The sequence below is a fragment of the Phaenicophaeus curvirostris genome, chromosome 21 (genome assembly GCF_032191515.1).
Source record: "Phaenicophaeus curvirostris isolate KB17595 chromosome 21, BPBGC_Pcur_1.0, whole genome shotgun sequence".
Classification (NCBI taxonomy): domain Eukaryota; kingdom Metazoa; phylum Chordata; class Aves; order Cuculiformes; family Cuculidae; genus Phaenicophaeus; species Phaenicophaeus curvirostris.
In genome coordinates, this window is record NC_091412.1 from 3,065,094 (window position 1) to 3,353,451 (window position 288,358).

General features: G+C 44.4%; 3 long non-coding RNA genes across 3 annotated transcripts; all 3 read left to right on the plus strand.

The window, feature by feature from the left end:
* The first annotated feature begins 48,140 nt into the window (after positions 1–48,140).
* LOC138729680 (uncharacterized) lies at positions 48,141–224,918 on the plus strand. Its single transcript, XR_011338928.1, has 3 exons — positions 48,141–48,187; positions 98,358–98,466; positions 223,693–224,918. It is a non-coding gene; the product is annotated as an uncharacterized lncRNA (long non-coding RNA).
* A 7,780-nt stretch (positions 224,919–232,698) lies between these two features.
* On the plus strand, positions 232,699–245,468 carry LOC138729644 (uncharacterized). The gene is made up of 3 exons (XR_011338924.1): positions 232,699–232,864; positions 238,135–238,230; positions 245,364–245,468. It is a non-coding gene; the product is annotated as an uncharacterized lncRNA (long non-coding RNA).
* Positions 245,469–255,149: 9,681 nt separating this feature from the next.
* Positions 255,150–258,162, plus strand: LOC138729679 (uncharacterized). The gene is made up of 3 exons (XR_011338927.1): positions 255,150–255,249; positions 255,550–255,765; positions 257,383–258,162. It is a non-coding gene; the product is annotated as an uncharacterized lncRNA (long non-coding RNA).
* The last annotated feature ends 30,196 nt before the right edge of the window (positions 258,163–288,358 follow it).

Below are 288,358 nucleotides of genomic sequence, written 5' to 3' on the forward strand. Positions count from 1 at the left end.
CCTACTGCCACATCCCCCACAAGGCCTTCTCTGTTCACAAACAGCAGGTCCAGGAGGGCACCCTCCCTTGTTGGTTCATTCACCAGCTGTGTGAGGAAGTTGTCTTCCACGCACTCCAGGAACCTCCTAGACTGCTTCCTTTCTGCTCTATTGTACTTCCAGCAGATATCTGGAAGATTGAAGTCTCCCACAAGAACAAGAGGTATCGATCTAGAGACTAACCCCAGCTCTTTACAGAAGAGCTCCATCAGCTGCTGCTTCTTGGCTGGGTGGTCTGTAACAGACTCCCATCACAAAATCTACCTTCTTTTGGGCTCCTCTGATTTTAACCCACAGGCTCTCAATCTCCTCATCGCCACAATCCATCTCAACGGTGTCCAAGTCCTCCCTTACATAGAGGGCTACCCCACCTCCTCTCCTACCCTTCCTGTCCTTCCTGCAGAGTTTGTACCCCACCATAGCTGCACTCCTGTTATATGAGTCATCCCAACACATTTCCGTGATGACAACGACATCATAGCCTCCTTGCCCTACGACAGCTTCCAATTCCTCCTTCTTATTCCCCATGCTGTGTGTATTGGTGTAAATGCACTTCAGCTGAGCTGCCGAGCCTTCAGCCCTCTTAGAGGGAATAGAGTTCATTCCCAATTGCCTGGTCACTGGAGTAGCTAGCGCCAGAGTGCCCGTATCTTCCTTACCACCCCCAGGTGTGTTCACCCCCACTTGCTTGGTGATGTACTGGTGGTCCTCACCAGCACACTATCTCCGAGTCACCGGTGCCCCACGTCCAGGCTCACTCCTTTCTAGCCTAGTCTCATCCCCCCCCCCTTTCACATCTACTTTAAAGCTCGGTTTATGAGCTTAGCTAGGTTTCTAGCAAGGGCTTTAGTCCCCCTAAGAGACACACGTGTCCCATCCTTAGTGAGAAGGCCTGGGGCTGCATGAGCCACCCCATGATCAAAGAAGCCGAAGCCCCTCTCCTCACACCAGGCTCAGAGCCAGGCATTAATCAAATTCTTCTTCCTGACTTCCTGCTCCTCTGTATTTAGCCTTGGAATGGAGCAAAATACTATTTGAGCCCCAGAGCCCTCCATCATTTTCCCAAGGGCCCTGAAGTCTCTCTTGATGGCTTTGTGCTTTCTATTCTCTATATCATCACTACCAGTTTGGAATACTATCAGAGGACAGTAGTCTGTCTCTTGGACCAGGGAAGGAAGTCTTCTAGCTACCTCCTTCACTGATGCCCCCCGGTAAGCAGCAGACCTCTCTGGGGAGCGGGTCCGGTCTGCAGATGGGTCCCTCCGTTCCTTTTAGGAGGGAGTCCCCTACAACAATCACTCTCCTCTTCTTCTTAATGGAGGATATTTTTATCTTTTTCTGAGGATGGTGTGGTCTAGGCAAAGATTCTAGGCTGTGGGAGCCTTCATCCTCATCCTCAGGATTGGATTCCACCTGCAGCACTTCATATTTTTTCATCAGGGGATCTGGGGTTTTGTTGTCTGGGTGAGGGGAGCAGGTTTCCTTCGTCAGGCAGGAACTTGCTGCCATTCCCCATCTCTTGTTCCCCCAAACATGCAGTTTGCAGGTCGGTGGTGTTGAGACACTCCAGCTCCAGCAGCCACTGAGTTAGTGAGAGGGCCCTTCTCCACTGGTCTATCTCCCTCTCACACTCCCTGATGGTCTCTGTTACCACCTGACTGGTCAGCAAATAGTTTGGTTCATTCTGTTGTGAGCTCCCCTACAATCCTCTTGTTATTCCAGCATTAACGACCCAGATCTGGGAGCTCATCTCCCATTCAGTCACCTCTGTGGTGAGCAGGAGGAGCCCACGCCAGTCCCAACTTGTCACCTCATGGTGAAGATCCCTGAACCCCCAGCAGGAGATGAGGCCGAAACCCCAACCACGGGGCTGACCAGCAGCAGAACCACTGGGAAAAGCTGTCCCCAGAGGGGAAAGCTCTGGAGGCCAGAGCCGTGGGGCAAGAGGGATTTCTCCCTTGTGCACACAGAGCACATGGGGTGGGAGAAACTCACCCTTGAGGGGAAAGAGCCTGTGTGGCTCTTGTCAGGCATCAGCTGCTCCCTGCATCCGTTCTCAAGGCTCAAGTGGTCAGATCTGCTTTGTGCTTTGGAGAGGTCCCACACGGCAACAGAACCCACGGCTCCCAGGACACTCAGGAGCGCTGGAGAGGAGAGCGCACAAGCAGAGAATCACTCAGTGCACCGGCTCTGGACACCAGGAGCGGGCGCTGCCACTCACCAGCATCAGACGTGGCTGAGGCCTCTGGGAAGAAAGAGCAGCAATTCCATCAGGCTCCCAGCTCACCTTGTGGGCAGCGTTCAAAGCAGCCTCCAACCCCAACCTGGACGAGTTCCCACTTCACCTCAAGAGCACCAAGAGGCCTCTCTCGATGGATGCAAACCCTTATCAGTGCCCCCTGGCAGCCAAGAGGGCAACCGTGCCCTGGGTTGCATCCAGCACGGCATCGCCCGCCGGCCGAGGGAGGGGATTGTCCTGCTCCGCTCCACACTGGGGCGACCCCAACGTGAGTGCTGGGGGCAGGTTTGTCTAAAGCCCCTGGAGAGCGTCCAGAGGAGGGCACGGAGGTGGTGAGGGGTTTAGAGGGGAAGAGTGTGAGGAGTGGCTCAAGTCCCTTGGTCTGGTCAGCCTGGAGGAGTGTGAGGGGAGACCTCATTGAGGTCTGCAGTTTCCTCAGCTCAGCAGCTCGAGCTAAGAGGAAGGATGATCTGGGAGAGGCTGGTGACAGCTGACCTCTGCCATGTGGCCTTGTCAGCACAAGCGCTTCTATCACCCTAGCTCAGCCCTGTCCCACTGGGATTTGTAAAGCATCTTCCCACTCCACTGGGCCCTGAACTCCTTTCACTGGCTCTAATGTAGAGGGAACAAGCACACAAGGGTTTGAGTTTCACCTTATTTATTGGAGAATGGTTAGAGTTGGAAGGGATCTTCAAAGATCATCTGATCCAGCCTCCCTGCCATGGACAGGGACACCTCCCACTGGATCAAGATGCTCAGAGCCCCGTCTGACCTGGCCTTGAACACCTCCAGGGATGGGGCTTCTGCCACCGCTTTGGGCAACGTGGGCCAGAGTCTCCCCACCCTCAGCAGAAAGGAATTCTTCCACAGAGCTCATCTGCATCTCCCCTCTTTCAGCTGAAAAACGTTGCCCCTTTTCCTGACACCACAAGCCCCACTGCCTGTCACTGGGGAAGAGATTAAACCATACTGGTCCCAGTGGTCCCATACTGGGACACCACTCAATATGGGATTCCATGGTGCCCCCGAGTGGGACTCTGAACTCTGGTGGGGCTCCCCGACCAGAGCTGTCATCGGGTGCAGAACCCTGGGAGCCCCAACATTCGTCCCCGGCAACGCTCAAACAGAAACGGCCAGCGCAGCAACGGCCCAACACTTGGGGTTCGGACACGAACGAGAGAGGAGCCGATCCCCGAGCTGCCAGCCCTGGGCACCCTCGCTGCGGTCCCAGGGCTCTCAGAGACTCAGAGCGTCTGTACCTGACACTCCACAATGTCTGCAAGGTTTCCTGTGCCCTTCAGCCTTCTCCACGTGAGGCAAGGACTGACCCCGACCCCGCAACCAGGGACACCCTGGGGCAAATGCACAGCTCTTTCTCCCCTGCCCCTCTCCCTCCTCCTCCTCAGACCCCTCGCGTGCCCTCCTGCCCCAGCTCGGGCTGGCAGTGCCAGCGCCCGCTCATGTCTCTCTTTCAGGCTCAGCCAAGCCCCAAGACACCAGGGCACGAGCGGCAACTTTCCCGGACCCCTGGGCCCCCCCGTCGCGGGGGGCACCGCAGGGCCCCTGGGCACCCCCAGCAGGTACGGCGTCCCCGGCTGCCCTGGCCCCTCGGCACTCCCGCCCGAGGGATGCTCCCTGCTGCAGGCTCCCCACTGCCCCGCAGCACAGCAGGGGCACGGCCGGGCTGGGACACAGCTCGGCGGGGGCCCCACCAGACTCCCCGCAGCCCCCAGCCCAGCACAGCTCTCTCTCTCTCTCCCATCCAAATCAGCAAGTGGATCCATCCTGCACCTTCCACCTCTCCGCCTGCCCAGCAAGAAGAGGAGCAGAGCCCTGACGAGCCGCGTCACCACCACCATGAGCCACTACATCGCTGCTCCCCCAGGCGCTGCCCTCTGGGCCCCCATCTGGCTGCTCCCCCAGGCCGGGGCAAACCCAGGGTCCCCCTATGGGCAACTGGTGCTCTGGGGGCCCTGGTACTGCCAGGCCAAGGCCCTGGGGGCACCCATGGGCAGTGGCGGCGCCCAGGATACGCCTGTGCCCATGGAGGTGGATCCTCCCTCCATCTTGGACATCTCTGTCACCACCGATGTCCAGATGGAGGGAGATGACACCCCACTCTTGGACATCTCCGTGGGCACAGACGTCCCCATGGAAGACGTCACCCTTCCCATCCTGGACATCAGCGTCGCCACTGATGTGCCCATGGAGTAGGACACCACCCCAGCAATACCATCTCGCTGGGCTCTGGTGTCCCCGTGGACGAGGGCAGCGTCCTGGGCCAGAACATCCCCTGTCACCGGGATGTCAGGAGCAGCGCAGGGCTCTGGCAGGCGGAGCTGGGGCAGGAGGGGGATTGGGGCTGGGGCAGCGATCCGCTTGTCTGGGGGCTCGGGGAGGGATTTGGGTTATTTGTTACAGGGTGAGGGTGGGTGTTTGTTTGTGTTTTCCTGTTTTTTCGCTGTTAGTGTTGTTTAAAGTGTTCATGTTTGTTCTTTGTAGAGTTTTGATTTCATTAAAAGCTGCTTTCTAGACCGGTTCTGTGTCTTCTTGGGGTGGGCAGGGAGTGCAGGGGCACCAGGACACAGCTCGCCAGAGGGGCAAAAGCCTCGCCCAGCCCCACATCGCATCCCCCAAGCTCCGAAGGGCACAGAGCTGCCCCCAGGGCTCAGCCACCACCAGCCGGGCAGGCAATCCTGGGGGGGACGGGGACTCCCCCGGCCCCTGCCCCATGGCAAGCAGCACTTTGGCTGGGGAACCAGGACAGACGAGGCCCTGCAGGACTCACAGACACAGCCCCACGCCCGGAGCACCACTGGCCCCCACAACCCTGGCCACCACCCTCCCACCCTGGGCTCTGGCAGGGGCTCTGGCTGCTCCCCACCACCCCACCGCGTCCCCACTGCAGCCCCACAGGCAGCTCCCCCAGGCTGCCCCACGGCAGGAGGGCACAGGGCTCAGGGCACAGTGGGGGCACCACAGCACACGCCTCCCCCCAGCCCAGGCAGCTGACAGCGCAGATCTGCCCTTGCCCGCTCGGGCACTCGCTCTGGTTGGACTTGATGATCCAGTGGGTCTCTTCCAACCTGGTGGTTCTATGATTCTATGATTCTATGATTCTATCGGTGACCCACCAAAGTGAATCGAGGGCCAGGGCCTGCTTTTAGGCAAGAAACCACCTAAATAGCAGCATGAGTAATGGAATTTAAGAATTGTCACACAGCAAAGGTGTCACAGCGATGCCCTCCAACAGTCATTCCTGCCAGACAACCAGAAATCATTTTCCTTCTTCAGAGATCTGAAGTTTTTGAAATGAATGTACACTTTCCATTTTCCCCTTTCCTGAGATAACAGCAACAGAATACTTGGTGATAATCAGTACTGTTGCTAATTTTGGATGGTCTTCAGTGATTTAGTTTCCCCGTGTCCTCATTTCCCCCAATTGTGTAGTACAGCTTGTACCTACATCATAAGAGCTTTAAAACGAAAAAGGGATTTATATTAAGCATGATTGTAATCTCTTTTGCAGAATTTATAAATAACTTCTGCACTGAAAATTCAGAGTATTTAGATCAATAGATGTTTTTAAAATAAAAAAGTATAAAAAAGTTACAAAACACTTGAAAATAAGTGACTGGCTGAAGCATTCTGTTTTCTAACAGAAAATATTTGTAAGTACAAAATGACTTTACAATCGCAGGCTGCACATAATGCAGTAGAGATCGGCTGAAAAATAATCCTAAGGAAGTGCCAAGATTTTATTATTATTTTATTCATTTCATGTTCTTGTACAGTTAGAAAGGCAAAGCCCTGAGAACAAGGAGCAAGAGGGGAGTTCTCTATTGGTACTTCCCAGTGGACAGGGAGGAGACCCTCCCATGGCAGCAGCCCAGGAGGGAAGGGAGTGCAAGTGAGGAAGAGCACTTGAGCTCTCATCTGCATAAAACAAGCTGTGACGGTTTTATTGAAATTATGTGTTCTCTGCAGCTGTAAAGTAGTATTTGCACTGGTGCTTGGGAGTGTCTGGATAGGAGAACTAAGTTTATGTTACCTGGTTAACGTGGCCACCCTGTTAGAGACAATAAGCTGCTGACATACTGCAAAAGAGACCCAGAAAGAACTGGTTTGTTTTGGTTACCGGGACTTGTGAAGGAACTTCCAGGCTGCTGCTACTCTTCCAAAAGAGCTAAAACATCAGCAGAAGCTGCAGCAAGAAACATGCCCTCCTTCCGTTGCAAGCTGGCTGCTATCATAGCTCCTGCAGCAACAAGAGTCTCCAGCACACTGGGGCTGAGGATGATGCTGAGTGTGGGAGAGCCCTACCCAGCACAAAGCCACGACTGCCTGTGGGAGAGACAATGCAGTCCTAGAGACTTCAAATCCTTTTAGAACGAGATGGTGAGTAGTAGCTACCTCAGCAGCCCTCCACAGCTGTGGAAAGATACTTAGATCAAGTTCTTCTCTTAACCCAACCTCTAAATACTTGTGTACACTTGATCGTTCAGTTATGCTGCGCTCTGGCTCCCTTCAGTGCATTACATTTCTTTAAACCCCACACGTAAAGTTGCTGTTTGGTAGCAAGGAAGCATTAGTCATTCCTGAATGTTCTGAAAATATAATTGAAGTTCCTAGGATAATGAGTAAAAAACCGAGCTGTTTAAATCCAGTGACCTGATCTCCAAAAGAGAACAGGCCTTTGGGACCACATTGCCAATATTCTTCTAAAACAACCAAGCCAACCCAAACCCTAGAAATTTATGCCCTTATGAACCTGGTAGCCTATTTTAACAAAATTTTACATAGGAATAGGCAAAGATAATTATATTGCTACAATTTTTATGGCAGTTATTGTTCAGCTAGAGTAGGGACCCCTGTGCAAGGGAAAAGACAAGCAGATCTCCATTGCTACATATTGTGCTTGGGGAGCACAGGCTGGCTGGTCTTCTTCAGCGTGGCTCTCACAAAGGACACATAAGGAGGCTGCACTCACTCTGTGTGGAAAGAGAAAGGAAAAAAGGAACAAAACCCTCAACTTCATAGGAGCCTTGACTCCATTAGTTTTGCTGCTCACAGAACAACTTGGTGTTTTTAGCTGTGACCACAAGAAGTCAAAGCTTTCCTTTTTACTGCCAGAACAAATAGCTGAAGTAGTCAGAAATTTCTGAAAATCTTAATGTTGGTAGTAAAGCACAGAAGGTTCACTCTGTGTGTTTAGTTCCTGTCCTAATGAATCCTGAGCAGAAAAGTATATTTTAATCATGGAGTATTTTTAAAGTAGTTCACAGTGCTGTATTTATTATTATTATTATTATTTAGTACAATGATTCCTCTTCTCTAAACTCCTGAATCATTCAGGCAAAAAAAAAATCCACCCAGTGTTTCCTCCACTGACTCCACAATTTAGCACATGCTTTAGAATGAGACTCAATCTATTTATTAAAAGCCTTTGTGCATAGTCAGCTGGCAAGCCATGTCTGTCAAGAGCAAGTAGGCTGTTCTGCAGCCAGGATTCCTCACAACGCCAAAGGAAGACGTCCAAGTCAGCTGGGTGACCTTGGTGACCCCAATTAACAGCAAAGCACTAGTTAAAGTTCATAGGCTTGGCTGAGCTTACACTAACAATACTGTGTTCAAAGAAATACTGAAGATTCCAGATGTTTCTCATTTTCTATGCATTTATAAAAATAAAATGACCTTTTTCCGACTTTTTACGGCAAAAATAGAAATTAATCCAAAGTGGTTTGTAGGATTTTGCTGTCCTTGACTCAAAGAGAAGCATGCTTCCCTTTCACATACCAGAAGAGTCTGCAGCATCTCTGTCAGAGGACCTTTGTGGTCCTCCTCTGCCCCATCCACCCTGAGATGGCCAAGGAACCTGCATCCACGATGCTTGAAACAACTCATGCAGAACTCCCCTCCTTCAAGCACTTCTGAACTGCACATGCAAGACCAGTCACGCGTAGCCTTGGCATCTGAACCTGCTGGCTGGTGCGTTTTGGATGATTTTTTTGTCACTTCCATAGTGAGTGACACACGGGACACAGCTGGGACCTTTGGAAGTACTTCTCCATGTCTTACTGCTACAGTAAACAAGTGGTTTCATTTCTCACACTGAAGAGAAGAAAAAGTAATCTATACAAGGTGATGGATGATTCCACTCACTGTTTGTAACTATTTTTCATAAAATTGTTGGAGGGTTTTTTCCTCCCTGCCGCATTCCAACCACAGGCAATTTTTTAAAACCTCTTTCAGAGTCACAGATGTTGCATCCTTCTCTTCAGCTTCAAGATGTTCCTTTTTTAACAAGTACTTTAAAAGCACAGAGGTTGTTCCTGTAGCCCTTTCAGATGGGAAGGCTGATACGTCGCTCACACAACTACGAACTGTCTCGCTATGAAAAACACTACAGCGAGCCTACTGCACGTCCAGGATTTCCCACTCCGTGCCATCTGCTCCCTGCAGACACCTGTGTTTTAAGAACTTGCACTGTGCTTTGGGGAATTTCAGACTCACGGCTGCCTGGTTGGTGGGTTTTTTTGTAAGAGCCTGGCATGCAGCAGCGCAGCGGTGATCCTTCCATCCCAGGATCAAGTGGACACTGCCACATGGGAGGATTGTGGTGTCCAGAAGGTACCAGCTCTCTGGTGGATGCACAACCAGGCTGTCTGCACGTTGGCCTGAGCTGCCTGGAGTGCATGTGCGGCAGCGCTGGCCAGGGGGAACCAAGGCTACAGAGCTCAAGTCAATAGATAAGTCTGAAGGGGGCTGCAAGAAAGCTGGGAGGGACTGTTTACAAAGACTTGTAGCGATAAAATGAGGGGGGGATGGGTATAAACTGGAGAGGGGCAGATTTAGTCTAGATATAATGAGGAATTTCTTCATGATGAGGATGGGGAGGCCCTGGCCCAGGTTGCCCAGTGAAGTTGTGGCTGCCCCATCCCTGGAGGGGTTCTAGGCCAGGTTGGATGGGGCTTGGAGCCCCTGATCCAGTGGGACGTGTCCCTGCCCATGGCAGGGAGGCTGGAACTAGATGATCTTTAAGGTCGCTTCCAACCCAAACTGTTCTATGATTCTATGATTCTGTAAGTTGAATTCCCCTGTCTTGGGGAAAAAAGACATGTGAGCATGTTTCTTCCATGGCCGGGTGATGTGACCACCACACTTGATGCCAGGAGAGGTCTCAGGTGGGCAGGACTTTAAGGCTTTTCCACCATCTCCAATGTCTTGTCCATGGCCGTGGAAAGGCCGTGGGGAGAAGCAGGACTCTGGTGGGTGGGAAGGGCCTTGCTCCAGTGACCGTGTGTCCTCATGTGCCTCTGGGTTGGCTGTCTTCTGATTTCGTGGCAGGACTCATGATCTCTAGCCTGCTGTGGGGCTTGAGGAGAAAGGCAGGGGGCTGGGAGCGCTGCCTTCCCCAACAGGCAAACATGCGAGTTTGCAATGGTGAATGAATTTGGTGTAGGTCAGATGGAGGAAGCCTACAAACCCGAGGTCTGTTTAAAAAGACAAAAAAGAAACCTCCACCTCACAGCAACCCAAAAGCACCATGAAGTGAAGTCTCAAAAAGTGCAGTCGCTCATGGAAGAAATGTATTTAACCAATGACCTCATCTGAATCCCGGAGCTGGTAGGAGCCCACTCTGTCCCAGAGCAGCACTGGGGCTGCCCTTGAGCTGGCGTTCGAGAGCAGCGGGAGTGGCTTTCTCACAATATTTCACAGTAGTGTAATTCCCCTCCAGTAAGATGTCGTTTTACTGCATGTCAGTCATCATGGGATTCAAACATACCTTGAAAATGCCAGGTAACCGTGTGGCACTGTTGGTTTGGCTGGTGGGGCTGGGGTTCAGTGTCAGCCCTGGGGAGAGCTGACAGGCTCCTTCACTGCAGCGCCAGCACTGGAGGAGCTGTCAGTGAAGAGCAAAACGCAGGCGTCATCACGCCGAGGTGTTTCCTAGAGAAAAGGCAGCGATTTTAATTCTGTGAAACAACCACCTCGAACTTCCTGGTAAGGATAAGAGGATAAATTAGGGTGCTTATATGTGAGAGGGAGTGGGGAGGAAGGAGCTTTACAAATTCCATAGCACCGCTGAGTAAGTGCTGATTTACAGTAATTCCTTTCATTTCTTTTCTAATTAAACATCTCCTGAAGGATCAAGCCTGTCAATGTGATCTGAGGCCTATAGCCTGAAGTGTAAAGTGAGGCAAATTGCCTGACTTACTTGCGATGATAGAGTCATTTTGGAAGGAGATTGAAAATCAATACTTGTCATCCCTGCACAGTGCTCTTTATTCAGAGGGGCAATTTGTAAGTGTAATCTGTATGAGTGTAGTGGGAGCATACAAAGTTACAGTACTAGTCATGCAGAGTGAAATGACAGCATATAAAATATAAGCTTATTGCCATTTTATTCATATTAATGTCAAAGAAGCTTATGAATAAGCACAACATTTTAATTCAGTGCTGTGCAGTCAGGCCACTTGCTGCAGCTTTTGGCTTAAGCCGCAGTCAACATTACAAGTACCAGTGTTTGACATCATTTCCCCACCGACAATGTCAGGCGGTATCTGTGTGCATCTGCTCTCAGCCGTGGCAAGGCAAACAGGGGCTAAAAAAAAGGAGAAAGAAATGGATCGACCCCACGTATGCTGAGAAAACAGCAAACAAGCTCTCAGCGATCACAGGGCTTAGTCAAACTCCAAGAGGCTGGCAGCACTAGAGTGCAGATGCAATCACGGAGGACAAGAGGTACTCAAGATCTCCTGCTTTTCTCAAATGAGAGTACTCAAGAGTGGAAGAGTGACAGCTCCAGCTCGCTCCAAGCATAACGCAGGCAGGTGCCTTGTTAGCTTCCCCTTGCAACTCTGGCAGCTCACTTTAATTTGTTCTGGTAACTCTGAACGGTTTTCCCCTGGAGTCTCTCCTGAACCGAATTTGCCAGTTATGACAATTATTGGGACAAATTAGTTAAGACAAATTAGGGAGGGACAAATGGGGCTCAGTTGCTGCAGTCAGGCTGTTCAGCTCACTTTACCTGTTCACTGAATTGGAGCTAGAAGAGTGAGCTGTAATTCTGGTTGGCATCACTACCTCTGTGCTGTTACTCATCTAATGTATTATCTCACTTTGAAAGTCTGTGACATCATAAAATATAATATAGCATTTGTCTCTCTGGAAAATGAGTTTTCAAAAAAAAAGAGGATATGACAAAATGACTCAGAAAAAAAAAAGTGTTATTCTGAAGCTCTCTTCACCTCACAGCACTACTTCCCTCCCAAGATAGGGATTAGAAAGGTTATGAAACTGGCCTAAAGCCTTCCTGTGGGAGTCCTGTGCCCAAGAATTGCCCAGTGGAGAATAGGGATTTCCCATGGATGTGTGTTTTATGTGTCTTTTGACTCAAGGTGAACTTTAAATAGCTATGCTTGAACTTTTTTCCTGAGTTCAGTTAATTTGCACCCTACCCCAGCTCAGGTGATAGAGCAGACAAGCAGAAAGCAAACATGCTTCCCACATCATCACCTGCCAGGACTCCTGGATCACATTATAACTAGGTTTAAGCAATGAAAAGGTTTCATTGCCACCGTCTTTCCATTTCAAGCATGATACTTTAGTAACCAGACCTGTTTGCAACAGCAGGTATTTGAAAGCAGGGTGAATTGCTAAAGCTGTTTTAAAGCACAGTCACTCGAGACCTTATCCACTTGGGTGGGAGGAGTAGAAAAGCTCAGTGATGTGCTTGATGGTGCCGCATCCCCCTCCCAACCCACCCAAAAGCAATTGGCACGTCGCGTTTCCTGCAGATGGACCACAAATGGCACATGTACAGCTGATGCACTCTGGCACTTGGGGAATGATATTGCAATTGCCAGTAAGCTTGCCAGCCAGAAGCCAGATTTAATTTGGAAGAGAACGGTCCACAGTTGTAGCAGAAATAGCAAAGAGCAGATTTTTAATCATCCTCTGTTCCTCCCTGTTCAGTCTCATCCCCTAATTGGTAAATGAGAGGCCCAATCAGCTCAAATCAGGGGAAAAATGTGTCACAAGCAGCCAGTGAGACAGAAAACAGAGGTACCCACTCCTTGATATCATGATCTTGCAGCTGTTTACAAGTCAGATTTAGCTAATCAGAGGGTCCCAGGGAGCAATTAGTCTCTCTTTCTAGGTTCCATGTGTAAATTCTAGTAGAAAAGAGCTTTTTTCCGCTTGCTGCCCTGATTATTTTTGCTTGCTGTTAACTATTTGCCATTTTATCCACCAGAAGGGACATATAATGCCATTTTATATGTTTGTAGACAAACATAGCTAGACTGATCAGAAATTAAAACATTTTTAACTGAGTGTTGTGAAGTACTTGGAAGAAGTAAATCACATTATTTTCTGTGTTTATTAATCATGGTGTTTTTCACCTCTCTGTATTTCTCCTTTGACAGTGTACTTTCTTTCAGTCTGAATTAACTCTTTAAAAACCACAACCCTTAAAAAACATAGACTGCCATAGCCCCTAGACTTTCAAATGCTTGAGCAGGGCTGGTTTTCAGCTGACAGCAGCTCAGCAATTGGCCTTTCAAGGTACCTGAATCTCAGAAACTCAAAATTGCGTCTCACTTAAGGTATATCTGGCCTTGATTGGGCATGATTCTTCTTTGTAAGGAGATCATCTGCTTTGCATAGTGCCCTTCCATTCCTGGGCCAGGGCAGTCTATTCTGGGAGAGATGGGATAGTGAACTATAGCCCTGAATAAGTAACAGAGTTTTCGCATTCTTAAGCATCGATGTTTTAATCTATTTCAAGTAAACTGATCTGTAGAAGCTCTTCCTTTCCACCTCGTGACTGAGTCCCAAATGTGTTGCACATGTTGAACCATGGTGCCCTGCTGCCTGCACATTATTTAATTAAGATTTAGTCTGTAATACACTGCCTTCCTCATCTCTGCTACACAGGCTCTGATCCCATGGGTCTGAATTGTCTCCTTGGTGATTTTTATTGCTGCAGGATTGTCTGTGAGACTAGGTAGCTGGAAAATACGTTAGACCTGTAATCTCAGCTTTCTAAAGACATTTTTTATATATAGTTATTGTTGTCTTCACTTATTATTCTGTTATCTGCCAGCTACACTTACAAATGTGCATTTTACAAGCAGCTGCGTGTTTCTCATGTTTCTTTATGCTGCTTTTTAAGTGGGTTCTCATTGGCTTTAGGCGCTCAGGCTCTCTGGAGCTTTAGCATTGCATTTGCAGAACTTCAGTGATGCCCTGAAGGCCTTTGAGCATGTCAAATAGAGCCCTGGGAGGTCAACGACCTGAGCCTGCAGTGCTATCTGCTACCTTGTGCTTTCAAAGCTCAATATGAGTCCTCAATGTGTGCTTGCAGCACAGAAGGCCAACTGTATCCTAGGCTGCATCAAAAGAAGCATGGCCAGCAGGGTGAGGGAGGGGATTCTACCCTTCTATTCCTCTTTTGTGAGACCTCATCTGGAGTATTGTGTCCATTTCTGGACTCCTACTCAGTGTAAGAAGGAGATGGAACTGTTGAAGCGGGTCCAGAGGAGGCCATGAAGATGATCTGAGGGCTGGAGCACCTCCCATAGGAGGACAGGCTGAGAGTTGGGAATGTTCAGCTTAGAGAAGAGAAGGCTCCAAGGAGACCTTATAGTGACCTCCCAGTACCTGAAAGGGGCTACAAGAAAGCTGAGGAGGGACTGTTTACAAAGGCTTGGAGTGATAGGACAAAGGGCAATGGGTATAAACTGGAGAGGGGTAGATTTAGACTAGACATAAGGAGGAATTTCTTCACCGTGAGAGTGGGGAGGCCCTGGCCCAGGCTGCCCAGAGCAGTGGTGGCTGCCCCATCCCTGGAGGGGTTCAAGGCCAGGTTGGATGGGGCTTGGAGCCCCTGATCCAGTGGGAGGTGTCCCTGGCCATGACAGGGGGGTTGTAACTGGATGATCTTTAAGATCCCTTCCAACCCAAACTATTCTATGATTTTATGATTCTCTTGGAAAATGCCAGATTTATAATAGCTATCAGTAAATATCTCTTGTTTGAAAGCTGATTCAGCCATGGTCAAAATCTCATTGCATCCTGCCAGGCCTGGTTTGAGCCGTCAACAACTGAGTTAAATCTTCAAAAGCTTGCGTGGGTCCTGTTGAACTGAAGGCAAGAGCCATCATAGGCCATACCACAGCTACCCGGTGAGGAGAATTAGAGTTACAGTGGCTTTCCCTGCCATACACTTGCTGGTCCAAAAGGGGCAATACCTCTGGCAGCTTGGGAAGTTACTTGGAGCAAATTATGACATAAATGACTTGAATTGCACTTTGGAGAGGCAGTAACCATGGAAACCTAAAGGAGAAACTGTTTCTCAACTTTCAGTGCCAGCCTAATAGTTTAGAAACTCTTCATTAATACTTTGATGTGTTAGAGCCTGAGCACTGTATATGAGCTCTTTTGTGGGTAAACAAAAGCACAGAATATTAATAATAGAGGATGAATATGGGAGTGGTTTTAATGTCAGCAGAACAGGGTATACTGGGTCTGATGAAGCAGTGCTGATAGACTCATGTTGTTGCTCCAAGCCAATGCTTCTTCAGCAGTAAAGTGATAGTTTGGTTTTGGCTTGTGCCTTGCTGAGTGTTTCAGTCTAAAACTGGTATACTAACATACAATTTAATTTGAGCATCCTCAATCACAGGTATGGCTACAGCGGTATGAAAGTATTTGGTCTCTTTAAAGCTACAATGATGTACTGGTAACCATGTTAGGAAGTTACATTGTTCATTTCTGAAGTGGTTTTGCTGTATGAAGAGGATGTGCCACAATTCACAATTCCATGCTTGAATTCCATGAAACCATAATCTCGATACTCTATAGCTACTAGAAAAGCAAATAACAAAAAAGAAGTTTTTAGGAAAGGAATGGTTGCAAAAGGAAGTGTCGGTGGGTCTGTGAATCTCCTTGCCAAAGACTCATATTTGCAAAAAGAGTATGGGAAACGGAGAGCCTGAACAGCGTTTGGAGAAGACATCTACTGAGTGTTGCTAGATAGGCAAAGAATGTTAGATTCCTTGAGCTGAAAATAGTCGGAGGCTGTAAGAGTATTTGGGAAGTGCCATATGCATTTGTGCAGTTCTTACTCATCTCTAGGTGTTCAGCTTCTGGCCCTTGTTGAAGAGAGGGTACTTGGCCAGAAGAACCCAGGTACAGCTGCTTTCATTGTCTTAGCTGGCTTAATCAGAGTGTTAAAGCATAAGCAAACATGCTAGACAGAAGTGGTTGTTAACGCTCACCGATGTATCCTGTAGGCACTTCTCTGACAAGTGTAGTTCAGTTTTAATTACTTATAATAATGCTCATTGTGGAGAGTGGTGTCAAGTCTTTACTGAGAATTAGACACTAACTTTTTGTTTGCACAAATAATAGGGTATTTGCAAAGCGCAAGACTGTGTAGTAGTGATTTTTTTCCAAACAATTGTTTCTCTTTTCAGAGAGATATGTAGAAGAAGATGAATGAAATGACTCTACAGACTATTAATGTATTATAGTGTTAATTCTTTTCTGTAAACTGCTGCTAATTTTTTTCCACTTAATTCTTCCCCAAATTCCTGGCGAAGGTTCCTGCTGTATCATAATTATTTCTTATACAATTAATTCTGTCTACACAATTTGCATATAGTAATTTTCTGTCAAAGGTAGCAATGTAAAGGGGATTAGAACATTTCTGTGTTTGATCTGATTCAGGGTTTCTGGTCCTGTGTGACACGGTCCCTGTCAGAGCCTCTGTTACAGGGTGGGTGGCTGAGCCGTGATGCCTCGCAGCAGCCTTAGAATCATAGAATCATAGAATCATAGAATCACCACATTGAAAGAGACCCACTGGATCATCGAGTCCAACCATTCCCATCAATCACTAAACCATGTCCCTCAGCACCTCATCCACTCGTGCCTTAAACCGCTCCAGGGAAGGTGACTCAACCCCCTCCCTGGGCATCCTCTGCCACTGCCCAATGACCCTTTCTGTGAAAATTTTTTTCCTAATGTCCAGTCTAAACCTCCCCTGGTGGAGCTTGAGGCCACTCCCTCTCGTCCTGTCCCCTGCCACTTGGGAGAAGAGGCCAGCTGCCTCCTCTCCACAACCTCCTTTCAGGTAGTTGTAGAGAGCAATGAGGTCTCCCCTCAGCCTCCTCTTCTCCAGGCTAAACACCCCCAGCTCTCTCAGCTGTTCTTCATAAGCCTTGCCAGACCTTGGAGTAGTGCTCAGAGCTCCCAGTGCCTGCTGGCACCACAGCCGCACAGAGTGGTGGCACAGGGAGCAGGACAGTCCCTTTGTGGTCCCTGAAAGTCACCGTACAGGAGAGCCGGTAAAGCTTAGGCTTGATGTGGTGTTGTTCTTCTGGACCTGTCTGCGGGCTCAGGTCAGCATTTGACTTCTGCCAGGGAAGGTTCTCGTGCAAAACCAGCACCTGGTCCAAGTAACTTGAAACCAACAAGAGGGAAAAACAGGGTGCACCTTGTTTCTGAGGTAGCCTCCACACACCAGTGGGAGCTTCTATTGCTGACAGCAATAGAAGTGTCCTAGAAGCTCCGTCTCCAGCCTGTGCTGATGATGAGAAAGTAATCTCTGGAGATGCCCTTTACAAATCTGCACAACCCTGCATCATTCCCTGCAGGCCGTGTGTCCCCAGCTTGGCCACTTGCTGTGCTGAGCTCTGCCACCCTGCCGTTCAGCTGCACAGTCTTTTGGGATGTGGAGTTCTCCAGGAGCACAAGCCAGTGCTAATTAAGTAGGATGCTTACTTTTGTAATGAATTTATTGTTAAAGGTGAATTATCCCAAATCCAATGCAACCTCTAATGTGTTTGATTATTTTAGAGTCAGTTAAAATAAACAAACACTGAAGCTAATGTTCCCAGCAGTCTGGAGGGAATTAACAGCACAGTGCAAAGGGTGGTTAAATTACTTTTAAAATTCTAATTAGCCCATGAGCAGCAGTGAATGTGGGACAAATTGCCTGGCTTCAAAACAAGACAATCAAAAAACGACCTCAAAGGAAAGCAAAGGGTGGAGGATGGCTGCTATGAAACAAATGAGAATGACCCCATCTGTTTGTTTAAGTAATGACCTCTTTTGAGGCTTGTGTTACATTGTCCCACATTTACAATGCTCTGGGAGATTTAAGAGGCAGAGGAGGATCTTCAGTGGGATAGAAAGAGTTTTTCACTACTAAAAATGATGACAATAAAATCCCAGATGCTTAGTTGCAATGAAATTGGAGACTAGTTTGGGGGTGGTTGCAGTTGAAATAATCAAAACAATTGTTCTGCCTTAGACTCCACCTTTCCCACAATTATTTAACTTCCCCTATTTGTATATAAACCAACAGGAATTCAACTGGAAACATTTGTGGCTTAATAAATAAACTGTCCCCCTAAAAATTTGGACTCCAAAGGCTTTTTGCACTCTTAATATTGTTCCTTATTGTGGCTGTATCAGCATGTGGTGTAATGCTCTACCACGCAGCATGATCCTTCACCTTGGAACTGTGCCTGGTGCCAAGACAGGCTGAGAGAGTTAGGATTGTGCAGCCTGGAGGAGAGATGGCTCTGGGGAGACCTTAGGGCGACCTTCCAGTACCTGAAAGGGCTACAAGAAAGCTGTTGGAGGGACTGTTTACAAAGGCTTGGAGTGATAGGACAAAGGGCAATGGGTATAAACTGGAGAGGGGTAGATTTAGACTAGACATAAGGAGGAATTTCTTCATGATGAGGATGGGGAGGCCCTGGCCCAGGTTGCCCAGAGCAGTGGTGGCTGCCCCATCCCTGGAGGGGTTCAAGGCCAGGCTGGATGGGGCTTGGAGCCCCTGATCCAGTGGGAGGTGTCCCTGCCCATGGCAGGAGGGCTGGAACTAGATGATCTTTTAGGTCCCTTCCAACCCGAATTATTTTATGATTCTATGATCTTGTTGGGAAAAAGTTTCAGTGGATTTTATCTGTTGATGTTTATTGGTGTAGCCCTTCCAGAGACCATCTGCCTCTATTATAGAAAATTGAAGTGCAGTAGTGTCAGGCATGTGCCATGAAACTCAAATAGGTGTTGGTCCTGGCAATGGATGTGTTTCCCTGGTGGGTTTTGCTTATTTTAGCTTTGTTCTGTGACACTCCTGTGATGAACAGTGAGAAAAGCAGCAAGTTTGCCCTGGGCTCCATGGGTTTTACTGTGTATTTCCCTGTATGAACCTCAGTCCTTCTCCTGAATCAGGAGAACTAAGAGTACTACATTATCTGTGCTTTCTAATACAGGGGTTTTAAAGTTGCCTTTCAATCGTGAGGAAGCCTCAGGAGATACTGAAGATAAAAGGAGCTGTTAGCTTTTATGCTGCTAACTTCTGTTTAGTTAATAGGAGCCCCCAGTTTATTACTTCTGACTCATGGCACCACTGGTCTAAGTTTGGTTCAGAGATTTTGACACTTCAAGTGAAAAAGAAGAGGAACATGGTTGTGATTCCTGCCTCTTTCTTGCACAGTAATTGCTGTCATAGTCAGAGAACTTCCATCCATCCTTCTGCTCTGCGTGGGGCCATACTTGGTCCATCACTGACCTATTTGTTCCTCAAATGTGTGAACATTTTGTTCCACTCTGGAGTTGTATTTCTCTGGCAAAGCAGTTAATTTTTCCTTCAAACTGTTCAGATCCGAACAAGACAGGAAAATGACACAGGATCTCTCTGGATCCTGTGAGAACGTACCCTGCATAGACAGTACTGCTGAATTAAATCTACACTGGGGAAGGACACCATCTCTTTCCAAAGTTGTCTTCACATCATCCTCTTAGATTCAAGTACCACAGATCTCAAACTTGGAAACACTTTAGTCCCTTTGTTGAGATTTCCAGATGTGGGCCTGTAGGTCCCAGCTACTGGAAGCTCTCAGAGAACCTGAGGCCAGAGTGGAAATTGCCTTTCCTAACTCAGACTCTCCCTCTGCATGAGGGAGAACTGAACCTCTGCACGTCCATTAAGTGTCCCCATAGTCCCTGTTCCAAACCCACACATTCGTGGGGCTTGATTCAGATGTTTCAAGGCACTTTCCAAAGAAGTGGGCCATTAGCTTTCACATTCATAGAATCATAGAATCACCAGGTTGGAAGAGACCCACTGGATCACCGAGTCCAACCATTCCTATCAAACACTAAACCATGCCCCTCAGCACCTCATCCACTCGTGCCTTAAAGACCTCCAGGGAAGGTGACTCAACCACCTCCCTGGGCAGCCTCTGCCAGTGCCCGATGACCCTTTCTGTGAAAATTTTTTTCCTAATGTCCAGTTTAAACCTCCCCTGGTGGAGCTTGAGGCCATTCCATCTCGTCCTGCCACCTGGGAGAAGAGCCCAGCTGCCTCCTCTCCACAACCTCCTTTCAGGTAGTTGTAGAGAGCAATGAGGTCTCCCCTCAGCCTCCTCTTCTCCAGGCTAAACACCCCCAGCTCTCTCAGCCGCTCCCCGTAAGGCCTGTTCTCTAGCCCCCTCACCAGCTTCGTTGCTCTTCTCTGGACTCGCTCCAGAGCCTCAACAACCTTCTTGTGGTGAGGGGCCCAGAACTGAACACAGGATTCGAGGAGCAGTCTTACCAGTGCCGAGTACAGAGGGAGAAGAACCTCCCTGGCCCTGCTGGTCACGCCGTTTCTGATCCAAGCCAAGATGCCATTGGCCTTCTTGGCCACCTGGGCCACTGCTGGCTCATGTTCAGTCGCTGTCAACCAACACCCCCAGGTCCCTCTCCTCCAGGCAGCTTTCTAGACAGACTTCTCCTAGTCTGTAGCACTGCATAGGGTTGTTGTGCCCCAAGTGCAGGACCCGGCATTTGGCCTTGTTAAACCTCATGCCACTGGACTCAGCCCAGCGGTCCAGCCTGTTCAGATCCCTTTGGAGCCTCCCAACCCTCCAGCAGATCCACACTTCCACCCAGCTTAGTGTCGTTGGCAAACTTGCTAAGGGTGCACTCGATGCCTTCATCCAGGTCATTGATAAAGACATTGAACATTGCATGGGGCAAAATTTCTCTTCTAAGAGATGAGATTAAAATGTTCAGCCTGTTGAGTGATTGGACTTTCTGGATGTTTCTACATGTCCTTTAATAGTCATTAATGTAAATTAGCTAAATATTTCATTAACTAAGCCAAAACCTACACGCTGGCTGAATGCAGAAAAAGAAAAAACCTGTCTGAATTAGATCAAAGATATTAAAATAAGAATCATTCAATGGCAGCAGTTAATGAGCTATAGCTAACTGAAAAGAAGTCTTCTTCTAGTAGCAAAACGGTAAGAGAGAATCAATTTGGTTTGTAAATGCTCTGAACCCACCATTTGCATTACTCTCCACCATTAAATGGTCCAAGCATCCCTAAGGGGCTTGCCTGCATGTTTGCCAGGCTGCATAGCTAGAGTGTATTTCAGCACTGTCCTTGACTCTGACTTGCATTTTCAGGTCCTCTAAAGAACAAGGAGACCCACTAGGGGTAGGACCTCCCGTCTGGATGTAAATATACCTCTGCTTTCTTTTACTGAGTGGAATCTCTGCATTTTTATTGCATTCTCACTATTAGCTCAGCCATTCCCTTGGTGACTGTACATGACCAAAGGGGATTTCCATCTACAGGTTCTTCCCTCTGAGTCCTCTGGTTTGATTGAGCAGAAGCAGCTTCAGCTGGGGCTGAGCAATGCACTTTCTGGGACAAAATTGCTGTGGATAAAATACCCACTGTCCTTCAGACTTCTTTCAGAATTTACCAATCCCACATTCAGCCTGCAGTATTACCCTTTAGACTTGCCTCTTTACATCTAAGTGTGATTTTTAGGCTGAGGACCATACATACCCCAGAAACCAAGAATCTCTAAGGACCTAATTCCATTATAGAAGGTAAAGTAGAGATAGATGTGTTATCCCTCAGTCATTGATAGAGAAAGGAGGTGGGAAACGTTTTATTCAGAATGACTTAAGAGTGTCTGAGGTCTGTGTGGGAATACATCCAACTGAACTGGAACCCAGTTCAGTGTCTCAGTCAGAAGAGAATCTCCAGCTTCCCTGGAGGAGGAGTCCAAACTGAATCCGAGCTGTATGCTCAACCCATCATTTGGGAGCGTGTTCAAACTGAGCTTCTCCTCACGAATCACTGAACGTTGTTTTCCCACATTAAACAAATTGTTCTTAAATTCCCTGTTTCACATGCTATTATTTCTAAAGGACAAAATCTCTTCTAAAAATGTTCCCTGCCATTTGTTATCATGAAAAAGTGAGGAGTTTAATACGCTCTTGGAACTACCAAAACAATTGTAAGGGAATAGTCAGTACTGTCTTGATAGTAATTTTTATGAAGTGTTTTTATTTTCCGAAAGTACCAAGATGAAATTATTACAAAAATAATTTAAATTACATAACTCTCAAAAGCAGTGGCTGGGTTTTTTTTTTTCATTTCAGTGTTCAATGTGGTTATTAATACAAACCAAAACTGGGAAGGACACCTGCAAGAAATGCTAGATAGGTATGTGTGTGTGTATTAAAAAAAACCCAACAGAAACAAAGAAACAAAACAAACCTAACTGGTTTTGTGTGCTTTGGAGTGAGAGTTAAAATGACAATGTACAGCCTGGGAAAACAAATTCTTTTCCAGCCCTGGTAATGGTATTTCTGTAATACTTTTTATCTTCAAAGTAGGCCTCCTAACAAAGCTAAAGCTACTCGGCACTGGTGAGACCGCTCCTCGAATCCTGTGTTCAGTTCTGGGCCCCTCACCACAAGAAGGATGTTGAGGCTGTGGAGCGAGTCCAGAGAAGAGCAACGAAGCTGGTGAAGGGGCTGGAGAACAGGCCTTATGAGGAACGGCTGAGAGAGCTGGGGGTGTTCAGCCTGGAGAAGAGGAGGCTGAGGGGAGACCTCATTGCTCTCTACAACTGCCTAAAAGGAGGTTGTGGAGAGGAGGGAGCTGGGCTCTTCTCCACGGTGACAGGACGAGATGGAATGGCCTCAAGCTCCACCAGGGGAGATTTAGGCTGAACATTAGGAAAAAAAATTTCACGGAAAGGATCATTGGACACTGGCAGAGGCTGCCCAGGGAGGGGGTTGAGTCACCTTCCCTGGAGGTGTTTAAGGGACGGGTGGACGAGGCACTGAGGGACATGGTTTAGTGTTTGATAGGAATGGTTGATCCAGTGGGTCTCTTCCAACCTGGTAATTCTATGATTCTATGATTCTGTGATTCCCATTCTGCATTAAATCCACAAAGCTGAATCATAGAATCATGAGATGTCCTGAGTTGGAAGGGACCCACAAGGAGCATTGAGTCCAACTCTTGTCCTTGCACAGGACAACCCCAACATTCACACTGTGGGCCTGAGGGTGTTGGCCAAATATTTCTGGAATATTGTCAGCCATGGCACCATGAGTGCTTCCCTGGGAGCTGTTCCAGGACTCCCCCACCCTCTGGGGGAAGAACCTTTTCCTCATGTCCAACTTAACCCTCCCCTGGCACAGCTTCCTTCCATTCCCTTGAGTTCCATGCTGACATGGAAAGAGATGTCAAAAATCTATGAACATTCCGGTGATATCAATATCACTATTTTTTTCTCCGCTTACAATAAATATAACTAGAAGTGTGTCCCCAACACAACAGCCCACCAAACCTTCATTAAACAATGTCAGACTGCTGGATGCATTCTTTCCCTTCTGTGCCTAAAACAATGATTTCATCCTATTTCTTGACTTGGATTTTCATCACCCTCCCCTTACAACACAACATCAATGGTAAAACAATTGATACTGGATTTCTTATACAAGAACAGACTCCGACAGTCTTGGGGAGTTCAGAACTGTGTGGAGATTGAGTCTGAAAGCTTTGAATTGGGATTTCCCAAGAGGCCATTGGGTTTTATTTACATTTCCTATTTCCTGGCAGAGATGTCAGACGGTGTTTTCTGAATTTCTCTTCAGGAACAAAACAGGAATGTAAGATGTGAGCTAAAAGGTACGGTAAGTTGTCAGCTGCTGCGAGGAGGAAGCCTTTTGCTAATCCCCTGTGCCTGCATGCCAAGGTCCTCCTGCATCGTGAAAACACTCAGCTATGTTTGCCAGGAGGGTTTCTTTAAAACCAGATAATTGCCCCTTGTATGCCATTCCTAGGGTTGTCTTCCAAATCCCCCACCTCTGCCTGCAAGAATAAGTGTAAGGCCTAGAATATGGATGGTCCTTCAACAGGACACAGTTTCTTTTTAACTGGACTTTAAACACAGTGAAAGCTGTTAAAGTGCAGGCTGGTGGAGATCTGTCCTTCCCGCAAGGGTGCTCAGTCATGCTGATCTCCAGTCCTAGACCTGAGCACCATCTCGCAGGAGAAAGTATGGAGACGCACTTTAATCCTGTCTTATCCTTTTAATGTCGATATCCAGAAGCATTTTTCCAGCTATAGATTCTCCCCGCCCCCTACAGAAGAGAACCAAAGGGGAGAAACCCAAAGTAAACCCAAAGTTTAGCGATTTGACTTTGCATCATTACAGTAGCCTCAGTGGGAGGCATTTGATAAAAAATTTGTATTTCCAACGCAGGTATTGGAATGACATTGTTAAATAATGGGCCTGCATTTCATATGGTTTCTTCTGCAGTCTTTAATCAATGAAATGCTCTTTAGATCAATACAGATGTTGTTTCACTGCTTGGAAGCATTTATAAGTATACGATGGAGGTGGTTACAGCATAGTGCATAGCAAGGATAGCTGTTGGGCACAACACAGTTATAGCTCCGCTCGTACACAGCAGGTATCGATATAAAATTAGATACACCAGCATAAAATCACAACATTCTCTCCACAAAGCAGCTCCAGATAAGCTGCACTGGGGGAGTGATGGCTGAGTGTGTTTAACACTCTGTTTTGTTCCCTATCAACAGTGTCAGCAGAAGAGTTTTGCAGATTTATGTTGATTATTGTATCAGTAAACTGACATAGTCCCTTGCTGAAAGGATGTTTGCAAAATGTATGTCTGCTGCCTTGGTAATGGCAAATAGAGAGGATAATTCTAATTCTGCCAGCTCATTTCAAGTAGATGAGTTTTACGCTGCATGTCATGGGTGGGAAGTTTGGACATAGCTGATGATCCAGTGTGAGAGGCTATTGTCACAGTGCAAATAACATTTCAAGTGCTGCTGGGTGAAGGCTGGAAGATATCACAGCCGTGCTTATAATAATATTTTAACCTTGGTATACAGCTTGTGCCTTCAAAGTATTACACAAACTCTGAAAGCATCTGCATTGACAAAGTAGATATTTTGTGAACCAAGCCTCAGATGAATGAAACCCTAAGGTCACGGGCAGGTTTAGAGGTTTTCCTCTATCAGACATAGGACTTTGACGGGCTATTGGCAGAAACCCAGACTCTTTGAAGAGGTTGGCACTGATGTTGAACAAGCTGGTGTCTATTTTTGATCTCTGTACTGTTAAGCCATGCTGTAAAATCTTTGCATGCATCAACAGCAAGATAAGGGGCTGAGCTGTCACAGCATCTTAAAAGCTCTCCAGTTTGGCTGCTGCACAGGAGTGGGATGCATGAATCCAGCGGGGAGGAATGGGGAGCATCATTTCACAGATGCAAGGGACACACTGGGGACTGCAGCAGGAAAGAGGTGTCTGGGTCTGGGTCTGGGCTGGCCTGGAACTTGCAGGTTGTTACTGCTGTTTTGTTACAAGTAATTAGGCATGCCAGAGTTACTCAGGAGCACTGACTGCCTTCCAAGTACTTAATTTTGCTATCAAATTTAATTTTCATATTAATTGCCATTAGTTAAACTCATGTAATGAGCCTAGAGTGGCAGATAAAAATGACAATGGGGTGAGTATGGATTCTGATTCCAGCTAGTAAAAGTAGCCAGCTTGTTAGTGGAGTAAGGACTTCCTGCAAACTCACAGGTAAAGCCTCTGTTTCAGTCTCTTCCTGTTGTGTTTTGAAACCACCAAATCCATCAGACGAGTAAGTGTTCATTTTGGTGCAAACTCCATGCATTCAGACTCAAATAACCTTTTTTCAAACCCAATTAGGAGATGGTAATTACCTGTGGGACGTGGGGATTTTGTTTGTCTGCAGGGGCCATGCAGATATTCTGCTTGTGTCTCCCCTTCCAGTTATCAATAAAACACTAGAGCAAAACAGTGTTTTCCTCTCGGTGTTTGCAGGCAGTGTTGTGCCAAATGAAGGCAATATTATGAGATTGGATGTGTTTGGGAATAATCATGCGAGCTATTAGTAATCATGCCTCACTGTTCTTCAGCACTGATCACCCCCAGCTTTTGTGATTCAGCTGATGATTCTCATCCCTGCCTTATGGATGGTGAAGCTGGGGTCATCCAGTCAGCCAGGGACTTCGAGGCTAGTCAGAGGTAAACTCCTCAGGTGGGACAGGAAAGGTAGGAGAGGTAGTAGGATAGCCCTCTATGTTAAAGAGTGCTTTGATATCCTCAAACTCGATTATGGTGATGACAGGACCGAGTGTCTGTGGGTACAAATCAGAGGAGCCCACAAGAAGACAGATATTGTGATGGGAGTCTGTTATAGACCACCCAGCCAAGAAGAAGAAGCTGATGAGCTCTTCTATAAGCAACTGGGAGTAGTCTCAAGATCACTAGCTCTTGTCTTCCGGATATCTGCTGGAAGTACAATACAGCAGAGAGGAAGCAGTCTAGGAGGTTCCTGGAGTGCGTGGAAGACAACTTCCTCACACAACTGGTGAAAGAGACAAGGGAAGGTGCCCTCCTGGACCTGTTGTTTGTGAACAGAGAAGGCCTTGCGGGGGATGTGATTGTTGGAGGACGCCTGGGGCAAAGCAATCATGAGATGGTAGAATTTTCAATTCTAGGTGAGGTGAGGAGAGGGATTAGCAGAACAGCCACCTTAAACTTCCAGAGGGCAGATGTTGGACTGTTCAGAAGGCTGGTTGACAAAGTCCCATGGGAGACAGTCCTTAAGGGCAAGGACAGAAAAGGTCATTGGGCACTGGCAGAGGCTGCCCAGGGAGGTGGTTGAGTCCCCATCCCTAGAGGTGTTTAAAAGACGGGTGGATGAGGTGCTGAGGCACATGGTTTAGTGGTTGGTAGGAATGGTTGGACTTGATGATTCTGGAGGTCTTTTCCAACCTGGTGATTCTATGATTCTATGAAGGAATCAGAACATGAATGCAAATCTCTTGAGTTTCAGCACAGTGATGTTGTACTTCTAGGGACTCAACCTTTCTGAAAAACATGTCTGTAACATATTCTCTATCCTAGTACAAAACAACCACTCCAACTCAAGGACAAGCTGAGCAGAGAAAGCTTATTGCTAAGTAGCTGTTCAGGAAAAGAGACCTGCAGAACATGGAGAAGATGGGTTTCTTTTGAAAAGTGCACAGAAGAGTGGATTGGGAGCCTTTTGTGACATAGCACTACATTGCCAGCCACTCGTGTAGGTGAGAAGAGATATTCTTAACTCCTAATATAATTTCCAATAGGGCACAAAAGGCAGTTGGCAGCTCTTTCATCTCTAGATGAGGTTTTCCACTTCATCTTCCCCTTCATAATCATCCTAGGACTGGTGAGGCTGAGAGTGTTAAGAGAATTGTTTCTAATATGCAGCTGCCTTAAAGAGAGCACTAGCCATCTGGCTACCTATCCATCTTAAAATAATCTCTTCTGCAATATGCTGATAGACCACTGAGATTGCCAGAAATTCTGTCGGTCCTTGTCCTACAAAGCAAATTGAGCACAGTAAATGGAGCTGCTGCAGACAGCCAGGGAGCTTATAAAATTTATTACTGATAAACACCATTTGGATTCATTAGTTTTGTTTTCTACCTTTTCCTGGGCTCTCAGTGAGCTTGGACTTGTAATGAGCCTGGGACAAAGATAATCATTACTGGGACCAGAATGAATGTGAAATGAGCAAGAAAGTCACACCACCAGCCTCTGAAACTGGCCTAAATGTTTGAATGCCAGTTTGCTGTTTGGGGACTGAAATGAAAGAACATAAATAAAAACAAACAGCAAAGGATTTTGTTCAGCCCTTGCTTTCAAACATGCTGGAAATCAGAACAGCTGCTCTTGCCTGGCTTCAGCTCTTAGTCTTAGTAAGGGTCAAATCCTGACCATGGGGATGAAACGGAATAGTTCACTATTTGGCATGGCAGCTGAGCAGAGATTCGTGATGTATCTGTTTTATCAAACATGTCTTGCATATTTTTGCAAGCCAATATGTTAACAGCACACATGCTGCTCAACAGAACTTGGAATTACAGGAGCACCATGCAGGAAAGAACTGAGATTGCTGTGATTCCTCTCCCACCGTTCACTCCTTTCTCTGCCTCAGCCATGTAGTTCAGATGTACTGAAGGACAAAGTCATTGTTTGCTGTTCACCTCCTCCCTTGCATACATCATATCTGGGAGGAACAAGAGTCACATGGCATCTACACAGTTCAGGACAGTGCGTTACTGATGCAGAAGAGAGCTGCTTATTCCATCTTCTCTTGGTGTCTGTAGGTCGGTCGTAGCCTGATCTACAGTATATTAAGGTGTCATCATAGCACAGAAAGACTGATTTTGTTTTGACAAGTGGGATAAAGAAAGGGAGTGAATAGCAGGGGACTCTAATCCCAGACCTGATCTCGTAATAGAGCAGCTGACGAATCTACCCAGAGAAAAATCACAGGTTTTGCAGCAGAAAATAGAGTGGGAGGAAGCCTTGATATTTATGCGGTCTCCCAACTAGACGTGAGATTGTACATCACTGCAGCAAATCCTTGAAATGTTGGGCCCTACGTGGCATGATGGCTTGAAGGAGAAGAAACCTTGCACCTGGTGTGCTGCTGCAGAAACACAATGCAAAATATGCAGAGGAGGTTCTCAGATTGCCTGAGGCATCTCTGGGGTGCAATAGATGCCCCTCGTTTTGCAAGGAGCATGTTGCTTTTGAAGGCAAGAAGTGCAGAGCCAAACAATACAGGCACTTCTCAAAAAGCTTTGAGGAAAGAGTGATGAAAGTAGGTGCCTTGTCTTAGGCGGAGTGGATTCCTAAGTGTATATGGCTCTAGAAACTTCAGAGGAGCCCTGAACAGGGCCAGGCGACCCTTCTGGTCCGGAATATGATCAACTCCTTTCCTGGGGGAGTTTGGAGAAGTCTTAAGTATTCACATGAATGAAGGGGAGTCTCAGTTCAGACAGTCTTCGCTATCCAATAATTATCAGCCTGCTCTTACAATACTGCCAGGTTTGAGGCTAAAGAGGTGATGTAAATAGATTACGGTAATGAATCAGAGCATATTTAAACCTGCAGAGGAGCTAGTCTCCGCTGCCTTAAAACACAACAGTTGTCATGCAGGGATGTGAGTGGACGAAGATAGTGTTCAACAGGCAGGTTTTTGGGAGGAACCAGGTGCTTGAACGTGAAGAGAGGTTTTGTTCTTTCACATAGAAAATGCTGATGGAGATACAAGTGTTAGTGCAGAAAGTCCAAATTCACATAAAATTCACTTACTAAAAAAAAAAATAGAATAAATGGCTTCTTCATTCCTTGAAGTCCTCGAGTCAGATGTTTCTGCCTTAGTCAAATGCAAGTTACGGGTCTAGGCCTTGCAGTAAATGGATTAAGTGTTATGGTTTGTGTCACAAAGAAACTGAGACTAGAAAATCTCCTTTGGACTGAAATCTGCAGAATAAGTATTATGTAGCAACATTATTGATCCAATAACTGTAAACAAAGAATAATATTAACATGGCTTGAAAAACCACTGACTGAAAGAAAGATAAATTTACCGTGTCTTATTTGCTGCTCAGACATTAGAAATGATAAATACCAAAAAGGGGTTCTGTATTAAATGTCAGTATGTGGCATGTTATTCCTGGAGCCATCTCAGCAAATGCAATGGATAACAAAGGCAGCATCAGTGCATCTGTGGGATGTCCCCTTACACTGTATCTCTGCTGGCTGCCACTTGCGGAGACACATTTCAGAAGAAGCCCAGTGTCAAACAGAAACAATGCTGATTCGTATGTTCAAAAGTAAATACAAAAGGTTTTTCCTTTCTCTATCAAATGCATGCTGAAATGTTCAGCACTCTCTTAGTCTGCTGCTACTTGTCTCTGGCTTTTCCCCCTAAGGGAAAATTTTGTGAAGCCTGGCTCAACTGGCAGCTGAAAAGTGCCACAGCAGAGTGAGGAGCAAGCCAGCCTGGCGCAGGCATATTTCAACAGCACTTTATTAAAAGAAGTAGAGTCCTATAATTCCAAAGCATGGAAACAGAGTGGGATTTCTGGTGTATTTAGAGCTGCTGTGCTTCCAGGGCTCTATCTATTCCCTCATCCCAGAGGTACAGCTTTGGAAGAGTGGGATTCACCCTATGGAACTTCAGATGTAACAAACCCCAAACACCTACTTGATAGAGAGCCAGCTGAAGTTACATGTGTAAGGGTTTGCAGAGGAGATGGATCATCCTATATTCCATCAACTGTACAGGGAGGGGAGGGTGGCCAGCCAGCAGCTAGCTGTGTGCAGTATAGGTTTCAGGATTTCATCTGGTCATCCTCACCCCTCGTATCAGTGGGTATAAAGCAATGTGGTGGCAGCACTGAAGATTTTCCTGTTGTTTTCACAGGTATTTTTGAGCCACTAATGAAAATGCTGGCCATAAATTCATCAACGCACAGGTGCATTTCTGCACTACCTTCTTGTGTAATATATTAACTTCTATACGCTTGCAAATATGAAGCAACACTGTTTGTCTCTGGTAAGACTAGGATGGTTTTAAAGAAGTCCAGGAGGATATCTCCCAGCTGGGAGTGTTAAAGTCATTTATTGAGGCACCATAGATGAGCAGTGAACTATAGAATGTCCTAGGTTAGAAGGCAACCCACAAGGGTGGCCGAGTCCAACTCCTGTCCCTGCACAGGACAAGCCCAACATTCACACCCTGAGTCTGAGGGTGTTGTCCAAACGCTTCTAGAAGATCATCAGCCTTGGGGCCATGACTGCTTCCCTGGGAGCTGTTCCAGGGCTCCACCACCCTCTGGGGGAAGAACCTTTTCCTCATGTCCAACTTAACCCTCCCCTGGCACAGCTTCCTGCCATTCCCTCAGGTCATATCATTGGTCACCAGAGTGAAGAGCTCAACGCCTGCGCCTCCTTCTCCCCGTGCGAGGAAGCTGTAGACCACAATGAGGTCTCCCTTCAGTCTCCTCTTCCTCAGGCTGAACTGACCAAGTGACTTTAGCTGCTCCTCATACAGCTTCCCCTCTAAATCCCCTCGGTGGGAGCACTTGCTGTAGCTTGACAGCCCTAGACTCAGTCTAGCAGCTGTGACACGGTGTTTGAGAATCATGTCCACTTCATACATCTCAATTTTTCATTTGTGAAACAGGAAGCAGCCTTTTCCTTTCGGTGAAGTGCTTTGACTTTTCCAAGTGAGAAAAGTTAAACAAACAGATTGAAACCACTACAGCCATGGGACTATTTCCTTCAACTTCAGGGAGATTTGGCTTATGGCCTGTACCATATTGTATTGTACTGGCTCAATTAGAAAAAGAATAATGAATTAAAAGGTCACAGCTCTCTAAATTAAAATGCAGGTAAAAGGGTAAAACGTGTGTGGTGGGGTTCCTCTTTAACTGCCCTGAGCATTTGCCATTAAGTAGCAATGGGAACTCTCCATCCAACAAGTTCGCTAATCTCCTTTTAATCTCATTGAGCTCTGAACAGTCTCTGGAAAACATTTTTCAGAACTAATCTGCCCAGGCAGGGCAGGGGAAATGTTAAAACACACAAAAATCTGCACAACAGGAAATAATGTTGGAAAGCTGTGAAAATCATTTATCCTTTTGAAGCGTAATGGTTTTTAATTTTCTCATGCCCTGATCTCCCAGGCAACAATTTAAAAGTGCATAAGCATTCATGAATCAAAGCTGTTCACGTCTGCATTTTTAATTATGTGTCATTGGATTGAAACTTTCCCTTTGATCTTTGCATTTAAAGGGATTTACAATTTAATGATTACAGTCCCCCTCCCCCTAAAGTCTATGCTTGTTATTGAGCAATGTCACAAAGGGGTCACTGTTGGACAGGGGGACGTCAGGTTTGTTCTGGGTGTTGTAAGTGCATCTGAAACCTGCCGTATGCTCTGACTCGTAGGGAAGATCCCTGTGTGATGATTACCAGCAGTGGTGACTCCAGGCCTTTTGCTCTAGGCGAGGCATTTAAAAACAAAGTGACATAAAATAGAGAACAATAACCTGGTAACCCATTAAGCAGTCCTGTGCGCTACTCATCTGCCTCTCTTGCTCCGAGTAATGATTTTAGAGCCTTGTAGCGTGGGCACCATGACAAATGGAGGTAGGAGCACTCCTAGCAGCTTACTCTGAGGGTAGGCAGAAGCAGTTGATGGCTTTGAGATGAATGGAGCAGTTTGTCCTCCCCAGCAGAAAGCAAGTGAATAGTTTAATCCCAGCTGGGGAAAATGCACAACTCTTTCATTGTGCCTGTTTGGGAGAATGAGCTCCAAGGAAGCTGGTCTGAGCAGGGAGGAGAGAGAGACCTGTGGTTAAATCACAGTTTGAGAGTTGGGGTGTCAGCCTGCCTTGAGGTGAAGTGAGAGCTGGTGTTGGAGAGAAGATGTAGTGGGTCTGGGGTGGGGGACAAGGGACAGCTGTGATGGCTTTTCTGTGTAACATAGGGCTGGGAAACGACAAGGGATGAAATCCATACGGAGTACAGACAGGCTACAGCTGGGAAGGCCAGGTAAGTGGGTGACCTTGGTGAAGTCACTTGACTTCTTTATTTCCTCTTGAGGCTCACAGATGCCCAACAACATCCCATACATGGTGAAGGATGTTGAGGCTCTGGAGTGAGTCCAGAGAAGAGCAACGAAGCTGGTGAGGCCTTATGAGGAATGGCTGAGAGAGCTGGGGGTGTTTAGCCTGGAGAAGAGGAGGCTGAGGGGAGACCTCATTGCTCTCTACAACTACCTGAAAGGAGGTTGTGGAGAGGAGGGAGCTGGCCTCTTCTCCCAAGTGACAGGGGACAGGACGAGAGGGAATGGCCTCAAGCTCCATCAGGGGAGGTTTAGGCTGAACATTAGGTAAAAATTTTCACAGAAAGGGTCATTGGGCACTGGCAGAGGCTGCCCAGGGAGGTGGTTGAGTCACCTTCCCTGGAGGTGTTTAAGGCACGAGTGGACGAGGTGCTGAGGGACATGGTTTAGTGTTTGTTAGGAATGGTTAGACTTGATCACAGAATCACAGAATCACAGAATCACAGAATCACAGAATAACCAGGTTGGAAGAGACCGGATCATTGAGTCCAACCGTTCCTATCAATGACAGGATGATCCAGTGGGTCTCTTCCAACCTGGTTATTCTATGATTCTATGACAAGGTAACCCCCCTCACATCCAAAAAAGAGTCTTGTGCTCACTGCTGGCATTAAAAGGTGTCAACAGTTTCCTGTTAGATGTGTCTGTGCGTGAGACTTGATGCAATGCGTAGCACATACTGAGTACTCTCTAATGAATCGTTATTTCAAAGCTTTCTGCTAGATATTTAATTTTCTTGCTGAATAACAGTTGAAAGGTCGTACAGATCGGTGACACATGCGAAATGAATGAATGTTACTTTTGATGTGCCTGCGCAAAATTAAGGGCTCGCGCGGACTGCTTTATATGCACAATGTTATTGTATTTTCTGTAGAAAATCAATAAAAAAGTATTAAAGTAAAAACCCTGAGCAGAATATTTTATGTCTTATTAAGCTACTTATGGGTTCAGCTAGGATAGCAAGGGTCCTATTAATCAATGCTTTAAGTTGACTCCGTGGTGAGTTGGTGAGTTGAAAAATACGTTAAGATCTCTTTTTGTCTCTCTTTAGAGGGTCTTAATGTGGTTGATTTTGTGAAGTGAGCATACGTTGGTGCCATTAGCAATGAGTTAACATTGCGTGATTTAACATTAGACACATCATTTATTGAGCTTACACTTAAAAAAGAAGCCGGTGTTTTCAGTGAAATGCGCTCCATGATGATCCAATTTTACAATCATTTTCTCAGGTGAAAAAATTCATGGTTACGCTGTTGACAGCTGCTGCTAAATTGCTCCAGAAGGGATTACACTAGAGGTAGACTACTCATCTGCATAAAGGCTACAGGAAAAGATCCTAACAATTTTAGTTGTGTTACTCTGGAAACAGGTACCTGCTATTTAGAGCACAGGTACCATTTATAGTCTAGAGAAGTGCTGTAGATCAACGATAAACACGAGTCAAACTTTGGGAATCAGTGGGAATCAGTAGTGATAGCAAGCAAGTGGGAACTGGGGCAGTGGATAACTTATAGGACATGAGAAAACCTGGAGCAAAGTCTTGCTTTCTTTGTTGCATTTTTTTGACCAAATGAAAATATTCATAAGGTATGAGAGAGCAGCAGAAGAAGCGGTTGAACATTTGAAGCAGCAGCAATCTATAGACTGTTTCTGCCCATAAGATAATTAGTGCCGCAGTCTAATTAGAGAGGAAAGAAGAAAAGGAAGATAAGTATCACTGAGGGCTTCAATTTAATTTACAAGGGAATCTAGGTGAGCAGCTAAATATAATATATTCCTTTTAAAACATTATAGGTTGGTATTAGGTTTTAGAGAGCACATATCATCAGTTTGTAAGGGTTGAAACTGGTTCTAAGAAATACACCCATACCTTTTAAAATCACTGCTTTAGCTTGGATTTCATTTTATTGAAATACATTTTATTTAAATACTCTGTGCTACTCCTATTGAACTGTAACTCAACTGTATCCTGAATAGGGTGCTCAAAATTTTAATTAAGCAGTAGCTGGGGAAGATTAGCCCATTGCAGTTCAGTCCCTCCCCCGAGCCCTGCGCCCCTGCAGCAGCAGGTGCCTGGTTGTGATTCTGCAGAACAGAATCTCCCTTTGTCACATCTCTATCTACATTCTCAGGCATGGTTGCCAGCAAGTCCAGTATCAGCAAGGATCTTGTTAAAAGGCTGGGAAAGGTGCTTTGGACATGACTGATTTGCTCATTGCTTACACTGTCTGCAGTCTGTCACTCCAGTTGCCTTCCACAGCACGTAGGAAATAAGTTGTTTGGAAATCCTCACTAAATCTGGTACTGAAAGCAGGGCTGTCTTTGTTGACAGTGTTGGTAGATGGATTAAGGAAGCAATGAACTCGGTGCCCTGATTCTCCTCTTGCCTGCGGAAGTGGTTCTTCTCGTAGCTGGTAAAATGTGCCATCAACAAGCTCTTGGCTGAATGTCAACTTGTTAGTGAATAGGTTTCTAACATTGTCTGCCCCAAGCTGCTTTGTCCTTTGATATATTAATATGGCAGCTTCTTTTCCAGGTTGAAGATGTGAAACAGGTTAGAAAGCTTGATGCTGACATACTTCAGGCTTGGAGCATCCTGCATGTATGACTGTTCTGAACTTCTTCCTGACAGGATTCCTCTAAAATGCCCAGGTGGTCATTGGTGACTGTGATATGTGATATTTTTCTTTCCCAGTTGTGCCTTATGAGGTTTCACTTTTACTGCCTTCTGCTCGTCTAAATCTTTTGTTGGTTTTTTTTATAATATTACGGATAATAAGAGGTGCTCAGTATCTGATGTTCTCCACATCTTCTATCAGAAAGATCCTCTGTTCTTGGTAGGAATACAAAAAATGATTACAACTGGCTAAAACTACGTTGATTCCGATAAACAATAACAAAGAAATAATGCATGTGATGAAAGTTAGTCGTGTAAATTATTCAACAAATTCTTTAAAATAATTAGCACATTTTGGGAAAACATTAAATGGATATACAGTTTTTGCAAAAAGAAAAAACCACTAGATTAATTGGAATACAAGAAAGCAAAGCTTAGCTCAGGGCTGCACTTGTTTCTGTTAGGGTTGGTGTGGATAGAATGGTGGCACTTCAGAGCATCAGCCATAAGCTATAAACAAGGACTCCAGGGTTCTCTTTTACACAAACATGACAAAAAAAACCCACTGGTGCCCCAGAGCAACTTCTCTGAGCGACCTGTGCCAGGGCCTCCCCAACCTCACAGGAAAACATTTTTTCCTAAGATCTCATCTCAATCTCCCCTCTGGCAGCTGAAAACTATTATCCCTCATCCTATCCCTGCCCTCCCTGATCAGGAGCACCTCCCCAGCTGTCCTCTTGCTCCTTTCATTACCAGAAGCTGCTCTAAGGTCTCCCTGGGGTCTTTCCTTCTCCAGGCTGAACAACCCCGGCTCTCAGCCTGTCCTCGGTTCAGAGCTGCCCCAGCCCTCAGATCATCTCTGTGGCCTCCTCTGGACTCACTTTAATGGATTCATGTCCTTCCTTTACTGGGGACTCCAGAACTGAATGCAGGGCTCCAGGTAAGGTCTCAATGAGAGTAAACTAGAGGGAGAGAATCACCTCCCTCAGCTTGCTGGTCACACTCCTTCTGATGCAGGTTTCTGAACAAGTGCAGCAGCAGCACTCAGGACCTCTGTGGAGGGTGTTCAGACCTCCTCTTAGCTAAGGTTTCTGGTAGTGGAAGTCTAACATCACTTCAGCCGTGGATGACTTAGATTAATGAAAGAAAATTAAAACTTTCAACTCACTGCCCTAGAGGGAAAGCATAATGATCCAGGCCAATCCCACTTACCTCTTTGAAATTATTGTTATCTTTTTAAAGGAAGTCAATGATTTATGAGGTGTTTAGTGTGCAAAAACCTCTGCAAACACCGAGCTGGCTGGGTTATAAATGATCTATGCACAACCTGGAATTTTTCTGGCAATTCATATGCTGTCTATCTCTGATGAGGGCTTCTTTCTCTAAGATGCAGAGCTCACAGAAATAAAAATGATTTGCTGTGCTTGGGTATAGCTTAGGCAATGGCAATTACTGCATGGAAAGGTGCTCCACTTAATCAATGGGCTGATGCACAGCTCATTTGAGGTTTCTTCCTTTGCTCCAGCATAAAGGAGAGAAAACAGAAATGGAGGAAACAAAACTGGCTGGGAGGACAAACATTCAAACTCATTACTGGAGACTCTCTGCACTGAGTTATACAAATGCAGAAATACAGAAAATACAAAGGGAAATAAAAAACCTACAAAAAGGAATACAAAAAAGACAATCTCTGAACTGGAAGTGTGTTAATAAGAACAGAGAACAAGGATGAGTAGGAAGGTAGGAAGGTGGAGGGAGACAGGGACTGCAAGGAAACAAAGCAACAGTAAAATCAGTATAATAGGTTTGCCTAGTTACGAGAAGAACTGTAGAACTGCTGTAGAACAAGCAAGAAAGCAACGTAGTTTGCAAAGCTGAAGCACTTTGCAGGAGAAGCAAAAGATAGGATAGTGTTTAGTTTTAAGGGTGATGTGGTGGGTTTTCTTTTGTGCTTTGATAGGCTTTATGGATAATCAGGATTGCATTGTAACCTTTGTCTTTTTACCTAAATCATGTGGAAAAGGCTTTCTCCTAGTTGTGATGAGCCGAATCTGTCAAAGACAGCAGGAGGCACTTGGAGAAAAGAAGTGGTTTGGCCAAAGATGACTAAGTTCACCACTGCTGGGCTCCCTCTCTCTGGGTTTTCCTTTGGCTATTCTTCCAGACTGCGTGTTCTTAAGCAAGCTCCTGACTGCTGGTGTCGTCACTCCTGGATTTGTGTCTTTGGCTGCAGGCACCCTAGTTGCCTAAAGTTATCAGGTTCTCAGTGTTGTTCCAGAACTGTGTATGTATTTTCTGTTAATATGATAAGCAGTTTATACGAAGAGGTGGAGTTAGGCATCGTGTTCCACCTATGCAGGAATGAATAGAAGTCATGCAGCACGTGCATTGCTTTTGGAAAAGAAAGGTGAAGGGAGATGCAGAAAGCTGCTGGGTTTTTGGCTCCTCTATGTCAGGCTGCTGCGCTAGATAATCTGGATCTTCAAAATAGGAAGCCCTTGTGTGAATTGGTGATGTGCAGGGGTTTGTTCCATCTCCCAGTGCAACAACTCTCAAAGCTTTTTGATGGTGCTTTTTTTTGATGGTCCTGCTCGAGCCCATCTTATGAGTGGGTAAATCCGATCTATTTTTGCAAAATGCTACAGGCTTTCTAAATGGAGGGTACATTAGATCAGTCGCTTAGAAGCTGTGTAAGATAAATATGTGCATTATATATCTTAACCTTATAAAGCTGAGGGACAAGATTCTGCAAATGCTAAGTGCATTTGTTTTCTTTTGTGGTTATCCAACTGAAACATAACAAAAATGCAGCTGGAAGCTGTGAAGACTCGCACAGCATTATGGTAGTTGTGCAGGAGCATTGTGAGAAGGTATAGAAGGGACTAGGTTGGTAGAGAGAATTGTATGTTACTCGATTGATGCTGCTGGGGAAAAACAAACACATTTTTCAAGCCTCAAGATGGGCATTTCTGGCTTTGTTTGGTTTGTGTGTCATACCAATTCAGTCTGAGCAGCGGATGAGTTTGTGCAGAGGATAGGAAAGCAATATCCCCTCCTTTCCTTTCTCACTGTGGAATACCTGAAGTAGCCAGAATGAACTGGTGTGTGGGTCAGGACTTTGCTTTTCGGGGATGATCAGAGATTAAGGCTGTTTGGGTAGACCGTACTATAGCTGACAACATGGATACACTCAGTATGCAGCCACGTTGCATAGACAATATCCTAATCTGCATCATTGTTGAATGAAAGGTCAAATTCAAGCTGACATGGCTTTTCTGGGAGTTTGCATCTCTGTGCTAAAACCACGCCAGCATTATGCCTCATCACAGGGTAACTCAAGCTACAGAAATGTGATTGTCTCCTTGTCTGGGCATGTAACTCCACAAACAAATGTGTGTGTGCTACACCAGCTGTGAAAATGAGAGTTCCCTCTGAGGCTTTCAGACACACGGGTACAGCATTCCAGCAATGTGCTGTGAACCAGGAAGGTTCAGCTCACAGCACCCACAGGGGAAATTGTGTGGAAATTTAGGAATTCTTATGCCCTTTGCTTTTCCCTTTGAAAATTTGTTCCTTTGGAGCCTCAGCACATGTTGAAGGTATCTAACCATGGGTGCTCTGACTTGGAATTATTAGCCTGCATGCCATAAACGCTAAACAACTGCTATCCATAACAAAGCACAACGTAAATAACATTGTAGCTGTAAAAACATTCAGGATTTAGGTCACAAGACTGTATATTTTCTTTTTCCTGATGCCCCTGTTTCTGAGGTCTGCTTGCAGGGAGACAGGACTAGCACCTCACCAGTGATTCATTTCATAGTGAAATGGAAACTGGCATCAGGAACGGAATAAAAAAAAAGAACTGGGGGAAAAAAAAAGCAAGATAAATGGCTGGCTTTCTGAAAAGCACGAAGTGAAACAATGGGACTAAATGAGATACATTCCTGACAAAGATCTCTTCTGTTCTCTAAAGGCTTTTATTGTACCTAGAGTTGTGTTTTATCTTTTAAAAGTGGTGTTCTTTATTTTATGTGAGCTCTCTCCCCCTCACCCTCTTTTCTGCTTGCTGAGATTTAAGTAAGCTCTTGTAGTGCTCTATCTCTGATCAGGCTTAAAGATTTGGAAAGCCCTGAGTTTGCAAGGATAAAAAAGGCCTTAGTATCTAGGCACTGAGAGATCTGATTCATCACCTCGGGAGGACATTACCACACAGCCTGTGCCACAGATTTTCTTGATAACAAGCTCTGGATTTTTCTTGGCATGAACCTTCATTTAAGGGTCAGAGCTCTTCCAATGAAAGAGGAATTGCTGGGTTAGGGGAAAAAAAAAGTAGTCACATTATCTTGACAAAGTCTACTCTTCACTGAGAGCAGGGGATTTAGAGTGAGAGCAGTGGGCCTGATTCTAGCTGAATAAAAGTGCTTTTCAGCTGCTCTGAGCTCTGCAGAGGAAGCAGAGCCGGGGCCTGGCTGCCCAGCCTGGGCAGCGTGAAGTGTCTGGAGCAGTCGGACTCAGCCCTGCTTCTTCCCCTCCTAAGCAAGCAAGAGGCAAAACAGGTGGGGATCAGCCCCAGGTCCTGCTAGAACCTGACCTCGAGCACAAGGGGAGAAGGACACCCAGTTAAGGGCATCCTCAGACCTGCTTCGGTTTTATCTAGCAAAAATGAACACCTCCAGTTTTAGACCAGAACAGCTTTGTCTCCTATTTCTGCTTTTCCTTTCCTTCCCTCTATTTCATATCTGAGCAGTCACCCACAGCATAAGATGTGCAAAACTTCATCTGCTCTTAATCAGGATACCTCCCTGGGTAGCAATTAGGCATGATGGCTGCCACTTAACGGGGATGGTAATTTTCCCTTAATTGGGGTGTTTTCCAGTGTCTTAACGTTGTGTGGGTCTGTGTACACTGTCTGTCTCTGGCTTTATGTGACCTTTTAGCACTGAGACACACACACAGTGCTTCCCCATCACCTTATCCTGCCTGCTTACCTGACCTTTCTGTAACATGCAAGAGCAATCAATATTGACTGTTGTTCTACATATTCCAGTGGTCAGCTAATACTGTAGCCGTGCCTCGCTCTCTTTAGGAATTGCTCAGCCCCAGCACACAATCTCCTTCCTTTCCCTCAGACTTTTGACATTAAATTCACGAAGAACAGCAAAACAAAGCCCCTGTTATGAATTCAAACTGCTGGTGGCACTGTGCAACAGAACTGAATTGCACCAGCTGGCAGCACCGGCAAAGGTCCAGGAGAGGACCCGAGCCCCAGGAGAGCGGGATTAGGAGTAGATCTAATCCTTTTCTCTAGGCTGCCCTCTAATCTGCTCTCTGACACCAGCCTAATCTTTTTATCACTCTGCACTGAAATTTCATGATCTGGAAAATTATTCGACTGTGGAGCGAGCTGTGTGTGAATAAGTGATTTGGGTTGGGTTGTGGGAGAGGATCAAAAGGAAACCAGGGTCACTGTCTGACAGAGAATCAAAAAGCTAAAAAAGTGCTTTGCCCTGTTATAAAGCACTAAACAAATTCTAAACGCTGATTTAAAAATAAATAAAACTAGAAAATTAATATGTGGTTTGGAGCTTAAGAGAAGAGAAAAACCCGAAGTGTCACATGTTGATGTTTTTGTAATTTTTAAGTTTAGATTACTGGAGAGACAGTATCGAGAATGCCCTGCCTGCCTCAGCATTGCTTACTGCCTGTCTGATTTAATTTTGAAGGGAAGAAAATTACCAGCAAAGGGAAAACAATGATCCTTTCCCACGAGCTGATTAAATGAAAAGCCTAGAAGGTACTCCCACAATGGACAAACGAGCAAGTTTATTTCTTTAATTGACAAGAATACCTGTAGCAGGAAATGATTGTATCTTCACGATTCCTGACAGCACACAACATAGATCCTTAAGGGCTGGAGAGCCTATTGGAGATAGTAGCTGTCATAAGTAGATTCCATCAAGGCTTCTAGATATTTTCCATTTTAATACTATCTGTAAAACATTGACTTTTCTAATCAATTGTGAAAATAAATCCTCAGGATTTGCTGGATTATGTGTGAAAGGCAACAGGGAGTACTTAAATATATCAGTAAATAAACAAGCACATAAATCAAAAACTAGAGGGGGAGAAAGCAGCACTTGGTATCCTGGCTACAATCCATGTTTATTATTTAACTTTAAAATGACAAATCAATGGCAAAATGGAATTAAGTAGCTGTGTAAGCACAGAAGTAATTTTATCAGTGCATGAGATGCTCATGTTTTACATTATACAGAACACGGTGTGTTTACTGAGCAAATGTAGAAACATCAGTGGGAGCTGGAATGGGAGCCAAGGCTGAAGGGAACAGGGATGCCATCTGAGAGATGAGACCCTGGGGACAAGTTTCTGATGGTAACAGCATTGACAATAATGGGAAAGTGATGCATTCAGGTACTTCAGAGGAGATAATGAAACTTGCTTTATGATTCGAAGGCAGAGCTGAGCAAGAAGAGGAAAGACCTTGTCTAGGTCAAGGCTGACACAGTCTCAACTAGCAGGATGTTTAAGCATCTGCTAGTGGACACAGTTGTAACCCTAGGAATGACCTTGATTAACCAATATGTGCGTTAGAAGGCATTAATGTTTTCTCTTGTAGTGGAAATTGTGTAAAATGAGGTTGCTCAAGCAGGAAGCTGGAACACAAACAAGATGTAAATCTGTATGGGTTTTGTGCTGGTCTCCTAGGAAGTGTCCGCTTACGGGATCTCTCGCAGTATGTATCTGTATCAGTCATCACAGGTTGATTTTTGAAGGAATTCTTAACCTTATTGTAGTTCAGCTGTATTTTACACTTCTTTTAAAATCCATTTTTTTTCAGGACAATCAGTGTAACTGAAATGTCATTTCTGTGCATGTGCAGGGGAAGTGGTATTAGGGACAATAACCAGGAATTAAGTAAACATGAAAATAAACTTGATATGTGATAGAGAAAGAGTTCATGAAGGTAGAAGATAACAGAGATTAATTAAACCAGGAGCTGCCACTCCCAAAACAGCATTCCGTGGCTAAAATGCCAGCATACTCAATGGTGATCTGAGAATATGTGAAAATCAAAGGGAACAGTCATAAACTTTGCCAGCTTCAAGTTGTCCTGCTTATTACATGTATGTTTCCTGCAGAATAATTTCTAATTCAACTTCAGTAATAGGAGGAAAAAATATCACTGTGTATGAACATTAGCTGTGAAACAGTCCGAAGCCGTCAGCAGATGCTGTTCATAGTTTGTCTGCCCAGTTGTCCTAGGTGGGTTGTTGGAAGCCCAGCTCAGTTTGTTTAAACTCAGCCTCAGCTTGGAAAGGTCTGTGGGTTGTTAAGGCATAACACACACTGAGCATCTCCCTAGACCTGCCTGCACCAGAAAACTGAATCAAAATCTAGCCACTGAAGTAGACTCAGATGAAAACAGAAGTAGCAGGGGTGTTTTCACTGATGCTATTTTCCCCTGTGCTGGGCCAAGCCAAAATTGTCCTCTACCTGATGTCAGAAGGTTCTTAAGTTCACGGTAAGGGATAAATACAATGGAAAAAAAAAAAAAATGGAAGCCACTGAAAATGATGACAAATCAGGAAAACCAGATTTAATCCTGAACAAGGGAATTTCTGGGGTCTGTCTTGCAAGACACTGTAAGAGCTCTGAATAACCCCTGAATATGTAACTAGGTCAGGATGAAGGAGCATTGTCCTCTCCTCACCGGGGCTCCTAAGCACTGCTGACAGCCAGAGAAATGCTTGTGCTACCTGGTCTCTTTTCCATGATGTAAAAGTCAAACTCTACCTGTGACCCAAATTTTGTCCTCCCCAGATCTTGCAGTCACGCTTGAGCCACCTCCTGCCTGTGCTGCAGGGAGGGGAAGAATGTAACCAAGACAGGAAGATGCTGCAGTTCCCAGCAGCTAAGGGCACAGAGGGCACAGTGGTTTTAAATGAAGTAGAACGGAAAAGAGAACAATGAATTATTTCCCTAAATCGGTAAAGGAATCTCAAGACTACAAAAAAAAAATCCCACATCATGTGTTTTATGGCAGCTGTAGAGCTCTATTGATGTATTATTGGCATAGATGCTAAAGAATCATTTTATGCAAGGGAAAAAGAAAGCCAGAGAGTAATTGAGGATTGACTACTAAATCAACATACAGAGGCTTTCAAGTGCTAGGGGCCAACAAATCACAAGACAAGTGACTGCTTGCTCTTTTGTTGTTATATGCTGTAGTGGTATTTTATACCTTAGTACCAGGAGGCTTCAACTAAGATTAGAACCTGGTGGGCTGCATTAAATATGAATTTGGGGTCTTTCTCTTTGCCTTCTAGATTTTCTTTTTCTGATTGCCCTGACACTGCGTTTTCAGCTTTCCCTTCACCATCAGAAGGACTAGAAACTTTATTTCTTTGCTCCCAAGCCCAAATAGCTGAAGCTGTAGAGGAATCGTGAAGTATCAAAGACCTTTAGTGGAGTTAAGAGAGCTGGCAATGCTGACCTCCTTTCCTCTGTTTTTAATTTCAGTTTTTAGTTCAGATCTTCACTTCCTGCCTTCAGCAGACACTTTGGTTGCTGAAGCTCTTGGGGATGTAGTTCAGTAGGTTTTGACCTTGGTTCAAGGCAGCTACACTTTACTACTATGTAATAATAGATGTAGAAGTAATAGTGATGGGGATACAGTTGTGACTACTTAAGGGTATAAGAGATGCAAGATTTGCTGAAAGATTTAGAATCTTTTATTAGCTGGTCTTGATATGTTTGGAAAAGCAGTTCTGGGCACACCAACTTTTTGTCAATTCATTTTTCAGCCTAATGGCTGGATAGGAAGAGTGGACATAGGGATCCCTCATCCTGGCTGTGTCCCTCTCTGCTCTGGCACATGGGGGAAGTTCATTGCCCTTCTCCCAGGGCTCAGTTGCCCACTTGTAAAACACATAACATAGCTGAATATGTGCAGGAAGGGTGCTTGGTCTAAGGAATATCACCTTAAGAGGTCCTCAGCTCAAGACAAGCATTCTCTTTTCTGTATTTTGCTCAGCCCTGCTCAATGGGATAAATCATAGAATTGTAGAATAGTTTGAGTTGGAAGTGACCTGCCATGGGCAGGGACACCTCCCACTGGATCAGGCTGCCTGAGGCCCCATCCAACCTGGCCTTGAACACCTCCAGGGATGGGGCAGCCACAGCTTCCCTGGGAAACCTGGGCCAGGGCCTCTCCACTCTCATGGTGAAGAAATTCCTCCTTATGTCTAGTCTAAATCTACCCCTCTCCAGTTTATACCCATTCCCCCTCATCCTATCACTCCAAGCCTTTGTGAACCATCCCTCCCCAGCTTTCTTGTAGCCCCTTCAGGTACTGGAAGGTCACTATAAGGTCTCCTTGTAGCCTTCTCTTCTCCAGGCGGAACAACCCCAACTTTCTCAGCCTGTCCTCAAACAGGAGGTGCTCCAGCCCTCTGATCATCTTTGTAGCCTCCTCTGGACCCATTCCAACAGCTCCATCTCCTTTTTATGTTGAGGATTCCAGAACTGGACACTGGACTGCGGATGAGGTCTCACAAGAGAGGAATAAAGGGGCTATTCCTTCAGCTATTTCCAGCTAAATTCCTAGGGTATAGAGAGGCAGAATCTCCTACCTTGCCCTGCTGGCCGTGCTTCTTGTGATGCAGCCCAGGATTGTCCTTCTGGGCTGTGAGCTCACATTGCCAGCTCGTGTTGAGCTTCTCATTGACCATCACTGTGGTTTGGTGGATCAGCGGTGTGATCTAGGCTATTCTTTCCTAAGCCCGTGTCTTGGTATGTTACTGGTGTAACTGATTGTTGAGGAAGGTGCTAAAAGCCAGAAGGGTTTGCACCTTCACTCTGGTCTCTGGTTGCCTCATTTCAGCGCCTTGTTTCAGTGCATCTTTTGTTCAACGTGCGTGGTTGTACGTGTCAGTAGATCTGCTGCTGCACAGATCGGGAGTTTAGCTCATACTGCTTTGAAGTCCTTTGCACACAGTGGTGGTACAGAACATCTAGCTGCCCTGTTCATTAATCATATCTGCTGAAAAAAATCCTTTTAATTACATTATGTTCAGAATCCATAAAATATAATTAAAATATGTAAATCTATTATATCAGTTAATGAGTACATTGAGACCTAAAAGTTTAAATTAGATATAAAACTGATACAGACCTATTGCTATTGATTACTTACATTAATAAATCATTGCAGTCTTCGACAGATTTTTTTCCCCCTATCAGGTGGCAATATTTATTTTTTTAATTTTATCCATCAGTTCTTACACTTTCGCAGTCTTTTAAAACTACTCAGGAGTAGTAATGAATAGCTATGTAACCTTTCTGCAACTAATATCCATTCTTTAGCATGATTTGTTCAAATTCTGTACCCTTCTTTTGCACTTTTTTGGAAGGCATGGCAGACTGCGAGTGGTAGCACAAACAAACCCCAGCTGCTTCCCCCAGCATTTTAGTTTCAGACGTTACACGAGGCACATATTTTAGGATTAGTATCATTTTGTGGGAGCATGGGATGCCAGTACAATTGAGTTAGAACACTAAAACCTGATAGTGCAGCAGATTTGAAAGTTACCCTAGCTTTGAGTCTTTTGCACTGGAGGAGGAAAGTTTAGAAGCAAGGATTGTGGTGGCCCTGCTCTGGGGGAGACTTCTTTACTGCTTGCCCATAGCTTGCTTGCTGTTGTTAAACATCTGTCACGGTGTAAAGCCATGGAGGCTCTAAAGTAGAAGGTAAAAGGTTTATTTTGGATATTGTCCTATTATTGACTGCTTTTCCCTCTGTCTAAATACAGTTGGCATCAAACATACCTCGTGTTTGTTTAATCGTGGGAGATTTTCTGAATTAGAAAAATAAGGATGCTTCTTGCCCTTGGAGGCCATTTAGTGGACACCACTGGCCAGCCGTCATGCTGGGCAGGCTCTGTGGGGTTGGTGGCCAAAGGCAAGTGTGCTCGTACATCCTCCTCTTGCCCACTGAGCCACAGACACAGATTATAAGTATTTGAAACCAGAGCAAATGTCAAGTTGCTTGACAACAGAAGTTATCACGGCCACCTGTATTACCCTCAATTTTCTTGATTTGGCAAGATCACAGGTTTCAGCCTCATTTAATACCTTTTCTCTGCATCTCCTCCCTGTAGGGCAGACATACATCTCCTCTCCTTTCACTTGTGCTCACCAGCTGCATGCCCAGACTTCCAAGGGAAATACTCAAGAGATGAGAAGTCAGCAGCAGCAAAGGACCAATTTTGTGTCAGGCGGTGTGTCAGTATTATGATAGAGAACAACTCTTTTACCTGTTTAAAACCCTGATGCCTACTAGACATTCAGATCAGCACTTTGAGCAAGTCTTGTATTTTCAGACACCAGGGTCATGTTCTTAAAGACAGGCATTTAAATCGCATGCAAAAATACGTGGGCAGGGGTACAAAGAGGCGATTGCGCGTATGAAATACGGAGTTGTGAACACCCACTGGGTAAATATGTGCTCACAAGCATTCAGCTGCACCTGCAATTTCCTGCTTTCCTTTTGGAATGACTTGTCTGTGCCCTGATGTGTCTGGCACGTTTCTCCTCTGCGCTTAAAACTGTGGCCCAAGGCACCTTGTTGCTGTTTAGCACAGATTTAAGCTTCTGATTTCAAAGCTGCTTTAATTAGTAACTTGCAATCAGTGTATTCTACCAATTCTTATCCCACTGGGATATTAGCAGACTTTATTGTTTCTTTCTGTCTTTGTGGAACTTCCGTAAATCTTTTCTTTGATAGCAGCTAGAGTTTCAAAGCTGCCCACGTTTGAGCCAGCGGAGACTAATAATGATCTAATTAATGAAAGATGTTTTTCTCTGCATTGCTGTATTTTATCTCTTCCCCAAAGACTTGTTGGTGCAAGCAAACCTCAGGCACCAGCTAGATCCTCTTTTTTCCTCTTGTATTTGAGAAATACACAGATACATCTGTACTTATCCCATGTTGTTCTCACTTGAGTGTGTAAATCTTGAAAAATCTTCCCAAGTGTAACTTGGTTTTAGGAAGTAGCTTTGTAATTCCCAGAAGGTTTTTCTTCCAGCTAAGATTTGTTTCTCTAGCTCAAACCACAAAGCCACTTTAACTCTCCCTGAAAGACTTCAGTCTGTGTAAGCTACAGTGTAGGGCATACTTATTATCCCCCAGTGGGTACTCATTGCCCCTCTCCTCCTGCTTTTTCAATTTCACTTTCTTTTTATTAATTAATGAGCTCTCTTAATTATTTATAGAAGCCTTAAAATGCATCAGGCTTAGATTCCACAGTTTCTTCCTTGCCAGATCATGCTGTTTTGCCACAGGAAGGGCACATATTCCTTCCCAAAGGCACGACGAGTTGTAGCAGCTTTAATTGGTGGTGCAAATTTAATTGACGGGCGCAAAGCTTGGGAGTTCCTGCTGTGCACTTTAGATCAGTGAGTCTTATTTTATATCTCTTCAGGGCCAAATAGCACTGGGTAGGGCATTGACCATCCTCTTGCTTCTTTTAGGCAGATGCAGGACAGGTTTGGTGGATTACGGGTCCGTTCTCTCCTCTGCCCAGACTGTCGTGCTGCATGTGCGAGGGGCTCTACAGCAGCATAATTTTGCTTCTCTTTTTCTTTGTACCTGATAGCTTTCTAGGTTTCCTCTTTCTTAATCACAGAATCAACAATGGGACTGGTTTTTTTTTAACTACCCTTTTGGCAGACCTGTTTTACATTTGCTTTGGAAGCCAACCCTTCAGTCCAACTTTGCTATCATCAAACCTTTCCCTTTCCAGCCTTGTCTCAGAGTGATCAAATTAGCCCCTAAAGTGTTAAGTCTGATCCCATCTGAACACAGACACTGGATACGTTGGGAGGAGGCACAGGGAGCATGACAGAGCAGAAGAGAAGGGAGCACTTCAGTGTCAGAGATTCAAGCTGGCAGGCAAGTTGTGTCACTTTGCCGTGCTTTATGACCTTGAGACACTGTCTCAATAAATCATACCAGGTAATTAAAAACATAATTTAGAACTCAAATAGCATGTCAGAACACTGGGTATACACAGGTGATGCCTTTCTGTTTTCTTTCCCTCTTCCCCCCCCCAATGATGCTGGGCTCCAATGGAGTGAAACCACCTACTGAAGGCAAAAACTCAAACACAATTAATGGCTTACTGCCAGCCACTTCAATGCAGAGAAGTTGATCTAGCCCAGCTAGCGATCTGCAGGTGCCCTAGAGCCTCCTGCTGCATGCTGAATGGCCTCCTCTGACACTGCAAGCAAAACCACAGGTTCCCCTGCAGCAAAATAGTTCCTTGCTGGTTTAAATAGAAAGCAGATGCGTCTCATTTAACTGCGACCCTGAACACTGAAACCAGGAGCCAGGCAAGAAAATGATGGTAAGATATGGGGCACTATAGAGAAAACGATGAAGGCAATGATAGAATTCAGACAGAGGTTGCCAAGACATGGACATCATTTACCTGTTTGTTAGATTCTTAGAAAATAGATTTTCATTGGTGATAACAGGTAAAGAACTGCCAGGCTTTGGATACCCATTTGTCCCCATCCTCTGGACCGGCACAAAGTGTGGCACAGCTGGGCTGCTTGTCTGCACGTGCGAGTTCCCAGTGCCCATGTTGGTCTTTTTAGCAGTGTTAGAGCAGTGAGATCAGGGTGTGAAAATGAGACAGGGAGCTCACCGCCCCAAAGAGAAAGATTCTCAGTAAGCAGGGCAGAGTGAAGAGGAAAAAGTAAGAGCTACTTCAGTAGGCACTGGGGTGTAAGGGAGTGAATTAACGCAGGACGGATCTGGACCACGCTTGTGTTTCTGGCAGGTTTGGTCCACATCATCCTTTTTCCTCTAAAGACAAATCAAATGCAGGAACAGAATAACCCAGATGTTGGACCTCTGACTTGGTCTTAGGCTGTTAGGTGCATGAGAAGCTCATAGCAACAGGCTGTCTGATCCCTGGGGGAGGTTGGCACAGAGCACGCTTGCCAGTGGAGATACCGGATCTGGGAGAGCAGGCGAAGGGCTGAAGCAGCATTTAGCGGTGCCTCGTAGTCAGGACGTGGCTGTGGACATCCGTGCAAGAGAAGTGGAGAAATAAAGCAAAAGAAGCTGCGTTTCTCAGTGGGCAGTGTCTGATGAATGAAGCCACTTACTCTATTTCTTTTGCACTTGCCTAGAAGGGAAAAAGAGTATAGAATGTAATATCTCTCCAGGTATCTCCTGTAGCAACTCTTGGTTTGGTTATTTGAGCAGAAGGTCTCAGTGGCTTTCTTTTACAAACAAAGCAAGCCTGGGAGGTTATTCTTACCTTTCTTTAAGCCACCAGCTGTTTCCACATTGTTCCCCACCCCTGCCATTCCATGGGGCTGCAGCAGAGCTTATTTCTCCTGGTCGCCACCCTGCTGGCAGTTAATCGCCTGAGCACAAAACCGATCATGCAACAAAAAAAACCCAAAGAGCTAATTCGTTTTTAATTTATGTCATTTAAAAATCTGTTGCATCTTCTTGCAGTTGGATTCTGAAGTGTGTCATTTCCTCAGGCAGGCGGGCAGCGTTTCCTAGTTTGGGGCAGAAGACTCAACTCTCTTAGCATGCTGGGTAAAACCTGGTGCAGCCCATCTGAATCAGATTAAGTTTGACTTAATTATTTTTTCCTCTTTTTTTTTCAGCAAAAGCTTTGGTACTTCATTTATTAAAACACAAACTTGACTTCGTGCTTGAATTGCCCAGCTTGACAATAATAAATCTTATAAGCAGGTTTGCTGTTTGCATGCTTGAAGTAAATGATTTACATTCATTCACACGAAACTTTAGGGCTGTAGTTTGTTTTCACAGCTCTGTGTTTGGAAGTCAGTGCAACAAGCTGAGGAACTGTGGTGTTCCCCTTCAGTGCCTGTCCCAGTGGGAGAAAACAGCCAGCAAACAGGGTTGCCTTTTCAAGCTGGGGAGCAGAGGTCTGTGCTGCACGGCTGGGCTCAGTGGGAGGCAGCAGGCATCACATGAACCCTCAAGGAAAGGTTGTGGTACGTTTTTCTTTGTACTGTTCTGTAACGATAAATGTCATGAGCATTTGCAGTTTGAGCTAGTATTTCTCATGCCTGGTTGATTATCAACGAGTTGTTAATTTGGAAAGTTAAAGTAGAATCTATTTAGTTTGCGTTGCAAGCAGATAATTGCCTGCATGGTTTGAAGCAAAATGGGCCACTTATTCTGGATGGGTCTCAGACCAGCTAAGTACACTAGGATATTGATGGAACATACTTTTTCGGCCTCATGCAGATATGACAATTAGGCTATGGCTATACTACTTTTCTTGGCTGTGTCTGAGTGTACTTGTCTACACTACACAGCCTGGGGTGTTATGTCAATAATTCCTGGAGTACTGGGCTTGAATTCCAGCCTGTTCCCACTGCTGGACTCCGTTTTCCCTGCCAGCTGATACAGCTTGCTTGGCTTTAGGGATATCTAGACAACAGGGAGCCTGGAGCTACCATGCTTATGTAAACATCTTTATAGCGCCTGGCTGTGACACAAACAGAATACATATGTAAGAGATCTCAAGTAGGACTAGCTGCTTAGCCTAGCTTGGAGAGAAAGAAGAAATGCCTGTGCTGGGCCACTAGGAGCAAGAATAAATTGTTCCAGGGGGACAGAACTACCTTCTAAATTTGGAACTTGCTATTTCAGCTGCTTGTTCAGCTGGTTAAGACCCTGCTGTCCGCAGAGTCTTAACTAGAAGATAGGGGAGCCTGAGTGGGAGCAGACACAGGGCCACGGGAGTGCTGGGGGCACACCGGATTCATTCCTCTCTGCTTCTGTGACCAAATGAGCTGTAGACCTGTCCCTTGGATTTCTTTCTGCTTATTACGAGGTATAACAATCATGGTGCAGAGAATGACGCTTGCAAACAGAGGCTCCATTCACAAATTCCTGGCAGTTGCCAGTGGCACAGCAGGGCAGCTAATCCACCATTGTGCCTGATAACCAGCAGCAACCCCCTGTCTGCTACGGCTGGGTGAGATCATTAGGGATGCACTTCAAGTGTTCATAAGCACGGAGCCACCGCTGTGGGGAAGCCTTGAGCCTGAGAGCTGCAAATCTGTTACTCTATGTGCCTGGTGGCTCTCACCCTCTCTTACTGCTGTGTCCATAATAGTAGGTGTGAAATATTAACAAGACTCCCTTCATGCAAACAGTGGGAGGAAGTCTGCCCCTCGTTTATGCAATATGAGGAGCAAAGGCAGAATTGTCAACAAAACGAGGTTTGCTTGTGCTTTCCTGCCTGACTCAATGCATGTCACTGATGTCACAGGTTTATATCAGAGAGGGCTTGATCTGTTTGGGTTTGCATTATAGGTCTGACAGGTCCTCCAGTTGTACTTCCAAGGTGAAATGCTGAGTGGCTTATCTCTGGATCTTATTGATCCTACCTTCTTTGGATGATTTGTACATAGTGCTGATTCAGGCCAGTGAAGTCCTGGGGGTGGTAGGTGCTCCAGACAAATCACTATTTGGCTCTTTACTGTTAAAATTCTGGCCAAACACACACCGGACTCGGCGAATGGCAGAGGGGTTTGCTGGCTGTTCCCCAGCCTTGCCTGGAGGTGGCCAACCCTGGAGCAACACTTTACAGCTGATGCCTTTTGTTGAGAAAGAGAGGATATTTGTTTAAAGAGGAGCAGCCATGATAATACTTCAAAGTCAAGTAATTCATTTCAGTGGTGTACAGGAGTATCCCGGTGACAACATCAGTGTGAGGCACAGCGATGTGTCTCAAAATCTGAGCAGTTGACATTCATCCCCTGGGCACTGAAAGGAAGGATTTCCCAAACCCACCCCCTCCAGCCTATTTTTCTCTCCCATCTGCAGACCCCAAAGATGCTGGTTACTTTTCCTGCAGAGCTTTAGTTATCGCTCAGATGGGAAAAAAGAATAATAATTGTGCTTCACTGAGCCAAGGGAGAAAGGAAAACATGAGATATTCAGAAATATAAAATGCAAATATTGGCTTGCCTCGTTCCCCCTAACATTGGTTATTACTGGAAAATCAAGGAAGTTTGAAATGCACTTTGCACACAGACTCAGAATAAATAACGTTACTTTGCATTTCATCAGCCTTATTTTCCCCATGGGTTCACTGTCATCTCTCATTTAGGCACCACAGGGATGATCAACTTCAGAAAGATGTTGAGATGAAAGGTGCCAAAGTATAAATGGGTAAAAACATTCTTGGTGCTCAAGAGCAATCCAGAAAAGTTTCCACTCTACAGGTGCACAAACACTGGGGGATTGAGTCAGTCTTTTTCTTTTAAAGGAAAACTTTTTCAATAGTATAAACATTTTATGAAGTCGCACTTTGCTTTTCAAGTGTTTACCAGCAGTACATGGTATTGTCCGTGACACTAGATGCAGTACTTTGGTGATCACTGTGAAACTGGGAATTCCTGTGCACGGGAGGGGTGGATGCAGGCAATTCATTAATAATTTGTTATTTTTTTTTCCAAGTGTATTTAATACTGTGTAATAATTGCAGCTTTTATCAACAAGAAAAAAAAAAAGGTAAAGATAATGGCATTCGGATTGGAAGGATATTTCTGTGGCTGTGGTTTCTCAGATAGGGCTCAAATCTGTGTTCACTTCCCATCTTCCTGTTTGACTCAGGGCAAGTCTAACTTTAGTGTCCCAGTTTCCCAGGGGCTAAAATGGGGTTGAAATATCCCTTTCTCTCAAGTACTGTCTGCAGTGACCACCTGGACTCTGAACTTCAGGATGGTGTTTCCCAACGTGGGGTGCATTTTCTAAGTCCTGCCTTGGGAGGAGGAGAAAAGGACTGACCTAAGGGTAGGACAACGGTAGAGGTGGGAGCAGGGAATCAAGTGTAGCCTGAAAGCCAACCAGTGACTTCCATAAGTGACCCAGGACCTGCTGACCACAGAAGGCAGTGACTGATCTGTGGATGTGCTGTGTGCAGCAATAACCCGTAGCTGAGGAGGAAACAGGTGCACTCACAGACATAGAGCTCAAGGAAGCCTTGACTTTGAATGAGGCTTACAAGAGAAAACACAAAGACTAATAATACTAGACAAGCGATTAAAAATACCTTGACAGCAACAAAAAAGGGATAAGGCGAGATCAATTCATATCTTTTCAGTACAGTCTGATACATGTAGATGTGCATAGAATAATTTTGGGAAAGGTGAAGCAGTATTCCAACAGCTAAATATCTCCGCTTTTATTTGTTTTATATGCAGTGATCTTCCAGAAGGGGATTCATTCAAGACATCTGAGTAATATAGCAGAGCTAATCCACACATGGTTCAGTAGAAGGTCACTATAGTGCATCCTCCAGAGGAGATTTATGTACCTCAGTATATGTGCATTTTTCTTCTTATTTGGATCTGTGTTTATTGTTTTGTAGAACAGTGCATTGTAGGTCAATATGAGGTGCCTTTGGAAACTTCTAGGTGCAGAGAATTACTCTGGCTGCCACTAGTGGGGTTTTTATATATAGTATCACTTCCTTCTGTATTGAAATGGCTTAGGAGCAGCTTTCAGACACCCATCACGCATAATGCTTTCAAATATATCATGCAGGCTGTGTTTTGCGTCCACTTTTATAGCTATAGATGGTGCTTAGTCAGGTAATTTGCACAAGGTCACAAAGTTAAGTGGCTGAGTGAATATCTTCAGACCAGCATCCTTATTAGTTCCCAGCCCTGCCTTAAACACATATGGCCAAAAAGGGTCAGGTTTTCCCAATGGCAAGGAGCTCAGGGGAGCTGCATCCTTTCAGGCTGCCTGGGCTCAGCCTCCAGCACCACTGAGATGCTCATTCTTAGCCAAAGTCAAGCAGAAACCCTTGGTTCTCCAGAGCGCTGCACATCAGGCTCTTAAGATCTCATAAAACTGCTTCTAAAGCATTCTCTGCAGGGTTGTCTGTTTAAATGTTTAATTTAGGGACTAGCTAAGAATAATTTAGCAGCTGATTAAGAGAGATGTGAGTTCTGCCATTCCAAGATTGATAATCCATAATGTACACGTTATTGCTATTGTAGCAGTGTTATGTTGTGGGTATGAAGTAGCAGCATCATTTTCTAGAAAGCTGGGACTATCTGTCACCTTGATTATGTCAGCCTAATGATAAAAGTAAATACTATTTTAAGGACCTTGCTAGTGAGTGTCTCTCTGTCAGAATGAAACTGTCTTATGCAAAAGATATTCTAGGGATGTATAAGCTGTAGCCTTGATGGAGACTAACTCTGATGAAGATGGGAAGGCATCAAGAAGAGAGCATCAGACTTATTTTCTAGCCACTAAAAATAATGGTTGCCCTGCTGTTCACCTGGAGGAGCCAGTTCCATTGCTGAAGCACGGGGGAAATTGAGATGTGCTGGTTACTGTTAACATAGCATAAAACAGAACTGTGCTTTCTTTCTGGAGCAGTTTCCCCTGTGTGTGATCAAGGTGTGATACAAGCAGCGCGTGCTCAGACTATGAACTTTATTTCCTGACCCTGACATGACTCAGGGTTACAGAAGCAAATGCCCCCTCTTGCCAAATGTGGCCTGAATCCATTTGCTCCAGGGGTTTTGTTCTGTGTCTTTTCTCAAACATCTCTTTGATTATGATACGGCTATTTACAAGGTTATTCTTCTCATGACTTTCTCCCCTGCATCAGGTACAATCTTTGTCCTCAAAGGTCCTGAGGTCTGAGCTTTCATATTTTAGAAGCTATCATTCTTTCTCGCCTACTCTCTGAACAACAACTTCTGATCAGTCATTTGAAATCACTGATTTCAAATCTCATTCTGCTACTTGTGCCCATTACGTTAATACTTCAAAGAGCCTCTGGGTCTTGCGGAATGCAAGACATCAGTTTCAGTAACTTTTTCCCAATTTTTATTGGGTAAACTGAGATATAAAGAAACTTGCTTTAGATATTAACTGTCATCTGTGGTATAGACACCTTGTAAGAGACTTGAAATATCCAGGTCCCTTTCTGTTCAGCTCTCCAGTCAGTACCAGTTATAAAAATTCTGGGCTGGATTGGGACAGGAAGATGAGATACAGATATATACCAGATACAAATAAGATCTGTGTTATTTTTGCAGACTAAAAGAATAAGGAAAATACTGGGGAAATACTGAGCAGTCCAAAACTACAACATGGTCATCTTCAGACTTCATGGCTCTCTACAGCTCTCTGAGAGGAGGTTGTAGTGAGGTGGGTGATGGTCTTTTCTCCCAAGTAATTAGTGATAGGATGAGAGGAAAGGGCCTCAAGTTGCACCAGGGGAGGTTTAGATTGGATATTAGAAAAGATTTCTTTACTGCAAGAGTAGTGAAATATTGGCACAGGCTGCCCAGAGCAGTGGTGGAGTCACTATCTCTGGCGGGGCTCAAAAACGTGTGGATGTGGCACTTCAGGGCATGGTTTTGTAGGCACAGTGGCGTTGAGCTGACGGTTGGACTGGATGATCTTAGAGGTCTTCTCCAAGGTTATTGAGCCTATGATTCTATGGGAACTAACTGTACAAAATCCCTTTGAAGATCACGCAAAAAAAATGGATAGTTTTAAGGCACAGTTCTCTTCTGAAGTGAGGGTCTCAAAGCAGGCCAGATAATGCTGCCCTGGGAGCGTACAAACTTCTGCTTTGGCTGAAAATAGGATGAGATGTCAACATGCCCACAGGAGATCGTGTTAGAGGAGAGAGCCTCTCTCTCTTCTGGTCTGCAAGGAGGGTCGGTGTTGTCCATAGGCACAGGTCATGTGAAACTAGAAGCAGGTCTCACTCTGCCCTGTCCCTTGTGCACTTAATATGCTTCAAACATACAGCAGCAAACAATTACTGGAACTCAAACAGCTGGAAAGAAAATACAGAGCTAAATCCTTTTCATTTAGCCAAGTATCTGATTTGAAAACAAACAAATGGTTTCTTTGAAACAAATTCAGTAGAGGAATTTATTTGCAAAATTCCTAGAGTGGAGCAGAAGCCACATAAAATCTTTAAGGCTGTGGACCTAGTCACGGGTATGTTGTATTTAGTAGATGCAAATAGATAAGCCACGGAGAGGATATAAGGGAAGGGAAAAATAAATTTCCATGGTTGGGAAGATAGCATGTGGTTTTATCTGGGATGTTTCACTGACTTCTTTTTCCAAACATGACATTGGACGCCTTAGCAAAGGATGGATTACGTCTGCCGATCATCGCATTAGCCAAATATAGAACAATGTTGTATTTCTTCCATCAGTGGCCCCTTGCAGACCAAACCAGTGTGGGTTAGCGAGCAGAACCTGTGGTCTAGCTGTGCTGTGATATGGATGCGTTCAGAGGAAAGTTGTCACCAGATTTGAAGTGCCACCATTTCAGACTTTTCTTGTTGTTTGCAGAGCTGTTATTATTGATAATTATTTTAGGCCTCCACAGTGCTAGGTGTTGTACAAACACAGAAGAAAAGGTTATGCCAGTTGTTTTGAGGTTGCAGCTTGCACTGTGATTTGGTTAATAATGTGTTTGGGGTAACAAACTTTTTAACCACATCAAAAGCATTTCCTGTCACTGGGAAGCACTGTTTCTATGGGAAACTCTTATCCAAAGTAATGGGAAAGACAGCATGACTTTGCAAAAATCAAGCCTAAGGCCATCGTTTTCAAGTGGTCTAAACCAGTCAAGCACTGATCTTCCATGTGAGCTGCAATTTTAGCCCTGAGTGTTTGACCTTGGAAAACTAATGGCTGAATATCTGAAGTGAAAAAAAGTTTTTGTAATGAGGAGTGTATGAAAAATTAGCAACTCTTTATTCACACTGTTCTCCCCAGACTCCTCCCCATATTTAGAAATACTTGACATCATCTTCAGATAGACATCAATTTTTGATAATATTCCAGGCATGCACCAGGTCAGCTAGCAAATGCAGCATGTTTTGGCTGCTCACGGACTCAGCAGATGACCAGGAACTTTTCATTTGCTCAGAGAAAACCTCTGCCCTCCTTTTCAGGAAAATTCCTGCTGCAGAGATATTTACATTTATTAGCAGAATATGTATTGGTCTCAGATTGCTGTCACGTTGTTAGAAGAGGGTAAAGGGTGTGTGAGGATGAATTCAGGTGCTGTTTTGTTTTATCTGATAGAATCTGCCTTTGCAATTAGGGATTTAGATTCTCTCTCCTCTGAAGTTAATTCATGGATCTGTGGGACAAGAACAGAGTCTGATGCAGGACACACAATGCAACCTTGTTGTTGTATTTTTCTTTCCCACCTAGTGCTGCACGCATTTTAATTCAATTGTAACAATTCACATATCTTCAGAATGCAGTTTGTCATAACCAAGGAAATAAGTCCTATCAAGAGAAGTAAAAGCAGAAGTAAACTCAGCCCTGAGTTCACTCATCATCATAAACACTTCCCGCTTCCCTGGGCTCTTGGAGATCTAACATTATAAACATTGCGGGAATCTTCTGCTTGTTGCTGATACGTGGGCAATTGTACCATGGAGCTGAGCAGCTGCTCTCTGATCGTGACCTTTAACTGTAGTATTTCTCTATAGAAAAAGAAGTAAGGATGAATCCATGTCTCTAAGTAAGGAGGGAACATGGAGAGGTGCTGGCACGTGCAGTGAGTTAGATCCTTGCCCTGTTAGAATTCATTTGCCATCATGTGTCTATAGTGATGCTGAAACTGCTGAGGTGGAAGAGAGTCTCAAATGTATATGGTAGATAAAATCCATAATTCAAAAGAAATGTGGGCATCTGAATCTATCAGCAGGACACTTAGTTCGCTACTAGTTCAGATACTTTGTTGTTAACAGGGGCCAACTGATTGACCAAGAAAGGAAATGCATTGAGAACAGATACTGAATACAAATTGAAGTCCTTGCTTTTTAGGTGTCTACTTGGTTTCATTTTAAGAAGGAACAAGTACGGGTGAGAGAATTTATATTAAAATTTATATTTAAGATTATTAAAGCATACTTCACAGGCTGCAGATATTAATATCTAGACCATAGTACTGGATCATCTCCCAGCAGGGAGTGGTGTTTGAACCATGAAATGTCAGTGTGCAGTTGGAGAAAGAATGAACTCAGGGCTTCACAGATCTGTATTGGAAAGTTTAAGTTCTTACTTGTGAATAAATATAAAATATTAATTATTGAAGGATATTTTTGAGGAGATGTAGCCTAACAGTGTATGGTTGTAGAGCAGCTGCCACATGCCTTCAGAGGAAACACGATTATAAAGGAATTGTGGTAGGTAAAGAAGAAATACATCTAATATATTTTGAAATAAAAATAAATCCTTGGAAATTGGATACAGCTGTCAATACTCTGAGAAAATCTCTAACCAAATTAATGCCATGATAAGTATATTTGTTGTGGGTTTAGTGGATTTTACTAGGGAGGCATGCCTAAGAATTTGTAAACACTATTTATTAAATCTGATGGAGGGGAAAATTTAACCATATGGTGGCAAAGCATGGAGTGAACATGCTCTGGCTTGCAAAGTATTTCATTATCAAACTTACCGCTCTTCCAAAACACATTCGCCTCCAAGACTGACCTTGGGGAGAAAGTAGTTCCTCTCATAGACAGCTTGGTAGAACTAGAAAACAGGTCAATAGCTGAGATTGAAAAGGAGGTGATAATCAAAGATACCTTGGTGGGAAGTAGGTAATGAGGGGAGGTGGTGGGCAGCCCTGGTCAAGCTTGCTCCATGGTCCTCACTCGTGATGGTGCTCCGAGTGCCTGGCGTGGGCTGTATGTGAAGTGGGATGAGATAACTAGTATTAGCTTTATCCAGATGGTCAATATAGCACATCTGTGTGTGCTGGCTCATGGGTGTTGCTGGTCAGCTGTCCTGAAGAGGGAGGGTCAATTGGAGTGGATAAACTGAAGAAGCTTCATCTCCACTCTTTTGGCCTTCAGGAGGATTCCTTGGCTTGAGCCAATCCAGCAAGGAAGTGCTTGTGATCAGGTAGCCAACCTTTTAGATTACCTTATCAAGACAAGGAACTTCTAAGTTTTTTCCAGCTGCTTTTCACCTCCCCCATAAGCCTGTCCTGGAGTTTTCTTTTTTGCGCATTTACAAAAGCCTGCAGTATTTTCCTATGGAATCCATGGCTATGTGCAGCCCTGAGAAGTGTCTATGGCCTTTCTAGGGATGCAAAAGGAAGAAAAGGACAAAGAATGCAGTGGAGAGGTTTCCCTCAAGATGTGCATGTGCATACATGTTGTTACTGCTTCACACTTGGGTTTTCTCTGGGATTCAGCCTCTGCTTCACCTCCTTTCTAATGTTTTATTTGACCTTCATTTACCTTTCCTCTTTAACCATCTACTTGTTTTCTGACTCCTACCTTCTTGTCCTCAGTACCCTCTTCAGCAGTCACTGCTCTTCATTAAACCTTCTTTCTTCCTGCACCAGAGCCTCATTCCTTTCCAAAAGCAAAGAGCTCAGTTGAGCAGGTTTTGGTATTGTATAACAACAGGTTTCTAGAGCTGTTGGTGTGATTCCCAAGGCCCATGTCCAACTAATTTCCAGTCTATTCTAAACCATGAAATCCTTTTTAAATGCAAGGTAACATGCATAGACACCCTTGAATCATATTAGCTGAGTTACTTGAGAAAGCTTGCAGCATTAAATCTCTTTTTTTCTTTTTTTACCAGATTCATACATAGAGGAATTTACAGCATTTTTAATAGCTGACATTTTAAACTTCCATTAGCAAGTAATATACTGCAAATGCAAGATCCTGATTCTTACTTGCATGAAAGACCTAGAGGAAGTCACCTGGCCCCATGAGTAGTGACTACATTGGAATTTGACTACTGATTTTTTTTTTATATGTTCATGTTTTCTCCTGAGTTTTCTATGCCTGCACTAAATGACAGGCCAAGGATATGTTCCTAATTGCACGCTGTACTTTTGAATTCACTGTTTATGTGGTGAAAGTAAAAGAGAACTGAAATGGAGAGGAGCACAGCTTTGCCTAGGGCAGTCTGCTGAGGATGGGGAAGAACAAGGCACTGAATAATAGAAAAGTAAAAATTGCTGGTCTTAGAAAATTGACCAATGAAAAGGTCTTGAATTCTAAGAGAAAAGAAAGAGCTTTCATTGTTTTGCCATTTCAGTGTGCTGTCCTGTGAATGAACTCTGTGTAGTACGGTATACTATCAAGTTTGAAGAGTAATTTTACGTGATTGTTCCTTAAAAATTGCTATTGATGCTTTTGGTTAACTCACCTTTTCATAGCTCTGCTGCTACATAGCATGTGGCTGTGAGGAGAATTCTGAATCGTTCTCAGGATGGCTACTGATTTGAAGACTCTCTCTGTGAATCTGGAGAGATGACCCTTCCCTGAAATACTTTATAGAGAGCCAGTGAATGTATTGGAAGTTGTAGTATAATTCCAAACAAGAGGAAGAAGATGTAAAAATCTGGAAGTAGGTTGTTTTTTTCACACTTGAGCAAAGCTTTGGGGATTTTTTGACTGTTTAGAACCCTCAGTGGCAGGCATTGATGTAATGGAGAGTGGAGGCTTCCTTGGTGTTCTGGATAGGATGGATGGGCTCAAAATCATTCCTGCTGTTTGCTGTCTACTGGAGACGAAAATTTGTTTATGAGGAATAGTGTTCTCACCAGCAGGTCAACCCCAGCCTTAGATTGACTAAGACCACATTGGTCAAACCAGTTTCTGCAGTCCTGAGATTTTCTTGTAGTTTATACGTTTAATATAAAAATGTCCAAGCACAGTCTGACCGTATATAACATGATTATGTTCTTTTCAAATTCAGATTGGGGAAGTATGAAGTGCTTAATCTCATACTTTCTTCATTAATTGCAAATTTAATTTATAAACAGCTGCATGAGTTAGAAATTCCATCTCCTGTGATGAATACAGACCAATTAATGTTATAAGTAGAAATAATTTATGGGACGTGTCAAAAGCAAAAATGGATTTGCATAGAGCTGTATTGATTGAAATGCAATCTCATCAATCTGGAGGATGTTCTGGACAGTATGCAAGGAACTTGGAGATGAAAACATGGGAAGACAACACAATAACGCAAACATCTTCATTTATAAGGCAACTAAAACGTATCACTGAATCGCAGCTGCTATAATAATTCCCTGCCTTCTCACACAGCTCCGCAATACTGACAAATCTAAATATGAAGAAAAATGTCTCTGGAAGGCTGTTATTTTGCTGCCTGAATTGTGTCAAGGAAGTGTAAATATAATCACGTTTTATCCTCCGATCTGAAATGGATTTCAGTGGCACAGATCACAATGTAGCTTGGCTTGATTGACAATAACTCCCTTGTTACCATCAGTAATACGGTGAGGTGGGGAGGAAGAAGGAAGCGGTTCAGCTCATGGTGGAATTACTAGGCAATTCACACAAAATTCTGTATCTTTATTTGTGCCAGGAAGGGAGAGTAGACCCCAAATGTTTGCTGTGAGAAAACGACCATCTTAAGGAAATTCTTTCTGCAATTGTTTGGAGTCAGAGGCCCAAGTGGTATCGTATGACAAATACCACCATATTATCTCTCTTCGAGTGATCCATAAGAAGCTTACTGTTTTCTTGGATTTGTTGTGCATAAATTAATTCTGGCTGATACTTCTTGGGCCTTTCAGAAGCAGTCAACAGCAGGAAGGTAGTGATTCAAAATGTAAGCTGCCTTGTTCAGTTCAGATTCATACTCCTTCTGTTCCATAGCTGACTGTAAAAACCCAGACTCTCTTCCCGTACCTACTCCAACTCTCCAGCAACCACAGCAGCGCGCCAAGCGAAGTGCAGCTCACGGTCTTGGCACTCGGGGCCTTGGATAAGTGCTACTGCAGAAAGGCCATTGTTCTTCAAGCCGGTCCCCTTCTCTAGAGATTATAGTCCTCACAGCTCTGACTGCTGAGCAGGACACGTGAGTGATAAGAGGAAACTGGGTGTGCTTTGGTTTCCTTTGGTTGCTGAGCTGATTTATTTTGGTAGCTCAGGAAAATGATGGAGGGAAGATGAGCAGTAGTTGGTGCTGATTTAGGCTGAGTGGGCCCCCTGGTCTAGTGGGATGTCCCTGCTCATGTCAGGGGGTTGGAACTAGATGATCTTTAAGGTCCCTTCCAACCCAAACCATTCTATCATTCTGTGATAGTAGTCCTCTGGGATCCTCTATGCGCGGCCATGTCATAGGGTCGGTGTTTGATGAAGGCGTAGCTGATGTTTGATACGTCTGTGGCTTTAGAGACTTAGGTAAGTCCCTACAGTGTCTTAGAGATGGTAAATGAAATCCCAGACTGGAGCCATCTCCTGATGTTCTCTCATCTCCATTCTTTAGCAAAGTAATTCCTAACCTGTTCACCTGGCCAAGCAACTTAATTTTATCTTGAATTTACTGCTCGCACAGCTCCAGCCATTTTCTCTCCCTTCTCCAAGCGTGACTATGCAGCAGCGGGCAGAGCTGTACAGTGTGTCTGAGGCTCTGCTATCTTGGTAGGCAGCCAAAAATGACGCATGTGGAGACCCCCCTCCACAGCTGTATCCTTTTCAAAGTGATGTTTGTAGCAGAGAGCTACAAAAGTGCTATTATGTTGTCTTGAGTGGCTATGCAAGTTGCATTCTAAGCAGAGCAGGAATTAAATTTTGCCATCACTGCCCATGAGCAATTTGCCATTGTGCAGCGAGCAGCTATCAGAGTTGGTTATTATTGCAGTCTGCGCTGAACCCCTTCTTATTATATGAAACCTGAAACAGGACTCTCAACCTTGGAAGAATAAAGATAATCCCTTTTCCTCTATTGTTGGCAATATCATCTTAGAAGCTAGAGAAGTGCAGCCCCCCCTTCTCCTTCCTTAATGATCCTGTGCTTTTCTGCTCAGTGTTATTTCTGTGTTTGCTTCTGCTGCATTTCAAATAATGCTGGGACTAATATGGCTGTTCCCACCGAACAGTTCCAGCTGATGGAAGGCCATGTCTTGCCCAAAGATCTCCATCTGTGCACAAATGAGCAATGACAGCCACTTCTGGGGATGGGAAGTTAAACAGCAGGTTACAGAGAACAAAGCAAGTGGCAAAAGATGTTCAAGTGTATTTATTTGATTTTATTTTGTTGGGGGTCAGACGTCTTAGTGATGGAGAATGGCTTCTTTTAATGGAAATTTCTAATGAAAAGGAATATCTATTGCCAAGGGTGTTTCTTCTATTATTATTACCTAGGCAGGGCCAAAATTTTAACAGCTCAAGATGCTTTGAATTAAAGTGAAACCCCACTCCTTCCCTTTTCTCTTCCCACTTCATCTCTCCTCCCAGTTGCAATCCAGGTCACAGAAACACTCACTGCTGCCTCTCAAATTAGTTTTGTTCTTTCAGATAGGCAAAAAAATGTTACACTTGACTGCACACTATATTTAAGAGGTACTACCATGAGTTTGCACTTTTCTGGTTTTCCATTTTTCTGTAACTGTAGTTAATGCTTCTAATTAACCCCAAATTTCAACCCTTTTCCATATAAGAATCCAGTCGCTGTTCAGTTGACTCCCACAGAATAACTTCATGTCTGTCTTAAATACTAGACTCAAACCAAAGTAAATTGACCATTAAAATGAGTTCCAGTAATTTCTTCTTTGCATCAACTTCATAGTGAAGAACCACCTCTCTCTTTGCATCAACAAGCATTGATGGAAATCAGGTGACAGTTGTAAGTCTTCTCTCTCATCTCAGATGAGCTGTGTCCTCTCAGACCTCCTGTATGAAGATGAAGACCCTCAAAACCCAGAGGAGTTCCTGGGCAGTTCTGAATAGAGTCTGTGCGGATGGAATTGCCCCAGCAATCACAGTGACTTTTCTTCACTTTTTCTCAGGATCCATATTCATTCTACCTTATAAAAAGCCCTCTTTGAGAGAAACACTATTATCACTTTTTACTCCCAAGATCCATTCTGATCTCCTTTTCAAAGGAAAAGGCTAACAATTCAAGGCCTAGGGTCAAATTCAGCTTCTTAAAAGAAAACATCCAGACAGGAAAAGAAGCCCAGTGAAGACCTTTTTATCACTCCTGATTTTACTCTTGGCCAATCCTGTGGTGCTAGGAGCAGAGCAAAAATCAAAGTTGTGACCAAGTCTATAAGCATCACAGGGATGAGGTTCAAGGCATCACTCTGCCCAAGGTAATGCCAGGGCTCTGTACTGGGGTCCTGGATTGGGGGTTGATTTGCGTGAGCTGGCGGAACGCCCTTCACTAGCATAATCCATGTTCCTCAGGTCCATAAAGGATTTGTTTTGTGAGCCAGAATGTCCCAGGTTGGGTTTCCTCTGGATATCTTTCTCTCAGTTCACTTTCCAAGAAAGCACAAGCTTTGGCTGGAGCTTTTTGTAGTATCTTAGAACTATGGAATGGGCTGGGTTGGAAGGGACCTTAGAGATCATCGAGTTCCACCCACTGCTGTGGGCAGGGACACCTCCCACTAGACTGGGCTGCTCAAGGCCCCATGTAACCTGGCCTTGAACGCCTCCAGGGACGGGGCATTTTCTGCTTACCTTTCCTGATGAGCTCACACAGCAGCACCCTGACGTGATGTTGGTCAGGGCCACCAAAAAATTTGGGAGATTAGTTTTCCCTGGAGGTTCTACATCTCTGTCAAATCTTCTTTAAATAGGCCAATGGTTCCAGCACGTGTTAGGGGGAGAGCATGCAGACGCACAACCAGCCGGCCAGTGCAGGCACCTTGGCTTCATTTCCATAGGAAACCAAGCAACAGCAATGTTGGATTGACCTAATATTTGAGGAGGCTGTGAAATTTAATTAGCACTCAAAGAAGCACTTGGTGATCTTGGGCCACAAAAGTGTGATTGAAGTATCTTTGTTTCCACACTAGTAAAATCTGCCAGAAAATGAAATAAGCACATGGCTTTTCCGGTCAACATTTGTTGGAACAGAATGATAATCGGTGGAGGATGGAAATACATTTGTGCCGTTCCCTTTCTGCTCAGGCTCGGGGCTGTCAGTCCCTCATTGTGCCCTGTCAGCCTCACCACAGGGAAGCGGTACCAACCCGACAAGCGGGGCATTCAAATCAGGCACGGTGCTCACATGTAAGTGCTTCGGAAGGAGCTTTGTGTTGCAGTTTCACGTGTAAGAACGTAAAAACCACCCTCCCCTCGCTCCCCCATGGCCCCTCATTTCCGACGGGCTTGGAGGCTCTAATTACACTATTGCTCAGCTCCTGGCAATCGCAAGGGCTTTTAATGCTGCTGCCTGCTTTGGAGGAGAGAAACTGGAATAATCTGCTTCGTGTAGTGTCCCTTGCTGGAGATAAGAGGCAGAAGCGAGTTGCAGGGAATGCAAATTGAATGAACATATTGTGGTTGCTGGACACAGCTTTGCAAGTCTGCTCTGGCTCTGTTTCTGATTGCCACAGCCTGCCTTGCCCAGTGCCACCGCACCATGTGTCCCTGCCACTTGTCCCAGAGCACAGCCATGAAACGGGCTGTGGCTTCACAGCACAGGAGCTTCAGTGGGCTTTCCATTGTATTTTTTTCTTTCTTTATCTTTTTCCCCCTCTTCCCTTCCTGTGAGCAGATGAAACATGCACTTAATTTTCAGGAAAGTGACTGCTGTGGTAGCAGCTGTGGGAAATCAAATGCACAGCAGGCCCCCATAATTCACAATAATTTTGTGTAGCAGTTTCTGATGATGTGATATCAGGTGAAAATTATCCCTGCTACTTTCTAGTGTGCCACATCTTTGAACTCCAGCCTGGTTTTTCCATTGGCATGTGTGCCTAGGGCTACCAGATTATTGACAGGGGAGAAGAACTAATATCATAGATTTAGTTTTAAAATCTTCCTTGTTAATGTATTGCTGGGGTTGCACACAGGGTGCTGCTGGAGCTTCAGCAGCAAAGACCATTGTTGTTAGCTCTTTAGTCTCCACTGTTTGTATTTATACAAATTCCTTTGCTAAGAAGCATCCATTTTGATCTATTATATTTACCCACAAATATGATATTTACTTCTGACAAGATAAAAATGATAATGATATCTTTGTGTCACAGGATTTTATTTCAAATGAAAGATCTAGTGGAGCATATCATGTTTTATTACTGCTGCAAGTTCAGCTATTAGTATCTGTGGAGAGGCGTCCTCCCTTCTGCTCTCTCCATTCAAGCTGTGGGACTGGAGTGTGGCTTAGGGCACAGGACAGGATCCATGTGGGCTCCAGTTGTGCTCCATCCAGCACAGGCTGTGCAGCTCCTCCTTTTAAAAAACATGCTGGAAAAGTGGATCTAGGATGCCCATTCCCCACCAGCCAGTGTACAATTTAGAAGACATGAGACACAATGCTTCATATCTCCTGCAGCAGGAGGCAGAAAGCCTCCAAGATGGATTTATTCCAGGAGGAGCTTTGGACCTTATTGTGATTGAAGCAGAGAAGCCCTAAGGCAAGGGGCCAAGTGGTTGTGTAGTTTCTTGACATCGTATTGAAGGATCATTTGCCTTCGGTTAGCAGGACAGCATGTCTCTAGGATTAAAGCAGATGTGTGGATTGTAACATCAGCTTCCTTAGTGAGTTGCACTCAAGAAAAGAAAGAAGGTGGGATTGTAGTTGACGATGCTAGTGAAAGGGTGAAAGCTATTGCAATCTGATACATCATTTCCATTGCTATGTATCAAATAGGGCTGTTAGCAGCTTGATATGAAAGAACGTTTAAATATTGATGATGAGTCTGCTTAGCAGAGCATTACGTATACTGAGAGGACCCTGTGAATCTGGAATATTTAATGTAATCAACTGGAATGTAAAGCACAATATGTACAGCCTTGTTCAACCTCTGCATTTAATCACTGCTCTCGAAAGGCTATTACCTGCAATAATGCAATGCCAAGTCTAAAGTGGGGAACAAAAACACTGTTTCCCAAGGGAGCAGTGCAGTAGCTCCTTAGATGAATTTGCTTCCCTGTTTTCAAAGAACAGCTTGCAGAGGTCTCATCAGAAATAAAGCCTGCCTAATAGTTAAGACTAATTTGCAAATAAAAACACTAAATTCTGTTTATCTGTAATTACTGTTTTCATTACTGTTGGGGAGCCATCATATGTATTTAGATAGGGACTAGCAAAAAAAGGTCACTAATTTGGAGAAATTTGGGAATTCTTGCTCCATTTATGATTCATTCAAATAATCAGTCAAAAATTACCCCATTAATATATTTCTCTTCTACTTTTCTCCCATTAAAAGAATTCCCTTCCTGCCAGGATCTTCTGACACTGCTAGAGACCACATAATGCTATCATGGGCAGAGTTAATAGAGAGCAAAAATAGGCCAAATTAGAGAAAATAGTTCATTTGAAGTTTTAAGCTGAAGATCAATGATTAATGGATTCAAGCAAGAAAGACAGCATCGGTGCACTAATGATCTGTTATGCGGCAAGAGAGGTATGTTTCTGACGCATTAGATGTGTCAATAGATTCTGCAGTGATGGGTTTATAATAGCTGAGTACCCTATTAGTAGAGACATGAACGATAAACAGAGTGATAGCAAGAGCATAGTTCAACTAACACTGAGAAAATTAGCACAGCCTAAATATACCGAAGTCTGTGAAGTCGTGGCTTGCTGTAGACAGGTGGCAATAGATCCGGGTTAGACCCAGCTCTTCCGCATGGATTCTGGTCCCTGGCACATTAATCCAGGGGCTCAGTTACACTCAGTCCGTGCAAAGTAGTGGAATAAGCCCAGGGGACACCTATAAGCTGAAGGTAGAGGGGTGTGAGCCCACTTGGAGAGCAGAGAGAGACATGTGAGAAGTCAGCTCAGTTCCTGCAGTGCCATTTGAGTTGGTATATGAATAAGTAGCTCCTGGATGTGTTTTCCAAGGGTAGGTTCCTGGCAGTAGGACTTCTTCCCTTTACCAGAACAAGGTCTTTCATTGAGTTTTCGGTACACACTTCAAACCTGTCTTGGCTCCTAGACTTGTTGGGAGAAGTTGGACTATGTGCAGTGTGTCTTTCTGTACTTAAACAAGGATCATTTAAGTTTTGCTGCTTGCCTCAGCTCACTGTCTGGCTTTCTATTTACCAGCCCTCGGTCACCTTATAGCAAAGGGAGTCTCAGTGCTTTTAGACATTTTGTGTGTACTGTAACCCCCAAATGAGGGACAATTCTGAAGTCTAGATCAAAACAGTGAAAAATACAGACACCACAGCTACACAGGCTGTTTTCCCTAGTTGATGGGAAAGAATAGGCTTGGAGAGAGATGCAGAGGAGACCAGTTCTGATATCTGTTTCCACTAATTAAAAACAACTCAAACAACTTACATCTGCTGACAAGGAGGATTTAATGGCTAAAGCAGAGCCTCTGCCTGCCCCCATCCCTGTCTTCTGGCCTTCTTCATCTCCAAGTGTGACCAGAGCCTGTTTCCTCTTACTGTATTCGTGATTAATAAAGATAAGATTTAGGAAGAAGGTGATCATACTACTGTAATGAAAACTCTCTGATTCCCACAGTGTTGCATCAATTGCATTTTCTTTTACACTCGTGCTGCTAAACATCCCACACTTGAAGCAGCACAAGCAACCAGAAAAGTACAGCCTCTTCATTCTGAAAATCAAACCTGTCAAGTAATAGTGAGTGCCTGCATTGAACTGCTGTAGCCCTAATCTCCTAGATGCAGGCAGACACCATAAAGCTTGCCTCAGCACTGACTCATCACATCAGATTCCTCGTACCAGGCAAAGATGTTAAATGAAAGTGAAAATCCATCCATTTTTTATTTCTGCTAAGGCCATGGCAGTGGGCATGCAAAGGTTTATAACCAGCCTCTAGACTAGAACTGGTCTCCAAAGGAAGGTTTTGAAGAGCTGAGCCACTACATTCAGTCACAGCCTAATGCAAATAGAAGCACTACATTACTACTACACAAGGGAAAAAGTTCACAGGGAGGTGAAACTGCTCTCCCACAAACCACTGGTTCCCAATCCCTTTTCCAGGTGTGCTGAATCTAGTCTCTCACACTCACTGGCAGAAAACCTAAACAAACAGCAAGTAACTTGATCCAAATGCAGGTCGTTCTTGCACTGATTTGAGACCTTGTGATTTGTGAGCAGTTGAACCTGGCTCTGCTGTTGTACCAGCATCTGTGCCAGCACCTGTATTGTTCAGCTCCTAGTACAGAACTAGTTTTCTCAGCCCTGTAAACACCTACCCATAGACCTCCCAACACCATTCCAAGAGCATAAGCCCTTTCTAATAGCTTTAGAAGTTTCACTGTCTGAGATAAAATACTTTTCCCCCTTTCATCAGCAAACTTCCTTCACCTAAGCAAGCCCAAACCACAGAGACTCACAACATCATCAGCCCCTGTTTATAAAGGTGGGGCTGGAGCAGTGGGCAGGAGGTTTCTTTGCTCATACAGGAGGATGTGCTGTGAGAGGTAGGAGCATATGAGGCTTTGCTTTCTTGCTAAGCGAAATTGAAGAGTTACATCTAGGCAGAAGATGCTGTAGGACAAAAAGCAAATAATCCAGAAAGAGGGGGGAGGGAAGAGTATCAAATACTCTGGTTTTAATCAGGAAAAGCAATTTAGTTGCAGTTTTCTGCATAATTCTGTTGAAGAAATAAATTATGCAGAAGAATGTGCTTTTCTCCTGAGGCTAAAAAAAGAACAAGTGGGGCTCAGGGAAATGCCTGGGACTTACATGTGTTTGCTATTTAGCTGCATTTTTTGACAATTCCTGGTAGGTTGAATGGTTTATCCTGTAAGCTTCAGCTCTGAAATGGACTCTATACAGGGAACATCCTCTCATGAGGGAGAAGTAACTTTTTTCTTTTTCTGTGGTATGGGTCCATATCGGAAAGGTCTTTCCTGGTGCTTTGGGGCTGTCAGAGCCCCTCCAGGGCAGACCTGCCCAGGGCCATGCTGAGCCCCAGCTGGGGCAGCTCAGGCTGGACCTGCTCTGGTCTCCCTGACCTGCTCATTTGGGTAGGAGTGGCTGTTCCCTGGGATTAACTTGCAGGATATAGGAATGTATATATATCCTATATGATCTTTAAGGTCTCTTCCAACCCAATCTATTCTACATAGGATGTAGGAACCACACTAGAAAGAGATGAAAATGTAGACAAAGGGGGTGTTTCCATTGCTATGGTAAAGAAAAACAAACGCGGCTGTTTTTATTTCTTTAATGTTTAGTGCAGCAGATCCCAAACCTGTGAAATGAAGCAGTGCTTTTCTTGAAAAAGAAAAAAATCTAGGCACAGGAGACTGAAAATTTGGACTTCATGTCGGGAAGAGCCTCGTTTTTAAAACTGCTTCTTTTCCACTAAAATGCTTAGGTTTGGGACTTACGAGCTCAAAGCACTTAGGTGTATTGGAAAGCTTTTATTCTAGGCCTTACAATATTAATTTTGAAATCCTAAGTGGAGGAGGATCATCACAAACCATCCTAGCAAAGTTTGTCTATTTTTTGTTTTAGTCAGTTGAATTAAGTACAAAAATTGTCTTGTGCCTACAGTGGGCTTTGCAGGAAAGAACATCATACTGAGAGGCAAAACATAGTCTTTATCATCTGTACTTTGGCTTTTCTTGGTATAGATCCAGCTTCAGACAATTACTAAGTCCCTCCTGCTTAGCCTCAAGTGGTCTTTAGGAATTGGAAATGGCATCTGTTAATTTTTAGCGATGGACTCCTGAGTGGCTTGGCTTGGGCTTCTCAGCTAGCTGTTACCACTGCACAAGCTGTGGCTTTGGAGGGAGGAAGAAGTGACATTGGTGGCTTGGAGACCTGGAGAGAAGAGACACTGAGGGGGATGTGAGGACAGTAATGGAGACAGGACCTGAGGCTGTCGAGTGCCAGTGTCCAGTGCTCAGGAGAAACGGAGTTCCTGTATTGTGTTTCTTCCCAATGGAGCTTTTATGGAAGCTTGAAAAATTGTCTGGGCCTCTGCTCCCAATGTCCCTCTTTGTGCCACCATCTCACCGGTAGCTCTCTGTGGTTGACATTGCTTTGGAGTCTGGTAAGGAAAGCTGGGGAGGGGCTCTTGATCAGGGAGAGTAAGGGTAGGATGAGGGGGGAGAGGTTTTAAGCTGAAAGAGGGGAGATTGAGATGAGATCTTAGGCAGAAATGTTTTCCTGTGAGGGTGGGGAGGCCCTGGCCCAGGTTGCCCTGAACAGTGGTGGCTGCCTCATCCCTGGAGGGGTTCAAGGCCAGGTTGGATGGGGCTTGGAGCCCCTGATCTGGTGGGAGGTGTCCCTGCCCATGGCAGGGGTGGGACTGGGTGGGCTTTGAGATCCCTTCCAACCCAAACCGTTCTGTGATTCTATTGAATGGATAGTGGTCAGCTTCAGTACACTGGAAGAAAGAAATGCTCTTGAGTCTGGAAACTTAAACTCTTGCTGAAGCCTTCAGAAGTGAGCAGTAGTTTCCCAAAGAGAGGTTTGCTGTCGGTATCTCCTGCAGCATGTGGACGAGAGGGGAGGGATCGCCAGACAAGGCTGGGAGGACAGCAAGCAGTTCAGGCACCAGTTCATTCGAATCTTTGGGCAAGTCTGTTTCTATGAAGGATGCAATGATTCCTTGAAACAGTGATACCCTCAAGGAAGTACAGTGCTGCCAAGTTAACTTGCATTTATAACACATGAAGTCCTTGAGCCACAGGAGCTGTGGAAGCTTCTAAATCTCATTTTATGTTTGTGGCTACGCTGGTGATGTTTTGTGTGGGTTGGGAGCTTATTTAAATGACTCTGTGATTGTGAGGAGATACATAATTTAATTGAATTCCCTGTTTACGGTGAGCTTGATTTGATGATGCCTCGCAACTTCTTGATGACGAAGAAGACATGCATGATTACAGTTCATAGACATCTCACAGCTGGAAAAGAGAATACTTTTTCTTAGTGATATTACTGTGAAAACCATAACATACAGGCTGCCTTCCTGCCCTGATAGCTGCTGTTTTGCAAATAGCTGTGTTCTGCAGTAAACCCCCTTTATTTCAAACCAGGGAAAATCTGTATTTTCTATAGCAGATTACTCTAATTTTTCTTTTTCATTGTATATGCGTGTAGTGACTGATCCTAGAAGATGTATGAGGTGCAACCAGGATGAATAGCAATGCATTGGAGTTGGCCTTCTACCTGGCCTGTTTTCTTAGCATGATGTTTAAATAAAATAGGAGGCAGAAATCTTTTCTGCTTAAATCTTGACCTCTGTTGTATGGAGAACTTTTTGCATTCCTTCGTGTATAAACTGAAGATAAGCATATAAAATCACTGATGGAAAGTCACTGTTATGTAGAGAAAAAGTGAAAAGTAGATGAAGAAAATTCCCTTTTTTCTTTTATGGTGAGATTTTGAAATGTCAAATCCAATGCTCCATGTCTGGAGAGGCTGTTCTTATTCTTGGGAAAATCTTCTGTTTTGCAAGCTTGTGTGTCTTTAGTTCAAGTAATGAAGATCACTTTTACACATCAATTACAACACGGAAATGAGCTCCATGACAGGTGAACACACTGAAGGTCATTTGCTTTGTCAGAGCATTGAAAGCAGTTGCTGTTAGCTGTGCCTGTCTCTGCGGATCTGACAGAAAACGGTGTTTCACATCGTGGTACAGGGGGACTGCAGGAAACTCTGAAAGGGCTCATTTATGGGACAGAGCCTCAGCTGAGTAATTTTTAGTAGTGGTTACATGCACAAAGACATTATTGGTGCTGAATCAGCTCACTTTTAGGGCAATTTTCCCCTTGTCCTTCCCCCATTCCCAGCCTGGCTGATTTGCCTAATGGAAGCTGACAGTAAACCTCAGCCCTGATTGTCAGATTTCTCTAGAAACCTCAAGGGAAAGAGAGGAAGGCAGACATTTGTGGAACAAAAATAGCACACATAATGAGCTCCCTTATTTAACCAAACTGCTTTTCTTAATAACCTTCCTTTTCTTTCTCTCTCGTGCATAGACAGACATGCCAAACACGTGGCATCTTCAAACAATAGGAGGTGCTTTGGGCCATGGGGTTGGCAGAAAATAGATGGATGTGATGGCTTAGGCCCTCTGTGGAGAAGCTGCTTGGAAAAGCCATTTTGGAACAGCCTTAAAAAGTGATCTCTTCCTTCCCAGTTCCTTCAACTTGTCTAAATTCCCATCCCAGACATGAGTCTCATTTGATTCAGACTGTGCACTACTGTTGTGTCCCTTTGGCATGTGCTTAGGTTAGCGCTCTGGTGCTTTGGCCGCTGGTGGCAGTTCAGAATAGTCTGTGCTTTTTACCTCCAGCCAGAGAAAATGCTTTTCTCCAAAGTAAACCTGAAAATCATCTTTAAAGCAGGAAGAGAGTCAGACAAAGCATGTAAAGGAAGTTATCCTTCTTACACTCTTTAGAAGTTGGACATGACAGTCTTTTGCTTTTGTGCCTGAGATAGTCTGTGTATGATGTTATTTTCTAAGAAATAGCCTTCTTGAAGTGGATGATGGCTTTTTTTTAACTGTTCTAGAAGTGTAGTTGACAAGCAAAGAAAGAAAAGCTTGTTTATTGACTTTCCATGAGAAAATATAACAAAAGATAAGATGGAAAATATAACAGAGTCATATAGATAGTCGACAGATAGGATGGAAGATTGGAGTTTGATTTATTTCAGGATATATCTGTTCTACCTCCAGGTCTTTAGAAGGGACAGAATTTTTACAAATAGCCCAGCACTGGAGGTGACAAGCTGTGCTTTTGACATCACCCCCCCTACTGAGCAGGCTTTCTTTACCTTCCCCCCCTCACTTGCTCTGGGGTCTTATTTTATGGTAACCAGTTGACAGTGAGATGAATTACTGAGGACAAGACATGGCACATCTTTTATACCACTGTTTGTCCTGAGAGTTCTAAAACTATAAAGTACTGGAGCTGTATATTATCTTGCCCAGTGGAGAAATACAGCACCTTCGGGGCAGCCCAGGGCAGCTGCACAGCCAGCCTAACTCATGCTAAACTTCAAGCTTGCACAGCAACTGCAATGTTCCAAGGGTATGGAGCAGGATTTGTAGCTATTATTTTACTATTACTACAAGTATGCTTAATTCCATTGTCAGCTTTACAAGAACTTACAAGGAAGAATAAACTCTTTTATTAATTATCCAAACACTTCCACATGAGACTGATCTTAAGAAGCAACTTGGCTTCTATCCTTTGGTTGTTCAAGTCTTAAATAACACTGTCGACTTTGACTGTGCATCAGGAGATAAATGATGTCTGAATGTCATCAAAATGTTAGACAGCTCCAAATAAATCCCAGTAAATTGTCTGGGTAAAGGGAATGCAGAGGTGAGGTATAGTACATTTTGTGTTGCCTGGGAAATTTAAATCCATTTACAGTATATGTCTTATATTTATCTATATTCCAGAACTGCATTATCTTTATTTTTGTGGATTTCTATTGCTTTCCAGGGCTTTTAGTCTGTAAACTCAACCCCGGATAGATGTTGTCTTAGATATATCAAATCAGCTGCTTCTATATCAGGACTGGAGCCTGAGTTTCTTTTCAGGCTTGTGTCTAGGGTAATATAACCAGCTCAAAACCAGCCTGGGGTGAAGCAAAATGCCAGTTTGAAATGAGAGAATGATCTCACTAGAGCTGTTATTAGTTAGGAAGCAAGAGGTGTGTGTGCAGATGCTGTGGAATTTTCTGCTGCATTGGGCCTGTGCTGCTGTGTGCTTTGGGAAGCTTGTCTGTCTTATCCATTCACCAGCCCTGGCTTGGAAAGAATCTCCAAAAAAGTAGAGCAGGTCAAGCTTTTCTCAGCCCATTTTATATCTCCTTCTTCTGCAACTGTTTTTTTTTACAAACCGATTTTCCCATTTCTGTCCTTTTCTGCATGTTAAAGGAACTCTAGGAAAGCTGGGGAGGATCTCTTGATCAAGGAGTGCAGGGATAAGATGAGAGGAACAGTTTAAAGCTGAAAGACAGAGATTGAAATGAGATTTTAGGGAGAAATGTTTTCCTGTGAGGGTGGGGAGGCCCTGGCCCAGGTTGTCCAGGGAAGTGGTGGCTGCCCCATCCCTGGAGGTGTTCAAAGCCAGGTTGGATGGGGCTTGGAGCCCCTGATCTGGTGGGAGGTGTCCCTGCCCATGGCAGGGGATTGGGACTGGGTGGGCTTTGAGGTCGCTTCCAACTCAAACCATTTTATGATTCTATCATATTCTTTTTCCCTTCCCTGGCCACTCTCTTCCCTTGTAGTCAGCCCTACTACAAGGGAAATTATAAATTGGCTACTTCAGTGGACAGGTTCTGCTTTATTTCCATTGGAACTAAACTTCCTTTTTGCAGTGATATGGAAATAATAAGCCGATCACCTCTCTACCTCCAAACCACAGGTGAGCAGAGTGCACATTAGGTCTTATCACTTTGTGCTGCTCTAGCTCCTGCTGGTTTTATTGACAAACCGTGTACATTTGTTACTGAAAGTGGAAGAATATAGTCTCTATCTGTCTAGCTGAAATGCAGAGGAAGCCCTTCTCATCACCTTAGCTGATGCTAGCCCCTCTCATCATCTTTGCCTGGGTGTTGTTCCAGTCCTTGTTAAAGCCATTAAACCCTGGGAGATGCTCCATTTTAAAGGGTCTGAGCACATTGCTCTCTACTGATCTCAGAGATGTAATTACTAGAACAAATGTCACTCGTGTAATCTTCTTTAAAGAGCAGAAATCTATGTGTAAGTCACTAATGTGGCCCTATAGGGATGATTTTACTGCAGAGTATTTTGAGGAAAAAGCCCTCTTTGGAATCTAGAAAATAAATAAATATCAAGTTTGATTGTTATATCCTTTCAGAAGTTGACACAAAGATTGGTGGTTAATAAGCATGTGTTCTTAATTTGCATTGCAAAATTTTTAAGGAAAACTGCAGGCAACCATTGAAATAGTCAGTTCATTATTCCGTGAGCCTCCCTTTTTCCTATTGTCTGCCCATGGGTAAGAAACTATATATCAATAAAGGAATACTGAGAAACTCTGCTGAAGACAAGCAAGATAACAGATTGCATTAGATATCCTTGGTTCCCTGGATTGGCGCCAGGGTTAGTGCCTCACACGAGCTCAGAAAGTCAATGGACAATTTATTCTGTACTAAAAACATTTTTCCCTAGTTTCTTTATTTTTTTTAGCAGTACATGCACACACACACAGAGTGAATTTCAAATTCAACAGATGGATGAGATTACAAAGAAAAGACAGGCTGCTAAAGAAAGCAAAAAAGCTATTGTCTTTGATTTATGGATTTGTTCCAGTCCAAGAAGCTCTGAGCATTCTTCGATAAGGGCCGTAAGTGATTAGAAAGTAATGAACTATGGAAGAGGGTCGGAAGATGTTGAGATTAGATCTTCATGACTGAACAGGAGCTACTGATGAACCAATCTGCATGAAATGCTGCTTCAGTGTCAGCTTCTCAAGACTGTTGATTTATTCCTATTATCTTTACATTTTGTTTCCAAAGAGCAAGTTATAAGGAATTAAGTAGCCAAAGATAGGGGTATTTTCACTTAATGTTTCATTACGTTCCGTATGTTTTGGGTTTACTTAAGCCTGTGCAGATGACCATCATTTCCTTGTTCTCCTTCTCCAGAGATACAGGTTTAAAAGAAGTTCCATAAAACATTTCCATGTAGAGAAAAAAAACCTTGGGTAAATTCGAACTCTCTTTTGATCTCCCTGAGATTTAATCATTGAAAACTCTCTGTGAAAGGGAAAACCTTTATACCTATGTGAGACCAAAGAAATAGTACTGCAGGTCTCTGAAGTCTTCAGAATTTTCTCCTTGTCATGTACAGAAGATCTCATATTGAAGTCTGTTTCTGTTTATTTCAATATCCACACAGTTGAAAGTAGGTTGGTTTTTTTTTTATTCCACTTGTAATCCTCTCAAGAGGGTTTCAAGCAAAGGTAGCTCTTAGTAGCAGTAATGGGATGCACTTGGGATGCTGCACTCTGATGATCTTGGGCTGTAAGTGAGGCAGGATTTAGAAGTAGTGCCTTTCAGTTAATCAGCTACTGCGCTCATCTAACAAAAGATAATGCCAAGCAGCCTGTGATGTCTCAGATTATAATTCTCTGTGATTAATATATGGAAAACCTAACAGTGTCCTTGGGGTATGGAGTTAAAATGTTATGTACTGACATCAGAAGACACTGTCAGAGTACTCATTAAATTTCTTTTATTTTTAACTAAGAACAGATGAAGAAAAATTCTTCCCTCTACATCGAGGATGCAGTTACACTGCAGTGTACTTGCTGGTAGCTCAGGAAATTTGTACAAGAGCAGTTGTATCTATTTTGCTTCTCAATCTCACTGCTGCTGCCACAAAGCTGTCTTCTGGTGTTTGTATTTCTGGTGCTATTTTAAGCACTATTTATTAAAAAAATATTTGGGACATCTGAACACCTTATTTTGATAACTTTAGTGCAATTAGGATGCCAAGTTCTGCAGCAACTTTGTCTGCCCTACCATATCTGCAGGACAACATATTAATATATCAGTGGGTTTTTTTGTAGGAGTTGAGTGAAGGACAGTAGAGAATATTAAGGACTATTTCACAGGTCCTTTATAATATCTAGCCATATTCTAGCGTGTAAAATCCTTAGGATAGTAAAACTTTGACATTCCTCAGTGGCATTTGGTCAAATACCATCTTTTACATGATAAACTCATTGATTCCTGGCAACTGTGTATATTCAGTGAGTCATTTAGAGGATTTTGATGCTGAACAGCAAGGCCTCATCCTGATAGATGTACTAGAAGCACTGTTTGCTGTAGTGAGGAGCCTTCAAATTGGTAGTCCTCGAAATGTTTCCTAAGAACAAGTCTTACCCTCTTTCTCCTCTTCTAGACTCAAACCCGTGACTCTCAAAACTACTGATTATTTTCTTTGCCCTGTAATACTTTGTGCTTGGCAGGTCCTATTTCATCCATTCAGCTTTACTTCGATTCAGCTGCAAAGGGCAATGCATATCCCTTCCCAGGTAGGAGTGGTGTCCATCTGTTTAAACAAGGAAACACTGATTGTATTCTTTATTGAAAAAACTATGAAGTGAGAGCTTATGGTTTTCTTGTCTCATTCTTGAAAAGTGAAACAACTCAATTTCTTTAGCGCTATCCAGTCGCGTAGATCTGATTTCACTCTGTCATGCAATCATTCAGATGAGCTGAACACAAACACAGGTTTTGCTGTTTGCCATTCCAGGTTGTGGTCTCAGAAGATAGTCATCTGGATGGAACATTCATTTTGATGCTCAGTCAGGTGTCACACGACCCATTTGTGTTTGTTCTTCCTGTAGGCGGCTTTGTTCCATCAGATTAAGCTGGGATTCCTTCCAGTTTGGTCACTGTGGTGCAAGCAGCTATTATTATTTGTCTAATGTCAGCAGAGTGCTGGGGACTTTAACTCAGAACAAAGCTCTCTGTGTTCTTCTCATATGGCTGTAAAATGATCGTGCGCTTTTATGGGCTGGTTTTGCTTACCAGACTCCAGTAGTGCTTGTGCAGAAAGAATTACTCAGGAGCACTGGATATTGGCCAATGGATGAAATGGGACATTAGACAAGATGCATAATACTTGCCCTAACTCCTGGCCAAAGATCCACTGTACGCATTTGGAGGGAATTTGTAGGAAATTCACTAGCCCGAGTGTATTAAATGTCAGTGGATTGATCCGGGCTTTCTTGCTTGTAATGGATCCTTGAAGACATCAAAAATAGCTTCAGGTACGAGTTAAATCATTAAGTTACTGCAAGCCTAAACCAAAAAGCCCAACAACCCTCCGCCCTCCCAGACTGGTCTCTGTGATCCATCGTCTAGACGTATTCGTGACTGGATTAAGCTAAAAACGTTGTTTGGAGTTAGAACTTTAATTCCCACCCTCAGAGGAGAATTTGGCCAGATTTGGTTTGGAATTATCTTGGGTGTGTTTGGATTTGGTCTGTGGTGACTGAACTACTGCGTGATGGAATTGTTCTCCATGAGCCTCGGCTGTCAGGACACCACAGGTCTTCCTGCAAGCTGTGTATCTCTGATGCAATTAAAATAGCTAAAACCTCACCTTTTCATGCAATGCACAGCAAACATCCTAGAATTTGAGATGACTGAAGAGTGCCTACAGGAAAGTAACAGGCACTTTAAAGTATTATATTCATTCTGATCTTGCCACCTGACTGGGGTGAATTCTGACTTCACCACCACCCCAGATCCAACTCCTGGCAATAGTTTGCAAACCACAAGGCTGGCCAGGCCTGTGCATCAGATGTGCAAAGCTGAAGAGGAAATGTCTGTTGCAGCACACAAGTGAGAATCTGCCTCAGCTAATTGTGCAACACAGCAACAACCTTGTAATTAACATCTGTTCCCTGCCTGATAGATCGGGCCACGTCTGCCACCACAGCAAACTGCCCTGCAAAACACTGAGCAGCCTGCCCACCCAGCTACCTCAGAAGGCCTCGAGGGTGCTGGCAGGATCCTGAGACACTGGGTGAAGTGGTGTAAGGTCAAGCAGGACCTTCAAAATAACCTGAGACATCCTATCAGGTAAGGCAAGAATATAATTACTTACTGCTATTTGATTTACTTCAGGCTCTGAGGCAAATTAACAATATCACAGCCCCAAATCTGCTATGTTTAATCTTTTAGGGCCACCTTTCCTCTGATGGAACAATGCAAAAAGCTGTGGTAGTTATGCAGTAGCCCATCTTCAACTGCACAGCTCTACCTCCCCAGCCAGTGCTGCCAGGCTTTCTCCTCCCTTGTTACCCAGCCAAGCTTCCCTTATAAGTCCTCTTAATTGGCTTGTTAGTGTAACCTGAGGCTACCTGTCCTGCTTGGCTGATTCACTAATGAGGCTCAGCTGCCTTTTCTCAGACCTAAACAGACTGGAGAGGGATCTGTAAAATCTGGTTGTGTGGATTTTAGAGCTGTTCCCTCCAGTCCCCTGGTAGCCCAGCCTCTCTGGTAACCATGTCTCTGGTGGCATTTGCACAGGTAAGCATCTTGTGTGCTCCAGCAGGCATTGCTCTCCTGCTTAGACAGGGATTCTTTCCCTAAAAACCCTAGTATCATCCTGATATCCAGGATGCTGTGAGTGGTCACTGCTGCTGTGCCTGTAAAAACCAAAGACAGGGCCCTTGTGCTAATTCACAGTATACAAATGCCACTTACAAAATATTTCCTTAGACATCAGCACAAACAGAGGTAAGCTCAAAATATTTGTGTACCAGTGTTTCTAGAATTCTGCTACGATGACTAGCATTAGGCTTATCAAACTTTGGTACCACCTCGTGAGTGCTCTTGCTCTAGGCTGTCTGTGCAATGAACATCTCCAGGGGGTAATTAGGTGGCACAGACTGTGGAGGAACCCTGGGGAGGTTGGACTAGCTAAGCTCATTGCCCAGCAAAGTAGGGCTGGTGACTTCAGGAGCAGCAATACCTTCTAGACCTGTCTGGTGGACAGTTATGCTCTACAGTTCTGGCAGGACGAAGGTTTGACCTTTCCCTTCATAAGTCACATGCAAAATGGGCTCAGTAGTTCTGTTACTGTATTTTATGTGCTCCCTGGAGGCTTGAGGGCTGCTTGGTGAGGACCTCGCTTAAGATGGTCCAAGCCAGGGCTCCCCATCTCTCTATTTCCTGCAGCCAGTCTTGGAGAGCAGCTTTTATGTTCCTTCAAGACTAGTGGTGAAAAGGTTAGCAAAGGGCGGGGAGCTTGCAGCAGTGTGAGCCAAACCCATAGGAAGGATTTGAGCAAGCAGGCTCATAGCAGTTTTGACAAAACGGTTTTTTTTTTCCAGAATTTATCTTTTTTGAAGTGGCTCTATCACACCGGGACAGTCTTAAATGGCTTGCAAAATTAACTGCTGCAATTTAGAAGTATGAAGTGAGAGGTCATGTGCTTGCTTGGACTGATAGCAAGGTTTTTTCATAGTAGATCAACAGACATCAGTTAGAAACAAATGAGGCAAATTTCCTTTTGTGCTAGTTGATCATAGGAAGCACCCATGTGCCCCAGGTATGGAAATGGCAATGTGATGGTGGGATTTGCCAGATGAAGGTTGTCTTCAAAGGGAAAGGAAGTATCCATGCAAGCTCTCTGTCTGAAGTGGTGCTACTCCAGTGAGTTGTATTCAAGAAAGATGAACTCGAACCAAACAATCCAAGCAAATGGAACCTACTGTACAAGAAGGAAACTGAAGAGTTTGACTTGTTTAGTCTACCAAATCACAGACCAAGAGATGATCTGATTGCTGCCTAAAAATATCGTAGTAAAGAGCAGAGAGGGAGGGAGACACTGCCTAAGAGCAAACCATATACATTAACCATGCATTAATTTAGGCTGGAAATTAGACACTACTTAACCATTAAAGCAACAAGATTCTGGAACAGAGCAGCATTCACGTCAAAATAACAGAAGCAAAAATACTGTCTGTTTATAGATGGAGCTTGAAGCATGAATGGCGATGATATGATGTAGTGGCCCCTGCTATGAGAGCACAGGACTTGGTGACCCATCCAGTCTCTGCCAGCCTAGTGATCCCGTGTTCCCACATAGTCATTGCTGTCATCATCCAAGAGGAAATGTGCACTGGTTGAAAACTGGTTGTTTCTCTTAAGATGCTTTCTGGTTACTCACTGACCCGTGACCAGACACACCTTTGAACCAGAGGGCAAAGAGTGCTTGCTAGAGAATGGAAGTTTTTCCAAAGCCTTGATGTGTCTGTCTGTAACATAAATTGCAGTTCCTACGAAGGGCCAGAATTTAGGGAGGTGCAAAGAGGCACTGAGTGTTTCAAGGCAGAATTAAGCTACTTAATACAAGGGATTGGAAGTGGTGTAAATTCTCGTGCTCAAGTGTGTAGGTGAAACTCTGCTAAATGGGTATTAGGCTGAAGCCCTGAGTAGATGTTGTGGAGTAACATTATCCCTTGTTTAGCTCCTGTAAGGCTTGGTGTATCTTCACTGAAGCACCTGACACTGGGCACTGGTGAAGAGAAAGGTCTGGATTATGTTTTGAGCAGCATGGAAGTCCCCTGGGTGCTGTTATTTCCAACTGCTTCACCCTGTAGCAACCTGGAAGTTATACAGGGCAGGAATTTCATCAGCTTTTGAGTTCCAAGGGATGAGCCTGTATTGCTCACAAGGAAGTTAGAGTCCATCATTTGACAAAAAGTAATTCTTTTTTTTTCCTACCTGCCCTCTAGGGCAGACACTTTGGTTCTCACTGTTAGAGAAATATACACCAGCCTTATCTGCCTGATTCAACAAAGCTATCCAGGCAGGAGCCCCTTTGGGCCAGAGGTCACAGAAAGGGGAGTAGGAGTCAGCCTGCATATTGACACCAGAGATGATCTGACTGTGGCCTTCAAATGTACAGCTAATAAAAGCTTGACCCTGCGCTCCCAGAAGCAAGTAACAAAACCCTTGCTGGTCTTCGCGGTGTAGGGGCAAATTCCCAGCATGCTTTTGGAATGGCTCTTGCAGTGCAGCCAGCGTTACCGCCTCAATCACTGAGATGTGGGCTCTGCCACCTCTGCGGTGGGTCCCTGCCTGCATCCGCTGCTGCACAGGGCAGCTGCCTGCCTGCCATCCATCCTCTGCAAGAGCTGCCCTGTTAAACGATGTGCAGAGCTGGGCTAAGGGCATGTTCATTTTCCTTGGATTTTATTTTTGGGATTTGTGAGCAGATCTAGTGCCCCAAAAGACAAAGCTGGTGCTGCCTTTTGGGAAACTCCACTGAGAATAATACCTCATCTCCAAGAGAAGCCAACAGTCACACGGTACAACACATCAAGCGCTGGCTTTCATCCTTTTGGCAAACACCACTCAATCACACAGCACATAATTTAAAACAAGCACTGTGTAAGGGCTTGTAAAATAATAATGCAAACCAGCTTTTAGGTTTTCCTGGTGTCAAACTGAGCCAGTTAAACTGACAGGACTGCAGCTTCTAAGGTGCACACAGGGTGGAAGTGTCTCTCTTCAGGCAGCCCTGGCAGGACAGTTCCAGCATTTCATTGCTTCTGCATTGTAAGGGGCTAAGCTCTCTATAGACAAGAGGGACCATTGTAGAAGAAAGTCGTACTGAAATCATGAAGCAATTAATTGCACGGCAGATCCTGTTTTAAAGGTGAATGGCACAGGCTTTGCCTCTACCAGTCTGCGTGGTCCGTTACAGAAAAATCCATGTAATGGGGAAGGTGAAAATCCAGAAGAAAATTGCACGAGTGGTTCACAGTGGTTGGTGTTACCTTTTCTTTTCTGCGAGTAGGGAACTCCAATATCACTGTTTGGCTGTGGAGAGAAGTGCTGTTGGCTGAAAATGCTGTGGTTTGGATATAAACCTGTCTGCCTCACGTAGTTTCTGACGTGGATTAATCGCAGTCATTTTCAGCTGGATAAAATATCCTACTTTCTACCCTAATCTTTTCTCCAGTATTGCTGCTAGATCTTGTGTGACTGACACCTTTGTCTGACAGATGAAGTGTTCAGTCCACACAGAGAAATCACTCCCCCATCACCTGAAACCAAAGGAGCAATGGCATTATTAAGTAGCAACAAACTTGCTGCTCTTGTGACTTTATATGGTAAAATGTCCTTTGAGTTCAGAAGGGGTGCTGTTAAGATGTCACTGTACGCTTTCGAAGCTGCTGTCCCATGCTCCAGTTTGATGTGTCCAGGTTGCAGATAGCTCTCACTGCTTTTCTCCTTCTTAACTCTCTGTTGCCTCTGTTGAGAGGACATTTTAGATCTCTAGGATTAACTCTTTGTGACCACCTGTACCCAGGGCAGATGACGATCTGTAAGCATCTGAGCATACGCATTTATACTCACTTGGTCAGATTTGATGCATTTATTATTAGTACATTTGTGGGATGATGCTGAACAATTTACTCTTCCAAACAGACCCTCTTTTCTGGTAATCTGTATCTAGTCACTGACCTATTTTTATCACGTTGAAATGGACTTTGCCATTGGTGCGCTGGGATACAAGATGGGCACAGACTGCTTTGTAACAGCAGCAGCTGAAAAATCCTCTTGTATATGTATCGCTCGGTGGCATTCTCTCATCCTTCTTGTTCTTTATAAGATGGTGTTTTAGCACGGAGTAGCCTCAGGCATGGTGAGGGGTGTATGGGAGAGATCCTGAAAATTAGGAAAGGGAAAGCAGTCCTACCCAAAACAAAGTGACTTGAGAATTGTGCTTAAGGGGTAGAGAAAGAGTAAATATGTGATTTTGAGATAGTTTAGCTACAGCAATTACTCCTGTGTTGATTTAAGATGAATCACTTCTTTTTAGTGACTCTTGGGTAACTTTTGTTTTTTCCCAGTACACTTTGGGTGGAATGGACTTATCCCTTGTTAATCAAGGAGAAGAACCCTCACAGTTCAGTCACTGATAAGCAATTATAATGTAAAATAACAGCAATGAACTTAAATTGCCCCTCACTGCCCATCACTGCTCTGCTTTTTATAGTAATAATATAGTCCATTAAAACCTACAATCACTGTAATGTTTATGCATTATTGGGGAGATAAATTGCATAATTCTCATTTTGCAATTTAAATGTAATTATGAGCTTACTAATGACTAAAACCTGAATTTGCTAGACTATCAGTTTTTCTAACACTTGCCAAAATTATAGGTAATTACTTAGAGCCTACAATAATTATAAGTCCATCTTTTAAATAATTAATGTGCACTTTCATGGTACAAAACAGCTAGTAATCAAACGACCTCTGGCTTTTACAGCAAGCCCATGCAATTAGTCTTATTGTGTAGGTCTATATAAATGTACCCATTACAAGAGTCTGTTAAGTTGGCAGGCTTGATATTGATGGCTGTTGCATTTTATGGTACCAGACAATGATTAACACACAACGGCCTTTAGAAATGTGGGTAAGGACAAAATCTGAGTGCATTTTCTGAGTCGCAGGGTGCAAATCCAGAAAACAATTACGAGGGAGAGGAGTTTGAGGTTACTTTCCTGTTGTCTTTTGGACTGTCAGATATTCTGCCAAGGGGATTTCTCAAGCCCATCCTTTGCATCCTGCCACTCAGATCATTAGCTCAAGAAGGAACCAGCAACCTGTCCTGGGGAGTATGTGTGTGTGGGGGCTGTTGTGTTCTATTAGACCAATTACTTTTATTGTGGTAGCACCTGTCAGGTTGCCTTACTGCTGCCCTACAGCCCATGCTGCAGAAGTGCAGCATAAATATTTCTTCCTCCAGAGCCTGAGTTTAATGGGATGTCAGTAGGAGATAGATACCTTACTTGTGAAGCCCATAGGTGCCTGCTTCCCAGATGCCATAACTTCTGTGCTTAGAATTCCCTGGTGGTGAAGCTACCTTGAAAGCCTGGAGCCAATGTACAGAAACCAGAAGGCATGGGACTGACTTGGTGAGCTTCATCTGAGCCCAGGCACCAAAAACTTTTGTAAATGCAGCCCTGTTTTCGAGCAATGCGCTGTAGCCTCTCACTTTGCACTTTTTAAGTCCAAATAAAAGTTTTTATGAGATAAACCCAAAGCTAGTGACAGCAGTAATTCTAGTATTTGGTGTTTTCTCTGCCAACCTGTCTCCTGGTCAGAGTTTTATGATGGAATTTTTTTGAAGAAATGAAACAAAAGGACAAAATCAAACAACTCTACAGAATGCAAAATCAAACATTAAAATCAGCGTCAGCGCTTTTAGGGCCAGTGTATGGGTCTCAGTGGTAAAACTACAGCAATGTGATGTGCTATAAATATAGTGCTGTCCCTGTAGGGTAAGTGAAGTGTTTTTGTCAAACTCTTGTTCCTAAGCTCGAGAATCTGCTTTTCACCTGCCCCGTCTCAATAAAGAGCACTCTGTTCCCTTGGCCCCAACACCAGGAAACAGTGGGTAATCATTACCCACTACAGAGACGTCACCATCCATCCCGCCTGTGGCACCAAAATGGGAGAAATGAGCCAATCTCTTAACCTCTTTGAACTCCAGTTTACCTGTTTCTAAAATGAGAATTATGGTAACAGTTACCTAGCACACCAGGGTGATGGGAGGATTAATTAATGTTTATAAAGACTTCGAGGTCTTCAGACGAAAATTGCTACAGTATATAAGTGCAAAGTAATTATGATTATCATTACTTTCATTTGCATGTATAGACTGTAATTAGCTGTGGATTGTATTGCATTGACTGTGAATAATTTAAAAGCTTTCTTCATGAAGGTGTCACTTTAAATGTTTTTACATTTTGCATGTAATAATACCAAGGTTTAGCTTCTTTTTCTCTCTCCGTGCCCTCTGACAGTGATATATCCTACAACGTTGGTTTATTGGAGTCCTGAATGTGAAGTAGTCTATTTCTTATCCTGTTTCCCTTTGTTTTAGAATAGAATAGAATTTTATACTGATTAAGGAGCTTATTTGACACTGCAGGATACTGCCCTGGCAGGTCCCTCCTGTGCACATCCCAGGGAGTAAGCTAGGGGCACCCGACTGGGACTCACGGGTTGTTCAACTACCTGAAAGGAGGTTGTGGAGAGCAGGGAGCTGGGCTCTTCTCCCAAGTGACAAGGGACAGAACAAGAGGGAATGGCCTCAAGCTCCGCCAGGGGAGGTTTAGGCTGGACATTAGGAAAAAAATTTTCATGGAAAGGGTCACTGGGCACTGGAACAGGCTGCCCAGGGAGGGGGTTGAGTCACCTTCCCTGGAGGTGTTTAACGCATGGGTAGACGAGGTGCCGAGGGACATGGTTTAGTGTTTGATGGGAATGGTTGGACTTGATGATCCGGTGGGTCTCTTCCAATCTGGTGATTCTATGATTCTATTCTATGATTCTTAGGGCACCTCCAAAGTGCCCTGGGCACAGCCACACTGTAGATGTGATGGAGGTTAGGTGTATCCATAGCTCTTGTGAGAGGTCTATTGAGTACTCACTCCATATTCGCTTCCTGGCTCTACTCCTTATTGAATGTAGAAAGATCCTTGTTTTCTCCTTTTCTCTGCATGCCTTGCAGCATAAATGAGTAAGGAAGAAGCAACAATGGCTAGAGATTCATCCTCTGGGCTTGTGTCCTTTCAAGTGCTTCCCAAGTGGCTATTTAAGCTTTGTTTTGCAAACCCATGTATCACATGTGACAGCTGCTCACCTTTCCTAAACATATTCTCAAGCTGTATGTAAGAAATAGTCCTTGTAGGAATTCCTGTTCCTTTGGGGAGAAGAGACACATCCTCCAGGTTGTTTCAAGACTTGGCTACAATTACAACCAGATTTATCCGACTCAGAACCGGAGCAGTCAAGTTAGGAACGTGGCTGCCACAGAGATGCCTCTGTAGTCTGGGGAAGGAGGAGGACGTGACAGACCTCAGAAAGTACTGCTTGTTTGCCTGTTCCCTAGGTTCTATGAGAATTTGTTGTCTAAGAATATAACAAGCAATAGATTTTCATGATCTGTGAATCCCAGGAAGTTGAAGGCAGTTTATTTGTTTAGTGACCCTAAACCTAAGACCCTGTCTCTGAAGCTCCTTTGAGATCTTGATTTTATGCCGTGAAAGCAGAAGTAATTGTGCTTCCTAGGCAAACACTGTAAACCACAATTAAATTAACATCTTTTAATTAGGCAAAGGAAAAATTGATGTTTGTATTGCACGTCAGAATTGTGCACATGTTGATAGAAGGCAGGAGCTGTAGTCCCTCTGTCACTTGGGCCAAATCCAGCACGTGTGCTGTGCTGTCCATGCAGTGGGAATCCACTCAGGCCCCTTTCATGTTGGTGGTTACTCTGCATCCAGTCACAGAATCACTTGGTTGGAAAAGACCATTGAGATCATTAAGTCCAACCATAGCTGTCTACTACTAAACCATATCCCTGAGCACTTCACCTACCTGTCTTTTAAACACCTCCAGAGATGGTGGCTCCACTGCCAGTGCCTGAGAAGAACCCTTTCAGTGAAGAAATTTTTCCTCATGTCTAATCTGAATCTGTCCTGGCACAGCTTGAGGCCAGTCGATGCCTGCTGGATCCAGACGTGCTTGTTGCTCAATTCTCTCAATGTAGCAAGCCAAGAACCAGTAGAATGTAGCATATAGAATCATAGAATGGTTTGGGTGGGAAGGGAAAGCTCATCCAGTTCCAGCCTCCCTGCTATGGGCAGGGACACCTCCCACTGGATCAGGTTGCTCAAAGCCTCATCTAACCTGGCCTTGAACACCTCCAGGGATGGGGCACCCCTGACTTTTCTCTGGACAACGTGTGTGAGTGCCTTACCTTTCCTATTATCCAGTTTCATAATCCAGCTTTATCTGAAGGTGGTTGGACGCTGTAGTAGTTACTACGGGGCAGGGTGGCTTTCAGTAATGACTTTAAGTTAATATGGAAGACCGCTTAAATTTGTTGTGAGGGAAATGCTCTGTTTTTCCAATGCTTGAGCTAATTTTACAGTTAACAATGTTATCCATCATTTCAAAATACCTTGCAAAAAACTCACACTGCCTACAGTAGGATTTGAAACTCATTATCTTGTAAATGTGTTTGTCCCTCTAAGGAAGAGAGGCAGGATGCTGTTGTCCCGTCATTACCGGTGGAGAGCTGAAACATAAGGAACCTGTGGAAGAGCATGTAATTTAAATGGAGCAGGGCTGAGGGGAGAGGAGACATCTTTAAAACTCTTGGAAAGAGGAAGAGAATAATTTGTCCTTGTTATCTATGTTAGATAGGACAAGAACATTTAGGCTTTTTACTGCAGACAAAGAGATTCAGATTGCCTGCTGTGAAAAGCTTCTCATGAAATATATGGTGAGGACTGGAAAAGACAGCATTGGGAGGCCCCACAGCTTGGCCAAGCAAGCGTCTCTGGAACAGAACACTGGAATATAGGCAAATAAATGAAGGGATACATTATATGTTGTCTTGAAGACCCTTCTGGCCTTGTAATACAGGACTGACTGGACACGCATGCTTTGAATCCTAGGTTAGCTTCTAATCCTGGGGCCTGTGCTTTTCACATGCTGAAAAATGCGTAGTTTATATACCAAATCTAGGTAGAGACTTACCATAGGTTGACTCACACTGGCTAAATTCAGGCATCTAAATGAAAGGAGCACGCAGTACAGTGGTTTAGGGCCAGGTAGCTCAGAAGTGTTTGAAGATTTTCGTTCTTTTTATGTTTTGTATAGCAGTTTTGGTGTTGGAATTCTCCATCTAGTTCTGTTGCCATCGATGTGAGCTACTACTGAGCACAGCAGTGAGCTCCCCAACAGCAGAATTAGCTGGGGTCAAACTGAGGACTGTCTCTTCCTCCATTATAACAGCAGCCAGGTTACCCTAATCTTTTAACCTTCAGTGAAAGGGAGAATCTACAATGAAAAGTGTTTCTGCTTCTTTAGGCTTTTCCTGGAGCTATGAGTCAGTGTTACAAAGTGATAACTGAAAACTGAACCTTGTTCATTTATTTGAAATGACTACAGGAAATCAAGTTATCCTGCGGGTCTGTTCATGCCGATATGCTCTTAGTTTCTCTTCCTCTGCAGTAAAGCACAGTGATAACCTTGTAGGAACTGTTTGGATATACCCCAGTAATAAGGTGGGTGGTTGTTCAGCATGCAGCATTGGCTAAATCTATTTAGCACGCTCAAGTGTAGAGATTGAAAGACATCAAGAATTGTTTACTGTATCTGTAAATGGGAATCAATGGCTTGTTAGTCCATGCCAGCCTCATTAAAATTAACTGTATCTGAAAGAATGAATGATTTTATGGTGATGGATAATCCACCTACAGTACGGTGTTATTAGAGAAGATGTAGAACCCAGGAACACAATGAAAATAGTTCATTTGAGACGAGAAGACTGTTGTCAGCAGAATGCTTTTGCGGTAATTATGCATGTTGAATTACTGTGGAGAGAAAGGGCATGAGCATCACCTGACCTAACCTGGCACGGTTCTGTTGACTGCAGTGGAGATGCAGGGATTTACATCTGCTGGAGATCAGGGTCTGATCCAAAGCCACGGATGAAGTCCATGAAGAGACTTCTGGTGACTTGTGTGGGTTAGAGTTCTAGTACTAGTATTTAAATTCACACTGGTCAGCCAGCTAAGGCTCACCACGCAAACAGCATTGCCTTAAGCGTGAATATTGCTCTTCTGAACAGTTAAGACTGTAGTGGACATCTTAGAAAGGTGAGCACCTCATCTTCTGAATGTGCTTTATTCACCACATGTTCTATCTTAATCCTACTGACACTGCATTGATATTTAGATAAAGTAGGGCCAAAAGAATTAGAACAAAAGGTCCAAGTAGGAAGATATTCCTCGATTCTTTCTCTTACTGTTCCTTATTGTCTTGTCCTATGGAGAGGATTTTTCACATAAAATTCATTGTGTAAGAATAACTACACTAGATTAGGTATTCTCCTCTCCTAAAATATATCCTGGTTTGAGGAGTAAGAAATGAGTACACTTATACAGCACAGGGAAAAAGAAAGTCTGTCAAAGTGGTTTCGGGACACTGGCTTGGGCTGTGGTGGTGAAGGCAGTGCAGTGTCATTCCAGACCAGCTCCATTTCTCTGCTGAACAGGGTGAGATGTGTTGCTCCCTCGTAAGGGGAGAATGGGAGCCATCTCTCTGAGTTCCTGGCACTAGGTATGAGATAAGAATAAACACCAGCATGGTTTTTTTAATTTGCATTCTACCAAGGAGACCAAATGAGAGTAACTCTTTGGGGCATCAGTATTCAGATCACGTCTGCTCGCAAACAGGTCTGTTGTTGCTGTAATTAGGCTTAGTTTACAAAACCCTTCACTAGCGTTTTACAAACTGTCTGGCGATTTTTTTTTTTTTTTATAAGCCACCCAGTTACTTTGAAAACAAAATCATTAAAGCCTCTCATGTTAGAGGCCTGAGCAACTGTAACTTAAAAGTCTGAGATGAGCGGTTAGCCTCAGTCAGACCCACAGTCTAATCAGACAGGTAGCTGTGATTTATTATGTAATAGATAATAAAAGGATGCTTAAGAAGGAGTGTAGGAGAGAAGTCAATTTAGGATGACCCTTTCCCTGGTAAATCCTCCTACCTCCAGGCAATTGGTGGTTTAAAGTCATTGCAGCTGCTAGAACAGGTGGTGCAGCCTCAGCAGCACCCTGCTGGACCTGAATGGGTTCCGGCAGACAAGAATTTAAATTGACATCCCCATTGATACGGCTGCCCTGCTCCATGCACATAAATTAGTATCTCCACTCACTACTTGCAGTCTGAGAAGATATATAGGTACAAGTGTGGCTTGTAATTAGAAGTGACAACGCATATCTCTTCTCTCCACCTCCAAAACCTGCTACAACCCCTTCACCAGAAGCCACTGGAACAGTGAAACTGTCCCTTTAATTAGAAGTGCATTAATAAATCCATCTTGTTCTCTAATCCCCACACACATAGTACAGTGATTCATTAGCACAGGAAGAGGCAATTTAGATTTCCTCAGATAATAGCAGCTGTCACTAATCAAATTACAGAAGGAAATGCAAATCTGAAGTTGGGCAAACTGGTCTGGCAAGGAGGAAGGTGACAGGCTGGTGTGAAAGACCTTCCTCCCAGATGAAAGGAGGATGGGAGCTGTTGGCGCAGGTGATTCTCAGGTGAATCAGCAGCTATTCTCTTCTTTCCAAAAGAATCACCTCCAGTGCAGGGACAGACTGTGGCTCCATTGCAGTCTCCATGACCAGAGCCTGAGAGAGTGCTCTTGCTTGTATGCACAACTTCACTGGGGCTTTGAAATGTGCAGAAGTAGCTACTGCACACAGTGCTTTGTGCAAAGCCTCCTCTTTTAACGTGAGAACATTGGGTTTTGAACCATGAATGCATTTTTCAGAAGTTTATCAGGATTTGTGTCAAGGGGTGTATTCACGTCCTCAATGGAAGCCCCTCAGAGATGCTACACTGCCTGAGCAACCAGAAAAAAGGGGGAAAAAGGTTTTACTTAGGTTTTCTGAGTGAACAATACAATGCTGGTTGCTTGTTTTTTTTCTGTTTTGTGTTTTTCTAATATGTTGGTGGTACAGCTGGTACTTGCGCTAAACAACATGGGCTGGTACTGACATAGGTGCACATCAGCACTAGAAACCATCTAGGCTGGGTGCACCACCAGCAGCTGTAGCTCAGGGTCTTCTCTCATCACGTGCATCAGAAGCAGATACCTGAGACAGTGAGTGCTGAAGCCCCTGACAGATGGATGAGGAACAAATGCCTCCGAGGAGCCTACACTGAAAGAAACAATAGTTCTCTTCCCCCATTTTGACAGCCATCAACTTTAGACAGCCATGATAGGCATCTGTATTTCCAATGCCTTTTCAAATCTTTTTTTGCTCTTCCTTCAGAAACATCCCATGGCAATGAGTGCTGTAGGCTAATCACAGTATAAAAATATTTCCTTTTGCTGGCTTTGAATTTTTCTGCTTTCAGCTTCTTTGAAAGCTCCTCACTGGTGTGCTGTGGCAAGAACAAAGGGTCCCATCGTCCCTTCTCCAGCCTACTTGTGATGTTATCTACATCTATCGCAGCCATTCTTGTTTGTCCCCTTTGCAAAAAAAAGTGGATTATTGTCTGGTCTTTGTGTATGAAGAGGTATTTCGTTTGCTGGTTTAGTTCTGTGTGAAGCATGGGAGACCCAGAGCCATGGCCCATTGCAAGGGGAGGGAATGCAGGTTGTGTTACAGACCATGTGCAGGGCTCTGACTCTAGAGGGGAAATTTTCAAGCTTGCTGCAAAACCAGGATTCTCAAAGTATCCTCCTGGTTCACATTTTCATAAAATGATGAAGTCTGTCTTGTTTTCGTAGTGGTGTAAGGAATTAAACGTATGGAATAACACAGGAAACATGAGGCAGCCTGTCCCCAGGCCTTGGTACCACTCGTGCTGTGTGATTTCAGCCATTCCACACTCGTGCCACGTGCCGTCCCCTGGAGCAGAGCAATTTTGTAGGTTTGCCTAACGTCCAACCTTGCCTGTGTGTAGTGAAAGCAGGATATCAAAGGAAAGAAAGTGCTCCCTTCGCTAGCACTTCAATCAGTGATATGAGCAATTAAAATATGAATTAATCTAAGGAAGATGAAAATGCAGATTTTGAATTGGAGCCGTCGGAGTCACCTTGAACTTGTGCTTAGTGCTGTTTAGCCTGGGTGATTAAAGACATTTATACTCTATTAAAAACCTTGCCATTCTAATGTGAAAAACACCTTGTCAGCTGCATGCCTGCCATAAGGAGTAACCTTTCTATTGACTGGCTCGTTTATTAATTCAAAATAACTTAATAGTGTTGCTGTGAATCAAAACAAACAGCCCAGTTTTATGTAGCGAGGAGAGGCAGCGTGAGCCTGTTTCTTCCCGGCACTGTTATGACGATAGGCAAGACAATAGCAATTATCTTTGCCTTTGTCCTGAGCTGATTGTTTCAGTCTCAGATACTGCTGTCAGATTGACTGGCTGCTGCGGTTTGTGCTTTAGGAAGAGGGAACATGAACTCAGCGGGTGGGAATTACTGTCTTTAGGGTCATGACTGGACTTGTAAAACTGTCTGAGCAGCTGTCCAAGCAGCACTGATTCTGGTGCAATGGGAAATGGTTCCTCGTGGGCCTGGAAAAGCAAGATCATGTGCTGTGGCCTCGCCTTGGGGACAGGAGGAAGCACCGTCCCCCCTGCCCATTCCCTCAGCTTCCCTTGGGGTAAGCACAGGGAAACCCTTCATGTCCCACCTGTAGTGAGGCCACAGACGGTCACCCCAGAGTACCATAGGGTGTGGGAAACCCAGGCATTATCCTATGGAATGGAAACCCCTCCTGTGGCACGGCACAGGGCAGCCTTTGTATCGGGCAGCGCCAGTGGAATTATCATAGAATCATAGAATCACCAGGTTGGAAGAGACCCACTGGATCATCGAGTCCAACCATTCCTATCAAACACTAAACCATGCCCCCCAGCACCTCGTCCACCCGTCCCTTAAACACCTCCAGGGAAGGTGATTCAACCCCCTCCCTAGGCAGCCTGTTCCAGTGCCCAATGACCCTTTCTGTGAAGAATTTTTTCCTAATGTCCAGCCTAAATCTCCCCTGGCGGAGCTTGAAGGCCATTCCCTCTTGTCCTGTCCCCATCATCCAGGCTAAACACCCCCAGCTCTCTCAGCTGTTCCTCATAAGGCCAGTTCTCCAGCCCCCTCACCAGCTTTGTTGCTCTTCTCTGGACTCGCTCCAGAGCCTCAACATCCTTCTTGGCTTTGGGCTGACAGGTCAAGTTGGACTGTTGGTGAATTTATCACAGCTTTGCCTGCAGACAGATGCTGCGCTAACTGCGGGATAGCATTCACAAACCAAGCTCTGACTCCATTTGCAGATGGAAAAGCAAGATGGATCCTGTGGAAGTCCCTGCTGTTTTTTCCTCTCTGAACATCAAGCCCTATTTGTGGGTCAAACTCCTAAGGGGAAAATAGGATTGAGTTATACAGAGGAAGAAAAAGGGGTAATAGGAAAAGAGGAATTTGTGATTATGGTACATGGTGTTTATACACCCTTGACTATAATGATCTGCCTTCGAAAAGGGAGCTACTGGGCCAAGTCCAGCCCTTGGGAGGGATGACAGACTGCTCTCTCTCTGCGTGTGCTGGGGGTGTTTGAGAGACCTGTGTGCTGGGACAGGGGAAGAGCTGAGCATGGGGAAAGCTCAGAGTGCAGCAGAGAGCTGGAGACTGTGTGGGGCTGGGGAGAACGCCGAGCCTTGGCAGTGGCACACAGAATGATTTCCGGGCTCTCCAAAGTTCCTGCATGCTGCTGTCTGCAGGTCAGCAAGCTGCTGAGCACTGCAGTGAAAGTAAGCCTGGAGGAAAGGATCCATCCCGCAGGGGCACATTGGGAACCTTTATCTTATTCACACAGTCGTGACTATTGTAAGAAGAAAAGCTATTAGTTCCTACTTAAATAAAATCCTTGTTTGGAGTTGATGAAGCCCTTCTATGGGTTCCTGGTAGAGTAGGTCTGGGCAGGTCTACCTGAGAGATCTGGCTGCATCTCTTTGGGTCCTAGCAAAGCTTCCCAGCCAGTTTAAAATACAGTTTTAAATATGTTTTCATTATAAGCAGAAAATGCAATTTTCTTAATGCAGAAAATTCCATTCAATACTGGTCATTTTAAATCATACATGCTACTCAGAACATAAAGACCTTAGTAATGCAGTCTGTGTTTACTATATATGGCTGTCAGCTTTCCCAATCACCAAATCCCTTCTTCATAGCCCGAGAATCTCAGACGTTGTTAAGTGATCTAAAATACATTCTAAAACATCTTCTCTACTAACTGTTATTCCTTTCTGGTCAGGAAATGCCAGCAGTGGAGGTGCTTAGGCCTGCAGGGATGCTACCTCCTCACAGCTGGAAGACAGCAGAATTGGTGGGTGATCAATGAGACAGTGAAAAATAGAATGTTCTGTAAATCGAGGTATGTCAGTCTTGTTACCCCCTCACAAAGTAAGAATGGCTGTGCTAGATGGCCCTATGGGCAGAGGGCTTGTTACTGCTGCTGCTTGACCGTCCCAAAGTGAGTGAAAAGTTTCCAGTGCCTGTTGGGAACTCCTGGTTTTGGAGTGCCAAACTAAACTCTTTTCAGAAAGAAACATATTCACTAGCCAGCTGTGGAAGTTTGGTATTTTCCACCTATCATAATAAGAAAACTTACTGGATACAATAGTGCACTGGGAGATGTAGTGCTGCTCATGCCAATAAGCTGCATGTAAAAATGTTTAATCACTTGCCCTCAGCTCTGTTACTCATTACTTTTAAGTGTAGCAGCCAGTAAAGATCCAATGCAGTTTCCACTGACATGTGAAAGCTGCTTTTTGTGGTGAATTAGTACCTAAGTAAATGTCTAGTCATCACTTGAAAGGACTGTGCTAAGTGTATTATAATGGAGCTCATAATAAACACATTTCCCTGAACTAATGCTACAGGATAAAATACATCAGTTTTCTGTGTTATCCACCTAGCCCAGAGAGGCAAATGGAATTGAAACATTGCTACTCTCATTCATACATGGGAGAGAGAGAGAGACACTTTCTCATTACAGGTACTTCAGGGCCACGTTTAAATAAAACACCTTCTGTTGGCTTGCCCTTGCACTCTGTCCCCTTCGTCCAATTAAGCAGAACTCTGTGAAAGAGAAACGTAGCTCAGAGCTCACCTTGCAAACTGTAGGGCACTATAAAAACTCAGATCTAATCCTACTGTCATGAGGGGTTTGAAAATTTTGAACCAATTGTCTGTGGAAAATCCATTATGAAGCAGACCAGTTTGCCTTTGTGGCGAACAGAACTGATTCATCTGTGGAGTGCTTTCCTGTTCAGAAAGAATTATATTTGAGGTCTACAGCTGCAAATATTGAGAGAAACAAATGACTTCCTACTTAATGATAAGCGAAGTACCAGCCAGAGCTGATTTCAGACCACTGAGCTCAGTGCTTCAGCTGGTGGTAGTAGTTCTTCTGCTGTCATGTCTTTTGTGCTGACGTGCTTAAGGCGTTCTAGTAAATTCACTGATCCTTCCTAACCTCGTTATTTTTGTGGAAGCATGAATTTGGTTGACAGTGGAAGTTACTGCAGCATGAACAATAGCCCAGCAAAATCCCAGCTAGTTGTGATTTCATTTGAGTCCTTATTTAATAATTTAAAGATGTTGTTGAGCATTCACAAATTGTCACTGACATCAAGAGATGTTAGATACTACTAACACAAAAACTCTCATTAACTTTAGTAACTTCAGAGGTAGACCTCTGTTAATACATCTCTGGGTATGAGCGCAGGACGTGGTTATTAAAGAATATTGTGCAAAATACCGATGCTGCCAAAGGCTTGATTCTAGATTTACCTCTATTAGAGAAGGCAACACAGTGTTCAGAGCAGGAAATTGCAAAAGGAATTGAAAAAGGAATAAGGAGACGTTTCCAGATATATAACCCTCTGGTGTATACCTTTCAAAGAAAACAATTCTATTACGAGAGTGATCAGATATGAGCAGAGAACCAGAAAGGTTGTGGAATTTCTACCAGAGGAGGTAGGATCTAGTTGGGGCAGCTTGGAGCAGGAGGTTGGCCTAAACACCTCCAAAGATCCCTTCCAACCTAAATTATTCAGTGATTCTGTTTCTTGACTGGTCCCACATCCATCCTGCAGATATGCAGTGGCGAGAAATGTATGACAAATAACTGTCATTCCAAGCATTTCCTGACTGGTGGTGTGTATTTAACACTCTTTAGTGCTTGAAGATCATTCAGAACAAATAAGAACCCTCAGCAAAACAATTTAGTGTCAACAGTAAGTAATTTGGTTTTCCTGTGCATCAGATATCTCCAAGGGAGCAGAGGCAATGCAGTACTTCAAATTATTAAATCACAGATTTGAACTGTGTTTTTTTTTCCTCTGGAAAAACACCAGTGACTTTGTGTCTGGCAATAGATGAGTGTCTTGGCATTAAAAATGAGCAGCAGAAATGTGAATTGCTGTGAAATCCCAGCATCAGTCTGAGTATCTAGCGGTCACCTCACCAGTTGCATTGAATTGTGCTCAGTTTCAGATAAGAGATGAACCATTTAAATCCAACAACAGAGAGCAGATTCTGTTCTCTTCTTTCACCAGTTTTGCTTTCTCCCTCTATTGTTTTTTGGGGTTCCTCCCTCTTCTTCTGGGGATATTTTTCAACTGTGTGATTATTATTATGACACAAGTGAGCAATAAAGTAAAAAAATGGCTGCAGAGTCATTTTAATTATGAAGTGCCATAAAGTTGTCATTCAATTGCTATCATTTAATTGACAGAACTTGAATAAGAAGTTGTCAATAGATTACTGCTGCTGGAGATGGGTTATGGAATTTAACATCATATGGTGGTAGGGAAAAGGAAGTACTTTGGCTGGTCCCCATTGCACAGGAAACATTGTCTTGCCATGACGTTGTGCTGAGGCCACAAGTATCCCTTGGCTGTACAAACTGCCAAGACAGGGAGAGTTGTTTATCCTACAGAAGAGAAGGCTTTGGGAATATCTTAGAGCAGCGTTCCAGTACTTAAAAGGGTGTGCAGGAAAGCTGGGGAGGGGCTTTTTATCAGAGAGAGCAGGGATAGAATGAAGGAGAATGGTTTTCAGCTGAAAGAGGGAAGATTGAGATGAGGTCCTGGGGAGAAATATTTTCCTGTGAGAGTGAGGAGGCCCTGGCCCAGGTTGCCCTTGGAAGTCTTGGCTGCCCCATCCCTGGAGGTGTTCAAGACCAGGTTGGATGGGGCTTGGAGCCCCTGATCCAGTGGGAGATGTCTTTACCCATGACAGGGGATTGGAACTGAATGATCTTAGGTTCCTTCCAACCCAAACCATTCTATGAAAACAGTCTGTTTGTTGAATTAAATCAGGAACAGACCATGCAAGTTGAGATGCTGGTTGATCAGCAGCAGGACAATTCTTCAGGAATCCTTTTAATAAAAAACCTATTCAGAAGGAAAGGGTGGTTATGAAACTGAAGAACTTAATCATGTTTCTTGTTCTCATTACAGCCTGGATAGCGATGGAGAAAGAAGAAAGGCGGAAGAGGATGAAACTACACCTTTGAATGGCCAAAGAGCAGCACTAACGAGAGATCTGCTGTAGAAACTCCTAGCACAGGTAAACAAGCAGTCAGATTGAAAAACAGAGAATGTTCATCCTGTAAGTAACCTGGTCAGAGAGTGGAAGGAGTAGGATAAGTGGTAATTCATAGAGAATGTTACAGTTTTTACTTTTCCACATCTTCTGTTTTCTTGTTCTGTAAAATAATATTGGGATGATTGTAAAACAAGGTAGTCCCCACACTAAAACTTATCACAAGTGACTTGCTCTGACGTTCTTCAGGACAGCACCACAAAAATCCCACAGAACCCTCTCCTCTCTTGCCACCTTTATTTGTAGTGCAGTAGTGCAAAAGTAATTACAAATTGGTACAAGTTAAATTGATTGCCCACTGGTCTGTTTTTAATTAGAATCAGGCAAGCCTGGCAATCTCCTAACATGTCCAGGAGAAGCTGGATGAGTGTGTAAATGCACCCATGCATTTTATTGATTTGAGTTAAACATTCAACGAACTCCTGAAATGAAACCCATACAAACCAAGGCACGTTCTGGGATCTGAGAGTCACTTTCACACAGAGAATACCAGTGTTTCTAAACTTTTTGTCCTCTGGATACAGAAGAAAGACAAGAATATTTAACAGTTGATATCCAGTACCCTAGTGATTTTAGAGAAACAATCATTTTAGAACAGTGTGAGAGACAAGGTTTTATAACTGTGTATTTCATACCAGGGATGTAACAGTTACCACCATGAAAATGTCTCTGAGACACAAAGGGTGAAATCCATCCCTCCTTCAGCTCAGAACGCAATCTGTCCCACTGAATTTGAAGCCTGGTACAGGAATAAATGTCGTTTAGTAGCGTCTGTGGCATTTGCAATACATCTGGCATTTTCTGTCATAGTTAATGGAAAATACCAAGGTAGCTCAGAAATCCTGGCATGGTATTGATTGGAAAATGTGGGGGGAGGGTTGAGTTTAAATGCAAGCGTTTAGATCATTGCTCATGGTTTTAGCGCATGGTGATAGTGTGAAAGGGGTTTCCATGCAGGGTGCTACCTTTAAGGAAATAACTCCAAGCCCTGTCTTTGAGTGCAGAGAGGGAGCCAAGGAAGTACAGAGGCAGTGCAAGAGATTCCGTTAAGGCATGCTTTAAAACAGTCCCAGTCTGACCTCTCTCCAGAGGATGCCGTGATGGACATCGGGCAATGTTGGGCTTGACTTGCACATGGGTATTTGAGATCACAGCTTTCGGAAGTGTCAAGTCATACCTAGCTTGAAATTCCTCAGAGCCAAGTTTTCTGCTTGTCATGCCTCAAAATGCTTCACTGAGACATGTAAGCACCTAAGTATGGATTTAGATGCCTGTCTTTTAAGCACCTAAGATCAAAAATCAGGCCGCAGGGTTGATCTCCTTTGACTTGTGTTTCTTTTCTGCTATGATGAGTAAAACCTCTCTCTGTGGCTGTTGTGGTCCCTGGAGGAGAAGCTGTCTTCTCCCTCTCTAAAACTCAATTGAGGTAGGGCCAGAACTGGTCAGCAGCACTTAGCTCAGGGTCTTGTGGGATTAAACTTTACAGTGAGGGATAAGAAACAGGAAATTCAGGCTGGCATGGGCATCTCATTCACTTGGCTTTTCCAAGACCAAACAGCCCATAGCCCTCAGGGTTGAGGATAGCTTGCTGATGGCTTCATGATCATAGAATCATAGTGTGGTTTGGGTTGGAAGGGACCTTAAAGCCCATCCAGTTCCACACCCCTGCAGTGAGCAGGGACATCTTCAACAAGATCAGGTTGCTCTAGAGCTCTGTCCAACGTGACCTTGGATGTTTCCATGGATGGGGCATCTATCAGCTCTTTGGGAAACCTGTTCCAGTGATTCACCACTGTGAATGTGATGCAATAATATAAAAGACGATTGCAGAGAGCAGTTCTTAGAGCATAAAATTTGGGGGACAACGATGTTCTGCCGGTTGCCTCGTACCCTGGAGGGCCCTTTTGGAGTGTGCAGAGCCTGCAATCAAGGCCCCTAGTCCAAAATCCTGGCACTGTGCGTCCTCATCCCAGCATTTAAAGTCCACTCACAGCACTAGCGTCATTTTCTAAATAAGAAGTGATGCTCCATTATGAATTACTACTGCTCTCTCCTTCCCTGGTTGCTGGGGAAAGCTTAACATGATCTCCCCTGTATCTCCTTCATGTTCCCCACTACTCAGCAGAGAATTTCCTCTCTTTCTGTGTCAGATCTGCTTTGAGGAAGCATTTCCTTCTTGCCTGCTTTCTTGTGCTGCCTTCTGAGTGCGCTTCCCGCTCTGCTCTGCCATATTGCACCTGCTGGGCTTGCTTTCTTCTTCCCTTTTAATACTGAAAACCCGCCTTACTCTCATTAACCTCCTGGCTGGTAAAATAAGAGCCACAGCACAGGGACATTTATATGAACCTGACTTGTTATCCAGGACTGGCATAACAAGTGTTTCTATGGGATGAGACCATGGTAAGGAGCATGAGGGACAGGCACTAATTGCCTTTTAAGCAACTCAAGCCTAATACTCTCCTGCTGTTAATTCTTCATTTTCCTGAGCTTCACAGTCACGGTAGTAGCATAGTTTGGGGAGGTTGGGGCTATATTGGCTCAAAAATGGTAAACGCTTAAATAAACTGATCTGTACAGCTGGGGTTCTAGTGCAAGAAAGAAGAGACAAGCAGAGGATCGTGTTGGGACAAAGGGCTGCTGTTCGGTCAGGGAGGCAGCTCTGTTTCATCCACAAGCCAAAGTCCCCGTTGCTCAGGTATCTCCTCTTGCCTAATTAAATTGTCTGTGTGCTTAGGTGGAGAGAGATGCAAAGTGCAGAAACAATGTACAGTGCTTACATAACCTAAGTGATTTCTGCAGCAATCATTGTAGGAGTTAGCTAATGGCAGGGTACGGGGGCCTCCCGCTGAGTTTCCATTACCTTGTAATTTTCAGCTTGTTCACTGTTGCAAGAAAGCCCCTCTGTCTTGTAATTCCTCCAGCATTCATGTCTCATCTTCTCCAGGCTTGAAGTACATAAGATGCTTTCTGCTGGGGGATTTATTGAGATAAGTTATTGAAGTCAAGCAGCGAGGCAAGCATCCAATATTATGCTATTCATCTCTGAATTTATGTTCCCACTTTCTTTTGAAGGTCTAATGTAATCACAAACAATTTGTTTTGTATATGTTTAAAAATTCATAATTTTCTTGTACAATGGAAAAAAAACATCACTTGTAGCTCATTAGTGGTGGGATTCACTAAACATCTGGCTTTTCCTTTTGATGTAATTTCTGTGTGACTAAAATTCTGCCTTCGTTTTGAGCGGTTCAAATAAGGAGGTACAATCACTCTGCCAGAAACCCATTAAATGTGCCCATGAGTCAGCCTATGTAATATTCCAAGAGTGTTCGAGAGAATTATAATATTTTTGTTTCCTCTGGTATGTTGTGATCAGCTTCCTGCACTGTGGGAGAACCCACTTCTGCTGACCCTCTCATAAGGGAGGGTATCTGCTCCTTGGCTTTTACTTTTTGCTTCTCTGTTAAACCCACCAGAACTCCATGTGCTCAGTGCTTCAGAGAAGAGTGTCTGCTAATGAGCTTCCAGCTTCCAAAAGGCAAGGGGAAGGCAGTAGAATTGTCCCTACCCCACAGATGTTGATGTTACCACGAGTGTTAAAATCCTGATTTACAAGTATGCCAAGTACATAAAAACTTCACTAGGTAGCAACTCCATTCAGGGGAGCTTTCTGGAATAAACCAGACCCTGACCAGTCTCTCTTGGGATGTCTGTGGTTGAGCTGGGAATTAAACGAGCTGCCTTCTTCCCATTCCTTAACCACAAGCCAACCACTTATTTTTGAGGAGCTGACATTTGACTGTAAGCTGAATGTTCGGAAAGAATAAAAAGACCCCAGGAGCCACAGCAGATGAAGAGTCAAGCGCTGATCACAAGCAACACTACTGGTGTGAAGCATGGGCAAGGTCTTCAGGGCTTACTCCAAAGCACACTGGAGTCAGAAAGAGTCTCTTCTAAATGTCAGGTCAGGAACTTACTACTGCTGTGTCAGATGTTAGAACTGTTGCTGCTGTGTACTGCTAACATAATAGTGATTTTCTTCCAGGGCAACAAATCTCACTGCCCAGGTTGATAGGGAGGAAAATGTGACCAGACAGCAAAATTGCAGAATTTACAGAAATGGTAAAACATCCCAGGTCTGCAAAATCATACATTAAGCAGGATTTATTTTACTTTGCACGAGGTTAACAATATTATATATTGTTATATATATCTTGAGCTACTCAGTTGTTCCTGAGAAGAAAGGTGAGAAAACAGCTGTAAGCACTATGAAGCCATATGTAAAACTTCAGAGGAGGATTGTCTGCCTAAGTGACTTAGCAGCAGCTGATATCTCCTGATTCCACCTCCTGCCATGTCAGTTAGCCTGTGCAGGTTTGTGTATGTATTGAGCTTAATCCATCTCCAGCCTAGTGGAAACTTCAGAAATTCAATGGAGATCTGCACCTGCCTGGGTGGCTGTTGCAAGGCTCGCGCTACAGCTGAACTCTTTCCAGAAACGTTTCTCTTTCCAAATAGAGGTACAAAACTTTATGGAGGCTGTCCTGACACTGGGAGATGCTCACACTCTCCCTGCGATTAGCTTCATCCTGCATCCACATTGACTTGATTTACACTATAGTTTATGTGTCTTTGGATGTCCTCCTGCTGACGCACAGCCATATACTGGTGGTGGTGGTGGTGGTGGATCCTCTCTGCTGCCTGTTTATACCCATTTCTCTCATTGCATGTTGGCCTCCTATACATACTCTGTTATTTTGTCAGGTTGCAGTTTACAATACTGAGGGAAAACCTCATTTCCAAGCCACATTCCCTGGTTGCAGTGTCCTGAAAACAGGTTTCACTGGTGTGGCCCATCATTTGTGCAGTCTCCAGCTGTTTGATCTTCCTCATGCTTTTTCCAGAGGGCTCTGTCTTTGCTGTGGGGCAAAAAGGGTTTACAAGCAGTAAAAAGTTAGCTGAAATCAAGCAGAGCACAGGCTATCGATGGGAGCTGGCAAGTGACAGGGCCCCAGAGCCATTTGTGTCAAGTACAGCATAGACACCACTAATGAAATCTGGAGTTCTGGCTCCTATGGTCACTGTTTAATGTCTTCTTCTACACAGTCCAGCTAGTAAAGGGACATCTCTCACCACCCTACATTTGGGCTGGCTGCCTGTCTGTGCTCTGTATTACTTTCAAATTATGACCAAGTGGGTGTGTTAGAAATAAGTACTGTAGAGAAGCCAAGGCTGTTTCTTGCAGCTGCTCACAGCTTCCCCTGCCAAACCATTTGCTGGCTTCAGGAGAAGGTTGGTTCAGAATGACCATACAGCAAGGCTGGTAAAAGCCACAAATCTCAGATAACTTCAGTTCAGCTGTGGTTGTGGACAGAGCTAAGGATGGGTCTCCTCATCCCCCAGCTGATTCCCTGCATTTGGGGTTACGTTTTGCTGTGTTTAGATGTGGTTGAAAGGTTAACAACTGCAAAACTAAGGGACAACAACTTAGCCTTGAACTTGGACTGTAATTTGGGAGAAACTACCATGTGGGCTAATCTCACCTTTACAGAGACTACAATTCGAAGTGGAATCAGTGGCATACAATTAATCTGCAGTTAATACCTGAGCTTAAAAAAATGTCAGGAGACATGGTAAACACTTTACCAGTGAAAGATTTGCCCAACTTTAACTACTGTTAAAATCCCAGACTACATTGCATTTGTATTAACCTGGAAATGTAAAGGAATCTTCTGCTTTAAAAAAAAAAACAACCAGCCCCATGTTTTGGTCTAAATTTTTGCTTTCATGATTTCTTTTTGATGAGGTGTGGTATTGTTGACTCTTTTGTAATGTAGGATACCTTCTGAAGTAGTGCCTCTTTGCCTACCCCTGGAATTTGCACTCTGGGACATTTCCTAAAGGTTCGGGAATGCAAAAGCTGTTCTATCAAAACAGGACTTTGGGAGCAGTAAAAATGTGTGCACCAGGTTTAATCCTGATGTAGACGGAGGTCCCAGTGCTGCTGAGAGCAATAGGGCTGCTTCCCTTATATTTACTTGGAGCTTTCTTTGGTAAGTTTCTGTAGATCAAGAGTGTTATTTCAAGAATATGATAAAGTGTCTGATCTGAAAGTTCATCTAGTTATTTCTGGCTTATGTTATGCATATTTGGGGATTCTCTGAGTGCACTGCTATGTTGTTAGCTGAAATTTATCATATTCTAAACTAAGTACGGCTTGGAAAGCTTCTACTTCTATGTTTGTGGCTTCTAATATTGGCCAGGCCATACTCTGAGATCACTTTGAGAATCGTTGTTTATGACTTGACACAGAGGAGGTCATGTGTAGTCTCAAGTTCTCTAATTTGAATGTACCCAGTATGTCCTTCAGTCTGTTTATATTCATCACACTGCAGTCCTAGTTAGTCTTTGCTGCAAAAACTCGTGGTGTTTGAAACCCAAACCCATTTTCCCCCTAAGTCTGGGTCTCATGGTGAGCTCTCAGTGCTCTGCTGCTTTCTCTGTCAACAGCAAGATGTGCTTCCTTGAAATGGCCGCTGCAGGTAAAGGTGCGTGACAAATCCCACACATGCAGATACACAAACTCTCATGTACGTCTTCTCCTGGAAAGGAGAGTGGAGAGAGATTTCCATGCAGCAGATGGTGAGGACATTGCGTTATATGTCACCGGGGAGAGCATATGACAGCTAGCTGTGGATTATAACAACCTGTAAAGGCAGAAAAATAAGAAAACTACTAGCAGACTGCATTCTCCATGTGTTATACTTAAGATATCATTGTTAAATATTGAAGTCTTCGTTACTTTGCTCCAACATGTAATGAACATTCATACACCTTCTTGTAGGCAGCAGACTCCCAGGATACACAGAGCTGTTAGGTTCAAGTCTCCAGAAGTCCTGTGCGGTGTAAAATACATCTGTGAAATGTTTACAGCATATGGTCTGCGTGGAGTCAGACTGGATGATCACCATAGTCTCTTCTGGCTCTCAGGCCTATCAATCCCTGTCCACTCACAGCATGGTAGCCGGTCTGTGCCTTGGCACAGCTCTTGGCGCAGGAAGGAGAGGCCAGGGTTGCTTTTGCCATTGAATTAATGGTTTTTTAGCTTTCCAGAGCACCAGTTCAGCAGAAAATAAAAGGGTGATCTTGCCCTGATGAGGACATTGTGCCTTGTAGTTCACAGATTAGATAACAGGGAGGATTTGGACCCATGCTTCCTTCTCCCGGGGACAGTTCTGAAGGAGAGATTTTCTGTAGTGTCCTGTTTTTTAGTGCTGTGTTTTCATATGTACAGCTCGGGGGCTATTTGTAAAATAAAACTTCTGTCCCTTACACAACTAACCTGCTTCATCTTCTCACTTCTGCTTCTGGTTTTGTCTGGTGGTTATCCGAGGACTTAGTTTAAGGGATCAGGATTTCTCAAGGCAGACAAATTGCCTGAGGTATTATTGCAATCATATCAAATGTTTAACATAGGGATATTTTCGTTCATTTATTTATCCACTTATTTTTTGCACCTTCCTGTAAACACATGGCTCTAATCACTGTGAGGCACACTGCTGTTTGAAGAACTGCCCTGGTAAAACATGACAGCTCTTGTCTTTCCCCAGTGCTTTCAGAGCTTCAGATGGAAGATGGAGAATTAAAAAGTGATCTCATTATCCTCTATTGTGCGTTAACAAAACCCCGGCACTAACACAGCGATTACAGATGGGCGTGAAAATAATTGCTTGGTGCGAGTCGGATTTGGATTTTTTTCCTCTCACTTTATTATCTGGATGCTGAGGGGAATATTAGTGAATTATGGCGTGGGAAAGTAGGTCAACATCAAACCTGGAATAGAGGGGGGAAATGTGGTCGCAAAGTACAAGACTGACCTGCTTGGAGATGGGCAATTGAAAGGTGTACTGAAATTACAACCAGAATGATCCAACATCTTTTCCTCTGCTTGTGCTTTTGAAGAGCTTGGCAGCGAAGCAGTTGTGTTGGCATATGTCCTTTGAAAAAAAAAAAAGGAAGAAACCCGGTATTGATTTAGACAGAAAAGTCAAATGTTTCTGTTGCTGCAACTGTGACAATAAATTCAGAAATATTTCGGGAGCTCCTTGCTCTCAACGTGACAGGCCAAGGGGATACGAGTCCTGGAGGAGAACCTCCCCCAGGGGTGGCAGGGAGCAGTGGGAGAGGATTAATGACTGCACTGCTGAACCGTGCACAATGCACGACATTAGGAGGGCTTTGCTCTAATGAAACCTTCAGCCTTCGGCTGCCTTGCAGACTCTGAATAGCAGCTGCCAGCACTGTGGAGAAGCTCGACACAATAGAAAAAGGGTCAGACCGAAAAAATGGAGCTGGAGTTAAAAAGTAGTAAAGAGAAAACGGGGGAAATAAACGTGTGAGAGAAAGTAACAGCTAATTGCAGCGTTCTTTATCGGGAAAGGCATCACCAGGGAGGTGAGGTTTGCGTGCAGGGGTTTTGGTGATGTCTCCCAGGGACTGGCCAGCTGGTTCTACAGCCTGTCTGTAACGGCTCCTGCAAAGTGCCAGAGCTAATCCATCGTGCTTTTGTCTTATCTTTATTTCTGGGCCTGCAGTCATGAAGTAGAGCCTCATGACGTGAGGTGCCATACCAACACAGACTAAACACACTTATCCTGCTCCAGGATGGTTGCAGTTTCAGTGTAAGAGAGGAGCCAAAGCTTATGTAAAGGAAAGGAAGGTGCAAGGAAGAAGTGAGGTGAAGCAGTGATTTACCACCTGTCCTTAGTTTTCAGAGCCATGGGAAAGCTAGACTTAAAACATCAAGCTCAACACTTCCTCTAAATGCCATTCTTCCATAGTTAAAATGAATTTTAAAAAGAGAGAAGTGTCATTTGTTTTCACAGATGATGTAAGGAGTGTTGACTCGGCTAACTCTGCAATTTGCAGCAGTGTTGGTCTCATTTAGCTTCCGGAGAGAACAAATGAATACCAGTAAAAACACAAGGAAAGTTTTGGACTTAGCTGTTACAAACCACTTCAGCCTAGTCAGGAAGCTGGAAAGGGGTAAACCTGATAAGTGATCTGATGCTCAGATGGCACCATAGTCTTTGTGATCCAAAGTCTGTTTCATTACAGGTGCATTGACGTGTAAAAATCCAGGAAAATCAGGACTTTCATAGCATCATAGAATGTCCTGAGTTGGAAGGAACCCACAAGGGTAATTGAGTCCAACTCCTGTCTGTGCACAGGACAACCCCAACATTCACACCGTGGGGCTGAGGGTGTTGGCCAGGTGCTTCTGGGATATTGTCAGCTTTGTTGCCGTGATTGCTTCCCTGGGAGCTGTTCCAGGGCTCCACCACCCTCTGGGGGAAGAACCTTCTCCTCCTGTCCAACCTAACCCTCCCTTGGTTCATTTTGCTGCCATTCCCTAGGGTCCTATCATTAGTCACCAGAGAGAAGAGAGGTTTGTGTTTTTTTTAGCAATAGGAAAAACAAGAATTAAAAGGAGACGTGGCTGTTACATTTGCTAATCACATCTTGTTTAGCTTTTTTTAACATTTGTCACAAATATTTCCAGCACTGCAACAAGGACATTGTATGACTTAAAAAACACTGGGAAAATATTGCACACTGACTTCTCTAAAGAGAGAGGTGAAGCCTAGGAAGCCTTTCATCTCCTGGCTTGATGCAATCAGGGAACATACAAATTTTCCTGACCTTAAATGCAATGGCTTTAATTGGTCTGATATTTAAGGGAATAACCTTTAGCACGACACAACTGCTGCAGTGCCTGATAATATATCTACCTACAGAATCTCCTGTTTTTTCAGGTTCAGGACATATTTTGCTTTGTTAGAGCCATAGTTTAGGCTGTTTCTCCAATATCTGTGTACTCTTCCCCTTGAGCAGGCACTGCGGTGCTGCCTCCAAACCAGAATGTCTCTGGAGGGACCTTCTTCATCACCTTATCTCCTTGTTTTATGGAAGGAGAGTACTGCCATATGTCTAGAAAGTGTTTGGCTTATCCTATGTATTTGGTTTCAAATGGTTTATAGTGAAAACAGCTAAAGTACACATTACCAGCTTATTGTTGATGTCTTACTTAGGGTTAGTATTAATTTTTTTTCTTCATGTGGATAATTGATGCTAGAACAATTGTTAATCCATAATGAAGTGATGTGGGACAGCTTCCTGGATAGCAGCAGTGATGCTTCAGCTTTCCGTTTACACAACTGAGATCAGGATATGACTTGTTCTGTGCTCCAGAGAGGAATGTCATTATATGAAGAGCAGATTGCATTTGTTTATGTTGGTTTGGATTGGATCGGATTGGTTTTCCTCCCAGCTGTTTCTAACAAAGGCAGCTCTATACCCTTACACCGCATGGCAAGTTGGAATTTGATTTTATGGGCTTGACACGGATTTCATTCAACACAAGGATTTGCATGAAATGTCTAATGGTTTATGCTGTGATAATGCAAAAGTCAATAACAATGTCGTGGGGAAAAAAGGACAGATCAGTGTAGAATGAGAATACCAACCAGGAATCTTGTGACCTAGAGAGATGGAGCTGGGAAATAAAGTCTCCTGCTGCTGGCGCAGAGCAGAAACCCCAGACAGCACAGCAGAAAGGCTCTACCTGCAGCATGAGCAGTGGCTGCGCACCACGTCTAGGAAAGGATGTGATATGTGGTGGGACAGGGAACTGGTTAGAAAAGAAAAGAAAGATATTCTAGGTGAATAATAAGGCAGAAAGCTTCAGCTTATTTATCTGCTTTTGAATTTTAATGATCAGTTTGAGTGATAATTACAGAATTTCTATATTTATATAAAACCAGCACATAAAATAGCACAATTTGATATTTATGAAGTGCCAGTTTTCCATAAATACAGAGATTTGTTAATGAGCACTGGGAACTATTCATTAAAATTCAGAAGTAGATAAATAATGAATAGGAATTGCTGTTTATTCATTAAAATTCTGGGAAAAAAAAAAGAGAAAAGTATCTCCTCACTTATTGTTGATGAATCCAGCCTGTTTTATAAGCGATTTGTTTTAATTAATGCCATTTGACACTCTTAGTGCCAGAATAGGAGAGAGTCATTCGCACATTGCAAGCTATAGATAGAACTGCATACAAGATATCCAAGGCTCTAGGATTAAACAAATGTGGGTCCCAAAAGAGCATCCTTGACTACCACAGCTGTAGATACATCCTTGCTAGGGTAGGAAGGGTCAATGCCTGTGTGATGCTCGGTCCCTTATAGACCTGCTGCCTCTCCACAGGGTTTTGCCACTGCTTCTCAAGGAGAATTTATCCTCCTCCTAGGGAGGGTTTTGCTGAAGAAGTTTCAACAGGACAGTATGTTTTAAAGGAAAGGCACAGTTTGAATTTGGTACAGGTTGTCGGGTTTATATCTAGCTATCTGCAAACTCAGCCAAAGATAAATATTGGTTATATGCACATCCTTAGTTTTCAAGTCTAGCCTTTCAAACTGGCATCTGGCCTTCTCAGGAGATGAGAGCTTTGCCCATATTTGAAGTCCTGGATGTGGCATTGCTCTTTGGGCCCCTCTGCCCTATTTTGTGAAGTGTGGGGAATATCTGCTGTGGATCCATTGACATGGACTGGGGTGAGGACACTGTACTGGGACCAAGACATTCAGCACCTTCCTGCCACAAGCACTGGGTGCTTTGGGTTGTGCAGGACATGTCTGTAGGGATGGCATAGGTAAAAAAATAGATGTGTAAGAAAATGGATAGATGTGTGAAATGTCCCTCCTGACCACAGGCATACACTTCTGGAGTAGCTGTGTGTCAGTGTGGTGAACTTAGCTTCTGTCTAATTGCTGGATGGGGAATCATTTTGCTGTGTCCAGAAACCTTGATATTTATATTATATTGCTGACCATCAGCTTAGCACTCAGACCACTGTAAAATCTGGACCAGCATCATAGAATCACCAGGTTGGAAAAGACCCATCGGATCATCGAGTCAAACCATTCCCATCAATCACTAAACCATGTCCCTCAGTGCCTCGTCCACCCGTCCCTTAAACTCCTCCAGGGAAGGTGACTCAACCCCCTCCCTGGGCAGCCTCTGCCAGTGCCCAATGACCCTTTCCGTGAAATTTTTTTTCCTAATGTTCAGCCTGAACCTCCCCTGGCGGAGCTTGAGGCCATTCCCTCTTGTCCTGTCCCCTGTCACTTGGGAGAAGAGGCCAACACCCTCCTCTCCACAACTTCCTTTTAGGTAGTTGTAGGTAGGCATAGGCCATCAGGAATCAAACTCTCAGACAAAGCCCTCTAGGTTATGGCATTGCTTTTCTCTTCCTTCCTACCTGCAACCACCTATTTTGTTCCCTTCCATTGCTTTGTTCTGTTTATACTTTTGCTTTTACGCTCTTTGAAGTGTCCTCTATGCCATGGAAGCAGCTGTTCTGAATGCTGATGAGCATCTTTGGAAGACATGTTTTGTTGCTTCACAGCTCTTTGGGAGAGCTCACCTGCTTCACTGCAGCCGAGTGTGGGCAGGAGCCAAGGGGGGTTTTCCCCATCGGCTCCAGGGATGCTGGATCAGACCCTGTGGGGGATGGATATCGAATTTCTGGCTCTTGCTGGGGAGCACAAGGGGAAAAGCAATGCTGTCAGTTCTGTAACTGTCAAGAACACAAGGTAAAAGAATGTCAGGAAGAAGGTGGAATTGGAAATGAGGATTCAGGGGCTGCTTTAAAAGAGCGCCCATCTTTTTTTTTGAAACCAAGACAGACAAAATGGAGCTTAGTATATTAAAACAGGTCTTAACAGCATTTGAGTTGTAAAAGGCCCCCTCTCCCCCTTTCATTTCTTCTGTCTCCCCTTGACCTCTTGCCTTTCCCTGAGAGTTGGATTTAAAACAATAAAATGGGGGATTTTATGTAGAATACCAAATCGACTCCTGTGGGGAACAGAATTAATTCTACTCAGGAGCAGAAAACGAAACCCAGAAGCATCAAAGCGTAGACATAAATTCAATATCCCACTGAGCCCATCACTTAGGATACTTCACCCTTTCCTGCATGTCTATCTTTCAATCAAATGTAGATGTAGGGAAAGGGTTTACGTTAGTTTAGCCTGGTGTTGGGAAAGTGGAAGGGAAAGAGCAGCAGCAGTTGCTGTCTGTTTAGTGTGTGAGGTTTATAATTTCACAAATGCCAAATGCATTAATCCAACCTGTCATGTCGCAGCTCTGTTTGTAGATCAAATGGGATTAAAAGATTTAGTCGAAGCTTTGCTGATACATTTAAATAATATGACTGGAAATGTAATATTCAGGAAAATGAATATTTTAGAGGTGCAATTTGAAGCACCTGATATATTAACACCTGCTATATTAAAAAGGAACAGAAAAGAGGCAGTCTCAATCCTGCAAAACATCAATAATGCACAATGTTTTAGCATGAGGAAACTGGCCTGACTCCTACTCCAGCATTGCTGGGTTGGCTCACGTATGGAAATTCAAACAAGATGCTTTAATGTAATTACCCATGGCTAAATGCTAAGCATATGCTTACGCACTTTGCTGAATAGGATCTTTAAAAAATGCTACAATACTATGCCTGTATTTTCCCTTAAATTTTCTCACTGTTCAATTACCCTATATGTGAGAGAACTGGCCTAATTTATTGTCTTTCTTTCACCCCATGATGTCTGTTTAAAAAGAAACTGAAGTGTCTCTTCTAAGTGGTGTAATTCGCCAGAGGTAGGAAGTCTGGTGCAGAAGTTCTGCTGAGGAGAAGCAGTAGGGACTGTGTTACTGAATAAAACACCAATTCAGGACTGACTTATTCTGCATCCAGGGACCTGGCTGCAATGTGGATAGACATATCCCAGGGTGCTCTGACTTTGGTCTTGCAGGCACGAGTGGCACAGCAGTGACTTGATATCGGTGCTATGGCTCGTGGGCAGCCTGTTCGCTGCAATGAATTGCACCATCTTGTCAGTTTGAAACTAAAATGGAAGCAAAATAATTTGTTTTGAAGGAGACAAGGTTAATGATATAAAGAGGAAGAAAGAAACATGGTGTGGCTCTACCTGTAGTAGGTACGCTGGCTTTCGGTAGTACTTTTTGGCTAGGCAGCTGCAGAAGGATGAACCTGTGCTGGAACAGCTTCAGAGATGGGCTGTTACGGGTGATCAAGAAGATGAAGAGCTTCTGTCAGAGAGAAAGCTTTGGTAGCTGGCTGAGCAGAGATATGGTTGCTCTTTCAAAGCCCACAGGGAGTAAGGGAGTTTATGCTGAGATGGTGAAGAGCTGTTGAAGAGAACAAATAGGTATAGACAGGCCATCAATAAACTGGAAACCTTAAGCTATCACAGGAAGGAAGTCCTGTAGCAGCATCTGCATAGCAGGAATGCAGGATGTGAACTTACCCAGGTTTATAACAAAGCTTCTCTGTTTCTGGAAGGGTTTGTTGGACAGGGTTGCTTCCTCAAATCGCAGCAGGCTGGGCCCACAGGCACATGATGCTGAAAGCAATCATGCTAAAGTTAACTATCCCAAGTCAAGTTTACTTTCACTCTAGCCAGATGAAGGTTAGTTGTGTTGCCTGGGGCACCAGTTTACTAGAAGTGGATGGAGGGTTAAGTTGAGACAGACTGTAGGACAGGGGAGGTTTCTACAGAAATAAGCACCAGGCTGGGAGCAGGGAGAAAAAATAGGTTTAAGAGGTGTTTCTGGATATTGCAGGAGCAGCAGTTATACAGTGCGCTGAGGAAAGGACAGTTGGCACCTTCATATTCATGGCTGGATGTCATTCCTCAGTGTCATCAGAAACATCTAAAGGTGCCAGGACAGTCCGCACCAGGAATCGGGTGCATCCATTGCCAATTCAATGTCAATGTCTTTGAAAGAACCTTCACGTCTTAGCTATTCACCCTGCCAATCTGCCCATCTAAGACAGACAGGCAGAGAGTGAATGAGGGTTGAAATCCTTGCTGGCTTTTGTTTGCAGAAAGAATATACGAAGCTTTGGACAGAAAATCATTGCCATTTTAACATGTGCTTTTTCCTTTTTCAATATGCAGTGTAGTAGCTGATAGAAATGTTGTATGTGTATTTTCCAAATCAACAACTAGCTTAGCAGGGGCCCTGATTCTTGTTCATTCTGAGGTTTGGGTGATGGTTTTGCTGTCTTTCTTAAACTGTACCAGCCTGTCTTTCAATGCCTGGGCATTCATTATGTCAATTTATGTCTCATTGTGCTCTCTAACGCTTTATAAACCACCTATCTTTTAAAGTATATCATGCATGTCTAATAGAAATTCTTAACAAAACAGGGAAAATGGAAGAAATATTACGGGCACCATCTCTTGCATGGCATGAAATAGTTCCATGTTGTATCTTCTCCTTGTTTCTCACCTCTCTGAAATTCTCTTACCTACTGACATGGTGAGAACTACATGCTGTGAAAAATCACAGTGTCTATGTTATATAGTTCTGACAAGCCCTGCTATTATTGAGGGAACAATCCGTTACTTATATATTGAGAGGTGAGAGCATGTGCCTTTTACTCTTGTTAACTCACCATGATTTCAAATACAAACACTTCTCAGAAGTGGGTAAGAAACATTGAAGGCATTAGGATTCTGTCGTGCCCAGTTACAGTCAACCTTCACATTGTAGCCTGCTTCTGAAAATAAGAAACAGTGGGGTTTTCCATCCAGTCATTTTCAAGTGAGCTAAGCAACTGTTTTGTTGTCAATTGTTTCAAAGAAATGGATTTTTCATGAAATATTTTCCAAGAGTGAAATATCCTCCAAGATCCTTTAAGAAACTGCTTGGTTCATGGAATCATAGAATTGGTTAGGTTGGAAAAGACCTTTAAGATCCTTAGGTCCAACCCTTAACCTAGCACTGCCAACTCCACCATTAAACCATGTCCCTAGGTGCCACATCTACACATCTTTTAAACACCTCCATGGGTGGTGACTCAACCTCTTCCCTGGACAACCTGACAACCCTTTTGGTGAAGAAATATTTTCCTAATATCCGGTCTGAACCTCCTCAGTGCAACTTGAGGATGATTCCTCTCATCCAAGCCCTTGTTACTTGGGAGAAGAGGCCCACACTCACCTCACTACAACTTCAAGTGGTTGTAGAAAGCGATAAGGTCTCCCCTCAGATCTTAAGTCAGGTCCAATTGTAATGCTGTCTGGGTACCTGCGAGCAGATTTGGTTAAGCATTTAGGACAGAAGCTGAAAGTGCCTAGGTAGATTTCTGGACTCACTTAGATGGTCAGTTCAGTGGTGAAACTGGAGTCTGTTTTCTCAAGAAGTATTGATGGGGGATGGAGTGGAATTTCCATTACTTAATTTTGGCACCAAAATTAGGAAGGCTGAGGTGACAGGAATGCTGTGGACTATACCTGCCCCTGCCGAGGGTTGCAATGATGATCTGGATGTATCCCGAGAGCCAGCATCAACAGCCCTGCCTGGAGTCAGACCTGCAGCTGGAGTCCCTCCCTCTGCCAGAGCTCACCTGCAGCAGGGCTGCTCACTCCTGCCCGTGTTAGGGTCTCAGCTGCAAGCATTAACCTCTTCTGTATCCATCACTTGCAGCACTTTAAATATGTGTCCCCTGCGCACCACTATGAGGGCAAAGGTTATGTGTTGATGGGACCCCCCTAGACCTCAGAAAACACCCAGGTTGTGTTTTGATTGCTGTCACCCTAAACTTACCACGTCATCTACCTTAAGTGGTGAAAATTGCAAACTGAAACACACTGTGAGCAGAGCTGCCCTAAGACAACTGGGCTCTTAAGTCCAGCAGTTTGGTTTGATTTTGAAAGCAAGGAGGATGAATCCTTCTTTCTGTTGACTCCATGATATCTGCCTAAGCACCTTTATTGTTCTGAAAACCCATCGAGCATTTTTGGCATCTAGCCTATACATCTCTGGTCACAGAGACACTGTTTCAGGAGAAATATTGATATTTAGGGCCAGCAAGTCCTGGGTCTGCCTATCTCTCCTCCTAAATCCTGCAAGGTCTGATGAACTGCTCAAACAGAGAAAGTTTCTGATGTGTGTATGTGCTTGCAGGAGTAAGACCCAAAGCAAATTAAGTTATGCGTGACATCAAGACACACTTGCAAAACCAATTTTAATCAATTACAACTACAATTGCATGCTGTACAAGCCACAACTGGATTGTCTTATGTACCAGCCGATCATATTGGGCGTGTAAGATTAAATTAAAGTTTTCTAATTGCATTTAGGAACACGCAAAATACTACAGTCTAAAGTGTGGCAAATTAATTCTTCAGGCATAGCCTAATTGGATGGAAATTGATTTATCATGTTTGGACCAAATGAGCCAGTAAGGCATGACTAGTAACAGTGAGGTAAGGAGAACAATGTCTTTGTGTCAGGAACATTTAGAGAAAAGAATATGTCCAAAAGAAATGAAGGGTGTTATGTTGAAATGAGAAGGAATGATACATTCAGAGTCCCCATCGTTCATATGTATAAAGTGACTGAAAAGCCTTTGATTATTTCTGAAACTCCAGGAGGGAGTTAGGTCAGCAACGGAGGGAGAAGATTATTTTTTTAGGCTGTGTAAATATTGTTGTTCTGGAAGAGGAGAATTTCCACCAGGCAAGCCATTATACTAATGCATTTTAGAAATGGATGTGAAATTGCACCTTTGCAAGGATTATGCGGAATTTTTAGACAGCCAGGCAATAGGACCAGGGTAGAAGGTATCCACAGAAAGGCAGGAGAGTAGTTTCTGTATTTCTTTAAGTTCTCTGTACACCTGATTAGAGCTCCATAGCGCTTTCCTATAGCAATGGCACAGAAAGCTTTTGAATTTATCTCTCTGATTCACCTTTTGCAGATAGCGAATATTCCCTTTCATTAGCATAAGTTCAGCCTCATTTTGGCTGCCGCGCTGGGGAATGCATCGACTGATGACATACAGGTGCAATAGCCCAGAAAGCACTTGCCAGGAGAGGAAAATAAGTGCTGGAGGCTGTAGGTAGGTGGCAGGTATCATTTGTGGGTTACCTGGAGCAAACATGGAAATATGTTGCTTCTACATGGGTATGTGAAGTTCTGCACCTGTCTGGCTTAGTCCCACGCATTATGGATGCTTTGCTGTGTGCAAAAGCACAATGCATTGTGACTTAATGGCAAATGCATCATTTGTGAAGTTTAATACTGTAGTGGTCGGTTGAGAAAAGAAACGTGTTGCAACCAAAGCTTGGATCCTGGCTGTGGAAGGGTGGGCATGTGGGCTTTGTGGTGACCTCTCCCTAGCTTAGACAGAGGTGGGACAGAAGTGCTTGGAAATAACCTTCATAAATTCAGGACAGGAGCCACAGAGGGACAGTGCCGCTGCCCTGTGTATCTTTACTCCATCTTAACACCCAGTTTGGAGTGAATGTTTTCTGTTTACCCAAGTATTGTATCAGAAATGAGGATTTTCCTGCTGAACAAACCGATTCAGATTGCCTACTCTATATGTACAAGAGATGCTTAATATTATTAATAATACCAGTAAAATTAAATTTGCGTATCACAATGAGGGGAAGAAGAAGAAAGTTTATTAAATCTCCCCACCAAAAGCGCTGACATATTGAAAAGAACAAGTCTTCATTAAGAAGAAGCTAATTTGCCATAAAGAATTGCTTTACTTATGTAAAGGGACCAATTGCTCTAATTGTGGGCAGCGCACAAAATGTCTCCCAGAGAAGAGCTGCGCTTTCTTGAATTTTAACTGCAGAGGTTCTTGGAGTTCTGCTCTCCCCAAAGTGAAATGAAAGCTTTAATCATCTGGAAAATTAGAGGATAGCATTTGGGGTAGAGAGACAAAAGCTGAGGGGAGATTCCACTAGCTTCCCAGGGAAGGTCCAGCCTCCAGATTAACTTAAAAGGCATAATTCTCTTGTGACTTGCAGGGTGAACCTGCTTAAAACTCACAACTAATGGATATCTCTAATTTAAGGCCAAACAACCATAAGACAACAAAATCCTCAGACTATAAATGACGTATCCACATTTTAGCAGCCTCACAGTCAGTCACAGCTGGGCAGCCCCTCCAAAAGCCAGTGAGGGAGTGAATGATACCATGACTTTTTTTGCTTCTTTTCTGCCAGAGAGGACACAACAGATCCAAGGCAAGGAATCTCATTTCCTGGGCAGGTTATTCTCACTGTAGATATTAAACAGCTGTGGAAAATTCATCTACTCCCAAAGCTGGCTGTGATCTTCCGGCAGGTTCACCTTGTGAACCTGTCAAGTGAATATTGTGCAGCAAAACAGAGGAAGGGGATGAGCTGGCTTTCCTTTCACTTCTTGTTGGTTTTTCCCTTGTCTGTGAGTTTCCAGAGGAGTTTTGGACAAAGCAAGTCTTTTCTTCTGGCTTCATGGAGCACCAAACGTAAAGTAAAGCAGGATGCAGTAAGATCTGGTGTGTCTCACGTGAAATGCCTTTACAGAACAGTTGCACCCATCTGCTGACGACCTTTAAGTCTGGTTAAGAACATTGATATCTCAAACTGTCCACAGCTGCTCAAAGAAAAAAAAGTGGGATGTTCCCCGTTCTAGCTTTATGGGCCTCTGCAAGGATGACACTTTTCCATCAAGTACAGGGAGAACCTGGCTGCTAAATGCAGCCAGATGAAATGAGGAGGAGGGGAGGACTGCTTCACACAGCAGTGCTGGTAGCTGGCAGATGCAATTATGTGCTCTGACAAAAATTCAGTGACTCTGTATACAGCCTCACACCCAATTTTTAACAAAAAAGGTCTTCAGTATTCAATGAGCCATTTTCCTTTGCTCAAAGGCTAACAGCACTTAGCTACAGTATAGATTTGACTGAGTGAACATTTCGAAGACATGCATTTGAAATTTTCAGTCAGTGCTCTCAAACACACAGTATCAAGTGGTAACACTAATTTATATTTTAGCTGTACGTGGCTAGAGACCAAAACAGGACTAAGCTACACCATGCCTTGGCTTGGAAATGGGGCATCCCCAGCCCAGGCAAAGATGTGCTTTGTGTTTGTTGGGAAAGCAGTGTCAGCACCACTAAAGAAGCTGAAGACTGGTGTGTCTGTGCATGGCTTCATCGAAGCCACCTGATCTGCTCTGCTTTGTGTCAGTTGTGGATCATCCTCACAGCCTTAAAATGTTTCTCTGAGTGACTTTGGGTGCATCCTCTCCTCTGGTGGAAGCAGGCCAGAATAAAAATTGAAATGCAGGAGGAAAAGGCTAGAGACAGACACACTCCTGAGCAATGCAATGCCTTGAAAGTGAATCCCTGTGGAGGCTTCTGGGATTATTTAAAGGAGGTGGTAAATGACTCAAAATAAAAATATAACATAGTCCAGAATCACCAGCTGTGTTTTCCCTCGTACTGTCTAACAGGGATTGTGTGCTGTGTCTGACAATGGAAACAGAGTGAAACTCTTCTGCTGGAGTTCACAGGCTGCCAGATTTCTGGGCAGACACTCTTGAAACAGAAAATACCCTTCAAACAAGGGAGAGACCTCCTGCTGGATTTCTTTGAAGCAGCCTGTTTTGGGGTTAGGGGGTCCTAGTCTCATGGATTAACTGGCTTCTTTGTAAGGAGATTCACATTAGCAATATTTTTATAAATGCTTAATAATAGGTGTTGTAGAGGTGATTAATACATGTTATATCTGATGGCTATATGCATATGTATGTATATATATATATCAGAGAAGAGAAGGCTCTGGGGGGCCTTCAAGAAGGTTTCCAGTACTTGAAGGGGCTACAGGAAAGCTGGGAAGGGGCTCTTTATCAGGGATTGCAAGGACAGAAGCAAGGGGAATAGTTTTAAGGTGAAAGAGGAGAGATTGAGATGAAATCTTAGGAAGAAATGTTCTCCTGTGAGGGTGGGGAAGCCCTGGCCCAGGTTGCCCAGAGCAGTGGTGGCAGCCCCATCCCTGGAGGGGTTCAAGGCCAGGTTGGATGGGGCTTGGAGCCCCTGATCCAGTGGGAGGTGTCCTTGCCCACGGCAGGGGAGTTGAAACTGGATAATCTTTAAGGTACCTTCCAACCCAAACCATTCTGTTCCTATGATTCTGTATCAGTAGTTGGTAATGTAAGGCATTCATCTACCTATGCATCCACTGCTCTTATAATAATCTGTACAAATCAATTAACTACTTATCCAAACATCCTTTAACCAACCCTTTAGAAGCTATTTGTAAATACACTCCTAGTGCAAAACACCCTCACTCCGCTGTTTTCCTAACCTTGGGTGCAGAGCAAGAGGAATCGAGTGCATTATTTCCTCAGAAGTCCAGCTAATGATAACCATAAGATTGAATTTGCCTGTGGATCCATGCAGGATTCAGTAAGCTTTCCCTGGGATGAGTATCTGGCTGTATGTGTGATTGCTCCTGGCCCACACGCATCGCTGCACACCAGCACGGAGCTGCTGTGGTGCAGAAAATAGGGCAGGATGCTCCCAGTAGCACAGTGTTTCTCCCCGGAGCTACTCAGCGCTTGCGTTGCACTGCAGGGGGATGGCTGTGTGCTGGCACTCTGGACTTGTTTCACACAAAACACTTCTGAAGCACCAGGAGTGGAAACCAAGTCATCTGAGAAGGAAAAACCTGTATGATGCAGTGCACCAAACCATCTGGTGATTCTGTGTGTGTGGAGACATAGCAACATGCTTGCAGTGCAAGCTCAGCCTTCCCCTCCATCCCTTGACCCTATTTCTAGGGCTTCTCCAGTGCACTTTGACCATCAGTCCCTTTCCTCAGCCCCTCGAGCTAGTCTTAGCCTGGTTTGCTTCCACTTCATCCGTTCCCCCTGCTCCACTGCTGCCTTTGCTGCAGCGCTGAGTGAGAGCTGCTATTGTCAAACCAACACCACGGTGCCAATCATGAAGGCAAAGGCTGATTTTAGGCAAACTGTAGCTGTAATGGCCCACACTCACTCCTCAGACAGACAAGCATCGTTTTCCCAGGTGCTTCCACAGAGATGGTGCCTTTGGCAGTTCCCTGTATTTTACACCGAGCTGTTTTATTACCTGATTCAGGCTGAGAAGGAGCAAGCTCAAAGCACATGGATTTAACACTGAAGGGAGCATATGCAGAGCTAAATCTCCTGCTTGTGTAAATCAGTCCAGCTCCACTGCTTCCTTGAGCTGTGGGAACTCCAGTTGTTCACATCAGCTGAAAATCTGTTCTGGCAGCTAACCTGAAAGCTTTTAAAGGTGTGGTTTCTATTCACAGTTTCCTTTTCACTTTACTTAGACAACTGAATGTTCCACTTACCATAGGATGGTGTTCGTGCCTAGTAGAGATGCTGAGCAGCAGGCTCTGGTGTGAGCATGGAGCTCATTTCTTCTAGATCCCGTGAACCATGCAGTAATGATGGCTTGGATTTGCCAACATGTGCAGCATAAGTACGGTGACTGTATTATGAAAAGAGTACAAGTTGGAAGAAAAAGGAAGAGAATTTTCATTATGAAGGATTTTTTGAAACCCCAACACTTTAATGAAGATGATCCATAAATTTTAGCCATCTCGATAAATTGCTCCTTGCAAAACAGCAGGAGGATTTCACTGACAACAAATAATTTTCATCAGACACACACAAATTTTATCACTTCAAGTTTTTAATAGCTCTGCTGATGCAGGTGGTTCATTTAAAACCAGGCCGTAGCAAAGCTGTTTCAAAAACATTTGAAATCACTTTAATAGTGATTACTGCAAGAAATCACGTTTATTAATCACTTAAACTTTTCTCAGATATTTGTCCATGTTTTCTGTTGCGATGCTTCAGTAGTGCAAACGGAGTATTCTCCATAATGTCAGTTGTAGACCTTGCCCATCAAGGATAATTCTGCTTCACTTCTCTTTCCCTCTCATATGGGATCTCAAACGAGGCCCTACAGAGGCATTGATTCCTCCTTTTTACTCTCAGGATGTAACTAAACAAACCAGGTTTTTCTTGACTCCTTGACATCTGTTTCCCCTCTTGCAAGAATACCTACACAATGGTAAACTGTCTACGATCACCAAGATTTATTGTTTCGCTGATTCCTGGAACTGAAAATATTGATGATGTAAAATATTGATTTGAAAAAACAAGCCTCAGAGTTGCTCCGTGAGCTTCTCATTGAGGCACAATGCTGAGATACCCATCCATTTTCCATTTTCATATTTATTGGTAAGTGAAAAATCAGGCATGTCAAGCTGTTCAATTTCTAAAGTGAAGTACTTCTCTCCCTCAGATGCACATGAATAATTCTCATTAACCTTCAAGGGATTAATGCAATTTCTTGCAAATGGCTGCAATATACAGTATTTAATATTTATGCTTTCCATATGGCTTGTGCTGTCATACATTCTTGTCAAACATGCTGCACAGTTAATGATATTTTAACTAAATGTGCTCCGGAAGACCTGGATGTTTGAGGGACAGTTGTGCCCATCTCCGTTTTTATGGATGCTGTTTGAGCCTCATAACAAAATTCCCAGAGAGATTAAACCAGCCGCTCTTCTGGAACATAATGTTCAGCCACCCTTAAAGCAGAGCTAAATGATCAGATGTCAGATGACACGCTGAGACCTGGCTAACATTATATGATCTATGCAGACCTCAAGGTGCCTAAAAGACATAAGACGGAAGATGCTGGGGACAGTTTCTAGGTTGTAAACCAGCAGAACAGAGGAGAAGAGAAACAAGGTCAAGGACTCAGCAAATCAGTGCCAGAAACTGAGAGAAAAGGGTGTTCTGGTCTGTCCTCTGCTAGACAATGCTGTCCACAGGATCCTGTGCAATACGCTATGTGTGTCTCTAACATGCCGTTACCTGGACTGGAACTGTCTGGTGAAGGGGAGAAGGTTGCCATGGAGTGTATCCATCGCTGGGACTAGGTGAGGAGATTGCTTTGCCCTCACACTGAGCCCATGGGGTAAGGCTGTATCAGTCCATAGAGCACGATGAGGGGATGCCAAATGCAGAGTTTATATAGCAGAGATGGAGCAGTTTTCAACATTTTCTTAGCATTTCCTCCCCCAAATTGTTTGATACAATTTAAAAAAAAAAGTGAACGTAGATTTTATCTGAACAAGTTTCTTGGAACTATTAAAAATAAGCTGGAAAACTTATTGCAGCCTTCCCATTTCAAACTTTCCTGTAATCTGCTGCATGTTCCCTCATTGAGGGACATCTTGCTTTGTTTTCCTTCCCTTCTTTGCTAGTCCTTACCCCAGAAATGAATGTATTCAGAATTTCTATTCAATGTCAAGGCAAATGTCAAGATTTCCACTGTTGATTTTGTGTAGATCTGCTCAGAAGCCTTGCACATCAACTTTTCATTGAAGAAACCAGACGCAGCTGGGAAACATTCTTTGCCTAGCTGCTTTATTTACACGTCCATGCATTGCTGCATAAGGAGAGGTGGTCACAGATTGCAGGCAGGAAACCTCCCACTCCTGGGATCTCAGCCCAAACACTTCTGCCCAGTTCCTATGGAACAGTTCTGCCCAACAGCTCAGTCTGGAAAAGCAATCAAAAGAGAAATCAAACAGTTTGCTGTGGTTTCCTACTTAATGGACTAAAAATCCTCTATCGATCAGAGCCGTAGCATTTCTTCCAAAACTAAAACCTTACTCTCCTGCTAAAGGGAAAGAACCTGGTTTTGTGGAGTAGGGTCATGAATTGTTACGATGTACTACAACACAGATAGAGAGGACAGCCTGCTACAAAGAGATAACTGCAAATTGGCACGACGGGATCGTCATCGTAAATGTGGATATCTCCTGTTCTATAGCTAAACCATTCATCTTTCAAGTTGAAAGCAGAAGGAGGGAACAAATAGATAGGAATATGCAAGAAGGAGAAGAGCTAACCTGAGATGAGATCTTTAAAAGAGGCTGAAGACTGAGTGAGAGTCAAGGCTGTGGAGGTGTATTGCTGACACAATTAGATGCTGATGATTTCTGGCCCACTCAAAGCATCTGGAGTGTTGTTTTTCCTTAGTTGTAATTATAGACACTCTTATATTTTAAGGTCATCCAGTGCCAAGCGGGGCCATCACAGCTCATTAAAGCAAAATTAGCTTCCCCATATTTCCTCTTCTTGCACCAAACAAAAAATCCTACCTGTAATGGTACAGTATGTGGCCTACAAGTGTGCCCATAATTAAAAGGTTGAGCTACTCTTGTAAACAAATTACCATGAACAAAGGGGTTTACAAATGCCGGCTAATTAGTTTGGATTCCCTAAAGCTTTTAGCTGTTTTTTAATTCAATAACACAGTGTAAATTCTCTAGCCTGAAAAGTCTAATAGGAATTGGCAGAAAACTAAATAATTGATATTGTCAGCGATTGCAGCAGCAAGCCCTCGAATGTTATTGTCTGCCAGTGAGCAGGACTGCAGTGATTTCCTGAGAGGATAAAGAACTGGTTTTAATGAATTAACAGTATAAATGGTAGACAGCTGGCTTTCAACAGCAACTCAGGAAGAAAGGTTTCAAGTTGAGACTGTGGACTACTGGAAAAACCCTCTGATACGGGCTTGATGCTGGTCACCTCTCCATGCCGGGGGCCAAAATCCATTTTGCTTTATTCTGCATGGATGCCCCATTGAAGTCTTCAGGCTCACTTCCAAGGTTGGAGGGAACAGAAGCCAGCTCTGCACCTGAGCAGATATCAGAAGGCACTGGTGGAGAACGGGGAGGATGCCTCAACCCTATACAAGCTGCAGCTGCTGAGAGGGTATTGGAGGAACAGATTTAATGGGGAGCCACTACATAACAAGTAGCCTAATATATTGCGTGTACCCTACCGCAGTCTCTCTAGGCTGCAGTATTATTAATGTGAATGCTTCCTCAGGAACCTGTAGCAGTCGCACCATGCTATGCTCCCTGCTGGGTGAACTGGTTTGAGAAAAGCAAGATGGCTTGCTCCTTATTAGAAGCGATAGATTCTGGGATCTGTTCGTAGCCCTGCTGCTCTTTTCCTGGTCCAGGTATGTCTCCTATTTTTCATGTTTACCGTAAAGCACAATGAAATGTCTCAGTTCCTGAGAGTGTAACTGAGCCACAGCTGTATCATTATATGTGATTTAGCCCATCCACGTAGACCTTGACTAGACTAGATACCAGCAAACCATAGGACTCTGCAGGCCACCTGATGGTCTCCCAGCCCCATGAGACTTTCTTAGGCTGCATCCTTTTGCAGCCTTATCAAAGTAACAAAACACGGGATTGTGACAACGGTTGCGTTGTATGTAGATTTTTAAGGATTTTTTTTTCTTGCAAAAGCCAAGTGTTTGGTCTCTGAAGAAATGTTTGTATCGGATCAGTTCCTGTGGGAAACAGCGGGTTGCCTGTGTGTTCTCTGTGATCAACCCCACTGTCTCTTTTATCAGCACTCTCCTGTTTGTCCCAGTTTGTCACCAAAGCAGTCTCCCTGCTTTAAGTAGAAGGTATAAAGGCTCATTCTCGATCCACTCCTCCCACCTATCCCCAAAGAAGAGCTCAGAGCAGATTAGTTTGGTCTCCGCCAAAAGTTATTGTTTTAAAGCTATCAGCAGCAGCTGGATCTTGACCTTGCTTCTTACTTTGATGTAAAGGAAACTATTGACTCGCAAGGAGGTGAGCTCTTATCTTCCCTTCCAAAGAAGGTCACAGAGATGAAACATCAAGAAAAATCAGAGCAAACAGCGATGTGGGCCACAGCTCAGCAAAGCTAATAGCAAGTGAGAATGTGGAGAGAGCTGAAGTGGGCTTGAATATACAGGGCCAAATCCGAAAGTGGCATAAGCTAGTTAGGCTTTGAAGGCACTGACCTGATCCTGTCTACGGTACCTGAGGATCCAGCCTGGAGCAGCCTTGTCGGAGGGCTGGGAGTCACAGAATCACAGAATCACAGAATAACCAGGTTGGAAGAGACCCACCGGATCACCGAGTCCAACCGTTCCTACCAAACACTAAACCATATCCCTCAGCAACTCGTCCACCCGTGCCTTAAACACCTCCAGGGAAGGTGACTCAACCACCTCCCTGGGCAGCCTGTTCCAGTGCCCAATGACCCTTTCTGTAAAGAAGTTTTTCCTAACGTCTAGCCTAAACCTCCCCTGGCGGAGCTTGAGGCCATTCCCTCTTGTCCTGTCCCCTGTCACTTGGGAGAAGAGGCCAGCACTCTCCTCTCTACAACCTCCTTTCAGGTAGTTGTAGAGAGCAATGAGGTCTCCCCTCAGCCTCCTCTTCTCCAGGCTAAACAACCCCAGCTCTCTCAGCCGCTCCCCAGCTTTGTTGCTCTTCTCTGGACTCGCTCCAGAGCCTCAACATCCTTCTTGTGGTGAGGGGCCCAGAACTGAACACAGGATTCGAGGAGCGGTCTCACCAGTGCCGAGTACAGAGGGAGGATAACCTCCCTGGACCTGCTGGTCACGCCGTTTCTGATACAAGCCAAGATGCCATTGGCCTTCTTGGCCACCTGGGCCACTGCTGGCTCATATTCAGTCGGCTGTCAACCAACACCCCCAGGTCCCTCTCCTCCAGGCAGCTTTCTAGACAGACTTCTCCTAGTCTGTAGCACTGCATAGGGTTGTTGTGCCCCAAGTGCAGGACCCGGCATTTGGCCTTGTTAAACCTCATGCCATTGGACTCTGCCCAGCGGTCCAGCCTGTTCAGATCCCTTTGCAGAGCCTCCCGACCCTCCAGCAGATCGACACTTCCACCCAGCTTAGTGTCGTCCGCAAACTTGCTAAGGGTGCACTCGATGCCTTCATCCAGATCATTGATGAAGACGTTGAACAGGGCTGGACCCAGCACTGAGCCCTGGGGAACCCCACTTGTCACTGGCCTCCAGCTGGATTTCACACCATTTCCCACCACTCTCTGGGCCCGGCCATCCAACCAGTTTTCCACCCAGGAGAGTGTGCGCCTGTCCAGCCCAGAGGCTGACAGTTTCTCAAGCAGAACGCTGTGAGAAACTGTGTCAAAGGCTTTGCTGAAGTCCAGCTGAGTCCTTGTCATTGCTAGCAGAAAGAAAACAAAACTTTTTTTTTTACTTCTTTATTTGTTGAAAAGGTATTGGTTTCCTCTGAAGAAAACTAAAATAACTTCATACAAGGAATTGGAAGCCTGGAATATGTCTCTTAATAGCCAGTGGGAAGCACAACAGAAGAGCATCTGATTCTGTACAGAGCATAAGGCACAGCAATGCACTCAGTGAGCACTTCAACAAAAGTAATAAGTTCACAACTTTTTAAGGACACAAACCCTTCTGCTTTCATAACCATTTCCCTCCACTACTCCTATCTTGTAGGTGGCCTGAGACCAGTCCTTCCCTCTAGCCCTTACTAAGGCGTAGTAGAAAGCTTTCTTTCATCCTTGGAAGAGGAGGGCAGTAACTCCTTAACTCTGCATGTCTCTTCCTAATGCCCTGCTCACCTGGTTTCACCCCAGGCTGCTTTTCTAGTGCAGGGTTGGGATGAGAAGAAGAAGAAGGAACAAATCCATATAGGTTGATCAGCTTGCAGGTGATAGTGTGTTTCCATTACCAGCCTTTTTCCTACAAAACCCATGGGATCAAATGAACGAGTCCAATTGCTAGCAATAGGAACATCTAAAATGAATTTAGATCCCACACTATTACTGTTTATTGTTGCCACTGCTGCTATGAAGGATGTACAGCTTAGTCCAGGAGCTGATTTCAGAGATATAACGTGCTGCCTCTTAGTAGTAAGGCACAATTAGGACAAAATAAGCATCTTCAAGGGAGCTCAGGGAATAGATTCAGAATCTGAGGTCATGAATATTTGTTCTTCTGTACACAATATGTGAAGGAAGGAGAAACTGGGAGAATTTACATGACTTGGGTGTGCGTGGTTAATCAAAGAGAGAACCAAGAAGATTTAGAGCTGTGAGTGGGTAGAAAGCTGGGACAAACCTTGAGTGTTTATAGTGCTGAAACCTGAATCTTCAAGGGCCATCCCACCCTCTGGGAGCCTCTTATCACCACAGCCCACAGGTTTAACACAGAGCAGAGACAGAATGATACCTAGGCTAGATTTACGATGGAAATGGGACAAATTGTTGTTCAGAATGAAGACTCAAGTGCAGAATTCTCTAAATCAGGAAAAAGTGGCTTCTCAATTAAGAAGCTCGTCTTACAGTGAGATGAGGTTTGCACAGAACACTGAGTTTTTGTTAATTCATACTAAAGTACAGATTTGGGGCCTGCTGGGTACCCTCCGTTCCCATTGCAAGAATTCACCACACTGCAGAATTGCAGCCTAGTGGAACAAAGGTTAAACTGAACTTTATTCATTGAGGAGGAAAAAAAACTACACCTTTCCCCCCCACTCCCCTTACCAGCTTGACAACCTGTAGATTAATTTACGTTGTCTAGACCTGTGGGCTTTGGTTCCCCACCAGTGCTCCTGAGCCACCCCAAATGCTGGAGAACATAAACTCTTTCTCCAGCATTGGATAGGGGATGTTGGTTTCGAGGTTTTGGTGAGTTGAGCTGTTTCTGTTCCTGTCATAAGATTTCATACAAATGTTATGAGCTGCGAGTAGAAAAGTCAAGTCTGATTCAGATTCTCAGCTGATGTAAACTGGAGTAACTCCATTGTATTCTGTGGAGATGTGCGGGTTCCTGCAGCTGCAAGTCTGTCTGGGGACAAGCCCAGGTCCTTGTGTCCTGCCTGTCTTGTTTGAAATAGGTATTGCTGGTTCAAATTGGCATTGGAGGCACCTCATGGTTTCTGGGAGAAATAATGTTTGCTGGTTATGGCAGCATGACGATGGATGGCATAAGCAGTGTGTTATTTAACACTCTTATGCAACTAAATCTTGCCTGATGGAGCCTGGCATTTTTGCTGTAGATGAATACTTTCATTTTTATCCTCCCTTATTCATCTTGCAGTACAGTTCTGAGCTTTCCTTGGCCAGTATCTAGGTTTTATGCATCTGTGTTTTATGTATCTGTGTTAATAGTGAGTGAAATGATTCGGCCAGGGTCAAAGGATGCAACCTCTGGGGCTAAATTGCCGTCCATTCCCCTTGTGCAAGCTTCTCTTATACTCTGCTGATCAGCACGGGTGGATTAGCAAATCCTCCAGGCTAGAGCTCTGCATGATAGGCAGGCTACAGGCACCCCAAAGCCCTAGTTATATTGCTACATGACCATAACTAATACTCTTGTTCTTGCAATAGGTCTCACAGGGCAGTGTATGGCACTGGGGGTCTAGACATTTAAGAAAACATCAGCACTGGGCTGTCAGCCTGTTCCTGTGGTTTTAGATAGCAGCTAGGGATAGCTTAATGGGTTTGCTTGGATGTATTAGTAAGGCAGGATGTTCTTTCTGCTTGCTTTTATGTAGACCGTAAAAGATATCAACACAAATCATGAGTCTGCAGGCAAGTATACAGAATATTTAGGCTAAGCAGTGGCTGCATGGATTGTAACGTGCCTTTGATTCTTCTGATGAATAATGTTCAATTGTATGGCAGTGACATTTAGAGGGTCACAATCTTATTTAGCCTGCGTATGCACATCAGCCCAGTGTGTACAATTTATCCAACCCTGTCCAGTCTGTGGGTCACTGAGCTGGCAGCATGGGTGGATAAAGCAGCGCGCTCCCTATTTTGGAGAAAGGGAACTAGAGTTCACCAATATTAGTCTGCCCAAGGTTATACGGAAAGATTGTCTCAGGACCAGAGCTGAACACACACGTTGGATTCCCAAAGCTGTGTTTTAAGCAGAGTGGACATCTGGTTAAGACGGTGGATCTAATGTGGCAGAATGCAGCCTCCATGGTCTTAGGCAGCACTAAGCAGAATCTGAGAACCACCTGTGAGTGCAGAGGGGACCCAGGAGACCCTTGGTGAGAGCTGGACTGAGCCCAGCAGCCAGATCAGTGCTTCTTGCACAGTCATCCTGGGGATTTTTCCTGAGAAAATATGGCAGGAATCAGCCCAGCTCTAACCAATCCTTCTAGCAGTGCTCCTTCTGCTCCCGAGATTAAATTACTTTTATGGGTGCACTGGTGTGCTTTCAGCTAAGAAAGACAACATGCAGCTCACAACTAAAATGTCTCTTCAGACACCCTATTAACATTTCTATGTATTGGGTTGCAAGCAAAATACTGCTGCCGCAGTGAGCCTGCACTGAAAACAGCCCACCCTGGCACAGGAAGGTGATTTGGAAATGGCTTGCATTTTGGGGGGACTCCACCTCCAGGCAGCACTTACAACAGCAGTGCTCTGCACACCACGGAGACCATCTCCCTGTGCTGGGATCTTCTGTTCCATCCAGCCATCCTCCTCACTTTCAACATTCACTGGTGATATTGGGTGTGTACGCAGGTTCCTAAGTTTATAGGAAAACATCTGTGGGGAGTTCTCTCTTAATTTTGTAGTGTTTTGTCTAGAGAGGGAGCATCTGCCTGCTAGAAAGGAAATTACAGGATTTGATTCCATCCCTCTAGCCTCTTCCATGACCACCTGGGTCCTTGCATTTGAAGAAGGGAATTTTGCAAGAGGAAAGGCATACTGGGAGCATGAACGGCACGGATTTGGAGGTGGCAGAGAAAGAATAAAGGGGCAAACTATGTATGTAATGCATAGCAGAGAGTCTACAGGCAGAAGGAGGAGCAAGGAAGGCTGCAAGGGACTGAAATACTCCAGGCAGCAGCTCCACAGACCAAAGCTGTTGCCACTGTCGTGCCAAACTACTCAAAGGACCAGATCTGGTCAGTCCTCCATGTATCATGAGAAGCCACATCTTGTTCCAAAAGATGTCTTGGCCCACACTTTCTTGGCCCTTATTTCATTCAAGTGAAGTGCAGGGAGGAGTAATGCACTTTTGTTATAATTCAGGAGCCTCCCTTGTGTCTGGCTCCTGCCAAACATAGGAATTTACAAGTTACTTGGTAAGCTTGGTAATCTCTTCTTTCAGGAAGCCATTTCTGACAAATCCTGATATGTGAGAGATTGTGTAGAGACTTGTCTTTAAATTTTGTTCTCAAGACATTAGTGGTTCCAGTTCTCTCTTTGTTTGAGATGTGATCTTACTGCTTTGCCTAAGAACTTAGACTCCAAATCAAACCACATTTTCAGTTGCATGCAAAAAGGAAGAAAGCTTTGCCTATAGATGGACTCAGAACGATATCTGAACTTGGTAGGTGAATTTGCATGTGGAATTCAAGGAAAGCTAGTGAAACATGGGCTTTTTCTACAAATAAGTTATGAGATTTTGAGAGGTTTTTTTTCAAAGAGGTAAAGAATTATAATATTCTTCCACATGAACGCTTGTTTTAGCAAAAAGACAGTTGATTTTTACACTGGAATATTAAAAAAACCAAATGTGTAGAGTTAAAGTGCCCTCTTGGCTTTGAAATTGCTTGTTCTGTTACTTCAGCAGATAGGGGGTGGGAGCCTGATGCTATCACAAGTTGTTATGGTTCATCGTTTTAGCTCCAAAGGTGACTGGTGTGTCAGCAAGGATGATGGTTGTCATGAATATGCATAACATGAGATTATATCTGTTCCAAGTAGGTCATAGTCAAAGTTAAAGTGTCAGCCAGGTTAAAAAAAAAAAAAAATCACCCCTCACCCCACCATGTTCGCTCCCATTCTTTGCAAAGGTGGCACAGAGAGGGAGGAGGGATTTTATTAGAGGATAATGCAGCCAGGTCTATTGAGAAGAGAGCAGCCCTACCCTAGGGTGGGAGCTCCCTGGATGGTCAGTGTCACCACCTGCATCCCAGCCTGGGACCCACAAATAACATTGCAAAATGATTGTCTCTGTATGTTCTGATCATTTGGAACTGGATGTTTGACTTCAATCATAAGATCACCTTGTTAATTTAGACTTATATGTGGGGTGTTTGGGAGCTGTGATGAGTAACCTTCACAAGTGGGAGACGCTTCCCTTCGTCCCAAATGCAAGCAGTTGTGTTGCTTGGCACGAATATTTCCTGAGGAGCTCTGGTTTGTGTGCTCCTTTCTGGCTCGTTGTCCTGTGAAGGAATGGAGGGATGAGGAGCATCTGGTAACCCTCCAGGAAAACTAGATGTTAGCTTCTTGTTCAGGGGACAAATCAAGGAGCCTCTGGGGTGCGGGCTAGCAACTGTGGGCGAGCCAGCTCCATTCTCTGCCATGAAAAACCCATTTCCAGTCCAATTACCCAGAAAATGTGGGTTAAAAAGGCCATTTCTCTGTGGGGAAAAAGCTCTAAAATTAAGAAGCTGAGTGAGTGGAAAATTCCTCTGGAAATCTAATGTGGGGCAAATTCCCATAATGACATGCAGTTATTTTTGCAAAGAAATAGGGTTGATTGTTTTTTCCTGCTGATTTTCCAAGGGATTGTGCCTCTGTTCTAGAGAACTATTGTAGCTCCCAGAGAGCTTTATCAGAAAGGACACGAGAAGCACTCATAATGAGAAATAATAAGTTTCTGCTGATTAGTAAGAGACACTCAACACTTGTCGAACAGAATGGAATTAGTAACAAGTTAATCCATCAAATCTGAGACTAGCACCAGTAGCCGACTTTTACAGATGGGGAAATGGAAAGACTAAGAACAATTTGCTGAAGGCCACAGAAAAGTCAGGAGCAGAGCTGGGATTCTTCCATAGAAGTTGGAGTATCCTCAAAATACTTCCATTTGCTGTAAAGTGGGAATAAGGAGGACTGGCTGAGGGAACTGGGGTTGTTTAGCCTAGAGAAGAGGAGGCTGAGCAGTGACCTTATTTCTGTCTACAACTACCTGAAAGGAGATTGTAGTGGGGTGGGTGCTGGTCTCTTCTCCCAATTAATGGTTCAAAAAACTTGTACCTGTGGCACTTCGGGGCGTGGTTTAGTAGGCACACTGGTGTTGGGCTGGATGATTTAAAGGTCTTTTCCAAGCTCAATCATTCTATGAATTAACCCTGGGACACCTGGTGAGCCTATAGGAGGGAGAAGGGATGCTCCAAAACATGTCCCTCAGCTTTGGTGTTCTGACTCTGAGCTAGCTGGTGCTTTACATGCTTGAGGCAGAGCTTTCCTTCTGCAGGGCACCCTTGCCTGGAGTGCTGGCTCCCCCATAGGGTCAGATATACCTGTGGATACCAGGAGAAGAGAGACCAACCCTCGAGGGCTGCTTTTTGCTCTTGGCAGGCAAGGCTGCCAGCAGGTTCCTGCTTGCCGAGAGCAGTCATTTGTCACATCTCGGGGCTCTCAATATTAGGAAGTCTGGACGAGCCCCTGAGGCGTCTGTGTTTTTCCTGGGTATTTTAGAGCTCCACTACAGCTGATTTCCAAGGGCAGTATGTGTTTGAGTACCTTTTGAGAATATGAGGCTATGTCTGTTTTTCCCCATATGAGAAATAGAAGTAAGAGCACTTCATCACACTCCTGTGTGCAGACTGCATTAAGGACATCAAATGCTACAGATATAAAGGGCAATAAATAACAACTTTACCTTTTTGTTATGACTAGCAACAGCAACTGGCTGTGCGTTTCAGACATCCCCTGGGGTCAGGATTTCTGGCTTACTTCCAGTTTTCAGCAATAATTATTTGGTCAGTTTTACCTGTTTGGCCTTTTGTGTGTGTTTGTTCAGAAGCACAGAGCACTCTTACTCTCCTTTTCATGTGAGCATGTAGGTAAGCTGTCTTTGATCAATGCACCATGGCTGTGCATGCACTCCTGCCCTTTTAAACCAAATCCAAAAACTTGTCACTCCACACTGCTACTGTGGTCACACGATGTCTAAGCAAAGCTTTTCAGTTCTAGCATTTACTGCTCTGTTCTTTGTAAAGAATAGCAGGCATCCTTTGGCTATGCCTGATTTGAGGCAGCATCAGACTGGATATACAGCCAGGAGTTAAAAATAAGCGTGCGCAAAACAATCATAATGTAATATAATGCCATGATAAAATACAAAGATGGTTCGTTAGAGAGCAAACCATGTCAAGTACAGGTGGAGCCAGAGCAAGGTCTTTGAGGCTGGAGAGTTTTGATTCCCTGCAGAGGATGGATGAAATCTCCTATTTGTATTACAGCAATATCCAGAACAATTGCCCTTTGAGAGGAGTGTGCAGAGACATCTGGGGAGTTCCAGTCTGTAACTACAGCGAGTAACTCCACTCTCCCCACTGACAGAGCAGAGTTCTGGTGTGAGGCTGCGGCTGGGGAGAGGCAGGTCCCTCTGCACCTCTGACTGAAGCTGCAGCGCTGCTCCGGGATTGCCTGACGTGACAGGATTGCAGCAAGGGAGCATGAAAGGCCATCTAATAGCAGGGGTGCAAAACCCTCCGTCCCCTGGCAAATCTGCTCTGGACCCATGCTTGATATCAAAAGCAAGAACATTTCCAAAAAATGCAAGTTAGCAAAAGAAGCAGAAAGGAGGAAAATACAAACCATTATTGTTAAAGCTGGTATTAATTTGCATTCACAATTCAGTCTCCCAAATGGCTCTTGGGGGTAATAAGTTACCTGAATCAGAACTCTGTTGAGGATAGAAATTGTTTTTAATTATAATGCAGAACAGACTGAATGGCTTGAAGGAGGTGCCCTTTTACTTTGTTCTGGAAGCAAAGCAGAATTCCTAGTGGCATCTTTATAAATACTGTGATTTGCAGTAATGATGTGAGGCTGTCAGGAGGTTCCTTCCATTCAAAAGCAATAGCCATCAGTCTTAATTTGATACTGCCTTACGTATACGCCTCCTGCTTTCCTGTGGAGAAGATTCTTCACGACACTCAAAATTGCTGATTGTATTTGTTACTGTGAGGGTGGAGAGGCCCTGGCCCAGGTAGCCCAGAGAAGTCATGGATACCCTTTGGAGATGTTCCAAGGCCAGGTTGGCTGAGCTTTGAGCTGATCCAGTGGAAGGGGTGTTTGGAACTGGATGATCTTTAAGGTCTCTTCCAACCTAAACCATTCTATGAGTCTATGGTTAACACCCATGCAAAGGAGATGCAGGAATGAGAAACTGTAACCTCTGAGAGTCAGAGAATGAACCAGGTTTAGCACCTGTGGTAACAACTCTGACTTTTTAAAGATGTTAATAATTTGGACATACAGCACAACGTTTCATTGCAGAAGGAGGCCGGTGTCCCCCCTTGGAGGGTGGATGGAGTTCTCTGCTCACCTGGGAAAAAAAGAGGCATGAAAATGCCAAAATTACCCCATTTCTGAGCAAGGAAATGAACGTTTCACCACCAGTGAAGTGATGACATTCAAAACCTTGCAGGAGGGGTTTGAGCCAAAACCTTGCAGGAGGGATTTGAGCTTTCTAGGGGAGACATTGAGTCTTTAAGTATTGAGGGATTCCTCTTCTGGCCTTGGGAATGCAGACCTGGGTACCTGGGATCCCAGGGACAAAGTGCTGGTCAGTGATTGTTTGTGTCATGAACACAGAAAGCGAACTAACTTAGCATGGCCGTGCAGTCTTGCTCAGGAAGGTTTTAAGAACAGCATTGCATCAGGGAAAGGGAGACAACTAAGGATGACATGTAGTAGGAATTCTTCTCTCAAACAATGGCAGGTGATTAATTTCTGCAGTCTTTTCTTCACTACATGTGGTAGATTTGTAGAAGGGTCTCTCATACTTAAAGTTTTGCCCTCTTGTGGGGGAAGTGACTGCTTGGGTGCGTTTCTATTGCCTGAAGATGAGTGTCTAGAGCCATTAGAGGTGCACTAGCTTGTCCTGCCTGGCTCTCGGCTGTTACTACGGGGGGCACTGTAGGGTCTGTCACATCTCTCAAATCTGTGCAGATGGTTTGAACCCCTTACGGTATCAAAACTGATTGTAGACTTGTACATTAAGGATCCCAAAATCTCTCTTCTTGAGTAGCTAATGATTTCCCCCCTCCCTTTAGATCCTATGGCTTTGTGACCCCATTGTGGCTGTACAGTGGCAGTTTTCCTGAAACCATTGCTGAACGAGTGCTTATAAGATGAGTTTCCAGCCTGAGCACTTGCAGTGGTGTTTAGGGGAGTCACGCTTTCCCTATCTCCAAAGACAAGAGGAACCTGGGAGAAGGTTCGGAGTCCTAGCACAAAGAAGTGGGTGCTGCTGTCCTGGGATAACAATAGAGAGGAGTTCCCTACATGCACAGCATCAGACGATTTTGTGTTCTTTCATATCCACGTGCAGCAAATAAAATATTTCATCAGGTTATTTTAATCCATTAGCAATGGATTTCAGGAAAACACCAGTAATGTATGTAACGTGCACCCAGGAGAAACAACAAATGGTTGGTTAGAGAATTTAGATTTTAATTAAGTAGATAACGTATGCTTGCGTTTAGTCTTATAAATGAAAATGTATTCACTGTAGAGTAGCTGGGTTCTATTAGGTCTCCCTGAACATAAAGAGAAGGGTTGATTATTACTGATTACTGAACTATTAGAGGGTTGTGCCTTGAGCTGCTTGATTGTAGCTCTGTTTGCTTCTGTTGCTAAAAGGGCTCTTTTCTCCTACCCAGATATGAGTAGAATAGGCAGCGTTTGGACTTGATTTGAAAATTAATTCTAGGTTACAAACATCAGCAAATGATACAAATAATAGTACTGGTTACTTCTGTTTGCTTGTAACAGCAGGTTTGTTTTCATGGCTCATGGAAGCTTGTAGCAGGGATGCCGCACATCACTCCCACTCACAAAAGGTCAAGGTGAATATGCTGCTGAAAGAAGGGATCACTGCAAGAGAAGAGCTCTTGGAAGTGAAAAACAGGTTTGGAGCTCTCCCAGGGTATTCCCTTGCTTTGTGATGTATCCTTTGCATGGCAACATCAAAAGATTACAAGCCATCCTATACACTTACAAACCTGTTTTATCTCTGGTGCCTTCTGAATATTAATTAGATAAGCCCAGCAATATCTTAGGAGGTCGCCAAACATTATAGTGTTTTAGCAGTAGGGAGACTGAGGCACAGGGTTGTTAAGTGATTTACCTTTGAGGAAAGCTGTGGGAGATCCCATCATGGGGTGCAAATCTCCCACCTTGAGCCACTAGCTCTGCCTCATTTGTGTGTGTTTATCCATGCACTTGTATTCGCCAGCATGCCACTAAATGCTGCTGTTCTTCCTATTTCTAAAGCCAGTGCTGAAGCATTAAATAAAACACAAGATTTCAGGGATTTCTGTAATACGGAAGACCCAGGTTTCAGAGCTGTCCCAGCCACTTTCTCACAGCAGAGCAGACAGAAAGCTGGAGGCTCTGCTTCACACCTGAAATGATCTCATTTGATGGGTAAATGCCTGGGGAAAGGGTTTGCCCAGCCAGATGATGCTCAGCTGCCCAAATGGCACTTTGGGCTGTGTCAGATGGAAATGAGTTAGGATGGTTTCACACTGCCCTGATTTGCTTGAGTCCAGATAGTGGCTGCTGGCCTTAGGAGGAAGGGAAGGAAAATATATCTTAAACCTCACCTTCTTGTCTCTGGTCTTCAGCATAGCTTAGTCAGACCACAGCTTCTAAACCAAAGGTTTCTGTTTACAGGGATTTTTTTGGCCTTTCTTGAGTTCTTGTAATTTCTCCCATCGTCTTGAAATGCCCCCCAGCGTTCAGAGTTCTATCTTGGCTGTGCTTCCCTGCTCTGACAGGGAGGAGGACATCAGTTCTAGCCATCACCTTGAAGGAAGTAGTTACCCCATAAAATGCATTACCAAAACTGTTATCTTGGGCAGCAGACTATACACGTTTAGAGAGGGATTTGTCTTCCAAGGAAAGCTTATCCAGTTTTTGTTTGATGACAAAAACCCTAAGGAACTGATTGTGGAATAGTGTCCAATACCTCATGCATCCGTTTTGGCAGTGTGTGTGAATATCTGGAAGATGGACTTGTTAACAATTTCCATTAATGGAAGGCAAGCTTCTTGAACTGCTTTCATTTGTGATGGAACTGTTATCTTAGTTATGTTTCAGTGAATTTACCTTGGATGGGGCTACAGATATTTATAAGGGTTTATAAGAGTGAGCTGGGTCTGATCACTTGCTTTCTAACAGACTTAGTGTGCATTTATGAAATGCCCACACCCCACCCTTTGATAAAGATTAAGGCTGCAGTCAATACAGATGCATTAGAAATCTAGAGATAGCCAAGAGGGCCACCATGTCCTGGGGTGCATCAAGCACTCCGTTGCTAGCCAGTCAAGGGAGGTGATTTTCCCACTCTACTCCACATTCGTGCTTCCTCACTTTGAGTACTGTGCGCAGTTTAGAGTGACATGGGATAAAAAGGATATCAAGCTGCTGAAAAGTGTCCAGAGGAGGCTACAAAGTTTGTGAAGGGGTTGGAGGGGAAGCCATTAGAGGAGCAGGCGCTGAGCTCTTCTCTCTGGTGACCAAGGAGAGGAGCCGAGGGAATGGCAGGAAGCTGTGCCAGGGAAGGTTAGGTGGGCATTAGGAAAAGGTTCTTCCCCCAGAGGTTGGTGGAGCCCTGGAACAGCTCCCAGGGAAGCAGTCATGGCGCCAAGGCTGACAATATTCCAGAAGTGTTTGGCCAGTGCTCTCAGCCCCACGATACAAATGTTGGGGTGTCCTGTGCAGAGACAGGGGTTGGACTCGATGATCCTTGTTGGTCCCTTCCAACTTGGGACTTTCTATGATTATATTATAGCTGCCTATACCCCCTCAGCCATGAAATAATTAAGTCTATCCTGATAGACATTCATTAGGCACTTGCATCCTAAGATGGTGACTTCTCTGGAAAATGAATACATGTAAGGTGCATTGGAAAAGGTTTTGCATTCTGTTGTCTGTTCTTGCTGAGTGTGTAGGTGAAAGAAAAGATGACCTTTCCTAGGCCCCTTGTTCGGAATGTTTCACCTTCACTTACATTTGTTCTTCATGAAGGGGGAAAAATATGTAAAGGAATTGGCAGAATTTTTTTCCTTTGTGTGTTTAGGACAGTGGAGAGTGAGTGAAATTGTTGAAAGGCTGATAGTCCTGTGAGGGGCTGCCTTTCATGAGGGGAAGGAAAACGTTGTGTGGGACAAAGACAGCGTCTAAGCCTCTAGCTGAGAAGAGAACAAAGCCTCTGCTGCTGTGACTGTGTGGCTGCACCAGGCACTATCCCTTAATAAAGTGATATAATGCCTAAAATGGACAAAACCGCAGCAGAGTCCCAGCGGTTCTTTGGGAAGGCAGCGGCTGTGGCTGCTTTGTCCACGTGGAGCAGGTTATCGGTGCTGACAGGCTGGGCCTTCTGCCATGTGATGCTGCGGCAATAATCCATGTGCGGGTAGAGTCATAGAATCACCAGGTTGGAAGAGACCCACCAGATCATTGAGTCCAACCATTCCTATCAAACACTAAACCACGTCCCTCAGCACCTCATCCACCCGTCCCTTAAACCCCTTCAGGGAAGGGGACTCAACCCCCACCCTGGGCAGCCTGTTCCAGTGCCCAATGACCCTTTCTGTGAAAATTTTTTTCCTAATGTCCAGCCTGAACCTCCCCTGGAGGAGCTTGAGGCCATTCCCTCTCGTCCTGTCCCCTGTCACTTGGGAGAAGAAGGTGTGCAGCCATTCACAGCAACGATAATGCAATCTATTATTTGGGCTTTTTAGCTTCTCCTAACAATGAAACCTTCCTTCTACCCCCTCATTCCTTCGATGCTGGTCCATGTGCCCAATCTTAAACAAACCAAGAATGTAACCATTAATGTCAAAATTCCATAATGAAATGCTGACTGACTCACTGCTCACGCTTAGCAACATTGTACTGCAATTTTTAAAGAGTATCCAAGTTGACATTAGACTTTTTAAACAGATTAATTAGTCACATTTCATTTTAAGTGGCGCTGACTTAATAGGTACTGCCAATGTACAGTATGTATTTACTTAAAGCAATTATAACATAATATTTACAGGATACTTAACGTGTATTAATTGCTGTATAATGAATCTCGTGACTACAATATTGCCATTCTTGCTTGGCTGTAAAAGTTTTATCATCCTGTGAGGGGGGAGGGAAATTAAAATAAATTGCATGCACGTTGAATGCTTATTTTTCACAGGAAATGTGCAAATTATGAGAAAATGTAAAACAGGGGCCCAGTAAATCACAAGCAGCTAACAAATGCTCTGAGACACGCTGTAATGTTTTTATGAGCGTGTTTTACAACCCATTCATTACGCTGTCTGTCCTTCTGAAAGCTGGTTATTAGACTGACTGTGCAAAGTAACATGTGAATATCTGTGCAACTGGCCATGAAATCACAAGTAAGCTGATCACTTTTTTTCCCCTCTTTTTGTCCTGGAAGATATCCTGAAACATTTGCCCTAATGCTGCAGCTCCATGACACGTGGCAGTACTGTCTGTGTAGCAAGAGAGATGTTGCTGAGGAGCAGCGTGGAGCTGGTACGGAGGGATGTGTTCTTGGAAACAATACATACCCAACTCAGTCTCATCTTCCTAGGGGCAAATAGTTTTGGATGGTGCAGACAGATAAACCACAGCCTTGTGTTACTCGGTGCTCCTGGGCTGCTGTGTCAGTGTTTCACAGCAGTTCACCTGCAGTGAGATGCCATCAGCTGGTGCAGTAAAGGGTTTCTTGGAGTCACTTTAGAGAGGTTGGGAGTCTGCAAGTTTTCAGGCTATAAGGTGGCTCTGAGTGTCTCCCCTTCAGGCATGTCCATGTGGATTTGCTTGCTGGAAACAAGGATAATATCAGTGCTCAAGGCAAGAGGTCAGGGAAGTTTGTCAGCTGACAGAGAGAGAATATTTGCTGTGTACTGCATGTCAGCTGTCTTGGGGAGGGCTGCAGGTTGGGCTGTCTGGCAGGGAGAGGTTAAAGGTGTACTTAAACTCAGATGCTGGAGGAAGTAAATGCTCAAGGACCTCTCTGCTTTCTCTTTTTTCATTATGTGTCTGATGTGCAAAATAATGGAAGCAGATAACCCTAGAGACCCCGCTGTCGGCCCCACAGACTCTTGTGAAGTGAGCACACAACATGCCATAAAAGGCACAAAGGGAAAAGCACAAGCATTTGACAGCCAAGCAACGCTGGCATTCTGCGATTTCGCTTCCACTGTGACATTACAAACAGCTTCATATTCAAATGGCTGCCTGTCTATGATTGTCCAATTATTCACTGCATTCTTTCTTTGATGGCACAGATGTTCCCAATTTCTTGGAGTAGAGGGTTTTTTTTTCATCTAAAAAGTCGTTCCGCCTCAGAAATGCAAAATTCTCCACAGTTCACCAGGTTCTCTGATGGGTTTGCATAATTGGTCTTCAATTTGCCTATTGTTTTGTAATAGAAAGCCTATGTTTAATTTCATTTTTGTAAACCTGTAGAAAGAGCAGAACATTCTGCCATTTAAGTCATTCTCCTCATTAGGATCCAAGTGGGTTGTGAACATTTAGACTTGATTATAAGGCACAGATTGTGCTGAAAGGAACGCGTACTTTCTTCTTCCATTGTTTTAAACACATTATGAGGCTGATTCAGCAAGATGTTAAACACACGGCTCTCTCTGTACCTTTGTATGAGGAGCTTATCTCCTGGCAAGGCCAGGCTGGTGGTTTCTGGGTATGCTGGCATGCCAGGGAGGGCAGCCCGGGTTTGTTTCAAGCAGATATTGTTCAAATCATGGACGTGAATAACTGTGTAATTTCCTGGGAAAGGACATTTTGATCACTTCTAAGTGGTAGCTGCGAGCTGCTCTTTCAAAAAGGTAGTGTCACGCTTTCCCAGGACCTCAGATTCCTTTTGTGTACTGGATGTAATTATAAACATACTGTGGACAAACTGTTAGCATTCACAAAATAAATCGGGCTTGTCAAAAGGCAGAGTCATGTATACGTCAGGCTTAGATGGCAAAGCAAGGTAGAGATAGCCGTGTGGTACAAATGTCAAAAGTGCTTGGGAACAGAAAAAGGCATTTCTAAAACTTCATAGGAACAGTAAGAAAACCCCAGCAAAACAATACGCCAGCTAATGGGGAGCTCTGGGGGTGAAGCCTAGCAAATCAAATCCTGGCAAATAAAACCAGAAATTGTAAAAGATTAGAGGCTTGCCAGGATAATTCAAAAGAGATAAAGAAATGACCCAGGGATTTACAGGCTCACAGCAATCCTGTATAAAAGGATTAAGTTAGGGCCCTGGCAACAAAGAAGGGGCCAGCAGAGAAGGTGTGGTGGTTACCTCAGGACCGGGCAGGTGTGTTTGTATCCTTCCCTTTCACACAGAAATACTCTAAGGTATTTTTTTGTAAGATATTTGGTACAGAGCAATAAAAGATTATTGCAAAAGCTACTGATGTGTCTCTTGCACGTACAGAAATGCAGTAGCAGTGTGGAAAGCAGCTGACACCTACCACTGATACAGGCATGGCCATACTGCAGTGCTGCATGCTGCTCATCCAGGATGCCTTAATACTCGTAAGAGGCTCATGGCAGTGTCCCAAAACAGCTTTAGAGAAGCTCAGCTTCCTGAGGTTGCAGAAGAAAATGTCAAAGGTGGCTTTTCCTTTGCATAGCAAAGGGAGAGCCTGGCAAAGGCTTAGAAAAACCTATCGCAATTTAATGCTGGCAGAAATGTAACTAGAATCATCCTGTAATGACTAGATGGGAGTGTGCTGGCACATTGGCAATGGGAACAAGTCCAGCCCAATATGGAACAGATCACCTGTACTGACAGGCAGTCCTGGAGGGAAACATGCCCTTCCAGCTGCTGCCAGTATGCATTCCTGATCCAGGAATGTCTCCTGAACCCTAGATGTGCTAGGTAAAAATGAACTTCCAGTATAGTTTTACACAGAAGGAACCTTCCCTGGAGGTGTTTAAGGGATGGGTGGATGAGGCACTGAGGGGCATGGTTTAGTATTTGATAGGAATGGTTGGACTCGATGATCTGGTGGGTCTTTTCCAACCTGGTGATTCTATGATTCTATGAACCTGCTTTCTAGCGTAGGGTAGCTGGAAGAAACCAGAGAAGGACCTCAGGGAGACATATAATACCAGCACTTTGGAGGCCTTTGCATTTACCTCTGGCCTTCTTCCCTGTATAAGATAAACTGATGCCTCCTAAACAACCCTTGTACTATCTATCTTAGAAGGCAGTCGGGAAATAGATTTACAAGCTACATGCATGTTCTCTGAGAAGATAACAAATACCTTACTCAACAATACATCAAATGAGTGTGTTCTGAGAAGGGAAGGCATAGATGCTACCAAAATCTATACATCAAAGCCCAGCAGATTTTTCTCTCAGCACTAGGATTTCCAGTCAAAGTCGCATCATGCTGACAATTGCTTCGTGTTAGATCTCGGCTACACTGCCCAGAGACAGAGCCCAAAAGCAGGCAAGCTGTCTTCTGGGTCAAAAGGAATAGCTCACTGACAGCACACACTTCTTTTACACTATTACCAATATCAAAGCCTCTTCTTTTGTGTCGATTTTAAAATGAAGGGAGATGCTGCTGCTTTGTTTCGCTTCCTTCTACCTTCAAATAAGAAATGTCTCTTCTAGACCCATCTCCTCCTTGGAGAAGAAATTTGCTATTTTCCTATCTGACTGAATGGAAAGATTTGTAAGTCAGCTCATAGAAGTTCCAGCTTTGTCTTTTTAAAATACTTCATTGGGATCCATTTTCCTTGGCATTATCCCCCTCTTAAGCTTGCAGGGAGCTGGAAAGAGCAGGGAAATAGGGCACCGGAATCCAAGTCCTTATTTCAGAAAATGAAATCTGCAGTTTGGGCCTATTTTCAAATCATACTGTCGTGTAGCTGCCTCTTCCTCCACGGATGGCTGTCTATGTGGTCCAAATAGCAGCTTGTGAGCATTGCAGATCTAAATGTACCATCACACCCCTGTGTAAGTGAGCTGTTACCAGCTCTGTTTCTGAAGCAGAGTGCTGCAGTAAAGCTTTGGCTTCATTAGCAAAACTTTGCTGGTTTTGGTTGGCCAAACTTGGGAAAAATCAGGCTTTGATTTTTTTTCCATGCGGGTTGTGTTAGGTGGGAGGTTTGCTTTTGCACTGAGCAGTCCTGGTAGGGCCCAACCCTGAGCATCTGGACAAAGTGGGTATCCTCAAGAGGCCAAAGTGGGCTACTGGCCTCTGAATCCATAGAAAAGTCAGGTTTTGCCCTGGAATGCAGGTATCCAGAAAGCACAATCCCTAGAAAGCAGGTGTGATGATTTAACTATTTCAGCTGCTTCTTTATCCTCACTAAATCTTGTCATCAAATGGTGAGAAATGCCGAGTGTGAGCTTCGTGTATCCACTGGGAAGGGGATGTCCCAGCCATGTCACCCTGCAGCTTTGCAAGGACAGGAGTGGCAGAGTTGGGCTGCTGTCCCATAAGTTTCCCTTCTGTTGGCTGTGATGCTTCTCCAACTCCCCTCTCCCATTGCAGGAACCTTCTCTTCTATGCGTGGCCTCTCCAGCCCCCAGCAGCAGCATCTCTGGAGGATGAAGGCACTGCTCTGCAGAGGTTTCTGCTTCCAGGGCTGGCACAAGGCAGTGAAGGAGCAGAGCTCAAGGGATTCTCTCTCTCCTCACATTGTCAGACTTGACCTATCTGCTGATAACTGGAAGAGTTTACCATCCCCTGCCATGTTGTGGACAGTGGCTTGTTATCTAAATATGACAGCTTTAGGCTTCGTTTCCAACTGCAAAGCCAAGATCAAAGCAGGTTGGAGCCTAGTTCGCAGTTAGTCATTTCCACTGAGCGTTCGTGTCCCCAAGGGTGGAAAGATGATAGCAATTTTCCATCTGATGCCAATCCTCAGCACTAGTCTCCAAAATGCCAACTGTAATTAAAACTTGTATATATTTTCAAGGGTAATATTCCTTACTCTCTTGTTGACAATCGCTGCTTCAAGCAAGGCTTAACTAAATAGGAGCAGCTTGTCTTTAAATGGCAAGTTTCCTTTTTCTCTAGTCTCTGATTTGTGGCTACATTTAGGAATGGTAACATTTCAATTGCATGTTCCTTTCCTCCCCCACCTCCCCAGTGTTTTTCTAGGCCCCTTTAATAACCAGCATTTACTAAAAAATCTGAGAGCTCGTGGGAAAAAAAATCCATTCATTCTATTATTCTTGTAGCAGACACAGTCCAAAAGCTCTTTTCTGTGACAGTGTCAATAATTGTTTAATCCATGTAAAACAAGCTGCTTTCCACACTCACTCCATTGAGAAAACAGCAGTCTATGTTCTCTGGTCATTAAAGACAACACAAACCTCCCGGGTGCGTGGCCACAGCTCAGTGACTGTTCGGCAATGCCAAGCGAGCAGGACGCGGCCGTGCTGCACTGTTGGTGGCTGACACGGACACTGAAGTTTGATCACAGCCAACAACCCAGCAGCAAAAGCTGTGATGAACATCTTCTGTTGAATATTCTAGAATGTTCATATTGTGTGGCTGGGGAGAAATGACTGCTGCAAGTGTGGTGGGCATATTCATAGTGGCAGATCCTGCTGCTCCTTTTAAGGTGAGGGATGCGTAAGTGATGGATGGGTTTGTCTGACTTTGGATTAGGTATCACATCCACAGAGTGCTGGAGGAAAACTTGCACTAAGCCATTAAAGACAATTTTCCTTTTGAGGTGGGTAACCCAGCTTGGATGTAAGAGGAGTTTAGATGCATCCTGGGCAAAACCCACTTCTTATGGCAGATTCATTCAGGAATACGGACTAGAAGTTTGACTTGGCTGCTGCTTCTACAGTTTGTGCAGAGTGGTACATGAGCACTTGTTGAATGTGTGTGTCGCCAGGGGGAAGCTGGGGCTTTGCCTACCTTGTGTTCTTCCTTCCAGAGTTATCTGGATTTCAGTAGCATTTTTCTCAGAAACATTTCCTTACAAAATCATTGGAATTTTCTGTAATAACTAGTATTGATGTGATTTAGTTAATAATCATATTAAATGATTCAATAGGCAAAACTCTTGTCTGAGCTTTGATATGGCTTGGTCTACATGCTCTGCTTACAGAGCTCACCAGACGCAGACTGAGGTCCACGTGTAGTGTCATGCTTCCTGCCACGTGTGAGAGGACTTGAATCAGCACTCTGTCAAGATCCTTTTTCTATCATTAAATTTGCATCTATTGTAATTGGTTAGAACATTTTATGTTAAAGGACCTCAAATCAGTTTGCAAACCACTGGGCAGTCTGTTTTCCAAACAGACACATTCCTTAAACAGCTTAAGGAGGAGGCAGACTTGTTATATTAACAGACATGTTTAATGAAGCAAAGAAACCCTCTGCAACAGTTCAGGGAGTTTGGGGTGAGAGCAATTTGAGGGGAAATAGGGTAAACTGGGATGTGGAGATCCAGGCAGTAGAGTTGCAGGACCCCATGGGAAGTATCCCTGTAGTGCAATTGTCTCCACATCTTCAACATACTACTTCTGTCTTCCACTCCAGCCAGGTGAACCAGGCCCAGTCCACCCTAAAACTTGCTCCTTCATTTGGGATATTCCTAATGCGTGCACATGTGCTGCAGTGCGATGGGTAAGCTCATTTCAGAGCTTGCTTTTCCTTCAGCAGTCAACTTCAGCAGCAAAGGAATCTTGGTCCCACTGCTTTGATTAACTGAGTAAATACCAGATGCAGGGAGGCTTGGCCCATCCAGCTTAACTTTTACAGTGTTGTGGCGTGGTTTGGGTTGGAAAACTGGCCAATGCGTTCACATCTGCATAGCTGCTTGCTGAAAAACAGAAACAGACCAGCCAGGTTTTCTTCGTCCTTCTTGAAGCTAAGCTTGAGCAGATCAGGGCCTGTGAAGGGATAAAGCAGCATGTGCTGGTGCAGGGAGATTACAAATAATCTTGCTTGCAACAGAAAGCCTGGGCAGTTCTCATTTGGGTGGCCAGGTGCACCATTCCCCACATTGCCTGGCTGCTGAAACCCTTTAAAGTCCCAAAGTGACCTTCACATCGACTCAGCTGAGGGGCAGCACGTGTTTTGCACAGATTTTGTGTGGGTGAAATGCTGACATTCCTTCTCTTTCTGGTTCTGGTTTAATCTTGGCCAATTCGCTTCATCCCCTGAGCCTGTTTTCCACTTATAGTCGAGATTAGCAGTACTTTCCTTTTCTATTCTGTCTCTAAATAGACTCAAAATAAGAAATTACTCTTATTTTGCATATAAACTGCATGCATTTTGCATGCAGTGCCTGGTACAGCCAAACCTTATCTTAGACAAGACGTCTGATGTATCAGATTATAAACAATGAATACCCATAATCACAAGGACGTATTTCCTTGAAGTCCGTGTGCATGCTGATGTGGGCATCAGGGCTGCTCAACAGTTTTCAAAAGTTCATTACAACCACTTCCAATGGTTCCCAAACTTTTTCTTCTCCGTCTCACTGCACGGAATACGCTGCGTGGAGCATCAAGCATGAAAAATATTCAGTCTTAAATGAATAACCTTATTTCTGCAGATTTCATGTGATCAGGAGAAGCCATGCTTTCAATTCAAGAGTAAATGAAAGTCTGATTTTCTCTGTAAGTGTATTGTGAGCTTTATTGTTTAATATTAAAGCTGCGTTGGGAAAAGTAGCCCATAAATGGCTAATAAAAGCAGCATTTACAGCTTGTAAAGTGCATCAGGACTTTACCCTGGTTTGCCTAGGGAGATTTATATTTGTGTTCATTCTTTGTGGTTTAAGAACTGCCTGTCTTTTTTTCTTTTTGAAGCCATTAAAAATGATGGTGTGGACAAACATTTTTCCTGATTAACTATGTTGGATCATGCTGAAGTGTTGCCAGGAGGTGGAAGAGCAGCTCTGCAGCACTGACACTGAAGAGCATCAGGGTAAGGATGCAGCACAGTTAAGGCAAGCCCTGCACAGGGCTCATGGCTGGTTGTAGGCCACTCTGCAGCAGTAACTGTACAGTGTGGATAAGTCTGTGGTGAGCTGCTTAACGCCTGGGAAGCTCTGAGAATAAAATAAACTGCTCATCACACTCCTGTGAGCATGAGCAGCACATACCAGCTTTATTCGTGGATCTTGCCATTGCCACCATCTCCCTCAGTTCTGTCATTAGCGACTTCACTGATGTCATGCAGTTTTTTTGCCTTTTCATTGCTCGTTTTCTTACTCTTTGAAGGAGTTAAGGGAAAAAAAGTCTCAGCCTGCAGTCCGCATTGCGCTGTGATACTACTTGAGCTGCCGTTACCTGTTTCAGTCATCTTCATGATTGTGGACAATTCTAACTTGAAAACTAAATACAAACATGAGCCATTTCTACTGACTGATGGTACCTGTGAAGTATTACTCTTGATTTTCTCCTAACCTCAGAGAAAAGGGTTAAGCATGCAGGTAGTTTAGGTCTTGGACATAGCATTTCAAACATCTGTGGGCTTGAGTTTGGAGTTCAAGGATTTGTGAAACAGGTCTGGGCAGGAGTTCTCTCAAGAAGTCCTCCAGATGTAGGAAATGCAAGCAATGTTTACTGCAGTAAAGTGACTTGCTGACAAGCTAGTCTTAAGGTATGTGGCAATAAATAGTTTTTTTGTCTACCAAAATACCCTCACAAGAAGATATTCAGTAGTTAGAATCTGAGACTGAACACATTCAAGTCCTTGAAGCTACTTGCTTATTAGGCAGTGGATTCCGTGTTAAAGATAACTATGACTATCCCTGGTCCCAAACATGCACACACACTTACACTTGAAGTCAACCTCAAGCTGGAGAAGAGTTCACAGCTGAAAGTGTTTGGTTTGTTTTCATGCAGGACCTTACAGGCCTTTGTAACTATCAAAACCCTTCAATGTAAAAATTCTTAAGCACTTACGTGCTGTGACTTAGGGCTTTGATGAAAGTTTTGACTGCTCTTGACGTTTACAGCATTTAATTTCTTCATTCCCATTCTCTGATAAAGCCCTGTAGGATGTTCATTGCAACTGAAGTGATGGGGAAGGAATTGCCCTTGCAGATACTTTTGTAGCAGAAGAGTTTTTGAATTGAATGGTGGCGTGAGATGTTACACTCTACATTGACACCAAACCCACTATATTTAGCTGCATGTAAAGTGTCATATAGGGATATACTTGGAACTAATGTATGCTCTTTAATTACAAAGTCTGCCTTAACATTTCTGTGTCTGTCTTTTCCTCTCTGAGACCCATGTAAAGCTGTGCTGGTCCAAGCACGCAGCCTAAGCACATATGCTGCTAACTCATAAGAGGTGACCCTGTCCACTGTCTTTGCCCTTATAGCAGTTCATTATATTGTCCAGCATTTTTGAGCCAGAGTAAGTGAGATTTATAGGTTGCCTGGGGATAATCATTTCAAGAAGAAAGATCAATGGTATGTAAGTCAGTCGAAAGAGCGACAAGTTCCAATAGCTGCCTTGTTAGAAGGCATCAAACATCTTCATAAACTATTTAAAGGTAGAAATGATCATTAACCTTTGCTGTAGCCAATTGCATTCAGAGCGGTCAACGCCATTTAACATGAGCCAGGGTGACATCCTGTTAGGGTGTGTAGGAATGTGGGTATGTTAATGCTTTGAAGTCTCATTCGCTCTGGATCTGTCTCCGAGGAGGTGTTGAACAAGCATGCTGAACAAAACAACAGCACCTTGCTCACCTCAGGTGTGCTCTCTGGCCTTGCTTTGAACTGAACTGCAGTTGCATCGCTTTACATCCACCTCAAACAAACAGTCATGGGTTCTTTTTCTACATCCTTTACTTAATTAGTTCTATTTTTAATATGATGTGAAAGCATTTAATTTTTCCTGCGGGAGAAATCATGACCCAGATTCTTCCTTGCAGAGATGGGAGAAGAGCAGTTTGTTCAGGCTCGGCTTGTTTCTTTGAAACCACCTTGAGGAGCTGACGTCACCATCCCTCTTCAAGACACTTGCAGCTCCCCAGCAGTACATCCCTCGACTGCTTTGCTTTAAATGGTTGTAAGCACTTGCTGCTGCATTTTGAGTGTGATCTGTTGTTGACAGTCTCAATCCCGCCTCTTCTCCTCCTGGCCTCTCTGATGCTGAATCAATGACATTTTTCCTAAGCTGCCTCCATTTGGTGTTTTACTGCTGACTGCATGTGGCCCTCTCATTTTAATTACTTCTACTGTGTCTAGCACTATATGCTCTATAATGTTTCAGCGACTGCTTGCAATTAAAATAAAAAATAAGTAATATGTTACAGGTTACAACCCAGTCAATCTCCATGCATTGTAATTCACGGCAGCTTTCTACACTGAGCTTTCCAAGTGGCTTAGAGCCCACACAATAATAACAAAAGCCTGAGACACGAAGGAAAGGCCAGGGAGGGATATTGTCTTTCTAGGTTCCTGAAAAGCATTATTTCCTGATAGTTGTTTTATTTTTCCGATTCCTTTTCTCTTAAAAGAAAATGTCAACGTACTTAACTTTTCATCTCCTGGTTTCCAGGGGACTACGCGTAATCAGCGTCCTCGTTGAGGAAGGGCTGTGGTTGCACCAAGTGATCTCAACGGGTGTTTGGCGCACTTAGGCACTTTTAGGCATTATAAAGTTTTTGTAACTGTTTTAATGGGCTTAGGACCAGGTCAGGAGGGATGAATCGGATACAGCTTTGAGTATATTCTGGCTTCACATCAACAGAACACTTAGGCATGTGCTTTGTTTTAAGCACAGCAGTAGTTCTGCCCACAAAAAGCAGAGAAAAAATATTGTCCAGCCATCCTGCTGAATAATCCTAACAATTATTTCTCCTTGTTTTTTTCCTCAGACCTCCTTTTCCCCCACAAACTCTCTCAGGCAGTCTCAAAGAGGGAACACTGAAAAGCTAACATGAAACAGCTCATGCAGGGAAGCGGGAGCAACGTGGGGAATTTTTGTTTAGAAATTCATGCAGCAGATTTCCATTACTCTAAATACTGGCTGAATTCACTTGTGACAATATACAACATTTAATTTACATGTAAAGTGACAAATTAAAATCTGAAATTCCCCGTTTTGTTCTCTGAGTGGAATACAACATGACAGGCTCTGAAAAATGCCTCGGCTCTGCCCCACTGGCACCACAAGTCTGGTTGTGCTCCAGCCTTCACCTTTATCATAGACTCATAGAATAACCAGGTTGGAAGAGACCCACTGGATCATCGAGTCCAACCAAAATTTACTCTGAATGTGATGGAGCTTTTAGCAGCACATGGAAACAACTCAACCCAAATACCCAGAGGTGTTTTGATCTTTAAATCTCATTTCAGCCAGGTGCTATTAAGCACTTGGTCCCTAGATCCTGGGAATTGGTCTGCAGTACAGCCACTCTTTGCACAGAGATCAGAAAAGTTACTTTTATCAGTAAGGGAAAGAAATGTTTGTCATTGCTGTATGGTGTAACGCCCCATAAGTGGCTGCATTAGTTCAGGCTAAAAGTCAGCCAGGACCTGTCTGGGGCAGCGGCTGGTTCTTCAAAGGAAGAGCGCATGAACAGCATGTGTATAGACCAGCCCTTCTCGGCTTCACCCTCACAGCTTGCAAGAAGGAGGGAATGGAGAACATACTGAACTGGAGGTTGTTTCTGCATCTTTACATTTGTGTCCCTGATAGTGCTGCTTTTGTAAAGCTGGTCCATGCCTTTCATCATCCTTGCAAGCCTTTCTTAGTGACTTTTCCAGGTTCGTTATCTCTTTTTTTAGGAGTTGGGAAGGTCGTAGTGGCACAGAGTATTCAAGACAGGCGTGAGTGGCCGTATCTGAATTTTGTGGTAGCTGAAGGAAAGAGGTATGTTTGTCTGTTCAGCAAAGAAACTCATGTCTGTCTCTGCATCTGGTGTGCTATTTGTTGGAAAGAGTGACTTGGCACTTCACTGGTGTAGACATCTTTGACTGGGTTGTTGATTTTTTCCCTAGCCCACTGACTGTTCTGTCCAGGCTTTTGGTTCTTTGCCACTCTCACTATTAACCACTTGATTATCGCAACCTCAGAAAATCCTCTTGTGCTGCAGTTGAAAAATAGCCAAAACATGGGCAACACTTATACCTGCACCAGCCTGCTCCTCTACCTTCAAATCATCTCTTTTCTGCTTGCTTGTTTTACAGTCTGCTGTGTAGAGGCACATGAGAATACCCCATTATGGCTGTAGCACTCGGTTTTGACTACGGCAAGTTCAGGGCATGGATAGGTGCCATTGTTCATTTGTTATAGTGGCAAACAGCATCAGCCCAGCTGACACTTGCATCCGTGAGCACTTTCCTCTGTAGGAATTCACATAGCGATTGCTTAATCTTTTCTGACACTATTTTGGTGTTTAAACAAAAAACTTCTGGCTTCTTCCTACTCCCAGACACTGTGATACAGAGACCTGGAGAATCAAAGTGTTGATGAACTGCTTTGTTTTAAATGATTGGTGTAGAATATAACAGGGAGCAGTTTTAACCAGGCTAAATGAAACTTAAGTTTTCTGAGTGATACTGATGTCTTGATGTCTTGTTTTAAAGAGACATTGATAGCAGCTGCTAGCTGCCCTCCAAGGCAACACAGCCTGAACTGCTCACAGTGGCAGAAAACACAAGCACTCTCCCTGGTGTACGAAAATCCATCTTCTGTGGGCTGAGCCCCTTCTCCCAGTCCTTGGCACATGGAATTCAGTAGGAAATCTCCCTGTGACATGGAATGAGATGTCCTGAACATCTCTTCCAGAGCAGGAAATGTTGAGAAACTTCAGCACTACAGTCATGGGCTCATGGTGGATCACATCAGCATGAGAAGAGAAGGGATGCAATCCGTATCATTCCCAAACACGGAGCACAGATACAATTGCAGGTCTCAATACACCTAGCTTCCCTGTATTCCTCAAGCCAGACCTTTTGAAAAAGCCCAGTGGAAAATATATGGTGTGCTAAGTGTCAGGAGCCATCCAAGCTGTATTCCAGGCTGAGGATCCCCATCAAACCAGGGAGGCACATGATCCACAATCTCTGCCCAGCCTTGTGCTTGGAAATTACCATTTCTCAGGGCAATAGCGTCAGCAAGAGGCAGCTTGACAACGAGTCCCAGGAGGGCAAACACTTGTCTCTCACACTGCATGGCAGACTTCAGAGCAAAAGGAGATGGGTAGGAACAGTGCCAGCTATCTGATGACCTTTATGTTAAATTCTGTTCATGTTCACAACCCTCAGACTCAGGCTAAGTGAACCAAATGCTCCTCACTAGAGCTGTATGTTGTGCCACACTCCCACTGCAGCCACCTTGAAAAGCAAATATGCTTTTGATTTGTTTTGTTCTGTTTCACTCCTGCTGATACCAAATGGCAGCACTAGGCACAAGAGGTATTGCGGGGAGAAGCCAACAGCTAACACTGGAAGGAAGGATTCTGGAGGTAGAATGCTTACAAGAAGATGGTTAATAAAATTTTGCAGGAAAAAAGATCTTCTCTAGCACACAGTGCCTAGCATGCAAGTGATTTTCTAGAGCAGGCCCAGTGGGAGGAGTTGCAGTGGTATAAAGGAGAGCGTTTGAGCTCTCATCCTGCAAGCAGGAGAATTTCTTGATTCAATAACAGAGGGTGATGCAGAGGTTGCTTCATAATATATTGAAGGGTGATACATTGCAGGGCAGTGATAGTGTTTTCAGGGAGCACACCTTGCTGCAAGCAGCCAGAGGGCGATTTCACTGCAGGTCATTTAAGATGTGGGGCTGTGCAAAGCAGGTTAGGACTGGCATGGATCAGAGACAGGCTGCAAACAGCATGAACTCTTTGTGGACTTTCTGTACAGCTGCTCCTGCCAGAGTCAGCAGCAAAACACCCATCAATTGCAGGTGGGAGAGAATCAGACAGAATCTGAAGCCTTTTGAAGAACCCATCAATTCCCTCAGGACTCTTCCAGCATTGCTTTGTCAAAGGTTTCTGTTTGCTTCCTGTTTGGTTTTGTGCCACAGTGAGCAGCCCTGGTGGGGCAGGTCTCTCAACAAACCCTGCAGTCTGTGCTGTAGCTTTTCAGAAGGAGCCCATGTGCTGTAGACATCTCATGAGGCTTTTTCACCCCCTGCTCAGCCCTTCATTCCTCTATCACAGAATAGTTAGGGTTGGAAGGGACCTTGAAGATCATCTAGTTCCAACCTCCCTGCTGTGGGCAGGGACACCTCCCACTGGATCAGGCTGCCCAAGGCCCCATCCAACCTGGCCTTGAACACCTCCAGGGATGAGGCAGCCACAACTTTCCTGGGCAACCTGTTCCAGGGCCTCACCACCTTCATTGTCAAGAAATTCTTCCTTATATCTAGTCTAAATCTGCTCCTCTCCAGTTTATACCCATTTCCCCCTTCTCCTATCACTCCAAGCCTTTGTGAACAGTCCCTCCCCAACTTCCTTGTAGCCCCTTCAGGTACTGGAAGTTTGCTATAAGATCTCCTCGGAGGTGATGCTTCTGTATGAGAAACACAGAGGAATGATGTTTGAAATGACCACAAAACCTAAAAGCTGCCACTACCCAGAAGAGCAAGGTCCTCAAGACCCCCAGCCTTGCGATGGTTTACCTGGCTGTTCCAGATTCTCTCTTCTGGGTGAGCACTCATCGTGCTGGCTGACTGCCACAGACCCAGCACATCTCCCACATACGGTGAGCAATGCTCACGGTGCCTACTCAATGCTAAGGCATCCAGAGCTCCTGAAGGAAGGAAGTTTTGATGGCAGCATCCATTTATAAATCTAGCGTGGAGATGAGGAACAGCCCCTTGCAGCAGAGCTGGAGGGAGGCTTCTTGGCAGGAGAGCCTGCAGGTCTGCCCTGCAGCAGCCAAGCCCAAGCCAACAGTGAACTGCAGGGCTGAGCCTGTTATCCTGCTGGGTGACTATTTTTAAGATATGAGTTGGTGACTCAGATTGGCATCCTAAGACATCACCTCTGCTGAAGGATTTCCCTTGCATGAAAAAGGAGCCTGGCTTTTCTCTGCGTTACACAGAATTGCCTGCCTTGTAGAGCAAGGGTATGTTTGCTTAAGGAGGAGGTTGGTGTCCTGGAAGGGAGAGGTTAAGCCAGGAAGGTGTGTGGGTAGAAAAGAGCAAGTGGTACCCACAGCACTGCTGAGCAGCCCATGTCAGTTAATACCCACTATTTCAGTCTTTGATCAAAGTGGAATTATCAGCCAGCATAGCCTTTAATTTTCAGGTGAGGTGAGGGTCCTGGCTTCAACCTCACAACAGTCCCACCACCCCAGGGGGTCACAGAGGAGTTCAAGGGCATCTGCACTATGTTAAAGCAGTTTCCCAGGCTGCTGAAAATCTGCTGGGCTCTGCAAGGTCCTGCTGGATCCCCAGAGGGACTGTGAGGTGCAGCACAGGATCTTGTTCCTAGCCAGGCTGCAGCACAAACCATAGGGTTCCTGGTGGCCTCAGTGCATTTCGGCAGCACTGCCTGGCAGCAGCCTGACATGAATTCACTATTATTGAAACCGCTGCTGTGTTGGTACAAGATATTATTAGCCTACATGTTGCAGTGCTTATGTAGGTGATACAAAATGCTGGGATAAAGCTGTGTTAATCAGGGATATTCAGAGAGCAAACACATCCCTCCTAGCGCAGGCGGTGATGTTGGATGTGTTACCCTCTGAGGTTCATAGAATAGCAGCGGTAGCAACACGCTGTTCCTGCACTGCTGAAAGGCTGTGGGTTTAATTTCTGCTGCTATTTGCAAGCCCATGGAGGGTACAGAGCAGATTTCTAGGACATGGGCTTGTATATATTCATCCTTTTCATCCAGCAGTCTTGACCTTGGGGTATAATGTATTCTTGTGTACCTTTGTACAGTACCCTTTGCTAGACAAGTGAGGCGAGAAGATGAGCCAAAGGTTGTGGTACTGATCTAGATTTGGGAGACTCAAGTTTAATTCCCTATCCTTACGCAGACTTTTTGTGACAAAATCTTGCATAGTAAAAACCTTTAGGAAGTGAGGCTCAGCAAGAGTGACACAGAAACTGCAGAAAAAAAAAGCATTTACAAAAGGTACAAAACATCCTAAGGCACTTAGTTTTTACACTTCAAGCGTTGTGTCTTGCCTAGAGGTCAGCAGAGTGTGTGTGGACACTTGGCCTTCTGGTCTGTTCAGCTGCAAATAGTCTGAATAATGAAGCTGGACATTTTGGGCTGCATGGATCAAATAGTGATGGCTGTGACTGCAAATTAATAAAAGAAGGGGAAAGTAAGAACATAAAAGGCTGTTTTTTCAAGCACTGTCTGCCAAAATCCTTCACAGGGCAAAGGTGGGTCAGGCAGGGCAGTGGTGGGGTCAGGATAAATCCTCCTGGGATGTCTCTGTTCCCATCCTATTACAGAAGAGTTCACATGATGGCTGCACCCAGGGAATGGTGGGAACTCTGAGCTGATGACCCCCTTATTTATTTATTTCCTCTAATTCCAGAGAACTTTAAAAGAATTGCCTAACATGGCTGTAATCATTGCTATGGGCAGTCAGCTCTAGTTCAGTTTTCAAGGGTGATCTCCTCTTCAGAAACTGCAGAGAATTATTCTAAAAGGCATACACGGGCAGCAGAATGAATGCATCTGTTGCAAGTCAGTGCAGAAGCCAGTGCAGGCGTGGTGGGCTGGACTGGTTTTGGTTACTCCTGAGGAGCAAACAAGGACTGAGAGAGTCAAAGAGACTGAAGGCAGCGTTTGGAGCAGAGGACATTTCTTTCCACAGTGGAAGTCACCTACTCCAGTTCTTCAGGTCTTTGCTCTCTGGAGAAGAGGATAGGCAGGACAGGGCAGGAACATCCTTCACCTATCATTAGCTTCAAAGTTAAATACTTGCTGTCTTCATTGCCAAGGGTCCATGCAACACTGGCCACCGTACCAACACGTGTGTGATCAGATCCAGCCATGGGAGGGGGACAAAGATGCACTTGGTAGGAAAGTTTTATCATGCAAGATGATCAGCACAGCTTTCATGCAAGAGATTTAATTTACCCTCCAACTACAAGGCCATGGAACTTCTCTCAGCTGTGAGCAAACATCTTCCTGCATGCAGAAGATTGGAGTCCTTGTTCTTCTGTCCTGTGTGTCTCAGTTTGCTGTGCATACACAGCAGATCCTCAGGATAGAGACTATGCTGCCTTGTTGGCAGAGGTCTTGAGGTAATGTCATTGCAGAAAGAAGGATGAATAATAATCAAACAGACACAATGGAGGGTGGTAAATGCATTGACAGGAACGTTTTTAGCAGCAGCAGATGTTTGCCTTGCCCTTAGCACTGGCAGGTACACGGGGCCTCTGGGTCAGATGGTTGGTCTGAGCCCCTCCACTTCCATCTGAGCGAGAGCTGTATCTGCCCCTAACCCTAATCCTAGGCAGGACGTTGGTGAGCAGTGCTGGGGCTGGTCCATCTCCACTGATTCTTACCAGTGCTGACCAGTCTGGGATGATGCCTACACCAGCTTACCCATGTGAACAAGGTTCCTGGCGGGAGACAGTGAACATCACCCAGTCTGTAACATGTTTATTGAAAGGACTCGATGATCTGATGGGTCTTTTCCAAACTGCTGATTCTATGATTCTATGTACACAAAATACACCCTTGCCCCATGGAGATACAGCAGGTAGAGCGTAGCTGGCTGGAGTAAAAGCAGCCTCTTGCAGGGCTGCAGGCAGCTGGAGGTGGAGTTAGCTCAGCAGTAGGGAGAGGAGGTGGCCGAGCAGCAGGGAGAGCAGGTGGCCGAGCAGCAGGGAAGAAGACTTGCCAACCACACACATCACTAGGATCCTGAAAGGAAACAATTTGTTTAACTAGTTTGCCAAATAATATCTATATTATGAATGCACCAAACATTGCTTATTCCTCCTCGTTGCGGGGTTCTTGCTTCCAGGATGATGATGTTGTTTTCTGTGGTTCATAGGTAGGGAAAGATTGGGAAGAGCTGCCAGAGCCCCAGTGGCTGTTTTGTCAGGAGCAAGCAGGTCTTTGCTGTGAGGCAGTAAAAGTGGAGGATTGGCTTGTGCTCCTATAAATCAGCTCAGCTTTCCCTGGGGCCAGGTGTGTCTGTAAGCCTTTATTCATCTCTTCTCAGTTTTGAGTTTGAACATATTTGTCCCCATTTTGGGGTGCTCCAGGGTGCATGGCAAGCACTTGGAGAAATGCTGCTTCTCAGCTGGTCCTGGTGGCTACCCCTCAAGCTTGATAGTCTCCTAAATAGCATTGAGAGTGAGTATTCGAGTGCTCACAAGCCACATCTAAGGCCAAGATTTTAAAAGAGTCCATTTGGTTGGACTCGATGATCCGATGGGTCTTTTCCAACCTGGTGATTCTATGATTTAGGGTCCTAAATTAACAAAATTCCTCTGGTTTGTCTGGAGCTGTTCAGTATAGGTCATATCCATGCTCAGAGCTTTATATCTAATATTAATCAGTGTCTGTCTGTCTGGGGAGCTGTTTGAACTGGGGCCTAGGTACACCAAAAGGTCAGTGGACATCTAGAAACCTACTGAGAAGGGGTGACAGTAGATGTGCAAATGCTGTAGAGCTGCAGTACTTCAGTATCAAAACCTTGAACTACACAAACTGAGCATCTGCACTCCAAATCCCTTATACAACTGAAAAGTGAACTGTCGAAAACCAGATAATATTCAAGCTGCAACTGACTTCTCAAATTTTCCCTAAGTGACAGGGTTTAAGAGGAAAATTGATGAGGAGATGGATGTGACATATGACTTACATTCATAGAAGAATAAGAAAAATAAACACAGTGGAAAAGTGTTTATGAATCCACATTGACTTAAACAGTCCCCCAAACAATTTCCTTTTCTGTCTCCCACAGGAAAATAAATGAAACTAGGAAACATAATAAACCTCGAAACTTCAGCACTCCTCTGGCCTGGCATTTACAGCCTTTCTGGAGCTTGAAAAGCCCTGGATTCTCCTGAATATAGACAGTTCCAGGGAAATGCCCACTTGCTAATCTATGCAGGAGCTGAGGTGCTTTCCCTGCTCTGTCAAATGGCCTCAAGTTGCCCCAGAGGAGGTTTAGATTGAATATTTGGTAAAATTTCTTTACCAAAATAGTGGTGAATCACTGGAACAGGCTGCCGAGGGCAGTGGTGGAGTCTCCATCACTGGAGGTGATCACAAAAGATGTGAACATGGCACTTCAGGACATGGTTCAGTAGGCACAGTGGTGTTGGGGTGATGGTTGGACTTGATTATCTTTGAGGTCTTCTCTGACCTTAATGATTCTATGGCTCAAAATGCATTTGAGGCAGGTGGTTTGTGAGTGAGAAGAATGTGAAGGCAGAGAGAGGAGCTGGAAGGTCTGGAAGTGGTGTAACCAGGCAAGCAGCTTCCCCTGTTTTCCCACTTGCCCTTTCCCATTGTGAATGCAGAGCTATTTTCCTCTAGTGCTTCAGCTTCACTTAACTCTCCCTTTGATCAGTGTTTATAGTAATGGAGCTTGGTATAAGCTCTAATATCCCTAAATGCTGTAAATATATATCTATAAACACTAAACAAAACATTCCCTATATAATAAACAGAGATGAGAACAGTGAATTAAGGGCCCAGACAAGGCAGATGCACAGCAACAATTCTCAAGGACTTTGAAGTTAAAAGCCCTGCTGTGTAAATGCAAGAGCTTTTGTAAGTCAAACTAAAAGTCTCATTAACGCAAAACTTCCATGATCAGAAACCTGACTAGTTCAGTGAGAATCCCCAAGGACACAAGTATTTAGCACACTTTCTAATTAAAAGAAGAGAATTATGGTACAGCAGTTAAAATACGTTTTATACTTGTCTAGGAAATATTCAGTAGCTTGTGTACGCAGAGGTACTCTTTGCGGATAGGGCACAAGCAAATCAAGGTACAAACAGACAGAAGTGAGTACCTGAGAGTCTCCTGTGGTTTTCTCTGTGTGTTGGGATGTTGTCAGCTTGGATAAGGAAGTAGAATCGAGGCTGATCCTTCTTGGAAGCTGCAGAAAACCTGTCTCTTCTGGACTCCCCTTCAGACCCAAACTGCAAGGAGACCTTGGTGGGACACTGCTGCGGTCCCACAAGTAGGCTGTGCCCACCTTCCTTTTTGGAAATTGTATTTCTTACCTTTTGGACGATGTCTGAAGGATCTCTGCCTGCTGCTGCTCCTGGCCTGCAGGCGAGGTGCTGGGAATGGCTAGGCTGGGTGAGCTGAGGTCCATGAATCCCTTCCTGCTAAGTCCTAAGCTGTCCACCAGGCTTCTGTAAAGCTCTTCCTCCTTAGGGAGCAGTTTAGGTTTCTGGTTTAATGAGCTGATGCTCCTTCTCATACTGCTGCTAGGAAACACCAGACCTGGACCAGGATTCATTCTGCGCACAGTGAGGCCTTAAGAAAGGACCGTGTGCTTGTGGAAGCCAAGGTTTGGCAGTTCTGGTTATCTTCTGGTGAATTTGGGTTAATCGGAGCTAGGAGAATACTTTTAGGGAAGAAATAACTGAATAATAATAAAATCATTTCTTTATTGGAGGGACGGTGAGGAGGGAAGAATAAATTAAGACCGTAGTCCATTTCAGTATTTACTGATTCATCTTTCTTAAAAACTGCTTTTGTTTCAAATTTCCTGTGGTTTTTGGAAGCTGAGAAGGTGAGAGCTTCAACTGAAAAGGAATACTTAATTCCAAAAGTAATTATGCATCAAAAATGCCGTGGATTTTTTAAAAAAAAAATCATAAAAATCATTTCAGCTTGTAACCAAATGAAAACCCATCCCTATTTTCACAGAAAACTGACACATCATTTATTGTGTGGTTTGGTGTCAGGACTGGTGACCTGGCTACGTTCCTGCTTGAGAGTTCATCCGAGTTCAAAAGCAAAGCTCCTGATGGGTTCATTAGGCTAACTATTCTGCTTTTTTAAGTTAAATATTCTGATTTTTGTCACTCTTTGCTGTTTCCTTTGGGCATGGCAAGCTCTCTTTCTGGCCTAAGCTCTTTTATACTGTTTTCCTGCCCTCTTAACTCTCACCGCTTGAGACCAGCCCACGTGGGTGGGTAGTGAAGCTGTAGGTAGGCGTAGGCTTTGGTTAGAAGAGGAATCTTGAAGTCTGGGTGTGGAACCTGTTTGTCTCCCCTTGGCAGTGTATAGGGGAGATATACTCACTTATGTGGTGTTATATAAACCTGATGTTCTGAAGCGCTGCTCTGACTTGTCATCATACCTCTAGGAAACGCTACAATAACCACATATGTAAAGGACCAGAGCTACAAAGAACATCTTTATAGCTCTTGAAAACTGAACGCTCATTAATACAGCTATGTGGAAGCAGGGCTGTCAGGAAAATAGAGTGCAGTTTTAGGATTTATGATGATCTGAAAGCCTATAGTTAATGTAAATGTATTTCAAGAACTCTTTGTGTTCAGAGCCCAGTCCTGAAGTCCTCCCTTCCACAGGCGAAGACTCAGTGGCTCCAGCCGCAACTGAGCCTGAATCTCTGCTCAGTCAAACCTTGAGACACAAGTCAATTGAAATTCATCTAAGTTTTGAGGTGCACACCTTTGAGTGCATTGTCAGTGTAGCCAGGGTTACAGATATTCATGCTTGCTTTGTGTTCCATATGCAAATACAGCACTTATTTTTGAAAACAGGGGGATAAATATTTCATAAACCCTTAAATACAGATTATCACACTCATTTGAGACAGGGCATTTGCAGGAAAATTTTATCCAAAGCACTGAATGTCAATATGAAAAAGGGAGAGAGGGCAGAGAAAAAACTTCAGTACCTGCAAAACAAATGAGTTCAGGTGGCTCTAGTTGAAAGGACTAGTTAAAAAGTGGAAAAGCAGCTGAAGCCAATAAGCTATCAGAGTGTGAGGTGGGGGCACTGGGTGCTCCCTGCCTCCTCAACATGGCTGCCTCTCCAACCTCCTGAGGGTCTTGGATGCTGGACCTGTATCACTCTGTACAGAATAATCAAGGCAAGTAGAATTATGCAAAAGTGTCTTTCGCTATTCTTTTAGCAAAAGCAGTATTATTGTTTTAATGAGCAGTTTATTCATTATTAGTACTGCTTTGTTTTATTAGCCTGTGCTACCGTTTGTTTAAGGAACCAGCTCATGAACTGTAAGAGAGATGTGAATTGTGCTGAATCCAGCAGAATTCAGTTTATACTGATGGGAGTCAAAAAGGAATTGACTGGTTTTATGATCTTGGTGAAATTTGTACAAATATTGCTTTTTTGAAAATGTAGAAGCTGTTTGCATGGTATGAAAGGTGTTTCTGAGATGTATTCACCTTGACTTTGGCAGAAAACAGCTTTTTATTCTGTTGGTTTGACTGGGTCTCCTAATGAACAGCTGTTCCTCAGTGGCAGCCACCAGTTTCTTGTGGATTATTTCTGAAACCGCAAGAGACAGCAGCAATTGCTTCTGTTACCCTTGACTAAAGGCTGCCTGTCAAAATGTTTCTTCAGCCTCTTGTGGTGGGGATTAGGATGTTTTTCCCATGAGAAGTTAGGTGATTTCAAAGGGTTTCCAGCCTGCTTCAGGATTTCTCCTGGAAGTCTGACTTGGGAATTATGTGAATGAAGGTTGGAAATCTCTTTCAGATCAGGTCAACAGAAACCTTTCCTTCAGGTGAGCCAAAATGCTTTATCTTAACTTTGACCCTTTAAATTGCTTCTTTATTGGCGTAAAATAAAGCCAATTTTTTTTAAAATTTACTATGAAACATAAAGTTATATTTTAATGTTTCACTTTGAGAAGGAGGAATTAAGTTATTTCCATTACTTTGAAACCCTTTGAGAGGTACTAAATGAAACACTTACCAGACTGGACCTTTCTAAGGGTAGCTTTGCATGAATGACAGACTGCAAATGGGTTTAATTCAAGACTGTTTTTTCATGATAGCAATGCAAAACCAGTGCTGTTTTGGGAAGATCCCCTCTGTGAGAGCTGCTGCAGTTGGTAGCTTTTGATGTCTGCCACGTGGCAGTGTTTTTTATATAGGTAATGCTGAGTCAAGGTTGGAGACTGGCATCCTGTTTAGATTCTCCCCAGTCTTACAGCTTACCACTTTCTCCTTTGACTCTGTATGTTCTTAATCCAGGTTAAGTAATAGCAGTGAGAAGGAAGGAGGAAAATGGGCTCCTCGAGCCTTGGTGAAGTCTAAGTGCAAGAGACACCCTTGGCTTCAGGCTCACCTGGCAGCCAAGGAGAAGATGAGTGCGTGCTGGGATCAGTCCAAAATGTTCTTTCCAGACTTTTCTTAGGGTAAATACTGTCATATTTTAACAGCACGTCCATCTCTCCTGTCTGACGTTAAGGGAGTTGCTTACACTGCTCCTGTTTGGTGCTATCAGGGTTTTTGCATCTGTTATCCTCCCCACCCTGGGTCAAGCATTAGTGCTGTTTGGGAAGTTGAGGCTGGTTGTAGTTGTTCTTCATGTTCTTTGTGTCCCTTCCAAGCATCTGATGGCCTTCAGCTGCCGGGATAATCTTCAGCATCCTTCCAAGATTTCTTTCTGCTTTACTTTTCCCCAGTATACTCTGTCTGGCTAAGACAGTTTCTTTCTGCTAGCATTTTCATAATATATCTGAAAACTCCAACATAATTAAATAAACCAGTGCTGAAACCCCCCAAAGAACAATTATCTTTTCTGTGAAATACTCCCGGCAGAAATCTTGGAAAACTTACATGTAATTAGTACATTGAGCCCCACTGCAGCATTAAATACAATGCATTAGGGCTCATAATACCGACTTCTTCGGGATTCAAATTGACCAGTAATAGTGAATTTGTAAGTGATGTGCAGACTCACTGGCTTTATACATTTACACACTGTTAGCCTAATGATTTTTAAATATATTTAAATTTTATGCTACATCAGTCTTCATTACACTTGCTAGGCTGGTCTTATCCAGTACACCGCCTCCTCTAAATGGCTTTTCTCTGCCATCTGCATTGTCAGGGAGAAAGAATGGTCTTGGAGTTTAGAGCACTTGACCAAAACTTAGCAGAACTGGATTAATTGCCTGGCTGAGCTATTGACTCCTAGTGGATAAATCACTTAGGGCCAGACCTTGAAAGGTACCTGGGCCCCCAAAATGCAGACAGGTTTGTTCTGAAGTACTTGCACATCCAGCCCTCATTGACTGCAGTTGTCTTAGGTGCCTGAGCACATGAAAAGTTGTCTGACAAGATAGGGCCTTACCCAAGATATGATGAAGTCAACAGGAAGGTGAAAGAAAAACAGTGAATTTGTATTAGATGCTTGTTGAACACAGAGCTATCTTATTTGTAAGCAAGGGTCAGGTGCAAACTCAGAAGGATGGCATTAAAGCCTGGCATTACTGATGATGGAGGCGGCTGAGCCTGGCAGCTGTCTTGTGCTTCCTAAAGGGAAAGATTTGCCAAGAGAATCATAGCCCTAGGAGATGTTAGTTCTTCTAACAGCATGTTGAGTTGTCTTTTGTTTTCCCAAATGCATGTATAAGCACCTCCATGCTGAAGAAAAATGACATAGAAGAATAATCCTATAGCTCTGATCCAGAGCATCTGATGTGCCAAGTTACCAGGAGGATTTCTCCTGGAATAATAAATATCCTGGTAGAAAGGGAGATTTCATACTTCGATATTTTTCGTCATAAAAGAGGAGAAAGAAGCTTTGTATGACAGATATTAGGCATGTTACTTAATTCACTACTGGAAAGTACTCAAGGGCTTGGATGAGATGGGAGATGTATGAGAATTGATGTAAAACAGAATATTAACACTGGAATGTAAGCACTGCTTTATCTTGAAAGCACCCCTAATAAATATTTTCAAAAGTAAAAGATGATGTGAATCCACTGGGTATTGAAGTCTAGAGGGCGAACTAGTCTGCAAACAGGTTTTGCAAGGAAGATGCTCCTCAGGGATAGCGCTGGGGCTTGGGGTGTGCTGCTTTCCTTTCCTGGAGGTGAGCTGCCTGGCTGTGAGCAGAGCTCCAGCAGGGCTGGTACAAACCTTCCTGGCTGACTGGCCCCATTATACTCCCTTCCAGCTTCCCTGCACCACAAAATGATGCAGCTTTGTTTCCTTTAACAAATCTTGAATTAGTTCTTATAGGAGAGCTCTTGGGTTTGATTTCAGTTATTGATTTCTGCAATCCCTTAGTCATTGTCCTGTTGGAACACCAGAAGAAAGGGTGTTTGGTACTGCAGTTTGTGTAAGGGCTGGTCCTGATACAGATGGTTTGCTGTGGCGAGAACATCCAGCAGGAGTGAGAATGGAGATGTATTTACTGTTGAGACAGGGGTCAGAAACCCTTTGCTAGAAAAATGTGTAATGACCTTCTTTTAAAAGGAGCTGTGTAACACCATGCACTATTCTGTATTGTAGTTTTGTAGTGGTGGAAACGGGTAGATCTGGCACAGAGGCAGTGAGAGCTTCAAGGAAACCTTGGTGTGACTGGTCCCCACTGCTCAGCACAGGGCAAGAGCAGAGGCCAGGGCTTCTGCCACCACAGTCCCTTCAAACCATGGAGACTGAAGAGCAGAGGCCAAGTTGTGAGAAAGCTGCAGCCAAATCCAGCATGAGCTGTAGCAGAGCACAGACCTGCAGGTAATGTGGGGCTCAAGGGCCACCAGTCCTTCAGCTATGAATGAGGACATCCACCAGGAGGTGTCACAGGAGGGGTTTTGTCATTGTAAAGCCTAGAAGGGATGGGGAGCACTGCTGGCAGCAAAGTGAGGACTAATCAAAGGACTAATTACAGCACTGAATAGTGAATTTAACGACAACAGCTAAACAAAGCCACGTTAACGGTGTGTAGTAATTGAATAGTGACATATACTTTCTCAGCCTGCTAACTATGAGATGACAGTATGGCAGGGCTATATTAAAGGAAGCACCAAGTCCTACAGATAAAAATAAACTTGAGTGGTTGAGTTCCATTTCTGTCTCTGGCCTTCAACAATGAGTGACTCCCACCTTGAGGTCTCCAGCATCCACCAGTGGACACAGGTGAGATTACTGTGCCATGCTTGTCTGATACAAGCTGGATGTCAATGCTGCAGCTCTTAGGGAGTAATTCTGTGTATGGATAAGGCCTTTTGCACTGCTGTAGAGTTTCTGAGCAGGAGAGCCCTGGCTAAGTCTCCACACGAGCAGCTGAATTGTTTCCTGAGCTCTCTTTGGCCCTCTGATGTGTGAACACAGAGCAGCAGCAAGGCTCCAGCTCTTCTAACCTGTTAAAATTGGGGATGAAAATACACATCGCTGCCCTTGAAGAAGTGGAATCAGAGGAGTCTGTGATAGGGGTGCGTGACAGGGATGAAAGAAGAATGTGAAGGACTTTGAACATGTAAGAGAATGTGAACAGGGGCGATCCCAGACGAGACATTCTTCAGGGAATTAGAAGGAAAATAGATGTTAGGGAGGCAGGATTAAAACTGTTTGAAGTCAGAAGGGGAAGCTGGATCTTAGTTTTGATCATGAAAAGGCCGAGAGGAGGGCAAGTAATCTGAAATCAAAGTACAGAAAGAAATCAAACCTGAACATTAAATAACCTGCAAATCTCTCCCTTGAAGAGATGAGATCCAAGGCCCCAATAAAGAGAGGTGAGGGGTTTCCTCAGATCTTTGCAAAGGGACAGCCTCCACTTGGAGAAGGGTCCCAAATTTCCTCTGGTCTGATGGAGATGGAGATGCTTGCCAAGGCCAAGAAAGTTGCCCTCTTTACATGCCTAGGAGGAAGGACCAGCAGGTTAGAGCTTGCATCCCTGCCAGAGCAAAAGGGAGTTGTGTGGTAAACGGAGCTTTTTTTTCCTTTTAATTTCCTAATGGGAGTAATGTTCTCTCTCCTCTGAGTGCCCAGTTCTGGCAGTATTCAAATTACTGAAGCCCTTAGATGATGCTTCTGTTTCAGGCTGGCTGTGAATCAGAGGGAAAAAATCTCAGCTTCTGCAGTGAGATCCCTACTTAAGCTTCTGCTGAGCTGTGTGTGTACGTGTGTGCATGCTTGTGTGAAGTGTCCTGCCAAGTTGATGGGTTGGAGCTTCGGAATTAACAATGTTGGCTCAGGCCTGAAGACTTTAAAAGAATTTATATCAACAGATTTTAAAGATCTTAAAATATGCAGCTTGAGTAGCCTTAGGTTTCTCAGGCAGCTGCCAAATCAAACTGAATAATAAAATAAAGCTGAATAATAAAGTGATCACACAGTGTAAGATCAAGACAGGGCCGAGTTAGGGGCACTTCCAGTAATTACTGGTTTGGGAACAGCCTCCTGACAAACTTTGAGTTTCTGCTGACGTGCTGAGAACCAAAAACAGCAAGAAAATTTCCCCAAATGAAAACAGCTCTTCCCTCACCTCCCAGTTTACTCCTTTTGCTCTTTGTTGTCAGCAAGACCTGGGTAGGGGAGATGCCATGCAGAGCAAATGAGCCCAGGAAGAGATGCTGCTGGTCCAGAGCTATAGTGGTGGGGAGGAGAAGAGCTGGGGGTGACCCAAAGCCAGGTGGAGCCTGTGGGAAGGCGGGGGTGTCAAAAGAGGACCAGATCCCAAAGACAATAATCATAGAATCATTAAGGTTGGAAAAGACCTCTTAGATCATCAAGTCCAACCTTCAGCCCGACACCACCATGCCTACTAAGCCGTGTCCTGAAGTGCCACGTCTACATGATGGACATGTGACCCTGGCACCAAAAAGCACTGATCCCTGCTTTTAGGCTGCTGCTCACACCTAGGGGGTCTGTGTCCTGTTTCCCACTCCCCAAGGCCTGCCAGTGCAAGTCTTAGAGATGCCGATGCTGCCTGTGGCAGCCCAGCCTGCACACACACTGCCCCAGCATTTCCCATCTACCACACATGGATCCATATCACTTTCCATCTTTGTCTTCTTTTTATTAGTGGCTTTGCTTAAAAGCCAGCAAAAGTCAATATTAAAAGCCTGGTGAGGTTGGGTTTTTTTTAAAAAAAAATAAAAACAATAAATTGCCTCAGGATACTTGTTCGCCATGATTTGTATTGTAATAATGCCACAAAGCCCTAAAAGACCCACATAGGAAACTTCAGATAGCTTTAAAGCTATGTATGTTTTGTTTGGGGGCCTAGAGGGCTTTGATGAAAAGATTTCATTTTTTGATAAAAACATTCTGGCAAAAATGAAACTATTGAGAAAGGGGAACCAATTTTTATTCCTTTTTGGTGACATTTTTCATGAGTTGAAGTGTAATTCCTGAGGATCTCAAACTCTCGTCCTTTTTCATTCTTAAAATGTTCCTTTCTCTCTAGTCTCTTGGCATCTATTTCCCATTGTCCTTTCAGAGTGCCAGGGCAAATACATCTTTCTATTTTGGTATTGTCAAGAGGTAAGGCTTGTACAGAAAGGTAATATCTTTTCTTAGAGCAACTGATGAGAGAACTGGGGGGGGGGAAGGACTTATTTTTGGGCACAGAAGGCCTGTCTGGCTCTTTTGTTTATAAATTATCCTTCTGTTCTCCTGGAGACCTTTCTGTCTCTGCACTGAACTCTTTTAACTCTAGCTTATATACTCAAAAAGCTCACTCATCATTTATCTTTACTGCTGCTGCAATCTTCTCGTCACCTCTGCTTTCTTTCCTTCTCAGCTACTTACTCTTCTCTGTTTTGCAATCTCCTCAAGTGGCATCTGTAGCTGATATTTTATTACTTGTGTGTGCCTTTTTCTAATCCTCCATTATTTGGGGCATATCCTTTGTTATCTGTGTTAGTCTTTTCTATGCCCTGGGGATATTTATCGCTAATTGATTCACATAAATGGGAAGGTAAACATTCATTTCTCTTAGAATACACATTTTACTTGCAGCAGTACAATCCCTAGAGCTTTTATTCATTCTTTCTTTCCTTTGTGGTGTTATGCATAGGTGGTTGGAGCTAAAATGGAATAAAGCACACCTCTGGTAATGTCTGCAGTGCACGGAGCAGCTTATTCAGGGTTTGTGTTGCTGCCTTTGAGACTCACTGACCACACTGGGAGATGAATAGCAGCTTTCCAGTACTTAAAGGGGACCTACTGGAAGGAAGGCTCGGGAGGGGCTCTTGATCAGGGAGTGCAGGGATAGGACAAGGGGGAACAGTTTTCAGCTGAAAGAGGGGAGATTGAGATGAGATCTTGGGAAGAAATGTTTTCCTGTGAGGATGATGAGCCACTGGTCAAGGTTGCCCAGAGCAGTGGTGGCTGCCCCATCCCTGGAGCTGTTCAAACCCAGGCTGGATGGGGCTTGGAGCCCCTGATCCAGTGGGAGGTGTCCCTGCCCATGGCAGGGGTGGGACTGGATGGGCTTTGAGGTCCCTTTCAACCTAAACCGTTCTATGTAACCATTTCCACAGGAGTTAGTGTTAGATGTACCTCCACCTCTCTGGAGTGGAAATAACCCCTGCAAGCCCAGGACAGACTGGCTGAGGCTTGGGAAGGAGGGAGGGAATTGGTTCTGTTCAACATTTCCATTAACAACCTGGATGATGGGATAGATAGCACACTTATTAGATTTACAGATGGCACGAAGCGAGCAGGGACTGCAAATATATTGACTGACAGGATGGGAATTCAAATGAGTTCAACAAATTGCAGAAATGGTTTGGGGAGAAAAAGAGGGGAATTAGAGACAGGTGCAAGGCATGAAACTTGGGCTGGATTAATCAATACACTGAAGATGAGGAAGAGGCAGCTGTTCTGCAGAAAGAACTGATGAGGAGAGGAAAGTGAAGACTGGAAAAGAAGGTCAGCGAGTCTTAGTGTCATGTTGATGGGAAGAAAAGGCAAATTTATGTAGGATTGCAAATAAGAGACCCCTTTTATGGCAAAAAGCACTGAAGGCTAGCTATTAGAAAGGCTTTTTGATGGTGAGCAGTGTTCAGCGTGGGTTGAGGATGCTGAGGAAGAGCCCCTCCCAGGGATGAGACACACAGAGATGATACAGCTGTGGGCCAGGGGGATGAAGCAGCATCTCTTCAGGATCCTTGAGCTGTGTTGCCTCATGGATGTTCTTCTCACCCTTGTGCCCCACAGCAGATCTGAAGTGCGGAGAGACCAATTGCTCCTTTCAGCTTACAGGGGAGCTGCTCTCTCCCCAGGGCCCAGGAGGCAGTGACAGCTCCAGGGACTCCCCCAGCTCCCAGTGCTCTCTCGTAAGTGCTGACCTACACTGTGACCCTAGCCAAAATTTTGCTCTAGGATGTGGGTATTGGTTAGTCTTGGAATGCATGGAGCAGCCTCTACCACAAAAGTAGGCTTTTCTATTTTTTCTTTTCCTGCTTCACTAGACATAACAGTTCTGGTAAGAGGAGGATATGAGTTTAACGATGCTGTTGGCCTTGAGGCTTTAGGTATCAAGGAGAGATTATTTCAGAGATCAAACTGAATGCTGATTTGAGGGAGTAGCTCATCCCTTTGGAGTGCTCCAGAAGGAAAAGGGAACATTGTCAGTTCAATCTACTGTGGAATTTATAGTATTAATGATCTGAAGAACACTTTAGGGATTTCTGTCAGATGTCTATTTTAATTTAAACTCTTGGGTGTTTAACTACCCAAAATATTGAGTTCTAGTCATTATAAAAACTAATAACTGGCTTATTTTGCTGCTAATTCAGAAACTGAGGTTAATTATCTATAGTGAAGGGATATGGTACTAATCTAAAGCCTACCTGAATAAGACTCTGTGGTTAATTGATTCCCCACAAAATCACAAAAGATTCCTTCAGAGGGAAAAGATATTTAATATTCTGGGCTTTCTCAAAGGTACTAGCTTTTGCTTCACGTGAAAGGGGTTTTTGTTTTGCTTTATCAGCTTTTCTCATTGTTGTTACTGGTTTATTTTTGTGGAAAAAAAAAATCATTGGATGATAGTGAATTTTCCAGGTGAGAGACCATCTATGGCTTATTGACCAGGTGCTTATAATGATACATTACCCCACTGAAGTTGGTGGGAGCTGTTTGATATCCAATCCACAGACATGGGATCACACCTATGAGTTTGGCATCGGTGTTTGATCCAGCTACATGGGTGCTTCAACAGAGCTGAACGTTTATGGGTGAACACAGTCAGCTTTGGCTCAGCTGACTTTTCCAAAATCATAGAGCATGTTAATCTCTTAGCTGAAATTGCTTTCTTGCTTTCTGTCCTGTGTTCTCTCTGCTCTGCCATTCCTTTTCTCAAGGGCTCTGAATCTGCCCACTCTCCCACTAGTTTATTTAATAAAAACTACTTTCCAAGCCAACTGCAAGCAGTTAAAAAAATTAATTTAAACTTCCCCTAAAGTGTATTTGTCAATGTCCGCTGTTGTAATTCATTACGTTGTGTCGTAGCACACCCTGAACGTGGCAGTGTCAGAACTCTGATGATGTAGTGCAGTCTCCATGTATAATATATCATGAGAACAGTTTTAACTTGGATGATATATGAAGCCAGCCTGGGAGGATTTTGAAAACAGACCTAAATTTTGAGAGGTTTTTGTTGAGTTTTTTTTATGTGTAACTTTGAGTGGTTGAAGGCTACACCTGAAGCATTGACTGTATGTTTAAGCATTTTTTTTTCCTTTTCCAAGCAAGGGTTAGCAATACCACTTAATGTACTGGGGCTTTGTAGGTTGGCTGATCGAATTGCAAAGCCTATGTGTGTGTCACATCTCTTTCCCTAACTTGTTTTGCAATACTGCCTTGATCCAGTTGTATTTAGAACAAAATATCAAATGTGATTGCAGTCTAAACTGGACAGCATGCAGTTGAGATGGGCTTGCGAGTGATGGGATTCTGTATGTAGGTGTGAGGAGCGTGGTTGTCTTTCATTGCATGGGATCAAATCCTCCTATCTGAAAATTGTACTTCTGAGTAGAAGGCATCAGGGCTTCCCTGTGCTGGGTGATGTAGCTGGACACGGAGAAGACAAGAAGGAGTCAAGAACAAAAGCTGGCATGTGTAAATTAAAAGCAGATAAATAGGAGGGCAAAAGCAACAGCAAGATACAGGAATAAGCGGTAAAGAAAATAGTAACAGCGATTGATCTTTGCTTACAGGGAAATAGCTTGTGTCCAGAGCCGGTCAGAACTTTCTCTTGAAATTGTTTTTCAGTGCAAACTTTATAAAAATAGAAGAGCAGCATGAGCTGAGAGCATTTACCTCATCTTCCTCCCACTTCATATAAAAAGGCAATTCCTCTCCCCATCTCTTTCCAAGTGTTCTGTTCTTTTTTGACAAAGAAGTTGCATATTCCAACCCCCTCACTTTTTACAAGAGTCGAGGTGTGACTGAGCTTGTGCTCTGGCATAGGGTTAGTGTGAAACGGGCTCTGCCTCATCAACAGGAAGCAATTTCTGCGCTTTTCCCTTTGGTTGTCAGGGCTGTGGTAGAGGAAAAATCTCTGAGTGTGTGAGGGAGCACTTAAAGTGTTATCTAACAGTAGTAAGCGTTTAGCCCAACTTAATGTTCCAACTTAATTACCAGGCAAATGCTATACGTTATGAAGATTTAAGTCGTTTAACAAGCCTTGTGTGAGTCCTAATGCTTTTTTATTGCTGCCTTTTTCATACTCTGTTTTATTTGATAGGACAAAAGCAATACTTAACATAGACTCCTGGCACAGGGATCACATCTTGTTTTGCACAAGTCACAGTACACTTTTCATTAGGACAAAAATGACAAAGTATTTTGCTCTGTTGGTCACTAAAACTGAAGCCAATTTGTAGCCAGCCTGGTTTTGTACTACCTTCAGGGTTCAGAGTGGAGAGGATGCTCAGCACCCAAGGAATCATCCCCGGAGTGGTAACTCCTGAAATGAATAGAAGTTAGCAGTTCCTTGTGATTGTTTGTATTTTGATGTCATGCTACATCTGCTCCTGAAGAAACAGCTGTAAAGGGGAGAGAAAGAGGAAGTATTTTAGGCAGAGAGAGCAAATCAAACGAAGAGGTAAATGCTGGGCTAGTGCTTGTTTACCCCTTGCCCAGACTGTTCTCTTTACTAGAGCCATGGTTTGACGTAAAAGTCAGTCTGAGTTTAGGACTTTAAATGTCCAGTCCCATAGCGATGACATGATGTATAGCGCTGATGAAGCACAGATTCATTCTGCTCATCCAAAACCTGTGAAGAGCTGAAGTACCATTAGTGGGCCTCCCACCATATCCCTTCACTGGGTTTTACACTGTGTCCCTGACCCCCAGCCTCTTCTTCCCTGCACAACACAGACAGAGGTATGTGCAACACAAACCATTGGAGAAGGCTCCAAGTCGGATGAAGCGAGCTCCTTCCTCCTTCGCTGGAAGGTGGTGGCACCCTACAGGAGTGCCTGCTGGACCGAGCTGCCAGCTGGACTTTTGATGGGCTGTAAATAAACCTGCGCGAGCAGCTCTGCACAGCTCTGGTGCTTTGGCTGGTTTATGGGTCGCCAGATGTTCCTGCCAGAGGGATGCACTGTGTGTGCTCCATAATGGGCTCAGAGATCCCTCCACTGAGTAACAACCTTGCACAAGTTCTCTGTGTTATGCATGGATCCAAATTATATTATATGTTTCCTTTGGCAATAAAGCCCTAATTCCACCTTCTACTGAAACAGCCTAATTTAATGTGTGTGTTTTCCTGCATGGCCAGACTCTGTACAGTAAACTGGGATGTGGACCACCCAAATTTACAGATTTGGTGGTGAGAGGTCTTTTCTTCTTTTGCTGTTGCATTTTGATACTGTCTAAGCTCTTGCACTTTGCTGTTTGATGGCTTTTTGGAAGCAGTTTGTACTTTCTTATTCTTGTGATCCCTAATATTTTCATTATCATGAAGAACACACAATCCTTCTCTGATTGCTGAGCAAGATGAATGCTTCTCATGCCTCCTGTGGTGGGTAGTTCCATGGCTTATGCATCATGCAAGGCTGATGTCCTCAAATCAGTTGGAAATTATCAATTCTCATTCTCAATTCTCATTCTCACTCATGTGCCCCCAGCAGGCAGCCGTGACAGTGGTGCTGGTTAAATTGGCCCCAGTGCTTCTCCCAGTGCAGGTCAGCAAACCCATGATTGGAAGTGCCACTGGAACAGAACAGAGAAGCATCAGAACTGCATTGGCAATGAATTTGCTAGGCATTTGCATTTTCATGGAAATCTGATGCTGTTTCATCTAATCAAAGATTGTACTTTTCCCCCCAAAGTCTTACGTCTCAATCTAGAATTGACACACTGTGAAATATCTGAAATCCACTGGAAAGCCCATGGGATCATTGCTGAATTCCACAGCCTTGTAATGCATGCAATTACACAAAGATACACAGAAATTTTTGTCTTTTTTTTTTTTTTTTTAACAGGCTTTTCCTCTATTTCTGTAGAAGGCATATTTGCACCAAGTGGGGAATTTTAATTCTCACCCGTAAGACTCTTTGTTCATTTTTGCCAGTAACTTTTATGGCTGTCTGCCATTTCACAGACTATGTATACATCCAATACTGGGGCTTAACTATTTCCAGATTTTCTAGTTTCTTACACTACTTTTTCCTCTTTGTTTCATTTTTAATATTGTGAAAAAAAATTGTTACGGTTGCTTTTACCTTTTTTTAGTTAGCCTAAGTCTCCAGAATCTGAGTTGTGAAACGTGTGTCTGAGGTGCTCTAAAGGCTAGAAATAGTCCTCTCTGTTAAGCTATATATCTATTACAGTTTCTAAAGCTCAATATCTGCATTTGCAGACAAGCCTGACACTGAGCTTGTTCTTGCTTACCCTACTGTTCCTCTTATGTTCTCTGCATCGCCTTCATTTAAGGCACGGGTGGACGAGGTGCTGAGGGGCATGGTTTAGTGTTTGATAGGAACGGTTGGACTCGATGATCCAGTGGGTCTCTTCCAACCTGGTTATTCTATGATTCTATGGTTTATTGGCATATGGGCCGATAATTATGGGCCTGTTCTCTGGCCATCAGCTTTCAGCTCTGTCCCCCAGGTGAAATGAGCCCAAACAATTTGGGAGAGACTGTTCAAATCTCCTTCACGCAGACTGAGAGGAATGAAAAGGAAAGCCAGCATTCATCATTCAAAAGATAAACATTTGACAGCACAGCTTGACTATGTCAGGAACACTTCTGTTTTAATAGTATGCCTGCAAGCTTTCAAAACAAGTGTTTACCTGTCACAATAAACAGTTATGAGTGAAGTACACAAAACACACTAAACTCGGTGCTGGCAAGCTTCCAGAAATGCCATGTGCAGTTAAACTCTTGAGCTTGTCATTCCATCCAACATAAATCTCTTTCAGTTGTCTTCTGTCTTCTTCAGTGTATACTGTGAGACTTTTCTGATTGCCTTGGAGACATCTGTCTTGGATGCATACAAAATCCTAGGAAGTAGAGGAGGTCCCTGAAGTTGACGGGCACATTACATAACTCTTAAACACCTGCAATTAACTCGCTGATAGCTCCTGGTGAGACTGGGGATCTCATTTTGCTCCCCAGAAATCAAGTTGGTATCTACACTAGGTACACATTTCTGCTTGTAAGTGCATTGGCAAATGGATGGTTTTAGTAGAAGTGTGGAGTAGAGCACATGGAGACAAACTGCTTCGTGTAGGTGTTGGATCAGACCCCCAAATCTGGATCTTCCTGTGACTTCTGAGGTATGAAAGGTCTGATCTAGTGGCTGGCCTGGCCTGGGTTTGAGTCTGACATGAGAGAAGGTCATAAGTTTGCCTGGCTGGAGTTTTCTTTGACCATGCCAAACAATGAGAATTCCCACTTTTCAAAGATGTTATTTCACTTTGTAGGACTTCCTGCCAAGTTTAACGCTGTGCAGCAAACTGGAAAAACAGCTAAAGTCAATAAATGCAGCCCATAAAAATACAGTCTGGCACAGCGTTTGCACAGGAAACAAATATGTCTTGCCTATTTTTTTTAAAAAAAAGCCATTTCAATAGCTTAAGGAAAGGCTAGGAGAGCAAGAGGAATTTCCTCCTGTATATACACTTCAATGTGATGTTTCACTTTTTGCTTAAGAGTGAAGCATAGGTCAGCCTCAACTTGCCAGGCAGTGTGGTCTGACCAGAACATGCAGGTTAAAATATTCACCTTCTGCTGGAGGAAGAGTTGAAATGGGAATTGGGAATCTCAGATCTGGAGTTCTTGTTTTGGCTTTTGTGTGAAAAAACAAACCAAGGTAATACTGATTGCACTGGCAACAATTCTCAAGATAGGGCAGTCAGTTCTATGAGGTTCTTCAAGTCTGCATATGTTTCTTGGGCCTTGATGAACCCTTTTTTCCAGGAAATACAGTTTTCCTGGCCTATTGTGGAACTGCTGATCTAAAACAGAGACTCGCATCACCATCTCCCACCTGGACGCTCGCTTGGGACCTTGGTGTGAGTCATCACATCTCTTGATTTCCACTGTAAGCACCAGGAAGCTGGTTTTCTCCCTTGCCCTGTGTGGCCTCTCGTAATAGCCGTCCTTCCATCCCTCGTGTTAGTCCTTGGGTGATCTCTTGGTTTAGAGGAGATGCACTCAGGGCTGCTGCCAAGCAGACCCTGGATCTCACCTCTCCCAATAATCAGTGTGGGTGGTCTTCTCCCTTGACTCCTATGCAACATTTCAAAAGGACTCACTTTTGTTCTGATTCAGAACATAAAAGGCTTTCAACATCTCCATTAAAAAACAAAAATTCCAGCATTTGAGCTCCCCATTTTCCTTCCAAGAGAACAGTGAGAAAAGGGAAGGTCTGCCCTTGTTCAGTCTTGGCAAGTCCAATCTAGAGCTGTGTAAAAACGCATCTAAAAAAAGGACCTTTCTTCCCATAAATGGCCATTTAATGAATAAAAAAGAAACAATTGAAGTCTGCAGTAATAGAACAATTATGTGCTGTTGTGCGTTCCAGCTGGCTACACATTGAACAGTTCTTACAAATTGCCGGAAACGCAGCAGCACACGGATCCGATACGTTTCAGGACAGTCATTATTAAGAAGAAATACCATGTGTCAATCTGCTGAAGCCCTCCGAGGCATTATCCTCCTAAAATCCTTTAATTACTGCTCTGAGGCTCACGTGTGTGCCTGGCCCATAGTGTACATGAGAGGGTGAGTGCTGGAAGCGGTAACCCCAGTGTGATGTTCATTAACTTTCTCAGTCTCTGCTCTTTCCTCTGCTGAGCAGTAGAGGGGAAAAAAAGCAGGTTAGGGAGGCTGGGAAGTGGGAAAGAAGAGACCCGGGTTGAGGCAGAGATGGAACAGGTAAGGGAATCGGAGTGATAAAAGTGCAGCTGTGAGTTTGAGGAAGGAATGAGGACATATAGAAACGACAAAAAAAATAGAAAGTGGGGAATATGCAATAGCCAGTGGAAGCTGTGCCTGTTAGCCCCACGTGCACGCTCCTTGCACATGTCGCTTCTTTGGTATTTACTTATTTTGCTATTGAAATGGCAACGAGGAAAATGAAAATAGTGCTGGAAGGGCAGCTCTCTGTGTGCAGACCATGGCAGTTAACAGAGCAAATCACTTGCCTGTGTCATCAGCCTGAGCTCTGGGGTCAAGGTTGTTCCCTTTGGAGCCTCCAAACAAAGAGTAATAGGATCAGATTTGCACCCCTCAATGTGTGGTGCTGCCCTAAAACAGTGTAATGTGAGCAAGTTGCTAAATCACTGCAAATCCACTTGTCCTTCAGATTTGGGATTTTAATCGGTGTTTCAATAACAGTTGAACCATTTGAGGGGTGGTTTTGGATACACAAATAGGAGAAAATGTGTCAGAGGAACTGCAGTTTGGCAACAGCACAAGGTTTTTGGGCTTCCGAAAGGTTCTCACCATTGCACTTGGCTGGTTTTGTAATGATCTTTGGTCACTCAGAAAACAGTAAGGTCAGAAGCAGCAGCCAGAGCTGATGAGTGCTGATTAAACGTGATATAAACACCTCTGCTGTGTTAGATCTGTGGAAGGAATTTAAGTGTCTGAAGAGCAGAGGAGTAAGGATTAACAAGCTGTGAAGGAAGGAGATGTATTTAAGGTGTTTGTGAATAGGGAGAGGATGAAGCTCCTGCTCTGTATTTAAGATATTAAAGCTACTTTGCAGGATTTTTTCTTTCAAAAGAAAGCCTGAAAGCCCCCGCAGTTCTGAGCACTTGTCAGGGATGTAATGATGGAAATTTTGTCAGCCTCACTTTGCATAATAGGGATCATTATGTGATGGTAAATTTCTCTGTATGTTCTGTATGTTCCTAATGTGGGAGGAATAAAATATTCCTGAGGTTTCTTTTGCAGAGCTTGTCAGTGAACGCGCTGGGTCAGATTGTCTTCTCGTTTATTAGCAGGAAAAGCCAAGACAGCTTTATGCAAGCACAACAGTAGGAAATCACGGTGCCAGGAGAATCGGGCTTATTGTTTCAAATCCTACCAGCCTGACAGGTACTTCTTTCTTGCATCAGCTGTGTTTTAGGTTCATGTTGGGAAGCTCTACTTCCTCCTTGAGCTCCTCAAGTACTCCTGGGAGAGCACAGGATCAGCAGCACCCAGGTGGAAGTTTGCATTGATGTGCAGTGCCCATCCCTGTTTGAGGCCAGGTTGAGGTGGTGGGTGAGAAATCACCCGGCTGTGAGTGGGGTGAATTGTCCTGAGAGGTTGCAGAGGCCCACAGCTCATTGTTTCAGTGCTGCTGCTTTAGGAGTGTCTGAACGCTGTAGAATCCTGCCTGGAAATATAAGCTATCGGGTGCGTTTTGTTTTGTTTTTATTTTAGAGGCTCCAACAAAATTATTTGAGGATTTGGGAGCATCCCACATGCCTGTGAAAAGTAGACCACTGAGTCCTGCTGTGGGCTCACACAAACCACAGCTGCCTGCTTGAGTGTCAGATCTGGCTAATAATAGCATCTAGGAATTTCAGAGGAGCTTATCTGATTTTGACAACTGGCTCCCTTCTGCTCCTTTGTAAATCTCAGTGAGATATCCACAGGGAGGAGTGTTAAGCAGCACTTTGAGAAGGAAGGTTAAGCTATTTGCAATCTGCAGTCCACAGAGTGCAAGTAGGTGTCCAAAGAGGCTACCCAGCTTATCCAGAGCTGCAGAGGGATGGGGGCACATCCTGGTCCTGCCTGTGGTGCCCTGCCATGCTCTCGCTTTCTCAGATTTAGAATTACAGGAGGTTGGAAAAGACCTTTAAGATCATCCAGGCCAATTGTCAGCCCAATTCCACCGCACCTACCAAACCGTGTCCAGAAGTGCCAAGTCTACGTGTTTGTTTTTAACCCATCCAGGGAAGGAGACTCCACCACTCTGCTAGGCACCCTTTGCCAGTGCTTCACCACTCTTTCAGTAGGGAAATTTTTCCTAATATTCTATCTAAACCTCCCCTGGTGCAAATTGAGGCCATTTCTTCTTGCCCTACCTGGGAGAAGAGACCAGCACCCACCTCAGCTACAACCTCTTTTCAGGTAGTTGTAGAGAGCAATAAGGTCTCCCCTCAGCTTCCTCTTCTCCAGGCTAAACAATCCCAATTCCCTTAACTGCTCCTTGTAAGACTTGTTCTCCAGACCCTTCATGGGCTGTGTTGCCCTCCTCTGGGTGTGCTCCAGCCCCTCAAAGTCTTTCTTGTAAAGAGGTGCCCAAACTGAATCAAGGTGCAGCCGCACCGGCACCAAGTACAGGAGGACAATTCATTCCCTATTTCTCCTCGCCACACCGTTTGTTCAAGTGCTGCTGCTGCCTGATAAGATTGCAAGTGGCTTCCATGGCACCTGTAGGACACATTTGAGTACCTGGAGCTGAGAACTGAGCTAAATGTCATTCAACAGTAATGCTAGTTGTTGGAATAAATTATGCTTTCCAACAGGCAAAGCACTGTCCTTTCACATGCAGTAAGTAGGTATTTGTTCAAAACAATTAGACTCCTTAGCCTACTTTAGTACTTAATCAATTTATGTGGTTTGCTAAAGTACCTGCATATGCCCTTAATAAGTAGTGACACTCTTTTCCTAGTGCACTGCCATGCGCTTGCAGAGAAATTACATTTTTAATTATGCCACACAAGCCTAATGGAAAAACTATGACAGTGGTATTTTTCAACTTTTGTACAAATTGTTTATTTTTTGAAATACAGTTGCAGCATTGGTTCTGCTATAGAGCTTCAGGAGAGGAAATGGATTCAGCTCAGAGTTTGTACCGTGCTTCACTTCATTATTTATTAATCACTGTCATGTATTATTTGTGTGCTGCCGTAGATGTCCTGGTAGCTGCAGCGGTAAAACAGGCAAATAGGAGTCCTTGCTTAAAAGATTATCACTGGTCTAAACCAAACACTCCTGGAAGCAGGGAAAATACTGAAGCTGTTTCTCAGGTGTTTGTCCCATGTCTTTTGATTCTCTGATGTGTAATGTGGTGTGAACTCTTATTGAAACCTTTTGCACGGCTTAGGATGTTCACAAGTTTCCTTCATGTCTAATTAAGGTTCAGCTCATAGAATAGCTTGGTTTGGAAGGTACCTCAAAGCCCATCCAGTTCCACCCCCCACCCTGCCGTCGTGGGCAGGGACACTTCCCACTGGATCAGGTTGTTCCAAGCCCCATCCAACCTGGCCTTGGACACCTCCAGGGATGGGGCAGCCACCAATGCTCTGGGCAACCTGGGCCAGGGCCTCCCCACCCTCATTGTGAAGAATTTCTTCCTAATGTCTAATATAAATCTCCCCTCTTTCCACTTCAAACTGTTCCCCCTCATCCTGTCCCTGTACTCCCTGATCCAGAGCCCCTCCCCGGCTTTCCTGGACCCCCTTTCAGTACTGGAAGCTGCTCTAAGGTCTCCCTGGACCTTTCTGTCCTCCAGACTGAACAACCCCAACTCTCTCAACCTGCCCTCATATGGGACGTGCTCCAGCCCTTATATCATTTTCATGGCCTCCTCTGGACTCACTCTAACAGATCCCTGTCTTTCCTGTGCTGTTTCTCCAGAGGAATAATATACAAATAATTTAGACTGGGACCTTGCTGCTTCCTTCTCCTCCCTCCCAGGTGCTCACTAGCTTTACATGGTCCTGGTTTTTCTAGAAGTGTTTATAAACAGGTTATGTGAACCAAAAGCTACTCCTCAACTGAAGTTTTCCCTTTTGTGAGCTCCAGGCAGCCCCAGTAACTTCTGTGAGAGCTGGTGAGTCATTTTTGCGGACTCTGCAATATCTATGGTGCTTTAAAACAGCACTAGCTGTCTTAATTGGGCTATTATTTATTCAAAGAGAAAAGATGGGACTCCGTATGGCATTCAAAGTGCTATTCAGGGTTGGTCTAAGTCTGTTTCTACTCAGTGCCCAGTGTGAGCATCATCAGGGATGGAGTTAGGGCAACTGAGCATTTCTACACATCTTATACCTCCTCTCCCTGGGGAAGAGGAGCCCTAAAGTAGCTCCTGCTGAGTCACAGCAGCTTGCTAGCAGTGGCCCAGATTTGCTATAAGTAGCTATCAATTTAATTGATTACAACAGACCAAACCCCTGAGCTTTTCAAAAGAGTTGACTGACTTTTTAGACACTGAAGGCAAGTTCTTAATTACCATCCAGTTCATATCCAAAGGGGTACAGCCGACCTTTTGTTCATAAACTGGGGGCAAGCAATCTCTGTCTTCTGTCTCTCTCCAGCTTGGAACATCTGTCAGGAAGGTATTTTTCCCTTCCTGTAACTACGTCAGGCATTGGGGATGCTCCTCTGAGTTATTATAGTGTTACTGGGCAGTAACTGAGATGCACTGGTGCAGCAAGGAGGAAATGCTCAGATGCCACATGCACTGTTACAGGTAGAAATTTATCCCAACCAATGTCCCTGAGAGCGTCCCAGGGGCACCCTGCCCATGGGAGCAGAGCATGGGGACAAACTGAGCCTCAGACCAAACCCTTGCTTCCTTTGACTTCCTCCCAGAGAAGTGCTTAGGCAAAAAAATCATAGCATTCCAAAGACTATCTGCTTCTGAGGAACCTTTGCAGAGCAGACCTAGAGCAGCAGGATATTTTCAACTTCTGTTTTCGCTTGTCAGTGGAACAAATATGCCCTGAGACCTGACTTGATCCGATGCGTCCTTCTGAGTGTGCCTCCCCCCCACCTCATGTGCCACTGGGATGATGGATTTAACAGTATGTGATGGATCTGAAGCAAAACTTGTTGCTCCGAGTTCATATTTTTCCTGTGTTCCTTTAAAACTGTTTGTGCTGCTTGGATGCTTTGTGGCTACTAATAGGTAATGTTGTGGGAAGGACTGTAAAACCTTATCACAGGAGAGCGCTGGAAATGTGAATGTCTATAAGCGTCAAGAGTCTGGTTTTCTGCAAGCTTTAAAGCATATTGTGCAACTACAACCTCTCCTGCCATCACAAGTACTCTGCCTAGATCAGATGCGATCACCTTGTGTTACGTGTTTCCATATGAGCTGGGAAACAGCTAAAAGCATCCTGTAGGCTCCCTTCTTTTCTCATTGCTTTAATCAGACATCTATGTTTTCCCAGCAGTCGAAGGATGGTATATTAAAAATGAATGAAAAGCAGGAAAGTAAGAGGGATGGTGCCAAGCTAAAGCTGACCATCTGTCCTCAGTCCCTGAAAATGGAAAGCCAGTTTCGGGAGGGGGCCTTGATGGCTATTGTGGCTTCAGAATTAGTGGCAGGGCTCACTGCCTTGCAGGCAGGAAGATGTCAGACAGAAATGTAGTTGAAAATTATTTCAGTATTTCCTAGGCTATTTTGGTTTGCTTCAGCCTAATCCACCTTCTGTATTTTTATTCTTTGGCTCATGGAAATAACTATAGCCCTGCATTGTCTTGCTGAAAGTACTGGTGCCGGTACAAGGCAATTTTCTTTCAGCAGATATATCCCCAAAGCTTTCAAAGTGCCTGAGATTATGGAAGATACCCTGCCTATGCAACTTAATTGGACTACTGGGCTAAGCCTGCTGCAAAGATATCCCTGTTAAGATATTAACTGATAGCAACTTACAGAGATTAAGTTTTATTTGTTGAATTATGATGATCAGAGCAGTCCCATCAGGTAAAACTGCAGAGAACAGGTTTACTAATAAATAGTGCAGAGCAATCCTTCATTTCTCAGGTCGGTGAGAAGCCTGGAGCACAGCAGATTGGAGATTCCTGCCTGACAGGCTACCAAATAGCAGCCTGCCATTACATTTTGCCATTACATTTGTTAAACCGCAGGACAGCATTAGACTGGCCTGCCATTTACATCAGTTAGAGGTGAAAATACCACAGAGCGCTTCAAAGACGTGCTGGGGAAGAACTAGAAAATGCCTCAGAAATAATGGCTTCCCCTACAACCCTCATTTTCACAGTGGTTGCAGAGTAAATCTCTGTCTTTGCTGGCCTCCGCGGCACAGCCCCGCTCTGGTGTGTGCTCAGAAGTGTCGATTCATACCCAGTCTTTCACAAAATTAGCTAATGCCTTTTAGCTGAATATTATCCCAATTTTAAGCCCATTAGGTGACAAAAGGATTCAGTGTTGAGCTAATGAAATGTTTCAGAGCTTGCATAGGTGCTTGGGAGGGAGATCAGATGGCAGCTAGAGAGAGGGAACAGGAGACAGGAGACGGACGGTCGAGATCATAAATGTTTTTCAAACTCCTGGTACCTGTAGCTCAAAGTTCAGGCTTTTCTGTTTCTCTTCTAAAATCTGCTTCCTCTCAAAGCACGTTTTGTTTTGAGTTAAAAGAAAAACTCAAATGTAGTCAAAACTTTAACTCTGGCTTGTTATGAATTAATTTTGCCACCCTTGAGATAAGAGCAGTATTTGCATGGACAAGAGTAAAATCAGATTAAAGAAAGATTTCTACAGCTGGGGATGGAGCAGAGGCAGCCATAGAATCATGGGATGGTTTGAGTTGGGAGAGACCTTAAAGCCCATACAGTTCCAAGCCTCATGACCCAGGCAGGGACACCTCCCACTGGATCAGGGGCTCCAAGCCCCATCCAACCTGGCCTTGAACACCTCCAGGGATGGGGCAGCCACCACTGCCTGGAACCATCTCTGAACTGGCTCCTTCTAACAGACATTGAGCCTTTTTGCCACTCAGAGTCTCAGCAGTTACTTTGCTCTCCTTGCATCAGGAGGAATCGCTCTGCCCAGGAGTCAGTCTCGGGAAGAGGAGATGTCACTCTGCCCTGGGCAGGCACAGTGCGAGGTGTGTTACAGCTCCAGCACATCACCTGTTGCGTGCAGCAGGGCAGTTCAGCATATTTGAACCCCGTGGATGCCCAGCATTTTCTACAAGTAAGAGGCCGTGTGTCAGTGAGCAGCATCCTGAGCGTCACTCTTAGTTAAGAGTCTGGAAAGTTAAGCCAAGTAACGTGCAGACCTGTACTTTCCTTATGCAGCACAGCACAGGGATTCAGTAGGTCCCTCTGCTTTACTAACCATCCTCTCTCTTACATAGATAAACATCTGGAAAATTCAACACAGTTTGGAGTGGGCAAACATGCATTCAGGGGAGGATGAGACACAGGCTTGAGCAGGGCCACGATACCTATCCGGAGGGAAAAATATGGGAGAAATAGCCATTGCTTTTCATATAAATACAGCTTTTTTTTTCTTCCTTATTCTTGATGTTGCATGAAGAGCAAAGGGATCACTGTGTTTCTGTGAAGGCTGCCTGTGCGAACAGCCCAGTTCATGGGAGAAATCCCCTGAAGAGCAAATGCATGAGGCTTTGTACCCCACGCCGTGTTCCTTCATGCTGGGCTCGGCTGAGGTATCTGGCTGGCTGGGCAGCAGCAAGTGCTGAGTTGGCGGAGCAGGAGCATCATCGTGCTTCAGGCTTCCCACACCTGGGAGCAGCCCCACAGAGACTGCGTGAAGCAGAGGGCTCTTCCCTGCTAAAGAAAGAAAACGGGAATCCACCCAGGCTTTGTTGAAGGAAACATGTGGGATGCATAGTCAATGACGCTCCCTGCGTCAGCGTGTTTATGAAAAGTGCCCGTGGTGTTTTAGCACAGTCCTAGATGAAAGCGGAGCAGGAATCCTGAAGGAGAGGGATTGCATGAGGAAGGGGGGTACACTGAAAACCTTGGATGAAGTCCAATATTCAAGCAATAAGACCTTAAGAAGCAGGCATCATTATAAGATAATTGACTGTGGAGAGCAGTCACACATCCCAAGGTGAAGCATAGGGCACTTAACATATCAATAAGGTCAATTATCTGATTATGTCAGCTGCCTTAGTGCTGTTATTAACCTATATTGCTCTTATTAACCTTTCTGATGAAGAATCTTTCAAAAATAATTATATTAAAGTACAAATCTCTCAAGTTTAAAATATGTGAATGTTCCATTTCAGTAGTCGTGTGTCATAGGATAATGAACATCTGATTGCTTGCCTGACACAATGAGGTTTTTAATCAGGCTTCCTTTCCTAGGATCAGCGTGTTAGCTCTGACAGCCTTTGCTGGGCCCAGGCAGGCTCTTGAAAGCGCTGCTGTCATGTTAGGAATGGCGGGATTTAAAATTGAAATGTGAGCAAATAAGACAAGAAATGTAGCGGATATGCTGAGGAGAGGGGTCCCTGGGAAAATACCCACTGAAAGCTTCTTCAGTCAATTCCAATTATTAAAGCATACAGCTGATTCAATTAGTGGTTATGTACTTGTGCATTTAGTATTTACTACCTAGCAGAGCTGATCAAAGGGGAGCACACTGCTCATGAAAATTTGTTCATTTTGTCCTTTTTTTTTTTTTTTTGCCTTTTGCAGAGCGTTTTGAAGTAGGAAAGCATTTTGCCATAACTTTCAGCCATTCTTTCATCTGTGGGGGAATGTGAGCGTTCTAATTTCTGCTGGGGATTACTAATTCATTACATGCTTTTGGCAAAAGCAATGCAAATTCTGTTCCTTACAAGTTTTGATCACTGCTGTGTTTCTGTGTGTGTATCTGTACAGTAAATAAGGTATCATTTCATACCATTCAGCTATCGGATGAGCAAAAATGAGGGTCTTGTATTTAACTGTGACTTGTTGGCATGTTTATACTTTGACCTGATTTGATTTTTAGATGACCACACTAAGCATCCTTTAAGGATGCCCTTTTACACCCCTGGAATTTGTCACCCACTAAAAATCACTGGGAATTTTGAGAAGTTTAGGTTAAGATGTCCGTATGTCCATATGTTTTGGGGCTGATACATTTCTCCAGATAGAAGAATGACTGATCTCCCTCTTTGAAGTCCAAGTGAGTTCTTTTCCTAGCAGAAAAATAAGTAGAAGAATCATGTGGGAAGTTACAGATGAAAAATTCTCTTTGTGTGAAATTCCCATTTATTATTTTCCTTAGTTTACTTCCATTCTCCACTGTCAGCACAATACATCTGGTACTTGAGAGGGACAAGTATTCCTTTAGTTACTCCACGTGTTCCCTTGGTGATGAGACTTTATTTCCTTGTTTCTATGTCCTCTCTAAGTAGTTTTTAAGCACTCAGAAGACCCTGGCACAGATTGCCCAGGGAAGCTGTGGCTACCCCATCCCTGGAGGTGTTAAGGGCCAGGTTGGGTAGCCTGATCCAGTGGGTGGTGTCCCTGCCCATGGCAGAAGGTTGGAACTGGATGGTCTTTGAGGTCCCTTCCAACCCAAACTATTCTATGATTCTATCTGTGCCACACAGAGAGACATTCTCAGTCATTTTTCTATTTGTAATTCTTCTGGAGGCAGTTGAGAAGCGAACGTTTGTATTATGTATGGCTCCGCTGATTTTTTGCAAATCTCTTTTTAAAGTCTGCAGTGAGCGCTGTGCCTCTGCGATGTTCCAGGAGTAATATGAACTGTTAGTACTGCACTGAAAATCAAAGTCTGCTGGGAATGTTTCAGAGGTAAATAGAGGGCAATTATCTGAAATGAAGACTCAAAGAACACTATGTCTTGCAAATATGGCCTCTCAGCCTAGTCAGAGTACCTGGAGAAGCTGTTGCCCACAGTAATGAATGTATGTCCCTTGCAGGGAAACAATATCTGCTTTTACCTCCCACTAAGGTGTCAGAGGTACAGTGAGAGTGAATGTTTGGGTAGTATTTCCCTCTTTAGCCTTCAGCCCAGGTTGGAATTGGCTTAGCCAGACCACACAGGTAGGAAATTTATTCTATCTGCTCTGTGAATTTATTTCTGCCTCATGGAGAGCATTTCTTCCCGAGATCAATATCATGGTTTCAGTAGTGGGTCCTTAGCCCTGGGAAAGCCTTGTCAGCCCTCGCAGCCTGGGATTCCGGTTGGAAGTTGATGCCAACAGTCTTGCACACTGGCAGTCTCCCCCTTTTTCTGTTTTTTTTGATGACAACTGGAAGATGCTGGGTGTCACCGTCACAACGAGTCCAACATCAACTGTAGTATCTCTTTCTGAAGAATTTTCTTCTTCATTTAATCATTGATTTTGATGACGCTTTTATTTATGTCTGGTTTGTGAATAACGTCAAAAGAAAGCTCTATCAGACAAGAGGTGAAATGTGATTACAAGACAGGTACCTAGTGGTCTGAAACCGGCTAATGCTGCTATGTGGTTGAATTTGCTTCTAAGGTAAAATCCAAGGAAGCAATTTGCAGGCCTGAAAGTTTATCCGACTTCATCTTCCACATATTACTTCTTGTTTTCTGGTGGGTGGGTAAGAGGGATCTGTCAAAACTCTGCTTCTGCTCTTGCTTTTGAGACTATTTGATAGTCAATGATGACTGAATATGAATGAACTTGTAACTGGCCGCTTGGAGGAAGTCTGTAAGGAGGAGAAGATTCACACAAGGGTTGATATGGATAGTGCCACATTTGTGTACTAGTGTATGTTTTCCTATTTTTAGCTGATATCTTCCAAACACTTCCCTCACATTTACCAGCAAGGACAGAACTTTGTAGCAAGGTGTGGGGAAAGTAAAGGAAAATGCTGAAAGTCAGATTTTATTTCATATGTTCCCAGTCCTGTGAAAATCTGTTGAAGAACTATCCAAACGGTTGCCTTCTTTTTTCCTTCTTGTTTTCCTTTCCAGTGCTGAACTTCACTGAACTGACAGCTTTTAATCTTTCCGTCTTTATATTATTCAGTCATTTAGTATAAACCTTCCCATTACGTCTTCAGTTTTCAGGGCTCTCACCAGCACTTGCAGTATTGTATGACTAGCTCAGTGAATCTTATCTGGTCTTTGGAGATTGCTAGCCTGTTTCTCATTATAGTCTTTAATAGTGCTTCTTACTCCAGTCCTTTACACTTCAACCATTTAGATTTGTGTTTCTGAATCAAGGCATCACTCATTCCCCTGAGGCTATGGAACCTAAATGTGTGAACTTGTTATTTTCTGATGACAACACGGGACTATCAAGTGCACTACCTAATACTTGCCCTGGGTTATGCTATTCCTGATATCTTCCAATATCCTACAGTCCTCTAGTGAAGAATAAATGGAAGTGTATGATAAGCTCATATATAAAAAAAATCTTGGTTTCCTGCAGAAGGAATATTGTATATGAAAGGCTCTAATTTTATAATGGACACTGGAAGAGACAAGAGAAGTAGAAAACATATATGATTGCTTAAATTTCTGGTTCTTTCAAAATCAGCTTCCCAAGTTACTAGAGTCACCTTCTCCACATTCCCCCTACTCACTGCAGCTACCTGTGCTACAGCTTTTGTCACTGTACAGGGATGGAGATCTGCTATCTTCTCACAGCTGGGGCAAAGGGATAAATACGTCCCTTCCTTACCCTTCTCTTCTCCCCTTTTCCTTTTTTCTCTTTTCCTTCTTCTCTTTCTCATCCTCTTTAGGAGCCAAGAAGGACCAGAAACACTGTAATTGCTTCATATGGTGTCCAGTCATTCCTATTTATAGTGGATACTGCCTGCATAGAATTAGTAGGCTGTAAAATTCCCATAAGGCAGGCACAGCACATTTTTTTAAACAAATGAAAAGGCATTAAACAAACAAGGGAATTTCAAGACAGCTATTTGAAATTATAAGGAACTGTTGGATTTTCACCTGAGTAGATAAAGCAAATCATCAATAATTTTATTTGCCATGTGAGAGAAGTAAGGGAATTCTGAAAGTAGAAAACTTTGACATTTGAAACCTCTTTTGAAGACGCTGTATTTGGCTGATTGCCATGGCTTGGAGAATCTGCAAGCAATTGTCCACACTATTAAGTAAATAAGAGTATACAAATGTTATTTCACTGGGATTTTTCTATAAAAATAATGTTTTAAGGCTTTGTAATAATGTCCCAGTTGGGCGTTGATGAGACATGTTACTCATGAGAAAATTAAATCTCCTGTAGTTCAAGGGAATGTGAATAGAAAGAGCCCCATATAGCAGAAGCAACATAGCAGCAGAAAGACTGAATTTGTCCCAGTGTTCACAGAGGCATTTGGTAAAGAGCTGCGACTGTTTGGTGGTGTTCGCTCTGATTTATGCGGGTTTGTGTGGCTACCGGAGATACCACCACGGGTGTAGTCGCTGATGTCTGGTGGCAGATGAGGCTTGAAGAAATCATTTAGACAGATTTTGATTTATGTCTTTCCTTGGATCTGGACGTTTCCGTGGACATCTCAACTTGCAAAACTGTGAGGCAGTTCCCCAGGACCAGGCTTACCTGCGGGTATTTCTGCTCACAGTCACAACCGGGAAATGTGAATGTGTGTGGAAATGAAAGAGAATTGGAGTGCAATTGTAACATCTGGGTTTGCTTTGGAGTCAATTCCTACTTTATCGGACATTCTCAGCTGTCTTGCACTAATGCAAGAGGCCTTTTGCTTTGCTGAGCCACATAAGCCATGTCAAAATAATGTTTGAAGTTATTACTTGGCTATCGAGAAACCTATTCAGTGGGTAGCATTCACCTGATTCCCAAAGCCTGATTGATCGTCTCTTGACCCAGCTGAGTGAGTGAGAGTCAGCCGGCTCTGGTCAGGGGTGCATACGGTGGGACCTGGGCATTCAACAAAGTCATCGCACAGCTGATTGTTGCATGATGTGCTGTAGCATCTCACTCCTTGTATGAGTGAGCTTGGGAAGCTGATGTCAGGCAATAGGAAATCACAGAATCAGAGCAGGGTTTGGGTTGGAAGGGACCTTAAAGCCCATCCAGTTCCAACCCTCTGCAATGGGCAGGGATACCTCCCACTGCATCAGGGTGCTCCAAGCCCCATCCAACCTGGACTTGAACACCTCCCTCGGATCATCTAGCATCTGAAATGCTAGAGAGCTGGATTTAATGCAAAATCACGGCCAGCAGTGATATATAGGGAGGATGAAGCAACTTAAAAAGTCTACATAAAACCCTTTGAGTTCAACAGCGTGGTACTCTGGGAAGGTTCCAGTGCAGAGAGGGATTTTACAGCATCAGCCCATCTCTAGTTATGACTCAGCTGTCACAACCACATTACATATTCGTTAAAGAGTTAGGTGAGCGAGAATTTGTAAGCTGCACAAATATTTGGAGCTGCTAACATTCAAGCACTGTTATTTTTTCATAATAACAAGGACCCCAGGGAGGCCAAGCTCTGGCTACAGGAAATCTTGACAGAAAGTTCACAGCTTGGAGTTGTGGGTTGGTTTTGGGTTTTTTTTCCCCACCACTGCAGTGAAAACAATTGATCTGCTGGATAAATGGCAGGAACGCTGCTAGAGCTGCAGTGTACAACTCCGTTTGAGCATACAATGACTTCCAGCACTGATGTTCATCTGTCCCTGTGGCAGGCGAGCTGCTGCTTGGGGTTTCTTTTCTCCTCGGGAAGTGTGAGCGAGCCAGTGTTTGAGCACCCCCCCCTCCTCTCCACGTGGAGCAGCGTGCCAGGCTGGATCGCTGTGTCTGTGCTAAAACCCGCGTGCGTTAAAGCAGTGGCAGGTGTTAAGTAGTAACAGATGTTAATATTGACAAACTGAAGTGGCTAAATGTGGAAATACAGCACTGCTGAGACGTGTGAAGTGAGGCAATGACCTTCACACATTACGGATCTAGTCAATAAAGTGGAACTCGACGTGAGTGAAATGATGCTGCACACATAGTGGGACGCGGGAAGGGTTTGGGGCTGAATGGGACAACTTCATGTCTTGCAGAGGACAGGGCTGAGGGGAGGGTCTGTACAAAAGAGGTGACAAGTGCCTAAAAGCTCAGACTTCAATGAACCTTTTTTCAGTACCCAGTGTCCATATGAACTTTGTGTTTGTCCTCCAGTGCCATTTCACTGACACAGAGAAGAGGCAGCTCTGTTAAACGCCGGGTCCCTCTGCTGCATTAGCCCCTTTTATCCACATTTTCTCTTTTGTTTGTACAGATCAAGGATCCTGATGTATAGTTTGTTCTTGCTGCCATAGAAGCTTTTCTACTAACTTGTTTAATATCAGACCCCAAGGTGTTTAGGGTCAAAGCCTGCTTTTCTCAACTTCAGCCATGGACTTCAGTGGGACGAGGTTTTGATCTCTTTTATTCCAGGGAACAACCACAATTTCTGCTCTTCTAAGAGACATTATTCTGAAATTTAGGAAAGAAGAAGGAGATGCTTGTGGCATTAAAAGGAGATAGGTTTTGTTTTGAAGCTCCCCTGTATGCAGTCCATGCTCTGTATCAGCAGATGTTTCATTCTTTGAGTGCCTAAGCCGAGGGAGCCTCCAACCAGCTCATGCTGTGCACAGGCTTTCTGAGATCTGAGGAAGCAGCACACAGCCATAAAAACCCCTTCATGCACCCTGCTTCAGCCTCATAGACCCAAATTGACAGTGGTCAAGAGGGAGGGATTTCCTGACTGAAGGGCAGGTACGCTTCATGTGCCAGCTTTTTCCTAGCACGTGCCTTTGAGTGGGACCCAGTTTTAAACACTGAAGATCACACGCTGGTATCTCTTCTCTGTTAAGGGGACTCGGTGAGCTTTGCACCCAGCCTGGACGGGGCAGGGCTGCATGGGGGAGTTCATACTCGAAGCATCCAGTAGGGTCAACCAGCCTGACTTGTTTTTAAATGGCATCAGCTCCCACCGGCAGCAGCACACATAGAGATCACAGCCGGGAGACAGCGCAGTGATGTTCAGTGACAATATTAGTGGTGGAAATCAGCTTTAATTTTTCACTTTCCATTTCTCAGCAGATCAAAAGTGAATATGCACCGTCTTCATTAGCAAGGCAAATACCGCAGCGGGCAGGAACCGGTGCGATTCCCTTCCCTTCCGAAGTGCAGAGCAGTAGATAAGCGTACATCAAAGGAGTAACTAGTGATATTTATGAACTGATCCCCTTCTGAACTGGAAGGCTCCTGCACAGGGCCCAATCCCACCTGACACCTGTCAAGTGGAAATGATGAGGTTTGCTGATGTTTGCTGAATTTGGTGGGGATCTTTGTGTCTGTATTGCTCAGGAGAGGGTCTCACAACAATTGTGGGTTTGATTTGTAGGTGAAATAATAACTATGGTAACCAGTTCAGCTGTAGCCTGTGTAAATTCACTCCTTCAAAATCAGGCATCCAGACTCCCTTGAGAAGGTTTGCTGTGCTCAGAGCGTGACTCGTCTCTCCCAAAATACACGACTGACGGGATGAATCAACCATTGACTGGAGAGGGCATCTAAGCAGGCAGGATGTTTGTCCTTCAGATGCCAAGGGTGGGTGACCTCAGGAATGCTCTTTTGTTCTTGCTCCTTAGTGAGCAGGACTTTTTGAAGGGCACCTTTGAGATTCCCTTTCCTTAATCAGTGCCAGATTAGTTTGATGTATGAACAGAAAACTGCAGTATTTTGGGAGCTGACAGAGAGCCTGTGGGCAGACTTTGCTGTCAAGGGAGAAGACCTTCAACCATTCCGTCCCTTCTCAGGAGTCACAGACCTTTGCCCACTTCAAAGCAAACTGAAGCCAGTTAGGCTTAGAAGGTGCTGGGAGACAGTTCCCCATGGGGCAGAGGCTGCAGCTGGGAGCAGTAATTAACAGACGGGAGTGATGACTTCTAAAACCTTTCTAGATTCAAAGGTGCATCTATGTGAACCTTTCATTCCTGCCATAAGCAAGAGAATTTGTATTTGCAGTCCCGATAGCCAGAGCTGGTCAACTATTTCTTTTCCTTTCCTGAAATCATCTAACACGTACTTAAAAAATGCCTCTGCCTGTTTGAAACTATGAAAGCTACAGCATGTTAACACGCTTTCCAACGTAACACTCATCTCTGAGGCTAGATGCAGGCAAGACAAGGAGTGGCTGGCAGTTATTTTCCGACACGTTGACTTTTCTATAAGAGGCTATAGGGAGATGGAAAAGTTTGTGTGAGGTCAGAGGTACTGGCAACCCCCAGGCACTCCCCTACCAAGATTCCAAATCAAGGTGTCCCGCACACTTGCTCTGTTTGAACATTCAGAACTGCTGAGGTTGCTGGAAATACAATGACCTCTAAAGGATGAAAGCCTGTGGACTTCAGAACAGGCAGGAATTCAAAACAGGTGCAGTTTTATTTTCAGAATCGGAGCTTTGTATTTCCAGAGCAATACAAGCAAGGTGTTGTCTGGCTTGGTATTTTTTAAGCTTATTTGCTCTCATCAGAGGGTTTTAGCACTGGCCTATAAGCACTGCAGCTTCTTAATGTGATGGCACAGACAGCTTCAAGTTGGCAGAGGTCAGTTCTCAAGGATTTTAGCCTCCAGGAACCTCCTGATTTTTAACAGGAGTCACACAACTAATTCCTGCATATGGTTTTTAAATTCATTCCATACAGGCAGAGTCTTTCCGAGCCTTTGTTTCAGCTGACATCATTATAAATACTTGAATGACTTCTGGAGATCGTATAGGATATATCACCAGTCAGAATGAGTTAAAAGCAAGTTGACATGTTCTTGCATCTGGGAAAGTACTAGCTTTCTTGGATTGGGTTGTTTTCTTTCATTTTTAATTAAATTATTTGTGTTAAAACTTGATTGGTATTGACAAAGATTACATTTTCTCTACACCGAGTGCAATTTTTTCTTTGCCTTGTGAGTCATATGTGAGAAATTTACCACTCTGATACTAAGGTAAAAAAAACCCTGCATGGTTAATGTTAGTGAGCCTGTATCATTTCAAGGGTACAGAGCTACGGTCTGACCCTCTGTGCTTGACATTGGTGTCAGAGATTCAGGGAAAGCTTGACTTCCAGAGAAGAAGCTACAGAGAAGGTGTTAACAGGGAACTTTTTCTTGGGAAGGGCCTCAAATGCATTGAAGACAGCAGCACACAAAATCCATCTCACTCTGGTAAATGCAGAATAAGATTTTCAAGGCTCCTAAGAGACCAAGGAGCCCAAGACCTATTAGCTGCACATTTGAAACTCTTATCCAGCCTCACTGCCAAAATATAGGGCGTTCATTTTCCTGGATCACTGAGCTAAATGATCTTTCTTAACTCAGACCTAGGGGCAGAAACACGGGCTCTTGTCTCCCAGTTCAATGCTCTAAATATTTCTCCTTTGTGAGGGAGACAAGAGTGGCAAATAAATTGCCACAAGCCCTTGACACAAAGAGCATGGGTGGGGAGGGAGAGGTATTCACACTGCCAGATATTACATACTCAATTCAATTAAGGAGTTAGTGTCTTTATAGTCAATGGAGATTTAAGGATGCATTCCTCAAATGTGCTCTGAATTTCCCCCTGAGAAAGCTAAGCCCTTCCCTCTGCTGTTGCAGGACTGAGGTGCCTAAAACCTTGTCCATCGTCCATCCATCAATCAGCCTGGACAGTCTCTACCAGTCTTGCTTCACTCCTGTGATGAGATTATCAGTGCCTCAGCTAACTATTTCATTGACAGCTTTTGCCCAAAGGGCCACAGATTACTTCCAGCCGTAGATATTACCTTCTGCTAAAGTTGTCATCTCCTTCTAGCAATGAGGAAACCTGGTTTCACCACTGATGTATGCTAACAGGCAAACATGGGAGGCTGGCACCAAGCTTACAGCACTTAAGGAGCTCTCAGAAGTCTACCGAGGCTAGACTTTGCCTTTCATGCAGTGAAATCACTCATATCATAATTATGCTTCTGTTGGGGAGGCACTGGGTGGAGGAGAGGAGCCCAAAGGAGGCTTCAGATTTGCCTTGCCACGGTGCACGGGGCTTGAGAGGGAGCAGGTGTCTGCAGAGGGTTTGCCTGCTGAGTATGTCAAACTATCTCTGCTCTTATTATAGATGGTGGTTTTCTTTAAAATTGAGGCTAACTTTTGGCCATCGGGATGTTAATTATATATTTATCTTTGTTTTTCTTAATTGGAAAAACACATTTATATGTTTTGATGCGAGCTGGCATTTTTTGCTAAGCTGAGCTTCCTCTTGCGTTCAGTGTTTCTCTGTTTCTAAAAGTTGCAAGCCTGAGCTTTCTGCCTGGGCTGTGCAGAAGGTTAGATTATTTGTCCATCTGAGGGTTTTCATGAACATATTGCCGTAAGCACAGTGCTTCATCTCAGTCTCTGGCTTTGCTGAAGCCAGACATAAGCAGAGATGGCTCTTGCTGCTGGAAAGTCACACTATTCGGCTGTTTGCCCTGCTTTCTGTGTGGTTTGATGCTAATATGGCTCTAATTAACTTGAGTTTGGGGAGTTTGTGTAGTGGGTGCTGCTCCTGTGGGGTTTTGGTGTTGGTGGACTTGCAATTGCACAGCTGGGTGGCAGCAGCTGACTTGTCCCCAGGCTCTTGTGGTCGTGCCCTGGAGACGTTCAGAGCAGCCTTTTGATGTTCGGCATCACCTGCACCAAGGCCCTGCAGTTACTTTGCCAAGCACGGCTTTTTAGGATGAAAGGTAATTTTTTTCCCCCCTCCAAGAAATGAAACTTTTCCATGAAGGAGGAAACTACTTCTTTAAAATGTCTGTTTTCCAGCTCTTAAATTTTTTATATATACTCGCATAAGAACTGAGCTGTTCCTCTTTATTAACATCTGCTTCATTGTGCCTATTTCTCAGGGGCACCAAATCTGTCTTACATTAAACTCTAGTCCTTGTATTATTTTAACTTAGCCTTTTAGAAGGTGGTTCATTTCTAGTGGCAGGTGTAACAAATCTGTGTCTCCACGCCACGTCTGGCCCAGAGTTCCTGATGATCCTGAGCTGGGCAGGATCAGGCTCTTCTTCCTTCCTTCCTTACGGCTGGTTTTACCCATTCCCCCCCTCTGAACTGATCATTTCATGTGTTTGTTTCAAAGTGACCCTCCTGAGGATCACCAGAGACAGCAGCCACTGCAGCAGCGCTGCGCCGTGACATTGATAAACCACAACATATTGTTTAACATATTGTTCCCAGTCCAACATATTGTTCGCATTCATCATGGAAGCAATCAGTACAGACCATTTTATTGCAAACCTGTTTCCTGGTGCTCATCATTAGGTCATTAACCTTAACAATGTCAACATGTTCTCGGGATGCAGTTTAATTGGAGTGCAGCACAGAGCAGTTGCACAGGCTGTGCCACATACGGGGCCACACGGTTTAGCAGTAATAGAAATGCGGTATTGCTATGGTACTGATGCTAAATAAAGTCAAGCCTGGACAGGAGATGCAAATTAAAGAAGCAAGTAGCTCCACCTAGGAGAATCCAAAGAATTTCTTAGCAGAAACATGATTTCCTGTGAGCACCTGTGCCAGGGGAACATTTTCATTTTATAGTATCAACTTCCACGTACTGTTTTCATAGTTCTTTTCCCTCGGTAGTTTTGCCATTTCCAAGGAAAAGAGATGGGCAGTCCAGTGCCTTTTGCTGCTCTGACTGCAAACACTGATATCTGCAAGGCTTTCCTCCGAGAGTGCTTGTTAAAGAAACAAAGCTTGTGTCTCCTGAGGCTGACTGCTCCCTGGCGATGTGATAGCAGGACAGAAATTCAACAAATGACTCGGTTCCAGGGGAGGCTGGAAAGAACAAATACATTGGGGAAAATATCCTGGTTTGCGTACTAAGCTTTGGGGGAAGATCTGTGTTCTTAGGAGACTTGCTTAGTTGGTTATAAAGGATTGTTTTCTTGTATTGAACCCTGCTTGGTTATTAGGGCATCAGCATCTTTGTTGTTGTAGATTGTCAAACTCATTGGAGAAAAGCCTTACCTTGAGTGCTGTGTGCAGTCTTGCCCACCACAGTATAAAAACGATATCAAGCTCTACTGGAGAGTGTCCAGAGGTGGCTGCAAAGTTGGTGAAGGGTTTAGGGGGGAAGCTATATGAGGAGTAGCTAAAGTCACTTGGTCAGTTCAGCCTGGAGAAGAGGAGACTGAGGGGAGACCTCATTGTGGTCTACAGGTTCCTCACATGGGGAGAAGGACGAGCAGGCGCTGACCTCTTCTCTCTGGTGACCAGTGGTGACTAGTGACAGGGAATGGCAGGAAGCTGTGCCAGGGGAGGGTTAGGTTGGACATGAGGAGAAGGTTCTTCCCCCAGAGGGTGGTGGAGCCCTGGAACAGCTCCCAGGGAAGCAGTCAGAGCACCAAGGCTGATGATGTTCCAGAAGTGTTTGGCCAATGCCCTCAGCCCCACAGTGTGAATGTTGGGGTACCCTGTGCAGGGACAGGAGTCAGACTCGATGGTCCTCATTGGTTCCTTCCACCTCAGGACATTCCATGATTCTTCACATGTGCTGGTAACAGCCTCACACAACTGGGACCAGGTCTTGGCATTGACATTTAGATCTTCTCATAATGCTATTGAAGGCTAATAACCTATGGTTTGGGTGTTAAGGTAGAAATTTAAGGTATCTGTGGGATGTCAACATATGTTTCTTGTTGCTTTTTTGTTGGCATTTAGGTAGATGTGAACATTTCGACCTCAGGTTCTGCTGGGGTTTGATTGTCCTGCAGCGGTACCTAGGTGGGGTCTAATTAACTGCTGGGCATATGACTGAAAAAAGGCATTCTCCTCACTGCTCCAGGTGAAACCACAAACAGTTCATCACTGCCCAGCCAAGGGCCATGTCTGCTGTGCTACAGGAAAGGGAAAGATGTGGCAGAGGAAGAGCAAAGAAGTGATAAGTCTTTAGGGGGCGATCTCAGGATGGGTAGCATCTTCACTGCAATGCTCCCATGCCTCTTCCCTTGCTGCTTCCTTTCCTATAAGCCTCTTTTCCCACCCCCCTGGCCTGTTTCTGCTCTCTCATATTTTTGTACTTTAGCAGAGAGCACTGCCCTGCCTTGACAGGAAAGTCCAAAGGTCTGATTGACACCCTGTTTCTTCCCCATTACGAAATAAACTAATTTCTTTAGCTTTGCACAATATTCCTCTGAAAACAGGTATTGATCTATGCAAGCCTGTAGACTGGATAATCAATATCTACCAGTTTGGGGAAAGTAAATAAATAAATGGATAGAAAATGATGGATGAGAATACCATGGAGTGCTTTTTGAACTGCTGTTGTGTTCAGATCACTCTGCTGCTGAAAGGGTGGGCTGGGTTTGTTTTGTAGCAGCAAAGTGATGTTAAAGCTTTCAGAGTCCCAACTTCAAAATGACCCAGTTGTTAGGGGTTACTGAAGGATTATGAACCAGTGGTGCTTTCCAGTTGGGATTCTGTATCCAGTTCAAGACAATAGCTCATGAAGAGGCTTCCCTTTCTCCCACTGTGGCATTTATAAAGTGTAACCAAGCTTAGTGGTTTGACATTTGTATATAACTGAGCCTGTCTCTGTGGATCAGTCAGAGCCTGGATAGAGGGCAAGAGGAAAGGCTTCATCAGCAAGGAAGCGCTGGAGTGCTTCAGTCCTAAACATCCAGACGAGCCGCTCCCTCAGTCTTCCTCTAAATTCACTGGGCATCTCACACAGAACTTGCCCAAAACATATTCAACCCCAAAAATTCTGTGTAAGTGGAAGGCGCATGGACTGTCAGCTTTTTGTGTGGCTTGTGCACAGGGAAGCGTCCTGATGTAGGGCTGTGTGAATATATCTTGTGGGTACACACAAGCAATCACCCTTTTGGCCATCTTCCTCCAGACAGCTGGTGTTCCATCTCATCTTGTGTTCTTTGCTGGGCAGATCCAGCCCCAAAGCAGGTGTGGTTGGTCCTGCCTTGCTCTGAGCACTGAGAGGCTGTGATCTGAAAGCATCTGAAGGAGCGTGAGAGCTGCTCCAACCCACTGTGCAGTGAGCTCTTTTCCTCCTAAACTCACTTTTCTACACCTTGGGGGTACTAAGACATTTTAGGGAGCCGATTGTCATTCTTTAAAACAATAATCAAAAGGCAAGATAACCAGTTAACAATCTCAGACTGACCTTGCCATCTGTACTAAGCTTTTCTCTGGATTAGTAGACACAGGGAAGCAGAGGGTCCCTGTAAGATATGAAGATGATGAAGAACAGGGTGCAGATTGGATGCAGTTTCAAACAAATGTGAACAAGCCAGGAGAGGTGGAGAGGAGGGACAGTTGCACTGCTCAGGCTGCATAGCCTGCTGAAATCAAGCACAGCTTACTCAAGGAGGTGACCTTATTTCAAAAGCTGATGAAATAGTAGAAGAGTTTGGAAAACTCAGTTTGCTGGAAATGGAGAGGAAATCAGGCCACGCTTTGAAAGCAATGTGTTCTTTTTCTCTCAAGCCCTTGAATGTGGTTTCTTGAGCAGACTTTAGCTGTCATTTCCTGAATGTTCAGGGAGCAGCTGCTCGGAGATTTTATATATATTGAGAGGGGTCAAATAGAATGAGTGTAGCTGTGACATAGCTTTGGAAAGAGAGAGAAGGGGCTTGAAAATGCCGTGAGCTGCAACGGGAACACCAGCCGCCTTGTCCAGCTCAGTCAATCCATTTACTTCTCAAACCAGGCCTGGTGAACACCCCAGGACTACCGTGTGGGAGATGTGCCTGTTTGTCTGTGGGATGGGAGATCAGGAGTGTGCGGAGCCAGGATGTTAATTTGCTTGTAGAGGATCCTCTCCTTGGGAAGCTTCATGTATAGGGCATCCAGCTACCAAGAGTTTTTCATTGCTTTGGGGTGGGAGAGAGCAGTTCTATAAGATCATATAGTGGAAGGCTCTTTCCTGTAGGATCTACTACTCTTTTGATAGTCTGTTTTCTCTGGTCTCCTGTTAAAAAGTTGTGGTGTAGCTTTGTGGACCTGCTCTGGTTTTCTACATTAACCCTTATTTGAGAATTCTTATTTGATGCTTTGAGATGGATCTTTTAGGTTCTCAGAAATTCCTCATCTCTTTTTGTTGTAATTAAACAACTCTCAGTGGTCAGAGTAGATCCGTGAGCACAAGGAAGCCTGTCAGATCAATAAAAAGCATTGCCAGGCATAAGCTTAACAAGCCTGAGCGGGAAGTACAAAGGGGGCCTCTGTCATTTAAAGAAATAAACAGGAGGCCAAGAACTTAATTCAGCTCAGTCGGTTGACAACCGGCCTTCTTCTGGCTCCAGCGTTGTTGAATCAGCAGTTTCCCCCTTTCCCTATGAGAGATCTGGCTTTCCATGTGCATCAGCAGAGGGAGAGCAAGGATGGACAGACTGCCACGCTGGAGCAATCTTGGTTTGAGGATATAGCATAAAACAATCTGGGTACTTGCAGCTGCCTGATGGGGAGGCAGCTGTTTGGGTTGAGGACTGAATCATGGCAAAGGCATGTGTGTCCTTGGACTGGTGTCAGCTGTACAAGATTGATGATTTGAAAGAAAATAGCAGTTGTAAGTGAAAAAGAGTTGGCCAACTGGCTGATGCCAACTCGGATAAAGAGAAGGTATTTGGAGGAGAAGGAAGCTGAGAAGGTGAATGGAGGAAATGGCAAGGCAGAAATTGGGGACTCAAAGTTCTGCTCCTGGCTCCTTCCCTATCCTTGACCAAGGTCGTCAAGCTGAATAAAGATTTGCGAGTGATTTTGGGCGCTGAATTCTAGATACTGAGGTCTAAAAATTAAGTCCTGCATCAGTTCTTCCAAGAGAAAGCATAGAATCGTAGAATAGTTTGAGTTGGAAGGGACCTTAAAGATCATCTAGTTCCAACACCCCTACCATGGGCAGGGATACCTCCCACTAAACCAGGCTGCCCATGTCATCAGTGACATTCCTATGCTGTTTTTCTTGTCCTGACATGGTGGTAACACATTCTGACTATTAATTTTCCACCAAGCAGTGCCTAAAATATAACAAGACTCTAAAACCTCCATTTCAAGTAAGTCTTGTGCCAACTGTTTTAACATCTTTTAGAGGGACAGTACTGGAGTCCTGATGAGCAGTATCATCCCCACATACAGGCATTGTAGGGAATCTGATAGTTTATTCATTTCTGAGTGCCTCAGTGTGCCTAGCTGTGTGCTAAGACAGCCATGCAATGCCTCATAGTTTGAGGACTGGGGATGCATATCAAATCTCACTTTGGTTTGTCCACCCTAGACACTTAACCTGATCCCAGTTTAGGGTGACTGGTTGTGTAGACGTGGAATGAGCTGAAGCGTCTATGCATTGCAGATATGGGAGGAGCACAGCTGGCCTTTCTGATTTGTATATGTTTATGTAAATGCCTCATAAAACATCCCCCATTGGGACAAGCCAAAGTTATGCATCATAAAGATCAGCTCCTGTAATGGTTTCTTTACAACTCCATTTGCCATGGTAGTGAAATAATATGCCTGTGTTTATAGGAAATTAATTTCTGCCCCTTCAATGATCAGCCCTGAGCAAGCAAAAGAGCTGAATTATCCCAGTTGCTTCGCTCCGGCAGAGAGCTGCTCTGCGGAGCCTCCTGCAGCATAATCCAGTCGGGATGTTTAATCGGAAGACCTTAAAGCAGCAAGGTCCCTTCCAGCAGGCCTGTTGCTCCTACAGCAAGCAGTTCTTCCTCAGCAAAGCACTAAATTACACCTTTAATTTTACACCTGTGCAGGACTCATGATCCCAGACTGGATTCAAGAACATGTGTATAGATATAGCATAGATTTTTGCCTTTGGGCTTAGATTAGCATACAAAGGATGAAGTGCCTTAACAGGCAGATCAGCAAGGTTATTTAAAACATAGAACAACCCAAGCCTGACAGGACCTACTGAGGAAGGAAGACTTCTTAGTGGTTGTGGATGACACTTTGCAAGCTCCCTTTATGGATGAAGTCTACACTGATCCCAGATTTATGCAGCACCACAAAATTCTTATGACTTACTGCAGCTTCCATTGCAGAGGAGGTCTTCATGACTTTGGGAGTATTGCAGAAAGCTGCTGGATTTTGTAGGAGCCTTTAGCTGTGTCTTGGCCCACAGGTAGGATTTTTGTAGCAAGAAGGTAACTGCTGAGTGCTGTGGATGAACCAAACCCAAGCTACCTAATTCTGTAGGACTTCTTCTCAAGAGCTGGAAAGAGTAGATGAAATCTTTCTTCAAACTGAAGCCAGCTAGAAAATTATCTGTAAATTTGTTACACACAAGTTTTCTCCTGGAATGTGTTGTAAAACAGGATTGATGCTTTTTTATTATTTTAATGTTGTGGCAGGGTGGATAGTATTGCTGCAATGGGTGTGAATTTTGGGGTTTTCCTGTGAAGGGTCAGGAGTAGGACTCAGTGATCCTTGTGGTTCCCTTCCAACTCAGGACATGCGCAAAACTATGAGCAGATCCTCTTTTGAAGCAGCTGCTGCTTCTGCTCCAGCTAACAGTGCTGCTCCCCCACCACACTGGTCCCTCTTAATTTGGTTTTATCAGAGGTGTTTCTGCATCTGGGTTGCCCTGCTGGAGAGGCAGTGTGTGTCTGAGATCTGTTTTGCAACAGAAGTAAACCCCTGGGTAGTTCTTGCCCATGAAAGTATGGCTTGCATCCCTCACCTTGTAACCAAAGATTAATCCTGGAAGAGGTGAAGGGCAGCAGATATGGGCAGCTGTTCAAATTAAGTGTTATGTCTATATGTATCCACCCCACCCTGTGTTAAATGTAGCCTTGACTGTTGCAGCTCATCTAGCCAAGTCAAAGATAGAGAAGTCTGTTTTATTGCACGTCCCCCTTAAAATTTGAGGAGGTTCCCTGACAGAGTGATGCATAGTTATAGGCTCAGTAAAAAGTAGGATGATTTATGGCTTACACACTCTAAATCAATAAAAAGAATCACAGACATTGACAGTATGTTCACAGCCCATTTCTTTACATGGGAGGTACTTTTCTGTCCTTCCCGTTTCAGACCAGTTGTTGCTCGGGGAGGTTCCTGCCACTAACAAGGGCTAAGAGAGTCCTTATAAAGCTTGTAAAACCTATATCTTACATAATACTTCTCCTTGTATGCTCTTTCTTCTTGTGTCATTCTTTCCAGTAATAGAAAGTACCATATCCTCCACCCTGCTTGCGTGATTCTCTTGTGAGGTGTATGAATTATGCACATTAAAATGTTGCTGGGTTTTAGGCCACCCCAGACCTGTCCACCAACCTCTGAATTTCCAGCCTTTCTATAAATCCTAATTTATCTTCTGAGGAGACCCTATAGCAGCCTTACAGTACTTGAAAGGGGCTCCATGAATGCTGGGGTAGGGCTCTTTATCTGGGACTGCAGGGATAGGATGAGGAGGAATGGCTTGAAGCTGAAAGAGAGGAGATTGAGATGATATCTTGGGAAGAAATGTTTTCCTGTGAGAGTGGGGAGGCCCTGGCCCAGGTTGCCCAGAGCAGTGGTGGCTGCCCCATCCCTGGAGGGGTTCAAGGCCAGGTTGGATGGAGCTTGGAGCTGCTGATACAGTGGGAGGTGTCCCTGCCCATGGCAGGGGTGGGACTGGATGGGCTTTAAGGTCCCTTCCAACCCAAACCCTTCATAATACTATGAATTAAACTGTGTCTGGTTGGCATGACACTTAGCGTGAGGTAGGATGTATGCTGCAAGTCCAGGGAGCAGCAGGGAAGATGAAGTAGGTAAGGGCATCTTCCTTGGACAACAATACTGTGATGCTGCTGACATTTTTTAGATGCTATGGGATGGATTTCAAAGGGAAAGAGGGTGCTGTTAAGTGAGCCTCATGCAGAGCTCTGTTATGAGGGTGTTGCTCCCCAGCCCTGGTGCTCCATGTCCAGGCTGAGTGGCTGTGGGGCTTGGTGCACAGCTTGCCAGCATGGGCAGGTGGGGATGGGAAGCCTGTGTGCCAGCCAAGTACAACTTCCTTTATTTACATATAGATACCAGTCCTGGAACGTGTTTAACTGCTTTGTTGAAATGGGCCATAAACAGGCCATAAAAGTTAGCCATTTAAGTCTGGAGAAGCATTAAGAGACTCTTCAGTGGTGGATGGATTATAAATAGTTCACAGCCAAGCCACACTTCAACAAATGCCTGGTTATTGCCTGATCTGAAAGAGCCCTCTCCAAGTCTCTGCCATCTGCTCTTTCCCAGAGATGCCACGTTAAAAAAACAGGACAATTGCACCGGGTTTCTTCAACAAAGTTACTGAGGCTTTTCTAAGCTCTAAACAGCAGCCAACAAGGTGTAACATGTTACATGCTGAAAGATAATGTCTTTTAGAAAAACAAATTTTTCGTTAAACCTTCCATGTATCTTTAAGGGCAATGTGTTAAGGGTGTGCTTACCCCTTGAGAACACGGTGTCTGCTTGGATAGTCTTTGGGTAGGCTGGAGGCTTTCCCGCGTCAGGCTAAATTTGACATCTTAGCAGTTTAAGTCAGTTTAGTGTTTCCCAGGTTTCTTTTGTTAAGAGAATAAGATGCATGTTTTGCCCGATCTATAGGATTTGCATTATCTATAGGATTGCAGCCCTGCATCCTGCAACCAACATTTTGTCTTGGTGTTCGAAAGTAAATGAAAAAGCAACAGCGATTCTAATTACTGCATGCTAATAGGGCTGCATTCAGGCTTCATTGATGATGCTATTATGCTGCAAGAAAACAATAGCAGCATATGTACTTACCTTGCTCTACTTATCCTTTGATTTTTCTCTGTTAGTACAGGAACACACTGAAAGCACCAGCCTGCACACAATTTAGTCCATGAAATGGACCGCTGGAAGTTCAGCCCTTGAGCATATTCATTCTCTCTAGTTTTGCATCAAATGCAATATCGTGCATGTCACAACAGCTTAAAGCACTTTTATCTTGTATTAGGCTTCGGATTTAATTGCATTTGCAGTCTTGTGTTTTCTCCCAAGGAAATGTTTTTGTATTCCCAGTCAATCCACCCTGATGTCCTAATCTGATAGGATCTCCAGTGCGAAGTTTCACTGGTGGTCTGGAAGTCTCAGAGCCTGGGGAAGCATTACCTGTGCGATGTGCAGAAGCAACACCCCTGTCGCATCGCTTGCCTATTAGATGTAGACTAGATTTGATAAGGGAGATGGATGCACACTGTGCCGTATTACTCACTGGCTGCTGCTTTGGTAATATGAGCGTAACTTGTTTTTTACTGTAAGCTGGACTCAGCCATTTGCATATTGTTTTTTACAGTAGTATCTAATATGCTGAAAGCTGCCGGAGTCATTACAAAATCATCAGTGCTCGTTCCAGTGTGATATATCCTGTTTGTCTAGCTGGCTGTTTTGCTACCATATGTATTTATTGAAGCTGGCTGAGTCTCTTATTTAGTGATGTTTTGCTTGTTTGTTCAAGAATGAGTTCATAAAAATTCAGCCAGGGCTCTCTGTCCTCAACATACACAAATCTAATCCAGCATTTTGAACGCACCCATCGCAATAGCAACTGAATGCAAAATTGAACGTGATTCAAAAGCCGAATGCAAACTTGACAGGAACAATGAAGAAAGCCTGCCTCCCCACAAATCCATCGCAGATATTACTCTGCAATCCTGGAATGGCCTCTGAGAGGTGAAGGCACCATTTTTCCCTTTAAGGCATTAACCTTGCCTAGTAAGTCAGACTAAACTCCAGCGCTGAGTCCCTGGGGCACTTCTAGCAGGTGCCTGTCTCAGGGCCCATCAGTGAGTAAAACGGTCATGATGTCATGTACAATATTGTGGTCTCACCAGGGAGACTGATTTGTGTTGCATTAAGCAAGACAGAGTTGCTAATCTCCACTGAGGTTTACATGGGAAAATTTAAAGCCCATTCCAGTATATTAAATGAGACTGAAAAGCTTCGATCAATAATTTCCCTTGTATGAAAAATAAGAGATGAAAATGATCTTAGATTGATTCAAAATACTTAATGCCAGATACCAGCTGATGGAAGTACCTAGTAAATAGCATTTTGTACAGTTGCCAATGAATTAGTCTAAATTGTGAGGGTGATTGAAACATATTTTATAATGTTCATCTCCACTTTAGTGGCCATTTACAAAATTTAGAAGAATATGGAATCCCTATAGAGTAAGTGAGCAGCCAGCAAAAAAACCAGAGTAGCTAGCAGGGGTAGTCTGCAAATGAGATCGTGGAGTACTTTATAAGACAAAAAGGCAGAGTTCTCTACAAGCAGGGAGAATCTGTGCTAGTAGCATTTTAAATTTTAAAACGTGTTTTCTAAGTACCTCTTTTTTTCATCAGCCCTCCCTTTTACTTGGAGATTACGATCTTTGATCTGGAAAGTGAAATGGATTGGGGCTTTTTAAAGTTAATTTGGTAAGAAAAGAACACTGCCTTCTCTGAACAGCCCTGCGCTCAACTGGGGCGTTTTGCACGACTGTGTTGTATCTCATCACTCTGATTTCTGCAGGGAGTTAGGAAAATTGTGCTGCTTAGCTGACACCCTGGAGCAGATGCTGACCTTACGCAGTGGTGTGATGGCTCCTGGGGACTACCCAAGGTCACAGCTAGAGGAGACCTCAGGACTGAGACCAGTCACATAGTCCGCTGCAACCTGTTTCTTCTTATCGGTTCAGATGAGCCCTGCAGCCCTCCTCCCCTTTCTCTGAAGTTTTTCTGGTTCCTGGTTGCTCTGCGAGTTGTTCAAGGGCTGTTCCCATCGGTGCTTGCGGAAGGCTGCAGTGTGGACCTACTATGGACATATTTTTTTCCATATACTCAGAGGTAACAAACAGTTGGACAATCCAGCAGGAATTGCACTATGGTAACTGATTTTGGAGTTCATGCAAACAGACCCACCTGAGAAGTTCAGATGACACATAAGTGATCACTACGCTGCCTGCCTGGGATTCACTTCCACTTTTTATCCCCAAACTGTGAATCCTGAGGTTCTCATTGCTATATGGGATTATGCAAAAGTCCTTTTAGGCTAGATGTTATTTTTTTGTTGATCTTCATTACGAATTTAGTGGCAAAGTCTCTCTTTTTAGCAGAGCATTTACATTGCGTGCACTCCCACCCTCCTGCTCCATGATCATCTAATCCAGAGGAAAACGACAATGTGCTATAACAGGAATGGCTAAAGATGGATTTTGTCCTTTACCTTACTGTGTTCCTTTGGAATAGGAAAGTAATGTGAGCAAGGAGGAGCTGTGGAGCACCCGCAGGGTTGCGCTCATCCCCAGTGTCAAAGGAAAAATGCTAGAAAAGTAATATCTTCTCATGAGAAACGGGAAACTAGCAGTTTTATTCTGGTGATTCAGCCTACTAATTAGTTTCCAATACTCAGTCCACAGGACTTTTGCAGGAAATAGGTCTTTCTATTTATAAATTGTTGTTCTACCAAGTCACAATTTTTAATTTGTGGCCTTGAAGATTTTTCATTTCCTCCTCATCAGGTGAATTTTAACTAAATTGTGTTCCTTCAGCACTATACGAACTGCTGCCAAAACTGCTCTTGGTGCCTCAGTCGAACTCTTTGTAGGGAAGAGGGAGCTGGAACAGGGTTGAGCCCCTCAGAGACCCCTTGGTACATAGAAGAGAACATGAGCAGTGGTCCTTTCTTCACTTGCTGGTTCTTCTCTCTGCATCAAAAGAACTGTGACCAGCAGGTTGAGGGAGGGGGTTCTGCCCCTCTACTCTCATGACACCTCACCTGGAGCCCTGCGTCCAGTTCTAGAGTGCTCGGCACAGGAAAGACGTGGATCTGTTGGAGCAAGTCCAGAGGAGGCCATGGAGATGATCTGAGGACAGGAGGGCAGGCTGAGAGAGCTGGGGTTGTTCAGCCTGGAGAAGAGAAGGCTGCGTGGTGGTTTTGGAGCAGCCTTCCAGCACTGAAAGGGGCTCCAGGAAAGCTGGGGAGGGGCTCTTGATCAAGGAGTGCAGGGATAGGACAAGAGGGAACAGTTTTCAGCTGAAAAAGGGGAGTCTGACATGAAATCTTGGGAAGAAATGTTTTGCTGTGAGGGTGGAGAGGTCCTGGAACAGGTTGCTCAGGGAAGCTGTGGGTGCCCCATCCCTGGAGGTGTTCAAGGCCAGGTTGGATGGCGCTTGGAGCCCCTGATCCAGTGGCAGGGGTGGGACTGGATGGGCTTTGAGGACACTTCCAACACAAATGATTCTATAATTCTCTCTGCCCTCATGGTTACCTTGTTGACCTTTGTGGCCAGGACACCCTGTGATTGCTTTATCTTGGTTCCTGTTCAGTGCGTGTGTAGGAGAGAGTGCCTCAGCTCTTATTCTGCCTCTCACACCAGAGACTCATTACAACCTAGCAATCAGCAAAATCCATATAAGCCCCTGAAGGACTGGCTGGCTCTCCACAAGTGATGTCTGACATTAATATTGATGAAGGCGAATAGGACAAAGAGATTCGCTTTGAATCTCAGGTCTCTGGTTAGAAAATCACAAATCTCTGCCTCTCACCCAAGCACATTTATTCTAAAGCTCTTAACTGAGCATTCCGCTCCTCTCTTGCCTTCCTCTTTGGAGCCTGATGTGTTACCAGCTCTGCATCTCTGTGCTGGTGAAGGGGACACAAACCAATATGCACAAATACTGTGTGATTCCCAGAGCTGTGAGGTGAGGAAACTTGATTTTTGCTATCTCCTGGGTCCTGATGGAGCCGTAGCCTTCCCCTCATGAACTCTGTTGTTGCCTGTTTCTGGGCAGCTTGCCTACCCAGCTACTTGCTTTTATGAAATTCATAAAAATATATATACATATGTTTTCTGGAAGGGTTTCATTCTGCTATCAAGTGTCTCTGCAATCAGCTGTGGGGTTTGAAATGCACCTGGGAAGAAAGGAACGTGTCCATTCATTCCTGAGGCAGGTCCAGGTTGAAGGGGACTCATTCCTTTAAAAGCCAAGTCAATAAGAAAAAGGATTTGAAGGCCCAAGTTCTCTCACCAAAAGAAAGCCAGCAAGTACAGAGTTAAATGTTGTATCCATTAGATTTCCTTCTTTCTCCACATTGCCAAGTTTGGAGTGAAAATGGATGGAATTAAATGTTAGAAAAGCCCTTGAAATCATTATAGGTGCTGTATAATTTCTCCAAATGTTTTCTTGATATAAGAAACTTGTGATGAAGTTGAAATGACTCGTATTTTCTCTCTGGCACTGCTTGCTGTGTTTCAAAATCCTATTTGATATTTGCAACTGCACACTTAAAATAGGCTCTTTGTGTTCATTCATAGTTTTTCTTGGAGGTTAGTAAGGGTAATAAATATCGTGGAATGCATTTCTAAAAGCCAGGTCCACTGCAGGAGCTTTTGAAATATTTATTAGCATTTCTACATGTACCTCGCAGAGGAGAAGCAGGTGAGGATTAATGTACGTCAGTTGGAGTATCAGGCCTGACTGAATGCTTTTAGTTCACCTGAATGCTGAACTGCCTCCTTGGTATTTCCCAGGACCTGGGATCCTGATTCAGAGTTTACTGAAGCCACTTGCCCAGCAGTGGAGGTCTTTCCATAAATCACAGAATCATTAAGGCTGGAAAAGACTTCTAAGCTCATCCAGTGAAACCATCAGCCCAACATCACTGTGCTTACTAAACCATGTCCCAAAGTGCCATATCTACATGTTTTTTGAACCCCTTGAGTGATGGAGATTCCACCACTGCCCTGGGCAGCCTTTGCCAGTGTTTTACCATGCTTTCCATAAATCTTCATGGCTCTCACATCTGATAGGACCACCAGAGTCTTGCTGGTTCAGTGGACAAGCCTGGGATGGTGAACATTGTCCTCTGTTCCCTTGCAAAGCCTGGTAGTGTCTTTGAAAATAAAAACCCATCTGACTGTACGAGCCACACGGTGGGAGAGCAGCGGGAGAAGTGGAAGAGGGTGTTTCGGCAGGCATCATGCGACAACCCTTTGAAAGCTAATGAATGTCTGACACTGCTTCCCAGCACCAGGAAGAAATATATGGATAACTCCAGATGTTACTGTTGTAAATTTAGATTAGACATAAGGAGGAATCTCTCCACGATGAGAATGGTCAGGACCTGGCACAGGTTGCCCAGGGAAGCTGTGGCTGCCCCATCCCTGGAGGTGTTCAAGGCCAGGTTGGATGGGGCTTGGAGCCCCTGATCCAGTGGGAGGTTCCTGCCCATGGCAGGGGGGTTGGAACTGGATGATCTTTAAGGTCCCTTCCAACCCAAACCATTCTATGATTCTACGAATAAGACACATGCTTCACTGCTGTTGCTCTAAACAGCAAACAAATAAGCACTAAACAGCTAACCAACCCATGATGTTTTCCCCCAAACACTGTCCTCATATGGCCTGTTTGTTCCAACCCTCCTGAGCACCAGCTTACATGCAAAGCAAAAAAAACCCCAAACCTCTTAGCAAGAGATTTTAAACTTGTGCTGTCTAGGAGAAAACTTTTCACCAGAGACGGTTTGTGGATTGTAAGAAATAATACCAGGCCCCAGGCTGAATCTAAGGCTGCGGCTGCATTTTGAATCTGCTGCTAATTCATAAACATCACGAGCAGTTGATTTCAACAGAATCCCTTGATTTAATTACACTCTTGTATACGATGGGGACCTCGCGATTTCCTATATGTAATGAATATTAAGCTGATAGCCCTGTAATTTCCTGTACCAGGCTTGCTCTCATTTTTTGCATATTGATACCACATTTGGTTTGTTATTTTCCAATTTTCCAGTCTTCTAGACTTGTGTTCAGCAAGTTCTCCATAGTAATTGCTGTTGGCACACACATTTCCTTCCTCAAATCTGTTCTAACACCCTGGAATGAATTTTGTCTCATCCTACATATTTGCTTGGGTTTAAATTTCTCTTATTCATTCATTGCCTTTAACTCAGTGGCCCTGGAGTCACTCAGGACACTGGATTTAGTTTCATATTCCACAGGTTTGATTTCCTGCTTTATCCCAGGCAACCCCCCATTCCCCTGCATGTGCACATATGGGTGGTTTTTACCTGCCCCTGTGACTTTTTGTGCTTCATGAGCCACTTTCCAATGGTAATTTCTTCAGAAATTCCTATTCAAATTTGAACACCAAGTGGGATTTAAATGTGGCAACATCAAAAATAAGGCTGATACTTACTAGATCTTCCTGGCCTCTTGGTGCTTTGGGTGGTTGTTCAACTAGCTTTTTCTGTCTGTCTTTGGGGTTGCTCATCTGGATAGGAATACCATGCCTCTGGGTGGGAAGTGGGGGAGAAATCATAGAATCATAGAATAACCAGGTTGGAAGAGACCCACCGGATCATCGAGTCCAACCCTTCCTATCAAACACTAAACCATGCCCCTTAGCACTTCATCCACCCGTGCCTTAAACCCCTCCAGGGAAGGTGAATCAACCCCCTCCCTGGGCAGCCTCTGCCAGTGCCCAATGACCCTTTCCATGAAAATTTTTTTCTGATGTCCAGCCCGAACCTCCCCTGGCGGAGCTTGAGGCCATTCCCTCTTGTCCTGTCCCCTGTCACTTGGGAGAAGAGCCAGCTCCCTCCTCTCCACAACCTCCTTTCAGGGAGTTGGAGAGAGCAATGAGGTCTCCCCTCAGCCTCCTCTTCTCCAGCCTAAACACCCCCAGCTCTCTCAGCCGTTCCTCATAAGGCCTGTTCTCCAGCCCCCTCGCCAGCTTCCTTGTTCTTCTCTGGACTCGCTCCAGAGCCTCAACATCCTTCTTGTGGTGAGGGGCCCAGAACTGAACACAGGATTCGAGGAGCGGTCTCACCAGTGCCGAGTACAGAGGGAGAAGAACCTCCCTGGCCCTGCTGGTCACGCCGTTTCTGATCCAAGCCAAGATGCCATTGGCCTTCTTGGCCACCTGGGCACACTGCTGGCTCATGTTCAGTCGCTGTCAACCAACACCCCCAGGTCCCTCTCCTCCAGGCAGCTTTCTAGACAGACTTCTCCTAGTCTGTAGCACTGCATAGGGTTGTTGTGCCCCAAGTGCAGGACCCGGCATTTGGCCTTGTTAAACCTCATGCCGTTGGACTCGGAAGAGGTACACAGCGAGGGCTGTGTACCGGGGAGGCAGGAGTAAGGTTCTTTTGATTTGAGTGGCTTTGTAGGACTAGTGTGGATTTTAAAAAAAAAAAAAGAGTTGACAGCATACCTGAACTTTTATTTGAACTAGTAAATGGACCTTCCTTAAGCGTTATGATATGTTATGTTACGATATAAGATATGTCAGCAAAGTGTCTGTTAACACCTACCCCAGGCTGCTGCACACGAGTGCTGGGGAGACATGCTTGGCTCTGCAAAGGTGAGTCTTTGATGCCTTTGATTGTCATTGCTCTTCAAAACTGCAGCAACTTAGGAGAAAAAAAAAAACCAAACAAACACAAAGACAGAAAAGAAAAAAATAAAAGCATTAACTGAATTATCTTCATTTCCCAAGGTGCTGTGTGAAAAGCAGCTTTCTGAGGTGTGCACCCACTTACTGAAGCCCTTGAGCTTATGGTTGGTGTTCAAATAATAGTAAAATAGCCTCCTGCCTGTACATCCTGCTTGGTGCCTCTGGCTTTTTAGACTTTAGGACCCATTTTTCATAGAATCACCAGGTTGGAAAAGACCCATCAGGTCATCGAGTCCAACAATTTTTGTCTCTGAGGTGCTCATGAGGCTCATGTCTTGAAGAAGCAGGTTCACCCCAGTACCTGACCCACCTCTTACAGCTATGATACAAGTCAAGGTGCTCTTTTACTGTGAGTTTGTGGAGCAGTTTTCTATCTTGGGTATAGTTTCTCTGGTTGCAAGAAAAAAGTGAGATGCCTTTCCTCTATATCTTTAATTTCTTTCCAGGAATATTGTGCCCATATCACAAACCTGACTTTCACCCATCACACCCTCATGCTTGACCGCCCCACTGGCGGGGAGGTGGTAAGCTGCATCACTGTGCTTTTCCCAGGTAAGCATCTACCTTTTTCCTAAATGTATCCCAGCCTTGTGGACTGAGTTTTGAATCTGAAGTTGTATGAAGGCCAAGTTCTTTCTCAAGACTTAGCTTATAATGTAGTTTTTATCTCATGTCCTTACGTTCATCTCTCAGAGAACTGCAGCTCTCCCTGTTATAACCAGTATGGGTTTGCTATATTTTGTACACTGGTTTTGCAGTCTTTGAAATGGCTTTGCGGTTTGGTCATCATTGTGCTGCCCAAGAGGAGCAGCCAGGGCCTGAGGCAGGGACCAGTGTGGATGAAGTAGTCGCGTTGATGGTGGTGTTGCCATGTGACAGTGCAAACTCTTCTAGGTTTGTCAGAAATGAGTCTTGGTGAACTGGAGCCTAGATCAAAGATACCGTAGTGTGAATTCCTCTTATTTTGTCACCTTGTTCTGTGAAATAACCTACTTCCTGGTGCTACCTGATGTAATCAGAAGCACTCTGTGCAATTAAGTGTCTGAAAGACACCTTTGGATGGGAAAGCTGTCAGGTTACTGTCTTTCCCAGTTGAATTTTATTTTGCTTCGTGCTCTCAAGGTTTCTTAGTTCCTTTCAAGAGACAATTCGTCCTCCCAGGCTGAGGAATTATTGATGGCTTCCTTTGTCAGACAAACCGAGTATGTGAGCATGTCTGTATCACTCACTGGGTACCACTGTCCTAAATGCATCGTTGAACATCTTAAAATTAGAAACAAAACTAACATTCCTCACTGGAAATGCTGTTTTTCAAAGCGGAGTTAATTGCATCAGTTCCTCATCCACGTGTATAAAAAAAAAGAAGGCGGCTCATTTTTTATTGCTGGTGTGGATTGCTCCTGTTCCTGTTGAGATGGCTGATGAAGAAGCGTGTGTATATTCAGTTCTTGCTGTGTGACAATCCTGAGGGTTTAGTGGTGGGCTCAGAGGTAAGTGCATGCTGGAGCACACGTGGTGAGCTAGAATAAGCTAAAGCTTCCACTCAGGGGCTTTGCTCCATCTGACCCAAGTGGCTGCATTCACCTGGTGGTGCTGCAGACAGAATATGAAGTGTGAAGAGCCTCCTGGACCCAACATTTCCTCCCACTCATCACTCCCCTTGATGGCTGTCACCACCTGCTGAGATCTGCTGGTGCAGTGCCTAGGGCCATCCCTCCCTACTCAGTGCACTCACATTAAGCCAAATTAACCTGAAAACCTGCAGCTAGATGGAGGGCGTGTGCTAGTTTTGTGTTGTTGGCTGACTCTGGACTCAATGCACACATAGTCACACTGGCAGATAGGAGAGGGGTCAGCCAGCTGATGTGTGCAGGCATCACTCACAGCTCAGCACCAAGCCCTGGCAAAACAGAAATCTTTATCAGCAGGGCTACCTTGCACAGATCAGTTGGTGATTTCTCTCCTGAAAGGCTGGTTGAAGGTATCACAGCAGGGCGCCCCAGGTGCCGTTAGCTGTAGGGGTACTGATGGCAGAGAGCTTGGATTCAGGAAAAGGGGAGATTTTTCTGAGACAGCTTTGCAGTGGGTGTGTTCTGTAGATTTCTAAGGGTATTTTGAATAGTGGGACTGGGTCTGTGTGATCCTGGCTCAGATTCAGTTTGGTACTTTGGAGGTGATTTGATGGTTTACATTTTACATTTATGCAGGGCTCAAATCATCATTCTGGCTGTAGCTGATTTAAATAACGGCTGTTTCTGCAATGATAAAGGGTGAAACTGGTTTTGCTGCACTTTCCTTTCTGGGAAGGGAGCAGAAAGTGGCTGAGCAAGCAGCACGTATGGTTGCAAAAGTCTTGGAGCAGCTTTAGAGTTATTCATAACAGTTGAGCACGTAATTGTGCATAATGCAGCAGAAACATTTCTCTTCTTGTGATTGAAAGGCATTTGCTGTTGATTGGTGTGTAACCATTCTACCTAGGAATATCTAGAGGCTGTGAATCTGAACATTTCAGACACGAGTGCTGATCAGTCACATCTGAAAACACCAGAGCAAAATGGCCTCGTGACAAACACAAGCAGGGCAAATAACGACCTTTACAAGACAGTTTTATAGAGCAGGACAAACAACAGGGGCTGGATCCTCAGCTGCAGTAAACCATCCTGTCTATGCTGATGCTGCCAGCTGAGGTGCCGCTCCTTGGAGATCTATCTTGCTTTGTGGTTGTAGTGAAACTGTTATGAGAGGGCCTGAGAGCCAGCATCTAGCATGGTTATAAGGTTGAGATCATCCACCTCCGCACTTGGAAGGTGGTGGGTAATTATTCCTACCAGCAAACCTTTCTTTATCGAGAATCATTATGGAACAAGCTTGGACACTCCAAGGGATGCTACGTCAGTGCTTGTTTGCCATCACTTCAAACTCAGGGGCTGCTTGTGTCCTTTAGTTCTCCCTTTGGACTGAATATTGACCAGCAGACTGGGAGTACAGACTTCTGGAGCAACAGGACAAACGCATCTGAAAGGGCTGTGAAGTGCACTTGGGAAAGCTGGTATCGTCTTAATGGACAAGAGCGTGTAGATACAGTGACTCATTAACTCGTAAACCTTTTCCATCCTCCCAGTATAAAACCTGAGATCTCAGTTGGTGTAGGAGGCAGATTACTTTCAACTGAGCTCAGATTTCAATCACAGAGACCTGTGCTGCTCCTTCTACCAGGCTTGTATTGAAGTGAAAAGTGCAGTCCACAGAGCTGCTGATTGGAGACTTTTTACCTATGTGAAACTCACTTTGGAAGAGTAATATCATTAAAAAAGGAAGCTGGCTGCCTCTCCTAAATTAAGCAATTACTCTTAGATGCAGCCTTCTCTGTGAAGGATCTGGAAGTTCATTCTCAGGCTGAGATGGAAGGTGGTTTAACAAGGTGTTTTACAAAGTGTAGGTGGATAAATTTCTGAAGCATATCTGTATAAACCTGCTGTAAAGGCTGCACAGAGGTTAAGCAGATAGATAACTTTATTGAAGCTGAATAATCACGCTATTACTCTATATAATCTTGCTGCAAAGCATATTTTTCTACAAAGCAATGATACAGAAGATATTTGTATGTAGTGATTACAGCAGCAGAAATCAATTGCACACAGCAAATAATTTGTTAGCACAGGGATGCACATTATATCATCAATAAAGGGATTAGTTTGTTGAACTCTAATGAGGGTGAGAAGAAAGCAAAGTTCCCACTGGTATGACTAGTCCAGTCATAATATTGGCAACAAATAAATCTAGTATACATACATCCCTCTGAAGATTAATATGGTCATGTGAGGTTTCCGTAATACCCACTGGCTCTATATGTCCTTTGCATCTTCAGTATACGACACAAGTATCTACTCATTAGCTCCCTAAAAATAATACTTAATGTGATTTTAAGGAACATAGACAAGTACACTGCTACACTTACCACTACAAGAGAAAAACCAATCGTCTTAAGGTCACTGCATTTATTAATATACCTTCTGTTAAGATATGGGTAGGATAATATGTTTGGTTTTTTCTGTTCATTAGGAGCCTTGTTGTCTTGGCTTAGCTATTCCCAAAGATATTCCCTTGTCCTCCACCTGGACGGGTCCTGGAGGTGCTGACCTCAGCTGAGCTCCTCTTACACAAATCCTACTCCCTCGTTGCACGTACGCTGTGCTGTGACAGTCACAAATGACCGTGGAAGAGAAGCCTCCCCAACACCTGTGAGGTGGGCTGGTTTAATTATCCTCACTGCAGAGTGGATTTTCCAAGTGTGCTGCTGAAGGTCACTTGAAGAGACTGCTTGGCTGAGAAACAGATGTTTGGCTCTGCCTGTTCTCCCAGCTCCTCATCAGCCACTTATCCTCACAACTCTTCTAAGCTTTAAGGGAAAACCCCTCTCTTCAGGGTGTCTTTAACCCCTGCTGCAGCTCCCTGGTGCAGAGAGGACTGACTGGTGCCTGTAACTGTTTTGCAGAGGGATAAGTACATGTGAGGCAAGGAGTCATGTCTTCTCTTAGAGAGACTTCATGCTTCTTAGCGAGTTCCAAGGCCAACTCCAGCATGATGCTTTGCAGGGACTGGTCATGCTGAAGGCTGAGATTTGTCTTGCTACAAATCCTACGCTTTAGGTAGGAATGAGTCTTGCCTTACTCCAGGTTTGAGGATGAGTTTAAAACTGACCACTTTGGAGGAGAGTCAAAGAATGAGGAGGTAGCTGAAAAGGCATGTTGTGCATCAGCAGGGGAAAATAATCCTTTCCGATTCCTGCGGGTAACTGGAAGTCCCAAAGGATTGGATTAATTTTATAGAAATAAGGTGTAAACAAACTCAGTGGCAGCAGAATGCCTAAATCCTTTAGTCCTCCTACAAATCAAAACTGTTGTGGAAAGATTCAATTATTTCTGAGTTCTCACCTTAGCTAGGGATTAGCTGATACCAGAGGTCAGGAAACCCATTATATTTGAATATGTGTGTATCCTCGCTGAGCTTAGTTTTTGCTGCAAATAGCATGAGGAAGACGCAAGGCCTTAATACATTAGCTGTCAGGGTTACCAGGAGGCCCATTCAGTTTTTAAAATCAGTCAATGATCCCTTTGGATTCTGCTGGACCAACTGAAGGTTGTAGTTTCTTGGCTAAGGAAAGGGCACTATGACATATCCTGGCATGTATCAGGAGCTGGAAGAGTAGTGAAAAATATCTGATGTTGCCTTGCATTGTATGGAGATGTTTTCCGCTCAGCAATTAATTATCTGTATGTTTACTCAGAGGGTATTGCTGGTTCCTTGGCCCATTTCTGTGATGGCTAAAGCAAAAAACCGATTTGTCAATGCTCTTCTGGGTCGTTCTGCTCCGTATGTCTTGCACTGTGCTCCCTGCCATCGTGGGCATGTGAAAACCTGAGTAGTCCCACTGAGATGTGCTGTGGGTAACATAATGTGGGAAGGCAGGAGAGCAGCAACAACAAAGTCTCTGACCTAAATGTAAGGAAAGAATGGGAAAATCACAGCTGAGTTATTACTGAAAACAGAAACTCATGTAAATTCTACACCGGCTTGCCTGTTCTGGGTAGATTCCAGACATTTAATTGGCTAGGACAGATATATAGCACAGTCAGTATCTGCTGGGGACCCGTATAAATCATCAGTGATGGTTTCTTTTGCCATTTCATGTAGCCCTGCCTGGTGGCTTGAGCATTACAGGAAGGAAGCAAAATACAACTCATTCTGTCAGGAGCTGCTCTCTGTTGTAATTGCAGCATCTATAAGGAGTGTCAAGGTTGGATTATTGGAGATGTAAGAAACAAAACAGGAGAGATTAAATGGGCACAAAGAGCTGCAAAATGAGGAGGTAATTGCACTTCACAAGAGTGCAAAGATAACACTGGGAGTGTAGATCTCAACAGGCATTGTGTGGAGCTCTAAGTGCATGCTTTGTGTACCCTAGTCTCCAAGCGTGTTCCTGGGAGAGTGCTACAATGCCTGGCCTAGAGATGCTGAGAGCTCAGCAAGCACGGCCCTGCAGAATTTACTGAGGATGATGCTGTGCTTCTTTTGCCAGAGACAGCACAGAAGAAAGGTGAACTCGGCTGCATCACAAACGCACTTTAGCAGCAGCATGTTAGCCAGCCTTTTAAATGAAGAAAACAATTTCCTGCTGAATACAAAAGCAGGGGAGACACGTAAGTGATTCTGCACAAAAGGTTTGGACAAGCAGAACGTCTCCAGCCGTAATTGCAAGTGTGCTGCCTGGTGCACCCCTCGGCACGGGGCCAGTTCTGGGCTCAGTCATCACCTTCACCAGCCTCTCAAATGCTCCCCCAGATAAGTCAACCTGAGCCAATGTGGGGTTGGTAGGAAGCCATAAGGTCTTTGAGGAGAGAGGCAGAGCATGAGTCTTGAGGATACTCGTTGCCAGCTACCATGCTGAAACAGCACTGAGGTAGCAGGAGAGCTCTTCTGGCTGTTGTTTGTTGGTGGTCACTTCTCATTACTGAAAACCTCTGTCTGTAGAAAGGCTTCTGAATGATGCTGGACTGATACTGGGCAGATGTATTTGTTTTCTCTCAGCTCCTGTTCTCTCCATTGAGTCTGCGTGACGCTTTGCAGGGATCTCTAGGCTGGCTGCCGAGCAAGGCTCGCTGCCTATGCAAAGCTGTCTGCACAGCCAGAGGATGCCTGTAATGGCTTATCTACTGTAAAGAGTCTTTTAGTATCCCTCTATAATTAATGGAGAAAACCAGGCCCCTCCAGGGTTCAGTTTACCCCATGGCTGTAAGCTGGGTTGAACAGCCCTGTGGGGCTTCCTTGGGTTCTACTGTCAATAAAGGGAACCAAGGCTCACTTGCACGTTAGTAAATACAAGATTCATTTGACCCTGGTGCACGCCAAGCTGTACGATGGAGCTGTTGGGTGCACTTGGATTATCTCTACATTAGCAAATCAGCCAGTGCAGCTGCCCTCCCAACTCCTATGTGAATAATCTGTTGGTGTCTGAAGTAGCTGCTCCCAGGACCACTGTCTGAGAGTTATATAGACTTATTCTTCTCTCTGAGATAAATCCCTTTTTCTGTTCAATGTTTGGTCCTGTTATCGTGATACCTGAGCTCTTGAATATTACTCTCCAATGAAACCACTTGTGTGATGCTGAACATTAGGAAAAAATTTTTCACAAAAAGGGTCATTGGGCACTGGAACAGTCTGCCCGGGAAGGTGATTGAGTCACCTTCCCTGGAGATGCTTAAGGTACAGGTGGACGGGGTGCTGAGGGACATGGTTTAGTGTTTGATAGGAATGGTTGGACTCGATGATCCGGTGGGTCTCTTCCAGCCTGGTGATTGTATGATTCTATGATTCTATGCTGCAGCAAGGCTAGGAGGTGGCCTCATGTCTGTTGCCCAGGTGAGGAGATGGGTGGGGGTAGCCTCCGGATTCAGAACTTAAACAAAGGAATTTGGGTGCTTGATAATCACTAAAATCAAATTTCCTGTAAGAAGTCAAGGGACTATGTAACATGGCAAAAGTCAAACAGAGAATACAGAGCAAAGAATGGTATTGCAAGCATCTCCCTACAAAGAGGTAGCAAGGGTCAGCATGGGCTGACCTCTGTATGGGCTGGTCTCCTGCTTGGCCATGTCTTGCATCTGTACTGCCAAGCCAAAGACAAACTTCAGTGCCTCACTGCTCATGGAGCAGAGGTGTGGAGCAAATGGCTATTTCTGGAAGCCTGCCATCTTTCCTTTCTCTGGAAGATCAAAATGCATATTTTTCATTCCCTGAAGCAGAGAGGTCAATGTGGCTTTTCTACACGTAGAGAAGAGTATGCACTGTCATTATGAAATGCGGGTTTGGAGTTGTTTTCCCAAGAAGCTTCATATTTGGTAGAGTAGAAGTGTGTTACATCAGGCAAGATTGTTTACTGGCAGTAAATTGGAATCTGCCTGAGTCCGATAAGTAGGTTTTTATGGTCTCTGATTGACTGTTACCCTAAATTCAGGGTAACTCCCCTGGCGTAAGTAGAATGGGCTGAGGATCTAGCCCAATTAGTGCAAATGGCATGGGTTCTCCTTTGCATCACTATTCAAATCCTGTAGAGTTAGGCTTTGCAGGAGAGAAGGAATTTGGCCACATGCCTTTCCTGTGCTGCCAGTTTGGGTGAATTGATGTTCAGCGTACGTAGGTAGCGCTACCGAGTCAACTGAAGTGGGCAAAGGTTAAGTATGCACTGCAGGCAATTATCCATTAGTATAAAAGCTCCTTGGTATAATATTTATACATTGAAATGCCAAAAAACCTGGACATGATGATAGCTTTTGCAACACTGTATAATTCATACATTACAGCTCTGCTTTTCATGTTTAATATTTCAGAAATAATGGAACACACTTCACCAGGAAATGCAACATGTGAAATGTGGTGAGTATAAATAAGCACTTAACAGAAGCTGAGGTCTCCATTGCTTGTAGTGAATCGCTTCCTAATTTCATAAACGTCCTGGGATAATTAATCTAAGAAAGTCTTTGAAATGGTAACCCTGAGATGACCAGTTGGTTTAGAAATCTCTGTGGCTTTCATGGAGAAGTGAAATCGCATCCCCTTGAGAGCCAGAAGCAGAATTCCACTGCATCACTGTGAGAGTGGGAGTTCTTCTGCAATCTCTAGCAGCAGGCTTCAGGGACTTCCCTGTCAGTGGTGTCTGTAGTACCTTGAAATCCCATTTACGGTTGAAAGGATTAATAACTGGCTATTATCACACATAACCTGAGAAAATAATCATCTTGTGTGTATTAAACAAGTGGTTCTTGGGCATCAGTGTCTTTGGTGCTTGTGAAACTTTGCTCAAGCATTCTCTGGTTCTAATGGTCAATTTGGTATTAAAGTTTCTTACAGTAACAAGAGGCAGTAATTTGGGACACATTGACCTAGAAGATCATATGATCAGGCGCTCTGCACCTTCAGAAGGTTTGAGTCTTTGGGACTTACCCTTCCACCTCTGATTTCTTGAAACCATGTTTTATATTGTATCGTAAAGTTATTTTGTATTGTATTGTATGTTTTATATTGTTATTGTAAAGTCTCATCCTCAGTGCATATCTTGATCCATGGACAGACTAGGAAGGGGAAATTAATTTTTAATTACACAGTTTTCCAAATCCACTTCACATCTGTGGGCTTGTGGCTGGCTGATTTATCATGTTGTGATTGTGTCCTAGTCACCTTAAGAACTGCTTAAGAACTTCAAAAAGCATTTGAATAATAGTAACAGTCTTATAGGTCCAGCTTTATGAAGAAGAAAGCCAAGAAAGACATGCTAAGTCAGATTTTCTGGACCACCTGGGACCCAATGTCGGTATCTTGTGCCATGGTGCAGCTGTTGGGACTGTTGTCATCTCAGATGAGATTCACCTCCTCTAACCTAGAAGTCAGGGACTGGTATTTCTCATTGAAGCTCAACAGCAGTTATGTGAACACATTAGAACCTCAGATCTCACTTTTTCCCTCTGGAGGTAGTAGTTTGCATAGAAAGCTGCCAGTAGTAAATCCTGAAGTGCCAGGAAACACCAGGAAAATGCAGTAATTCTGACAATATTTATTTAAATTGTGTCTGCTACTCCAACCAGTTTCATGAGTGTTGGAGACTGTGGGGCTTGGTGATGCTGCGGTCAGACATTGTGGACACTGAGGCATGTTTATACTCCCACTGCTGTTCGAGTATAAAAAAAGGAGGTAGTGTAAGTGAGAATTAGCTTTTCCAGGCTCTAATAGCTCTCAGTGTGTTTACTGGTCTATCTATGATCTTTCCATAATCTTTGGAAAGTTAAGGACCCCGATAAAATATCCATTGAAATCAATAAGTTGTTTTGTGCACTTCTCTGGGCTCTGGATGAGATCCAGCCTAAATACCCAATCTACATTTTCATGAGTCATTGCAGGAGCAGGCAGCGTACCAAGACAGGTATAATTTTCAGTTTCAGTGTGAATTTTGCTACCTCCACGCTGGCTCTAGCCTGGTCAATCTACATTTCCATTACAGACAAGGTTGATCTTATATCCTTATGGCACATCGCTCAAATTATGTGCACACACAGTAGTCATAAACCATTTTTCAATGACTCGAGCCTTGATATTAAAGCATGTATAGTTCATGCATCTGCTTTATTGCAAATCTGCTGGTATTTCCACACAGACTGCTCAAGAAACAGAAAAGACACAGAAACATCTGTTTAGAGTTTTAAGCAGCTTGTTAGATGGATTCAGCACCTGGGTTTCCTGTGGTGAATCGGCTCTGCTCTCCTTGGTATGTATGAGAGACTGAGAAATACAATACTCGTAGGGACTGGCACGCTCTCAGTTCACGGTGGATTGCTCTGCGTAATTTCTGCTGGTGCCACTGGGAACCACCTGTGCAAAACCTCCAAAAGTAAATAGGGGAATAGCACTCCAAGAGGGGGAAGTTTACTCTGCTGAATGCCAATAAACCAGATTCTAGCTGTGTAATTGAGACGGTGGAGAACTTGGCCCTTGAATTTTAACTCTTCTGGCTTCTATCTTTGTGGTCTGTGCTCACTGTGCTATGGGGTCCAGCTCCGGCCGTGTCAATCTGCAGCCCAATGCTGCCCTACAGCGGGAGAAGCTGCTCACAGATATCATTGGCCGCATTGTGGGGCAGCTATACACATTTTTTCCATCTTACTGCCATCCCAGTTACCCCCATGATAGTGCCCACTAATGTGTCAAGTTCTGAAAAAGTCTCTGTAGCTGGTTAGGAAGTCCCAGTCCTGAAACAGTTTTCTTCCCAAGCCCTTTTCTCCCCTTCCCCGTGGTTGAAAAGGACCACTTTGGTTTTGGTGACTGTTCTGCAACCACACAGAATTCCCATTTTTGTGGGAGTTTCTGGTCATGCTGTGAAACCAGTAGGAGAGGCTTAGCTCTGGCAAGGAGATGCAAAGCAGCTGTGTGGTGACAGGTTCTGACAATCCTCCCTTCCCCTGCCTGTGTGCAACACGTTAGACTTGAGTCAACGTCAAGGTCTAGTTTGCCACAGCAAGGAGATTTTCCGTTTAAGTAAATTCACTTTTAACACACCCAGGGAACCCAGGAGTGCATCCATTCTGCCTGCTGAGAGGGCCCGCTGTACATGGAACAGAGAAAATGGGCTCATGAGACAAATCTTGGGTTGCAATAACATGTTTTGTTCCTCACTAACTCTAGAGTCAGGCTGTCTGAACACAGGCAAACACACTCATGTAGCGACCCACATACAGAAACACAGAACCAGAATCATAGATTCACCAGGTTGGAAAAGACCCATCGGATCATCAAGTCCAACCATGAATCATTCTGGCTGTGTCTAAAGCATGCTGTACCTCACCCTAGAGCCAGTATGCAACAAGCTGGCTCATGGCTTGATGCAAAGCCCACAGGCTCGGCAGGAGCCCCCAACTTAGGTCCTTTATGATTTGAAGTTCTTGGGTCCCTTTGGGCTTATCCCTTCCCACTAGTGCCTACATTCAGGGAGAAACGGGGCTGCAATTGTTTGGTGCCTTCCTGCAGCAGAGCCTGCAGTAACCTGGACATAATGTGTTTCTTCTCATGCAGTTATGATGATCACTGAGCTATTTCTTTCTCTTTTTTTGAGTGATTTTGATTATTATGTATAACAGTGCGTGGTCTCCAGTGGATAAAAGCCTCTAATTCTATTTTATCCAACTCAGAGAGCAATCTCAGCAACAGGCTGTTGCCTGTGTTATTCAGTAGCAGCTATGGCATGTATTATGGCATGTGATATGAAGGACTTTGTAATAAATATTTAGTGTTCCTTTAATCTGTCTGTTCTTATATTATGTTCTCCGGATAATCCCCTATTCCACCATGTACTATTTAATAATTGTTTTTCTGCCGATCCGTTCTTCTCTTTCATACAGACACACATGCCTGCCTGCCTACCCTGGGACATGGTTTCCATCGGTCTCTCTTCCTGAGCAGCCTTCAAAGTCTTGGCTTTCTGTGACTGTGTTGTTAAAGGCAAGAATGTTTGTTGCTTGTATGAATTTGTGAGTAACAGTAAACTGTCTTGTGTTTAGATCCCAGCCATCTGACACACAATAATGATTTTTTTTCCTGAACAAAGGCCAGAGCTTCTGACTTACATTTCCTTGGAGCAAAGACCATGTGAAGAGACAGGTGGTCATAAATCGGGGCAAGCATTTTTCTGGAGTACTCTCCCCTAATCCGAGCCTAACTTGCAAAGTCAGACATACCCATCGCGTGCTTTCCCTGCTTCCGTAAACTGAGGCTCTTAATCCCCAAGAACAGAGCATTTGAAATGGGAAGGGGATGTCATGATGAAAGGGACATTGAAAGAACCGTAACCGACAAGTAGCGTATCTGTGATAGCACCGTGCTTCCCTGCTTGAAAGTTACTTATATTGCAAGTCATGATTTATTATAACTAACTATTCTACAAAACATACTAATGAAATCATGCCAGTATTTCTTAAAGGAGGCAATAATACTGCACCAAAGATGACATGAAAAGAGTTCTGATCATCTGTTAATAGTGGGGCAGTACTAATTTGAAAAGATCCCCAAATTTGTGTGTGGTGGCATTAAACACTAACCTCCTTAAAGAACACTTAGTGCACCTTAGTAGTATCTATTACAGTATATGGGATTTTAATTGCTTTATTATAAAAGAAAGCAATATTCACCCTTTTATGAATTTTGATTTAATGACTTTAGCACATTCATTATTAGTTCATTATGGTTCTTTGGAATTGAGGCCTCCTGAGTTAAAAGGATGTCCCCACACTAAGCTGGCCTCAATTAAAATGTAATCATATTGTGGTTAATCTCAAGGACTTGCTTTATAAGTGCAGGGGTATGCGAGAGAGAAAGAGGCAGTGAGGGGCACAAGGAGGAAACCTGAATGCAAAGAGGCAGGATTTGCACTGCTGAAAATCTGTTCAAGTCCACTTCTGAAAATGTCCTGGGCTGTAATCTGAAATTGCTTTCTTTGCTGGATTTGCAATATCATGTGCTTAAGGCCACAACTAAAACTTCTTGAAATAAATAAATCACCACTGATCTTTAGCAGCAGAGGAAAATCCTATTTTTGACAGTTTGGCCAGTTCCTTATCAAGGCCTGGAGCCACCAAAGGTCTATGACAAAAGGTCCGTGGACAGTCCAACAGGTATTGGTGACTAGCAGGGACTGGAGGTTCTTGCACAAACTTGCTGCCTGACAACAGTGTGTGCAACTGGGAAGAAGAGGGAAGCCCCTTGCAGAGGAAAACGCCAGCATTCAAAATGCTACATGAAATAGCGATATGTGGATGTGAGTGGAATAGCAGTATTTCTGGGGAAGAACAGCTGCATAATTAGTAGTTCTGCTTCTGTCCCCGTGTTGCCTACGTTGGATGCACAAGAAAGCCCTCGCCTGGTGAGCCTTACACTTCCACGTTTTACCACAGGGCCTCATTAAGCAAACCAGCAAGTTGTGATGATCTGGAAGAAGATGAGAAATTCAGTTCACAAGTAAATTGGTTGAAATATTCCCTCTTTGATGTTTTGCCATACTGAACAGTATAATAACTCCTCCAGAAGAACACTCTAAACAGAGCTATTTTGGGATTACTTTTCTCCTTTAGCTTTTATTCTGTGGTTTTCCTGTATCTCCTTTTTATCTCCTACATCTCATTGAAAATGTCTCAAGCTCTCACCAACTACTTCTGATGTTTCAAGGTCCCTTCACGCTTAGATCCTGGGTATAAATGAGAGTCCTTGTTAGTTAAGCTGAAGTGCTTTGCAATGGCTGTTTTGAAAGGCTTTGTTATATTTTCTGATTCTACAGTGGAGCAAAACCTGGAATCAATGAGGCCCAAAACTGAGAAGAATGGAAAGGCAGATTCCTGTGTGTTGCAAAGCGAGTAATGCAGAGATCGGGGAGGATTTCCATAATACCTTCCCATTTAGAACAACAGATCCTCAGTGAGTATAAAATTGAGTAGAGTCTTCAATTTCAGTTCATAATTTGATGTAATCTGAGCTAAATAAATAGTTAAAAGAAAGAAAAAACCTAAGTCCCAGAGAAACTAGAATCCTGATTTCGCTTGATGTCTTTGTTAATATAAAGTCCAAAAAGGACTCTAAAAGGAGATGTTTGTTTCTGTGACAGCAGAAAGTAAATTAACTCTAAAAGGTTAGTTATCAGGAGCAAACCTCAGCAGATTTTGTGCCATATTGTTTAATTATTATGAAAGATAATTACTAAAAGAATATTAGCAATGCCAGTAATGTCAATATTTCATAAAGGTTTTATAGATTACAGGAATACATTGGAAAGCATTGTATTTCATGTAATAACAAAAGCTGTTTGAAGAAAATGATGGTTTTATGGCAGTGACTTATGTGTAGAGCTTTACACCACGTTTTCAGGCTATAGTGGTCTCTTCATCAGTTTACAGCTGTGATGAGTCTTTTGTTTCCCAAATTTCACAAGTCTCTTTAAATCACTATTATATGTTTCTGACGATTAAAGGCCAGGCCAGCCCCATTAGCTTTGCCAAAGGAGAAACGCCACACTCAGCAACACTGACTCTCTACTCGCTAGAGTTCCCTAAATCGAGACACATCCGTTTGCTACGAGAAGTTATCTTTTTTTCTCGTATGCTATTTAGCATATTATCTTGCAAATGATTAGTCATAAAAGACCCAGCCACTGAGTTCTTGCACAGAAAATACTCCACACTGGCAGGACAAGGTCCGGAGAGAAAACAGAAACACATCCATTCCTTGTCCAAGTGCCCTGCTATAGGGTTTTTTAGATAAGTTCGACCTGTGACTTGTGAGACCAATCCAAAAGCAAACCTGCAGAGCTCTAACTCGTTGCTGCTTCCGTGTCAGTACAATAATTTATCATTCACATCAACACAGCCTTGTTGTCATTAATGTGTTTGGGTTTTGAAGTGATTTAGAGGAAGAGACATACTTCAGAGAACAAGTCTGTTGCAAGTGGCTTGAATATTTCTTTTGCTTGTCTAGCTTTTGGGTGATGACATTTCTACATACAGATGTGATGGTTTCCAGTCTTGTGGCTTCCGAGTCCATTCCAGACACTTAGGGTATGGGTGCTGAGATGGATACATCTTCCTATTGAGGTGCATGTGCAAGTAAGTGTATGATACTTGTTTTTGTTTGGTTTTTTCTCCTGCAAATACTCTTGCAGAGCAAATTTGGAATATTTTGGTGGAAAGGCACCAAGTTTAACAACAAGAGTTAGCAAAGTTTGGAAAAAAGAGATACATTTGACATGTATTGTGTGCCTTTTTGATACAAATGGATATAACTGCTACTAAGTATTTAATTCCCTTGACAGAGCAGAAGGCAGCAAAGCTGAGTCCGTGGCAGTTTGCTGCTGCCTGGCACCTGGGAATCAAAATGGAGATGTTTGCAGAGGATTGTTCCCCATGGCGAGCTTCTGTTTCAGAGAGCAGCCAGATCAACATCCTTCCCCTCTGTCCTGCCATACCCTCTGGCTGGGAAGTGCAGTCTCTAGGTACCATAAGCCTGTGGTGCTAAAGCAGCTGTGCTCACATTAGGGCTGTGTTTTGCTTTCCAGGGCATATATGCCTGCAATACAGCATTATAGTAACTGTGATGGAGGCCAGCACCTTCCATGAGCCACTGAGTGATCGCTAAAGTCCTCCAAAGAGCAATCGGTATCTCATAGTCTGTGTGTGTATGTGATAGAGTGAGACCCCCGGTGTTTGATGGGCTTAGAGGCACAAGTAGAGGAGAAGGTGCTGGTGAGAGATGAGCACTGTCAAGCACTATCTCTGCTTTTGATTAGTTTGCAAATACAAGTAATTGAATCCCTACAACCTTCCTGTACTGTGTAGCCATCTTCATCTTTTGTCTTTCCCTGAATGTTCCTTACCAAGTATACAAGTCCCCACACTTTGGTCAATAAAATACAGTCTGTGAAGTGATTTCTAGAGAGAGATTGTACAGCCTTTTCCCTCAGCAAGCTTGAAAAAGGTAAAAATTATCATATTACAGGTGCTTTGGTCATGAAGAGAAAATGATGCTAGATGCGAGAAGAAATTCCTCTTATCCCTGGGAATTTTTAAGCATTAAATTAATTCCCCTATCTCTTGGCACGTTAATGGGAAAGCTTGCAGCTCTGTGTTAGGCAGAGGTCCGCATTTGCATTTAGATGGAGCTATTTTAAGGATTGTAGTATATACATAGGGGCCTGTATCCCATTTACAATAGAAACTGTAAGATAAAATTAATATCTAGTAAGTGGTTGTTTTTTCCAGGTTTGTTATAATCAGAACCAGTAACTGAAGTGGTATAATCTGACATAATAAATACTAGAGTCGTTCACTTGAGAGACATCTTATCCACCCACAAGGAGGAATACACTCCTTAACCGGTGAAGTGGGTTATATTTTTTCCCTTTCATGAGACAGCCATGAAGTACTGCATTCAGGGCCGTTCCTGCCAATGATACCCAGAAGACTTGTTTTACTTGTGTAAAACAACCTGATGCTTCACAGAGATAAATGCTTTTTCCTCACCATGCAGGGAACCATGTCGGGGTGTGGTGGCTGTCAGGTGAGGCAGCACAGGGACCTCAAATCCTCCCATTTATCTCCGTCCCACAGACAGGTTCTCACTGGTGTTTCTCATAGCTGCAGGGGTCTGTGCTAAGTTGTTGCTGCTGGTTTTGCGTGCTGCTAGTTTCCAGAAAAACCTTGAAACGTTGGCTTTATTAGGGCTTCTGCAAATGCTTGGTGCTTCTCTGAGCTTCTCCCGAAGTGGGTTGCTGTCTGCAGCATGATCACAGAATCGCTAGGTTGGAAAAGACCCACTGGATCATCAAGTCCAACCATTCCTATGAATCACTAAATCATGCCCCTCAGCACTTCATCCACCCCCAGGGAAGGTGACTCAACCCCCTCCCTGGGCAGCCTGTTCCAGTGCCTGATAACCCTTTCCATGAAAAATCTTTTCCTGATGTCCAGCCTGAACCTCCCCTGGCGGAGCTTGAGGCCATTCTCTCTCGTCCTGTCCCGTCACTTGGGCGAAGAGGCCAGCTCCCTCCTCTCCACAACCTCCTTTCAGGTCGTTGTAGGTCTGCCCTCAGCCTCCTCTTCTCCAGGCTAAACAACCTCAGCTCTCTCAGCCATCTCAGGATGATGCATGAAGCCCAGGTTTGGGGTTTCAGCCTGGTGTGCACCACCCTAAACCTGTTATTTGTCTGGCAGCTGCCAACAAGGATGAAGGAGAAGCCCAGTGTATGGGGAGCGATGGCTCTGCCTCGTTCCCCTGCCAAGAGAGGACAGAGGAGCCACAGTTTTATTTGCCATGCGTTAAGTCTGGTGGCAGGGCTACTGTGAAGCGGTGATGTAAAATCAATGGGTTTTGTTTCAAATCCAATCCACTTTCACTGACATAAATTAGTCATCAGTGTAAAGCCTCTGCATCCAGCGACACAGGGTAGCCCTGAAATAATTCACTTCTGCAGCCAGAGCCACATAAAACCTCTGGTCATTTGATGGAGCAAACACCCCAGATGCAACAGGATGCTCAGGTGCTGCTGAAAGGGCTTTTCTAGGGGGCTTTTAAGTGGCCCTTCCTAAAATTGTCCAGATGAACTAAAAATAAAATTTTACTAATTTTACTGCCTCTGTTTTTAGGCAAATCTTAGCTAGGATTTTGCACTAAATGAGCTGTACCTTGCAGCTCCTTGTCAAAGATGGAAATGGTCTTGGTCACTTGAGGTTACTTCCGAGACTTGTAGTAAATGAATTTTTTTTTTACCTTGAGAATTCCTAAAAGCCCCTTTTATCCTCATGCCAACAAATTGGAACATTTGAATGAAAATTTCCTGAAAAATGACATTCCCAAAGCTTCTAAACTGGGCTTGTGTTTCAAATGGATTGAAACTCTTTTCTTTACAGAGTTGAAATGTTTCATATTGTTGTGACTCTGTTTCTTATGCCAAGTTATATCTTATGCAATATTTTTAAGTAAGTTTCTATGATGGTCTAAATTAATGTGTTTCTATAATATTGAAAGCACTTTTGACTTTTTTGTAAAGATGAACTTTAGTTAAAATTGTGAAGTTGGTGCAAGAAATTCCCCATACAGCAAGTGAGCATCGCCTCATGGAAAATCTTCGTGGGAAAGCTTCAGAGTGTCATGGGGCTCTGTGCTTTATCTCATCAGAAATTACTCAGACGATGGAGAGGATTAAAAATTTATCTCCCAAGAACACATTATCAGCCTTCCCAGGAACTGCACCTAGCAGAGACCTGTTTACCAACTCCTGTTGTTGCTTCTCAAGCTGACAGCTGGGAGAGTGCTTCTATTTAAGGGGGAGAGCAAACTCACCCATTTCCCAGTCTTTCCACCTGCCCTGTGCCTGCTGTTGCCTGCTAAGACCCTTCTGAAGCAGCATTGCTGCTGGATTGAAGGTCTGCCACCTCAGAAACTGTGTCTGAGATTGAAACCTAGATCAAAAGCTTATTGCATTTTATTTTTCCAAGTGAACCCATATCTATTAAGAATTGGACCAGTGAGCAGCTTTCCTCTCATCTTACACAAAAGATCAAATGAGTGGATGGGGAAAGATAGATAACAGGCGAAAAGCTTGTTTTGGACCAGCTTCCCTAACAAGAATGGAAGAATACTGAGACATGTTAAATTGACTTTTACAGAGCAGGTTAATGCCAGATACTTGTTTATCCTTGGAGATTCCTCAAATCCAGCAGATTTCTACATTGCCTAATGAAAGCTTAGGGAAGAGTGGGAAATGGAGCATGTACAGTTCAGAGGAGGGGAAGATGCAGATGAAAACAAATGAAAAGCCTCTCTCCTTCATGTTTCAAGTGCCAAATTATGCTTGACATTTCAATTTCCCCAAGGCGCACTTCCGTAAAATCGTCTTGAACTCTCCTCAAAGTGTTAAAGCTTCCATCAGCTCCTCCAGTGGCATCAAACAGGTCTGATTCAGGTCTGTCTTGGGTGTGAAATGTAATCATTGTTACAGCTCTGCACAACTGGCATTCAGGAGAAGCACCAAATGTCTCTAATTTTTCATGGGTGGGCTTCACAATCGGCTTTGCAGTAGGGAAAAATGTAACTCCCAGCCCAAGCACGTTGTCATTCAGGTGGGAGATGATGGGGTTTGGTGACTCATGTGTGGCTGGTTTGTACCATTTCTGGGAATTCAGGATGTTTACCACTTGTGTGTGGCTTGTTTCACACGAGGATCTCCATGTTATGTGTCCATAGCCAGAAGGTCTCAAGTCCTTCAGAGATCTGTAGGAGAAATCTGTAACCACTAAAATCCTCATTATTTCTCAATGTTGCAGCTTTTTTAGGAAGTTTGGAAGCCTGAATTTTTGAAGTGTTTTGACCATGTCCCCAGTGAAAAACACTGAGAGCAGGGAAATGACAGAAATGCTTTGTTTTTCCCAATCTGTTCTGTTGGCGTGTTTTGTTTTTCCTTAGCTTGTTTTCTTCTAAAGGTCAGTGAAATTTTGAGCTGCATAAATTTTATTGACTTTACTCATTGCAGTCAGACTTTTGAGGGAGATGTTGAGCTGCCACGCGCTGCCAGTGCCAGACAGCCAGAAGAAATCGTCCTCCTGTGTGAGTGGGTATAATGGTGACCCAGCTTTGGAGAGACCTCACTGAACTGAATTCTTTGAAAAATATACCCTTGGGCTGTGGTTGCTGAGCACTTGAGAAGGCCTATGATTGATGATATGGTCATTACGAACATGATTAAGAGCAGCCAGGATTTACATTTACCACCTTGGCCTTTTCCAGTGTCTGCTAAACTGTGGTCTGGAGACCACCAGTGATGCACACACAACGTGACTGAGCGTGTGGAGGGGGGATGAGGGAGCTGTGATTAATTTGGCTGGCAACATGATGCTGGTTCTCTTCTTTGATTGCAGCTGATGAATAGTGTTTTAAAAGCTAAGAATACATTAAACACTTTGCTATAGTTCCTATACAGTCTGAGGGCCAGAACCACAGCTGTGCTCAGTTTACAATGGGTGCAGCTGAAGAAAGACGAGGAAGGAAAAGAGACAGCTTTTAGCTTAACTTGAGCTATAGATGCTGCTTATCTTGGGAAGAGGCTGGGGGCACAGGCACTGGTTGCTCCAGGCTGGGGCTGCTGATGGGGATTCGGGCAGGAGCAGGACTAGCATTCACCAGCTGTAGCTGCTTTGTCATCTTAAAATAACAAGATGTTACATGAACAAGAGATTTGTGTTCCCTGACCTCCCTCCAACATCACGCTGCCCTTGTGCCTGGAAGGCTATTTCCCTCCCTCAAAGCTTGAAGCTCCCCCAGTGCCTGTGAGTATCCCATTCCTCTCCTGGCCAAATGTCCTTGCTTGCTGGTCGCTGGGGGGTACCAGCGTAGACAGGGCACGTGCACTCAATCTGTCCATCACGGTGCTGCTTTCCATCTGCAGGGCAGAACTGTGAGGATCTCACAATTACCTCGATTCCTCAAAACCTGTGCAAGCTTCATATGTAACTCCTGCCTCTGCCAAATTTGGTTGAGATTAGCTTCTCTAGCTGAAAATCTTTGGAGGAAGGGGCAGTGAAAGAGGATGAGATAGAAAGCTCAGGCTGGAAAGCCCTGATTCCTTGGGAAACCTGAGGCATGCTGGGGTGGGGACACAGCAGCTCCACAGATACAGGAGACATAGCAGGCTCCTTTGCTGCACTGAAGGGTCAACGTCCATGATGTCGCCTGGATTGAGGACTGAGCCTTGAGTGTTTCTTTTTTTGTTCAACACAGCAGCTCTTCTCTAACACCTGGTTTTCAATTTTTTGTAGTGCTGGCTATTGATATCAACTAAAACTTTCATCATGGACCCCTGACTCAATGTTCATGCCAGGACATACATTGCAGTTGCCCTGATTTGATGGCAACTGTTGAAGGAAATAAAAATGACAGCTTTGGAGTGGTCTTGTCATGCAGCGTGATGAGTTTTGGCAGCAGGAGACCCATTCACCTTGCTGAAGTCTGCTGCTCAGACACAGAGTCTCAACAAACGAGGTACGAAATAATTCTGTTTTCTTTCTGAATCGGGGTAATCAGGAGGGCTGCCAGAGCCTTGTGGGCAGGGTGACCATAGGCCAGAGACTCCACCATCAACAGCAGGAGTTCTTCACTGATGCCACTGCCCAGTCTTTGCCAACCAAGTTGCAAGCTGGGCCCAAGTTGATCCCCTCTACAATAAAACCAGAGGAAGATTTGAGCGTGTTCCCAACAACGCAGGAAACAGGGAATTTGCTCATTGCATGAAAGTGTGGGATATTGCTTCTACTCCTTCCCGCCTGTCTATTCTCCATTACTCATTAGCTTCAATGCCCTTTGCTCTCTCCAGCCATCTCTCCTGCCCCTAAGAGGTTACTCTAGAGAGGTTGGCTTGGCATGGGGCAGCTGAGACAAATCTTAAACTATAATAATAAAATATGCCCCATTGCCCAGTCCTTCTGGAAAGAGATTTTAATGTGGATTAAAATAAAAGAGGTTTGATAGATGCTGGAAATGTCTCCCCTTGGCTGTTAAGAAAAAATTTGAATGCCTGTAATATTTCTGCTGAGAATTACAATAATTGGTATTTAAATAGTATTCTGAGCAGAGCAGCGATTGCCTAGGAAAGCCAACCCCAGGAGCAAGATCTCTTGTCTTTAAGAGCTCAGCCAGACTTGGGAACTTAAAAAGAAACTCGAATTATTGGGAATTTAAAACATGCCCTTGATTTGGCTTGAACGCAACATCAAAGCAGGAGTCTGTGTGTTCTTAAAAAAAAATACTTCTTTCCCCTCCCAGCTGCTAAATGCTGTTTCTCCACTGATTTTTTTTAGTATGACTATCCCAGCATCGTCTCCATCTGCAAATGACTTTTCAGTGTCCCCACAGGAATGAGTGAATTTTGCCCTCTCAGGGGGAGAATTACCCCCAGCCCAAACAACCAGTGCTAGGAGCTGAAGAAGGCTGGTGAGCACACAGACAGCACTGCTTCCCTTTGGAAACAGTAGGCACAGTGATGCTCTGCATTGAGAAGGGGCTATTCTCCAGCCCACTCACCAGCTTCCTTGTTCTTCTCTGGACTCGCTCCAGAGCCTCAACATCCTTCTTGTGGTGAGGGGCCCAGAACTGAACACAGGATTCAAGGAGCAAGCTCTCACACTCTGCTGGAACACCACTCCAGCACTAATGGGTGATTTTCGGTACCAGACCCAAGCCCTGTGTCTGTGTGCAGCACTGGATGTGGTGTATGGACTCAGCTGGCGTTTCTAATGTCAGCAATAACTACTGTGAAATGTCTCCCTTTGCCTTGAAATTGTTACAGTTTTATGTGAGAGCGGCAGCTCTAGTCCCCAGCTGAGATTAGAAGTCCATTAAGTGCTTGAAATTGTGCAAATGCATAGGATGTACATCTTGGCTGGCGCTGTCGTGCCGACTGCCTGGCTAATCCGGTTAAGCCTGTCCACTCAGATATCCATCCATCCATAGATACCCACCTGTACAGACAGAGATCTATACAAGGGATCTGCTCAGGGTAGGAGTTACGTGGACTACTCTAATCTTCATATTGTGTTTGCAGCATCTGATTTTAAAGAGCGTTTAAAAGTGAGAGGAAAAGAAAAGTGCTTAACCTCACAGAGCCACTACCAGCCAAATTTACGGATTAAACCTAGGAATTACAAGTTAAATTCATTATCAGTTGAAATGAGAAATAATTCCACTGAAGAGAGTAGAAATCATTAACTCAGGGAAACAGTTAGTTAGCTAACATTTCCTCTCTAAGGAAATAAATAAACCAAACTTGTTTCTTCTGTTATATCCGTTGCTTCCCCCTACCCCCTAGTGTAATTGTAGTGATTTCTGCAGAGTTATTTCTGGGCCTGGAAAACTGGAAATGCACAAATGCTCCATTCATGGTGAAGTGGCTTGTATAAACTCAGAGTAGAGTCAGGTGAACACACAGAGGGGAAAAAAGAATTGCGTCAGATAAATAGTCCTGAAGAGGAAATGTCAATGAAGACGTTTGTGAAAGTAGGAGCACAAGACACAGCAACCCATTGAATTGGAGGAGGTGCCTTAGTTTCTACCCAAGTAGTGAATCAGCCAGAGCCAGGGACTGCCAGTGGCTGGAGAAGTTAGTTACTGCTTATTGGAGGTTAGATACCCATCAAGTTTCTTTGCTGATCACAGCAAGGAAAAAAATCAAGAGAAGAAACCCTTCCTGGAACCATTCAGCTGCTCAGGTGGAGGTGTGATTGTCGTGAGAGAATGGCATCCAGTCTGTCCTTGAAAATATGAACAGATCTCTCTCTGGGTGTTAAAGATTATTCTAAGTGTTTCACTGTGAATAGTGGGGATTGATTGATCCACCCTTGATTGAGATCCCTAATACATCCTTATAGATAATGTATTTGCCTGTCAATGAGATTGCACATTCTGGTTCTTGATAACAAAATATACTATATTTTAAAATTTTTAACAGTTCTCAAGGAGCTGAGTCTCTGTAGCTGCATTAAGAGCTTGGGAAACTGCATCCCAGAGCCTTAGTGAAGTTGTGCCAGGTTCTCATATTAGCCAGTCAACGTAGAGCTGTAGACCTGTACCAACCTGATTCCCAGCCCCATCCTACACCTCACAGCAGATCATGGAAGATCAGGATACTGACTTCAAACTCCTGGAGGGTTAATATGACCTTTCTCATGGAGGAGAAATCCTGTGCTCTAATGACCATGGTCTATTAACTCAGATCTCCCCCATCTTCAGTGTAGACCATCCTTGACACTAGAATATATGGTGAATAAAAAGAAAGATGACCAATAACACCAACCACTCTGCCTTCTCCTGAGTGCATTGCCCTGCCTGAGAGCCAAAAGCTGTGACCGTAAGAGACTTCAGATGCTAGCAGAGCAACAGGGATCATTACAGCTGAATAGAACTATACACAGAGGTGGAAAGATCCTCTTAGCACTCATTAATTGTAATTTTCAGGATTAATGCCAAAGATTTGGCAGCTTGACAGAAGAGAGTTTTAGCACTGTGGCTCGCTAGAGCTGAGGGAAGGGTCAGTGGCTCCCCACAACCCCCCCAGTGATAGGTACAGAGCAGGATAGAAGTAACTAGACAGAGAGCAGGGATAAAAAGCACCTGATAAGTCAAAAGATGTATTTTACACAAGGCAGTGTAAATATTCATGTGATTTATTAGAGTAGCTGACTTTTCATTGAAGACTGTATTGAATTGAGGGTTATTTAGAAGCAGATGGGATCAATACAAGAGCTGGGAGTCAAAGTCTCTGAGAGCAACTCAAGTAAAAGTGTATTTTGCAGTGCCTCACTTCCATGTGAAGTAACTAAACTGCCCTTTAAACCTCACCCTATATATATTCTAGTGTGGGAGCAATGGATCTCCTTCTGGAGGCCCAGCCCAAGGCTGTGCAGTGGGCGCAGCTTCCGACAAGCCATTGAACAGTTTAATTTCTATTGTACAGCATCAAGTCCAGTTCCATCCAGAGTGCCAAGCCAAACCCTGTCCCTCTCTTGTCAGAGATCCAGCTTTGTGTTCAATCATGACTTTAAGGCTCAGTCTGCAGCTTCACATCCATCCTTAGTAGCCAGGTTTTAGGCAAGTAGAGAGCAGAGCGGAGGCTGAGGCGAGGTGAGGTGCACCCAGGCTTTAGCCAGTGAATTTGAGGTCTCCAGGCCTCATCAAACTTGTGTCAGTGGACACCAGCTGTCACTTCCCACAGCCATTGCATCCCTGCCTGCACCTTGGAGGCAGGTGGAGATCTGTGACAAGGACTTTATAAATGCCGTGTCGTCATAGTATCATAGAGTCATTAAGATTGGAAAATGCCTCCAAGATAATCCAGTGCAACTGTCAACCCAACACCACTGTGCCTAGTAAAGTATGTCCCAGAGTGACATATCTATGTGTTTTTTGAACCCCTCCAGGGATGGTGACTCCCCCACTGCCCTAGGCAGCCTCTGCCAGGGCTTCACCAATCTTTCAGTCAAAAATATTTCCTAGAATAGTTTGAGTTGGAAGGGATCTTACAGATAATCTAGTTCCAACCCTTGTGACATAGCCAGGGACACCTCCCACTGGATCAGGCTGCCCAAGGCCCATCCAACCCGACCTTGAACACCTACAGGGACGGGGCAGCCACAACTTCCCCGGGCAACCTGTTCAAGTGTCTCACCACCCACATTGTGAAGAAATTCTTCCTTATATCTAGTCTAAATCTAACCCTCTCCAGTTTATACCCATTGCCCCTCATCCTATCACTACAAGCCTTTGTGAATATCCAATCTCAACCTCCCCTGGTGCAACTTGAGGCAATTTCATGTGTAGAACAAGTTATTTTGAAGCACATTGAGAACTACTCATCGCTGCCTAACCACGGCTGATTTTGTGCAGGGGTTTGCAAGTGTTGGTTTTCACTGCCTATCACTTTTTATTACATTTATTCCTTCAGAAGAAAAATAAGTCAAATGTCCCTAATCTTTTTAGCGTGGAATTTTGGATTTTAATGGGATTGTTTTAATTTGCACATATTCTTGTTAATAGTGAAATCTGTTTAACGAGAGTTAAACCAAAAAGCCTGTAATGGTAATTCAAAACATAAAACTCTAGTGCATTTCTATAAGAATTCCCTGTTAATATTCTCAAGGCTTTTTAACGGATATTTCAAGTAGGCATTGGCATTAGCAGAAACATCACACAAATTAAAATTAGGCTCTTGGTGACTATTTTAAAATGAATATTCACAGACTTTTCAGCATGAAATTAAGTCTAGTTAAATTTGCCACTGCTGGTGTACTTTAAGGAAATATACTTTGCTGAGAAAAAAGATAATGTTGGCTGTGAACTTATTACTGATAGTTAATTTAATTTATTACAACCCGTTGAATGTAACAATCAGATTTTATATAGCATAGTTTAGGAGCCTGTGTCAGGCTTTAAGTCTATGGAGATGGAGCCTGAGCCAGTAGTCAAATGACAGACTTAGGAACGAGGACTTCCAGCTCTGGCCAGGACTCTTGTTTCACTTGGGTAGATTATAAACCTGCCATGTTTACTCCACTTGTCACGATGCTCTAAAATGGGAAATCTGCCTTTGAGGATTCAGGGTTGCCCTGCAAATGGGACCGTTTAGACACTTCTTGTACCCATTAATGTTGCATTGGTGTCATCTGTTCTACAAGCAGTTTTGGACCTTGCAAAGGTACGTGACTTCTTGCAGTTTCCTCTTTGCACTTTGTCACCGACTGTGCTTCCTTCCTGCTGTTCAGGACTGGTGGACTCTCCTCTACAGCTTCATGCCTCTTGTTTGTTTAACCCACACTGGAGACACCTCCTCTGATGCCAGTGGGACGTAAAAAATACCGGTGAGTGGACAACTCCTTCACAAATTAGTGTTCCTTTATTCTTTGCTGTTCTTTGCCAAATTATTTCCCTATTCTTCTTTTCTTCTTCTGCATGTACAGACCTAAGCTCAGCATTATAAAACACAGACTGCCATCCCTACATAGCGTGGCAACAAAACATGTGCTTGTGAAATTAAACATGTGCTAATCTGCTGAAAGTCCATGGGATATGAGCATATGGTAAGAATTCAGTAAAAAGTTAAATCCTGATTGGGTAGCTTTAGGATCACAGTTTTGGGCTGGACTGATGAACTGATGATGAATTTATCCCTATATTCCATAAAAAGATGCTTCCTTGACCCCCTGCCTGGTGCTGTCATTGTGGGATAGTCAGATTCAGACTCTGCCCCAGTTTTTCTGTTTTATTCTGACAATGACACCTTGTGCCTGCCTCCAGGTTCCAGGTATCAAACAGCACTTTCCATGATATATTTTGGAGCCGTTAAAACACAAAAGCAGGGTGTCATTTTCCTTGCTGATGTAAACCACAAAGACCTGTCATTCCCCTGATATAGTACAGCATGAGAATGGTCTCCCTTCAAAATCCATCACTGGGGCAATGGCATTTTGAATTATATGGTGCCAGGATGGCAAGTATTTGAACCATTCACAAATGCAGATAAGACAGGGTCAAAGCAGTTATTTTGTTTTCACGTGGGCAGCTGGACCTTCTGAAGTGGTAAAAAATGGTTTAAAGTCATTGTCATCTAATGGGCAGCAATGAAGCAATGCTGGACTAAAGCACTCAGTGGTTTGACTTGCTAATTCCTATATGCAAAAGTTTCCATCAGATATAGAATCATAGAATTGTTTGATTCCAAAAGATCTTTGAGATTGTTGAATCCAACCGTACCTGCCCACTACTAAACCATATCTCTGACATCCTTGTCTACCTGTCTTTAAAATACCTCTGGGGATGGTGACTCCACCAGTGCCCGAGAACCCTTTTGGTGAAGAAATTTTTCCTGATATCCAGTCTAACCCTTCGCTGGTGCAACTTGAGGCCATTTACTCTCATCCCATAGCTTGTTACTTGAGACCAGCAACCACCTCACTGCAACCTCCTTTCCAGGTCTTCCCCTCAGCCTCTTTTTCTCCAGACTAAACAACCCCAGTTCCCTCAGCCGCTCCTTGTAAGACTTGTTCTCCAGCCTCTTCACCAGCTTTGTTGCCCTTCTCTTGTGCCCCAGCCCCTCCATGTCCTTCTTGGAGTGAGTGATCCACAAGTGAACCCAGGATTTAAGGTGTGGCCTCCCCAATTCTGAGATGTAGAGTGTGGGCTGCCCACCATCACCTAAGGCTGCCCCAGGAGTTCCCTGGCAGAGCGAGGACACCCACGTGCACCCCAGGACGCTGTAGGACGGGTCTGCTGGAGGATTAAACCCTTAATGGAAGCCCTGGAGTCCTTCTGCAAATCCCATTGTTACGCTCAGGCCCTTGCTGCTCGCACCTCTCCCCCACCCATGCGTGAAGAGTGTCCTGCCTTTGATACACATCCCCATCTTATTAAAAAACAAGTGGTGAATGGTTTTGCTCTGTAAAGCCTCAGCTTCAAAAGCGCTGTATCCCCTGGCTCCCTCCGCCACTGTGAGTTGTCTCTCTGGTGCCAATAACACCACCTGTAGCAGCAACAGTGCTCAGTGCTTAAATATTTGCAGGATCACTGTCTGAGTTGGCGTTCTTCGCCAAAACTGTCAGGGCTGCATGAAGAACTCGTGGAATAAACACGATAATGTGGGGCCAGCTCTTCAGCTAGCCTGAGCTGGTGTGGTTCTGTGAAAGCTAAATCAAGGATCTGCTCTTCCTTGGTGTCTGTGTCAAATAGGCAAGAAAAATTAACAATGCCAGCAACCGTGTATGCAGTTCTGTGATGAACTGCTGTGTCTTTTCATTTATTGCTTTGATTTTTGCTGTTTTCTATTATGGGGAAATTATGCAAATTCTCCTTGTACAGGAAAAGAATAGTTATAATTAGGAAATGTGCATCTTAGATTTAAGATAATCTCATGAATCCACACTAGTGCTCTCGTACAGCAGCTATAGCAGCACATTAATAGCTGTGGTAGCTGCTGTCTGACACCCAGGAGCGGGTTCTCAGCCCTGCGGAGGGTCGCTTTGCACATTTCTTGCTGAACACTTTAGACAGGAATGAGATGTCTGCACAAGAAGAACCAGCCAGCAGACAACGAGGGCAGGACTACAAGGCAGAAGGGCCTGGCCGTCTTTCAGGAAAGGTTCTACAGCCGTAGCTGAACAACCTTATCTATTTAGGGGAAGAGAAGGAGGAGACTAAGCATCTCTGGTTGTGTGCCAGCTCAGAACAGAGGTGTCATTTTGTTGTCTTCAGAGGGCAAACAAATCTTTTTTGCAGGTAACCTCCTTAAAAGTCAAAAAATATCATGATCTTTAGAGATCAGGCTACTTCTAGCTACAGCTCAGAATTAGAACTACTGAAATAAAATACAATCTTTTCTGAAATGTTTGGGCTAGACAGTAAAAATATCTGTGCCCTGCGGGCAAGAGGCAGGAAACTCAGCAGTATTTTAGGTCCTCTTCATCTGTTGTGCAAGTGATACACAAATCTACTCTAGAGGGGTAAGTCTCATCCCAGGTGGACATCACTAAGAGAAAAATGCTTCTCTGTTAAGTTTCTTGGGCAGCTTTAAGGGCATGATCTGAACTGGCAGGTTCCTTTATAACCATGAACAGTTTGAAGTCCTCATCTGCTTGTCTTCAATAGCAGTATCTGAAAAAAGTCTTGTACCAGCATTGCTTCTGGACCTCAGAGTGTACCTGGCTTGAAATCCTCAAAGTTGGACATGAGCAAAGAGGTGTAAGAAGCTATGCTCTCACAGTGTGACAGAGACTGTCCTTGAAGGAGGTTCATTCTGCTCTTGGGACCCTAACTGAAGGCCAGTTCAGCATGCAAAGCAGAAAAACACAGTCCAAAGGGCTTCACGGTTTGAGTTCTTTGCAGGATCCCACATGGATGCAATGTCCTAGTTCCTTAGCCTTTCAAACATTAGGAATTATGACAAGAAGCCAGGTTGAGGCTATGGTCCATAGGGAGCTGCGGGTAATACAGACCTCAACTTCAAAACTAGTTTTTTGAGTCTAGAAGCAGCTACTTTGTCTATCAGATATTGCAATTCCAACTCAAGAAAAAAAAAAAGAAAAAAAGAAAAATAATAATAATAAGAAAAAAGGTGAAGAAAAATCCTAAGTTTCTTATTATATAGAAGAAGAGAAAGGAGATTTACTGATTGGGCTTCAGGACCAGCGTTTTGAGAGCTGATGGCTAGGATTGGATGGTCAGTGAACTTTCTGCTCTGTGCACTGTGCTGCCTAAAAAGCCCAGCTGTGCTGATCTTCAGGTCTTCTAAAAAACCAGCTGTTAATGACAGCAGGAAAACTTAGCCCTAGTTATGGAAGTGGAGTAGGTTGAAGCTTAGCCCTAGATATAAGTAGCACAAGGGTAACAAGGGTAGGTTATTTTCAGCCCAAGCAGACTGCCTTATTTGCATAGTCTCCATACAATTTATTGGAATCTGCGAGAATCTCAACCAGGGAGTCACATTAGCAGAATAAATATTAACCTGGGAACATCCACAAAAAAACTTTACCTTGACTTTTTGCTATATATATTTTTCTCTCGATACAGTACTGTCACTGAGCAATTTAAATCTCTTCTGGGCACAATTGCCAACCTGGTTTCCAGAAGGGACTCGTGCCCCAGGATTTATTTTATTCCATTTAAGTACCTATGACCAGTTTTCATAAATTGAGGAGTTGAAATTGCCTGTTCCCTAAGGCTCTCTAACAAATGAGATCAGAAGTCCAATGAATACGTCTTGCAAAGCTTTTCAGTTCAATTACATATATCCACGTGCAACTGGTAATGCCACAATCAGTTCAAATACTATCTTTGCAGGTGTGAAAGGCTGCAAATGGAAGTCTATTTTACATCAGTATCCAACATATTACTGGGAAGATTAAAAGGAAAAATTTTCAGGGACAAAGGATGAACAATTAATGAGCCCTGGAGTGACTCTGTAACAGGTAGCAAAGGGAAACAACTGTAAAAGGAGAAACCCTCAGAAGTGAGCAGTCTGGTGCCACATTTCAGAAGGAGATTAGTGGAGAGTTTCACTAGATCCATTAGTGTTTGCGAAGTACTTGTGGAGTGGATCAATGAGCATCACAGAAACACCCAGGAGGAAGTGAATTAAAAGCTTTTTCTTTTTCATAGTGGGAAGCACATCAAGCGGAGCTCACGCACTACCTGAGGAGACTAAACAAGTCATTGGATGGGTATCTGGTCAGGTTTGTGCTCTCTAACGCTACCTGAGCTGGGGGAAGGACAGTTGGAAAAACATGTGGCCGTGATCAGACTTTGCAATGGTGGCCAGCAGAGGCCAAATCAGTGTTTTTTCAAGTGACATTAAGTCAATCTCTTTTGTGCATTGGGTTTTTTATTTTGGATTCTGAGCATTTGGTGGGGGGTGGCTACCTGTATGTGGGCAATAAACTCTCTGACTTGGTTTTAGTGGAAGCAATAAGAAGGTACTAAAATCCTGAGAGCCACCTTAAAAAGGCAGTGCTGGATCTTCAAATGATTACGCCAGCTTAGCCCCTCTGAATCTTCCTGAGTGCTATTGATTTACACCAGTTGAACATCTGGCCCATATGCTTTGTATTATTAAATACTTCTGCGATTATTATGTGGACAATTAAGATTCATGGAAATGAAAAAGCAGGCTATGAATCGTGCTTTCACTGCAGTTCAGGAGGAGGGATTACTTAGGGAATGTGCTGCCTTTTACTGTAGCTGTGCAGTTCTAGAAACCAGAAAGTGAATGGGACCTCAGGAGATTTTCCAGTCATCTTCTTCCTCCAGGGAAGGGTCAGCTTCAGCCCTGTCATGTTTGCCTGATGTGTTCTTAAAATTCTGATGCTTGAGACCCCACAGTGTATCCCAACGCTCAGTACTGGCACTGAAGTACTGCAGGAAGCTTTTTCCCCATCCAACCTCCCTCTTTCCCCAGCTGCTCTCAAGCTCTCTGATTTCTTGTCCCATCCACTACTGCTGCAGAGGAGAGCATGGTTCCTTCCCCTGCCTAGCAGCCCTTCTTTGTATGCAGAGCTTGTTATTTTGTTTGTGTCTTCTGTGTCACATTCAGTCTGGTCAAGCATTTTGGAATTCAATGCCAAGAAAGTCCAGACAAGCAAAGTAAATGTTAACACTGCAAATACTCTATTTTTTTCCTTAAGCTGGATTCCCTTTCATGGTTTGCTGCTGAAGTACGTCTTGTCATGAGACAGAAAGATCCATCTTTCGCCATCAGGAGATTAAAGGAATGGAGTGAGATAACATTTTGCAAATCTGAAAGGATTTGAAAATCCCTCTCCTGCTATTTCTGGAAAAAAGTCAACGGCAGGGCAAGATTATCTTCAATAATAGTGTGAGAAGGAGTGTTGGCTGCAAGTTTTGTTTAACCTGAAAGGCAGCATTCAGCAGCTGGATTTCTACATCTAAAATAATATCCAGAAAATCGGAAATTCTTTGCCACACATAAAATCATCCTCTGGTTATGTGTAATGGAGCTCAGCAGTGTAATGTGCGGGACAGAAGGATAACCTTTAACATCTCTGCGATCCCTGGGGACTGGTGCGTTGCTGATTAACAGATGCTTCATGAGTCGAAGTTCCTGCAGTTAAAGCTTCACATGTATTGCACAAGCCACTGGTTTTATCGAGGGCTTGGGAGACACGTATTTTTTGGCTTTTTTCCCACTTTTCAGATGTGGCATGATGTAAGTGACTGGTCTGAAGTGAAGACAACTGCTCTTTGGAGAGAGAGAGAGCTAAACCAGTGCTGTGGGAACTGCTCTGCAGGGCCTGACCCACGGTATCCTACATCTAACGGGGGCTATGGGACCCTTCTTCAGAAGGTCTTCTGGGAGTTCACCTCAGCAACATGAAGCATGGGCAGGCACACCATGGACTGGGTGTACAGACCTCAATTGCTTAGTCCTCACTGGGATTTCAAGTCTTATTGGCTCGGGCGAAAAAAAACATACATTTCTAAGCCAAAGACAAGGCTGCAGGTAACTCAATAAACCAAAGTAACATGATTCAGAGGCAAAAGTAGGAAAAGGACCTAGAAACTGCCAGGGGCACTTCTCGTCCTTGAGTTGTTTTATCGCTGAAAGCACGGATAGGATGAGGGGGGTGGTTTTCAGCTGAAAGAGGAGTGATTGAGGTAAGATCTTGGGCACAAATGTTTTGCTGTGAGGACGAGGAGGCCCTGGCCCAGGTTGCCCAGAGAAGATGTGGTTGCCCCACCCCTGGAGGTGTTCAAGGCCAGGTTGGATGGGGCTTGGAGCCCCTGATCCAGTGGGAGGTGTCCCTGCCCATGGCAGGGGGTGGAACTGGATGGGCTTTGAGGTCCTTTCCAATGCAAATCATTCTATGATTCTGTGCGACCTTCACTTGAGGCTGTGGAAGTTTTTTTCCCAATGACTTTTGTGCCTTTGGATTAGGCAGGTCTTTTTGGACGACTTTTATTTATATGTCTTGAAGTCAGGCAGGTGTTATCTGTTCTCCTCCTGAAAACATCCAACGCTTGGCCGATTGCTGTGTCTCTGCCACTGGAGCTGTGCAGAAAACCAGGACTGTGTGCAGGAAGAAGGTCTAATTAACAAAATGTACACTCCAAGAATTTGCTATTTTCAGGGCATTTCTCCACCTGCCAAACTGTGCTAATGTTAGCAGTGCATGGCAAGAGGAGTTTTAAAACAAGTACTGGAAAAAACCCAAACTCTGCCCTGAACAAAATGCCGCCAGCTCCCGAAAGACTTGCATGACAGACTGAGAACCCTGTAGCTGTCATTTTTTCATGCCCTTTGGAGGTCTGCTTATTATTTTTGAATACTTTACATATCCAGTGGTTCTTCTGGCAAAGTGTTGCCCTATACAATGGAAAAATAAGAGTTTTAACATGACTACCATTTATTTTTAATATAAATAGGATAACTATGACTTCTGTTGTTGTTATAATGACAATAATCTGCATTCGATGTATGTTTTTTTAGGAAAATAAGAGGTGTGTTTTAGAAAAATGTCGTGTCAGCAGTCTCACTGTGGACCTCAGGAAGGTAAATAGATGCAAGTTGGTGTCTTGAAGCTCCATGATGAAGCAACAGAGAGGTAAAAGTATTCAGAAATAACCAGAGGCAGAGCAAGGGCTGCAACACAGCCTTAACTTTCCCACTTTCATCATGCACGCTCAGATCAGTGACATTTCACATACGAACGGCAAATAAATACACGAGAATTATTTGGAGATGGAAGTTCAGAGAGGTGTGGAGAAGGAAGGTTTTAGTTGGTGAAGGCGTTGTGAAGAGAATCACTGGTTGGGATTGCTTGACAGAATTATACTTCATTACTAACGCTTCACAGCCTTGATTTTCATATTTATTTGTGACTCTTCTTTTTTAAACCATGGGCTCTTTTGACATGAGAGTCATGCTGTGTAAAGCACTATTGATTAGAGTTTCTAATTTCATGCCATTACAGCATGACCATTGGGGAATGAAATGTATTTTATTTTTTCCACCCTGGCTATGCCAGCACTGCTTGGGATGCAGCCATCACGCAGGCTGTCAGCAGCAGGCATTTCCAGCTAAAGATCTTTGCTGTTTGAGCCAAAAGGCGAATTTACCCAAGGTCTAAGCCTCAGCTCAGTTTGTTGTTCCTGGAATTAGAATAGATCGGTGGTAAAGTGTATTTTGAGGCCATTCCAGAAGGATGGCTGACCTGGGGACTTTCCATTTTTCACTCAGGCCTGCAAAAGGCCATTTTTTTATCCTCCTTCCAGAGGAAAGATTGCTATTTGTGGTAATACCTGCTATCTTTCCAGCATCTCTGGTTTGGTGCTCAAAAAAGCGTAGGAACCTAAAATCACTAAAAGCTTAGGAAAATCCCAGACGGCATCTGCTGTGATCATGTAACATACATAGTCCTCATTACATACAAGGGGCAAGAACAAACTGATTGGAAACCTAAGAAAGGCCTGTCCTAGCCTTACTATGAATACTTTTTTTCCTCTCACACTCTAGATTTGGGCTTTTCTGGAGTTCCCCAAGGAAGGGGTTTGTTGTGAGACAGGGGAGTCTTAAATGCGTTAATAACATTTCACTCTGTTGGAGCTACCTGGGTACATCTTTTGCTTCCTTCTCCATCCAAATATCATCCAAACCCCTTGGGTTTTTTCTCTGTCCCAAATCAGTCTGTAAGATGGTTCTTTTAGCCTCTTATAAAAAGTTACTGCCTTGGGGTTTGTTTTTGTTTTTTTTTCCTGTGTAACCAAAGGCTTGTGCTATCCTGAGGTAAAGACACAAGGAAGAGAAAGTCAGGCTAAGTCTGCAGCTTGACTCTAATGAGTTTCCCTTACGGTATAACGTGGCTTGTCTTGCACTCTGGTTTTATCTCAGAACAGTAGGTATGAACTACCTGTCCTGAACTAATGAAGCTTTCCAGCAGTGAAGACAAGCTCTAACAGAGCGGCTCTAGACATGTGAACCCTTTACAAATAGCCAGATGAGAGAGGAGTGAATGCTTGAAATCTGTCAAAGGGGAACCAGCCGAGAATTTCTCCAACTTCTGTTTTATTCCAGGAGCTACTGACACCCGCCGGTGGGTGATGAATTAGTGCAGCACAGCTGGAGCTACTTGAGGACTGCAGATGCAAATCTCAGAGCTGTTCCTGCATGTACTTGAGCACTGGATGTATCGAGGACAGTTTTGGACTTCCCCTGCAAAAAGGCATCAATGTACTGGAGCGAAGCTGAAAATAACTGAGGTTTTGAGGAGGCAAAGGGGACAATCTTGTTTCTGTCTGTGACTATAGCCCAGAGATGGGCCCAGAGAGGCTGTAGGATCTCCAGTCATGGAGATGTTCAAAACTCAGCTGGGACAAGGCAACCTAGCAAGGTGGCTCTGCTTGGTCTGGAAGTCATGATTCTAGCTATGACTTGTATGTGACACTGGGGATTACGGTGCTGATTTTAGTCTGTAGTCATGCTTGAGGTTCAAGCTTGCCGAGCAGAAGCCCAGACCAGCCCTAGTTAAATGTGCCAGGTGAGTCCACTCACTTCTCAATGGTCTGATTCAACATTGCAGGATGCATCTTGCTGGCGCTATCCTTGCTTTCACTGGCAGTTACAATTGCAACCAACCCTTTGAAATAAGAATCAGGACTGGAATACTATGCGTGGCACTCTACTGCAAAGCCACTCTGAAAGCCAGCAGGGAAGGAGAAACCTCTTCCACCTGCTTCCTGATGGCACCTCCCCATGGACCCTAGAGAATAGGTTGGTGATGTCTCTTGATTTTGCTGTCAGATGTGGTGAGATTTCAGTCTTCCTCAGCTCCACTGAGTGATTAACCTGCAGCCCTCCAGGCACAGGGCTCAGCAGCCCCTGGGAATCAGTGCTGGGCAGCCAGGGGGGTCAGCTGGCTGGGAGATTCTCTTCAATGCCGTGTCAGTCTTATCATGTTGCTTCTGGAAAGCGCAGCTGTGTTTTGAACTGCTGTATTTTGAGCTGTGTGTCTTCGTGGACTGAGCAAAAGGCATTTTGGCCTTAGGTGGAGCACAGCCTGTTCTGTAACACATCAGAGCCTCAATGGAAGGGGATCATCCTCGTGCCTTTGTTATCACTTCATAAGTTTGTCCCACCTGTGGTTCCCATTGCAACACAGAGGCTTAAAGCAGCGCTCTGTCCCCTGCACAGCTTTGGCTGTGCCCATCCCCTGCATACATCAGCTTGGCTCTGGCTGGAGATAGCAGCCAGAGATGCCACCACGCATGGTCCATTGCCTGCCAGTGCCCTGTGTCAGGCTTCCTCGAGGAGTCCCCTCCAGCAGCCTGAAACACAGCCAAGAAACCCTGGGAGGGGAACGCTTGGCCCCTTCCCCAGCACTCAGGTTTCAGTGTAACGCAGTCCTGGTGAACGTATCTACCCTCTGCCTTCAGATTCCTGTGGGCTTTTGCCAGCTTGCTGACATTTATATACATTTCTAAATATCACAGAAGTATTGCTGGGAGAAGGAAATGTGGAGTGAATGACACGGACTTGCAGGCAGAAAAAAAGGAAAAAGGTAGTTGAAAGTTTGATTGTAGTAGCCCTGCCAATACCCCCTGAGGAACGAAGCCTCCTGCAGGCATGGTGCCTTTTCCAGGAATGAAATGAACTTCTTCAGGTTTAGCCCTAAGTAAACAGCAGTCCGGCTCATAAAACATCCTGAAGTGCAGAACTGTTTACAGACTTTATTTGTCTTGAGCCTTGTGCTTTGTGAGATCAGAGGCAATTTTATTACCCAACTTTGTGCAGTGTCATTCCAGAAACGATCACAAATGCCATGTGAATGTTTACCATAATGAGGAAATATATTACAGCCCGAAAGGATGGCAGCAGCTAATAGAAACATACTTTTAGAGAAGCTAAGAGCCAATCCTGAGGATGGGCTCATCCTTGCTGCTTTTTACACTGATTTCTACCTTCATTATAGCTTGAGCTGAATCATAGAATCATAGAATCACAGAATCACCAGGTTGGAAGAGACCCACCGGATCATCGAGTCCAACCATTCCTATCAAACACTAAACCATGTACCTCAGCACCTCATCCACACATCCCTTAAACACCTCCAGACTCTGGTGCTCCCTGACTCCATCTCCTTGCAGCAGGATGCTTCTTGCGCACAGGGCAGGTCTGAGCCTTCTCACTCTGGTACAAGGCATTGGCTTTGGGGAGCAGTTCCCTACAGTGAGTTAGAGCCAGGAGTGCAGTGATGCACTGCCAGGATTGTGTGTCAAATGGAGCTTGGTCAGCTTCCAGTATTGGAATCTGGGCTTTTATTTTCCAAGGAAGATGCAAGCAATTTGTCTTTAGGATGCTATAAAGGCACCTTCAAGAATATCATATAGTCTGTTAATGCTACAACGAACCTCTTAAAAACTTAATTGCCTGTGTCACCAAATGAGAAGAGAGTAGTCCCTTGAAAGATCCTGTGTTTTGAAAACATGCAGTCAGTTCTAAATACTTTCAAATTGTACATGCTTCTGCACTGGTGCTGACAATAAGAGTAATTGCTGAGCATAGGATAAAGGAGATTGTCTGAAGTGTTTCAGCACTGTTTTCTTGTTCTGTATTTTTTTCACAATGCAAGAAGACACCAGCATTCTCGGTCTGTTACCAAACAAAAGGAGAGGTTTTCTTCTCATGCCAAGAGGCAAATGAGACGTGGAGATCTCAATAACAAAATGACTGCTCCAGTTTGAGAACATCCCAGCTCCCATCCCAAGTTCTCTTTGCCCCTTTCCTCACCAAATATTTACAACCCTTGCATGTTTTAGGGATCATTAAAAGGCAGATGAACAAAACCAATTAATCACAATTAGGGCTGTGTTTCAGTATCAGCACAGGACAGTAGGACCCCAGAGTCCTGGAAATGCTGTGGTTGCACAGTGCTTGCTGGGGACACCAAGATAGGGCCCGAGACCTGGTTCAAAGTATCAGACGTTGAGCACTGGGGTGAATGATGTCACTGGAGCCCAAGAGCGGTGGCAGAGGTGGCACTGAAATCCAAGTCCCCTTGCCACATTTCACATGCTGCAGTCTGATACCCATGCTTTAAAGAAAATGGGCTCCAGCAAGCACAGCATCTATAGAAGAGAGGTCCTCAAACTGAGAAAGTGTCTCTGGAGCCAAGGTAGTTATGGCTCAGAGATGCCTTCCAGTTTTGGCCCCCTGCATGTGTGATAGACCCAGCCTCCATTCCTGCTGCCCATGAGGATGACAGATAAGGACGTTGACTCCCATCATTTACTCGTTGCACTGACTCACCAACATCTCTATTAATTCTGGGGAAGGGGAGACCTCGAGCATTTCAGTTTGGTCACTCACCTATTGCTTCTATTTTATTTTGGCCCTAACGTTCAGCATAGAGGATTCTTCCTTCTCAGCCTGGCCAGAGCTAATGTAGGTGCCTGCTATCAGCTGTGTTTGTTCATTAAGGACTTGTTTAGCTCTCTGCATTTTCCTGTGTGGCCTGTGATGCAGCAGAGTACATCGCAAAGCAATATCCACTGTAACGTGATGTGACATCAGAAACCACAGAAGAGGCACAGGCTTATGCTGACTGTGCTGTTGACATGCTTCCCCTGTACTTGCTCTGATAGCGGGACAAAAATGGGTGAGATCTATGGCTTTAGCATTTTTTTTTTAAATTAAGCATTCACTGTTTTGTTTTGGTTTTCTTTTTTTTTTTTGTGAGCAAACAGATATGTAAAGCACAGCAGATGTCTCAGATTCAAGAGACAAGGGAATGTTTCTTCTTGGTCCTTAGATGAAATGGACTGGGCTTTGCTCCAGAAAGCAGGAACAATTAATCCATCACTGAACACGAACTTAAATGAGCTAATATTGGGTATTTTAATTCTGACATATGTGCTAAATGAAGTAATCATTCAGGGCATAAAAGTAATGGCTTTGGGAAGATGTTCTAAAACACAGTGGCTGAGGCCGGTAGGGGCTGAAGGAGCAGCCAGTGGAGCAGGCACCACACAGCTCTCACTCCTGTGCTCTCTCTGCAGTGATGAACCAGGATTGAGGCACCCAGGGCTGCATGCAGCATCCTCTGAGCACAGGATGGGTAAATGCTGCTTAAGCCCAACCACTCTGCAAAGCAGTTTCTGTGTCTTGACACGTGCTGCCTGCTCCAGCCCCCAGCCTCTGCTGAAGATACCTCTGCATTGTGCTTCATACACCAGGGTGAGCTCTTCCTCACGTTATCTGCTATCCTAGATGTTCTGCTCTGCAAGTGTCACTAATCACAATTACACCGTAAAGCAAGAGACAGCAATTGATAATTTATCACTAGGATTTTTTTGCCGTGACTTTTGTACCCACCTGGAGTGAACAAACTATTACAAGTTTCATCCAATTATGTTAAGAGCAGTTGGACATACTGTGCCGAACACAATCTCTTTTCAGTGGGAGAGAGGGGCAGTCCGTTATCAGCTCGAGGCACCATCATTCATTAAGACATCATTTGCCTCTCACCAGCGGAGCTGAAGCAGCAAATCTATAGGATGTCATAATAAGGTGTGCTAATGAAAGACAGGCAGAACAGGATTAACAAAAGGGTCCTCTCCACATTGTACTTTCCTCTTACTACTTTGCTCAGTCCCTGTCTTTTATGATTTCCTGAGGGAAAGTTTCAAAGGGGTGCGTGGAAGTGAGGCCCACAAATCCAATTAATTGCTGATGTGGTTTGTGCCTAGAATCACCACGCACCACTTAGAAAAAACCTGCCTGAGTGCAGCAGACTATGAAAAAGAAAATATTGGGTATCGAGTGCTGTAAATAAGCCTCTCATCCATCCCTGCCTGTTGTTCTTGCCCTGGGCTAGGAAAAGCTTTGATAACTAGTTCAACACCTTTGTTCTCATGGTGAAGCGCATCATGTAAAACCACCTCTGCCCTTCTGAAGCAGCCCAGTTAGGATCTTATTTTTTACTGGAATTACTTGGTTGATGTGCTAAGTGGGAGAAAGAGCCCACTCGCTTCCCTGGGTCACAGCTCCTCAGCCTCAGGCAAGCAGGATACCCTGGATGCTTGCAGAGCTCATCTTTCCTTGAGCAAGCACTGAGAAAGCATTGCACGTGTCCTCCATTCCTTCCTCACACCCAACTCCTTGCTGGCCATCATGTCTGGGGAGGAAATGTCAGAGTTAAAGGTTGCAGTTAGTTCCTTGGCCTTATCAAGGTGCAAATGGGATTCAGTGAAGTGTCTTTATGGCCAGATGCCTCTTGTGCGAGTCCTCTGGAGCTGCACCTTCTGTTTTGTCCACCTACAAGGCAGCCCTTTCACCCTTTATGATCTTCATCACTGGACTCAGTGTGGACAGCTCAGAATTTTTTAAAGTGTAATGAGAAGATGCATTAAATTCAATTTTACAATGTTTAAACAACTAGAGATCGTTGTGGGGGAAGAAAGAAGGACATGCTTTTACCAGTACAGCTTAACCAATGCTAAATTCCATCCAAATGGTGCATGAGAATATGATTATGTAATGCATAGAATCATAGAATCACCAGGTTGGAAAAGACCCATCGGATCATCGAGTCCAACTATTCCTATCAAACACTAAACCATGTCCCTCAGTGACTCGTCCATCCGTCCCTTAAACCCCTCCAGGGAAGGTGATTCAACCCCCTCCCTGGGCAGCCTCTGCCAGTGCCCAATGACACTTTCCATGAAAAATGATCATTAAGGTCTCTTCGGACCCAAACCGTCTATGAATCTCTAAAAAAAATCACCTCTTAAATGACTTTGCTGTGACCTGGCCATGATCTATCCCATTAGATTCTTGTAGGAGAAGATGGCCAAGATGCAAGGTTCTGAATGAATATGGTGCATGGTGCTGGAGAAAGGCTGAAACTGTTGCCTCTTTGCATTTCAAAATCAGCAGAGAAAGCCTGGGAGGGAAACTCTCCGTTCCTGTACCGCTGTCAGTCCGGGCAGATCTGAACCACGAGGACACATGCATGAGCAGGGGGGGCTGGTGTCCACCTCAACAGGCCAGTGCCTCGCCAGCGTGAAGCAGCACATGCTTTGCTAACAGGCAAAAGCCTGTGTAGTAATGTGCTTAAACATACACAATAACAACATTAACTTACAACTTCTCCAAATTGTTAGTATTGCAGTTTTTTTCCCTGCCTTGTGTGTGTATAGTACATAAATATGCGCATTAAATTTAGACTATTCCTTGCAATTTTTTCTTCCTGCTACCCATGGCACTGGGGACCCAAAATGCAGCTGAGAATCATCCAGTCCAATAGCTCACCTACACAATCCTACACGAAAGATCCTGGGAGAGAATGAACCGGGCACTTGAACACAAAGGAGAATCTTATTTCTATCTGTTTCTGTACTGTTATGCCTTTTATCCAATTATCTGACTTTTTACCAGCCGTAATGTGTTTTTCTTCCCAGCCTGCCTAGAAGCAGCTCTACACCCAATTGCCAGAAAGGGAATTTCTGTGGAGACAGATGAGGTGACATGACTAAGGTCACCCAAGGCCTGCGTTGGAGAAAGTAACTAAACCTGGGGCTCTCCTAGCATGGACTGAGGATTACAAGGTATGCACTGGATGTAGTTCGATGAAAAGGACTTTATGGATGAAAAAAGGGCCCACTCTAAGTCCTGTCCTGCTGCTGAAGCCAGCAAGAACAGGTCAGCAGAAGACATCTAATATTTTACTTTCCCAGGGCCCCTCTGCACCTTGCTCAGGAAGGCATGATGTGCCCACAGCTAGAAAGATGAGCAGCCGATTCCTTCATTTGCCTTTTTGATTCCCGCTCTTGTGCTGGTACGAGTCCAGCCCTGCGAAACTGAGTTTTACTAGTCCCAGAAATACCATTTTCCAATGATTTTTTGAATCCAGAGTGGGTCAGACTGTCATGGGCAGTAGCTCCATGATGGCCTGTTCTTGAACTGGGGAGATGAGACAGGACTGCAGCAAAGCCGCATGGCACAGCAACAACCGAAAACTTTAAAGCTGTTCCGCAGAGAGCACTTCAGGCTACTGAGATTCAGCACATTCAAACAGGATCCACGGAGCAAGGCAGATGTTGAAGTACACATTCCCATATACAAAATCTTCTAGAAAATCCCAAACTGAGCCTGAGCTAAAAGCACGAGAGATGATCTTGTTTCAAACACCATTAGAATAAAGTTTCTTTGGCCAAAATTTTTCTTGCTGCATTTCTGCACTCCAGTAATCCTGACTGCTGTCTTCATCCTGGAGATGACTTCATTTCACTAGATTTCTCAGCCCAGGTGCTCTGTGCCTCAAAAGCAATTGTTTGTGCTGCAACTGGAAAATGTGTATCATCACTGTTGCCTTTTTTCCCACTGCAGAGTAATTAATCGATACTTCTCATGGAGGGCAGTCAATTCTCATTACACTGGGCTCTCACAAAGTCACTTTTTTCACAGAAGACGAGTGGAATATCCAAGAGACACTTTATGCTCAGGCTGAGATCTCTGCTTCACACTCTTGCTCGCTTTGAGCTGTGAGAGTGTGAAGGCAGCACGGCAAATTTCACATTGCAGGAGGCAGCTGCGGTTGCAGAACTCTTCACTGGTGTAAAATGAATGAAGGTTTTCCTGCAAATTTTTCCATGCAGCTGTGTGCCATCTGCTGTGTGCCTGGGGTCTGGTGCCAAGGGCTGGGGAAGGACTGAGGAAGGACTGAGGCTGAGTGGAGGCTGCAAGCCACCACATCATAGAATTATAGGACGGTTTGGGTTGGAAGGGACCTCAAAGCCCATCCAGTTCCAACCCCTTCCATGGGCAGGGACACCTCCCACTGGATCAGGGGCTCCAAGCCCCATCCAACCTGGCCTTGAACCCCTCCAGGCATGGGGCAGCCACAGCTTCTTTCCCTGGAGGTTTTCAGGGGCAGGTCGGCTGGGGCCTTGAGCAGCCTAATATAGTGGGACATGTTTGGAATTAGATGATCTTCTAAGGTCCCTTCCAACTCAAACTATTGTATGATTCTCCGTGCAACCTGTGCCAGGGCCTCCCGCCCTCACAGGAAAATATTTCTTCCTACTGTCTAATCTAAGCCTTCCCTCTTTCAGCTGAAAACCATTCCTCCTCATCCTATTCCTGCTCTCCTTGATCAAAAGCATCTCCTCAGCTTTTCTAGAGCCCTTTTCAGTACTGGGAGACTGCAACCAGGTCTTCCCAGAGCTTTCTTACCTCCAGGCCAAACAAGCACAACTCTCTCAGCCTGTCCTTGTATCGTGACCCTCTGCCAGCTGTGGAATGAGGGTGGCACCTTCATCCCAGCAGGCAGTGGCCACAGATCACTGTCCTGGCAGCGCTTCGTCCTCCAGTGGCACAGGTAGAGTTTGCCTCTATAATTTTACAGTCTTACTCTCATGACCTGAAGGGAAGGGTGGTGCACGCTGCTCTCTGTGTAATTGCAGCACGTAAGAACCAAACGCTGAGCAGCGCCAACAAAACTGTATTTGAGTTTTCCATTAGGCTCATGAGTTCCTTCCTGACTCCACGTATTTTGCTGTACAATACAGTCCTGCAAGTCATTACTGTTACAAAGAATCACTAATTCAATAATGCCACTATTCTGCATGAATAATGTCCATCCAATATTAATGCGTTTCCCCCCTCATATTCATTGCAGAATACAAAAGCTGTTAGGAGAATGCGAGGAGTCTTAAGGCAAGGACGCCTTTAATGTGACAGTCGCTGTTACCCATGCGTTGCTAACACCAAATTGAAGCTCTGGATATCAGGATTGCAAAGCGCATTTTTGGATGCCATTCACAGAAAAAAAATGGCTAAAAGTGAAAACTTCAAATCGAAGTAGGAAAGCTGCCTGGCATTACACGATAACATGGTACTTTATTATTCCTCTTCAATTGTTTGACGTTTATGCCTCTGTTTAGCAAGTCTGTTCGTTATCGTTCTCCAATTAAACGAGACTTTTTTCAGATTATTTTTATGAAATTCACATTTAATTAGCAATACAGCTGAGTCTCAAATGGCAGTTTTAAAAATATCCTTCTACTGATCAAGCAGCCAAATGGTCTTTCTGAGATATTTGCAGAATTGTAAACCTTCATTTGTCTGCTAATTATCCCCTTGCTTATACGATGGGAATGTGAACACCTGACAATCAGAGGTTGTTCACCGGACGCTTTCATTGTGCATGGTGTGGAAAAATACAAATTTCATTCATTAAAACCTTCTCATGGGCTTTTTTTAAAGGAAAGAATGGGTTTTATCAGATGATTTTCAGATTCTGCACAATGGAAGGTGAATTAAAATAATGGATGACAAATAATAGAAAACAGGTGTGATGGGAGACGTCAGGCAGGCTACAGGCACAGAGCAAAATGGGAGGAAATGTGTTTATAGTACAATAATGAAAGCAAAAAAAAGTAAAAAAATTAATAGTAAAATTTCAGTGAATGGGGCCTCCTGCTATGCAGCTGGAGACTATTATGGTATTTAGCAACGCATACACAAATGAGCTTAAAATGCATGTTTGCCATACATTGATGGGTATATGTAGTTTGGGTAGAAAAAAAACCCCTTAACCTACCACTGAACTGCTTCCACATTTGCAAGGGAACGTGGCAGCTTTCCAGGTCTCTGCTGCTGAGCTCACCCTTTGCAACTTGCTCTGTACGATGCTGCTGCTCTCCAGCTCCTTGGGATGGGTGAGGCCATGTGACTGCTGCCTGCATCTGGCACGGCTGGGTCAGCAGCAAAGGGATGGGGTTTAGCTGGATAAGGGGAAAATCCATGTTTTCATAGCACAGGGCAAAATACTAAAATAAAGATAGGAAACACAGAATCATAGAATAGTTTGGGTTGGAAGAGACCTTAAAGCCCATCCAGTTCCAACCCCTCTGCCATGGGCAGGGACACCTCCCACTGGATCAGGGGCTCCAAGCCCCATCCAACCTGGCCTTGAACCCCTCCAGGGATGGGGCAGCCACCACTGCTCTGGGCTGCCTGGGCCAGGGCCTCCCCACTCTCATAGCGGAAAAATTCCTCCTTATGTTTAGTCTAAACCTGCCCCTTCTCCAGTTTATACCCATTGCCCCTCGTCTTATCGCTACAAGCCTTTGTGAACAGTCTCTTCCCAGCTTTTTTTGTAGCCCCTTCAGGTACTGGAAGGTCGCTATAAGGTCTCCTCAGAGCCTTCTCTCCTCCAGGCTGAACAACCCCAACTCTCTCAGCCTGTCCTCCTATGGGAGCTGCTCCAGCCCTCTGATCATCTTTGCGGCCTCCTCTGGACCCATTCCAACAGCTCCATCTCCTTGATGATTCCATAACTAGACACAATACTCCAGATGAGGTCTCACAAGAGAGGAACAGAGGGGCAGAATCATCTCCCTCAACCTGCTGGCCATACTTCTTTTGATGCAGCCCAGGACACAGAGTGCCTTCTGGGCTGCGAGCACACACTGCCAGCTCATGTTGAGCTTCTCATCTTATGTTTCAGGTCTGAAGCCTAATTCTAGAAGGAGATAACAAGACTTATGCCCATGCCAGAGCTGAGGCTCGGATGCTGTTGGTGATGCTTCATAATCCTAGGGGACATCTGATTCAGTCACTGTGACTTTCCAGAGCTCCTGGTCTCATTTATATCCAAACAGTCCTCTGAAACTCAGATAGGTAGAAAGAGGTACATGAAATACCATCACAGTCCTTTTGGGTGGCTCAAAAGCACTTCAAATTTGCAAGACCCCACTGTCCTTCCTCACCAACTCAAACAAGCTCCAAGAAGTGCTTCCAAGTCAGCATCTAGAAGGCAGGGAGAGAAGACACTGAGACCTCTGCCCAGGCATTAAGTGGGTGTAACCAAGTAGTCTGCTGCTGCCAGATAAGAGGAAAGGATTCCTTGGAGAGTCACTTTGGATCTCCAGCTGCAGTAATACGTTGTTATGAATCTCTGTCAGTGCACTTGTAGTGCAGCTGGAGAGTATGTCTGACATTGCCTCCAGTGACCTTTTCAATATAGTCCAAGTGCTGCAGAGCTGGTGTTTCAAGAGGAATTCAAATCGAATTTACTCAGGCAGAAAGGATTGGCCCGAGGATAGCCCTACCACTTGCTTCACATTTCTCCTTGTCATTCTCATGGAAATTGCAATTCTTTATGCATGGTGCTTCTTCCTATGCCACTGCGAATGTGTCTCTTGAAACAAGAGAAGCAGCCACCGTGCTTTGAACGGAGGGTCCCCATGGCCTGGCACTGACAGGGGGGTGTCGGGCACTGCAGGTGAAGGGTCTTTGTAGGTGGTACTGGTGGCAGCAGAAATCAGAGGATGAAGGTGTGAACCTCGACAAAACCTGTTGAAAGGTCACACTGTGGCTGTGTGTGCTGGCACACACAGTTAGCTGCCGCACGTCAAGCACCCACTGTCCTGTTAGAAGATGCAGCTCACAGCCACAGGAGGTGAAGAACTGAAATTTCTTTAAGCTGGGAGAGAAATGCATGGGAGAGAAATGCATTCATAGAATCATAGAATAACCTGGTTGGAAGAGACCCACCGGATCATCAAGTCAGGGCTCTGCAGGACAAGAGCGGACAAGGAGCAACATCTTGGTGCGTAACCGTAATGGCTGTGGGGTGGGGTCTCTGCCCTTTGGGGAGCAAAGTGCATGGGTTTTTGTGGGGAAGTGTTGATTTTCTTCATGCACTTTCCTGGTGCAGTATGATTATTTCATACATGTTTGTACGAAGTGCTTTAAAATGTAATTTCTTTGATTAATTTGGTGTCTGTATTTTCACTGGTTTTTTTTCACTCCAATTTATGACAAAATTGAACAAAGTGGGTAACAAAATATAGCCCTGTCAGGCTCCTGTCTTCATGGATATAAAGAAAAATGTGAAACTGTCAGGCACACAAATGTGCCAAACCCCAAGGAAAATTATTACATTCTGCTTGACATTTACTTTAATTTTACAAAATTCTGTAATACCATTATAAATAATAATAATAAAAAATGGCATGGAAATATTGTTAAGTGTATTTATTTTCATTTGCTAGCTTTGTGATTTATGGGTTTGTTTTATTTTCTTCTTTTCTGCTCTCTGCATCAGAGGAGAGACCAAGAACTTTGAGCCCAAGCTTTACCACCTGCCTATCTGTGGGCCAGGAGGAAGGAGTGGCTGGAGCTGAATCATCCAAGGAAATGTGCCCTGCTCATAAGAACAGGGGACATCTCTACTTCCAAAAGCTCTGCAAGTCTTTTGTTGAACCCCTGTAAAGTGCTCTTTAAGGGACAGGTGACTGGGTCAGATCCACAACTGCTAATAACAACCCAAGAAAGTTAGTTTATATTCACTAAGGGTCTAACTGGGGATGATCATAGAATCATAGAATCACAGAATAACCAGGTTGGAAGAGACCCACTGGATCATTGAGTCCAACCATTCCTATCAAACACTAAACCATGCCCCTTAGCACCTCGTCCACCCGGCCCTTAAACACCTCCAGGGAAGGTGACTCAACCCCCTCCCTGGGCAGCCTCTGCCAGTGCCCAATGACCCTTTCTGTGAAGAATTTTTTCCTAATGTCCAGCCTAAATCTCCCCTGGTGGAGCTTGAGGCCATTCCCTCTTGTCCTGTCCCCCATCACTTGGAAGAAGAGGCCAGCACCCTCCTCTCCACAACCTCCTTTCAGATCTGGTAGTCTGAGAGGGAATGGGAAATGGACATGCAAAATAAGCATGGGAAGTGAGTAGACTAACCCAAAGACTAGTAATGAAAGTAGAGAAAGACTTGAGCTTGGAGAAAAAAGGATGCAAGAGAGTGGAAGCCAGCAGCACTCAACTTCCAAGAACAGGATGAGTGGACTGTTTAAAAAGAATGCACATGGGTGATAGAATCATAAATCATAGAATGAACTTGATTAGAAGGGATCTTAAAGCCCATCCAGTTCCAATCCCTCTGTGATGGGCAGGGGCACCTCCCACTGGATCAGGCTGCCCAAGCCCACACCCAGCCTGGCCTTGAACACCTCCAGGGATGGGGCAGCCACAACTTCCCTGGGCAACCTGTGCCAGTGTGTCATCACCCTCATCATGAAGAATTTCTTCCTAACATCTAAACTAAATCTTCCCCCCTGCAATTTAAAGCCAGCCCCCTTCATCATATTACCACACGCCCTGTGAAAAGTCCCTCCCCAGCTTCCTTGTATGCCCCCTAGTGATGGTGAGGGCCTAATCCTACTCACATGACCATTGCCATTCTACCTTTTCCACGACATCAGGGTTGACTCTTTAGTCCATTCCATTCTTGAAGCTCCTACGAAGCAGTCCTGTAGCGCACAGTTTTTAATCGAGAAGCAGCTTTTCAGTCTTACTTATTGTTGGAAATACAAAAGCCATCAGGGCTTGTTCTTCCAACTCGTTTAATTACTTCTGAAAATCCCATGTTGTCCACTCTGCCAAGCCTCTCAAAGTAGAGTCACACACCAAAGGAACTGGGAGAAGAAAACCACTTCAAGGTATCAAGGTGACTTTTGCTCTGACAGATGAAGACAAAGAAAAGTGTATGAAAATAACTGATGGGATGTAGCGAATGGAGCTGGCATCATTTACATACCGAACTGACAGCATGCACCATTCATAGGACCTTTCCACTATAAATAATGCTTTATAGTGACACAAAAAAGCCCTATTTATCTTGGAAGTTAAAAAGGTACCATCTGAGAGGACAGCCAGCTTCTGGACTCCCCAAGAAAATGTTTATATAGGAGATCATGCTTTAGATAAATATATATTAGCTGGTTGTTACAGGCATGGCTCTGTAGCCGGTGAATTGCAGCACTTTGGGAATTTCTAGCTTGTATTTGTGCTCCCTTAAGGTCTGATGCTTTGCCTGAGGCCTCAAAGGTCTTTGAAAAGTTGGTATTTTCTACCTTTCCCCCTACTTGGGTCTCCTTTAACAGCCCCGAGCTGTGCTGGATATGCAGGTGAGTGCTCCCAGCTGCTCACAAAACCCACCTCACCTGTTTCAGTTATAACGATCTCCATATAAGTAGCTGCACTTTGGTAACTTGGCTTGTTTTGGCAGGAGTGAGCGAGGGAGTGCTCTGTGGGTTAGGATATCCAGGAGGTAGGTGTCCGTAAACAGATGAAGTTGGTGACCTGTGCAGCCAAACAAGGATGTAGGAACAAGTTCTTGCACAGCCTGCACCCAGCTGGTACCTGATGAGGAGGTGTGTGGTGGCCATTGCTTTGCATGGGAGTTCCATAGAATCACAGAATGACCAGGTTGGAAGAGACCCACTGGATCATCGAGTCCACAATGTTGGTCTTCTAAGTGCCAGGTAAGCTCTGATGTCCTTGGATCAGTAAGCTGGTGGGAACAGGCCTTGCTGAGGAGAGAAATGCTTCTAGAGGCAGAGGCTTTCCTGTTTGGTGAGAGGTTTTGGAGAGATTCTATCTCCTTTCTAGCTTGCAAGGTTTAATTTGTTTCCCTTCATGATGGATGGCTGCTGCTGGGTGTCAAACCTTGCTGAAGCATGGAGGACCCAGTAATGAGGGCTCAAAACGAGTAAGGAGGGGCTTTCCTGGGATCTTTAAGGCCCAAGGCCAGTTTGATGGCCAGCAAACCTGGTCCCCTCAGTGCATGTTTTCAAGTGAGTAGTGCTATGCCCCCACACAAACACCATCCTTCTCCCCTTTTTCTGTGGCCACCTCGGCCTCTCAGCTCTGCCAGCGGGTGGGTTTCCGCTCAAGCTTCTCCTTTATAAAGCCCTTCTGGGAAGCAAAACATGCTGCCTGCTCGGGAAAAGGCGTTATAATGGGCAGCTACCTATGGAGGAAGATGGATCACCGAGTCAGAAATCAATCGAGAGGTTGTGATGGCATCATAAATCAGGGGATGCTGAGTGTTAAAAGAAACCCAATGCTTGATTTATAACTTGGCACAAGCCATTTGTCGCCAGCCAAGATTTTCAGAAAGAGAAACATTTTTGTAAGCTTAATTTAACATTATTTTTTTCCACTGTGCTAAGCATTCCTACGGGGCTTGTTTTTCTCCCCCCACAGATAAAACTCAATTTGTGGCTAAAAGCAGCCAAATGACATCTGAAGATTTTGTTTCATTTTGAAACTTTTGAAGGGTTTGAGCCCTTTTTCCTAATCTAGGGTCATTCTTCTCTGAGCCTCAACTCCTTACTGGTGTCTTTTAATATCTTTGACTCTTGCTGGGAGTCAGAGTCTTTTGTTGGTAGATGGCTGGTCCATATCCATCTCAAGCTGCTGAAGAGTATTATTGGTTAATCACGGCTCTATTGCTTATGGGAAGCTTGTGTTGGTATTGACAGTAGGTAGGTGGCTGCCTCACCCAAGCCTACTGCTGCCTTCCCTGTTATCTGTGTGTTTGGAGGCAGTTGCAGGAGAGACCAAGTGATTAGCAGCAACAGAAAATGTGATGGGGTTTAACCCTGGAGCTGTAGTGGCTCAGTGGAGGGGATGAGCTTGTACCGCGGCTGCCCAGCACAGTGACTAAGACACCGCAGTCCCTGATGCATCACGGTAGCTTATCTGTCCCCTCAGCTCAACTCCTTGATGAGGGCATCTCCTTTGTTATGCTGTCAGGTGGTAAGCAACCATTTGTGTGACTTCTTGAAAATGTGGAATGCAAGTATTCATTCAGCTGTGAGCTTGTTGAGAATTTAAAATTAAGCATCTGTTGAATTCCAGAGTGCTCTGAGCAGCAGTGAGACTTGGTGAAATGTGAATGGTGGTGTTCCCACAGTACTTCATTTCCACCCCCCCTTAATTTTTTAATTGGTTGAATTTTGGAATTAATTGCTTTGGGTGCTTTAAACTGAGGTGGGCAAGGGATGTGGACTGTTCTGGAGTCTTCTGTTTGCATTGGTGATGTGCTCATGAACAGGTTGTGTATTGGATGTGTGCTTATATAGGGGGTACCCAGAGACGGTTTGCTCCTGGCTGAGGTGATCAGAGACACTTCCCCAACTACCTCTTGGTATTTCTGGGAGGTCGTGACAGACTGAGGACTTAATGGCAATGGGGACTGTGGGAAGCATGTTCATCTCTACCACTGCTGCTGGGAAGAGGTCACAGCTGCAGGGAACCCACCAAACCCACCTCTGCCAAAGCACAGAACAGTCCAGGTACTGCTCCTGGACATTCCCACTGCAGGGTGTGTATCCACGTTAATGCTGTTGAAAGGCATTTGCAGAAACACAGTTCTTGTCTGATCAGGAGAAAGTCACTGCTTTCAGCTTCTCGGAGCTGAGCTGAGGGGGCCCTGACAAGGAGTTTGGATTCAAAGCTGGAGTAAGCTTTTGCTCTGGGTCCCCCATCATGAGGCCGAGTGTTTCCCCCATCACTTTGACTTTCTCTAACTCAGCCCAGACTTGCTGAAGAATCCACTAACCTCAGGGAAGCTCTTTGGCAAAGCTGATGTACATGGTTTCAGATTTCATTTGAAAAAAACCCACTCAGTCCCCTAATGTACATGGTTCTTGTTTCAGCGAAGTTAAAATAATGACCAATTTGTACATGCCAGAACCACAGGATCATTCCACAACACTTTTACCACTATTTGTTCCTTTGACAAGCATATAATTGTGATTCTTAATTGGAAGTATTTGTCAGTGCAAAGCATCATACACAAGGCCATCATGGGAGCAGACTCAGCTGTGCAGCATGTGGCTCTGGCAGGTCCACACCAGGCCCCGAAAGGATAAAAAGCAGCAATGTTTTTAGCCATGAAAAGACAAAACACGATGCCTGTCCATCCATTCCTTCCCCATGGAAGGGCCTGGCTAATAATGATAAATATTTATGGTGAAGTCTCCAGTGTGCTCTGCAGCTGCTCACATGTTCTTGGTAAAGGTGGATTTAGGAGAGGTGTGTGGTGATGTTTGAGTAAGCTCCTCTGGCAGGAGAGGCCTGAAGCAAAGTCAGGACAACCAGAACACCTAATGTGGGCTTGCAGAGAAGTTCTGAACAGGTTATTTAGCAATGCTCCACTGAGAAGGTCTATGGTAAACCCCTCACCTGCTGGGTGTGTAGGGCAAGGTGCTCTTTGGCTGGCAGCTGCAAGTTTCTCATTCCTGTGTGGGATGAGCCAGGCTGACCCAGAGCCAGTTGTGTTGAGGTCTGCAGTCACAGTTCCCTGCACGACTGATTCCTTGGTCCCTTCTACCTCTGGGATTACCCTTCCCCAGCAGTGCTGGGTTTTCATTTCAGAAAGGATGATCTGATAGGGATCAAGGGTCAAAGGGCTTCTGTGTCCCTGCCAGCCCAAGTCCTTCCCCCATCCGGAAAAGGCCTTTTGAAGAAGGTGGGTTCCTTGGGTCGCAGAGCAGCTCTGGATCTCTCAGTGGTGAGGGGGACCCTGTCCTGAGCTGGAGAAGCTGTCCATCTGCAGAGCTGGTTCTTTTCTTCCTTCCTAAGTTGAGAAATCCCTGATGCAGCCTCCTCAGGTCAGCTCGAAGGAGAGCCATACAATGGCAGCTTGACTTACTGCCACTGCGCTTGGCAGCTTCAGATGTGGTGGGCTCCAATTTCATTTTAAAGACCCCTTCTGCCTCCCCTTATAATTGAAAGGCGAGCTTGTAGTACAGCAAGGATCCTAAATGGGTCAGACCAGCAGGCGGGCTCCAAAACAAACATTGTTAACGCCAAACCACTGAACCATACAGCGCGAGCTGACAGAGCCTCTTTTGCCTGCTGACTTTGACCACACAAGCATCATCATCTTAAAGAAACAGCCTGGGCGCTGCCAGCAGCTGCAGGGGAGGGAACGGGGAGATGCCAACAGCCATGGCAAAGGTAGAGGTCCCCCCTCTGCATGGTGGAGGGCTGAGGGGTAGGAAACCCTCAGCAAAGCTGCAGTGGGGAGTTGAGCATAGAAAGCATTGTGCTCTGCCTGCTGGGCTCCTGCGCTGCTCTGAATCCCACAGAAGTTGATGCTGCTTTGTATCTTACTATTTCTTTCAAATTTTGTACGTAGGCCAAAAGGGAGGGGATGGTAGCACCACACCAGCTGCTTTGTTTCTCATGTTTTGGTGCACCTGCATGACTTCAGGGTGACTTTTCTCACTGGCATCTCCTAGAGGGAGGTGTGTCCAGTTCCTGCTGCTGCTCTGCAGCCTGGGCTGGGGGTACAGCACCGTGCCAGGGACACAGCACTGTGCAAGGGACTGCATCCATCCCCCAACATGAAGAAATTAAAAAACATGCAACCTGAATATCCTCCACTTACAAATGGTGCCTATGGTCCATTTAGTTTCATATACACAAAGTAATATCGTTCGTTGGCAAAATCCCGGGAGCCTCCCAGAAAACAGAGAGGATCGGTGTTGCTTAGTTACTGGTAGTACGCTGGCACACTGAGATAAATCAAATCAATACAGCTCCAAATATTAAAGCCTTTAAAATAAAATTGAGTCATGTCCATAATCTGCCATGCTTCCTCTTTACCTTTGAACAAACATGGCATCGCACTGGAGCCATGCAGGAGACAGCAAAGGACCTGGGTACTGCCCAGATGGCTGGTTTTCCTTTTCTTTCTTTCTTTTTTTTTTTACTTCCCCTGGACTAAAAGCAGAGAAAAGGCTCTTCCATTGCAAAGGAGAGAGGGGGAAAGAGTCAAGGGGCTGGGTAACCAGAGCTTTGTAACAGTCATGGAGGTGAGAGCAACTTCTTGTATCTCTCCGGTTGTGTATTGAGATTATTTACTGAGCTGTGACACTGTCGGGAAGCCTTTCAAGCACCCATCCACCCTTGTATGAGCAAGTGTTCAGCCTCAGATATGTGGTAACAGCAGCTCTTCTTTTCTAGGGCCTTGTGGGGTTTATCCTGGGCCAAGTGCTCCAGGCTACACCTGAAAGAAAGGACTTCAGAGCCCTGAGCAGAGTCACAGTGTGTCCTGACAATCAGTGAGAAAACGCTGAGAAATGATGGGAAGGAATAGCTATAAAAAGTACCAGAGCAGCCTGTTCTCCCAGAGAAGTGCCTGGCTGCTAGGATCATGGGTCCCTCTTCACTCTGGGGCAACGATGCGAGTGCTGCGAGTGTCAGATGCTGCTGGATTTCAGTGAGGGTTGGGATGGTTTCATCTTTGGAAAGGATGTTATGGAAGTTGATTACTTCAAGTGTTTAAGTCCTGCTCTTAATTAAGTAGGAAAGTGAGGAAATTGTGTCCCAAGAATTTAGTGAGAACCAGCAAAGCATAGGAAAAGAGCAACCCTGTTTGGCTCACTTAGAGTGAATAAAATCAGTGGGAAATGGTGATTGACCCAACATGTTTATATAAATTAATTTGCTGAGGCTTATTTTTCTCATAGACACAGGAAGGCATGGGAAGGTTTTGCTCTGGAATCAGATGTTGGCAGTGTCTTACATACACAGGAGTGGGGTGGGCTGTCAGGATCAGGTCTCTGGGCTCACTAATCTCAGAGTACCAGAGCTCAGGTTCTGAAATGCAAATTTAAAGCAAGCTAGAGACCTTGGTGCATGGGCATAGCACCGAGATAAGTCACTTACGGATGCCTGAGAGTGGGTTAAGCTGTCTATATAGACACAGCCCTCAGAATTTGTATGATAGTAATACCTAGAGAAATCTGCCAGGATTAGATCACTTATATTAGATTTGGTAGATACGCACGTACAGCCTCCTCTCCCAAAAGATTGTAATGTAAGTAGACAAGTCAAAATAGTGGTGAGAAAAAAGGCTGTAACCTTACTCCAGCTGGTAGGAGGCAAACTAAAGCACAGGGAGATTTAGTCACTTGCCCACAGGGACCAAAAAAATGTGTAGCTGAGCTGGGAACTGAACCAGATTTTCTAAATTCCAGAGAGTGCTGGAAGTGCTAGGACTGCCCAGGGATGCTGATTCTGTTATCCTAGTGGCTGCTGGGTCGAGACAGCTCAAGACAGAGCGCGAGCCCTTGCAGGCAGCACAACATGTCAATACCTGCGCTCAGAAGCTTGCAGAACATGTCAGGGCCAGTGCTGTTCTCCAGCATCCTCTTGGCTCTAGTGAGGGCATGTTGGTGCCTCTCAGCATGGAGCGGGGACCGCAAGTCCTGACTCCTCCACGGGCTCCCTGCCTGCAGCAGCTTGCAGGGGTGATGTTCACTAGGGCTTGTGGTAACATGGGGGAGCAAATATCCCTGATGATGGGAGGGAGGCATGTCTGGAGGGTGATTTGGAAGTATGTGCTGCGGTTCATTCTCGGAGCTACCTTCCACAGTGGCCAATCTTGCTCCACTGCTGGGAGGAGAAGGCTAGAGAGTTACAGATCCCCAGGCTGAGCTTGCTGTGGTGGGCAGCCCTCCACCCACTGAGCCTTGGTGGCCCAGCTGTGATGAGAGGTGATGGCACAGACTCGTGGGGTGCTCTGGAGGGAGAAGTGCTCCTGGCCAGACACTTGAAGTTGAGCTCTGGCAGATTTCCGGGTTCATGGGGGAAAAGCTCATGGTTTCATTGCTCCTCTCTTCCTCCCAGGCCTCCAGGAGATCATAGACAATCATGAAAGTCTTAGCAGGAGGAGAATAGCACTAAACGAGGTTTCACTTTTCCCCTACTGAGCCTCAGCATCATCTTCCACTTGCAGCAAACAGCCAAGCAGGACCTTCAGCCATGAGGTATCTCAGCCTGTCTGAAGGGGATGCTGGGACCTTTCTCAGCTATCATGGAGGACTTCTATTATAGGGCAAATAAAAGGAGAGGTGAGGGATTGGGTGCCTAGGAAACCTTGGTTTGGTGGGGTGTTCCCCTGTCCTTTGTTTTTCTCTGTGAAACAGGATATTCAGAATTGCCAAATTCTTGTGGTTTTCACCAGCCCAGGCTGCTTGGAAAACCGGGTTTGGTTTTCTTCAAGAGGTTCTCAAAAACAATCTCCCCTTTGTTTTCCTTTCTACTAAAAAATACTAGAAAGTCAGAAAATGGTAGTCTCTGGCTATAATCCACACCAGCTGACTTTTTGTGGGTAAACTTTGCCCTTCCACCTTTCCCAATGTTGAATGGAGCAGCACGCACCTCTTGGAAGAAACCTAATTGTTCTAACGCATAGTTTGTGTGGCACTGAAATTAAAGGAGAAGCAATAAAACATGCTGGCATGCACAACTGGCCACGTTATGCTCCTTCTTCCAAGAGAAGGGCATCATACAGTTTTTAATTGATTTAGTTGCGTTATCGTTAAATCTCAAGAGGCCTTTTTGGGTGTTTTTTTTTACCTTCTCCATGAAAAGCCATTCTGACAGAAGAGTCTCTAAAGATGATAGCCAGGCAGAGGAATTCAGATGATGGTTGTGCAAACCGAGGTGAGAAAACACATTTGCACTGAGAGCAGCCAGTTTAGATTAGCAGGCAGCAGCGTGGGATGTGAACAGAGAAATTATTACAGGCTGATAAAGACAGATGCAAGACATAAACAGCTGAAAATTGACTTAAATATTTATAAGAACCTAGGGCTCTCTTACAAATGTTATTGTTGGGAATGAGATAGGGTGATTTATAGCTGCTATTTGCATTGCTCACTCTGCTTTCCCTGCTCTGTGGTCTGAGCTAACCTGGTTGTCCCACAGGCAAAGTGCAACTTTAAGGTCACATAAACATTGCATAGCGGTGCAGTGTTGTCCTAGAGCTGGTTGTTGTGTGAGCTTCTCTGAGTCCCTCAGCTCTTCCAGCAGAGGATGGTCCTTTGCACATCCAGCATTGCTGGCCTGTGCCCGTGCTGGGGTTAGGGAGGGTTTACACTACATTTCACCAGGAGGAAAAGTGCTGTTAGCACTTTGATATCGCTCTAACAGCAAGTTATAGTCTAGAAAGCCCATGTGGCTGTTGCTGGAGGTTGGGTTGGGAAGGTGCCTCCACCCTCCTCATACCATTCTCACTCTTGTGTGTCCTGCTAAAACCTAGGGTGGCCATGGCGTGATGGTTACGATTTAGCTTGCAATGACTCATTTCTTCCAATGGGATTACTTAAATATAAGTGAAGTCTTTCCCCCATTTGCTGCAAATGGGGGAGGACCTTGAGCATGTAGGCACCAAGGAGGTAGAGCTGGTGGCATCTGAGACCAAACAATGTAGTGGGAATGGAAAGCTTTGGCAGAAAGGAGCAAAGGGGGAGCAGGGTTGGTGGGAGAGATGCAGGGAGCAAAGAAGCTTGAGGGGGGGAGCTGGGTTGGGGTCTCCAAGCCGGTCATGAGGAACAGCGGGACAAACGATAGGTGGGGAGATGGGACTGGTGGGGATAGAGACTTGCTCATTCCTGCAGCCTTGTGCCTGTTTACCTTCCACGACATTTATAGTGGGAAGCACCACACCACTGAAGGTGAAACCAGTGAACCTCGGTTGCCAGTAGATCTTAGCATTAGAGTTTGTCCCTACAGAAACCTTGGTGGCCACGGAGTCCCTGACAGGGCTGTATCCCTGCGTGTCTGTCGGGGTATGACCTCCAAAGACAAAAGCTCCTGCTTGCTAAACAGAGGAGAAAGAGCTGCTGCTATTAATTATTAATGAAATCTCACACACAGTTTTAAAGACATGGGCAATTCTTTTTGGCAAGTGTAATGAAAAAATTAATTGAATAATCATTCCATGTAAATAGATTTAGATAAGCTTCTCTTCCCCCCCTTCTCTCTCCCTCCCCACACTTTCCACTTCTCAGTAGAGAAAACACTGCCATTTCTTGCTTGGAATACTGTTATAATTCAGTGTGTCCTGTGGTGAGCAGTGGCCATACCAGCTGGGGCCATGAAGTCCTTTGCTTTCAGACAGTCTTACTTAGGTGATGCATAGTGGCATGAGTTTGTTTTTTTTTTAAAAAAAAAAGCTGTTAAAATTTACTGTGATCAGGAACACTTTAAGAGAAACCTAAATGCTTGATTTATAGGATGTTTGTTTGTTAATGGTTTGTTTCTATGATTCTCATTACTCTGTAAAGTGTCATAACTTTAAGAACCAGGGCACGGTATCTCTTCCTAGGAGTTTCTTTTGGCTTTAAAAGCTAGTAGTCCCATTAGTTCAAGAACGCACACTTAAAAAAAATTAAAAAATCCCAACCCCCAACCCCCAACTCTCTTCCCCCCTCTGTAGGGTCCTGAATGCACACAAACACCCAGCGGCATCACAGCAGAATAGAGAAGGGAAGGGATTTGGGACCAGCCAAGCCTGTTCAGCATCATCAAGGGCTCAGCAGGACAGGTCCACTTTCTGTATTTTGAGGTTTGAAATGGCCAAATTCCTCCAGCTGTGCTCTGCCTCATATTTAAGATGTAGACTAATTCTGACTATAACTCTGTAGACTTTGCAGGAGCTGTATCACGATACGCGTTCCCTGGAGTCCTATCACAGTTTGACCCTGTGTCTTTTTCAGCTCCTCATCTCCCCTGACAGTGAGTTTCCAGCTTCCTTGTTGTTCCCTGCAGTTACAATTAACTTCAAACAGTGTCTTATCATTAAATCAACCTACATTGAACCAGGCAGTTGCCTTAAAGAGAGACTGCTCTTACTCTTCTACTGCACTTAATCAGCTGCTGCAGAAAAATAGAAGGGAGAAATAAAATTTATCTGTTGAAATGACGCAAGTGCCCTGCTGCTGCTTGCCATGCCCAGAGATTCTGAGTTTCTTTGGCTTTAAATCACACCTCTGTGTGTGTGACTGTCCTCTGAAATGGCAGAAGAGCTCAGCTCATCCCTACCTTGGGATCTAACTGAGTCAAATTTTGCAGACCCTGGCCCTGATGTGGGTCTGAGTGTCTGAAATAAGAAATGGAAACTTGTTCATCCTCAGGCTCGGTTCAGAGTCTGGCAAAATGCCTGTATCTTTGCTCTAGGTATTTATTTCAGTTGCCAGATACACGTACAATTGTAACATTCATTATGTGAGTCAAACCAAAATAATTAAGATTGCATCTTGTTTGTGCTAAAACACATGCACACCCCTGCACTTGAAGCACCCTTAGGTGCTCTGCTGGGTTATAAAAAGTTGCTTTTGGAGTTTGAGCAGCCCCGTGGCTCAACTGGAGTTATTGAGCAGTTATTTCCCTTTCCCTTATAAACTCCACTTTATGGAGCCTTATAACCTGGGTCTTCTAATTTGCAGTGGGCTGAAGCTCACTGTGTCATTCCCCAGTCTTATGTGATTTTGTCTAAAATTGGCAAAATTTGGCTGCTGAAGGATTCCCTCCCCCTTTAAATATTCCTGGGCTTTACCTAGGTGATCCCAGGCTTATTACCTGCTGCAATTTGACTCAATTGCCCATGGAAGGAGGTAAAAAGTCCTTAGTCCACAACAAAACCTCTTTGTCTTCTGGGTTTGGAGCTCAGCAGTGTCGGAGCATGGTTCCCTTCCTTTAAGCAAAGTCTGGGGCTTTTGTTCCAATTATACCAGTAATTCCAGATGAAAACCAGCAGAAATGCACCAGTATAAAATAGGGTCAAAGGCAAGATGACAATCCACTCCTAACATATACTGCTGGGTTTTTTTCCATTGATGTTTTATTGCCCTCTTTCTTATAAATCAGGTCTTTCATGGGTTTGAAGATTTGGTTCCATGTGGCTACACTCTGCTAAAGTGTCCATTATCAAGTTTCAGGGCTCTATTTAAACTTTTAATTAAAAAAAAAAAAAGTCTAAATAATCTATAAACAAAGTAACTTCGCTCTTTTTCTTTCTTTTTCCTCCCTGCCTCCCTGTGAAAGAGCCAGCAGAGCCTATTACCCATCTTCTGTATGGCCTGGCAGCAGTTCAGGGCTGCTTTTATTTGGTTTATATGGAGTGCAGGCACCTCCAGCCTTTTATATTGACCATCTGCAATTTCAGTCGACTGAAGTCATAGTCATAGAATAGTTTGGATTGGAAGGGACCTTAACGATCATCCAGTTCCACACCCTGCCATGGGCAGGGACACCTCCCACTGCATCAGGGGCGCCAAGCCCCATCCAACCTGGCCTTGAACCCCTCCAGGGATGGGGCAGCCACCACTGCTCTGGGCAACCTGGGCCAGGGCCTCCCCACACTTGTCCTTACGTCTAGTCTAAATCTGCCCCTCTCCAGTTTACACCCCTTGCCCCTCGTCCTGTCAGTACAAGCCTCTGCAAACAGTCCCTCCCCAGCTTTCTTGTAGCCCCTTCAGGTACTGCAAGGTTGCTGTAAGATCTCCTCGAAGCCTTCTCTCCTCCAGGCTGAACAACCCCAGCTCTCTCAGACTGGCTGAGTCTCCCTGGATGCGTGGTGTGGGCTGGCTGAGCTGGACATGTGTGCTTCCCAACAGCAGGAGATCAATGTCTTGTGTATCCCCATGAAAGGATCATGGGAAAGCGTGTTGCATGGACAAAGGGAAAGCTTTGAAGGTTGTTTCTGGGCACAGCCTTCTTCTCCTGGCAGCAACCTCTCTTCATTGGCATTATTCCTGCCTGCCTCTTCTTTCTGAATGATCTTCGTGGACAATACTCCAAGATCTAGGCATTCTTCTCAAAAGCGCACAGCTCCCACCTGTGCTGCTGAAGAGAGCTTTATCGTTGGGAAAGAGGCTATTGCTGCCCTTGTTGCCTGGACATCACCAGGGCTTGGGGGCTGTTCTGATGTCCAGGTTTCATATAGTTGGGCTGCTATGAAACAAGGTCATGACTCATGACAAACTGCCAGAGGGGGTTTATATCAACTTCCTTTTATGAGTCCGAGCTAGGTGATTCTTACTTTCTCCCAGTATTGCCAGCACTCAAGCTCTGGATCTGTGACACGTCTCTAAATGCATGTCGTTAAGTAGTTTACTTGAGTGTCTGTGTTTCTATTTTCTAGGTCATAAAATAAGTACATTAGCCCATCTCACAGGACTGTACACTGCATGATTGATTAAATCCTGACATAAATGTTAGACTTGCACAATGTGTCTTGTGAGAGGACTAAGGAAAAGATCCTTACCTACCCAAAGGCTCTTCTGCTTTGTTGGAGTCAGTGAATTTGTCCCTTAGATAATGCTGCATCTGAGGTGAGGATGAGAAACTCCTTGGCTTGAGCAGGGGGAAGCACAGCAGCAGGCACTGCTCCCACCTCAGTCCTTCCCAAAGCACCAAAGCTTCGTGCTGTGCTGTGAACAAAGTGCTTTCCCAGGAGCCTGCAAGGTGAGGTAAAGGACACCATGTTTGAAGTGCCACATCATTTTTCCAAGGTTGTTTATTTATCAGACATCTGCCTCCGATATAATTAATGTCACCCCCTGTCAGCACTTGTGCAGAGGAAGAGGTTTGGGTGCGTGCTGGGGAAGCAGCGAGTTGAAAGTCTCGGCACACAGGAGCGAATAACAAAACAAGCAGGTGGTTCTTTATGGTTGTAGGTGGAAGATGCTGAGCAGCATTGTCCCTCATACATGTTGGTGTCATTGTCTTCTCATGGGAGTCTCCCAAAGATGAATGACTGTTCAGGGTGGGAGATGAAGTGCATGCACTGCTCCAGGAGAATAGCTGAGAAAGTTCGTCTGAAATAAGTGTGAGGAGGACTTTGGATCATCTTGCATTGACTCCACTGTAGCTCCAGTCATTTCCAGAGTTCCTGCAGCTCTGCAGCCCTCTGACTTCATGTAAAAGAAACCAGAATGGGCTCAGGTACATGTATATGAAATGTTGGTACTAGAGGCATGGTCACCCTTTGCTGTTGACCTTGGCTAAGTAAGTGTTGTGTCATGGTGAGCTGGCAGGAGGTGCTGCTGGGCTTACAGCAGTGCTGCCTGCTCCTGGGGAGCCTTACAAAATCTGGGGAAACCCTTGTGGTTTGCTGTGAAACTCGAAAGAAAAGTGACTGTGGTGTTTCTGGCAGGTGAGGGACAAGAACGAACATCAAAGCTGTGACTGCATGATGAAGCCCTTTCTTCTTTGTGTTTGTTGTTGTTTGGTTGTTGCTTTGTATTTTTTAGCAGCTCTATACTGAACATGGCAGATCTTTTCTCATTTGTCTCTCCAGCATTAGTTGGGCAACTTATTTTCTGTTTTATTTTGCCATTTTTTGTTTTGCCTTTGGCTTCTGGGTCTGTAACTCCTTGCAGGAAAGTAGAGTGGTTTGTATCTTCTCTACCAACACAGCACACAGGGGTCTTACGGGTGTCCTTGTGCCAGGCATAGCAGGAGAGTGAGATGCAGATGTGTGGCTCAGAGGTGTCCACTCATGGGAAGGAAGCAATGTTTTGTCTCCATTGATTCCTAGAGGACCATCTCCCTGACATTACTGGGAGAGGTTTAGCTTCAAATTAAGCCAAACTTCAGACGGTGGAATAAGATCAATGAGTTCAGGATGAACTGTCCTGAAACAACTACAAGCTAGTTCACCATACAGCAAGATGAACTTGTTTCTGCTGCCAGAGAGTATGGGAAGTGCTGTGGTTTTGGGGATGGATGTGGTGCGATCCCTCAGATCTGGCCCGGAGATCTGGTGGGTTCATTTTGCATGGAACCTTGTGCTGAGGCTCTGCAGCTCAGCATCAGGCACCCAAGAACGCATCCAGAGCACAAACATTCTTCCTGGAGGTATTTCTGTGGATGTGGGAGAAGGACCGATCCAGCTTATTATGGGGGATTACAGCTATTAATGTAGGTTGCCATGGTGAGTAATTAAAATCTTCCCACACATCCCATTCCTGCACCGCAGCAGGTGCCCTGTTCAGCAGATGTGAACCGCGTGGCACAGGCACAGCTTTTGTGCACAGGAGAAACTCATGAGATGATTTCACTTCTAGCTGTCTTGGTCAATGAAAATGGTCCCTGGCTTGAGTTTAAATAATGCTTTCAATGCCATTTTGCACAACATGGAAGAGCCGCAGGGTATAGGTTGTAATCTGTGGATGCTCACTGTCTTTGAGAATGCCATATATTGGTCATAACCGTTGTAAAGTGCATCGGGTAAGTGCGTTACAGAGAAAAAGCCTCTGAGGTGGGCTGCACGCCTTGTCTGGTGCCAAGCAGAGGTCAGGCAGCTGCCTGTCTTGCAGGTGCAGTCTCTGTTACCTGCAGGAGTTTAACAGCTGACAGCTCCCAAGTCCCAAAGCCTTTCAGTTTCAGTGCCAGAGGCTGCGGATCTCTCCTGGAACAGCGGAGCATAAATGGCATTAAGATTTCCTTTCTCTGCTTCAGGATGTCTGTGGGAAGCCCTGTGATCCGAGGCATTGAGGTCAGAGCTCTGCATGCTGGAGAAAAGATCTGCTCTTGGGTCCATCACCCAAGAGGGTCCATCTGGCACCGATTGTAGCTGGTACAGGGTGTCCTGGCGAACTGGGATATGGAAGATGGGTTCATCCCCAAACAGAAAATACAAGATCTGTCACATCCCGGTTCTGGCTTTGCTGTGACTCATGAGATTGCATCTTGCTGGGCTTCTTCATTTCTATGCTGGGGGGAAAAAAAAAACCAGTGTCTGCCTTTGCTTTCACACTTTGCAGTGGATTTCTTTGCAGTGCCTCTGTTTTAATGGTATAAAGGGTTTAGGCGGACACACAGACAATGTCCTCCTGTATTTCTCAAGGGAAATCTTCAACCTGAAGCTCGTGCAGCCTCCCCTCCTTCCTTGTGTCTTTGAAGAGCAGGGTTGTAAGTCCAGATTTGGTCAGAAAGCCGCAGATCCAGCGATCAAGCTCTACCCCTCTGGTGGGCTGGTTGGTTACTCAGGCAGAAGCCAGTGCTCCAAGATTTTTGAGACAAGGGAGGTGGTGGGACTAAGGGGAGCAAACCTGCTGTCCCATTATCCCACCGCACCCCTCACATGGGGCTGTGGCTCGGGTGAGTCATTGCAAGGTATTGATTGTTGAAGGAGCATAAGCAAAGCACCAGTAAAGTGCAATAATCATGTGAGAAGAGCTAAACTAGAGAAGTACACCACAGGTTCACTTAACTTCTGCTTGGTCGATAAGCTGCTTATTGAAACACATTATTCTTCGGTTCCTGATTCCCAGAAGCGTCTGAGCTGCCTGGAAAACCATAACAAAACAGGCTGCCTCCTATGTCTGCATTGATTTTAATGGAGAAAGACCGAGTGAGAGCTGTGTAATCAAGTGTAAAAAGATGACTCCCCCAAAATGAATAGCACAGGGGTATAACAGAGATGGCGATTATCGTGAAGTTGTTTTGTACTCTTGTCTTTGCCCAATGAGCATCTGGCTGGCTTCTTGACACCTCTGTCCTTTTTCATGGCTCTGATGGATGTTTGCTAATTTAGGGCTGTACTTGCAGCAACCACACTGGAAGGTGGGCTGACCCCCTACGTGGAGAAAAAATAAGATAATTTAATTTTTTATTCATTATTATTTATTTTATTACTCTGATATTCCACCGAGACACTTATTTAGAACAAGACCTGCTAAAAATCTGTGAAATACATCTCTCTTTTGGATTTATTAGTTGAGCAAAACCTAATGGCTTGGGTAAAACTTTTTTTTCTTTGGATAAATAAATAATAAGAAAAAGTACTTAGAGTTACAAAAACAAAATGCCTCATTTGATGACAAATTAAGTGTTTGGGATTGGGGAATGGAGGGGAAGAGCAGTGAGAACACCTATGCTTTCTAGTTAAATTTAGGGAAATATGAAAGAACAACAAAAAACACTGTGCCTAGAAAAGATTTCAACTGAACAGTGGGTTTAAGAGCAATGCCTGTGTTGATGTTGGCTTAAAGTTTTAGATTTTAGCACTATCCAACTTGGATTTTTTTTGTTGGCAAAAAGGTCCTTTACTCAAGACAATTTGCATGGCCTTATCCATAATATATAAAATCAAAATCTGATTTATTTTTTTTAAAGTGACTTCTGAAAAGTAAGATCTTAAGTATATATGTGGACTAGATGTATTCTTTTTTCAATGATAGCTGGGTGTATCTTTTTTTGACACGTTATTCTAAAATGAGTTTGAATAGAAACAAAAACCGCCTAATTCAGCTTAAAGGATTGTGGCAGCAGAATAAAAATGCTTATTGTTTTAACTCAAAGGTTCCCCTAGCCCAGCCACAGATGCTGTTATTTGCAACAGGGCCATAAGATTGGCTGCATAATGAGGAAAATATGATCGGGCGCTCTAATGTGCCTTGTGTGATGAGACAATGCACGTGGAACCAAACCCAATCTTGCACCACTTTGGTTATCTGTGCTGGAGGGTTAGAAATCATAGAATCATACAGTAGTTTAGGTTGGAAGGGACCTTAAAGATCATCTAATTCCAACCCCCCTGCCACGGGCAGGGACACCTCCCACTGGATCAGGGGCTCCAAGCCCCATCCAACCTGGCCTTGAACCCCTCCAGGAATGGGGCAGCCACCACTGCTCTGGGCAACCTGGGCCAGGGCCTCCCCACCCTCATTGTGAAGAAATTTCTCCTTATGTCTTGTCTACATCTGCCCCTCTCCAGTTTATAGCCATTGCCCCCTTTCCTATCACCACAAGCCTTTGTAAGCAGTCCCTCCTCAGCTTTCTTGTAGCCCCTTCGGGCACTGTAAGGTCACTATGAGATCCCCAGCTACAGGAACGCGTTGGCCATCGGAGCTGCATCTGCCTTTGTAAATTCAGGAGGATTTTATGAGGTTTCCTTGTAAGACCAGGTTACTATTCACTGTGGCCCTGACCCTGAGTGTGGTAGAGGTGGGGGAAGCTGCCCCATCCTCAAGCAGGCATGGTGCAACCAGGTTTAGTTCTGCCTGGGGGAAGCGCTGCAGCCCCTGTGCCCACGGCATGTCTCTTATCAAAAGCCACCACTGTCAGTCTGTCCAGGTTTGTTAGTGTCGTATCAATCAGCCCCCAGAGGCCAGGTCCTTCTGCCAAAAGGTGGCCATAAGACCATCACACCAGTGGTGCTTTTTTCTGTATTGCTGTATTTATTGAGAAGTTGATGCCTGTAACCCTGTCATTGAAATCTTCCTGGCTGTTTGCTCAGTTCCTTTCTCCCCCAGGCATTTAAAATCAGGTATGCCCTGTCTGCACAGGCCAGGCCAGCTGTTACTTGAATCTTTTCCCAAGGACACTTCTTAAAACCCATTTCATGACACTGGTGCTTTGCCAGCTTTGATAGATGCAATGTCCTGGCTTACTGGAAATTCAGTGAGTCAAAGGATGGAGAGTGAGCGACAAAAGCAAAGGAGTCGGTTCAACTGCTGTGGCAGAGCTGAAGGCGTCTCAAACCCTCATCATCCACACCAGCCCCTAGATTTCTGGATGGCTTAAATCAGAAGTCCAAGCAGTCTCAGTTTCTGGTGTTGTGCCATTCGGATGAGTAACTGAGAGGTGAGGGTTAGGTTCACACTCTTGGCCCCTTCTTGTGTTTGCAAATGTTTCCAAAAGCAGTTGGATGCCTCCAAGTCTTAGAGGAGTTGGGGGCATCTAATGTGCTTTTATTTGTGGCTCCCACAGGTGAGCACAAACATCTCAGCAGAGCTTTGCTCAGTCCACCTCATGTTTATAAACAGTTTTGGAGAGTTTAAATTTGTGTGGAGGTGTAGGACTAACTTAAAGTCTAGTCAAAGCTGGGAAGCACCATGCAATGCTTGGGGACCACGGTTCCCACCCTGCAAGGCCATCTGCACCTTGTGAAAGGTTGGGCTGCATTTCCAGAGCTGCTACAGGGTCCTTCATCCTAAAAAGCCCTAAGGCAGCAGGGCACATGTACATTTTATTTTTAGCAAGAGCTGCATGTACGCTCCAGGCTGGGGGGAGGAGGAGGAGAGGCAATGGAACTGGGGCTGATGATCGCACAATGTGCAAGCTCTTCATTCATCTAGGTGTCTGATTTCCTGGAAATCTTGCAGGGCTTTCTTTTCCGGTGGCTTACCAGCAATGCCATCAGGCAGATGATAATTTTCATCCTAAAGCCTTATTGGGTCACTGGCAGAGCTGGCCTGCCCATGGCCGAACTGAAGATAGACACGCACAGGAAGAGAAGCGGAGGCAAAATCATGATGAATTGAACTTTTTTCCTTCTTTTTCTCTCTTTCCAGGATAGTGTCCCACCACCCCCACCTCCCCGGAGGCTGGTGTCACCCACAATAGCTTAGTTTTGAAAAGAAGGTGGATAGGTAAAGGAGAGAAGGTATAATTATGGGTGGAATCTGGGATTTTTTTATCAGATTGTGACACTGTCTTTTGCTTTTTGTGCAAAGTATACCGTTGAAAAGGCAGCGATTGTGCCTTTCCCACCACCATTATCAAAGCTCCAGTCAGTCAAATCCTCCCTGTTATTAAATGCTGCTCTGCAAGTCTGCATTGTGAAGCTGAAGGATATAATCACAGGTGCCAGACATGGGGAGAGAGCTGATCCAAAGGTGTGAAAAAAAGAAAACACAAAGATGAGCTGAATAAAAACACATAAATGAGGTGTAAAAAATCAGATTACAGGGGGCAGAGAAGGTGGGAGTAAAATGAAGCAGAAAAAGAAATCCATTACTTAAGCTTCTTCCCCCCCACCCCCTTTTGCTAATAGAGAAGAAAAAGGGAAGCCAGCACACCAGTGTTTTTGCCAGTATTTGTCGGCCCTGCTCAAGACAGGCACTACTTGAGGTAATCCAGGCACTTCTTGCTGCTGCTGTCGGTGTCGCAGGGTTATTGGTGGCAGCAGCCTGGGATCACCAGTGGGGCTGGGGGTGCAGAGCCCCTGCCAGCACACTGATGCCCCCAAAACAGCTGCATCTGCAGTGGATTCAACGAATTCCAGCACCAACAGCATCTCCTGGGTAGTCGGTGTGGTATTCAGGAGACGGCGTTGATCAGACAGCACTAGATTAGAAAAGGGGGCTAGGTCTATGGAGCTGCTGTTTTAAGGGGACCAAATGGCTGCATGTTGCCTTCAATGATAAAAAAAAAAAAAAAAAACATGCTCTTGTTGTGAGGCAAAAAAAACCAATTTGGAAACTGACTGTGACTGCTCCAGTCCAGCCATGTCAAGCTGGAAGGGTTTGTTGCTGCAGAGGTTTTTTGTTTCAGAGTGTTTTCAGACAGAGCCCTTGTTGAAGTGGACGCATTCCTGCAGAAAATTTCCATTTTGATGAAGTTGCATTTTTTGAAGACTTTCCGGCAGCATTAGATCTGTCTTTTGAAGACAGCTAATACGCCAAGCAACTCTATTGCCCTAATTTGCTTTAAATGTGGATATGTTGAGCTGCTTACTTAGAGTCCCTCTTGCATCCCCCTGTCCTGCCTCTATTCTCTTTGTGGAGAGGGGCTCTTGATCAGGGATGAAGGGGGGAATGGTTTTAAGCTGAAAGAGAGGAGATCTAGATCAGATAAAAGGAAAAAACTTGCTTCTGTGAGTGTGATGAGGCCCTGGCCCAGGTTGCCCCGAGAAGTGGTGGCTGCCCCATCCCTGGAGGTGTTCAAGGCCAGGTTGAGATGGGGCTTTGAGCAACCTGATCTAGTGGGAGGTGTCCCTGCCTGCAGCAGGTGGTTGGAACTGCATGAGCATTCTTTCCAACCCAAACCATTCTATGATTTTACAAAAACCTCTGTCTTTTATCCAGGAACTTGACCACAGCAAAACTGGAAACAGTTTCATTGTGCATAGCCTTGTGTGTAGACTGCCCCGGTGTAAAAGTGCTTATTTTGGCTTAGGCTAAGCTTGTTTGTAGTTGATGTCAATTAGGACAAAACTGATAGATGTACATCACACAGCTGTTCTGCAATAGGTTTGCAAAATCCTTTGAAAAATAACATGTCAAGGTCAACTGGTGCAACTCTGAACAGAGAAAGCTGGCTAGGTTTTTTGGTGGCTCATAGAAATGTAGCTGGGTAGAAAGCAAAGCAATAGGTCACCTCTTCTGTGCATAAAATGTTGATAGAGTATTAAGGGAGCTCATACAAGCAGCCAGCCCCTGCTCGCTGGACAGGGATGCAGTCATGCTTATAACGTAGATAAACATAGAGTTTGTTTGTTTGTTTGTCTTACCCCATAGCACCTTGGAAATTTGGCCCCATTGAGGTCAATAAGAATTTTGGAGAGGGGATTTTGTCCTGACGCTTCTCAGAGGTAAACTAAGCTCAGAAAAGTATGTATATTCTCACCAGAGGCATTTCAGAGTCATGTTTGCTGGCCTTTTTTCTGCATGAAGATGGTTGAAATAATCGTACCACTTCCTTCTGCCCTAGATATCTACTAGTCCATCCTTTCTTGCAAACATTCTTCTCTCTGTTAGTTGAACTTCCATGGTTGAGCATCACTTGTAAACTGAGTAGCACACGCATTGGGTGAGGTTAATTTTCAACACAGCAGGTCATCTGTCGAGCTAGCATGACCTTGGTTCAAATTCTACTATATTTCAGTTGTTATAGATTTTCAGTGCCTCTTTTCTGAATGGAAACCTCTGAAATGAAATAATATAAGGTGCTATAGATCTGTTTGCTGGCAAGGTGATCACAAAGGCAGGCAGGACAGTTTGCCTCAAAGATGCTCTATAAAGCCTTCAAGGTCTCCCCATAAAATCTGTGAAATACTGCCACTATAGACACGTGTCATTGATGTTTAGGGTCAGGTTGAAAACTTAACCCTCAGACCGGCTGAGATATGCAGCTTTATTATTGTGTGATCACTCTATCGTTCAGGCGAGTGATGCATGAAAGCCCAAGCATCCCATGTGCACTGACCTGGCATGCAGGGGGAAGACTCACTGCCCAAGACAGCATTTCAAGGACACACTAAAGACTTCCTTGTCTATGTACAATTTGCCACTGATTTTCTGCTCTCGCCTGTGGAGACACAGCTACGGACTCAACGTAGGAGAGGGCAGAGGTGTTCTGGCCCAAAAGCCAGGTGCGTCCCTGGGGAGAAGCGCACAGTGAGGGAGATGGTAGACCAGCTCGTGTTTTGGGCAGCACTGGACCTCAGGCACTATGGAAAGGAGTAAAGAACCTGTAAAGCCCAAGTCACAGTGAAATAATATTCATAGCTGGGCTGGGTTTGTATTTTTCAAAGGGCAAATTGGATTGTATCCAAGCTTACAATGGAATGACATAAACCATACGATCACCCCCGATGGAGCAAAATGAATGACTTTTTTCTAATTCCAAAATATCTTGCTTTTGGAGCATTTTCTTGATATTTTTTGCAGATTCAGCAGGCTGTTGGCTGATGGTGGTGAAAAGAATTGTCCACCTAGTACTCGTTTGGCAAGGTTTACCTGACTTTCTGGGAGATACAGCCGGAAGAATCAGCAGTATTGGCATTTGCTGGTGGGCACCCACAGCCACCACATGGCAGAGCTCTTGGTGTAACCAGGGAGAAAAATATGACAGTTTTTGTTTCGGATGCAGTCATCCATTATTTAGAACTGAAATCTTATTTCACTTTAAGCAATACAGAGTTCATTCCAATCTATGATTGTGTCTAGTGGAGATCAGCAGTATTTCTGCAAGGAACTTTTTCTGTCTCATGGTGTCTGTGCTCATATACAGAAGATAGATGTAGCCAAAGATTTCCTTTCAGGTGTTTACAGCTACAGATTTCAATACAAAAGCTCTTTACTGGTCTTAAAAGGAACAATGAAATAGTGTCGTGAGGGGCTGATCGCTGCTCCGTGGGGAACTCCTGCACATATTATAGACTATCTGCCTCATATGATAATGACAGACAAGCAGATGACCTTTCTATGCTAATGATTTGGCTCCTTGATGAATTCATCCTATGTGATACAGGCAACTTGTCTTTACTCAGTGATGGATCATGTCACGAGATCCCAGAGCTTTCATGTGTTAGTTAATGTTCTGTCAACACAAGCCCCTGAGAGATCGTCCCAGATGTCCTGGATGACAATTAAGCTCTCTTGAATAAAAGAGACGGTGCCTAGTGAATCTCCAAGAGCTGACGCACTTCCTGAAACACAACTGGTTGCATCCCAGTAGAACTCTTTCCTGTGACTGCCAGCTTCCCTGCTGCTCAGAGCACGAAACCCAAGTGCAATAGTAGAGTTAAAAATCTACAGTAAAATGAACTGGAAAATATTGATCCAATTTAAAGCAGCATTACGAATGCCCAAATCGTTGCATCCTAGCATTAACTAATTTCTAAGTATCTAATGGTTTTATCTGCTCTGCTGCATTTCATAATGACAAGTAAATGTGTTAGTGTGCACAGCTATTCCACTGCAGGCATTTTGCTTCCCTGTTCCAGATACAGACCCTGTATCTGCCTTATCCTGCATATTACAGCTCTGCACTTAAGCACAATCCGAGGAAGAGCCAGAGAGGGGTACACAGGTTGCTTCCAACAGGATTTGGGTGCCCAGCTTCATGCCTTTCCTACTCAAGGGCAGGTATCAGGGCAGCCCCACACACCTCCCTGGAGAGAAGTTCATTTAAAACAAGTTGAACCTCAGTTCAGATATTATAGATTACATTCATGCTTACATATTAGTTGAAGATGAAAATCAGAGTGAGAGGATGTCAGAAGACGTGATAAGAAATGTTTGATGTATTAAGGCTTTCAACCTGGCATGTAAATCTTTTGCAAAGGCTGTGGAGAAACCTTGTGTTTATGGTCCATGGGGAAGACTCCACCAGCACCACGTTCACAGCAGAATCTGGTATCTCCGCCTTTCTCCCCCCCCGACTAGGAATTTTAATATGACTGTGGAACTGTGGGCCCCAGTTGAAATGAAGACAGTCCTGCAAAATACTTTTGCTCAGCCCAGTTCTGCACTTTTTTGTGTGTTTGGGGTGTTTTTCTGGAGGGCTGATTTGCTTTTGTAGCTGCTAACCCCCACATTGGCTTGGTGGCTTTTGATAAGCTCGTGTTTGTCAAACCACATTTCAGCTTCTCATAGCAAAAACCTGTAATCTGTGTGGGATAATTAAGGAAAGGCTGTAGACACTGGAGGGGTCAGATCATGTGTCAACATCCAGCATCAGACCACATCATGAATTTTTAAAGAATCAAGGGCACTTTAGCAGTAAAAAGCTTTAATTTTGTGGTCACTTCCTTAGCCCTTGTTACCCGTCCTCACAGTAGTTCTAGGGGGTTGGTTTTATGGAAGATGAAAGCTGGCAACGTCATGGGCAGAGCATGTGGCATCTGAACCAATCTGACTTATGTGCTGCCTAAGAGGTGTGGAGGGACCTCCACTCTTCTGGTTCCTTTATGCTGCTTGACCCATTTCTGCCAACAAATGGCTGTCCTCAGGCTGGTCTTGAGCCTTATACTCCCACCAATCCTTTTTCCATGGAATCCAAGAATCATTCAGTTTTCCGTGATTCCTGTATCTCTAAATCAACCCCTCACAACCAGTCCTTATCTCACCTAGTGGCTCCTTGAGCCTTGACCTCTTGCATTAAACCCAGCTGTCTTGCCCTCTTTCTGACTCCCTAGGTTTCACTCTACCTTTCCAAATTCCTGCCCCTCTCTTCACCTTGCTGGCCCACAGCAGGTCCCATGGTGTCCTCTGGGGTCAGTGTCATAGGAAGTGGTGGGGAAAATAGACTCATGCTGCAGAGTCAAACAAGAGAGACGTGAGAATGGTTGGGCTGATGTCTGCTCTTAATGAGCTACTTTGATAATTCCTTTTCACCACATGGAAATAGGCATTCACAGAATTATTGTCTCTTTTTCTATAACTCTCAAACTGCATTTCGAAGAGGTTAGATGGGGCCTTGGGCAGCCTGGTCTAGTGGGACGTGTCCCTTCCTCATGGCAGGAGAGTAGGAACTAGATTTTTAAGGTCCCTTCCAACCCAAACTATTCTATGATTCTGTAATGAGATTAGCCTACCTCGTTGCTTTACAATATACATTTTATCTACGTGTGTATATATAAAATAGGCTTTTGAACTGCATGAAGGTGTCACAGGGAGGTTTGGGCCCTAATGTCTGGCATTGTCTCCTCTGGTGGCTGTGGTCAGTACCAGGCTATGGGTAGGAAAGGCTTTTAAGTGTCGCGTAGTGGTTACTTGATAAAATGAGATGCACACCTAGTAAATGCAGGTAGGAGCCTGCTCCCTGAGGTCACATCCTCAGGTGACGCAAACCAGCGTAGCTCCACTAAAAGTGGTGGAGCGGTGTCAATGTACACCAGCTGGAAACCTGATACTAGGGTGATGCTGAACCAGTGGGATTCCTCCTGCAGCCAAAGTTGTGAAAACTGAGGGCTCTTTTTCACATCCACTCAGCAGATTTAAATGAGGCAAGAGTGAAAATTGTGGAAGCAGCTGGAGTTTATGCTGAGTGACTTCTAGCTCAAGTGTTTCTGAAACTCAGGTTTTGATGTAGTCGTTCATAATATGTCTGCAAATGTTTTTCTTTGGGTGGTATGAATAGGGAGAAAACCTCCAGGCTTGTTCTCAGGATGCTGATGGGTTCAGGCATGTAGGGAGATGCTGGGGCCACAACACCTCCCTGTCCTGGGAAGCTGAAACCCCAGAAGGGTTTGGTCCCTGAGCCCCTCGTCTTGCCAAGGCTGCTGGTGATCCACCCTCCCTATACCAGCTCTAGGGTCTCAGCATCTCCTCACGCCAACATCCCTGCTGCCCATAACAGGCCCCTCTCAAGGAAGTATGTGAGCTCTCTGGTGTGCCTTATAAAACTTAAAACAATCTCCAAAGGCTGATTAGATTCACATAATCAAGAACCAAACCTAACTCCAGTAGTGCATGATGTGGATGTGCTCTCCTGCTCTCTTCACTCTTATAACACCTGCAAAAACCACTGGCCACACAAAGGGTTTGATTCACCCAAACCCTTTTTAGCTATTGTGTCTAAAGGTTACAGAGTTGCAGGATTGAGTTTTTTAATAGACCAGAAAAATCCAGAAAATGTTTTCTTTCTGCTTCCCAAATGCAGTAAAATGTATGAAACCTTGGTTTCCCTCATAGGCAAATAATGAATCTTTGCTCTGTTCCTGAGGGCTTTACACAATTTAAAGAAAAGGAAGCATTATGTGGCAAAAGCAACACTTAAAAAAAGTTCTGTGTGAGCACTGGGGAGCGTTGGGTTTAGGAGAGGAACAGTCACTCATTGCAGCTGTTTCAAAGCAAATAGTACTGAAATATCACCTATGAGGAGTGAATATTCACACCTCTCAGGAGCTAAAAAGCTCCAACCACCAAATCCTGAGGTAGGAACAGATCAAGAGCAGAGGTCAAAAATGGATTTATTGCTTCACGTTTTGTTTGGAGCTCATCCAAACCCATGGTGGGACAGATGGGTAAGCACTCCTCCAGATTCAGTGTCTTCAGCCCAATGCTAAGTTTTATTGTTAAAAAATGTTGTCATCGCAACAGGAAAATGCTGTCATTAGGTCTTCTCAGGGACCAGATGCAAGTGCTGTGGAAGAATCAAAACTACAAAAAAACCAACCAGAAAACATTTCTTTCGGAGAGTATCAGAAATTTGGGGAGAATATTTTAAAATTCAAGAAAATAATGTGTGTTTATTTGTTTAAAAAAAAAAATCAGTCCAAATGAAATAGTAACCACTTTCTGAAGGGAGGTGACATGCAAAATAATTATTACCCTCCATGATTTTTGTGCAGCCCTTGTTACAGTTGTCAGCATGGACCCAGGACTGAAGAATATGAAAACTGATTCTTTTTCAGATTTGAGGCAAAACAGAGGAGCTTCTGTGCCCAAAAGCTTGTCTACTTTCTCCAGCTCTACTACCAGGTCTGAGAAAAAGGGACTTGCCTTTTGCATGGAGATCGTGGCATTTTCTTAATGATGCAGCACCTGTTTAGCTGAGGGTGTGATATTTAATCCAATTAGTTCCATTTACAGAGGAAACCATGGCCTTATTCCTCTTTGAAATAGCTTGGTTTGATTTAATTAAGACTAAATCCTTATTAATACATTTATTAAAGGTTCTGACTGCCTGTACAACCCAAGCCAAGTCACTTCAGCCAGCTGTCCTGTGAAGCCCAGCAGGAATCACCTCACCCCTAAACTTGTCTGACACTTATTTGGCTTGGCAAAACTTAAACTTCCAATTTCTTGTTCCCCTTTTTTTTTATCTCCAGCTAACTGGTGAGCGTCAAAATGATGATTCCCATGGAGCAGCACCAGCAGTGCTTGGAGCCAGCGGTGTTGTGGTTGAGCCCTCGTGAAGGTGGATGTGGGGCAGACCCAAGGGGCAGCAGCTTGGTTTGGAACCATGAGGAGCTCAGGTGGAATCTGTGCTGGAAGATATTTCCTCTGGGTCACTTGATTCAAGACAGAGTGCCAAGGAAGATATTGTTCCAGGTAATTTTTTGCAATTGAGTTATTTTGATCTTTTGCTCTTGGCACCGTGAGGAGCTCAGAGCTACCAGGGCTGGGGGTAGAAACTCAGCAGCCCCTGGGGCTGCCAAGGGGGGCCCCAGCAGAAGCCTGATATTCACTCTTAATAGAGCATAAACAAGCCAAAATAGAGCCTGGGCAGGTTTCTGTCTCTTCCAGCCTGCCTAAATTTGCTTCTTGTTGCTGTAGCATGCTTGGGGAAGCAGGCTGCTCCTTGGTTCATGTGCTTACAAGACTTTAGTAGAAGGTTTCAAATTGCTAGCTCCCTGAGGAGGCATCCCCTCTGCTTTCCAAGATTCGCTGTGCCCTTGCAGGGGAGCAGCGACCTGCTCAGGCCAGAAGAAACTTCGAGGAACTTGTGTTTGTATATCAAACATTGAATATTTCCCTTGTGAATGAATGGAGTGTGGTGGCTATGATCTATCTTTGAGTCTAGTGGGTGAAAAATCAACCCCAGCAAAGTAATTACAGTAAATTGTTGTTGTTTGTCTTGCAGTGTAGCTCTTGTTTCACAGCCAGAGAAACTGAGGCACAGAGAGCTTTACAGAACTAATGTGATGCTGTTTTCCAGGCCTGTTGTTAATTAACTGTTCCTTATAATGCCTCTTGGAGCTCAGTAAGTACTCTCAGGAATGAGAGAGTTGCAGAAAAAAATATTCATGTTTTCTAAGGATTATTGTTGAAAGCTAGAGTATACTTCAGGCCTCCCATCCGTGAGTGCTGAAGCACGGTCGAGATAGCATTGCAAGCTTCTCGGAGGATAAAATAATGAAAACCTATAATCCATGTTACGGGGTCATCTAAAGGACCAGTCATACCAAATATGATCAAAAATTAGATTTCTCTGGTGGAAAAAATTCAATCTGGCATTTTTCACAGTCTTGGTGTCTTTCCTTTGAAAGACTCCTTTGTTCTGCAGGTCTCGGGATGAAATTAAATCATGGCTTATGTTAATGCTGATGTTTCTGACTGGCTGGAAGCCAGTCCTATATCCCATGGCTCCTTATGCCCCCTCCCCCCACATGCATATGCTGTGTTAAACTTCTCCCCATCCTCCAAAGAGCAGAACACCAGGGGCATTTGTTATTTCCAGCAGTGGCTCAGGTGGCCAAGAAGGCCAACAGCATCCTGACTTGTCTCAGAACTGCTGTAGCCAGCAGGACCAGGGCAAGGATTGTGCCCCCATGCTCCATGCTGGTGAGGCCACACCTTGAATCCTGGGTTCTTCTTTGGGCCCCTCAGTACAGGAAAGACATTGAGGGGCTG